Source organism: Eupeodes corollae, chromosome 3, assembly GCF_945859685.1.
Source record: "Eupeodes corollae chromosome 3, idEupCoro1.1, whole genome shotgun sequence".
Taxonomy (NCBI): Eukaryota; Metazoa; Arthropoda; class Insecta; order Diptera; family Syrphidae; genus Eupeodes; species Eupeodes corollae.
Genome location: NC_079149.1, coordinates 128,117,107 through 128,405,464, shown reverse-complemented (window position 1 = coordinate 128,405,464; position 288,358 = coordinate 128,117,107). Strand labels below are relative to the sequence as shown.

General features: G+C 33.1%; 16 protein-coding genes across 27 annotated transcripts in view; 10 read left to right on the top strand and 6 right to left on the bottom strand.

Annotated features, from left to right (window-relative positions):
• LOC129952855 (platelet-derived growth factor receptor alpha-like) overlaps nt 1–65,163 on the top strand; it is an 80,607-nt gene extending 15,444 nt beyond the window's left edge. The window contains exons 2-19 of one of the 9 annotated variants that reach the window (XM_056065733.1): nt 46,009–46,580; nt 54,499–54,873; nt 55,128–55,255; nt 56,928–57,825; nt 58,438–58,589; nt 58,781–58,958; nt 59,023–59,322; nt 59,399–59,565; nt 59,637–60,090; nt 60,158–60,442; nt 60,501–60,980; nt 61,045–61,207; nt 61,787–61,992; nt 62,058–62,547; nt 62,613–62,718; nt 62,784–62,934; nt 64,255–64,299; nt 64,366–65,163. In XM_056065733.1, coding sequence (XP_055921708.1) covers nt 46,508–46,580; nt 54,499–54,873; nt 55,128–55,255; nt 56,928–57,825; nt 58,438–58,589; nt 58,781–58,958; nt 59,023–59,322; nt 59,399–59,565; nt 59,637–60,090; nt 60,158–60,442; nt 60,501–60,980; nt 61,045–61,207; nt 61,787–61,992; nt 62,058–62,547; nt 62,613–62,718; nt 62,784–62,934; nt 64,255–64,299; nt 64,366–64,742 — 5,028 coding nt within the window. In that variant the 5' untranslated portion in view covers nt 46,009–46,507 and the 3' untranslated portion in view covers nt 64,743–65,163. Of the gene's footprint in view, nt 1–46,008; nt 46,581–54,498; nt 54,874–55,127; nt 55,256–55,496; nt 55,681–56,927; nt 57,826–58,437; nt 58,590–58,780; nt 58,959–59,022; nt 59,323–59,398; nt 59,566–59,636; nt 60,091–60,157; nt 60,443–60,500; nt 60,981–61,044; nt 61,208–61,786; nt 61,993–62,057; nt 62,548–62,612; nt 62,719–62,783; nt 62,935–64,254 lie in introns of all 9 variants that reach the window. The other 8 variants (XM_056065735.1, XM_056065734.1, XM_056065731.1 and 5 more) reach the window with 8 other exon arrangements.
• Nucleotides 65,164–70,500: 5,337 nt separating this feature from the next.
• LOC129950798 (vascular endothelial growth factor receptor 1-like) lies at nt 70,501–78,049 on the top strand. The gene is made up of 18 exons (XM_056062716.1): nt 70,501–70,705; nt 71,931–72,323; nt 72,379–72,506; nt 73,034–73,208; nt 73,459–73,610; nt 73,776–73,953; nt 74,018–74,317; nt 74,394–74,560; nt 74,632–75,085; nt 75,142–75,426; nt 75,479–75,733; nt 76,119–76,346; nt 76,414–76,579; nt 76,642–76,781; nt 76,832–77,324; nt 77,392–77,497; nt 77,568–77,721; nt 77,781–78,049. Exons 1-18 carry the CDS (start codon nt 70,618–70,620, stop codon nt 77,804–77,806), a joined length of 3,888 nt encoding a protein of 1,295 aa, XP_055918691.1. The 5' UTR covers nt 70,501–70,617; the 3' UTR covers nt 77,807–78,049.
• A 3,210-nt stretch (nt 78,050–81,259) lies between these two features.
• Nucleotides 81,260–83,731, bottom strand: LOC129950797 (uncharacterized protein K02A2.6-like). The gene is made up of 3 exons (XM_056062714.1): nt 83,636–83,731; nt 81,716–81,943; nt 81,260–81,640 (listed from the first exon to the last, which is right to left on the bottom strand). Exons 1-3 carry the CDS (start codon nt 83,729–83,731, stop codon nt 81,260–81,262), a joined length of 705 nt encoding a protein of 234 aa, XP_055918689.1.
• On the top strand, nt 83,730–87,871 carry LOC129950796 (vascular endothelial growth factor receptor 1-like). Its single transcript, XM_056062713.1, has 14 exons — nt 83,730–83,742; nt 84,123–84,277; nt 84,341–84,482; nt 84,556–84,846; nt 84,907–85,073; nt 85,129–85,588; nt 85,802–86,086; nt 86,151–86,393; nt 86,455–86,679; nt 86,739–86,877; nt 86,934–87,016; nt 87,078–87,540; nt 87,595–87,700; nt 87,758–87,871. The coding sequence occupies exons 1-14, from the start codon at nt 83,730–83,732 to the stop codon at nt 87,869–87,871; spliced, it is 2,886 nt and encodes a 961-aa protein (XP_055918688.1).
• Nucleotides 87,872–91,515: 3,644 nt separating this feature from the next.
• LOC129949831 (39S ribosomal protein L28, mitochondrial) lies at nt 91,516–92,912 on the top strand. Its single transcript, XM_056061493.1, has 5 exons — nt 91,516–91,705; nt 91,808–92,242; nt 92,305–92,451; nt 92,509–92,714; nt 92,786–92,912. Exons 1-5 carry the CDS (start codon nt 91,685–91,687, stop codon nt 92,850–92,852), a joined length of 876 nt encoding a protein of 291 aa, XP_055917468.1. The 5' UTR covers nt 91,516–91,684; the 3' UTR covers nt 92,853–92,912.
• Nucleotides 92,913–97,030: 4,118 nt separating this feature from the next.
• LOC129951695 (inosine triphosphate pyrophosphatase) lies at nt 97,031–97,852 on the top strand. The gene is made up of 2 exons (XM_056063985.1): nt 97,031–97,385; nt 97,443–97,852. Exons 1-2 carry the CDS (start codon nt 97,148–97,150, stop codon nt 97,769–97,771), a joined length of 567 nt encoding a protein of 188 aa, XP_055919960.1. The 5' UTR covers nt 97,031–97,147; the 3' UTR covers nt 97,772–97,852.
• On the bottom strand, nt 97,786–98,893 carry LOC129951694 (mannose-P-dolichol utilization defect 1 protein homolog). Its single transcript, XM_056063984.1, has 2 exons — nt 98,595–98,893; nt 97,786–98,518 (listed from the first exon to the last, which is right to left on the bottom strand). The coding sequence occupies exons 1-2, from the start codon at nt 98,686–98,688 to the stop codon at nt 97,845–97,847; spliced, it is 768 nt and encodes a 255-aa protein (XP_055919959.1). The 5' UTR covers nt 98,689–98,893; the 3' UTR covers nt 97,786–97,844.
• Nucleotides 98,894–100,581: 1,688 nt separating this feature from the next.
• LOC129948842 (trimethyllysine dioxygenase, mitochondrial) lies at nt 100,582–108,177 on the bottom strand. Of its 2 annotated transcripts, none has more exons than XM_056059942.1 (3): nt 107,936–108,177; nt 101,682–101,932; nt 100,582–101,610 (listed from the first exon to the last, which is right to left on the bottom strand). In XM_056059942.1, exons 2-3 carry the CDS (start codon nt 101,878–101,880, stop codon nt 100,703–100,705), a joined length of 1,107 nt encoding a protein of 368 aa, XP_055915917.1. In that variant the 5' UTR covers nt 101,881–101,932; nt 107,936–108,177; the 3' UTR covers nt 100,582–100,702. The 2 variants fall into 2 exon arrangements, with proteins under 2 accessions (XP_055915917.1, XP_055915916.1); XM_056059941.1 differs by having other exon boundaries at nt 101,682–101,914.
• LOC129950795 (craniofacial development protein 2-like) lies at nt 106,364–107,029 on the bottom strand. Its single transcript, XM_056062712.1, has one exon. It carries the CDS (start codon nt 107,027–107,029, stop codon nt 106,364–106,366), a length of 666 nt encoding a protein of 221 aa, XP_055918687.1.
• A 158-nt stretch (nt 108,178–108,335) lies between the features above and the next one.
• LOC129948841 (protein phosphatase 1L) lies at nt 108,336–149,566 on the top strand. Of its 2 annotated transcripts, XM_056059940.1 has the most exons (7): nt 108,336–109,177; nt 118,789–118,969; nt 143,401–143,730; nt 148,089–148,362; nt 148,446–148,589; nt 148,657–148,829; nt 148,893–149,566. In XM_056059940.1, the coding sequence occupies exons 1-7, from the start codon at nt 109,138–109,140 to the stop codon at nt 149,173–149,175; spliced, it is 1,425 nt and encodes a 474-aa protein (XP_055915915.1). In that variant the 5' UTR covers nt 108,336–109,137; the 3' UTR covers nt 149,176–149,566. The 2 variants fall into 2 exon arrangements, with proteins under 2 accessions (XP_055915915.1, XP_055915914.1); XM_056059939.1 differs by lacking the exon at nt 108,336–109,177 and having other exon boundaries at nt 117,933–118,969.
• A 14,137-nt stretch (nt 149,567–163,703) lies between these two features.
• LOC129950985 (guanine nucleotide-binding protein subunit beta-like protein) lies at nt 163,704–165,448 on the bottom strand. Its single transcript, XM_056062966.1, has 3 exons — nt 165,258–165,448; nt 164,884–165,095; nt 163,704–164,470 (listed from the first exon to the last, which is right to left on the bottom strand). Exons 1-3 carry the CDS (start codon nt 165,364–165,366, stop codon nt 163,835–163,837), a joined length of 957 nt encoding a protein of 318 aa, XP_055918941.1. The 5' UTR covers nt 165,367–165,448; the 3' UTR covers nt 163,704–163,834.
• Nucleotides 165,449–170,927: 5,479 nt separating this feature from the next.
• Nucleotides 170,928–234,735, top strand: LOC129948846 (serine/threonine-protein phosphatase PP2A). The gene is made up of 4 exons (XM_056059951.1): nt 170,928–172,084; nt 228,159–228,722; nt 228,809–228,999; nt 234,228–234,735. The coding sequence occupies exons 1-4, from the start codon at nt 171,983–171,985 to the stop codon at nt 234,298–234,300; spliced, it is 930 nt and encodes a 309-aa protein (XP_055915926.1). The 5' UTR covers nt 170,928–171,982; the 3' UTR covers nt 234,301–234,735.
• Nucleotides 234,736–241,256: 6,521 nt separating this feature from the next.
• LOC129949378 (histone H2A-beta, sperm-like) lies at nt 241,257–241,834 on the top strand. The gene has a single exon (XM_056060806.1). It carries the CDS (start codon nt 241,401–241,403, stop codon nt 241,782–241,784), a length of 384 nt encoding a protein of 127 aa, XP_055916781.1. The 5' UTR covers nt 241,257–241,400; the 3' UTR covers nt 241,785–241,834.
• Nucleotides 241,835–242,274: 440 nt separating this feature from the next.
• On the bottom strand, nt 242,275–274,007 carry LOC129949377 (tudor and KH domain-containing protein homolog). Of its 2 annotated transcripts, none has more exons than XM_056060805.1 (6): nt 273,481–274,007; nt 244,305–244,671; nt 243,413–244,243; nt 243,252–243,358; nt 243,059–243,181; nt 242,275–242,991 (listed from the first exon to the last, which is right to left on the bottom strand). In XM_056060805.1, the coding sequence occupies exons 2-6, from the start codon at nt 244,595–244,597 to the stop codon at nt 242,621–242,623; spliced, it is 1,725 nt and encodes a 574-aa protein (XP_055916780.1). In that variant the 5' UTR covers nt 244,598–244,671; nt 273,481–274,007; the 3' UTR covers nt 242,275–242,620. The 2 variants fall into 2 exon arrangements, with proteins under 2 accessions (XP_055916780.1, XP_055916779.1); XM_056060804.1 differs by lacking the exon at nt 273,481–274,007 and adding an exon at nt 256,204–256,667.
• A 1,554-nt stretch (nt 274,008–275,561) lies between these two features.
• Nucleotides 275,562–276,524, top strand: LOC129950793 (uncharacterized). The gene has a single exon (XM_056062711.1). The coding sequence runs from the start codon at nt 275,562–275,564 to the stop codon at nt 276,522–276,524; it is 963 nt and encodes a 320-aa protein (XP_055918686.1).
• A 7,068-nt stretch (nt 276,525–283,592) lies between these two features.
• On the top strand, nt 283,593–288,148 carry LOC129950237 (2-phosphoxylose phosphatase 1). The gene is made up of 4 exons (XM_056062107.1): nt 283,593–283,867; nt 283,926–284,217; nt 284,299–284,439; nt 286,045–288,148. The coding sequence occupies exons 1-4, from the start codon at nt 283,774–283,776 to the stop codon at nt 287,210–287,212; spliced, it is 1,695 nt and encodes a 564-aa protein (XP_055918082.1). The 5' UTR covers nt 283,593–283,773; the 3' UTR covers nt 287,213–288,148.
• The last annotated feature ends 210 nt before the right edge of the window (nt 288,149–288,358 follow it).

Below are 288,358 nucleotides of genomic sequence, written 5' to 3'. Positions count from 1 at the left end.
AACTTTTATTCACTTGCACTCCAAAAAATAAAACTTATTTCCTGTTGCATTTCAAGTCTCCCCCCTTTTCAATAAAAAACAACATAAATTCAAGTAGAAAGTGAAATTTATTCTCCTGAGAAATAATAAATCTGATGGGAATTATTTTCCTTGTTCGCGAAGTACTCCTGTGAAAAAAGGTATACATATTGCATAAGATATTTGAAAAAGAAAAAAAATGGTTTCTGAATATTTTATATCGTACTCAAATGAAAATAGAAAAGCCTTTTTGTATTGGGTATGAATTTAAAGCTTGAAATCCACCTTCATTAAAACCACAATTTTGCCAGGCTTTCAAAGAAACCCATTTGACCTTTAAACTACCGCAAAAAGGATAATGTATGTTTAACTTTTTGTGCGGGCACTCTAAAACCTCCATCTTCAATTATGCCACACTTAAAACTAAATATTAAATAAATACCACAACAGTGTGGTTTTTCCCGGATCCACAAAAGGATATTAAGGAAAATCCATAAAATGCATATTAATTATATTTCACACATGTCCTGTTGTCTGTATACAAACACAATGATATATTATTTATCACCACCAACCGTATAAGAAATTCAAGTGTAGGTAGCAAGTTGCAGGTCCTGTTGCAAATATTTATCTTTATCCTGTTTGTTATCTTTGTGCATACAACAATGCAAGATTAGTAGTGTTGTTGTCCAATGGTCATGTCCCAGGTCTCAGATCCCAGGTCCCAGGTAACTAATATAAAGTGCAAAGAAAATAAATTAAAGGACAAAAAAGGCTCATTTTCTGGTTAGGCACTTTATCAAATAATGGGGGCTGTATTCTTTTTCTTATAACGTCGGTCGTCGTAGTCGTTTCTCGTATCTTCAAATCGCAAATAATACGACTTGACTAGGTACCTAACTGGTAATCGTGGTCGTAGTTGTTGCCATTGCCACCCTCGCACATTTTTCCATATAGTGAATGATGATAGTTTGTCAAGATAGCACCACATACAGAAAACCTACTAGCAGCTTGTTCGTAAGATTAATCTTTTGCAATGTAAAATGTGTATAGTTTTGTCAGTAGTTTGTTGTATAACGAACGTATTCAATGAGAGTGACAGAATGTTGATTACAATTCATAAAATGATAAGAATTTCAATGAATTAGGATTTTTGTATTTAAAACAGATTTTGTTGTAGTCACGTTTTTGCGACAAACGAGATTTCTTAAATTGTTTTTAATTTTTTTATTTCACTAAAGATAACAAAACCTACACAAAAATTAAAAAAAAATTCCATGAATACTTTTGTATCCACTCACACCCCTTTAAGGTATCTTATGATCAGAAGTTTAATTTTGAAAGCAGACTATTTTGAGGGCTTAGAATTTTACAAGAACAATTTTATAAATGTTTTACAATGCAAAATATTTCATTATTTTAATCCTTTGCTCACTTATTTATACTCATATTCTTTAATGGAAAACGATGCATCTGAACACGTCCAATCAATGACAGTTCGTGAAAAAAGAGCAATGAAAACAAACAAACCTAAAACTGGAAAATGGATCTAGTAAAGTGAAATGTCAGAAATTCAGGAAATTACTAAAAATTATAGAAGTTGAGTCGTTAAGTTATTTTAACTGTATATTAAAATGTTTTAAATTAGTAACATTCTAAAATTTAAAATTTGCCTAAATTGTTACAAATTTAAAAGCGATTAGTTTTTACTTTTTAAAGTTTACTTTTGAAAGGAAAGCGAGTAAAATATTATTTACAAGATTATTATTAAATAATTTGCTTTAACTACTCAGAAAGAGTATTTGACAATTAAAAGAAAATCTGATTATTTTAAAGAATGTTTTTGTATTGATTTATTTTTTTAAAAATAGTTTTAAAGTTATTGTTCAACCATGAATAAAGAATTTGCTTTCCTAATTTTATATTCGAAATCATATTTTACATAATGTACATATTTAAAAAATGTGTTTTAGTTGAAATTATAATGAAATATTCGTTTTCGAATTTTTATACAGTTTTGTTATAATTTAGATTTTAGAAGAATACGAAACAGACATTTTCGTAATCAAAACCGATAGAGCGGTTTTGAGGAAACATCACCCTCAGGCTATGGTTATGGCGAAAACTGCTGTTTTTTAATGCATGTACATTTTAGGACTTCATGAAAACTTTAAGTCCTGTGTTTGCAAAATAACATCGTTTTTGTAGGTTAAGTAATATACAGGTACAGAGATGACAGAGAGACAGAATCCTGGGTCTTATTTTATTTGAATTCTATGATTTATATCATGGAAAATTTTATATCAATACTTATTTATTTTTTTATTTGTTTAATCTATGAGCTACAGGCTCAACAGATGCAAAAAAGAAAAAATGCATAGGGATACACAAAAAATAAATAATTTACAATTCATGATAAATTTCTTTAAAAAAGATAATACAAATCAATTTTGAATTTGTTTCTAGGCCATGCTATGTCCAAAATTTGTCCTATGCTTAGGTTGAAAAATAATGTATCTTTCTCTCAATGGTCTAATCGGGGCATAAATACAAATTAACGACCCTAAGGTTAGGACACTTTATATGGTAACATAAAATATCTCTCACAAATACTATATCATGAATAGTTCTTCGCGATTTGAGAGATTTCAGACCCAGACGAGAATTTGGACAAAAATTCCAGCGCATTTTACAAAACTCATATTTTGTGAAACGATTCTGAATTTTCTCAATTCTATACGAAAATGTTTGTTTGAAAGGATTCCATATGACATAAACATACTCAAGTAATGATCTAACTAATGAGTTATATAGAGATGGAAGCGTATAGGGATCCGAAAAGTCAGTTGAGTTTCTTATAATGAAACCAAGAGTTGGCTTTAGCGACAATAGCATTCATGTGCGAAACAAATGTAAACTTGGAATCAAAGTAGACACCCAAATCCCTTACTGCAGCAGTTCTCTGAAGAGGGATATGATTAAGAGAATACGCTAACTCATAAGTTGAAAGTTTCCTAGAGACAGAGATAGCGAAGCATTTCTTGACATTAAGTTTAAGACAGTTAACCAAACACCAGTTTGATAAATGATCGAGGTCTATTTGGAGATTAAAGCAATCATAAATGGAATTCACTTTTAAAAATAATTTAAGATCATCAGAATAAATGAGACATTGGCTGAATTTTCTGTTTTTGCAAATATCGATAAAGATTATAAATAATAGTGGTCCAAGATGACTGCCTTGGGGAACACCTAAGGTATATTTAATAGATCTCAAAGTTTGGTTGTCAAGTTTTTCTTTTTGTACCCTATCAGTTAAAAAAGATGAACTCCACTGAAGGAGATTAAAGTGAATCCCAAAGTTAGGAAGCTTACGAAAATGCCTTACTAAAATCCGTGTAGATAGCGTCTACTCGACTTTGACTTTCTATACAATTAATAACGAAAGAGAAAAACATGCGTGACAGTTGATCTACCCATTCATCATCATCATTTACATGTGCGTTACTAAACTTTCGAGCAATGAAGGAATTGTGGACAGATTACAAACGCCTCTGTAATTTTCAAAATTATTTTTCCAATCAGACTTATAAATTGGGATCAGAAAAGAAGATTTCCATTCGTCCAAAAATATTTCGAACGATAAAGATAAGTTGAATATAATTTGCAATGAAAAGCATACAGAACAAAAACATTTTTTTTAAGACAAAAACAAGGAATGCCATCGACACCAGGAATGTGATTGGGTTTAAAATTCTGAAGACCATTTAATACTTCATATAATTCTAAGTGTATTGAACAACAAGTAATTCAAAAAATTGAATAAAAAGATCAAGAGTTTTATTAATGTCAGTAGAATTATCCCCTCTAAAATTAATCGTAGTTGGAATGCCAATTGATTTTCTTTTAGAATTAATAAAACTCCAGAATCGTTTCGGATCAGTTTTCAAATTAAGCTCCATATTCGAAATATTTGCTGAAAACCATGAATTCTTTACGAAGTTTACAAAATGAATGTTTGTTATCTAAAGCGTTTGACATTTTATACTTGGCAAAGGATTTATTTTTAATTTTTTTTCAATTAGCCAGCCTTTTGTTATACCACGGAGGTTTTGAGATATTCTTCTCAGTCCTATAAAGTACAAATAATTTGAAAGCCGTCATGTTTGGTGATATGTTTGGTGTCAAAATCAGGTTAAAGTGTTTAAGAAAAATCTTTCTTAAAAGAATACTCTTCTTTTTCATCCAATTAAAAACATTTTGAATACTTTGACAAATGGAAATTTCTAAATACAGAATTTCATCCTACAGAATTTTGAACATAGAGTACTAAATATAGTGTATGCAAACACATCTTTTTACACTCAGAATTATGATAAATGCAATATTTTGACTCCGACCTCTTAAAAGTCCTTAAAAAACACGTTATATCAGAATATCGAAATGTTTTCTTCACCCTTTTATCCATTTAAAAGTTTTGGCTAGAGTCGAATTTCAAAACAGTTTTTAGAAAATGTTATTCCCTAAATTTTAGCTTTGTCAGAATTTCTTTGAAGTGAGAGAAAAATTGTCTATCTTACTTTCAAAGACTTAATCGTAATCTTAAGATTCATTAAAACCTCGAATCATAAGAAAAAATAAGATTTTGAGCATTGGAATCAGTTAAATTTTGACCAAAATTGGTAAGGTTGGGCTTTACTAGAATACTTGAAAAAAAAGACAAATTCTAAAAAATGTGTGTACAAAGTTAATAAGTTGGAACGTAATGAATGCTATTCGTGTTTTGTCAAAAAGATAAAAAATAGTTTACAATGTGCAATATTTTGGAAATGTTTAACATCTAATACTTCAGTCAGCCCCGTCGAGAGTGAGGGGGAAAGGGGGAGAACCCCCTGGCCCTTGAAAGAGTGTTTTTTGTTAATATATTCTATATTCATCATCAACATACCTTTTCCCACTTATTTTTAGGGGGCTGAAAAGTTAAAATCATTCATGCTTTCACAATTGGGCCCCTGTTTGCATGTTATCTACCGATCTATCAGTCACAAGCTTGCCAATCCGGGCCCCGATTAATATTGGCTCTTGATTTCTCGAACCTTCACTTTAAGTCGAATATTCGATTCGGTTTTTTTTATGAAATAAATAATATTTTAATATTTTAAATAAATTGTTTACTGAAAATTTAAAGGATATCAAATCACTTCAAAGTGTGTAAATAGCGAAATGTGCAGAAGTGCCCAATGTTGGAAAATTCTTAAAGAAAATGTGCCCGGATCCCTTCACAAACTTTCCGATACAAGTCAGCTAGAATTGAGGCAGTGAAACCATTTGCAAATTATCGGAAAAACCTTAGAACATCATTAGAAGCCTTAAGTGATAATAATTTAACTGCTGAAGATTGAAGTGATGTAAATGGAGTTTTAAAATATATTCACATATTTGAATGCATCTTGATGTCTTCGATTTAGTACAAAGTTCTTAGTGCTTTAAATGGAAGAAGTTACATTCTTCAAGCCAAAAACATGCCAAATTCGAAATCTCGAAAACTTGATCTCCGAATTGAACATTATTCGGAATGGATGGCATCAAATTTTATCTGAATGCAAAGCAGTTGCTACTGGATTGGGGGATGTTCCAGAATATTTCCCATCGAACCGAAAAAGGCAATTAAAGAGACATTTTGGAGAAAATCGGGGAGCCGGAGAGCAAATGGAAACAGACGATTCAATTATATTCTGATTGAAACCAAGCATTTTAAGTTAGAATTGATCATTTAAACCAAAACCCTATTTTAACAAATCAGCTGTTCATCGAAAGCAATTTTATAATTGAGAAAATAAAACTTAACTAAGACAAATATTCAGAACAAATTTAAGCTTCTTCATCTAGAAACAAAATTTTTAGTGATGAAAATAATGATAGCTATACCTGGCTTCTAACCGCCGCATTATCAAAGTTTCTTCAAACTAGTATTGTTGTAAAACAATTTTTGAAGAAACTCAATAATGAGACTGAAACCATAATTCAATAACAACCGAAACCAATACTTACCCTTAACACTAAGTAAATAAATATTGAAAGAAATGAAACTCAATTTCCTCGCAAAAAAAACATCCCATTGCAATTCTCATTTTCCATTCGTTTCTGCTCCAGAATTCAATGCACATGTTAAAAAACTCATCACATTTGTTAAGAAATTTTATTTCCAAAATTTCCGGTTTGTACGAATGTATAAGAAGAACCAAAGTGCCTTTCATTCTAAAGCATTCCACCATCTGACTCCTGACTCATATATTTGGTTTGGCTTCATAGCCATCGGTGAAAAATGAATTCTTATTTCGGGAGCGATTTGTCATTTAGACGTAGTTTCTTTTTTTTTTGCATTTGAATGTTACTTTGTTTCTTCTTCTTCTTCTATGCTTTTGAATTATTCGTAATTCTTTAACGTATGTTTAAGACCACTCCTTTATTTCAGTTTTAACATATAAACATGCCTTAAGTATGTCAGTTGAAATTAAATAAAAGACAAACAAAAAAAAAACAAAACAAAGTGAATTAATTGAGTCCACCTTTGAGCCTGGCCCACTTCTTTATGCCATTTTCATCATGGACGAAAGGACGTTAAAAAAAAGAAGAAATTAAAGGGTCTCTGTAGAGTCATTAGCGCGTTTCCACAAGTACTCGTACCTAAAGTAAGTTAACTACAAGAGTATCCTTCCATATACTCGTAGTATACCTACTTTAACCTTTTGTATAGCATGTCACTTGAAAGTTGAAACTTCTCGCGTAATTCAAATTCAACAACAACGCGAGCTAAAAAGGAAACCGGAATGTCAACAAAAATACTAAAAAAAACAAAATGTAAAGGATTTTCTATACACAAAAGTCCGCATGCACAAGACCACATCACATCGCAGGTAACAGGTAAATAAGTTTAATTAAAAGGACAACAAAGTAAAGTAAAGTATATCCTTGTAAGCTTTATACATATCTGGGATAAAGTTACTGACATTTTATTCGTTGTCCTTTCTCAACTTCTGAGCTCTGAAGGTGTGGACATTTTTGTTGCAAAAGGGCAATATTTACATGACATTAGATACTCGTAAATAGCAAACATAAAATAAAAGTAGTTATGGTATTTAAAAATGAAATTGCAAATTACTGAGAACTTTCTGTCTGACACTTAGGTTGCTCTTCTTCAGGTCTCCTGTCTTCAGCCAACGCGCATAACCTAAGTCTCAGAGGACCAGAAAGTTTATGGTTCTCTTATTTATAATTTATCACTTAAGATTTTCTGACACTTTCAACATCAAGAGTTTGTGTCTGTGCGCTTTGTGTGCATCATCAGACATTAAACGTAAATTTAAGTTTCTTTCTGAATTCCTTGTAGATGAACAGACTTTTTATCGTCCCGTTCATCTTTTATTAAAATACAAATGATAAATTAGTTTAATTTCACCCTGTGTCTTATTTTATGTCATATTCAAGAGACATGCAGTGCTATTAAATACTTGTTGATTATATGGTTAACGCAATTAATAGTGTCCAAATGGTTTTAGATAATTGATTGATAATGTCCTTTCGTCTAATACGCAGTGTAATAAATGACTAATGACGGCTAATTATACAATTTAACGAGTCAACTTTGCTTTACATGAATTTAATTTGGTTTAGTTACATTTATTAGACTATTGGCTATGATGTTAGAAATGTTATAATCTTAAATTTGTATGTTTTGAAACGTTTCCAGTATTTTGTATAGCCTCTTGGGTAATAGCTTGGTTTTTATTGGTAGAATTAAACGTTTATCTCTTTACAATAAAATATTTCATGGCTCAGTTTGAGATAAATCAAAACGAGTTCGTTGTTAGATTTTAATTGTAACTACTAGCTTATCGAAAACATCCCCAACTCCATAAAGTTTATGAAAAGTAAAAAAAATTGTTCTCTTTTTCTGGTTGTCAACAAGTTCTAATTGCCGTTACCATTTGCTGGTCTTCTTTTCATTATGATTTTCACAAAACTTCCAAAGTTGTTTTCCATAAATGCTCTGCATTGTTCACACACATAATGTGGAAGTTTCAAAATATTAAACCGACTTTCGAATAAGCAATCGTACGAAGTAACACATAAATAAACTTGAAAGTTGAATGAAAGTTAACTAACAAATTAAAATTATTAATAAAAAAAACGAAAAAATTGTGACTTATACAAGAGATTCGACAATAAATCCGTGAATACAAGACTTTTTAGCACATTCGTATGAATAGTCCAGTAAAATAAGGGGAAAAGGGGGGTTAAAGCGCCAGTTATATTGAAAACAAACATTGTTTAACAGGTCGCTTATAGCTATCATTAAAAATGTCTGTCATTGAACACTATATTCATATGCCCTTCACTGGACCTAAAGCGCTTTAAGGACTTATTATCTCAAAGCAGACTTCATATTAGCTCCCTAATAGGTGTCCTTAACTGGACACTGTCTTATAGGCAGACACGTAATACGACTTGGTGTAGTCTCAAATGACTTCTGCAGGAGCTGTATGGACAAAGAGAAGAGGAAACAATCTCTCACTTCTTTGCACTTGCCTTGCTCTTTCACTAAGCCGCAAACTCTTTTGATAATCCCAGTGAACTAGCTAAAAAGGATATCAAATATCTTCTTTGCTTTATAAAAATCTCAAAATGTTTCGACTAGTAAGAAGTAATTCTTTAGATTCATGTGAATGGGACTTATCTTTTGGCCTATGAGTGTGGATTCCGCAGCCACGTTAACCTAACCTAACCTAATAGCAGAACCATAATCGAATGAGAAGATCAAAATTAAGACCTGGAAATTTAAATTAAATCAATCGTTTATTTAAAAAAAAGCTATAGAGTGTTTTTGTAACGACCTTGAGATCTTTTAACAATAATAAAACTACTTAAACAATAGTTTTTTAAAGGATTAAGTTGTCCAGATTTCGAATATTGAATCTTCAAGAACTGATGCAATTTTTGTAGTAAATCTAAACAATTTCTAATCGTTGTTGAAGTGTATAGCATTCCGTTTAAAAATATGGCGGAGTTTAAAATTCTCAAACGCCAAAGATGACAGGTTTAAAATTGATAGCTATTCAAATGGTATCTATTCAAACTGGCTGCATCCAATCTTGTGTTGGACAGGGTATCTTGGATAGGTGGATTTTTAGATACATTGTTGAACGAGTTGGATAGCGGTATTGAGATAGCTGTCAAAAAATAAAAACAATTTTCAGCTGTTCACAAAAAGCAGAGAAACATTTAAGCTTCGAAGGTAAAATTGTTGTAAGACAAAACATTTAATGTATAATTCACCTGATTCGTCGGACGATGATGAATTGATAGGTACGTAACAATTTAATAAATAAGAGATAACCTTAATCTGTAATCTATGTTTAATTAGCAAACAGCTTCTTCATAGTCTATTATGTACAGAACATCCTCAAATACAACTTCAACTTAGATTTTGTATCTTTTTGTTTACCAACAAATACAAAAAGCTGAAATCAATTTTCAAGTTTCTTAAAATTTAGCCATGTGTTGAATCAGATGTTCTGTCAAATACCTACATACCCCAGAAATTCTTGGATACCTTTGGATTCCTTTTTTGACAGCTCAGCTGTTTTTGATCAGCTGTTATTTTACACGTAAAACACTAACAAAATGGTATTCGGATACCTTATCTGTCTGAAAAACATAAGCGTCATTCGGTTCTGACTTTCAAATGATCTATTGCAATTTTTCTTTCTATTTGTGTTGTTTTGCTCATAACCAGAATTCAAACACACTTATTTTTGTATTTTAATTAATTCTTTATTTATGTTTCAAATGCAAATTCTTTAAATAAAATATAAATACGTATCTAATCATGGATATTCTATTATTTGTGCAAAACCAATAAAAGAACAAACTTTTTTCTCCCATAACAAAAAGAAACATTCGTGCAAATAGATATTTTATATTAAACGACATTTTAATTGGCCAGACGACGACAAAGCCAACGACAACGACTACGAAAACGACGTCGACAACTAGCAGCCAAGTCTCAGTCTGAAAGTGACGATTATTAAAAATAAATAAAAATAAAACAAAATAAAACGACGACGACACTGTCAACGGAAGGCATTATCTTCATCGGTTTTGGAAAATAATTATTCTCATTCCAAGTGCATCTTTCCATTCTTCATATACTCGTACATACGAGTATATGCAAAGTGAAGCACTCCCTCACTGATGATGCTTTAGCTTGTTCTTATTCAAGGGTTTTGAGAATGATAAAAAATATAAATAAAAACAAGATTACGTCTTGTAAATATGTTTTTGAGGCTTAGTACACATCGATTTGAGCGTTTTTAACATTTTGGGGGGCCAAATGCCCCCGAATGTCTATGAAGAGCTTATTTTTCCACAAAAACTTCTGAAAACAAAGTTTGAACATTATCGATTGTAATGACGTATGATTCATTTTATTTGAAAGTGATGCACGCTCTTAATGAAATTTAACTTTTAATTTTTATCTTAACTCAAATGAACATAAATTCCTCACGCGAAAAATGACGATCAAAAAACTTTTTATCGTTAAAACTTTCAAATTTACTTATCGCAGAAAATCTTTAAGGATAATTTTTTGTTTTTAATTAGCTCAATAAGATTTTTCAAAGTAAAAATAATTATAAAATTCATTTCAACAAATCTTTTAAGAATTTCCTCTATCTTAAGTCAGAAATCGACAGTAGTCGTCAAGAGTCAAGAAAGTGGGAGGCATACTTTATGTAGTACACATTCTTTATACGTATCTTTGAACTACATTTCAAGCACGTACCTAACCGGAAGATGTGTGTGGATTGTGGAAGTCTCTCGTCATTCGATATGGTGAATATATTCAGAGGGCTTTCACAATTTCCGTTGCATCTTGCATCCATGAGTATAGTTTTTTTTTTTAAAGTGGCAACAAACCAGAAGCAACTGTTGCTTTCAACCATCATCAACATCGCAACATCATCGTAAACGCAATAAAGATTAAAGATATGTTCTTTTTTTTAATGTACTGTGAATAACAAGTTCATTGAATATTTCGTAGCCTTTAAAGAGTTCATACGAGAGTATAGTAAAGGCGCAGCATAGAACATATATAAAAAGATTTTTCTTGAGAATTTTTGGTATGCAGAAAAGGCGCAGTCTAGTGACTATATAACAAATTGAGGATGAGAACTTCTTGAAGATGGTGTGTGGAGTATTCAGAGCAATTGGCCTACTCTTTGGTTTATTCACTATTTCACAGCTTTGTGTTTTGTAGCAAATCGTACACATGCTTTCTAGAAGAGTACAATGTACTTACATATCTTGTGTTTGCGTACCTGATGAATTTGAAGAATGACGAGTAGCTTTGAATCACCCTTTTGGAGTAAGCATTAATAATTTACACGCGTTGTTAAGGCAAATATGCAATTAATATTATAGGACTTCAAATGACAGCTGTCAAATGTCAATGCTTTCATCTAGAAAATACGAAACGAATGACAATTTATTATAATAATTAGAAACTACCAAAATTAAAAACTTTGGAAAAATTATGACAAAGCAAATGCAAAAAATGTCAGAAAGTTCTAACACTTAATCATGCAAAAATTCCTTTTCGCTCCATGTCAAGAGTATTAACTTTTTTTCATAACATCATCTTACACGAATATAAAGTTAATAAAACTAGTGAAATTGTATATGATAGTTATGAATCAATAAAAAATATCGTGTTTTGAAGAGCATGAATAATATTGGACCCAAATAGCTTCCTTGTGGAACACCAGAATAAACGATATCTGAAATGAATTGCAAAAAACAGACTGGGATGCAACCCACACTGCTAACTTCCCATCCCGTCTGTCAATTTGTCTTGCTTAAAAGTTTGTAGGGTTGGCTTAAAAAAGTTTTTAGTTAAATTATTCTTTAACATTTTAAAATTACCAACAATATTTTTCATATAAGGAAATAGTTTAGTTTGAAAATCTAGATTTGTTAAACAGATTTTTAATCGAAATAAAATTTTTACCAATTTTGCGTACTATTTCTTGTAGATTTGGACTGTTAGATTTTTATAAGAAAAACAATATTGAATATCGAAAACAATATTTTCTGTGTAATAAAAAGAGTTTGAAGACAATATTTTCAACTTTTGAAAAGCTATTTGAGTCGAAAGTCAATTTTTACCAACTTTTGTTAAATTTTCTTTTAAGTTTTTATATTTTATAAGAAAAACTGTCAATTCGAATTTTCTCAAAATTTTTCAGAATGTTGAAAACAATATTTCTTATTAGTTAAAATTAGTTGGAAGCCATAATCAAAAAGTTTTGAAAAGATGTTTGAGTCCAAAATCATTTTTTAACAACTTTTGTTAAATTTTCTTTTAAGTTTTTATTTTTTATAAGAAAAACTATTAATTCGATTTTTCTCAAAATTAAATTTTTTTTTTAATGAAAGTAGTTTAAAGCCAATATCTCAAAGTTTTGAAAAGATATTTGAGTCGACAATCAATTTTTACCACCTTTTATTACTTTTTTTGTTTAGGTTTTTATTTTTTTGTACAAAAAACTGTCAATTCGAGTTTTTTCAAAATTTTACCAGATGTCAAAAACAATATTTTTCGTTGCACAAAATTATTTTGGAGATAAAATCTTTTTGGATTAGTAAAATTTTCGAGGTGACAATTTTTTTTTCAGTTTTTTGGATTTATAAAAAAAAACGTTAATTGGATTTTTTCAAAAACTATACTTGTTTGGTATCACGTTACATTATATTAATAAAATTTATTTCAAGTCTGTATCGTTTTTGGTTCGTAAGATATTTAGGGTTAACCAAAATGTTTACCTTTTTTGTTAAGCTGCTATGGTAAAAAAACCTCCCACGCAATTTTCTTGAGAGCCCTTTCTGCATTTTTCTGTCTTATTATCTGTATAACAAAATTTATTTGAAGTAGATATATCTTCTGGTTCTTGAAGTATGGACAACGAAAAAAAACGTCGCGAACGTACGTACAAACACACATATTTCTAAAAATGTTTTATTTTCTCCCTTTCAGATGAAATAGGTATGACGGTTCCATTTTTAGCGAGTTCATCGGGTCTTCAATTTCCTGTGATGTCTCTGTGGCCCGGCACCGCCATCTCCATAAGAGACGATCGACAATCGAGGGCTGTTTGATAGTTGGTTGAGACACCGTCAAGAGATTTAATAGCAGCCTTACTGTCAGAGAAGATGTGAATATCAGAAGTTGATATCACGTTTTCTCTTAGCCAGGAGAGACCCTCTTTGATCGCTAAAATTTCTGCTTATAAGACGCTAAAATGATAAGGGAGGCGAAATGAGATGCTTAGATTAAGCTTTTCTGAGTACACACCACTACCAACTCCCTCATTTGTCTTGGATCCATCTGTATTAAAAAATTAATACTTTATGTTATCCAGGAGGTTTTTGTCTTCCAAATCATCTATGGATGGAATGAATACCTGGAAGTTTTTTCCAAATAGGGGTTTAGGAATAGTGTAGTCTATGTACTTAGGTATAGAACCAAAGAGGTTCAAAATAATGTAGTGCCCCACATTGTTGTTGGTCCATTGAGATGAGGCGTTGAGTTTTTTAGCTGTACTCGCTGCCACTTGTTTACTAAAGATGTCGAGAGATGTCAGATGGAGGAGAGTGTCTAACGTTGCTGAGGGTGTAGTTCTCAAGCCCTGCTATGCAGAGACATGCAGTCTGTTGGACTATGCTTAGTTTGTCGTACCATGTGAATTTCTCCAGTGCAGCCCGCTATTTTGCAACCCCGTACATAAGTATTGGTCGGATGACCGATGTGTTTTGCCAATAGGTTATGTGAGGTTGAAAACCCCATTTGCTCCCTATGGCTTTCTTGCAAAGGAAAAGAGCTACTGTAGCTTTTTTAACCCTTTCCTGAATATTAGGTTTCCAACTTAATTTTGTGTCCAATATCAGACCAAGATATTTGGCTTCATTTTATTGAAGGAGCTACAATTACTGGAATCTCGTATTTCCGTGTAAAATAACGAGGTCTGTTTTTTGAGGATTAATACTAAGTCCGTATAGTGATCAGCCCATCTAGTGAGCATATTGAGTGCGTTTTGCAGGAGGTCTCTCAGATCAATAGGATGTTCCCCTGTGACGGCGATAGCAACATCATCGGCTAACTTAACCACTCCGTAGCCTTCCCTTTCAAGGGATGTTAGTAGTTCGTTAACCACTATGTTCCACAGGTGAGGGGACAGAACATCACCTTGCGGAGTGCCTCTACTGACAGACCTCTTTGTGCAAAAATCCCCCACTTAGAGTTGATGGCCCTGCTTTTTAGCATTAGATTAATCAACAAACAGATTGAGAATTCGACGTTTAGGGTCGTCATAGCAGAAGTGATAGCGGATGTGTCAACGTTGTTGAAAGCGCTCTCAATATCCAGGAAGGGCACCAAAGCATATTCCTTTTGCTCTAGGGAGTATTCGATAGTTCTTACCAGAGTGTGCAAGGCTGTTTTAACCGATTTCCCCTTGCAGGTCTTAGGCCTTTAGGGTTGACATGTGAGCATTTCCCCGCCTTGGGAATGAAAACTTCCTTTACATCTCTCCATCGCTGAGATATATAGACCTGATTTATTGGTAGGCAAAGTTATATCAATGGTAAGTTGTAGCTCAGCAGGTACGATTTGATCTGGACTTGGAGATTTATAAGGTTTGAAACTATTCAGAGCTCACGTCAATTTTTCTTTTGTAACCAGACTTTGAGGAAAAGTTAAGTTAATACCCGACCCATTACTGTTTGTTGTATTAACGGATTGGGAGCTATCCGATAAGTGGGTGTCTAATAGCAGGTTTAGCGTTTTTTCGCAAGAGTTAGTCCATGTACCATCTGAGTTCTTAAGACAACTAGGCATAGTTGGATTTGTCCAGAGAATCTTCCTTATTCTTGATGCGTCCAAGGATTCTTTTATTGAGCTATAGAAGGATCTCCATGAGGATCTTTTGGCTATTCTCAATTCTAGTCGCACCCGGGTGCCACTTACAATATAAAACTCATTTTCTATCCATGATTTAAGTTAGAATACAAATGATTCATGAATATTATTTTACTCTTAGATAAAACTAAGTAACGGAAATTGTTGTGCTCTTATGAATTAATAAAAAAAATGCTTTTAACCTCAAAAATATATATTTTTGATTTAGGCACCCATATGGAATAAAAAATGTACTTCATTTCTTCTGTTTGGTGTATGGAATAAACCCCAAAAATAGATTTAATGTTTGTTTTCACTTAACTGAATAAATATATAAATTAATCCTGCAATTAGTCTGGTTGGTTCTTCTTAATTCCCCCTGAATGATGCGTCAATATTGACCTTGTCCGAATTATTTTTGTCGGTACTTCTGTATTTATGGTGAAAGCTTCTTTTATGGTTTGCCAAAGTGGAAACTCATCACTCTTTCTGCTGACATATCTAGATAAGTAATTACGTGTAAGTGACTGTTTTTTTCAAACATTTTTTCGCATTTTTATAGCCTGAAGGACATTGATCATTGCTAATAATAAAAACAAAAGGTATATAACTTAAGCTTCTTTATACTTCTGTTCTTATGGGATTAACAGTTCAAATCCCATTTGTAAAATTACGTTTTTAATATTAATAATAATCATCATCACCCTTAACTGTGTGTTGGATGGGTCGTAAAATATATTTTTATCATGCAACATAGTTTCAGAATTTATGTCTCGAAGTTAAAGACTTTTTTTATTAGGTTATATATTGAAATCTAATTCATAGACCATAAAGCAAACTAAAATCATAAAACTTTGTAGAAGAATTAAGAATCATGTCTAAAACTCAAATGTTATCCCTAATATCAATTCATTTGTATGGTGTGTAATTTTATAGCCCCACAAAGCAGCAAAATAACAGATTTTCACGAAATTCCACAAAACTAATAAACTAAATGACTTCCAATTAAAAATCCCCATATAAGTCCCGATACAACAATGTTGACGTCATTTCTCTTAATACACCAAAAGTCACTCAGTTACTCACGAATTCACTCACTCATTGAACTCACTGGGTCTGTGGGCCAGTAGTTGCTGGAGACGGTGTTGTCGTCTCTTATTTCATTCAAAAAGTTAAAGTGGAATACGGTCTCCATCTGTTGGACTTCCGATTTACTTATTTTTTACATTTTAGCTTGAAAATCACTCTCGCTTCTATGGAAAAACCAAAATGAAAATTCAAACGGTGAATGGCAAACTTTCCCTTGAATTCAAAATTAGACTTAACCCAGCCAGACAAGTCATAGCCATGTACATTGTACAATATTCGCATTCCAAACATCCGGTCTGGACATAATTGCACCGAAAGTGGTAATGGCTTTGGAATCAGTTTACATAAAACAAATACAACAAAACATTAAAGCTGCATTCAGACGAAGCACTCGTTTTGTCTGTAGTTGATGATGTACATAGATTAGGCCTTAGGCTTACATGACGCGGCGAATTATGTTGCACAACCAGTTATAACTCATTTTTTAGAGGTAACTGGTTTTGACGTTGGTTATGTTTAAACTTTAACTACCTTTGACTATGCACACCGTTGACTTTGTGATTCTGTTTTAAATTTACAAAACTTACAAAATGACTATTAAGACAAGAGAATATTGGGTATAGCCTATAGCTATTTGAGCTTGACGCATAGGTAGTATTTTTGTTTAAATAGGTATATAAACCGGTTGGCCTTTAGCGTGCCTATCTGAAACTTAGGTCATTACAGTTTTATCTTGATACAACTGACGTTTCCATATTATAATAAAGCTTTAGGGAACATGCTTTGGCGTTGTGACAGTGATGGCAAACTTTAAAAATGTTATTAAAAAGGACTGTTGAAGTATTTTGAAATAGCTAAGAGCTTGAATGCTACTGACGAAGTTTTTGTATACATTTTTATTCATTTTTAAAAATTCAGTTACTCAATGCATAGGACTTCTCAAAGTAGCACATGCTTTAAGACAAGATTTTAAAAGCGAAATAAAGCACTAACATGTGTAAAATAAGCTGGTTCTTATAAAGCTAAGAAAATTTGATTGTCAGATCATAAAACAGGGGCTATTATAATTAAAATTTCCCACAAATTTTAGACGCATCTTCTAAAATCAAAATCGGTAATAATGTCAAAACTGTCCTTTGGAATTTTTTATTTCAAGAATTCAGTTTCTTGAGGACCCGAGATCTTATTTCAATAGTTTTAGATTTAAGCTTACAAAATAAAATTACAAAATTATTGCCATTTCCAAATTATGTCGAAGGGAAAAAATTAAAGAGAAGTTTTTACCGATATCTCCAAATGTTGTTCTATCTTTTAGTTATCTGACAATTGCTTTCAATAGGCTAACAAATTTTGAAGCAGAATTATCTGTAAAAACGGTTGGGAGCATTTGTACAAAATTGATATTCTTATTTCAAGGAATAAGCATACGGACTTTTCAAGTACTTCATCGTAATTGCCAACAATAGAGCTTTTTTTATAATTCACAAGCGCTCAAGGATTTTAAACGAGATACCGGTGCACATTGGTCTTAAAGTTCTGAACATCAAAATGGGAAACAGAGTTGGCCAAAGCATTCCAGAATCTCCATACTTGACAGTACGCCCGAAATTGACCTCAAGGGCAAATTAAAAAGTATTCCTAGAAGTGGGTAAGTGGTAAGTGATGGAATAAAACTGGCTAATTCGACAGAACATTGTTTGTAAGAATATCGATAAAACAACGAATGGCATGAAACATTGCGGCGGTGTTCTAGCGATGTAAACGTTTTGATTAGTTCTGTCGCCTATCATTTTTAAAGCCCTTTTCTAAATTCTATCCAAAAGATTTAAACTTTTTTTAAGGGCACCTGACCAGATATGCGAATTATATTCAAGCTTTGGGTGGATTATAGCTTTGTAGATTATAGCCAGATCAGAAGGGTTGACAAATTTCTTGAATCGTTGGAGAAATCCTAAGCACCTGGCAGCATTTTTGGCGATATCGAATATGTGATCATTCTATAAGAAACGATCTGTAATACATATACCGAGTTTCCTGGATGCAAGTTCTACTCATAGATAGTGGTATCGGGGGTGCGTGAGGCTTTAACGACAGGAGACAGCATTGAGTTTTCTTAGCATTAAATTCTACACGGTTTTTGATTCCCCATTGGACAATGCTGTCAAGATCAGAATTTAATGAGCTTATCATACGCTGCCGTTGAAGTTCCACATCCGAAGGACAAGGGTGTGAATCCAAAAACGAATATGAAAAGCTGAGGGTACTGTCGGCGGCGAAATTGTTTAATGAATTAGAAGTGACAGACAAGAGATCATTTATGAATAAAAGGAAGAAATTTGGAGACAAAACGGAGCCCTGGGGGCCGCCAGCATTTATTTTATGAATTTCGAATTGAAACCATCCAATACAACTTGTATTGAACGGTAAGAAAGGTAATTTCTAATCCAACAAAGAGATTCATCAATACCAAAAGCACGCATTTTCGATAAGAGAGCTTGGTGCCAAACTCTATCAAATGATTTTGAAATATCAAGTGCAATAATCTTACTTTCTCCAAAATGATGTACAAAATTGTTCCACTGTTCGGTGAGATAAACAATGATATCACCAGTGGACCTATTGCTATGAAAGCCATACTGTCGCTCATTAAAAAGCTTCCGTTCTTCAAGATATTTCTTAAGCTGAAAATTATTCAGCGTTTCCATGACCTTGGAAAGAAGGGACGTAAGTGCAATTGGACGATAGTTTGGGGGGAAGGAGGATTCGCTTTTTTTAGGGAGAGGCTGGACAAATGCAGTTTTCCATCTACTCGGGAAGAGACCTGTAGAATAGGACAGATTGAAAAGCTTACGCAGTGGCTTTGCCAGCATTGAAGAACACCTCTTCAGAACAATATCTGGGCTAGCAGATTTGTGAATGTCAAATTCTTTCAGTACCCTTGCGACTGCACGAGTGCGGAAGAAGATTCGTCCCATAGAATCATTTACGCTCTCAAGAACAGGAGGACTCATGGCACTTTCCGGTAGTAAATACTGCGGTAAAAAATACTGCTACTTTTTTGAAGTATCTGTTTAAAACTACATGTGTTTTTAACTTGTTTCGTGTGTTTTTTTCCGCAAGAAATTGATTACTTGAAATAATAATAGAAGACAGAAATATTTTTGGAACGAATTTATCACTATCATAATTTGGAAATTTGGCGTCAATGGTGGCTTGAATATTGTCTCTCAATACTTACGTGATGAAAGTAATCGATATTCGCTAAGTTGCATAACAGAGCGGAAATAAAGTTGTCACTAAAATTATTTTGCTATAAATTAACTGTTAAACACGCCTGTTTGACAAGTAGCTCGTATTGGACAGACATTTTGTCGATAATCACACCCTTATCGATGGTATGACAAGCATGTTAACCGCGACAAACAGTTCATTTCAATGGATGGTGATTTATTGATGGCTTGAAGATTGTATTTGCTTCATACACGTCAATTTGGGTTATTGATGAAGCTATTTAACCAAAAATGAGGCTCATCACTGAACATAATTCTTTGGACGAAGTTCTCTTTGAAATTCGAGATTTATTTTTCTTAATGTAAATTATCAAAATTTGGAACCAATGTTTTGGCTCTAAGGATTTTTGATAATGCATTCTCAAACCTTACAGGATAGATACGCCAACACAGTTTGACATTCTTAACTGTCAAATCTCAAAAAACAATCGTCAAAACTGTTCATGCAATTAAGAACAAACTCTATTCTTATAGTTTTCAAGTCTTCAGATTAGTTTTAAGTTATTGAATATTAAGTGGGAAGGAAAAACAAAATAGGGGAAAAGATTATACATTCTTAATGTGCGGCCGGAAAATGAATCTCTTTACTTTACTTACTCGGCAAAGAATGGAAAGGCATATAAATACATCGATTCTTTTTAAAGCGTTGTTTTTCTGAAAACTTAGGTGTTACTGGTCAAATCCAAACCTTGTATAATATAGCAATTTTCATTTCAACTAAAGAATTATTCTATACCAGATTTTTAGAATGTACTATTTGAATTAACTTTAGCATCCCTGGAGCACCTTAATCATAGGGTTTCGTTCGATTTAATTTTTGGTTTTATTTTGTTTTTTAATTTGGATTAAACAATACGGTTGTTGCTCGTGGTTACCATAACCACCAACCGATAAAAACACAACAATCCATCGAATCATATAGTTAGACAGACAGACATGAAGTTTCTCTTGCTGTAGGTAAGGTAGGAGGTATAGGTTGCTTTACTTAACTCTTTTTATAATGGGTGCGGTCCACAGAAACGAAAGGAATGAAGTGAAAACTAAAAACTTAACCTAGTCGAGTGGAAACTTCAGATAGTTTGGGTTTCATGATTATAATATTGCTCCGAACGTAAAGTAAATAGTTATAAGAGCTACGAGCGTCTATAGTGCTTATTGACTATACGAGTATGGGCTTTAAATAAAAATAAAACTGGTTAAGACATTTTTAAGGACTATTCAGCTGAGACTTATTTTTTCTTTGTATATAGAATCTATGATTAATCACTTTTGCGTAGAGTTTGTGAGTTTTGAATTACCTGCATGCAGCACATTCTCGGCAACCAATAAAGCGTATTGTTTTGAAGTTGATTTATTAACTGGAAACACTTAGATATTCATAGAAGGAGGAAAAAGTTTTGTGGTGTTGCATTCAACATGTGAAAAGTAAAACGTCTTAAATAAGTCTTTTCCGTATTTCTCTTAAAAGACACTCATTATGAAATCAAATTGGCATAAGTCATTTGTTTTCTAAATTTATTTTTAATTCTATTCCTCAAAGAATAAGTAAGTTTTCATGAAGATAGTAATTGAAAACTCTTCAACCGATTTTGCTAAAAATGTTAACTTTGACGTAGTGTTATGAGTTCTGAGTTTCTGACATTTCAAAAGTTTAGGTTTGTTTGATTCGTTTTTCATTTCAAAAACTTTAATTGTTTAGAAGTGTTTAGATGATCTGTTTTTAATGGAAGGAATTTAAGTATTTCAAAAGTATGAAACGAATTTTTAAATTGTCAAACATAATTGGAAAACGGTTTGCATCAAATTTTGCAAAACTTCTAATGATTGCAACTCAGAAAAATGTTTATAAATATGATCCATCCTAAATTTTAAAAATTCCAACAAAATGTTTATCAAAAATCTACAAAAGTAAACAAGACTCTGAAGAAGCTCGTTATTGTTTATTTTTGTTAACTTTAGTTGTTTTATCTATTTTATTAAGCATTTTAACGACTGTACGATTATGATAAATAAATATCCATTTATGTCATAGTATACATTTATTGAATAATAAGCCCAGATTCATATTCAGTTGTTTTCAATCAAAAAATATCTTCTTACGTATTTATTCTCGTCTCTCGTTTAAGTATCTCAAAGATAACATACAAAAAACACTTAAGGCTCACCCATAAATATATTTTGTTTTTATTTATAAACTAAAGTAGACGCAATAAGAAAACCACAACATTGGAGTCTTAAAAAATGTATATGGAACATCATTCAATAAATAATGCAGAGCAACAAATCGTCATCTCATATAATAATTGATAATTTAGAATAAATGTCATCACCCCAACACAACGCAACGCAACGCAGGCCAACAACCATTGAATGTCCGAACGGGCGCCAAGATTCACATTAAATCACGGTGGCAGGCTGCTTCATTGCTTCTGCTGCTTCTATTAATGCTGCTTTTCTGGTTAGACTAAAATCCATAGTACCCATTTATTCGAATAAATTAAAGCAAATAATAAGACCGAATAAAAGGAATTGCCGGCGGCGCATTGTAATATCTTAAAAAATATCATACAACCGGCTTCAGCTTATGTAATCTTGAAGACACACAAATCAAGGTCTTTATCTTATCAATATTCGTAAGGCATATGATTAACAATGCTTTAGAAGTTGTGGTTTTTTATTTGTATCATATGAGTAAAGTAGGTCTCGAAATATTGTGACGTTTTTTGAATGGTTGTATATTTTTGAAATATAGCATAAATTAAGTTTAAGGTTATGGTTATTTGAAAGAAAAGAAATATATCAGTCACCGGGTAAGAAAATTATTTGTTTATTTTTGATATGATAAAGATGTTCAAAATTTAATCAGTGATTGTGGAAAATATGATTAATATACCGAATCACGATCACCAGGAATGTATAACCTTGACACATTTATTGTCTTGTTTCCAAGGGGCTTGAAGCTTTTTTACGTTATCGCGAGATATATTAATCTCAAGAAAGATAACAACTTTTTGTTTTTAGAAAATTGTCTTGCAAATTATTTAAAGTATTTCAAAAAACAGTAAATTTTAATTTTTATTAAAAACTGCCTAGTTAAGTGTTTGAAAAAATGACTATGTGAAAGATTAAGAAATGCAGAGTATTGCAATATTCCATTTAATTTAAAATCGGTGCATTAGACAATAAATAAAATTTAAAGCAACAAAACGGTTCTATTGGGGTCCATTCCTAGAGCAAGAGGATAAAATAAAGAGAATTCACAGAACTCGACTCTCAATTGGTCTATTATTAAGCATGTTCTGTTGCATGTGGCACCATCTTGTCATGTAAATCAATGCTGAAACACAAACACGCTTCAGCTTTGGGTTGCTTCAAATGACATTTCTATTATTTCATCCCTCCAAAGAGCAAATATTTTGTTTGTTGACATTTTTTTACAGCTGTTGAGCTGTCAGACAAAGCAAGTGTTTAGATAATTGAACTAGAGCTTCCGTTTAGAGTCACATTACGTTCTTTTCTTGACGATTGTCAAACAAAACGTGAAGTCGAAGCTCCATTGTGATAGCACGCGTTGAATTCCTATGGCTGAACTCGTAAACGTCAGTTGAAGCCGAAGCTGAAGCGCGTTTGTGATTCAGCCATCAAGCTCTTCTATTTTGCCAAAAAAAAAATTGTTATCATCGCAAATTATCGCTCACTATTCCCAGTAATGTTGCAATTTGTATCATCTCAGAAAAAATGAGGCTGTATTTTAAAATGCTTCACATTTAAAGGCCAAATTGCTGCAAACGGAGCCGAACTGCTAATTTCCGGTCATAACTAGCACATTTCGCACTTTACGTAAGTGACCATAAAGTGGAAGAAGCGCGTGATGAACTTTTATTCAAAAAACTGCAAGCGTTGTTCGTTTGTAAGACTTATTTACTTACTTACTTAAGGTGGCGCTACAGTTGTGTTTGAACTAGTACCTCACTCAACAATATTCTCCATCTACCCCGGTCCCTAGCTAGATGTCTCCAGTTTCACGCTCCAAGTTGGGTGAGGTCACTTTCCACTTGTGTGCGCCAACGGATCCGCGGTCTTCCTCTGCTGCGCTGTCCTGCGGGTGTGGATACAAAGACTTTCCGGGTCTTAGTCGTTGGACTCTTACCCTTCTGGCTAAGTCTACGTCACTGTACAGCCCGTACAGCTCGTCATTTCATATTCTACTCCACTCCCCTTCGATGCATACGGGACCGTAGATCACGCGAAGAACTTTTCTCTCGAACCGACCCAAGGTGCTTTCATCCGCTTTTGTCATAGTCTATGCTTCTGCTCCGTATAGCTGGACGGGGATGATGAGCGTCTTATATAGCGACACTTTGGTCCCTCGAGAGAAGACTTTACCTCTCAATTGCTTTCTTAGCCCAAAGAAACAGAGGTTAGCAAGAGTTATTCTGCGTTTGATCTCAGCGCTGGTGTTGTTTTCTGCGTTTAAAGCGGAGCCTAGGTAGACGAAGACCTTGACTACCTCAAAGTTATGTCTGTCGATGGTGACGTTTTGACCAAGACGTCGGTGTTGTATGTCGTTTCTTGACGACAGCATGTACTTTGTTTTGCCCTCATTATCCGTTAAAGCCCTTTTTGCCGCCTCTGCCTTAATACTCACAAAAGCCCCATTGACATCTTCCTATTATGTCAATGTCATCAGCATATGCTAGTAATTAGATAATGCCTCTAGTGTTGACGTTTGAGCTCTGCACTATTCTTTCAAGCACGATGTTAAAAAAATCACATGACAGCGCATCACCTTGTCTAAAACCTTTTTTGACATCGAAAGGTTCTCTTAAGTTGTTTCCAACCTTTATGGAGCAGCGTGAATTCTCCATGGTCATCCTGTACAAACGGACGAGTTTGGCATGGATGCCAAAACTAGACATGGCTCTATACAGCTCGTCCCTGTATATGCTGTCATATGCGGCCTTGAAATCGATGAAAAGATGGTGGGTGTCCATTTGGTGTTCTTGGGTCTTTTTAAGGATCTGCCGTAATGTGAATATTTGATCGACTTTGGACTTTCCTGGTCTAAAACCACATTGATAAGGACCTATCAGGTTGTTGACGATGGGCTTTAGACGTTCACATATTACGCCAGAGAAGATTTTATTGACGATGTTAAGAAAACTGATTAATCTATAATTGGTCCAGCTGCTTTAAAGAGCTCGTCATTCAATCCATCCGCTTCAGCGGCTTTATTAGACTTCAGCTTTGATATGGAAATCTTTACTTCGTCTAAGTAGGGAGGACGGGATTGTTGGCTTTCATCGTCTATGTTGAATGGATCATCCTGCCTGACAGCGGAATTCGGTTCGGCGTCTCCGTTATACAGTCTGCAGAAGTGGTCCTTCCATATCCTCAGCATTGACTGCGGAACCACTATGATGTTTCCACTTTCGTCTTTGCAGTCTTCGGTTCTAGGTTTATGTACCTGTGAATTTCGTTTCATAAAACTTTCGAACTTCATTCCTGCTTTTAAACCCCTCAACATCTTCGACAGCACGCTTCTCATGCGCTCTCCTTTACCTTCTGAGAGATGTTGACATTCCTCATCAAACCAGGGGTTCCTTGTTGGTGGCTGCTTGAAACCCAGCAAATCAGATGCGGCTTCTCTGATTGCATCTTGGCAATGTTGGTACTGGTTTTCGAAACATTGTGTTGGCGACAGAGAACTTCGAGAGAGGTTATTTGTAAGTCGTCGGAAAAGGATTTGGCGATTTCTTGCGATAATAGCCGTTTGACGTTGTACCATCTCCCAACACTTCCCTGTTTTGCCTTGGGTCTGGAAACCCGAAGTGCTACCTTGGCTACAACGAGGTAGGGGTCCGAGTCGATGTTAGCTCCTCAGAAAGTTCGAACATCCACGGTAGATTGATCTGGAGAACTCCAAGTTTCTTTGTGGATGTTGAGGTGTGGAAAACGAGTACTTGCTGCCATGACGTTTCGACCCGCAGAAAAATCTAGGAGCCTGAGTCCGCTGTCGGAAGTGTTGTCGTTTGTAAGACTATTAATGGTTAAATTATAGATTAGCCTAAAGATTTTTGACAGTTGTTAAAAAACACGAAACATACGCGTAAGCTGTCAAAATCCAAAGTTGGAAAAAAAGTCTAATAAGTCTAGGAAAATTTTCAGTAATAAAGAAGAATACAACTTTAGCTGTTCAAGTCATCTGACATCTGTCAAACTCAATGATATAATTTAGCACATTTTTTTTATACGAACTGTTTAAAATATGAAGCACAGCATTCTTAATGAAGGAACGTTTTTCAACAGTTTATAGTATAGTTATAATATTTATTCTTCATTTAGGCAAATATTTTTGTATGAACTTTTTCATCCGATTACTAATGTATTACAGTAAAAGCCGATTAAGAGTTAGTTCAATATTTGAAACATTAATTTCTCCTTATGTAAGAGTATTTGAAAACCAATTACGTTTAAGACACTTCTCTTAAGTTAAACTGACTTAAGTGAAAAACATTTCAACAAAAAACTGTATAGTGGGAAAAATTTAATCAAACAGAATAAAAAAGTAGTTAAAATCTTTTATTTCTTGGTCTTTCACGTTAATTGTTGTTGGTTATTCAGGTAATTGTAAGAGCGTCATTTTTTTTTCATTTCGAGGTTATTTCAAAACCTGCTTACATGATGATCTTTTCAGACTTAATTAAAGTAAAAACCCAACATAAGGAGAAGACTTTGACTATTTTTTATTTCTATCAAGCGGGTTTTACTTTAATTATTTGTGATGATTGAAATAAGGCTCTAAATTTGGAGAAAAAAAAATCAGATATAGACATACAAATTGACTCTAAAAACTCTAAGCCTCCGAGTTCCTTTATTTAATGATTCAATTTGTATTCCTTGAATTAATTCATAATGCAAAAAACACCATTAATAAAAATGTAGCATCCTACATATGTTTATAACATTCATATTTCAATTTAAAATATATTTAGAAAATTATTGTAAATTATTTCATCTAATCGATAAAGTATGACGCAAGCTTTATTTTATTTTTATTTTTATTTTTATTTCACTTACTGATGGTTTTGTGAGCTTAGTACTTTACTAACCTTCTATACTGTATCTGTTTGTGGCATCTGTGGGGTTGATGAGCATTTTTTTTTCAAGATAGATATACAAAAAATAAATAAAAATAAATTCATATTTTTATACATGACGCACAATAATTGAGGTTGGATTTGGAATTAAACGCAATTCAACTTAAATAATTTTTTTGTTGAAAAATTAACAATTTAAAAGAGTTTAAGAAGAGGAACTATAATTTCATAAAATTATGCACCTCCGTTTAACTTTTCAATAGAACACAAGTACTTTACGTAGATCTTAACAAGACAAACAAAATAAAAACAATAACAAATTTAAATAATTACAATGTGTATAAATGATTGTTTAAATTAATAGCTAAACGTTTGCCTGTCGCATATCAATTACTAAATTACTTCCCAGATAAGTTTGGATTACAAATTTTATGGCGACCGACAACAAGTTATTTTTAAAAGTATCTAGACTCAGACTCAAGTGACAGAACATGTGTTAACAACATGATGGCTGAGATATTTGTATATATATTTTTTGATTTATCGAAATTTAAAATCGAAAATATTTGTGGCAGTTATTTTAATTTATTCAACTTACATTTTGAATATTCAAGCATAACTTTACAAACTCGCACTTTTTTTAACTCAATAAAACTGAAAAAGACGCTCGTCAAAAAATTTCTCAGCTAAAAATGTACGAAATCAAAACAAAATCATCATGAAATTATAAAAAAAAGAGCGTATACGCCTAAGTGAACCATAGCTATATCTTCTATTCTATAAAGATGAATGTTCGAAAATTAAAGAAATACTTTCAAAAAAATAGTTTACAAAAAATCAACAACATGCCAATATTTAAAGAAAACCCATCAGAAGATCGAATGTTTTCATACAAATAGAATCGGCGTGTATAAATTTGTATTAAGAAAACATAAAGGCAACACATTTTTTGGGGCTTTTATTAATGTACTCCTATAAGTTTAAAATGAAAAATGTAAAAAAAATAAAATCCATTTTAAACAGATCATAAAAAACACAAGATGCGAAGTTCATACTAAAAACGAAAGATAAAGTGAAAAATTGCTTTCCAGATAAAATTATTTTTTTTCTTTAAATTAATTTTAATTGTATTATTTTTGTTTTGATTAAAATCATGAAAGATAAATGTATACTATAAATAATTTAGGAAACTGGGTGAAATAGGAGCTTTAAAAACAAATTATCTAACTGATGCTTAAGTTTGAGAATACTTTAAGTAAGAAAGAGCTTGGGATAACTTCCCATCCCGTCTGTCTATTTGTTTTGCTTAAAAGTTTGTAGGGTTGGGTTGAGAAAGTTGTTAGTTGAATTATTCTTAAAAAATTTAATAGTTAAGTTTGAAAGTCTAGTTTTATTAAATAAATTTTTAGTCGAAAACAAAATTTAACCAATTTAAGTAGTATTTCTTAAATTTTTACAAATTGGATGAATGAAATAAATTTGAGAGATATCAAGAACCGAACATCAATTTTTACCAAATTTGCATACTATTTCTTGTAGATTTAGACCGTTGGATTTTTATTAAAAAAAACTATTGAATATCGACACAATATTTTCTGTGAAATAAAAAGTTTGAAGACAATATTAAATTTTTGAAAAGCTATTTGTGTGGAAAGTAAATGTTTACTAAGTTTCAGTATTAATTTTTTTTAGTAGTTTCTTATTTTTTGTAAAAAAAAACCGTCAATTCGAATTTTCTCAAAATTTTTTCGAATGTTGAAAAAAATATTTTTTATAAGTTAAAATTAGTTCGAAGCCATAATATCAAAGTTTTGAAAAGATATTTGAGTAGAAACCCAATTTTTGTTTTCTTTTAAGTTTTTATTTTTTTAGTTTCAAGCCAATATCTCAAAGTTTTCAAAAGATATTTAATTAATATTAATCATTTCACTTTTATTATTTTTTTTTACAGGTTTTTATTTTTTGTAAAAAAAACTATCCATTTGATTTTTCTCAAAATTTTACTGAATGTAGACAACAATATTATTTAAAAGATGAAAGTAGTTTTCAGCAATTTTTCTCAAAGTTTTGAAAAGATATTTGAGTCGAAAATCAATTTTTACCCAATTTTGTTAAATTTTCTTAAAAGTTTTTATTTTTGTAAAAAAAACTGTCAATTTGATTTTCCTCAAAATTTGACTGAGTGTTGACAACAATAATTTTTAAAACATAAACTTAGTTTAAAGTCAATATCTCAAAGTTTTAAAAAGATATTAAAGTCGAAAATCAGTTTTTACCAACTTTTATTATTTTTTTTTATGTTTTTATTTTTTGTAAAAAGAACCTTTTACCGAATGTTGAAAACAAAATTTTCATAGGCAAAAAATAGTTCGAAGCCAATATCTCAAAGTTTTGAAAAGATATTTGAGTAGAAAACCAATTTTTATTAAATTTTCTTTTAAGTTTTTATTTTTTATAAGAAAAACTGTTAATTCGATCTTTCTCAAAATGTTACTGAATGCTGAAAACAATATTTTAAAGAGACAAAAGTAGTTTTTAGCCTATATCTCAAAGATTTTTTCAAAAAGTATACTTGTTTTGTATCACGTTACATTATATTACATACAATTCAATTCAAGTCTCTAGCGTTTTTGGTTCGTAAGATATCAAAGGTTAACCAAAATGTTCACCTGTTGCTATGGTAAAAAAAACCACCCACGCAATTTTTTGAGAGCCCTTTCTGCTTCTGTCTGCCTTATTATCTATATAAAAAAATGTATTTGAAGTCGATATCTCTTTTGGTTCTTGAGCTATGGGCGATGAAAAAACGTCGCGAAAGAACGGACACACGCACACACAGACATCTTTCTAAAAATCTTTAATTTGGACTCTAGGGACCTTGAAACGTCGAGAAATATCAACATTTTCAATTTGACAAATCGGACCCATTACAATAACTTCCTATGGGAAGTTAATAAACTTATATTTGTATTTCGTTAAAATATGTTGACCGGTTTTTGACCTATCATTTTTAAAAAAATTAATATTTTATTTAAAAAATCCAAAAAACAGACGTTTTTGGTCATCAAATATTATTTAGACAAAAATATCCATTCGCTTAACGAGAATCTGCTTAAAAATCAATTTTTAACTTTGAACTCAGGCGACTTAATTTACACTTATGAAATCACTAAACCTAATTTTTCGACTTGACAAAGATAATAATGTCAATCTCGAGATTGTTTCTCATCAAAATTGTCCAAACTCACGAATTTAATTTCTTATTGATTTGCCAACTATGTATTAATATGTTAATTTCACAGCTGTCAAATGACTTATGAATAGTTCCTTATATAAAAGTTCATTAGTTGGTATGTAACATGTCTGTCATTTTGTCTAAGCTCAGAAATAATTTGAAAAACTTTTATTTATTAGATTAAGCTGAAACTGAACTTTTATTTAATCATCAAACCTGCTCTTAAAGCTAAATTAAAAAATGCTTCAGAAGTGGTTTGTTAAGTTTCGTTCACATTTTGCTCGAGTCACACGGCGGGGCGGCGCAGTGTTTATAATCGAATTTGAATCAAAACAACAGAATTCTTGTTTATTTTGTCAAGGTTGAACTATTTCACTTCAAAAAGACATTACAAATCCGTTTAGCTTATGACATAAATGTATGTCAATATATTTGAGCCTTTAATGAGAAAGTTTGGTGTAAGTTCAACAAAAATACTTCTGACAGATATTCACCAAAAAGAAATCAATTGACGTTTTATCACTTGATTCGTTTTTCTGTTAAAAAAAGAGCAGAAAACTTAGCTGTCAAACAAACATCTGTGTTTCTTTTTTAGCTTAGGCGTATCAGATCAGAGAGCTTGGGTTGTGTTTCTTTTTTCCTTAATAAAATAAATAAAAAAACATCACGTTTGTATTGTAGGGTATGACAGAGGCAGAAGGAAAATTTTTAAACGTTTGACAGTTCAGTTCTCAAGTTTGTTTCATAAATAAATCGGAGATACCTGATCAAACTTTCCTCAAAGTATTCGAAGAATTTAAGCTCTTCCGTGATGGTCTGTTCTTAAAAAGAAACTCCGATTTTTGCCTTCTTCAATTCTCTACTCTATTCAACTGTCAGATACAAGAATTAAACGTCAAAGGAATCAAATGTAAACACCGTCAAACACATCAAAAAATAAGTGATGCCAAAAGACTTTAATATATGAACATATAAGTCTACAAAAAAATAGATTTCCTTCTTAATCTTTTAGTTTACTAATGGTTTAATAATTAAAGTATCCAACCATCATACAATATGATATTTTAATGCCTTTATAATCAAAATTAATTATCTAATCTGCATTATCGACAATTTTTGTATTTTATGAATAGTTGCTTATATGAAGTTCATTAGTTGGTATACTCGGCGCCGCGTTGTTAACTTCTGTAACCTGTCTGTCATTTTGTCTAAGCTCAAAAATAATTTGAAAAACTATTAATATTATTTCAATAGTTAGTTAAAAACTAGTAAACATTTATTTTTTACATAATGCTTTAACTGAACTTTTATTTAACCATCAAACTTGCTCTCAGAGCCCAATTAAAAAATAATTAAGTTTACCGAGGCTTTAGAAGTGATTCGTTAAGTTTCGTTCACATTTTGCTCGAGTGTTTTTAGTCGATGGCGCGGCGTCGCGGTGTTTATAATCGAATTTGAATCAAAACATCAGAATTCTTGTTTGTTTTGTCAAGGTTCAACCGTTTCATTTTAAAAAGTCATTACAGATCCATTGAGCCTATGTCATAAATCTATGTTTGTCTAAGTGGTTATAGTTGAGCCTTTAATGAGAAAATTTGATATAAGCTCAACAAAAATACTTCTGACAGATATTCATCAAAAAGCAATCAATTGAAGTTTTACCACTTGATGCGTTTTTCTGTTAAAAAAAGACCATAAAACTGAGCAGTCAACCAAATTTCTGTGTTTTTTTTTAGCTTAGGCGTATCAAATCAGAGCGCTTGGGTTGTGTTTCTTTTTCTCTTAATAAAATAACAGATCTAATGTTGGAAGCGATTAACATAACGTTTGCTTCGTAGGGTATGACAGAGACAGATGGGAAAAGTTTGACAGTTCAATTTTCAAGTTTGTTTCGTATATAAATCGGAGATACCTGATCAAACTTTCCTCAAAGTATTCGAAGAATTCAAGCTCTGCTCCGTGATGGTCTGTTCTTAAAAAGAAAATCCGATTTTTGTCTTCTTCAATTCTTTACTCTTTTCAACTGTCACACACAAGAATTAAACGTCAAAGGAATCAAATGTAAACACCGGCAAACACATCAAAAAATAAGTGATGCCAAAATAGTTATGTATATGAACATACAAGTCTACAAAAAAATGAATCTTTTAATTTACTAATAGTTTAGGAATTTAAGTATCCAACCATCATACAAAATGATATTTTAATGCCTTTATAAACAAACTTAATTATCTAATCTGCATTATCGACAAATTTTGTACATACCAATGGAGGTACAAATGAACGAACATACTTTCATCCTTATCATGATATTCTTCTCAAACCATATCAATATTGTTTATTGCTCATCCAAGCCATAAACCGCACCATAAACCCGTCCGCCGCGTCCGTCCGATTGGTTTATTACATTAATAAATCTTCAATTTTCCAATATAAAATTTTTCATCATGAAATAAAACATTCCTCAAATATTCTCTGTTTATTTTCTGTCTACATACAAAAAGACTCTGATGAATTAATCCTTTCGTAAACATTCTCCCAAAAAATAAACATTTCAGAACGAGACTTTCTCTGAAGGTAGTTAAGGTACCAAAGGTATATGCACTTAAAAAAGATATTATATGCAACTCACAACACACAAAAGGTAAACCATCGACATAAATCTTTTAATTCCTTCAAATAAAAACCAATAAGCCCTCGATTTCATCAACAATCCCTTTTTTTGAAGCTGGTGTTTCTTTTTTGGTCTACCAAATTAAATATGACGCAAGGTGCAGCAACTAGAGCTGTACAGAGCCATCAATCCCAATCGAAAACACAAAAATCCTTTCGACAACGACCAAGCCCGTTCACATGCGGCAGCCCGGCAGCGGTTTCGAGTGCACACTTAAAATTCATTACCTCATCCTAAACACTGCGCCACCGACTGTGTCGTCGGTAAACGTCGCTCGGTATCTTTGGGCTATGGCTACATCGCATCGCACTGCATCATCTACCTGTAAAGAAGTCTGCTTTGTCCTGTGAGCTGTGAGGTGAGTTTGCAGTTTTCACATCATGTTCTTATAAATTCCATTGCGTACAGTGCACTTTTGAAAAATCAGTTTTATTTTGAGGTGTCAAAATGTTGTCATTTTAGTCCGCCATTAGAAGACCAATAAAGTATCTTTTATGACGTCTGCGAGACTTCGACTGCCATAATTTCCGACCGTCTAGATATTAGAATATATTTTAAATTCTTGGTGCAAAGTGCACAGGCACACATTGCTCTCGCATTAGATACTCGTTATTTCGTAGCCATCGCTGCCGCCACGCCACTGCAATGTCTTCAACATTCAATTTTTCAATTAGACGCTTGCAGCGTTGAACAATATTTTTGAATGTGGTCTTCGTCTTTTATTGTATCATCTAAGTTCTCTTCTAATATCTCAGAAGACCTGTGAGATAGTAGCTTTTTATGTCGTAGCGTCGTCGGTCGTTTGCATGCGAACTCTTTTTATAGGCTGCTCCCTGCCATGACAGTGATTGACTTCGACGAAGGGAAGTGTTTCTGTTATTGCCTCTTGGGAGCCTCTATAGAGCCAGAGAATGTGTAGTGTTGTCTTGGCTTGGCGCAGATTCAGATATTCAGAAATCGTGTTATGCTTGCTGACATGAATATTTAAAATCCTCTGAATCTCTGAGTCGTCTTATAGTTTTGTGCCACTAACTGCCACAGCCATTTGGACTTGGACGGGACGGGAACTTATGAATGAGAAAGACAGAAACACACATTTTGTATTTATTTTATTGGTTTTGATGATCGTCAAGGTAGATTTTGATGGTAGGTTCACTTGGTCGTGATTTTTTATTTAATCTAATATATTTCTATTGCTGCTTCTTAATGCATTTCGAATGGGAAGCAGGTACCAAGTCGAACTCGAGTACCTAATGCGAAGCCAACACTATTTCAATAGTAGTGTGCATTGGCTGTCATTTATGGCTATAAAAATATAATATATTTTGGAATTGGATATGAATTTAATTTTTGATTGCCACTTTTTTTCAATTGATGGTCTGGTGGGATATTTTTTTAAGGGTTTAAAGAAATGAGTTTGGTGCGTAATGCCAAAATTTATTAAAAAATTTAATTAGAAATTTAATCAAAGTGTCATTACTAGACAAGGAAGTATTTAAGTTCGAGTAGATATGAGTTTCATTATTTTCCAATTTGTTTTTAATTTAAGAAAATTACCACTGAATTGAAACCAATTTTCTTTTCTTTTAGCAGTCAAAGTGTGAAAAATCTTGTGCGGAGTGACCAACTTCAATAGATCTCACTAAACAAACTTTAGGCAAATCAAGCGAATTCAGTGACAAGCACAAGCACACGTCATGTCATAAACAAAAATCTCTGTTCTGTCCAGTTTTGTTAACTTTCGTTAAATCTCACAAAATTTAACGAGAGTTATTGATGGTTTTCAAATATGGATTTTTTTTGAGTCGTTGAATTTGACGTTTTATAATTGCGTCTCTCTAGCACTTTAAGAAAAAAACAGGCTTTTAAAATGTTTTGAATGAGTTAAAATGATGAAATATTCAAACGAGTCCAAGTCAATACTGAATTGTGCAGGTTTTAACTTGGTTTAACCACTATGTTTGATGACTTTTCATTCAGTTTTGACATTAGCTTGAATTTCGTTAAGTATATTACAATTTGGCTCAAGGAATTCTGCATCTTTCTCAGGAGATGTCATCGTCAGCGTGACACTACCAAAACAAACAATTTGACATTAAATACTTAGAAAAAAGAATACAAAAAAAATGGAAAAGTACTATTTTCAACTCCAAATTTATGTAATGATCTGTCAAAATTATACAACACGTTGAGAAACAACGCCAAATATTTAACGATCAAGCTTTTTCCATAGTGTTAAGGCCCAGCTATAATAGTCATAAGCTAGCGTATGCGCGCATAAGTAAACGTGCGAATACAAAAAATCTCAATACGAGTGAACATAATGGAGTCTAGCTCCGTTTCGTTCAATTTGTCTCAGTTTCGTTAACTTAAGCAAGCTTTAGCAAGAGCGATCCCAGTCGCTCGCCAAATAAGTAAAATCTGACATGTAGATACGTGAGCAAAATTGCATTATGGCTATCCGCAGTAATTACACAAACTGAAGTGAATTTTCGTTGGGTTTTTGACATAAGCTTATGTTTGCTTATGTCTATTATAGTTGGGCCTTTACTTAACTTGTGCCCGGAAAATTGTAAAATGTTTTGTTTAGGTTTGTTATTGTTGTGATGCTACGGACTTAAGCGATGTTGACGTTTCTGAGATGACAAATACCCTTAAAATATAGTTTTTATTATTAACGTTTGAGCCCTAAATGAGTTATGATATTTGTTCCAGAAAAGACAATTAAAACAAGTATCAATATTTAAGACTTTGTTTGCATATTTCAATCTTTTGAGACAACTAATTTTGACATCTTATAGTTAGATATTTTTAGTTTTGTTTTTAAATTAGTGTGAGTGAGGTAAAATATTGAAAATTAATAAGTTGTCTTAAAGGAGTCCAATGTGAACACATTTTAAAAAATAATTAAATATTTTTCGAATTGTAAATGTCAGTAAAAAGTGACAGGCAAAAAGAAGAGACTGTTATATTCTGATCATTAAAGGCTGTGTTTACATTAAGCTCTTTCCTGGTGACTTATTTTGACGTCTTAAGATCTACATATGTCGGTCTCATTTTTTAAATTGAAGCAGAGATTATTTTTAAAATTAGAAGCAAGATACAAATTTTAAAACGTCAAAAGAAATGAATGTGAACACACTGTTAAGAGTATTTACATGTCTCCAAAGTCACAGTTTTCAACATTTTATACACACAAAAAAGAGAATATTCCTCCATTTAAAAAAAAATGGGTTTTCGTTTGTTTCGTTTTGATATACAAAATATTATTATTTTTTAAGGTAAATTAATGGAATTTTATTTCATTAATTGGAATGTAAGCCATTAACATTGGAAAACAATATCAAGCAAGTGACCTCCATGGCTAAAATTGCATCATCATGTCATTTTCATAAAATTTTAAATTGCAAAATTTTCTTATTGTAAAAGTGCAAATCTTAACTGAAATATGTTCCATTTTTTTAGTGAATATTTAAGCCCAACTATAATAGTTGAGTTTTGACATTAGTAAGCTAATGTCAAAACCGAACGAAAACTTAGCAGAAGTTATGGTCAAAACAAAAAGTAACCATAATTGATTCAAGTAACTTAAGCAAATGCGTTTCAAATTTGACATTTGCTTTAGCTCGAGCCATTTAAATAACTCTGGCGTTATTGCGCGAAAGTTATCGAAATTTAACGAAACTGAGCAGAACGTCTAGTCTATTATGGTTAGTGACATATAAGGCTGCGTATTGGTTCGTTCCCTTAAGCTGGCTTATGCTCGGTTAATTCTATTATAGTTGAGCCTTTAAGAATTTCAGTGCGTTGTTGTGTCAAATGTCAAAAGATGACAGCTACTCAACAGCATACTACTTACTACTTTTCCAGTGATGTCGAGAAAATAAAAAATAATTTTAGTATTGAGTTCTTGAGTAAGCTGGCTTATGCTCGGTTAAGTCTATTATAATTGAGCCTTGAAGAATTTCAGTGCGTTGTTGTGTCAAATGTCAAAAGATGACAGCTTCTCATCAGCACAATACTTTATAATTTTCCAGTGTTGCCGAGAAAATAATAAATAATTTTAGTATTGTGTTCTTTTATAAAAAAAAAACTGTACATTTAAAAGAAAAGTATGAAATTTTTTGCGTTTCCTTAGTAAGTGTGTGAAATGTTGTTAAAAAAAAACAAAACTTTTTTTGAAGTGAGAAATTGTACTAAACAATATCCTTAGAACTGATTTTGTCTCCTATTTTGTGTATTTATTTCCTACTGTATAATAATCGCACATGAATACGAATACTCTTCTTCAGTTAAATAAAAACTAATAATATTCAGTTTGTCACTTATTCATACTCTCTTAATGAATGACATTTTTATAAATTCCTCAACGGTTTTTTATTTTCTTATACTTTGTATTGCACAATCGTCGTATATTATAAAACATAAATAATTACGCATGCAAAACGTACAATTATGCAAATATTAAATTGCATTGGCGAGAAAAGGACTTCTTTTCTTCTTTATGACTGCAAAAGAAAAAAAAACAACAAGATGTCGTTTACGCGCGTCTACGCATAAAACGTAAAAACTGATTTTCTTGAGGGTTTATGAATGAAATTATTTTTATCACATCCGATTCGAGTACACAAAGTTACGTTGCACATTCTTCAAATGATGACACATGGCATATGGTTTGTTGTTATTGGCAAAAGTTATTTTAAATTCACTTAGACGATTGAAAATTATCTACTTTTTGTTTTATAATTGTTTGTTCTCATTCAATATTTGTTTCATTTAATTCTTTTTATTTGGGGAATGTGTATAGAAACATAACAAAAGTTCAAAAACAGAACTTAAACAGCTTTTAACTAATATTATGACACTTCGAATGACAGCTGAGTTTGACAGGTGTTAAATGCCAGTGCTACCAACTAGAAACCACAACGATCATGATTACACACTAAAACACTTCTTTCATTCATGAATAATTGTCATGTGTTATTTTCTCAAATCCTCCAAATAGTTAAGAAAGTCATATTCGTAAAAGGATTATTACTTTAATCCTCCCCTCAAAACGCTAATAATTTCGATAACACTATTTTTGTAATAAATCGATTATCTATAATTATTATCCTCGATAAAAATATCGTTTAGATAAACATAAATAAGCAGTTTAACAAGTACCCACTTCAAAAAGGACTTAAACACACGATAAACAATAAATTTTCAAAACAAACAAAACATTAACAATCAGACGTAAGCTGTGTTCTGCTTCTGCTGTTGATAAATTATTTGAATAAATTAGACCACCGACAAGTCTGACATTTAACAAGGAAAAAATAATAAACAAAAACCAAAAACATAAACACCATCGACTTACCCTATGTAAACTTAAAGTGGCAAACACATTCTATCTCGTACTTTGGGAGTTGTATTTATACGCAGAGATACAATATACACGAGAAAATCAAACTTTTATAAGGAGGTGTAATTCCACGAGGTGCGATGTCGGTACTGCTACTGACAGCGAACTGTACACCAATTGTGGGTGTCTTGAAATACAAAAATTGTTTCTTACGAGTGAAATAAAATCTCTTCAATAAAAAATGATTAGCTAGAGGAGGGTAGGTAAACCATTAAAAAAACAGTAAAATGCTTTTATTTGTCTGAGACGGGTAAAAGTTTTTCCGGGTTTCCAATTATATTAAGTTTCAACATATAAAAAGAAAATGGTGATTTCAAATCAAATCTTTGTTTTCATTTTCTTCCAATTCTCGTGTGTATTATTATTTTAGTCAATACTTGAACTTAAGTTTTAAACAAGCGATAAATTTTGTAGGTCAAATACTGCTTCATGATTTGAATAAATAAACAACAATTCAAATTTAAAGAAAGAACGAAGCGACGTTATAAAAAGTTAAAGTAAAATGGTGCACCTCAAATAAAACATCGGATTTCATGGTGATTTTTCATAAGTAGATGGCGTTGAAGAAGAAAGTTGTTGCTTATTTCTTTGTTAAACAAATCACCTTTTTAATGACCAAAATAAGACTATCTACGAGCCATGGCAGTATGAAGACCAAGATTAATGACTTGTGTAACCAAAGAAAAGAAAATAGATACAAAAAAAAAAAAAAAAACTAAGTGAAAAAATGTGCTTCATTTTATTTTATTGTACATGTTTTTGTTTAACATTTTTTCATAAGCGCATTTTTGTGTTTAATTTAAAATTATGACTATTTTTAAAATATTACATAATAAGCATTTTGTGCAAATATTAAAAAACAAAAACAGAAAGTGAATAAGGAGAAATTTGTTTACATTTTTACTCTTATGAGACCTTTTATCTAATAGACTCACTTATACTCATATAAGTTTTAATGAGAATTTGTTTATAATATTTTCAGGAAATAAATGATTGCAATGAAAATTTCACTTTAAATACTTATCTTTGAAATTCCTAGAGCACATGTTGTGAAGATTTTAAGTAGAATACTCTTTTTAGTCGAGACATATAGGAACTTTAGGAAATCGTAAAGCATTCGTAAAAAGTTTCAAAGATGGTTAAGAAGTCGAAAAAAGTGTGTCCGGCGATTCTGCCCTGCTGTATAATTGTTTAAATAGTATTTTATGATCAAAAATGTCGTATTTTTTTATTTATAACAAATAAAAGAAAAAAAGCCGAAAATATTGCAGTCATATTCTTATAAGTATTTTTGTGTTATGTCTGCAAAATATTGTACGTTTCTGAATAGTACCGCCAGGATAATGCCACCACCGCCATCTTGGAAAAAATATTTAGTTGACATTTTCCGCGAAGTTTTTTTTTTAGAAAATAATCTGAGAACAACCTGCTGTCAGAACAATTATCCATAAGGTGGAGATTTTGGAATTTATTCCTTTGTATTTCAAAAATCTTTTTTTTTTGATAATGCTCATAATTTTGTTGTAGTGCTTTCTAAGAACCTTCACAATTTGGCCAACAAAAGTTTACTTCATCCCCTCTTACCTCCCATTCTAGAAATTTTGTCTACAGCATAAAATATGAAGACTTTTAAAGAATTTTTAAATGAAACTCTCCACCAAAATTCAGATTTATCGGAATTTTTTCGAAGTAATTTTTGCATATAATTTTCCTGAACTCTTAAATATTAGATAGAAGAAACTTCAGAAAAATTCATTCAACTAATCCAGCGATGCCAAGCTGCTTGAAAAATACAGACGGCTCCTGGACAATTTCAAGTAATAAATCGCTGAACTTACTATTGGACAAAAACTAAATTGGAAACGCAACGTACAGGAAAGAGGCAAAAAAGCTACTGTAGCTCTCTTTACTTGCAAAAAAGCTATCGGTAATAAATGGGGCTTACAACCCAGAATCACGCATTGGCTATACACATCGGTACTCAGACCGATGTTAACGTACGGTGTGGCAGTATGGTGGACTTCTTCTTCAGCTAGCCTATGTTAAAGCGGATCGCTTCTTACGACCCCATCTGCGGCACCATGCACTCTACTCTACCTAACACCTTTTGACATTTTTAGCAAACAAATAGCTGCAAGTCCTGCTATTTGCCTTAAAGCTTCGTCGCAGTGGACTAACAACAACATTGGACACTCCGTACTTCTTAGCTATTTAGAATCAATTTCAAAGCAGACAGACTACAGAAATTTTGAGATTTCTATACCTCCCAGATCTTTTTGGGTTCAAAACAAATTAAGGGGTTGGTGGAAGTGTGTACTCCGAAGACTGAAATTAAGTTTTTAATTCCGCCTTCCCAATCATTGTAGCGTGTTCCAGGCGAAAGAAGTCTTGTCCTGGCTTAAAGAAAACGCGTTAAACTGCTATCAAATCACTGGACTCTATCTCTACAAACTCTATTACAGTCCATAACTGTCGATCATCTCTAATGGAGATGGCACAACAGTTTAATATTTACCTTTGCTGGGTGTAGATGAACTTCCACTGAGCTCAGGAGGAAGCCTCAAGATTCATGTGGTATCACAATGGGCCTAAACTGGCCTAAGTGTGTCCGTTTCCACCTTGGACAGCCACTTTAAGCTTACCTACTCCCCTTTCCTTCAAATGTTTTCTGCAGTGTAAAATATGGAGACTTTTTTAGTTTTAAATGACGCGAAGTTAAGATGAAACTCTCCACCAAAATTCAGATTTATCGGAATTTTTCGAAGTAGGGTCATTTCTTTATATAATTTTCCTGAACTCTTAAATATTAGCATATAAAATTAAAATGTGTTGGAATAGGTCAAACTTTGTTTTGAATTTGACATTTAACTTTAAAGTGCATTTTAAATACACGCTTGAATGCAAACTTATTTTTCTTAAAGCAAACACTTTAAGAATTATCATTGATTGATTGATTGAGCTTTATTGAAAAATATTGGACAAATTTAACTCGATACGAAGCAATTCTTATTTTTAATTATAGCTTAAATATAAATTTTAATTTAATCATTTATGGCAGTTTTTTAAGTCAGTCGGAATGCTTAACACTGCAAACAAATGGAGTCGTTTCCAAAATTTCATTTCCTTCGATTTCTTACACCTACCTTTGAATATAAGAATCAACACAAATCTATAGACTTTACCCGAAGAAATAGAAAAAATTGGATGGAATATAAACTTTACAGGTAATTCAAAAGTTTGAACGCACCCAACAATTCATCTCTGCGATATGTCAAATTTGTAAATAAGATATATCGAGTTAAAACTTCATCCAAATTCTAAACGATACAAAATAAATAACTTTAAGTCTAGGAAACGGTAAAAAATTAAAGATATATTCGTAGAAATACAGATTCATCATCATCAAACATCACTTAAGTATTTTGTGTTTAATAATTTTACATTTTAATATAAGGCTTAACTCCCATCCATAGTTAAGAAAATTCGATAATACAGGTGGAATAAGTTAAATTCTTTTAAAAACAAACAAACCGTGTGAAATTGACATCTGCTACTGAAACTGTCAGTTACAAATATTGATAAGTGTCAGTTACTTATTGTCAATTACTTGCTTGTTATTCTATTTTGTTGTTAAGTATATTTCCCAAATAAGGCTCCTCGGCTTTAAAAGTATCAAAAAGTATACGTACAAATTGCGCTAACCTATTCATGAGAATATTAAACTTTTCCTAATGTCATTTAAATGTCAATTAAATAAGATATTCGAGTTTCCCAAAGATTCAATCATTAGTAGTTGCTATCCAACAAAAAAAATAAATCAAATATTTTTAATCATTGAGGATCTTCAATCGCACCCCAAAATGTAAATATACAACAAATCGATAAATTCAAAACATTAGCACCACTTGCAGCAATATTTTTTTGACAGGTCTAACGTTTCCACATTCTTCAAAACTTTACCTAATGGTTGCATCCATTATAATCGCATAAAGTAAACTTCTTATTAATATTAACGCGTTGTTCGATTTTTATGCGATTCATCCTTGTATGTGGCAAACATTCAACTAATAATTTGGCACTTCAAATGACAACTAAGTTTGACAGATGTCAAATGCCAACTTGAGACATCAAAATTCATGAACTACTTATTAGAAACATTATTATTAGTATTATTATTATTATACAGAGCACCCACTCTGTTTGGCTCAATACAACAAAATTAGCTAACATTTTGACAATTTTTATTAGAACTGTCAAATACAAGGTTTGACCTCTTTCAACAAATTTGTTTTTTGACAACAAAAAAGTCCAACAAAAAAAAACTAACAATAACCACTATTGCATTATTTATTCAACTACAAATATAATGACTCAACTATTTATTTATCTAGAATTAAAAACGCACTTTTCAATTCGATTTGGCAGGATGAGGTACAGTAATACCAAAGTCATTACTATATTTATATTGATATTGCAATTATATTGTATTTCCTCCTTTAACCCCTTGCTTCCATCAATTTCCCGCCTGATGCAAGAAAAATACAATAAATAATAAAAATTTAATTTTCTTGGCATTTATCCAATTTTAACTTAGGTATTTTGAAAGTCTTATACATAAATCAAGGAACAAAAATATGTACATTCGTTTAGCGTTTATTTAGCTAAATATTGCCAATAAATAAATTAATTGAGTTGTTTAAATTATAAAATTATTCATGGTGAATTGGAATTTCGATGTTATTTTGGAAAATTTCTTGATTTTAAAATTAATTCAGTGAAAAATTTAAGTTAAGGAGCGAAAGTTTTGTTTTAATTTTATAACAAATCATGCAATTTTTGGAACTCGAACCCATATCGATGAAAAACAAATTAAAAAAAAAAACCTAAAATCCTCACGTTTACGAATCGCATCGATGATGGTTGTGTTTTGCAAATTACCGATTCAAATCACGTACCGATTTCCCAGTCTTGACTTTGACGTTTCGGTTGGTTTATAAATATAAACAAAACAAACACACCTTAGTAATCGACCCCAAAAAGCAATCAAGTGAGTGGTTCTTAGTTCTGAATTCTCGGATCTCTATGCAATAAATTTGAAAAAATTGCGGATTGGAGACCTTGGCCCGTTTTTTAAAATGGAAAATAATGGAAAAAGAAATAAAATTTGTAGAAGAAAAATAAAATAACATCGCTAATCAGAATGTGATACCCTGCGTCGCTGTTCGATGATAAACAGAAGCAAAACAAATTGAGTTTCGTTGAGTTAATTCTTTAATTTATTTATTAAATTTTTCTTAGAAATTCGCATAAAAATGCATATGATATTATAATGTAGGAGATGACATTGAATTCAAATTTATTATATCTTGAGTGTTGATGTCAGAATTCAGAAATGTGTACTTTGAGCCATCTGGTGGCACATTAAAGCAGATATAGTTTGTGTCAGTTCAGTGGCATGGTATAGATTTAAATTCAAAAACAAAAAAATTCTACACGCCCCAGAAGTACGTAGGAATAACGAATACGTACCGGGCTCAGCCGCGGTGGCGGTGGCGGTACACACGGTCGGGAATAGAAATTTTAATTAATCCCAATTGAATGACACACGAGCGTGGTGTGTTCATTTACTGTGCTATGAGAGGGGAAGACAAATAGTACGAGTACGAAAACGAGAACTAGATGATATGGGAACTAGGAACGCCACCGTTCGTCGCCGATCATCTCGCCCATACACAATATTTGTGTTGGCTTCCATATACTGTTATGACATACATACAAGTAGTACCTATGCATGGTCGTGTATAAGGTAAACTACACATTTCAAATAGAACGGCATGTTTACATTGATGAACGACGCGTGTAGAGTTGAGTATTTTTGTGTAGATATGTTTAAATATTTTGGCCAAGTGTCAAAATGTTTAAGGGGCTTGTAAGTGGCTTATTTTAGGATGTAAATCAATCTTAATTAGGTATAAACAAAACAACAGTAAATGACGTTGGCAGCTTGTATTAGGCAGGTAGGATGTTTTTTGAAAATGAATGAAGTAGACTTTTCTTAAACGTATAAGTATTGCCAAGCGCCATAGTTTTATATAATAATTAAGAGTTGCAGAATACTTAAATAATTCTAGATTTAAATTTTTCTTCAGCACAAGGACCAGAAAACCTTTATAAAACTTGCACTTAGGTACTTTGGAACTACTACTTAAATATGTATATATATACAGTATTTTCAAAGTACACTGTAGTTTATACCGTGATTTTAAATTGGTACCGCTTGCATTTGACATCTGACAAACTTAGCTGTCATTTGAAGTGTCATAATATTAGTTAAATGTAAAATTAATTAAATCTTACTTCCCAAGAAATCGGTAAGATTTTACACAAATTCGAAGAAAGTGGAAGCGGTACAGATGTCGCCTGTGCATCATCGTAATGCACTTTCAAACTGCTGATACAAATTAATCGTTTTCTGACGTTCGTTCGTAGGCAAAGAACGTTTCATACACTACTTTATTGAACGGCGATTAAAGACAATGACTTGGACAATATTTGTATCCAACAAGACGATGTCAAAAGCCACAACTTTATTGCTTAAGAAGTTTCCTGGTCCAATATTTTCATGTTTTGGGGACGCATATTGAGCATCAAAATCATATGATTTGACAGCTTTAAATAAAGCCCGTTTTTTTGGTATTCCATATATAGCACAGTGAGAAATTTCCAACAAAAGGATCCGCAGTAGCCAGATTTTTGTATTTGAAATTTGGTACAATTGAAAGATCTGTCAGAATAATAATAAAAAAACACACAATTAAAATTAACTTAGCAAAAAAACTAACTAAAACTAATAAAATATACAATTTTCAAGAAGAAGTGGTTAGAAAACATCTGGAAATTGAGATTCTATAAAAAAAGTTAATTTAACAATTGCTTCAAGCAGCGGGTTTGTTCGTAGACTACTACATTAACATATGGTGTTGACATTCCTTATATACTTGAAGCGAGTTGAAATGAGCTTGATTCACCTCGATTACGGTCAGGGGTCGGAGTCGAGTCAAAATTTGCGAAGAAAAACATGTGTGGAGGCGTTGGTTTTACAGAAAATGCATTATGGTCTGTTTATTTGCATGTTTGTGTACAAAAAATTATAGTTTTGTTTTAATCAAACAAAAAAAAAGTTGCATATGGTGCTGAACTATTCACTTTTTCATTGTTTAACACGAATCAAACTATTCCACTTGCACTTCATAAGAAAAAACTGTCAAACTTAACCATTTTTCAATCTGCACTTTGCTTTCTCTTGCAAAATAAGTGCAGTTAGTCCATTTTCACTAACAAAACTAATTAATATCAACAAAAATAGATTGATTTTTTTCCCCAATGGAAAACTCACATGATTCCAAATGCACACCTACTCAATGGACACAGCCATCGAAATAGGAATGCAATATCAATCGTACAAACATTTGAGAACGAAATCACATAAGATGCATTCGAGACTAGTATAAATGTCAAAAACCCATCCAAAGTAAGATTCCACTCTAACTTTTATCGGTGTTATTCATACTATGGATATTGTTTCGATAGATTTTCCAACAAAACACGGTTATTATTTTCGAAACCGAAAAATTGAATTTAAATATATATTCTTAGGTGATTTAAAAAGTTCTGAAGAACATGTTAACCACAAGGTTATCAGGAAATGTATGCCATTAATTTTTTTTAATTCAAATCTTCGAAAACAGTTTTTGCATTGAACCCTATAAAAATTTAACTGTCTTAGATAACTTTTGTTCTTGCAAAAATTCACTATCATCAGAAGAATAAAAATCGCACCAGAAAGCTTATCATTTTATTATTATTTTTGTCTTAATTAACAAACGTGTCTCTAATCTGTGTCTTGAAAAACCAATCTTTTCCCCTTAGAATCTTTGGTTAGCCAAATGGGTTTTTGTGGTTTTTCAAAACATAAAAACATAATTAGATATCAACAGGAACCAAAAGATAGAGAACTTTCTTAAAACTTTTATGTGGCTAGCCGAAATTATGCTTTATTTTGTTTTTATCTTAATTTCCAAAGAAATAAATCCAAATATCAAGACTTCCTTATATTCATAATTATTTATTATTATTATAATTGTTTATATTTATACATTTCTTTCTTTTATTTTCATTTCAGAACAAAAACCCTTTCACAATCATCTGAAACTGATAAAAAATAAAAAGCAAAACATACTCAAGGCGGATAAGAAAAGAACGAGAGGAGCTTGTGTTCCATTGGATCACTTTTTCAAAACAATCACAGCTACTGCGGGTATAGTTGCCTTATGGAGCTCGTGGCGGGAAGTTGAAGAAAGAAATCTAGAACTCGATGTGATTAAAATTCAAGTGATTCTGTTTTGAATTTTTGTATTCGAAATACATGGAAGTGATAAAGTTTTTATTAATGTCTCCAAGAATTCTTTGATTTTCTGGTATTTTTAATTTTACACAAAAATGAAAATAATTTACTTTGAATTTAAATAGAGTAAAGTTTTCGAGGAACAGAAAACCTCTAAAAATTGTGCTTAAATTCAATGTGCTAAGTGTTGAAAAAGGTGTTTTCATTTATATTAAAGTTATAAAAAATAAAATAAATTAAAACCTTTTGTTGGAAACGAAGTATATTGGATACGAAAATGGGATTACCAGGACCAAACTATGCGATAGTGCTATGGAGTTTCGTATTTCTTTTTAGCAGCTGTTATGCATGTAAGTGATTAGTTTCTGTTTTCGTTTTTTTTAAGACATCCGATAAAAAAGTTTAAGTTATCAATTTAAATATTCTACCGACTTTTTTTTTAAACAAATGTTTTGATCAGAAACTAAACTTTTTAAAACATAATCATCAATCATTAACTTTTCATCTAAATTATAATCTTTTCATATACTCCTATTTCTGTTATTTATTTAATTTATTTAAAATAATGTCATTTCATAGAAACAAATTCTGAGTATAGTTGCAAAAGTTAGAAGATAACATTATTTCTTGTTGAATAAAATATTCTACTTAAAATGTTGATACACTGTTGTCCTAACATTGCAAAACAGAAATAAAAAGTTTGACAGATGTCATTATCTGTCAGAAATATGTTTTCGGCAGAGTTAACCTTGAATATCGTCTCTGACTTATGCTATCATTTTGTCTTTAATTTTATTATTTAATTCTTAGCCCAGTTTTGTTATACATTAGCAAATGTGTGTTAAACATTTTTAAACTCTACAAACTGTCAAATGTAAATTCACAAAATCACAGCAAATGTTCCTTCATTTATATGACAATTGAAATGTCAGCGTTTTCGATTATTAACAATAGGGTATATAGTTTTATTTAAATCTGTCAAAAGGGAGTAGTTTTAAAAAGGAAAGAAGCAAATTTTGCTCCAGAAATAGTGTTTGAAACTCATTGTGTGACATTTATGAGTAAGAGAGAAAAAAGTAACCATGATCATCTTCTTCTTCAATTTGTTGCTTTTGAATTAATTGATCAGCAGTAATAAAAATGCCGTTTCTTAAAGTATCACAATTCAACAAAACCTTCAAATAATGTAAAGATAAAGAGAAATCTTCACTGACCAATGTCAATGGCCCACAAAATAAAGTTTTTCGTCAGTAATACAAACAAAACAATACTTTTTTAAGTTGCCCTGGATTCGAATATCGCCTTAAACTTTTCTGTCATATAAAATTTTAAAAATATGCCTCTTTAAAAATTTTAAAAACAACTAACAAAAGGTTTTTAAGAGCTAGGATAAGAAATCTATGTGATTTGGCAAATTACAAATCTTTGCTTTCAAGATACATTTGAAAATACTTATCTTCTTGAAATTCTCATTAGTTTTGAGTTTTTATTTGACCTTTATGAAGTTTTGAAAAAACTTTCAATTAAATCGTTCGTTTTGATATACATTTTAAGACCTCATTTTGAATACGGTCTTAATTTATTTTACCGTTTTGCTCAAATTTTAAAAGTACATGTTTTCAAACATTTATTAACTTCCCATATGAACCTATTATAATGGGTCCGACTTGTCAAAATGAAAATTTTGAACTTTCTCGACGTTTCAAAGTCCCTAGAGTCGAAACGGCGTTTTTTTTGTTGTCCATAGCTCAAGAACCAGAAGAGATATCGACTTCAAATAAATTTTGTTCTACATATAATAAGGCAGAAACATGCAGAATGGGCTCTCAAGAAAATTGAGTTGGCGATTTTTTTACCATAGCAGTTTAAAAAAAAAGGTGCAAAGTTTTGCTAACCCAAAATATCTTACGAATTAAAAACGCTAGAGACTTGAATTAAATCTCCAAAACAATTTTGTGCAACGAAACAAAAAATTGACAAAAATTTAATTTACAGTTTTTTTCATAAAAAATAAAAACCTCAGAGTGGTAAGAATTTCGACTCAAATATCTTTTCAAAAATTTGAGATATTGCCTTTAAGCTACTTTTATCTGTTAAAAAATATTGTTGTAAACATTCAGTAAAATTTTGAGAAAAATCGAATTGACAGTTTTTTTTTACAAAAAATAAAAACTTAAAAGAAAATTTAACAAAAGTTTTTCAAAATTGATTTTCGACTTAAATATCTTTAAAAACTTTGAGGACATGGCTCCCAGCTAATTTTGCTTACAAGAAATATTGTTTTAAACATTCAGTAAAATTTTTTGAGTTTTTTTTACAATGTGGGTCACATCCCAGCCTCTTTTTCTTAATATTTCTTTTTCAATATATTTAAAAATATTGACGTGATAACCTTGTTTAGACGAACGACGCACTTATTTGTTACAATACCAAAAATTACTTCCAAATCTATTCGGTTTCTTTTGTTACAAATGACTCAAATGTGAGCCCCGTCCTAAATTTTTTGACATTTACATTTGCAGTTTGGTAATTTATTTAAAGTTGCGTTAGCACTGAAAGTTCAACGAAGTCAAATGATTGAAAAAGGTGATTCTCTAGCTAAACTGTCATTTACTGGATAAATTATAAGATTTCAATACGTTAATCTTAATTTTAAATTGAAACAAAAGTTATTGTTCCGTGTACGAGTATGACTAATAAATCAATAAACTCAATAAATAAGTATAGAACAATTTTAATGATTGGTACTAAAGATTGTTGATGTGGCCTTTGAATGTTCATGATGACAAAGCTTTTCGACTCATCGTCCGTGGCTACGTTCTGGGATAATTCAACATTTGATTGTAAAGCCTCTCGCACATTCATCAAGGATTCCCTTATTCCTCTTTTTTTTTTTAATTTTATTTAACTCATATACTTTAGTGGCTTCAATAACCTTTACAGTAGCTTAATTAACCTTTGGCTCTGTTATTATTTATCACTTTTATTTTATATAACTTGAGCTCCGCATCATGGAACAAAAACATCACAAAGAGCGGTCTTCACTCCCTCAACTGTGTAAAAAAAAAATATACATATATATGTAAACAAAAACAATAACTCTCGGCTTTTCTTTGCGCTTCACAACTCGTTTAATCTTTTTAACTTCTCGCACACTTTAAGTCAAAAACAAACATCATAACATCAAGACTTTGAGAAGAAGAATCTCGAGTCTCATCTGAATCTGAACCTCAATCGTCACTTTGACTTTGCGTCGCGTCCGTGCGTGCGTCGCTTCGTTCGTCTTAGAGTTTTTCTTGCGTCTTTGTCGCCATTTGAATCTCTTATTGCATTCTGTTTACACGCTGCAACTTACAAGCAAAACAAAAAAAAAGTAAATTATTGTATCTCTGTGAACGGGGCCTTACACCAAGTGGCTGGTACTGGTACCATCACAGATAGATGTTCTGTTTGTTTTTATTCATGCATTGCACTCGAGTTTGTTTAATTAATAATAATCATCTTTGTTTATCAAAAGCATTGTAGCCTTTAGTGGGTTTATGATGCAAAAAATTAGGCCAAAGAATATACATCACGTTGTTTTTTTTATATTTATATAGGAAAAGTTCATCAAAGGGATTCCGCTTTGAAGTTGATGATCTTGCGGCATGATTTAACATTTTGTTATATCTTTAGATTTTAAAAATCAAAGATCTTTCCATACAGGGTGTTTTTTTCATTTGTGGGAAAACTATACAAATATTTAAAAGACGCTTTCAAGTATTGACAGTTGTTTAACTCACTTTCACCAAAAGAACAATTTTTGCAACTTGAATCCATTTTTATCAAAGATACTATGAGGAATAGCTTCAAGAATACTTCAAAATGTGACACTTATGTCAATTGACAATTTTATCCCACTTAAAAAAAAACACCCTATATTTCTTAATTGTCTTGTATGTTTTGCAAAGTCGGGTAGCCGGCCGGTTAGTAGGACAAAGTCTAAAATTATTATTTCATAAACACAAAATCAAAACAAATGACTAAGAAATTTGCGTTATCAATGTTTATTATTTTTCCTTATATTTTTGTGAACAAATATTTTCCACAATATAACACCACTGGAATCAGTAGTTTTCTTTGTACGGCTATCAAATCAATTGAAACAGAGATGTTATAGTGTTTTTTATTGTGTTCTTCCATAAGTAAAATTTATTTTTTTTTTTTTCAAATAGGAGACAGAACTAATATTTATTCAAACTAAACGTCATTTCCTATGAAATATCAACAGACATAACGTACAGACAATAATTCATTCATAACACGCATCAAAATTAAATATTTAAATGTGACTACAGCCTTAATTCACAGAATCAATGACATTCTTGTTCACCCCAATCCAAACTCAAATTCAATAAACAAATATTAATCTTCACACGTCAACTTTAAGTTTTAAATTTTTGGGGGAAAACCAACATTAGTTGAAATTTCAAACCCTTTTTTTGTAAAGTGTTGACATTTAAGATTATTCTAATGCAGTATATCCATTCTAAACGTTTTTCTTTACTATTGATTGTCACATCATCATCAACATCATGGCGGGCGTTTAAAATGTTAATATAAGCAGTGACATTGTGCTAACGTTGCATTATGCTAAATAGAGTATAACAAAAACAATTTAAAAGTTGAATATTGATCAGATTATTTTTCTATGGAAAGTACTGATGTGTACAATGAATAGGTCATAAAAAGTGTACAAAGTTATTAAGAAAAGTATCCATTATTCAAATTTTATTTACAATTAAAAACTTAATGAGTAAACTGTTTTATAAAGAAATTTCCTAACTGTAATAAAAATAAGAGATATTTTTGAAGTTCTCCCAATTCCGTGAACTCTTTAATTTTTGTTTATCATTTACTCATAATTATTCAAATTGTGAATTTTGACAGTTAACAATTAACCAAATGTCACTCGAAATTTCCCTTAAATGTATTATTTTAGAGAAAACCAATATCATATGAACAAATTTGGATTGGTAATCTGTCAGAACAGTTCAAGGTTTAACTCTTTTCTTTTCGATTCTGAACTTAGAACTTGGACGTCATTCTGACGATAGTTGGACAATTGGTCGTATTTGTAGGGTTTTCACTTGGCACACATATGTGACAAGAGCTTCAAAATGATCTATTGCTGACCCTATAGAAATTATTTTGGGTAGAAAGTGGTTGAACACGAACATACTGTTTACATGACAGTAATTTTGACAGCTGAAATTTCCCATCATTTCTGTTCCCATCTTCAAATAATATCGGGAATATCGTTCGGGATATTAATTTACAACAGGAAATTTGTTCTTTAATAGAAGACATTTTATTTGCTTACTTAATTACTTTAGGTGGCCCTACAGTACTGTGTGAACTAGGGCCTCACCCAACAAACTGCTCCATCTAGCTCGGTCCCTAGATAGATGTCTCCAGTTTCGCGCTCCAAGTTGGGTGAGGTCACTTTCCACTTGTGCGCGCCATCGGACCCGCGGTCTTCCTCTAATGCGCTGACCTGTGGGTGTGGATTTGAAGACTTAACGGGCCAGCGGCGCATTGGTTTCCATGCGCTCTACGTGATCCAACCTTCTAAGTCGTTGGACTTTTACCCTTCTGGCAAAGTCTACGTCACTGTACAGCCCGTACAGCTCGTCGTTCCATATTCTCCTCCACTCCCCTTCGATGCAAACGGGACCGTAGATCACACGAAGACCTTTTCTCTCGAACCGACCCAAGGTGCTTGCATCCGCTTTTATCATAGTCCATGCTTCTGACCCGTATAGCAGGACGTGGATGATAAGGGTCTTGTATAGCAATACTTTGGTCCCTCGAGAGAGCCCTTTACCACTCAATTGCTTTCTTAGCCCAAAGGAACAGCGGTTAGCAAGAGTTATTCTACGTTTGAGCGGAGCCTAGGAAGACAAACTCCTTGACTACCTTGAAGTTACGTCTGTCGATGGTGACGTTTTTTACAAAGGCATCGATCAAATAGGTCCTTTCTTAACGACAGCATGTACTTTGTTTTTCCCTCATTAACCGGTAAACCTATTTTTTCCGCCTCTGCCTCTATACTCACAAAAGCCCCATTAACATCAAGCTGAGTTCTTCCGATTATAAGGACTATGCTAATAATTGGACAGACTTTTGAAAGATAGTGCCTCTAGTGAGTTTGGCAGGGATACCAAAACTAGACATGGCTCTATACAGCTCGTCCCTGTAGATGCTGTCAAATGCGGCCTTTAAATCGATGAAAAGATGGTAGCTGTCCATTTGGTGTTCTTGGGTTTTATCCTGAATCTGCCGTAATGTGAATATTTGATCGACTGTAGACTTTCCTGGTTTAAAACCACAGTGATAAAGACCTATCAGGTAGTTGACGATGGGCTTTAGACGTTCACATATTACGGCAGAGAAGGTTTTATAGGCGATGTTAAGTAGACTGATTAATTTTTCAGGATCGGGCAAACAATACTGAGGTTCCATTCATCAGGCATGCTTTCTTCCGACCATATCTTACAGATAAGTTGATGCGTGCTCCTTACCAACTTATCTACAGCTGCTTAAAAGAGCTCGGCATTCAAGCCATCCGCTCCAGTGGCTTTATTAGACTTCAGCTTAGATAAAGCAATCTTTACTTCGTCTAAGTCGGGAGGACGGGATTGTTGGCTTTCGTCGTCTTTGTTGAACGGATCATCCTGCCTGACAGCGGAATTCGGTTCGTCATCCCCGTTATACAGTCTGCAGAAGTAGTCCTTTCATATCGTCAGCATTGACTGTGGTTCCACAATGATGTTTCCACTTTCATCTTTGCAGCCTTCGGTTCTAGGTTTATGTACCTGTGAATTTCGTTTCTCCTTTTCGTAAAACTTTCGAACTTCATACCTGCTTTTGAACCTCTCAATGTCTTCGACCGCATGCTTCTCATGCCCTCTCTTTTTCCTTCTGAGAAGTCGGCGTTCCTCTCGCCTCTTTTGCTCATAGAGCAGCTCTCCTCCTTTTTTGTTGTTTGGCTGCATTTGCCTGCCGACATTCCTCATCAAACCAGGAGTTCCTTGTTGGTGGCTGTTTGAAACTCAGCACATCAGAGGCGGCTTCTCTGATTACATCTTGGCAATGTTTCCACTGGTTTTCTATACATTGTTTAGGCCGCAGAGAACTTCCAGAGAGGTTACTTGTAACTCGATCAGAAAAGGATTTGGCGAGCTCTTGCGATTGCAGCCGTTCGACGTTGTACCTTCTCCCAGCACCTCCCTGTTCTGCCTTGGGTCTGGAAACCCGATGGGCTACCTTGGCTACAACGAGGTAGAGGTCGGAGTCGTAGTAAGCTCCTCGGAAAGTTCGGACATCCATGACGCTTGAAGCGTGTCTGGCGTCGATCGCAATATGGTCAATCTGGTTGACGGTAGATTGATCTGGAGAACTCCAAGTTCCTTTACGGATGTTGAGGTGTGGAAAACGCGTACTGACTACCACGACAATTCACCCACCAGCAAAATCTATGAGCCTGAATCCGCTGTCGGAAGTGTTGTCGTGCAGGCTGTTCTTCCCGATTATTCCACATTAAAATCGCCCGCTAATCCTTCTGCCGCACGTGGTCTGTTAAGGAACCTAACATTCCACGTGCATATCCGAAGTTCGTTGTCCTTCATTCGATTGCGTAGGTTGTCAACAGTAAATCCGTCCGTACCCAAGGCTTGTTGGTGCTTCGCAACTATGAGGATATTACGTAGCCAGAAAGTCACCCCGAAGCCACAACCCGAAACCTGGAGGGACAGATCCTTAGTATAACTGCAAGGACGGGGAGCCGGATAAAACCGCTCCTTTTATTTGCTATAACTCCATATTTTATTAGAAATGTGTTGAAGTTTGTATGAGCCTTAACTTCATATTTCGTTCATATGATTTAATTATGGTGATTAAATAAAAATTACAATAAGATAATCGTGAATAATCATTTAACGCCTCATTATTGTTAATAACAATCTTTATATTTACATCCCCACACCTAGTTTCAAAACCTAATGTCGTATAAAATAAACAAGAAAAATACATATTTAGCATCTAGCTACTAATTACTTTTAAATAATCTTCGATTTGAAGCTTACTCATTGATTTATTGTAGGTAGAAAATAATGATTCATATTGCAAACTAAATCTATACACAAACTACAAATACTTGTCACAAAACCATAACCAAAACCACATTAAACAAAATATTTAACTTTTTTTTTCCTTTTCTAATTTCAGTTCCAAAGCCTCAATCAAATTTTGAAGATGACAATGAATTTGCATATTTTGCTGCAAAAAGAGGAGCTCCTCTCATAACACCCACTCTAGCAGATGTAGTTCTTGATTTTCGATCAAATTATACATTACGCTGTGAATCTAAGGAACCCATCACATGGCGACCATTTCCGTCAAGTTCTTTGGAACTTAATAGTTCACCTTATAATACACTGGATAATGACAAGCCATATGGAAGTATGCTATATTTGACAGATGTGACAGCTGAATACGTTGGATATTTCTATTGTATAAAAGAAAGGGAACTTAACGAAGAAGCTGATTTCGATATGATGGTTGAAGACTACAAAGCTGCTAAAATTTATATTTTTGTTAACGGTAGGTTGTAATTTTTTTCAAAATTGATGACAGTCGATCAGTTAATTAAAGTGAGATAGCGAGTGTTTAAATTCTTTAGGAGTTTTTTTTAACTGATTTTGACATTTGAGTTTTGACAAAATAAGGATTCGTGTTGAGTTTTTGACACTTCTAACCCATCCATCTGTCAAAACTTGATGACATTTAAGAACAAAAATTAGTTTCTAGGAATTTGCAATGCCTAAGAAATGACAATAAATCATTTATTATTACAGATGAAAATACGCTCTTGGTGCCGATGTCAGTGCCTATTATAAATGCAAATCAATATGAAGACATCGTGATTCCCTGCAAACCAACAATGCCAGACACTGTAGTTGAATTAATCACGAGTGACCAACAGGTAAGCTACAAACAAATGACTCATTCACATACAATATGCAAAATTATTGTTTGGTGTATCGCTGATGCAAGCGGTGTCTAAAGTCCAATAAATTCCATCATGTGCATTGCATACACCATTTCCTTTCATATGATGCATAAATATCAACATTCAATCCAATCTATAATTTTAATTTTCTAACAAACGAAAAAATGACAACTTCATTTGTTATTATTTTTTTTTTCAAAACTACCGTATATAGGTTGTTCTAAGTTCAAATAAAACAATACAAACAAATTTTGAACCGGAAATTGCCTACAAGGAAGTTAAGTACGATCCAAAAATTGGGTTTTCGATACATGAAGCCATCAATATGACCGAATTGGATTGTCGTGGTGAATATTTCGGTCACAAGAAAAACTTCCTTCTATACATTTTATTGAGTCGTAGGTCTTTATATTTTATTTATTATTTTAGTTTTATTTTGATTTATTTACATACCCAGTATAACTCGCCGTATGAATATCACTTTATGTTTCAAAACAAAACAATTTTGTAAATGACAGTTGTATAAAAATGTCAAATTTATTAAAACATTCCAACTTTTTTGATCCGTAATACAGAAGTGTTAGTAATGGGTGGACACTTTTGGAACGTATTCTTTTGACATCCCGATTCAGAATGCAATTGACAGTTAATGTGAAATGTCATTTCTTGATCTGAATCCTGTTCAGTTAAAGAAAATAATATACAGTCAGCCCCATTGGCGATCTATTTGAACGTCTAATCATTTCATCTTGTTTGCTTTTAATAATTAGAATAAAAAGTAAAGTAAGAGATAAATACAGAAGAGGCAAATTGAGGAGACGTCAGATGTAAATAAGCATAATGTGTACTCCGCCATAAAATTAATAAAAAGTTACGTTTGCATGTGACGTTTGCAAACAAAACCATGAAAAAATTCTGTTTGTGTTATATCTTCATGATATTCTCTTGTTTGACAGCTCTGTTTGAAACTCGCTCTAAATTTGACAAACAATAGAAACTTAAGCGATTTTTTGCGGCGAGTTATAATTAATTTAGGCATATTTTGATATATAAACTTAATTAACTGCCAGCGAAATACCATTTATTTATGCATATATTTTTATAATAATAATCGACACGAAAAAAAAAATAACCTAAGTAGTCAAACAATAAAATTATTTTAGTAGTTTGTTTGAGATATGCACAGTGGAATATATATTTTGCCACTGTTCATCTGTATATTTGATCATCAAAAAGAATTAAAATTATCAAAAACTTGTAAACTTGCTACAGTAGAAAATTGTACATAGTATATAAATATAATGATTTCGAAATATTAATTAAAGTTTCGTGTCAGGGAGAAGATTGATTCAAATTTGACACATAACACCCCTTGCACACGGAGAATCATTCAAATTATTGTGACATACAATTTAAAAAGTTGACTTCCCCCAGTTTTTATATGTAGGTTTGTTTTTAGGCAACTTGAAGAAATTACTTTTAGGGCTTAACAATTCTCCAATTCAGGGTCCTGTTGATAACTTTATTTATATTGCTACGAAAACCAAATGCCGTCCATTTTCTTTTTTTGTGTTGTGTTGATTGTGTCCAATTTTTGAAAAAAAATCTAAAACAAAAATCAAAAAAAAACAAATATTTATTATAGGTATATTCGAGTGAAACAAGCGGCCGATACGATCCAAAACGTGGTTTTGTTGTACAAATACAAAAACTATCCGAAGCCGGCCATTATTCATGTAGACCCCAACAACCATCACCTGAAAATGAAGAAGAAGAACTCTACTTTGTGATCCTTTATAGTGGTAACGAATCTAATGATCGTGAGTTGGCACCCATTTGTGATGTTTTCCCAATAAACAATAGAAATAACCGTAACAATACTATTAATTGCACAGTATTTGCCAGCGAGATACCGCTAAAAATAAAAAATAACAACAACTACACTTTATCTAGTTTAAGTCCAGTGAATAACACACATTTCTTTTCCCAATCTAACAACAACAAAAACGACAACAACACAAATCCGTCCGACATTTTGAGTGTTGTCGATGTGGTTAACCCGGTTGTGGTGGTGGTATCGCGAAAATCACGCTCCTCATCGCCATCTTCGACATTGACTTTGACAACAGCAAGGCCAACAACACGTCACTACCAACAAAAACAAAAACAACAACAACAACAAAGTTCTGTTGGTGACCGTGGCCGTGGCGCTAGTAGACATATCGATACTACAGAAAGTAATGGCGGCCATGACAGTGACAACATTGACGATGATGGTGAGGCTGATGTTGATGTTGATGATGATGATAGTGGTGAAAATGGTGAAATTAATGGTGGTGGTGAAGATGTCAAAAATTCTGACACTACTACTAGAAAATATTATGGTTTGGGCCGTAAAGCATCTGCATTGTCAACGTCTAATTTTGAATTTACTGTTACAACTGAGTCTAGTTATGGTGTTAGAATGGGCAAACGGCATACGACTAGCTCGAATCGAGGTAGATCGCATAAAAGCTATGGCAGCGGTACACCAAGACCACGGTGTAAGTCCCTGCTTGACCGTTTGTTCCTAATAGAAAAAAAAAGTTATTGCTTGATATTGTTTAGTTTGGTACTCATATTTTTGTATTATCCTTTGTTTGAATATTTATTTGTATGGGTTTTTATTTGACTGTTGCATCTTGGTGTTTTTTCTACTTTTTCTTTGGTTTCTTTTTCATATATTTGGTTGCTGCATTTTATCTTTTCTGACAAAAAGCTTTTCAACAGACATATTGATTGATTCTTAAGGTTGACAGCTGCTGTCAAATCATTTGAAGCTGTTCAATCACACGCGCATATACATTCGACTTGGAACCGTTTGATTACACATTTTAGTTCCTAATTTAATTTTTTCTCCAAACGGTTCTCAGTTAATATCTTAGGTACATATTACACTAGCTTCCGTTTTAAATAATTTGCTTTTATTTGTAGCAATTATGTATTTTTGTTGCATGATTTTTGTATGTATTTTTGTATAAATAATTACTAACACTGTGCCTTAAATTATGTGTATTTTTATGTTTATGTAGCTTGTTTAATGCTTGGCTTTGTTGAAAGTTTGCTTTTGAAGAAAACGTGTTAACATAATTTATTTTTTAAATTAAAACTAATAGCCAAGACAACACATGTTGCAAAACCACAAATTCATTCAAATCTTGATGGACATGCAGTTGAAGGTGAAACATTTAATTTGACATGTTCGGTAGAGACGTCATTTGATGTTCGTTTTTTGATGAGATGGGAAACACCATTAGACAAAAATTCCGTAAGTTTATTTAGTACTTCCTTTAATAGCAAGTGTCAATGTTAAACAATGGCAGTTTGGAAGAATGAATATGTCAAAATGACAGATCAAATACTTTAATTTGATTTTCAAGTTAATCTATTGAACAAAATGACGACTTGACATGACATTAAAGAAAACTTTTTTTAAAATCTCTTTCTCAAACCTTTTAGCTGGATAGGTTGTCATATACAAATGCCACCATCGATCATAACGAGAAAACTCGTCATATTGGGAAAAGTTTCTTGACTGTAACGAATGCTCAAAAGAGCGACGAAGGCTTTTACAAATGCATAGTTCAGGATCATTCTGGAAATATTGCTCACAACACGTACCTAATGACGATTTTAAGTATGAATCATCTTTAAAACTTAAAGGTTTCAAATAAAAAACAAACATTTTTAAATATTCTTAGAATCTGGTGAAAGTTACATAAATATGAGCGAACCTAACAACTACTACACGATAAAAACAAACGCTTCCAAAAACATTATGATGAACGTTAATTATCGAGGTTTTCCAATGCCTAGATTTAACTGGTATGCCCCGGAGGGAAAACTCATTCAACCGAGCAAGAAATATGAGATCAACAAAACCAATTCTTCCATCAGTTTGCAAATCAACTTTGTTGAACTCTTCGATACTGGGGACTATGTGCTCAAGGCAAGTAATGGCGTCGATGAGAAGGAACTGAAGTTTACACTTTACGTCAAAGGTTTGTACTAGATTTATTGAGCTCATGACGCGACTCATGGGACTTGAGAATCTGATGTGTTTCTTTTATATTTTAGCTAAGCCACAAGTCAGTATTGAGAATGTTTACGTTCAAGCCGGTGAACAAGCAAGGCTCTTGTGTAAGACCCACGCTTATCCAATTGCAAAGATTATTTGGAATTACACTGCTTGTAACATAAGCCCAAAATGGCCTTCATGTAAAAATGAACCTGTCACTTTTAATGTGAGTTTGAGTTTTCTTACAACTTTTTAATATTTGACATTTCAAAAATTACACCTTAAACACAATTTCAGTCAACCCGAAACTCATCTGAAACGTCAAAAATCGAGAGGATCAACGAGTTGATCTTTAAACCAGACCGTCCCGGAAAAATGCAATGTACTGCAATCAATGAACAGGGCATCAGTTCCAACGAAGGCTATGTCTTGATTGGAGACATAACAGACAATATGACTGTCTATGGAGTCGATGAGAATCTTCAAATTGCCAAAGGTGATGAGGTGATCATAACTTGTGCAGCTCTGGCCTATTACTACTCTGCTGATCTGGATTGGTTCAAAGATAATCAAATGATCACGAATAGCAGTGGAGTCGAAATAAAGACAACATTTTCTGATTATTCTTACAAGAAAACCATAAAATTCAAGAATATCGAAGACGAACATGCTGGAAGCTATGAATGTCGAGCTAGAAGGGTTGACAACGATGTAGATTTTGACAGCAAATTTCTTAGCATCATTGTTCACGGTAAGAAAGAAAGAGACAACACTTTATTTTTGAAACCATATTTAAATACATATTTTGTCGATTTTAGAACCTGCTGCTCCAGTTATGGTCCAGACCAATCTGGGAGATCAGCATAAGCGGGCTCTAGGTGAATCACTTGAGCTTGTTTGCAAATCTGAGGGAATACCCAAAGCCAGCATCACTTGGTATAAGGATGATGAAAAACTGAATGCTGGTAAAAATGTCCTAATCTTGGAAGATAATTCAGTCTTGAAAATACCTTACATCAAGCCAAATGATGAAGGGCTATACAAGTGTGTTGCTTCGAACCGTTTGGGAGACGCTGAATCAAGTTCACAAGTCAAGATTACAAGTAAGTCTCAGGAATACTGTTTCTCTTTTCAAAACAATCTAATTTTGGTCACTTTTAGACATGCCTGGATTGAAAACTGGATGGATAATTGCGATAGTAGTCTTCATGGGAATTCTCATAATCTCCGTCATTTTGTTGGTTATTCGAGTTTTGAAGGAAAGAGAAGTCATGCGTCAAATGAAACTAGCTGGACTGGCTAATTTCGAAGAAGGTGCTCTTGAACAAATCAATCCAGCAATGTCATTGGATGAACAAGCTGATTTGTTGCCTTATGATCGACGTTTTGAATTTCCACGGCATAAATTGAAGTTGGGTAAAAAACTTGGTGCTGGAGCTTTTGGAGTTGTCCTTAAGGCTCATGCCGAAGGAATTATCCCCGAAGAAAATGAAACTGTTGTAGCTGTCAAAATGGTCAAACGCACTGCTGACAATGAAGTCATCAAGGCTTTGGTGTCAGAATTGAAGATCATGGTACATCTGGGTCAACATTTAAATGTTGTCAATTTGCTTGGAGCTGTCACTAAAAATATTGCTAAACGTTCGTTTAATAGTTTCCCTGTACTTGGACTTATTTTCATTTATAACTAATTTTTCATTTTCAGGTGAAGTAATGGTGATTGTTGAATACTGTCGTTATGGCAACGTTCAGAACTTCTTGTTGCGCAATCGGAAACGGTTTATAAATCAGATCAATCCAATCACGGACAAAATTGATCCAACAATTGTCGAACAAAGGTTTTCGGGTGGTGATTTCGAGTTGAATCGGTATGTTTTGTATTCTGAGTCTTCTTGTTTGTATCTAATAAAAATGTTAAATTTGATTTACTAACCCAACAAAAATTGTAAGACCCAAGTAGAATTGAGAGAAATTTTAAAAACGAACAGAACTATTTGCTATGACTTATGGGTGAATTGTTCGTTAAGTCTCATTTTCGTTCAGTTTTAATTTTATTAAATTATTGAACAACTATTTTATACTAATAATAATAGGAATAATAACTTATTTGATTTGAAATCTTTTCCTTTTGGGTTTTCCATGTTTATTTTCTAAATATTTTGTTTGTGCTGTCAAATTTAGTTTAGTTCGTTAAATTTAAACTACCCTAACTTTTTAAATTCTACTTGGGTAACTTTGAATAATTATTGTAACTAACCGAATGTCTTAACGAATTGTCTGTCATTGTTAACCCGTTTTTATATTTTTTAACTCTCTTTTTCCTCTCTTATGATGTGGTGTTTGTGTATTTCCTTACAAAAATATGTGTTTTATGTGTAATTCTGGTACAATAACAATATTTAAAAAAAAAATGGTGATGGTTTTTGAACCTTTAAAATGACTAACAGAGATGGGCTTAAATATGTAAATCTCTCTTTTTCACATCAATATTTAAACAACAATAACAATCATAGAAATTCTGAGAACGATCCAAGATCAGGAACTCGAGCTGGTCGACCAAATTCTAGTAATTACTTGAGACAGTCTGATTTGTATGAGGGTCATGTTGATAGTTGTGCAACTGAACAAACCGTAATGACAACAGTCCCAGAAGGTACAATTTAAAAATAAGTTTAAGGCTCCTTTAAAGTTATTTCACGAAATTTGTAATTTTTTAAGGTGAAGATCAAGTTATGTCAAATAATTCAGTTCAACCAGCATGGAGATCAAATTACAAACCCGATTCAACTGAAGCAATGTCAATCAATACGTCAGATCTTGTAAGTTGGGCATTCCAAGTGGCACGAGGTATGGATTATCTGTCATCAAGAAAAGTGCTTCACGGTGATTTGGCTGCAAGAAATATTCTACTCTGTGATGATAATGTCGTTAAGATTTGTGACTTTGGACTTGCCAGATCAATGTATAAGAATGACAATTACAAGAAGCAAGGTGAAGCACCATTGCCAATTAAATGGTTAGCCTTGGAGTCACTAAGTGACCAAGTCTTTAGCACTTATACTGATGTTTGGTCATTTGGTATTGTGCTATGGGAGTTCTTCTCACTGGCAAAGGTGCCTTATCCTGGAATGGATGCAAATCAAACATTATACTTGAAACTTAAAGATGGCTATCGAATGGAGAAGCCACCTTATGCTAATGAAGAATTGTAAGAAAAATAGATTTATATTTTATACGATGGAAGGAAAACTAATATTGAATTTTATTTTTAAGATATGATATTATGTTGGAATGCTGGAGTGCCAATCCAGAAAGTCGACCACTTTTCCATGAATTGGAAAAGAAATTCGCCAGATTGTTGGGAGATGAAGTGACAAGTGTAAGATTTTTGCTCTTCCACTCATAAGTTTTCATTTTTTGATTAAAAATATTATAATATTTTAGCACTACGTTGATCTAAATGAGCCCTACTTAAAAATTAACACCGAACACCAGCAACAATCTGAAACAGATTATTTGGCATTGATGGGTTCTCCAGACGAAATGGCACCACCTCCACCAAGATATGTCAATGGAATGATATTACCAGAAATTCGTAAGTATTTTTCTTATGTTTTAAAGTAAATTTAGATTGATAAGGTTCCTATAATGAAAGTAAAGGAATTCCATTTCACACTTTGCATTAAAAAAATCAATTTCATATTCACTTTAACCTCAAACACTCAAATGTCACAGAAGAAAAAAAATATCCGCAAAGTTGTCATACGCCATTAAATGTCAAATCGTCTTAAGGGAACTGTTAAACTATCAGTTTCTATTCTTTTAACTATTTTAACTTGTATGTCAAACACTGAAAAAGCTGCAAATATGTACTTTTTGACAGTTGCTTTGAATTTCAAACTTCAGTGCTTGATTTTCTACAAAAAGCATAAAAACAATTGTCATAACTGAATAAGTATTCGTGCATTCAGAATTTGAAAGATGTGCCTTATTTTTTTTATTTATGACATTACAAATGTGAGATTTTAATGACATTTAGCAAAAATAAATTACATTTTATTCATGATTTTTAACTTAAATGCATGAATTAACAATCTAGAAAAAAAAACAGTATTTGAAGCATGGAACAAAGACAAATCCACAGAATTTCGAACGATCCCGTTGTTCTAAATTGTATTTCTTTTTAATATGTCTAGAAGAAAATGACAAGTAAATCAAAAATAGTCAATTAAAAGTTCAGGTGTTTCAAAAATAATTCAAAGCGCTCAGAACACCATTTATTCAAAAAGTTTTAGAAACATGCGATATGCTTCGACTCTATTCAGAGCTTAAAAAGAAAAACGCCTTTACTAAAGTTTAAATGACATTTGACTTTTGAGGTTCTGACAGTTCAGATTAATAGGTTCGTTCCCTAATTTAAGGTTTGTTTGCATTATTTTCTTTCTTACAAACTATCACTGTTAAGACTTGTTTAGATGTTCTTTTTTTATTAAAAAGAGAATTTATATTTTAAAAATAAGCAAAAGATTTAAATATTTAAAAAGGTAGTAAATTGCTAAATATTATAAACAAATACGCCAAAATAATAGGTACGTACATTTATAATAAAATGACTTCTTATCTCTTCTTAATAACTTCTTTAAGGTCTTTTTGATTTCGTAGAATATATTTTAGCTCACTCTTATTTCTATTTGCATTTGTTTCAATATTCGAAAATTATAAAAATTATAAAAATTACGAAGTCTTTGGTTTTATGTTTGCATCAAAAAGCTAACAAAATTAATTTTCCTTTGCTATCAAGACGTTTTTTTAAAATTCGTATTTATATTTTAATTATTTAACAACTAAACATTGATTGGTGATATGGTATGTAATTCGATATTAACCTTTGAAATTTTTTTTCAATGCTTACCAGGAATCGATCCATCAGATGACTATCTACAAATGAGTACTAAAACAGGTAGTGCTATATTTTCACCTCGCCCCAATGACGACTATGTTAAAGCTGATAATTTTACGTTCTCAGAACAACACTCGCCAACAATCTCAAACAATCTAGACAGTCCAGTGACGAAGAATAGGAAGAAAGTTGGAGTTCCACCCGAAGAAATTCCCATGCTACAGAAATCCTCGAATGGCATCAATCAAACGTCAGGATCACAATCTGATTCCGAAACCGAACAGAGCCCTGATGCAAAATCAGCTGGAAAGACTTTTGCCCAAATTACCCGCAGACCTATAGAAAAAGAAACATCCCTAATAGACACCACCGATGGCAATTATGTGAACGTTAAGGCGGCAACAGATTTAAGTAAGAAGTTCATGAATAGTAATGGCACCAAAGATGCTTTCTCTAATCCCAGTTATTTGATGTTGAAGAGTGTCAATGAAGGCCGAAAGTAATCTAATCAAAGTTGAAAAGTATAAATGGACTGAATTAGCACTAAATATGGCCAAACAGAATTATTGGAAAGGGGATTGAAAGAAGTCCCTTATGCGTGATGATGCAAATTGGTCAACCGCTCCATTTTTATAGAAATGTAGTTATTCTAGTCTTAAGTCTAGAAAATATTTTTTATATAATATAATTTATAATTTAAGAAAAATCGCCTAAATTATTATAAATCCACCATTTACAAAAATTGTCTCACTAAATTTTCTAAGCACATTAATAACATCACCATCACCATTACCATCCGATGTTAAGCAAGCCTAAGGCCTATAAAATAGAAAAGTTGCTTATCATCTGCATTACTCTGATATTTGTTTATGGTGTCATCATAATGACGTTTTGAGAAAAAACACAACTGAATTTTTATTTTTATTTTTAAATAAAATCTTTGTGTACCTTTATTTTATATAATATTTTTATAAATGTAAATGAAATTAAATTTTAAACTTACATAAATAATAAGTTTAAGTAAAATTCTGTGAATAGCTTGAGATAAGTTCTGAATTTCTTATTCAGAAATAAAATAATTATATTATTTTAACTATATATAAATGTTATAATGTATCTACTTAAATATTTTTGTAAATGTAGCTTTTTGTATATTTTTCACAAGCGTTTTTATTTAAGTATTTCTTTTTTAATCTTATATAATTAGGTTTTTAAAAAAAAATATTTTTTTAAGAATAGAAATAAGATTTTGCTTTAAGTTACATTTTAATTATAATTTTAACTTTATTTTATGTTATTTTAAATATACTTATATATTTACTATACATATACATAAATATTACTTAATTGTTTTTGAACTACGAATATTTTTATAAAAAATGTGTACAAATAAAAAGAAAATCTTATTTCAATTAAAAGTTAGTGTTTGCATTTAAGAAAAATTTGAATCAAAGAGATTTTTACATCATTGTGTCTTAAAACATAATGTCAAGCTTTTTGACATTTGAAACTTATCTTTGACACAAGATTAAGCATTGTATGGTCTTTGCAGGGAAGAAGTGAAGGACCTAAAAGAAAAATAGTAAAAAAGACTCAAAAGTTTTTATATATAAAACTTAGTCGGTTTTGTAAGGTTATAAAGACTTGAACTATTTTAAAAATTTCTTTTTTAGTAGATTTTATATCAGCCCGAAAAAAGTAATTAAGTATCTATTAAAAAAGTAACGGAAAATATTTAAGGCGTATGACCTTAAATCCACTGTTTCCATGTAGATGGCATTAGAGAACATTTGAATTACATTGGACAAATTTGTCTTTATGAGTTTGACATCTGTCAACATTAGCCGTGTTTTATTTTTCCTTGATTCAAATCACATCATCTATTTATTCGCATTACAATAACAAAGCGAAAATTCTTTATGATTGAATCGATTTTTGTGATCCAGGTGACATATTTACCTGTAAGGTTTGGTATCACTTTCAATTCTTTCAATGCAAAGAGTTAGTCCACAATATTGGTAACGATTAATTGATTTCTTAAAACTTAATATTTATTCACTTTGTATTTAAAGGATAAAATAATGGAAATGTGTAACGAAACAAAACATAATTTCGTGAACCTAAAATGAATAAGTAGCAAAAATGATCGTTGAACAAAATTATCGGACGGCAACTTCGTTCTAAATGTCAAATATTATAATTTAAATATTATGATCTGGATGTTGTGATAGTGGCTGCGTTCAATCTCGTGTTGGATAGGATGTCTTGGATAGGTGAATTCTTAGATACCTTGTTGAACGAGTTGGATAGCTGTCAATAAATAAAAACAATTTTCAGCTCTTCACAAAAATCTGAGAAATATTTAAGCTTCGAAGAAATTGTTGTAAGATAAAACATTTATTGACGATGATTAATTGATAGGTGCGTAACAATTTACTAAATAAAAGATAACCTTAATTTGTAATCTATGTTAAATTTCCTCTTAGCTCATTTGGAATTCTATACGATTAATAATTTACTTGCGGAATCCCCGGTTTTAAACGAATTACATACGTTTAACAGAAAACTATCCTAATCTATCTTCATCGCCTATTATGTACAGAACATCCTAAAATACAACTTCAACTAACATTTTGTATATTTCTGTTTACCAACAAAAAGAAAAAGCTGAAATCAATTTTCAAGTTTCTTGAAATTCAACCATGTGTTCAATCAGCTTTTCTGTCAAATCCCTTCATACCACAGAAATTCTTGGATACCTTTGGATTCCCTTTTTGATATCTCAGCTGTTTTTGATCAGCTGTTATCTTACACGTAAAACACTAAAAAAGAGGTATCCGGATACCCAATCTGTCTGAGATTGAACGCAGCCATTAACAAATCTTTTAATCATTGAAAGCTGTCAACAATTTCATACCACAAATGTCAATTTTTCTTGAATAATTAATAAATCATGTGTAGTCTATAGTGTCAGAAAAAAATACCTCCTTTTCTGTTCCAATTTGAAAATATCGGCTGTCATATTGAATCGAATAATTGTGCTTCAGAGAAAATGTCGTTTACGGATTAAATTCGTGAATGGTTTAAAAAAAGGGCAATTCTTATAAAGAGGTCAAGAAGTTTTAGGGCCATCCATCACAGGCTCTATTGCACTAGGTCAATACGCAATCGCATACAATTCTTGCCAAGCAGTTGGCCTATTCTTAGCGTCTCCTTGCCATATGATTTATTCAATAAATCGTAAAATGGGTGCCATCGTAATTGAGCGACACCAAAACACCCGCAAACTTTTGCTCTTTGGAAAAGAAAAGCCAATTTTTGTCGTTTTGCCACACTGTCGCTCTCGTCACAAACAGTCCAAAACTAATTACTTATTCTCCAGCCCTGTCACCATTCGATTAACACCTGATTTTATGAATGGGTCCCACACTCGAAGAGATTACGAAGACGTCTGATGAGGCTTTTGGGTTGAAAGAGAAATAATTATGTTGGCGTGGTAAAATTACCTGAGATGTATGTATGTAGATGATGAAATGTGTGGTAGTACTTTGTCCTTGGTCTCCTTCAAAAACAGCGGATTTCATACACCTACATTAGCTGTACTACTAAATCGGATTAGAGCTTCTTTCTTACTTGTGACATATGGAAAATAAATGGCATGTCATGCATACGTTAAAATTTTGAAACTGGAGATTTCAATCAAACATGACATTTCGGTTTTAGAGGAGTTACAAAAAAGTCTGTCCGGCGATCCCGTCCGTCCGTCTATCTGTCTGTTCTAGCCAAAGCAAGGATAATATGCATTATTCAGTGCATCGTTGAAGAGTGTGGTGTAAATGTCAATTGCTTCCATCGGTAAATGTCTTAGTACAACGTTGGATATACCATCGACACCTGCTGACTTTTTATTTTGTATTGAATTGAAGATGAGCTGAAGCTCAACCTTCGTCACTAACAAGGAACTTGGTCCCGTTTGCTCGGCGATTATGGCATTTCCCAAGGAGTCGTCATTGAACCGCGTTCTCAGATCGCCATTGTGTAATATCATTTCGGAGGTAAAAGTAATTAAGTAGAGCTCTGTTTTTCAGGTCGTGGTTGGGGCGAATTCTACCATTCACCTTGTACACTTGCTGAGAATCAGCTCCCACCGCCTCCACTTTTGCCTTCGGATCTTCAATTATATAGAAGTCATCGTCAAAGATGGCTTCTTCTGGATCTATTTGCGCTGTCCTGAGAACGTCCCTGTTCTCTTGAGTTCTTTGGAGTTTCAGACACGGAAGGTCATTATCCTTAATATCTTGTTGATTTTGGGTCACTGGAATTAACTGACCGTATCTTGCGGTCCCAGTACTTGTTAATTGATAATCTGTAGTTCTCCTTAATCAACAGATTGACATTTTTTATTGACGACTTCACTGTCCTATCCTTCAAGTCATGTGGGTCTGTAAGCCGTCTGTACAAGTTTTTGAGTCTTGTCAGTAAGCCACTCTTGTTAATGCGTAGTGCGTCAATAGTCGCGTTTCTTTAAGCGTCCATTTGGTCCCGTTCTTTGTACTTTGGTATTATCCGTTCCATCTTTCGTTTTATTGTTTCGTCCATCTGTTGTAAATGTTGGTCAATTTCTGTATTTGTCAGGTTTCTGTTGTTTGGTGGGGCTATGTCACTCGAACAAAGTTCTCTCGCAAAAGCGTTGGTGAAAAGAGGCCAACGCATTTTACTGTAAATGTAAGAGTGCGTTGCAACGTATTCCTCCAACTCTAAGCGTTCGTTCGGAATCTGCACTAAAGCAGCCAGTCCGCAGTGATCACTGTCGTACTCGACTGTCTGTAAGCAGTTTCGAGGGTAATTACCCACTTTGTCTGTTACTGTCAGTCTTGGATACGATGGCTTTTCGGTAGCCAGCAGGTTTTCACAAAGGACACACTTGAGCAGGGTCAAATTCTCAACCCGCTCAGCTCATTCTCCAGCTTGCATTCCCCTTCGTTATATCAAATTCGTTAATCCGATACAGTGGCGCTACACGGACGGCCATCGTTGGTATTTACAACAGTTATTGTTTTAAAAATACATAAATATGTAACAAATGCATTGATTTGGATAAAAGATAGGAATGTAATAACAATTTTGTCAAAATAATATCGGTTTGTTTTTCGAATTTTCGTTTTTTGACCAAAAAAAAATGTATGGGGGCACTTTTAGTTTTGATCTTAAAAAAACATGAAAAAACCCCAAACGCAAATCTGCACAAAACCTTAACTTCCAAGTTTGAACTCAATCGACCCAATGGTTTAGGCTGTAGGAGTGTGGACAGACAGACAAAACACACCGGACGGAATCGCGGGACCCACTTTTTTGACTTCTCTACCATAGTAATATCATGTTTGATTAAAATCTTTTGCACGAATGAAAACCTTGCCATATAGTTCCTATATGTCGCAAGTAAAAATAATACATTTGTTGATAACAAGTTCCTAGGTTCAACATGGAAATGTCATTTTAAGTTGCAGACAAAACTGTGACGCATTTTATCACGTCGGAAGTTTCTTATCAAAATTGGTTTATCCTCGGAAGGTTTTGTGAAATTATGAGTTTCCCTCGAACAAGAATACAGGGGAGTAATCAAGATCTCAATGTTAAAACAACATCAAATTTTCGAAAATCATTCTCATCCTCAATATTCGGATTAGGAAAACAGTATTCAAGGATGATTATTCATGGTTCAATATATGTTTTTCAATTCAAAAACTCTTTTTCAATACATGATATTAATTTTGAAGAACAACCGTGAGCTTTAGCTAATTATTAATAACTAAAAAAGAGACCTTATTTTAAAGCTACACTAAGGTCCTCAAAGTTTGGTGTAACTTAGCGAAGTAATTAAGCACAACAACTAGAACTTTTGAAAGTACTTTTTATTGAAGAAATCACAGAAGGCTCTTCCACACTTTCAAAATAATCTTTGACTGAGAACGGAATTCCCTGAATTTGCTTGAACAAAAGTTCTGTAAATACATAATCTGCGATGGATACAATAATTATTATTGTTTTTCTTTCGGTTTCTTACCATAACATCATAATAAAGCTGATTGACATTACTCAAAAATAAAAACTGAAATACAACTTTTATGCGGTCAGGCTTATCTATGATGTATGTATATTTTTAAGTAAAATATTTTCAATATAAAAATGATAAAAAAAAAACAGCGGGAATTAAACAAAACGAGAGCATACTTTAAAAAATGAATCATGGAAATTGGGATAGCAAGAAACACGCATATAATGTAGTTGGTTTACTGAGCTTGAAACGAGAAGTTTAAGAAAAGTTAATCTAAATTGTTCGCTGTGATATAAACTTTTTAACATTTCTCTAATATAAAAATGAGACATGAAAGAAACTCTAAGCTTGTGATATTTTACGGAACAATACTTTGGATTCTAACGATTTCGATAGTTAAGTGCAGTGCATGTAAGTTTTTAAGTTTGAAGTTATTTTCCCCAAGGCCGAATAGAGTTCAGAATATTTTATATGGAACTATACAAAAAAATTGATTCGAAGTGATATAGAAACTAAACAATGTAAAATCTCACGTCCGTCTGAAATGTGAATTAAACTATTTCAAAAATGAGGTTTTCTGAAACAAAATATAATATATTCATACGTTACCGCAGTTTTTAATCCTAGATCCTTCAAACGACCTTAATCAAAATCTGCTTTACACTCGTGTCCAAAGGTTTACTTTTTACCGAAACCAAACCAAACGAAACCATGTTTATCAAGGGTGAGTCAAATTGCACTGTGAGACAAGGGATGTAATAAAATCGGCGAATAAAACATTTAAAACCAACCCTATTTCCAGTTAATCTACTTAAGAGTTGACTCATATCTTCGAGTTATGAAGAATTAAGTGAACAACTGAATTTCACTTTCATTCGTTCAATAGCTTAGACGTCAAAGAAGAGCTTTGACATTTATGGCAAAAACACATACACGCTTCAGTCTCGGCTTCGTGTGACGTTTACGAGTTCAGCCATAGGAATTTAATGCATGCTATCACAATGCAGCTTCGACAATCGTTAGGAAATAACGTAATGTTACGTAATGTGACTCCAAATGGAAGCACTAGTTCAAATTTGCTGAACATTTGCTTTGTCTGACAGCTCAACAGCTGTAAAAATAAAATGTCAACAAAAAAAGTATTTGCTCTTTGGAGGGATGTAATAGCAGAAATGTCATTTAAAACAACCTCGAAGCAGGCCACCGTAACTCAGAAGAAGCCGAAGCTGAAGAGTGTTTGTGATTCAGCCATTAAGGCTTAGTTTTTTAGTTGTGAGCTAAGCCAAACTTATTTAAATCCGAAATTATGTAAAACGATTTTAAAGTAGAGTTCACATGTGGTCGGTGAAATCAATGCTTTTTTAAATTATCAAAGTTACAATGTTGCATAGTTAAGCGATTCCTTAAGATTTATGTAAGACAGGTTAAATCAAACAAATTATTAAGATTCTTCAAAACATTTTTTTAAATGCTAAATAAATATTTGGATATTGAAGGTTTTGAAAACAGTCACTAATTTCATTGACAAATGCGTTTTTTCCAATATTTAAAAGTAATATCTTACACTAAAAAACCAGGCCTTAAAACAACAATACAAAATTTATAATTTCGATATCTAATTTATTTTGTTTTTAAGTTTCAGTGTCAAAGTCTCAAACTATTAGTATTGAAGATGATCTAAATTTTGATAACTTAGCTTCATCTAAAAAAGCTCCACTTGTAACACCAACCATGACAGAAATAGTTCTCGATGTTGGATGCAATTATACGCTGCGGTGTGAATCAAATGAACCGATCACTTGGCGGACATTAACTCCAATTTATTTGGAATTGGAAATTAACAGTTTCCAATATAATAATTCCCACGACAATAATAGTTTATATGGAAGCCATCTATATTTGAAAGATGTTACTGCAGAATTTGTTGGATATTTCTATTGTATAAAAGAGAGTGAACTTACTGAAGATGGCGATTACGATACGTTCGTTGAGGACTTCAAGGCAACCAAAATTTATATTTTTGTTAATGGTAAGTTGGAACATTAATGTCTTAAAACTATTTGCTAAAAATATTTGAATTTCAGATACGGAGGTGCTTTTGGTGCCTATGTCAATACCTATTATAAGTGGACATCAAAATGAAGACATAATCGTTCCTTGTAAACCAACTATGCCAGAAACTGCTGTTGAATTAATAACGTATGATCAACAGGTAAACTTTTCAAGTTGTCTTTTAGAGCACATTACATATTTTAAAGATTAAGTGTTTTTTCGGAATGAAGCGTCAGGAAAAATAAGACTCCAAAAAATTTTAATCTATAAAACACTTAAGCTGCATTAAAATAACATAACTTATTAATGTACTTGTTTCCGCTGTTTTTGCATCTGTCACTTTTGAAGCTGTCATCTTTTGACATTTGACAAGTTAAAACAACGCCATTTTTAAACATGGATGAACGTTGTTAAAATCACTACAAAAAGTATGATATTTTTGCAGTCACAGTTCCTAAACTTGTGGTTTTTAGAAAAGAGGAGATCACGATTGGGCAAATCCTGTTCTTTAAAACCTTTAAACATTTTTGCTTTGAAATTTGTCTTAAGGTTTTGTTTGTAAATATGAAAATGCTCATATTAGAAAACCCAATATTATTAAGTTACATGTAAACATTTGTTTATTTATTTTTTCAAATATTTTAAGTATAGTTGAATGTAATAACAGCATTAATTTTTTTTTCAAAGGTGCATTCCAGCAAAACATACCATCAATATGACCCGAAACGTGGTTTCGTTCTTCAAATACAAGGAATCACTCAATCGGGATCGTACGCATGCAAGCCTCAACAACCATCACAATTTAATAAAAAGGAAGAAGTTGACTTTTTGATCTTGTATAGCGAACATGAATCTAATAATCGTGAGTTCAATTGGCTCTCTAAATTTTACTTTATTTCTATTTTGTGACAGCAATTTGTATTCAATTGAAAAAAGCTTCAAGATCCTTTATTTGAAATATTTTGACAGGTGTCAAAGTTTTAACCTCTTGAATAGCGTTTTTTTTAATAATTTGACAGATGTCAATTCAAAAGCTTCTACACATTTTTTTTTGAAAGCTTATATTATGTGTTTTTAATTTTGATCAATTTGTTTTATGATAAAATTTATAGCTAAACCAACACGGGTGCCAACGCCTCAAATCAACTCAAATTTCCAAGGCCATGCTGTTGAAGGTAAATCATTTAATTTGACATGTTCTGTGGAGACGTCCTTCGATGTTCGTCTTTTGATAAGATGGGAAACACCATTAGACAAAAATTCAGTAAGTTTTAAATATAAATATTTATAGCAGGTGTCAATGTCAAACAATGGAAGTTTGGAAGAATGAATATGTCAGAATGACAGATCAAGTACTTGGATTTGATTTTCAAGTTAATCATGACATTAAAGAAAACTTTCTTAAACCTCTCTTTCTCAAACCTTTTAGCTGGAAAGGTTGTCATATACAAATGCCACCATCGATCATAACGAGAATACTCGTCATATTGGGAAAAGTTTCTTGACTGTAACGAATGCTCAAAAGAGCGACGAAGGCTTTTACAAATGCATAGTTCAGGATCATTCTGGAAATATTGCTCACAACACCTACCTAATGACGATTTTAAGTATGAATCACCTTTAAAACTTGAAGGTTTCAGATCAAAAATAAGTATTTTTCAATATTCTTAGAAGCTGGTGAAAGTTACATAAATATGAGCGAACCTAACAACTACTATACGATCAAAACAAACGCTTCCAAAAACATTATGATGAACGTTAATTATCGAGGTTTTCCAATGCCTAGATTCAGCTGGTATGCCCCGGAGGGAAAACTCATTCAACCGAGCAAGAAATACGAGATCAACAAAACCAATTCTTCCATCAGTCTGCAAATCAACTTTGTTGAACTCTTCGATACTGGGGACTATGTGCTCAAGGCCAGTAATGGCGTCGATGAGAAGGAGCTGAAGTTTACACTTTACGTCAAAGGTTAGTTCTAGATTTATTGAGCTCATGACGCGACGCATGGGACTTTAGAATCTGATGTGTTTCTTTTATATTTTAGCTAAGCCACAAGTCAGTATTGAGAATGTTTACGTTCAGGCTGGTGAACAGGCAAGGCTCTTGTGTAAGACCCACGCTTATCCAATTGCAAAGATTATTTGGAATTACACGGGTTGTAATATAAGTCCAAAATGGCCATCATGTAAAAATGAACCTGTCACTTTTAATGTGAGTTTGAGTTTTCTTACAACTTTTTAATATTTGACATTTAAAAAATTAAACCTTAAACACAATTTTAGTCAACCCGAAACTCATCTGAAACGTCAAAAATCGAGAGGATCAACGAGCTGATCTTTAAACCAGGCCGTCCCGGAAAAATGCAATGTACTGCAATCAATGAACAGGGCATCAGTTCCAACGAAGGCTATGTCTTGATTGGAGACATAACAGACAATATGACTGTATATGGAGTCGATGAGAATCTTCAAATTGCCAAAGGTGATGAGGTGATCATAACTTGTGCAGCTTTGGCCTATTACTACTCTGCTGATCTGGATTGGTTCAAAGATAATCAAATGATCACGAATAGCAGTGGAGTCGAAATAAAGACAACATTTTCTAATTATTCTTACAAGAAAACCATCAAGTTCAAAAATATCGAAGACGAACATGCTGGAAGCTATGAGTGCCGAGCTGGAAGAGCAGACAGCTATGTGGATTATGATAGCAAGTTCCTAAGCATAATTGTCCATGGTAAGAATGAGACATCACTCTTTTTGTATGATATTAAAGTATACCCTCTGTTTTAGAACCTGCGGCTCCAGTTTTGATTCAAACCAATTTGAAAGATCAATATAATCGTAAGCTAGGAGATTCCTTTGAATTTCTTTGCAAAGCTGCAGGATTACCCAAACCAACTATCACTTGGTATAGGGATGATGTTAAACTTACTATCAGCAACAATACAATAATTATGGAAGACAACACTATTTTGAAAATACCTTATATCAAACCAGATGATGAAGGTCTTTACAAATGTGTTGCTTCAAACCGCTTGGGAAATGTTGAATCAAGCTCACGAGTGAAGATCACAAGTAAGTTTCAATTAAACAAGCTTCAATCTTATCTAAGACCTTATAATTTTAGACATGCCTGGGTTGAAACTTAAATGGAAAATTGCAATCGTGGTTTTTGTTGGTCTTCTCATAATTTTCATCGTCTACTTGGGTGTACGCATCCTGAACGCAAAAGAGATCCTTTATCAAATGAATCTGGCCGGTCTGGCAAATTTCGAGAAAGGCGCTCTCGAACAAATCAATCCAACAATGTCATTGGATGAACAAGCTGAACTGTTGCCTTATGACCGACGTTTTGAATTCCCTCGGAATAAATTGAAATTAGGTAAGACGTGTAGATCAATCTTTTTTATGGCTGAACCACAAACACGCTTTAGCTTCGGCTTCGTCTGCGTTACGGTGGGAGTGCTTCGAGGTTGCTTTGAATGACATTTCTATTATTTCATCGACCCAAAGAGCAAATACTTTGTTTGTTGACATTTTTTACAGCCGTTGAGCTGTCAGCCAAAGCAAATATTCAGATAATTGAACTAGAGCTTCAGTTTGGAGTCACATTACGTTACATTACGCTCTTTTCATTACGATTGTCAAAAGAAACGTGAGGTAGCATGGCTGAATTCGTAATCGTCAGGTGAAGCCAAAGCTGAAGCGTGTTTGTGATTCAGCCATTAAGGTCACGATAAGACTATGTAAATTTCTGTGTTGATTAGGGAAACAACTTGGTTCCGGAGCTTTTGGAATAGTTCTAAAAGCTCATGCAGAGGGAATCATCCCAGAAGAAAGAGAAACTGTTGTGGCTGTCAAAATGGTCAAACGCACCACTGCCGACAAGGAAGTAATAAAGGCTCTAGTGTCAGAATTGAAAATCATGGTGCATCTGGGTCAACATTTAAATGTTGTCAATTTACTTGGAGCTGTCACAAAAAATATCGCTGAACGTCAGTTTAAAATTCTTATTTTTTATGTCTAATATGTATATACTTACTAATTAAGCATTGGTTGTAGGTGAAATAATGGTAATAGTAGAATACTGCCATTATGGAAACGTCCAGAGCTTCTTACTGCAAAATCGAAAAAGTTTCATAAATCAGATCAATCCCTATACAGACAAAATTGATCCGAGCATTTCTGAGAGGAGATTTTCAACTACTGACTTTGTTGAATTACGACGGTATTTTGGTGTTTTTTTTTTTGCCTAATATTTATCCTATTTTGTATTTAAAACTGTTTCAGAAATTCTGTAAGGAGCCAACAAACAGAAAAACATGTTGAGCGTTTGAATTCGATGTATTCTTCAGGAAAATACGATTTGAATGAATACCATGTTGACAGTTATCCAAATGAACAAAGTGCTTTGACAACAATTCCTGAAGGTATAGTTTGACTATGAAATTCAGCATAATTTTGACAATTATGTTTTCAGGTGAAGATCAACTTACATCAAATAATACCCTCAAATCAGAATGGCGTTCAAACAATTTGAAAGCCGATCTATCCAATACAATGCCCATAACAACGTCAGATCTTGTCAGTTGGGCATTTCAAGTGACACGAGGCATGGATTATCTGTCATCGAGAAAAGTTCTCCATGGTGATTTAGCAGCGAGAAATATTCTTCTTTGTGAAGATAATGTTGTGAAGATTTGTGACTTTGGTCTCGCCAGATCGATGTACAAAAATGAAAACTACAAAAAACAACATAAAGCCCTCTTGCCAATAAAATGGTTAGCCTTAGAGTCAATTAGTGACCAAGTCTTCAATACCTATACTGACGTTTGGTCATTTGGTATTATGTTGTGGGAATTTTTCTCCTTAGCAACGGTGCCTTATCCAGGAATAGATGCAAATCAAACATTGTATTTGAAGCTTAAAGATGGCTATCGAATGGAGAAGCCACCTTATGCCAATAATGAATTGTGAGTGACTACAAAATGATTTATCATTATTTTCCAAGGTTTTTATATTAAAGTTATGTTTCTAAAGGTATGACATTATGTTAGAATGTTGGAGCTTCAATCCAGAAAGTCGACCACTTTTTCATGAGCTGGAGAAGAAATTTGCCAGACTTTTGGGAGAAGAAGTTACAAATGTAAGTTGTTGGCTTTTTTTAGGGGTGTAGTTGATTGTAATGTGTTATTGGAATATTGGAAAATTTTAAGCATTATGTGGACCTTAATGAACCTTATATGAAAATCAATAATGAAATACTGCAACAATCTGAAAGAGATTACTTAGCACTGATGGGATCACCAGATGAAGTAGCACCACCTCCACCAAGATTTTATGTCAACGGAAACGTACTTTTAGAACTTCGTAAGTAAAAAATTTCTTTCTGTGAGTATATTTTTTTTTAATTTAAATTTTCCTTCTAGAAAACAATCCTTCTGTAGACTCTTGAGCAACGAGCAAAATTAGGGAAAATCGAATTCAGTGATAATTTTAAGTGTCCTTAATGTCAAAAAATACTCAGATGTGAAAAACTGGAAGAAATTATAGCAAAGTGTTCACACGTTTTTTACAAGCAGATATTTTAACATTTGTTAAAGAATTATTTATGACCAACATTTTATTAATCTCAGTTATACGATTTATTTCCAGGATTAAATTCTTCTATTTAGAATAAACTTTTGTTTTACTTTTATATATTTTGTATTTGTTTCAAACCATTAGAAACCATTTATAAAGGGTGATTTTTTTGAGGTTAGGATTTTCATGCATTAGTATTTGACAGATCACGCCAGATTTCAGACATGGTGTCAAAGAGAAAGATGCTCAGTATGCTTTGACATTTCATCATGAATAGACTTACTGACGAGCAACGCTTGCAAATCATTGAATTTTATTACCAAAATCAGTAGTCGGTTCGAAATGTGTTTCGCGCTTTACGTCCGATTTATGGTCTACATAATCGACCAAGTGAGCAAACAATTAATGCGATTGTGACCAAGTTTCGCACTCAGTTTACTTTACTGGACATTATACCAACCACACGAATGCGTACAGTGCGTACAGAAGAGAATATTGCGTCTGTTTCTGAGAGTGTTGCTGAAGACCGTGAAATGTCGATTCGTCGCCGTTCGCAGCAATTGGGTTTGTGTTATTCGACCACATGGAAGATTTTACGCAAAGATCTTGGTGTAAAACCGTATAAAATACAGTTCGTGCAAGAACTGAAGCCGAACGATCTGCCACAACGTCGAATTTTCAGTGAACGGGCCCTAGAAAAGTTGCTGCATTTGGAGTGAAGAGCAACCAGAAGCCGTTCAAGAACTGCCCATGCATCCCGAAAAATGCACTGTTTGGTGTGGTTTGTACGCTGGTGGAATCATTGGACCGTATTTTTTCAAAGATGCTGTTGGACGCAACGTTACGGTGAATGGCGATCGCTATCGTTCAATGCTAACAAACTTTTTGTTGCCAAAAATGGAAGAACTGAACTTGGTTGACATGTGGTTTCAACAAGATGGCGCTACATGCCATACAGCTCGCGATTCTATGGCCATTTTGAGGGAAAACTTCGGAGAACAATTCATCTCAAGGAATGGACCGGTAAGTTGGCCACCAAGATCATGCGATTTGACGCCTTTAGACAATTTTTGTGGGGCTACGTCAAGTCTAAAGTCTACACAAATAAGCCAGCAACTATTCCAGCTTTGGAAGACAACATTTCCGAAGAAATTCGGGCTATTCCGGCCGAAATGCTCGAAAAAGTTACCCAAAATTGGACTTTCCGAATGGACCACCTAAGACGCAGCCGCGGTCAACATTTAAATGAAATTATCTTCAAAAAGTAAATGTCATGGACCAATCTAACGTTTCAAATAAAGAATCGATGCGTATGCGTTTTTTTTTTTAAAAAGTTCTCAAGCTCTTAAAAAATCACCGTTTATTAAGATTGATACTAATTCAAAATGTCTCCACAGCCCCTTACTTTGGAGGCTTTTAAGCTAACTCATTTTGATATTTCATTGTTTTATCTGTCAAATGTCAAAAAATTACAGCTTCAAAAGTGACAATTGCCTAATCGGAGGGTTATTTACGATACAAGTAACTTCGAATTGGAAACTCTAAGCAAGTCTTAAGAAAATTTTTGAAAGCATCTCTTGTTTTTATGGGTTGAATTCTGTCAAGTTTTTGAGCTCTATTTCTTTTGTATATAATTAATAATTTAATTTAAACCACCCTAATGTACCATAACGTATTGTTTATTAAAATAGTATAAGAATTAAGAGAACGAGCATAAATCTAGTGTTTTGCTTATCCAAATTGCCAAGAAAAATATGATCTGATAAGGCAGAATGTTGGATCTCCGAAAACCGAAACTATAAATTTTGAAACATTTTTAGTTGTTTCGTGACACTCGTAGCGATAAGTTTAAAAAAAACTACAAAATACTCGTAGAACCCAAATTATTGCCGCTAAATTTTTTGACCTATAAATAAATATGTCTTTACTTATTTAGGATTTTTTAACATTTAGACCGTTTTTATTTTAGAAATGTTTCTCGAAGTACCAACTACTGTTGGTCCATTTTCATCCTACAAAATATGGTTATGGATTTTTACGTCATTTTTAATAAACTACTGCAGGATATGTAAGTAAAACGTTTGTGTGAATTTTTTAAAATCTGTATTTTTTTTTGAAGACGTGTGTTATCTTCTTCATCTGATTAAACATTGAAAAAATATCTGAAGTGCTAATATATCTCTCGTAACTCCATACTTTTATGGCCTTGTAAATCATATGTCAAAATTTATTTATTCTACAGGCAATTTCAAAATCATTTTAAATTAAAATTCACTATTTAAAGTAGTTCAAGTTCAAAAGCGTCTGTTAAGAAAAAACTTACTTTGGGAATTTTTAAAACTAAACTTGAGTTACACTAGAATATTATTGACTGTTCTTTAAATTGACTTTTAGATTGAAAAACACTTAATTACAATTTCTCTTATTTAAAGGGAAATTTTGTTTTTTGGATATAGTCTGGGGCTCGAAGTAACCTTAGTTGTAAAATAACCTGTGTTACAATTTAACCTGAGTTATGAAATAACCAGGGCTAAGAAGAAACCTGGGTTACAAAATAGACTACACTACAAAAAATTTCGAGGGTTAACCTAGGTTATACAATAAACTCGGTTACAACAAAAATATATACATATTTTGACTTATTGTCATTACTTGAATTTGCATGTGCAATTATTATGATGTTAAGTACAGGGTGCAACAATTACCCCTTCGTTTAAGTTAGAGTAAAACATACGGTTTTGAATCTGGGACGCGATGATCTTCTTAGGGCCCAATTATAATAGACTTAACCGAGCTTAAGCCAGCTTAAGGAAACGAATCAATAAGCAGCCTTATATGTCACTAAGCATAATAGACGTTCTGCTAAGTTTCGTTAAATTTCGCGCAATTACGCAAGAGATCTTTAAATGGCTCGAGTTTAAACAAATGTCAAATTTGCTTAAGTTACTTGAATCCATTACGGTTTTTGAATTCACAGGTGTGTCCATATTTGTTGTTTGTTGATCTCCTGACAAGTCAACCATTGGAGGACAGGAGTCCGTATCAATGAAAACATCCTCATCACAAGTGTTGTCATATTGTTGGTGGAAAAGAAATATTATCAGAAGTTGAATTGTAAGAACTTGCCTGTCTTAAGTCCATGGTGAAGAGTAAAGTCGCTATCTCTTCTTGCATTACATCTTAGCTGGTTCTGGTTGCGTCTGCAGCTCCCTTGATATGTTTCTATTTCGTACATCCTTCTTCCGAGATTTTTTTTTACTTTTTTTCTTTGAGATATTGTCGAAGATATACGGATTGACCCGTACGAAACTTCGGTTGATTTGGCTCAGTAAATCTTTTTTGTCCAGGAATCATAGCAGAGAGTAAAGTTTGATGGACAATCGTGAAGTTTTTCTACTGGAGATATTCCAATTTCGTCCGGTGTGGTTTGAAAAGTGGATAAGAATGTGGCGAGTGTATCATCGCCCGTCCTATCTCCAGTCATGACTTTTGGAAAAGCCGTTTTAAAAACTCTTACCATCCTTTCGTTGCACTCGGTGTGGAATGGAGCTGAGGTTATGTGCCGAATTGAATGATCTTGACAGAACTGCTGAAACTCTTTAGGAGTAAATTGTGTGCTATTGTCGGACACGATGACTTTTGATAAGCCCTCTAAGGCGAATATGGAACGTAAAGGATGAATAGTTGAAGACATTTGAATGACAAACTGAAATTTCGACCACAATTAACCACATAGACTTTTGAAAAGGGCCAACAAAATATATGTGACTGCGTTCCTAACGTTTTCTGATGTCGTCCAACTGGAATACTCCTTTGGTGAGCGGTTTGCATTCGATTGACAATCATTGCACTTAGCTACTGTTGACTCAATGATGTCATCAACATTGGCCCACCAACAGTATCGGCGGGTCATTTGCTTCATCCGAGTTACCCCCCAATGACCTTGATGTAGAAGTGTTAGCACTTTAGGTTGCAGTGCAAAAGGTATAACCACCCTTGGACTTTGGCTCTGAAAGAGAAGAATGTTAGCAGAAACACTTAGACAAAGTGTTCGACGAAAATAAGGAAGTAAACTATTTTGAGTGGCAGGCAAACGTGCTGGCCAACCCTGTTGTACTCGTATGTATTCGATGACTTTGCGAATATCGGGATCATTTTTTGAAAATTTTGCGATGACATATGAATTGATTGGAAAATCTTCCAAGGCTGAAATACTGTCATCCACTTGGTGTCACGATTCTTCCGAGTTATCAAATTCCTCATCAGGGCCCGCAAGTAATCGTGACAAGCAATCAGCTTTTCCATGATTTGTTGTTGGACGATAGCGAGTTGTGTAGGTGTACCGAAAAATTGCCTAGCGTTGTAGCCTTTGTATAGTCATATGCGACAAATTTTTACTAGGGCTGAAAATAATGACTAACGGCTGGTGATCCGTTATGAGCTCAAATTGACAACCATATAAATATTGTTGAAATTAAGTCACGCCGAATATTATTGATAGAGACTCCTTTCGATCTGGCTTTAACCTTTTTGAGAGGCATCCAAATTTTTTGAGGCAAACGCGATTGGTTTCTCTGAAACATGACGGTAAATGTGTGAAATGACTGCCCCAATGTCATGCCAAGCACATGTAGCCAAAGTGATGTGTAGATCATCTTGAAAATGTGTTAATCGTGACACATTTGAAATTTTTTCTTTAAAAACCTTGAAACAATTTTGTTTTTTCCTTTCTCCAATTACAATCTTCGTCTTTAGCTCTTAGCTTGTTGAACGGTGCAGCTATTTGGGCAAAGTTATTCTTTAATTCAGGTTTCCGATGGACGAATGCCTGTTGCATCAATTATATGACCAGGGTATTTCACCTCAGTCTTAGCAAACTGACATTTTGCTAGTCGACATAGCAAACTATGATTTTCTAATCGTTCCAGAAGAATCTTTAGGTTGTTTAGATGCTCTTCATTTGTACGTCCGGACACGATAACATCGTCTAGGTATGAGACGCAGAAATCCAAATTGGCAGTTGGTAACCTTTGATACTCAAACAATCCGAATTCGGTACTAATGACACAGACTTTCTGGGACTCTTCGTCCAGAGGTATCTGGAGATTCGTGAAGTATCGCCCTCCTTGCAATTTCTGAAAAAAGTTCTTCTATGCGTGGCACTGGATGACCATCTGTTTCTAAGTGTGGGTTGATCGTGATCTTGAAATCTCCACAAATGCGTAGGTCCCATTTGGCTTTTTTACCACAACAATGGGTGCGGCCCGTTGGCTTGATTCGATGGGACGTTGAATGTCCAACTTTCGTAAACGTTCTAGCTCCAGATGGACAGCTTTTTTTTGAGCAAACGGCACCGGACGGTTTTTAAAGTAATTAGGTTGGCAATTGGATTTCATTGTTAGATGTGCTTCATAAAACTTACTGCAACCTAATTCCGAGCTGGTCTTTCGAATCAAAAACTGAATCGGAATTTGCACTTTGAAAATGTATTATGTTTAAGTGATCGTGACGAAGGCTTAGAATGTGGGCTGCCAAGTCTGTAATAGCCATCAAGAACAATGATTAAGCAGGTAGCACCTGTGTCTAGCTAAAAAATCAATGGGCACTGATTAATATGAAGCGAGACGAATATTTTGTTCTTATTGACATCGGTCTCGAATTGCGCAGAGGAAACAATTTCAACTCCACCATCACGCCTTACGTCTTCTATTTCGTTGATAGAGTGTGCAAATTCTGTCTGCTTTTGTTGTTGGTTACTCTGATTTGATCGACTACCGTGACGTCGATTGGCACCCATGGCTCGTGAACGTAGCTTGCGGTTTTTTGACTGATAAGAATGATAACGTGGTTGTGCTTTCGATGAGTGGGGAGCTTCTGACTGTTTTGCAGATAAGCAAACACTACGTATGTGACCACGTCGTTGACAAAAATCGCAATTGAATCAATGTTCTTGCACTTAACTGTGGGATGTTGAGTGAAACAATTTGGGCACGATTTTTTAACATTTTTCTGCTTAAAAAATAAAAAAGACAACGCCTCATGAAGAACAAATATAATGACAGCTTACGTCAAAATCACTTTTATGTGACGACCGACATAGCAACTATGACGTACGATACGTATTAATTCTCTTTTAAGCTCTTTTTATTTATTTTTAATATGTATTTAAAATCTTAATTGGAAAATAGCTAATACAACACATCTGCTGTCAAAACCAATAATCGTATCAAATTTCCATGGACATGCATTTGAAGGAGAAACATTCAATTTGAAATGTTCTGTGGAGGACTCAGACGATGTTCGTTACTCAATAAGATGGAAAACTCCATTAGACGAAAACCCTGTAAGTTTTAAAGGAATGTTTTAAATGTTTGTATTTTTTAAGTTTAAATATTTACTATTACAGAAAAACCAACTCAATGACATAAATTCTGACATTTTAACTGTCAAAAATGCGCAAAAAAGTGATGAAGGAAACTACACATGCATAGTTCAAACTTATTTAGATAACCCGCCAGTTAATACCACATATTTGATGGCTATTTCCAGTACGAAGTATACAACAATAGCTAATTTTGAAATCGCAATAAAAATCATATTTCATATCATATTTTTTTTTAGAAAAAAAGGAAATTATAATTTACACCACCGGCAACAAAACTATCAGAAGTAATGCCGATGAGAATATAGCCTTAAACGTAACCTATAGGAGCTTCTATAAGGTTACTTTCAACTGGTATGGTCCAGATCTAAAACTTATTAAACCGACTTCAAAATATGTGATCAACCAAACTAATTTATCAATAAATTTGCATATCAAAAACCTCACCACCTTCGATAATGGGGAATATGTTCTCAAGGCAAATAACGATTTTGATAAAAAGGACCTGAAGTTCAAGGTTCTTGTCAAAAGTTGGTCCCTATTTGGAGGTTTTTTTTTTAAGTTTCATATGATTTTTACTATAATTTCAGGTAAACCCCAGATTATTACGAAAAACGTTTACGTTCGAGCTGGGGAACAAGCCAAAGTAGATTGTGCAATCTATGCCTACCCTTTGGCAGTTGCAACTATTACTTTTTTCAACTGTCAAATTGAGCCAAAATGGCCAACATGTGAAGAATATGTCGATATACCAAATGTCAGTTCTTAAGCAATCAAGATTTATCAAAAAATTAAACAGTATGTCATTTTAGTCAACACGAACTTCGTCAAAGGCTTCTGATTTCGCATGGAAAAATGAGATATTCTTCAAAACAGATCGGCCCGGAAAAATGCGTTGTACTGGAGGCAATGCCCTTGGAGAAAACACTAATGACAGTTTCATTCTAATCGGTGATATAACGGAAAATATGGCGATCTCCATAGTTGGTGAACAGCGTCTTCAAATTGCCAAGGGTGATGAAGTGACTATTGAATGTGCCGCTCTGGCTTATTTTTATTCGAATGATCTGAATTTATTTAAAGATAATCAAATGATCAAAAGTGGCAATGGTGTGGAAGTCAATGCTACTTTTTCTAATTTTACTTACAAGAAAACTATAAAGTTTAAAGTTTTTGAAAATCAACATGTTGGAAGCTATGAGTGTCGGGCAAAAGCTAGAAAAATTGAGGGTGGTTATGATAGCAAATTTCTGAATATCAGTGATATTTACGGTAAGAATCACGGCTTAGTTCGTACCTTTATTGAGAATGTCAATTTTTTAATTGACAGTTGATATTGAAAAAATTAATCAATTTTCAAATGCCAATTATCAATTTGCTTGGTATCAACAACGTTCTAGATCATTCTCAATTATCAATTTGCTTGTTGAATCTCAAACATTAACATTTTTCAACTGTCAACTGATATTTGACAATTTGTCTTAGAACCTGAATTGCCAGTTATCGTTGAAACTAATGTGAATGGACTGCATAAGCGTACTTTGGGGGCGTCCTTGGAGCTTAATTGCGAATTTAAGGGAATGCCCAAACCCAGCATCACATGGTATAAGGATGATAAGAAACTCAACAACATAAGTACAATTTCAATATCGAGAGATAAGACAGTCTTGAAAATATTTAGTATCCAACTTACTGATGAAGGACTATACAAATGTGAGGCTTCAAACCGTTTGGGGCATGTTCAATCAATAACAGAACTAAAGATTACACGTAAGACTAATTCTTTCTTTACTATTTACTCCTTCTTTAGTGACTTCTAAGCTTCTTCTTTTAGGTATGCCTGGATTAAACAGTGAATGGATTGTTTTAATGGTGGTTCTTATAATATCAATCATCTATTTGGGTTTACAAATTAGAAAAGAAACGCAAATTCTCCTTCGAAGGAAATTAGCTGGCCTAGAAAATTTCGAAAAAGGTGCAATTGAACAAATCAATCCCGAAATGTCATTAACTGAACAAGCTGATTTGTTGCCTTATGATCAACGTTTTGAGTTCCCTCAAAACAAATTGAAATTGGGTATGGAAAAAAGAACTCAATCTTTACGTAGACTATTAAGCTAGGAAAACTTTGTTTTTAGGTAAGAAGCTTGGCTCGGGAGCTTTTGGAGTTGTTCTAAAAGCTCATGCAGAGGAAATCATTCCCGAAGAAAAGACAACTATAGTGGCTGTCAAAATGGTTAAACCTTCTGCCGACTACGATGTCATCAAAGCCTTATTGTCAGAATTAAAGATAATGGTTCATCTTGGTAAACATTTAAATGTTGTCAATTTACTTGGAGCTGTAACCAAAAATATTTTTAAACGTCAGTTTGACATTTGTTTTTCTGTATTTCTATTTATTTTGTTTTTATATTGATTTTAGGTGAAGTTATGGTTATAGTGGAATATTGTTGTTACGGAAACATTCAAAACTATTTACTGCAACATCAGACAAAATTTGTTAATCAAATCAATCCAAATACGGACAAAATTGATCCTACTATTGATTTTGAGAATAATCGGTAAACTTTTGAATTTTTAAACAAAAATCAATATTTTATAAAACAAACACTCTTAGGAACTTTATAAACGAGCCCAATTCCAGTGATTCAAAGGAAATAGTTTATGTGACAGAAGAAAGTGTACGGAAGTCAATGTCTGGTAATTAATGTCACTTCAATACTGTGTCACTATTTCATTATTTATATTTCATAACTTCAAGATGAATACCTAATCATGTCAAATTATAATCCTGATGCAAGTGATGAAGATATGCGAATTATCAATACGTCAGATCTTGTTAGTTGGGCATTCCAAGTGACACGAGGTATGGAATACTTGTCATCGAGAAAAGTACTTCATGGTGATTTGGCTGCAAGGAATATACTTTTGTGTAAAGATAATATTGTTAAAATTTGTGATTTTGGACTTGCCAGATCAATGTACAAAACTGATCAATATAAAAAGCAAAGTGATTCACTTTTGCCAATAAAATGGTTAGCTTTGGAATCACTTTCTCATCAAATCTATAGCACATATTCTGACGTTTGGTCATTTGGTGTTATGTTATGGGAGTTTTTCTCTCTAGCAACTGTGCCATATCCAGAAATTCCAGCATGTCAATTATACAAGAAACTTAAAGATGGATATCGGATGGAAAAGCCACCTTATGCTAATGGAGAAATGTAAATGACTATACCTATAATATACTATGTAACTAACATAATTTTAAATTTTAGATACGATGTTATGTTGAAGTGCTGGAATGCAAATCCCCAAAGTCGTCCACTTTTCCATCAATTGGAAAAGATATTCGCAAATATGTTGGAAACAGATGTCAAAAATGTAAGTTTTTTAGTTAATGGTCTATTGTTTATTGATTTTTAATTATTAAATTCAAAGCATTATGAGTTTTTAAATAAACCATATTTACACACCAACAAGGAACAAATGAGAAAATCAAAAAAGGACTATATAGAGTTCATGGCTTCACCAAAAGCAATGCCGACTGTTTGATAATGCCTGCTACACATTGATTCTGATACTTGAAATAAATTTGCTGCTGATTTACATATACATATGTATGTAGTTAATTTTTGAAGAAACCTTCAATTATTATTATTAATAAAAATATGCGTGCTTATTGCAGAATACTATGAATGAGTGTCAAATGTATTGCGAGTTATTTTTTGAAATTATGATACTTATGTCAAAATTGACACTTGATTGATGATCAGTGTGATAATTTCATATTTAAAGTAGTTTATTGTCAAGATATGTATGAACATAATTATACTGACGAGAAATAAAATGTCTGTAAAATTAACTGTTATTTATTTAAAGTTCTTTAACATAAGTAAAATTGTTAAGTTAAAATGTAATTTGATAAATAATAAATTGTCAATATGGGGACTCTGCCTAGAAGTGTTTCAAAACATTTGTAATCTCGAATGCAAGGTTCTTCATTTTGAATAAATGGTCTTGTTTGGGTTGACTGCTGAACTTCTGTAAAACACAGTTTGACATTCTTAACTGTCAAACCATAGATAACAGCAATCACAACATATCATATACTAAAAAAAAGAATACATACATGAAAACTATTCTGGCTGTCAAAATGGTTAAACCTTTTGGCGACTACGATGTCATCAAAGCCTTATTGTCAGAATTAAAGATAATGGTTCATCTTGGTAAACATTTAAATGTTGTCAATTTACTTGGTGCTGTGACCAAAAATATTTTTAAACGTCAGTCTGACATTTGTTTTTTTGTATTTCTATGTATGAATACTACCGATACAAGTTAAAGCAGAATCTTACTACGGATGAGTTTTTGACCTTTATACGAATCACGAATGAATCTATGTGATTTTGTTCGCAAATGTTGGTACAATTGGTATTGCATTCGTATCTCGATGGCTGTGTTCGTCGAGTGGTTCTGCATTTGGAATCATGTGTTTTCTATTGGGGAACAAATCAATCTGTTACTGTTGATATTATTTAGTTTTTTTTTAATGAAAATGGACTAACTGGGCTTATTTTGCAAGAGAAGACAATAGAAAAGATAATTAAATTTTGTTATGTTTCCACCAAAGGTTTGTCTCTGTTTAGATTAAATAAATCTAAGATTTAAGAAGATTTAAAAATGATTAAGTTTGACACCACTTTAGGTGTTTAGATGTTTCTTATGAAGTTCAAGTGAGATAGTTTAATTTGTGTTAAACAATGAAGAACTGAATAGTTCAGCACCAAATAAGAATATGCTACCTACTGAAAGTGCAAGCTCATTTGAACTTGATTCAGGTATATAAAGAATTGATGCGAGTTTCAAGCTCGCTTGCGTTTTCTTGGGAACATTCTACCACAGATAATAAATATAAATTTAAAAAAATTAATAAATTTATTATCAGTGATTCTACTATACTATTTATAGAATGCCAAAAAAACGGGTTATTCTATGTTTGTGTTTGTGATTCAAGAAATAACTTATTCTCTCTTTCAATATAAAAGTACAAATTTAAGGGCGACTTTCGAATACCGCAGCACGAATTTCCTTCTGATTTTTTTACAGTTAGGAAGGGGTCTTAATACAACATGTTTTAAATATTAAGGCGAGGTACCACCTTTAAGTCATAGGAAAAAATATTTTCTTTTTTGGACTTAGCCCTACTTTTTTATTTAATTTTTTGAGCCCAAAACAAGTTTTTTTGAATTGATAACACGGGTGGCGCACCTTGTTTGGGATCACTATAGGATTTGGGGTGGGAGCAAAGCAAACAAAATTTCAATAAAGAAAAAATTAAAAACTACAACATTTTGAAACTTACAAGTGCAACTCTTCTGTTTCATATCCTTTGCCTGCTTCAACACCGCCAGAATCTTTGATTCCGGCCTCAAGGCTAATAGAGATCTCAAATCAAAAGCGGGATTATATAAAATCACAAATTTAAAATACATCGAAGTGCCAGTAGGTCTCGATCATTGACACTCACCTTCAAAAAGTAGTGATCGAATCCTTGGTTCTCGCAGTCACTACCGTCGATATATACATACTTATCAAGAACATGCGAGTACACTTCCGAGCGCTTTAGGACGGGCACCCAGAAATGTGGTACTCTGCGTTTGAGTGAAGTGCGTTTCTGGAAGCCTTTAATAACTGCCTCTTCATCCCAAATGCCATGATTCACCTCGGGAACATCAATCAGTGGAAGTGGTTGATCCTGAATGGATTTTATTTCACCAGTTATTCGCCTTCGTTTGGGATATAATGGACATCAGTTGGTTTTGTGAGTTGCCATTCGCGCCAGAATTTCCTATATGCATCGGGAAGTTCGGCGCCCAGGCCTTCATAGAAACGTGTGGGTCTTTTGAAGCCATAAAGCAGCTTTGGGACCTGAAGGAATTATTATAGGTATGTACATTTTTGAGAAAGGAAATTATTGCGTCACAGGCTCTTTAAATATACTCTTGGATAATTTATTAAAATGTTGTTGTTTACCTGAGCTGTGCCATGATTTGTTTTTATGAATTGATAACTTTTTGATTTGGTTTTGAATTTTTATGAAGAAAAGAAAAATATAAAATTATTCTCAGTAGAATTTCTTTGATAAAATAATTTAATTTTAAAATCACTGAATATGTACAGTAGATTCGCGGAAACCTGAACTATTAAAAACCGATCGTCTTCACGTTATCGAAGTTGTTCATGTTGACGAAGGTGTAGTTTTTAAAATGTTTAAAATAAATGAGACCTTTGTTTTAAATATGTTCTTTTTATTTCAAATATAAATGTACATGAAAAAATGTAAGTGTGTTGCAATTAATGAAAATAATGCGTAATCCTTTTTAGAATTCTCTTTTTTTTCTATTTGGCTAAAAACTGCCTATTCGCGAAGTCGTTTAAGTACGCTGATGTCTGCTGTATTAACGTTTTCATATTCAGCCCATTCCCAAGCCTTATTGAAAATGTCGATTGCTTCCCTAGGCTCTATTCTGGTATGTGCTGTTTCCAGAATACTGTCCTCGCTTTCACATTCGTCACTGATCAAAACCTTGTTCGTTTCGGTGTCGTTTGGAAGATCTTCATTCCGTTCATGGACATCAGCAACCAAAAAAATGATCTACATAGAAGGGCACAAATCAAATCAAATTTTTTTCTGTATACAAGAGAAAATGTTCAAACCTCTGGATTAATTGCGTGAAAAGAATGATGAAACCAATTCTTGACCACGACGATTTGAAGCAACCGAAGTCAACAGGAGATTTAAAACTCCTGAAAGAGCGAGCATTTTTTGCATTTCCAATCATTTAAAGCTTAACTTTATGTTCTCCTGTTGCGTTTGTACAAGAAAAAGAACAAAAAACATGTAATAAATGTCAAAATCAACCATTTTTGCGTGTTTTGCATGTAAAAGGTTAACTCTGAAAATTAATTTAAAACGGAAATAAATGTTTCCTCGCTCTAAAATTGCTATAGTCATTATTTATTTGCACATATATATCAAATAAAACAAACGCGAATGCTGCAGAAATGGAAAGTTGAGCCAAGTTTGAAATTTAAAAATTGCATTTTATGTGGTTTTATTTTCGAACACACCCCCATACCACTGCTCATGCGATAAAAATCAAAGACATCTCTGTTTAAGTTGTCAAAACGTGATTCTACTGTCAAATGTCAAACTCACACTCAGTGATTTTAAAAATTGTGTGTGTGAATTTATTTTATCAAAAAAATTCTACTGAGAATAATTTTGTATTTTTATTTTCTTCATAAAAATTCAAAACCAAATCAAAAAGTTATCAATTAAACATCAATTCATAAAAAAAAATCATGGCACACGCCACAGCTCAGGTAAACAACAACATTTTAATAAATTAAAACATCCAAGAGTAGATTTCCTGAACCTGTGACGCAATAATTTCCTTTCTCAAAAATGTGTAATCCTTCCTCCAGGGCCCAAAGCTGCTTTATGGCTTCAAAAGACCCACACGTTTCGATAAAGGCCTGGGCGCCGAACTGCCCGATGCATATAGGAAATTCTGGCGCGAATGGCAACTCACAAAACCAACTGCTGTCCATTATATCCCAAAGGAAGGCGAATGGGAACGTGACGATATAACTGGTGAAATAAAACCCATTCAGGATCAACCACTGCCACTGATTGATGTTCCCGAGGCGAATCATGGCATTTGGGGTGGAGAGGCAGTTATTAAGGGCTTCCAGAAACGCACTCCACTCAAACGTAGAGTACCACATTTCTGGGTGCCCGTCCTAAAGCGCTCGGTAGTGTACTCGCAGGTTCTCGATAAGTATATATCGACGGTAGTGACTGCGAGAACATTGAATCTTATCCACGAGAGTCAAGGATTTGATCATTACCTGTTGAAGGTGAGTTTAGATGATCGAGACCTACTGGCACTTTGATGAATTTTAAATTTGTGATTTTAAAGAATCCCGCCTGTGATTTGAGATCCCTATTGGCCTTGAGGCTGAAAAGGAAGATTCTACAAGCTCTACTAGACGGTTGTCCAGATTTATCTATAAACCCAGCCGAACAAAAACGTACCTTGGACGAGTACAGAAAATATCTCGAAGCGGTAAGAATTTTTTATGTTTTTGAATGTAAAATCTCTTAATTTATTATTCCTAACTAGTATACGGCTGAAGAGATCGACTGGTATGGACTTACCTATAAGGAAGCCCTCAAGAAACTACAAGCCCAAATACGAGCTGAGAATCCAATTGTTCCACACAAAGTTGAATTCCGGGTTAAATTAATTGAACAATTAAAAAATGCCGGTATCAAAGAGGCTGGCGGTGTTGAAGGAGGCAAAGGAGATGAAACAGAAGAATTGCAACTGTAAGTTTCAAAATATTGTAGTTTTTTAATCTTTTTTCTTTATTGAAATTTTGTTCCCTTTTGTTTTGTAGAGATTCGCCGTCCTCGACAAATTGGCTTTCAAAAATGAATCCTTTTGGAAAGAAACATGGTGTTTAGTTTTTGATCTTTCGTTTTAAAATAAATTGTTAGTCCGCAAACCATTTGGGATGTCTTGTATTTAAACGTTTTTTGTTTTGTTTTTTAAATTGATGATGCGATTTATTGATTTTTGGAGACCGTTCTTGAATTTTTAATGATATCGGAGACTGAAGTCCTAGAGGTCTTTCATTCCTATTTAAAGAGAAATATTATGATTATCGAGAATAAAATTTCCTATGAACTTTTACCATCAAGGAGATTTGGAAACGCTTATACTTCTCAATCGTTCCTTGTTAGGTGCAATAATAACAATGAAAGAAAGGGGTCTTTTCTAAAAACTAAATATCAATTAATTTCATGGCTTAACTTTGCCTAATTGATGTAACTGGTAAAAATTTCCTGAGTAATTTTATTGAAGATAAAACCGATTCCAGTTTTCGAGAAGGGGTATAAATCGACCGTAAATAGCAACTGGCAAATTCTCGATTCAAATGAGATATTTGATTTGATGAAGGTATTGACTTCAAAATTATTTTATTCCATGCAAAATATTGTTGTTAACATTCTGAAATGTGTTTCGTTTTAAAAATCTACTTGATGTTTTTTTTTAAGAAAAGAATAATGTGAAAGAATAAAGTTAAAAAAATGCTGCTTGGTTTTGGAATAAGAATGTCGCAAACAAAAACAGATACCTATTGGAATCAAGCTTGTTACTTACTTTTAGTTATTTTTTTTACAAAAATTCAATTGACAACTTTTATACAAAATAAACAAAAACCTACAAAAACAACATACACAAAATTGAAGAGAAATGGTTTTCGACTCACGTATTATGAAAACAATGAAAGGTATTGTCTTAAAATGTAGTTTTCTCACACAAAATATTGTTTTTAATATTTTGTAAAACATTTTTACAAACAAAATTTTAATAGAATTATGCTGAAAATAAATAAATTAGAGAGTAATAAAGTTCAGCTTACAGTTGAATGAAAAAAAACATAGTTTAAAATTGCCTTGATCAGATACTAGAAACTTGCCTTACTCTCAAGCCCCTTATTTCAACTCAACCTGCTCAATGATCAGCTCTAATGGCCCAACTATAATAGGCATAAGCAAGCACATGCGCGCATAAGTAAACGTGCGAATACAAACTTCAAATGAATGATTCCAATCAGGAAATGCTTAATTCTAACTAGAATCAATTGTGTCCAATGGCATACATTTCAATAAAATTTATTAACACCTTTCAAAAAACTTCCAATGATTGTTTTCAATGATAAAACCAATGACAGCTATAACTTCCTCCCTAATGGCTGCGTTCAATCTCAGCCAGATAGGGTATCCGGATACCTTTTTGTTAGTGTTTTACGTGTAAAATAACAGCTGATCAAAAACAGCTGAGATGTCAAAAAAGATATCCAAGAAGACTTATCCGATTTGAGCTTTAATAGAGTACAGTCGTGTTCGGAAGTACTAATTCAAATTTTGCCTTATAATAAATATGAAGAAAAAACATTTCTTTACACAATGGAGAGAAGTGGCTCTGGGCCTTTTTTGGCCGATAAAGTTCCTCCGGACATTCGGTAACGAATCCACTACGTACGCTCCCAGCTGCGTCACGAATACACTTCAGACGCTCCCAACCTGGCTACTATGCAATATAGTACTGCATCAGCACTTAACCGAATTCTTGCAGCCGACCAGGATGCCTTTAAATCTGTTTTGGCCAGAAAAAGAAGACACATTGGGACAATTACAGGTTTCAAACGTCCAAAGGACCAAAGGAAATCATTAACAACACCAACCGTTTCTCATAACTTTGAGAAGGCTGCTCCAGTCAACTTAACTAATAACTTTGATGCATCCAACAGCCGCAAAGGTTTCCCTGGAGCCATTAATAACTGCAACAGTACCGGCAACCTAGGTGCTAACGTCAATAACAGCAAAAATATAATAATAATAATATAAAAAAGAGCCATGGTGCCCGCCCATCTTCACGAAGGGAGTCTCGTCAAAATCAATACTGGAATTTTTGGGTAAGTCCAATTATAGCTTGGATGATAGTAAGTTCATTGCAAATGGCTTTGGCAAACTAAAAATAATTGTTAGGTTAGGAGTTTTGAACTACATAGTTTTTTTTATAAATAAATTTAAAGAATGTGGTGTAGAGGCTTTCTCCTTTATGCCAAAGCAATGCAAGAAATTTAACACCATCCTTAAAGGGATTTCCAATAACTTTTCACCAGCTGAAATCCAAAAAGAGCTCGTCAGGTCAGACCCTTCGTTGAGAGTATATGTGAAGATTTTTGAGACTAAATGGTCTTAATCGAATAATATACCGCTGGACCTTTTCCTATGTTCTTTAGATGATAGGGAAAGCCTTCAAAAAATTAAATTTCTATTGAGACATAAGATAACTTGTGATACGGTTAGAAACTCAGACACTAAACAGTGTTTTAGATGCCAGAGATGCGGACATGTCCTTAAGTACTGTAGTTTCGCAAATAGATGCTTTAAATGGCTAAAACACCATGAACCTGGTCAATGTGACCTGGGTCCAAAAACCGAAACATCAGTTGCTTCTTGCGTAAAGTGTAAAGAAAACAGAGGCTGTCCGAATCGAATTGCATTCCTAAAAAAAAGAAAGAAGAAGCATTGTCTTCAAATAAAAATCATGTTTCTAACCATATTACCATTATGCTGACAAATTAAGAGGCTCAGCTCCTCCTTATGTTGTAATCGAACGTCCGGTCTCTAAGCCACACAATCCAAATAATATGACTTCAGACTGCAGACTTCTTAAATGATTCTGAGAGACTTTTTGGTGTACCAATAGCGACTCTCATATCCAAAATTAGAGGCTTTTGGCCTCATTATAAAACACTCGAATAATCCCACAAACCGGGTGCCTATCTTTGCTTTATTGCCTCCGTCTCCCATCTTTCACCATGATTCTCAAACTAAACTCGTCTAATGTTAACTCGTTAACGAAAGATAAAGAAATGGAAATAGACCTCCTTTTGAAAGAGTTCTATCCAACTGCAGTTTTCTTTGAGGAAACTTGTCTAAAAACACAGCAAACAGATGTCGTTTTAACGAGTATTACGATCTAATTAGGAATAACGAGGGTAGGGGTTCCGGAATTCTCTAGAAGAATTCTATTTGGTTCCTTGAGAACCAATTTCTCGATTTCGACATTGTCACCCCAGTGGATCCCACCAGCCCGGCTTCTGGTTCACACATTGACCTCAGATCAAATAACAACATAGCTTACACTACTCTCGATCAAATATTGGACCACTTCTCGATATTCGCAACCATGCAGCTTGGTCATAGCTCAATTTTTCCGGACTTTCCAAAAAAGTATACCAGCTTTAAGAATACTAACTGGCCTGCCTTTAATATATCATTAAGCAATAGACTTTCAAATTTAAACATCCCTATCGACAGAAACCTCTCAAATGAGGAAATCAATAACTTCATTGATTTGTCTACCCTGACTAACTGTATCAACCAGTACAGCCAAGAAATTAAAAATAAAATAAATTGGGTGGCGCAACAGTCCGTTGTGAACCAGGGCCTAGTGACTTACAACTCGCAACCATTACTGTGTGCTAGTCATTGCAGGGATGGAGGGGACCTACAGTTTATATTCCGAATCCGAACGGCTAATTTTAGAAAGCACTTTTTCATGACAAGAATTGCTCTTGGAGAATTTGTCAATTTCTCGCAAGAGGCAGTACCCGTGAATAAAACTTCCGGTGGCACAGGCAGGGATTGAACGCAAGACCTCTCGCATGACAGTCCAAAGCACTCTAAACAATTTTGTAAAAACAATTTGGTAGTAACAAATTGCTACGAACTGTCAAACTCTATTCGCGTTCCACATACCATCCCCACTGCAACGAATAAATTGTTCGCGCTCAACTTAACATCAAAATTATACCATTCTTGTTTTGTTTGTTGAAAAGGGTAATTATAAATTGACAACTCGTCGCTGTCTGCGAATAGAAATAAAGCTCATGTGAAAGAAAGTCAAAATATACGAACATTCACAGTTCGCAGTGCAAGATGCTCTTGTGCTCTGTGTTGCAATTGAAAACTATTGTTAATGCCATCCCTGTTCTTATAAGTATCACTGCCACCAACACATGTTTTTGACATTTTACAACACTGCGGCTACCGGTTCATCTGACAGCTACTGATAGTGCGTATAACGTGTGACAAATTCTATTGAAGTAGGAAAGGATAACAACCAACAACTCTTTTACCAAAATTATATATTTAGATCTTTATAATATCTTCCCCAAACAATGTCAAAGCCCATAACATTCGTAACAGGAAATGCCAAGAAGCTTGAAGAGCTTGTTGCCATTCTCGGACCAAACTTCCCTCGCAAAGTGATTTCCAAAAAAGTTGACTTACCCGAATTGCAAGGAGAAATAGATGAAATTTGTATTATTAAGTGTAAAGAGGCTGCAAAGTTGGTCGATGGTCCTGTCCTCGTTGAAGATACTTGTCTTTGTTTTAACGCCATGAAGGGTTTACCAGGTTTCCATCCACAAAATCAAGTTTGTTTTTTGTATTTTAAAGTAATTATTCTTACAGGTCCTTATATTAAATGGTTCTTAGAGAAATTAGGCCCAGAAGGCCTCTATCAAATGCTTGCTGGATGGGAAGATAAATCAGCTCGAGCTGTATGCACACTAGGCTTCTCTGAAGGTGTCGATTCGGAGCCAATTGTCTTTCAAGGAATTACCGAAGGAACAATAGTACCACCGAGTGGCCCAAGGGATTTTGGTTGGGATCCAGTATTTAAGCCTACAGACTACCAACAAACCTACGCTGAAATGCCAAGGCTTGAAAAGAACAAGATTTCACATCGGTACCGGGCGCTTGCGGCGTTCCAAGATCATTTCAAAGCTGAAAAACAATAAAATCCAAGACAAAATGAAGTGATACACTTTATTTGTAAATTAAAAAAAGAACACACGGTAGAAAAGAAAAAACTTAATTGACTTTCTTGCTTTTTGCTTTCTTGGGAGAGGTCTTAGCCTTAACTGGCTTCTTTGCTGTCTTCTTCCAGTAGTAAACCATTTGAGCCACAATCACTGCATTGGCAAAGGACGATATTCCGAAGGTAAGGACCATCATTGGGTCACCGGTCTCTTGGATCGATGTGAATATCCTTGCCAAGGAGCCAGCCAACAACATGAAACAAGTGGCAGCAGACAATTGCCCAGTACTCTTGTTCTTGTAGTTGGTGTAGGCTTGGGTCATTTTGCCGACGAGAATTATGGGGATGTTGACGCTCTGGGCCATCCAAATAATCTTTAACGGCGTCAAGCCCGAATTTAGTACATATACGATCGAAGAGAATGCTGCCAAAAATATTCCAGCTTTAGCCGGGGAGCCTCCATAGAAGAAAATAAGCGCAGCAATAGCAGCAGTCTGGATAATCAAGAACACCGCATCACCCCAGGCACTGAAGGGATAGCCATTCATGAAGTTATACGACATATGGAATGTTATAGCCACCAGATCAAGCAGAACTCCCATCACACTGATTCCCTCGCCACTTTTGTTTGCAAGGATCTTCAGAACCTGTGGAACTTTGACCAGCAAAGAACCTGCAATGATTCCCATGCCCAGACCCTTGCTCAAGAGGCCTTTGAAACACGGGACTGAGAAGATGGAAAGGAGACAAAACACATGATTACATAATGTAGGAAAAAAGGGATGTTTTTTCACTCAACTTACCATCAAGGAAGTCATGATCGACAAAATAATTGTCGTAACATTCCTCGTTCATTATGAACAGAGCCAAATTTTTCACAGCTTCTTCGGCCATCATCGCGCACTAATTTAGTTTTATTCTTTTTGTCCAAATTTGGAGGAAGCAGCCAATGCGATATCACTATCTGTTGATTATCTTGAATAAGATAACAAAAGCCCGGCAATTAGGGTTTTTATTTTCTAATAGAGAAAACGAAAAATAACCTTTGCCTGGGTTGAGTCTTTTTTTCGAATTTTTCTATTTGACGTTTGACATTTGGTTGGTTATGTTTTTTTTTTGAGCAAGGGGTAAATTGATGAGGGAAGTAAGAAGAGGAAAACCTCGATTCGCCTGCGTGTCAGTAGATAGGGACGTTCCGAGGTTGAGAAAAAAATTACATTGAAAAGGGAAATTTTTATTTTGAAAAGTGTATTTCTTCTGAGGGCATTTTTGGAGGTTTTGTTGAATTTTTATTATTTTGAAAATAAATGGAGTTTTGCATTGATTCTAGTTGAAGAATTGTCGTTTATTTTTTTTGACAGATCGCTGAAATTATAGCGATCATTGAAAAGTTCTGTTAATAAAAAAAATTGTCTGTTTTAAATTCACAGGGAAATTTGTCATTGGAATTGTGTTAAGATAAAATAGAAATAAGTGGAAATATTCCTTTCATTTCTTGACATAATTGAATCAACTATTCAGGAACATGGCTTTTTGTCAGGAAAATATGAATATGCATTTTTAAATGAATTAAATAAAATTAAATTAAATTAAATTGGGTGGCGCAACAGTCCGTTGTGAACCAGGGCCTAGTGACTTACAACCCTCAACCATTCCTGTGTGCGAGTAATGTTGTCAGGAATGGAGGGGACCTACAATTTTAGGCCGAATCCGAACGGCTAATTTTTTGAGAAAGCACTTTTTCATGACAAGATTTACTCTTGAAGGATTTGTATATGTATATGCATTAATTTTTTTCCGGATTTATTTAATTTGTCATTATTAGAGTAGTTTGTGATTTCTTGTCGGTATATGTTATGTCAGTTTAGCTGTCAATTTGGAATTTAGATTTATTTTCTCTTAAGAGAAAAATATGGCTTGACCGGCTGAAAACAATGGTGAAGTTTAAGCCGAAGCTTGTGGTATTGTCAAAGTTGAAAAGTACCAAGAAAACACACGGCGCTACAATGCGATATTAAAGCTGAAGAGCAAGTTGGGTTAACTTTTACTTTTGACTTCATGTAAGTTGAAAACTTTTGACTTGATGCTGTGCAGATTCAATTCTTGCCATTTTTAACGACAGCTTCTGCTTCAAACGTTTTATTCAAATTCCGCTTCAATATTTAGTTTGACTTCTCATAATTGGATTTCCTTTTTCAAATCGATGGTTGAAATGAGGCAAAACAAGAGGAGGATATTTTTTTATTAAAAGATTGGAAGTGAAATAAAATGTCAAAATCAGTCAACTAAAAAAAATCCAATGAAAACAACTTTTGAGCTGTCAATTTTCATGAATTCGGGGTCCCTTCCGCAGTCATTTCGGACATATTTATTTTGACAACCTGAGTAAATCTTGGAGAAAAAGTGTTCGTTAAAAGTTTTCTATAGTCTCCCTCACTAAGAAATATGCTCGTTTATGGAGTGAAGATAACTCCAAAGCCTTTAATAAATCACCATTAAAATTGGCTGCTTGTTTGTGTGACTTAACGCCTCTCGATTGATTTTTATGTGGCTATGTTATGCCGACAAACCAACAACTCTTGAAGCATTGGAATATTCAAACCACCATTGACGCCATACGGTCAGATTTGTTGAAAAAAAGTAGTGAAAAATTGAACAGATCGAATGGACTATTTACAACAATAATTTAAAAATTAATGTCATGAAATTATTTATTTCAATAGTAGAAAATTATATTACAATGTTTTTATTTTGAATCATTTTACAAAGAACTTAGAAAAAAACACCCTCTACTTTGATAGGTTTTTGTACTTTTTGATATATTTAAAAAGTTTTAATACAAAACTAAAACTTAAACACAAACTTTTAAAAACCATCCATCAAGTATAATTATTTTTTATGTAAAGCCTATTTAATCAATAATTCCAAGAACTCTCGCCTTACTCAAAAAGTCAGCTCGCTGGACATAGCAACCGGTCATTGTACGATTTCCCGTGTACGCACGACGAGCATGCAATATCCTCCAATTATCATACATCACAACAGTTCCGGGATTAAGTTTCATTGTCCATTGATTCTCTGTCTTCTCAACTAGTCTCAAGAATTCCTTTAAACTTTGATAGAATGCCTTCATCTCTGACTGGGCTAGAGTGTTGAGTGCTGCTCGATCATAAATATTCAAACGTATTTGGATGATTTCCCCGGTTATAGGATTGGTTCGAATTATCGGACCGTGATGAACATGAAATTGTCCCTCCTCAATGTACTCAGCGGGTACAAGAACTTTTGTGAGAATATCAAAAGCTTTGGGATTGATTCGCTTAAGTTCCGTGGCGACTTTAAATCCGTCAACGAAAAAATTCTCGCCACCTGTGCCCTCATGGTGTATACAATGAAGAATCTGAAGTCCTGCGGCATCACAGAAATACGTATTGTCGGTATGAGGACCTATGTACTCCTTGGTGTAGGCTGTATCAGCGTGGACGGCAAGGTCATTTGCATCACTAAACGTATACATTTCACCGAAGAACGTCTTCATGACCGGAAATACTCGACGAATAGCCATTTCTGTCATTGTTTGATTAGCAGGAACTTCCTCAACCAACGCTATACCATAGTACCAAAGACTTCCGACAACTTCACATACGTCGTCCTCTCTTCGAATCAAATCGGATAATTTCACATCAGCGTAATTATTTTTGGCTATTACTGAAGAATCCCAAAGAATTTTCTCAGATGAATCCTTTGCTTTTAGATAATTTTCTAATTGACAACTTTTGAGGAATTCAAAGGAATATGTTGACTCATGTCCATCGTTCCCTAAAAAATAAATAAAGAAATTTGTTAATAATCTTTTTAAAACTTATGCCATAACAAAATTCTTAACTTACATTTTACAAAAAGATTCTGTTCATCTTCACGGGTGATAACAATTTCCGCACTCACATCATCGGGCAAATCCAATAAACTGAATTTTCTTTGTTTGGTATCGGTATTATAGCACTTTTCACATCTGCAATGGTCTCTCAACCAAAATTCATTCAGCTGAAGCGCAGGTTCGATAGACTTTAGACATTTAACTTCAATCATTGTGATGCTCTTATGACGAGATGATTTAGTTCATCTGAAAATCGAATTCGAACTGATATCTGTTTAACTTTGATTACAATAAAATGCCTTTCAATGGTGCTGGATCTTAAACGGGGACGGATTTGTCATATAGTGAGATTGTCTACTGGTGCATTTTATAACGGAAAATTTTTCACGTTGCTGACAAAATTTGACATTTGTAAAACTTGTTCTAAAGTGTCATGTCTGTTATTAAGAAAATTGTCCTAAATTTCTTACGATCGTCTCTTTCAACGTCATTGTCATTTTCAAACGATGTCATTTTGAAATTCAGATGTCATTGCTTTAGTCATCTGACATTTTCTTAATTGACAAATGTTACACATCTTCAACACGGACGAAAAATCATATCCATTAACTATCCGACAATAATGAAATTGTAAGAATCGTGTTAACAAACAATTTCACTTTAAAAGATGTTTGGCTACTGTCAGGTCATTGACAGCTATTGTCAGAGCACCGACGGATCTGTCAATATTGTGAGATCCAACAATAGTCTTTTGGTGTTTTTCATTGGATCATTAAAGTTAATGTCATAAGTCTTAGGAAATATGACAGAAAACACTGTGTTTTAATTTGACAACAAAACTTGACTTTTATATTTAAATTTTATATTTGAATGTTGAAAAATAGGAAAAATAAGCCCCTTAATCCAGCACTGTCACTTTAGGTAGGAAAAAAGATGATAAGACAAGTTTCTTATCGCTTTTCTGACAACATACAGATTTTATTTTCATTTGACAGAAATACACATAGATCGATTCTGTTTTTAGCTAAAGATGCATATTTATTAATTTTATTTTTTTATGATAAGGAAGTTGATCTAATAACTTCAAAATTGGCAAAACCTATAAATAAAAAATAGATCAATCTAAGCCAGAGGAGCACATGTAAATCAATTAATTATTAATTGATTTTCTTGATACAAGATTCCTTTGGGTAGATTTTTCAAGGTCAAATTTATTGATATTTGCAAAATAAGCAAAAAAACACTACTTTTCTTTTTACATACTTTAAAAGAACTTATTATAATTTATGACAATTTGCCATTGTTTAAATTTGTACTCTTGTATAAATGTTGTTTAGAGATAAGATGATTAAATTCACTTATTCCAATAAAAAAAAAATTCTATTTATGAGAATTTCCATTAAAATGGTTGCCATGGTCAAATTTTAAGTTTTAAAATAATAGCTAAATTAAATACACAGTATTAAATATTTAATGAACATTCCATTTTATTAAAAATAAGGTGGCGCAACAGTCCGTTGAGAACTAGGGCCTAGTGACCTACAACTCTTTCAACCATTTCTGTGTGCGAGTACTTTTGTCAGGAGTGGAGGGGACCTACAATTTTAAGTCAAGTCCGAAAGGATAATTTGAGAAAGAACTTTTTATGACAAGAATAACTCTTAGAGAATTTGAAAATTCCTCGCAAGAAACAGTACCAGTGATGGCAGGGTTTGAACCCAAGACCTCTGGCACGACAGTCCAACGCACTAACGATCATGCCAAAATATTATTCTAATGGCTGCTTAGAAAGAGCATGCGATGCTTTTGATGTAATTTTTAACGACTCTTTTCCGGATGGCTATAATTTATTCATCCCTCTTGTAATGCGTCAAATTTGGATAATTTTAACGGTTTTTAGATTAATAAGCTATCCATTAATCGTATAACAAATATTCAACTAACATTATGACATTTCAAATGACAGGTGTCAAATGGCAGGAAATCAATGACTATGTGCTTGTTAATTATAGAAAGATTAGTTATTAAGAAGTATAGAACTATGACATGAAATTTACTTTATTCGTAAGATAAATCTTTTAGCAATATAATTTAAATATGATTCCTGAAATAAGACCGCCATGGCTGGCTCCGACGTAGTCTTATCTGTACGTCAAATTTTCGATGACTTTTTCCAGAAGTTGTGGCAGTAGATCGGCAACAATTTGATGAATAATGTCTTGTCAGTCTTCACGTATCACCACAGAAAAAATTCAACTGGGGTAAATCTCTCGGTCCAAAAAATAAAATTAAGCAGACTTTGCCTTCAATAAATTGTGGCACGAGCTTTCTGACATGTTGCACCGTTCGCCATCTTTGATGCATTGATGAACGAAAAAGACAGTAAAAAAAAGTAAAGACAGGCTCCAAGACGTTCAACATTCACTGAAACATTTTTACCAGCTTCGTTTTCAAAGAAGTAAAGACCAATTATACCACGTAACCATAAAGCGCACGAAACGTTGTCTCAACATACACCTCAGATTTATCATCACTCCAAATACGAAAGTTTTGTTTATTATTTAACTAAAAGTGAGCTTTATCGTGAGATACATATTTCGAATAGAACCATGATTGCACAATTTGCAAACATTTTTCAGGAGTCAGTCTATTAATGCAGAGCATTTCAAATGACAGCTGAGTTTGACAGGTGTCAAATGCCTGCGCTAAAACTTAATTGCTCTTACTTTACTTTACTTTAAATGGCGCTGCAGCGCATTGTGCTCCTGGGCTTCAAGTAATAACTTTAGCCAGCTTACTCGACATCTATCTTGCTGCCTCTGCTTCTTGTTCCCTCAGGCTTGACGTTAAATACCTCTCGACATATCCCAGCCATCTTAAGCGTTGTACACAGTTTTTTGACCAGTTGCAAATCGATGTACAGCTCGTATAACTCCTGATTAAATCTTCTCCGCCAGATGTTACTTTGCCTATCGACACAAATCGGACCATAGATCGTACGCAGAACCTTCCTCGCGAAGATACCAAGAGATCCTTCATCCGCTAAGGAGAGAGTCCATGCTTCTGCACTATACAGGGAGACTGGGATGATTAAAATTTTGTGCAGTGTCTCTTTGGTACGTCATTTGCAGAATTAACAGCAGTGCCCAGACAAACAAATTCGTTTACCACCTCGAAGTTGTACTTGTCAATTGTCCAAGTCTACGGTGTAAATCGACTCTATTTGATGACAGTAAATACTTCATTTTGACCTCGTTAATGTCAAGACCCATTTTTTTCGCCTCAGACTCGACATTAGAGAAAGCACTCGTCACTGCTCGTTTGGTTCTTCCCATAATGTCGATGTCATCTGCATATCCAAGATATTGTGTGGATTTTTGAAAGATGGTGCCACTTGTATTGACATTGGTGTTGCGCACCACTCTTTCACGAACAATATTGAAGCAGCTACATGACAGCGCATCGCCTTGTCGAAGTCCTCTGGTGGTTTCGAAGTTTTCGGTCGAGTCTCTTCCAATTTTGACGCAGCAACGAGCATTTTCCAGCGTCATCTTGATAAGTCGTATCAGTTTGGTAGGGATACCAAAACTCAACATGGCACGGTATAGTTCGTTCCTGTCTACACTGTCATAAGCTGCTTTAAAATCGATGAAAAGATGGTGTGTTTCGATGTTATGTTCTTGGGTCTTTTCCAGGATTTGGTGTAGAGTGAAAATTTGGTCGATGGTAGATTTTCCAGGCCCAAAGCCAGGCGTTCACATAATACGCTGGACAAGATCTTGTTCGCGATGTTTAAAAGGCTTATGCCTCTGTAGTTGTCGCAGAAAAGGCGGTCACTCGTCGGGCATGCATTCTTCCGACCAAATTTCAGTTACTAACCAGTGCATGTTCCTTACCAGATCTGCTCCAGCGTACTTAAAAAGCTCCACCTGCAGACCGTCATCACCGGCCGCTTTGTTCGACTTCAGCCAGGTGATGGCTAGTTTGATCTCACTCTGGTCGGGTGGGTGGAAATCTAAGATCGTCAACCAAATGGATTTGACGTGGCTGATCGCTGGCGGAATGGTTGACTTCATCAGCATTGAGTATCTAGTTGAAATGATCTCTCCAGATTTTTAGCATTGACTGCGTCTCGACTACGGTATTGCCCTCCTTATCTTTGCAGGCTTCAGGGCGGCTAGTAAATCCCGTTATTTTCTTTTTGGCTCTTCTATAAAAGCTCCGCACCTGTTTCCTGTTAAAACATCCCTGGATCTCCTCCCCTTCACGCTGCTCATGGGATTTTTTCTTTCTTCTGAGCAAGCTGTTCTCATCCCTTCTCTTGTCGACGTAGAGCTGGCGGGAAGATTGTGTCCTCCTTTCTGCCACAATCTGTATGCCTCCGTTTTGGCTTTGTTTGCCTGAGCACATTCAGAGTCAAACCAGGGGTTCCTTGGTGTCGGCTGTGAGAAACCTAGCACCTCTTCTGCAGCATTCCTGATTGTTTGCAAAGCTGCCAGTGGGTCTCTGGGCACATCTCGTCCGGTGTAGGATTTCTCGCAAGCTCTAGAGATACTCGGTCGGCAAAGGCATTGGCAGTCTTCCAACGTTGAATATTCTCCTCGAGGTTGTTGTTCACCTAAGAGCTTCCATGAATATTCGTACGCACAGTTTAGCACCAACTAGGTAGTGGTCGGAATCTATGTTTGCTGATCTCTACGTACGAACGCCAAGTATGCTAGAAGAGTGTCTACCGTCAATACGAGTAGCAACATGATCGATTTGGTTGCATTTTCGATCATCGGGGGATCGCCAAGGACCCTTGTGGATATCTGGGCGAGAGAATCTGGTGCTACTCAACACCATGTTTTTCTCGGCTAGGAAGTCAACAAGCCTAAGTCCGTTTCCAGATGTGATGTCGTTTAAGCTATGTCTTCCGATTGACCTACCAAAGATGCCTTCTCTACCAATTTCTGCGTTAAAATATCCCAGGAGAATTTTAACATCGTTTTTGGGACATTGCTCACATGTTTTGGAGAGGAGCTCGTAGAATTCTTCTTTGGTATTTTCATCCTTTTCTTCCGTCGGGGCATGAGCGCTGATAAGGCTCAGGTGGTGGAATGTGGCCTTAATGCGGATTGTCGTCACTCTCTCGTCACTTCCCGAAAGCTTAAGCAAAACCACATCCAAATAAGCGCTTCCTCTCGTCGAGTAGACACTTCCCAGAGTAGAAATCACAGCCTTCAATCTTCCTACTGCCTGGCCCATTCCATCGCATCTTGAGGAGGGCTTGTCGATGCTTTGATTTCGGCGAGGGCATCGGCAAGCTGCTCTGCTTTGCGTGGTCGGTTGAGTTTGCGGGAGGGAGGGGGTTGTCAACATTATCAGTCCGTTCATCCGAGGCTATTACTTGTGTTTTCATCACACTTTAAAATTTCCTTTCATGGCCGGCTTGTGAGGACTGAGATCGTTAGAGCTGGTTCTTCAAAGCGATATCTGGTCTTATGCTCCTACTTCCTGAGAAGGTAACTCAGGTGATATAGCTCTGGATCCGATGGATCCAACGTTGGTCGTTAGTTCACCTTTCGGCTATCCAGCGGGCACCACTAGGAGGTGACGATACGATTTTGCACCACCACTTAATTACTCTATATACATTGTATTCAAAGGGCCAAAAGTGACCCCTCCCCTGACCTCCCTCCAACCATGAGCCTATTTGTAAGGCTGGTGCCATTGTTCAAATATATAAACATAAAAGAGGCCTATCATGGCTCAAAAACTCATTAGTAACCGATACAGTGAAACCCAGGCAATTAGAGGCGTAATTGTTGCTGACTATTACTATTTTTGTGAACAGTCTTGGTTGCCTTTGGTTATTTGGAACAACGTAGAGTATACAAAACAATAAACAAAAATAAAATAGAAATATATAAGTATATTTAAATATCATAAGGGCCCGCCTGCATGTAAACCTTTTATTCATTTTTATTTTTATAAAATACCACACCACTTATCTAGCTACACATTTCAATCTAAAATATATACCCTGACCTATACAATACTCTCAAAACAAGTGCATATGTTCCAACCAAATAATGTAGTCCACAACCTTGTGTTTAACCTTAAACTTAAGCACAATCTAGGTCACCACAACTCACATGATTAAAACAACAACAAAAAGGTGCGATAAGCCGCCTCAAAGCCTCCAAAACAAAATCATGCATCGTCAACCCCACACTTCTTGATGTGTTAATCTAATTGCATTACCAATTTTATATATCTACTTACCTCAAAATATATACAAACTAAATAGTAATCCGAAAATAGGCCACTACTCGCAATTTACATTAGTCCAGAAATTGCTATTCAGATTCAAGAATAACAGACCCCCTATAGTTTTTATATCACGCTATTAGAAGCCACAACCATCGCACATCGCACCCACCGTCACTCTCGCATTGTCCCGTCAGGAGCTACCCCCAAAAAGTCGAAAGCCCCCATGAACTGCAGAACGCCAACACCAATCACCATCACCATAACCATCGCTTTAGCTAGCCACCTACAAAACTTTTCGACTAAACAGAGCCACATTGAACGACCGGCCCGGCCACTGCGGTTTCCCGCCACCATCATCTTTATCGTCAGTCGTCGTCGGTCGGTTCGGTAGTGCCTCTGCCACCTGCCTTGGGGCTCTACTCTAGCACTAGTGCTCTACTTTAGTCAGCTTGACTCCGCGCTTTTCTCCTCCGCAAATAGTTTCATTTTTTTTTCTTTCTTGTCAAATTACTTAGATTCTTACAAAAGCCCAAAAGGGCAACAACGTAAAGAAACAAATGTTTGCCACCTTTATTGCTATCCGCTTCGATTTATCTATTTATGAATCCGATTATACGTGCACGAAAAATAAAATAAAAAAGAGAAGAACAACAACGACGACAAGCGTCGTCGACTACGGTACGGAGGAGCTGACCGTTTTTATTCCGCTCAGGCTTTCGATATGGCTAGATAGTTGTCGCTGTCGGTTTCGATGTCGGTACGGTACTCTCGGTACTCCTGGTACCTCTAGCTTTTTCGATTCAGTACTTGCAAAAATCGAGTGCAGTGCAAGTGCTCTTTTGTTTCTATAATATTTAAGGAGAAGCGGTGTACTGCGGCGCGGCGCGGCGCGAGGCCACATTTGCCAACAAACATCCCTTAACTTTTTCTAATTGAGTGTCATCACAGTTGTTCGGGTATTTTGAAAAATAATACAAAAATACACTTACCTACAATTCGGCTTTGGTTCAATTCAGTTCGCATAAAATAACGGTAAACGAAAGTTAAGGGTCATTTAAATCGGTTGTGTTAATATAAAATTTGTGTGTGAACAAATAAAGAAATTTTATCGAAATTGTGTGAATAAACGGTGATTTTTTAACTCCAAAAAACACCGTGAAAAATGTCCCTAAAAACATAAACAAATAGAAAAGTTTCTTTTTAACGAAATAGTTATGAAGCGGTCAATTAAAAAGTCCCTGACAATACATGGAGGTATGCCAAAGAAGTTGCTTTAAAATTAAATAAAAACACAACGAGAACTTAACGAAACATTTGCAAATAAACAAATTTAACCTTGTTCACTTTAATATTACAAATTCAAAAGTTTGCTTGTGAAAACATGAAAATTTTAACGAAATCGTGTGTTAAATCGTTTTACTTTAAAATTGAAAACCGTGCCGAAAAATGTGCCGTAAACCATAAACAATATATTTTTAACGAAAAATCCTTGGAGGGGCTTCAATTAAAAATATTAAAAAGTTCCTAAATTTAAATGGAAATCTAATAAAAGGAAGTTGTTTAAAAATTGAGAAAATATAATGAAAACTTAACGAAACATTTACTATAGGCCTAATTTTAAATTCTTAAGGTGCAGTTTACAAGGTTAAATTTGTTTATTTGTTAATATCAAAGTGTAACAAATGAAAAATGTACTCATAAATTATTATTTTTCCTGGTTTTTGTATTGTTTTTATATTATTTATAAAAATTTGGCTAATTGACAAAAGAAAAAGAAACATTTAGAAGGACTGCCCACCCTTGCAAAATAAACTATGCATCAATATTTAGATGTTATGCTCTTTTGCGGCTTGTGTCCACACGTTTTCGAGTTATATGGTTATATTCCGTTCCTTACACGATACACGACAAGATATGGTGCGCGTCATAACGGTGTTTTTTTTTGTTTAGTGTACGTTTAGAGTTCATAATTGTTTTTGAGACAAAAATTATAATTTATTAATCTTTGCCACATCCATGTAAATAAATTGCGCATTTGAGTAATTTATGAACGCGTGAATTGGGAATATTATTATGTACACTTACCTATATTTTGTTTGCATTTTATGAATGAATGTACAAAAAAGTACAGTGTACTCATCTTAATGTTTACTATATTTTTGTGTAATTTCCGTATTATGTACAAAAATGGCGGAGGTAACGGTGGCAGTGCGGCCAGTGGTGGTGGCGTTGGCATCGGCGGCGGTAATATGAAGTTGAATATAGTAGAAGAAAGTGTAGTTCGTGTTTATTTAATATAGGTTGTTGGTTAGATAAAGAAATTGTTCCTATAAAAAAACATTAATTTCCAACTTCATTATCTTAATAGGTATCTATTGATGTTTACAACATTTGTACTGTATATCTATACATGGAGGTACCTGAATGTGGCATTCTAGATATTATAGTTTGAGTTTATCGATTCGAATCAAATCACCATTAATAAAATATGTCTATCTATTTTTTATTGATTTTATTTTTCAAAAAGAATTGTGCCTATATGGTATTTTCTTACCACCCTAAACATTTTCTAGATTGTTTTTGTTCTACTCATATAGTGTACATAAATGTATAGTGCATCATTATAGGCTTCTTAATTATTTTTCATTTGTTATTTATTTATTTAACTTCCTTTATTTGATTTATAGTAAACAAACATATGAGAGGGATATGACTAAGTCACCGTAAAATATTATAGCAAATACGATATTGATTTAAACAGTGAAGAAACATAAAGAAAGAGAACTCTAGCCTTTTGTGATTAATCCAAAATGTCATTTAATTGATTGATTTTTATTTTACCGTTCGAAAGTTGTTTTTATATTCCCTTTAATAATAAAATTACCTACATGCAAGTTCAATTACTCTCTTTTATTTTGATATTTTGTTATAATTTGAACATATTTTGTTTGACATCATGAGTAATCTATTGTCATTCCAATGTATAAAAATTTCCAATAGGAAGTTTTTTTTTAATAGCCCGCTTTTTGGGCAGCTGTCACTTTTGAAGCTGTCATGTTTTGACACTTACTTACTTAAGGTGGCGCTACAGTCCGGGGTGGACATGGGCCTCAACCAACATGCGTATCCAGCCAGCTCGGTCCCTAGCTAGCTGTCTCCAGTTTCGCACGCCAAGTTGGTTGAGGTCCTCTCCCACCTGGGTGCGCCACCTGAGTCGCGGTCTTCCTCTACTGCACCGTCCCTCGGGATTGGATTCGAAGACCTTCCGGGCTGGAGCGTTGATGTCCATCCGCTCTACATGACCTACCCATCTAAGCCGTTGGACTTTAATTCTGCTAACTAGGTCAGTGTCGCTGTACAGCCCGTACAGTTCGTCGTTATATCTTCTCCTCCATTCTCCATCTATGCGTACGGGACCAAAAATCACCCGAAGAATTTTTCTCTCGAAGCATCCTAAGACGCTCTCATCTTTCTTTGACAGGGTCCAGGCCTCAGCGCCATAAATGAGAACCGGGATGATGAGTGTCTTATAGATGGTGATTTAGATGCTCTTTGCGTTCTAAGTCCAAAGAAGCACGGATTTGCAAGAGTTATTCTTCGTTTGATTTCAGCGCTGGTGTCGTTGTCTGTGTTAATAGTGGTGCCTAGGTAGACAAAGTCCTTAACTACCTCAAAGTTATAGCTGTCCATGGTGACGTTTTGTCCAAGACGTCGTTGTTCAGTGTCCTTTTTTGATGACAGCATATACTTGGTGTTGCCCTCATTGACCACTAAACGCATCTTCTTCGCTTCCGTCTCAATGCTCAACAACGCTCTACTGACATCACGCTTTGATCTTCCAATTATGTCAATATCATCTGCGTATCCGAGTAATTGGATAGACCTTTGGAAGATTGTGCTTCTAGTGTTGACGGTTGAGTTTTGCACAATTCTTTCAAGAACGATGTTGAAGAAGTCGCATGACAGTGCATCGCCTTGTCTAAAACCTTTTTCATCAAATGCATCGCTAAGATCTTTTCTGACCTTGATAGAGAAGCGTGCATGTGCAGATCGTCATTCTGCACAAATGGATAAGCTTGACAGGGATGCCAAAACTAGACAGTGCTCTGTAGAGATCTTCCCTATAGATGCTATCATACGCGGCTTTAAAATCGATAAAGAAATGGTGGGTATCGATTTGAAGTTCCTGCGTTTTTTCCAAGATCTGCCGTATTGTGAAAATTTGGTCGATATTGGACTTTCGTGGTCTGAAGCCACACTGATATGGAATTATCAAGTTTGTTGACGAACAGAGAGGATCTTTAATGCAATGTTTCTGATGCCTCTGTAGTTGACGCAGTTTAGAGGGTCTCCTTTCTTATGTATTGAGCACACTAGCTGAGATTCCACTCATCGGACATGCTTTCTTCCGACCATATTTTGCAGATGAGTTGATGTATGCTCCCTACCAAGTCATCGCCTGCTGCATTGAATAGTTCGGCAGCGATGCCGTCAGCTCCAGCAGCTTTGTATGACTTAAGTTTAGATATAGCTATCTTCACTTCGTCAAGGTCGGGTAGGCGGAATTGTTGATCTGCGTCGCCGAGGTTGAGTGGTTCTATCTCCCTCACAGCGGAATTCGGTTCGTCATCGCCGTTATATAATTTGGAGAAGTATAGTCCTTCCATATTCTCATCTTAGACTGCGATTCTACTATGATGTTCCCCCTTTTGGTAAAATTTACGAACCTCATTCCTGTTGTGACATCCCTCTATCTCCTCGACCGCAAGCTTCGCATGCTCTCTTTTATTCCATCTAAGAAGCCGGTGTTCCGCTCTCCTCGTCTGCTCGTAGAGCTTGTGAGCAGCTCTGGTCCTCCTGTGCAGCGCTGTTTTGTATGTCTGTCGTTTCGCTGTTTGCCGGCATTTGTCGTCAAACCAGGTGTTTCGCTGTGGTGGCCGTGTGAAACCAAGCACTTCAGAGGCGGCATCTCTGATGGCTGCGAGGCAATGTTGCCACTGGTTTTCAATGCTTAATGCAGGCAGCATAGGACTCCTTAAGAGGTTATTAGAGACTTGATCGGAAAGGACATGGCAGTCTCTTGCGATTGTAGCCGTCTAACGTCAAATCTTCTCACAGTACTTCCTTGTTTTGGCTTGGATCGGTATATCCGTAGTCGTACCTTGGCTACACCGCGGTAGTGACCGAGTCAATGTTGGTCTCTCGGAATGTTCGGATATCCTGTATACTGGAGAAGTGTCGTGCGTCGATCGCAATGTGGTCAATCTGGCTGACGGTTGAGATTTCCATGTCCCCTTGTGGATATTGAGATGTGTGTGATAATTTTACCATTGTACTAAAAATGGAATATCAAGTGCAAAAAGGCTTTTAATTTGGTAACAACTTGAAGATGGAATTCATGAAATCATCGAAGTTGAAGATCCTTAAATTTGTTATAGAAAATTTTATGAAATTGAATTCTTTCTCATAATTTTAATAATTTTCTAACCACTTTTCGTGCAATTCTGTTTAAAAATAAATAAATTTTGAGGCGCAACAGTCCGTTGAGAACTAGGACCTATTGACTTACAACTCTCAACCATTCCTGTGAGTAATGTTGTCAGGAATGGAGAGGACCTACAGTTTATATGCCGAACCCGAACGGCTAATTTGAGAGAGTACTTTTTCATGACAAGAGTTACTCTTGGAGAATTTGTCAATTTCTCGCAAGAGGCAGCACCCGTGAAATGACTTTTGATGACATAGGCAGTGATCGAACCCAAGACCTCTGGCATGAAAATCCAAAGGTTACTACAATTCTGTTTAACTTAAAATAATTTTCATACATTAAAACGGGCTAATACTCTTATGTTTTAAAAACGCTGTTAAACAAAATAAAGACTTTCCTGGGTACTTTTTTAAAGTATGTTGTTGTCTCGTTTTTTAAATCACGGTATGGATTTTTCCAACACTTCTGGAATTTAAAATATGCACTTTTAAAATTTCAAAAACACTTGAAATAGATACACACGTATGCAGTAATTTTAAGGTTTAATGAAAACACCGCAGTGTTCGAAACATACAATTTAGGTGATGATTTCACAGAGTACAAATATTTTAGTTTCAGACATAATTTCTATTTCTAAATGCACAACTTTTCATTTGATTTAGCTCAATTGGATTTAAATAAAAACTGTCAAAGTAATGGTTGCCATGGCGAAATTTTCAAGTGAAACATCGAAATAAAAGCCCTGTTTTATTTTCCCCATGATACAGATAAGATCATCTATATTTATTTGCTTTACAACAACTCAGCGAAATCCTGCTTTATTGATCTTGGATCTTTATTCGTGATAAAAATTAGTTTTTCTATTTCACACCAGGTGACATTTTGTCTTGTACAGTTTGGTATCACTTTCAAATATTTCAATAAAAACAGTGTTTCCATATTACATTTTTGATTTATCTAAAATTAAATTATTTTTCAATGACAAAACGAAAAGTTTATTATTTATTTATTTTGTGTGTAAAAATATATTTGACAGAATAAGTAGGTATCTTTTTTTTCTTAAAAAATAAAAATAAACAAATCATCGTTAATCAAAATCATCAAAGGGCAACTTCACTCTAAACGTCAAATAATGTAATTTCAATATGTTGAAACACGACTAAAAATACCAAATTGACAGTCTTGTCATAAAAATCCTACTGTTTTTTTCTTTTGCCTGTCGTAAGATTTATCTTTAAAAAAGATTAAATGTTGAAATATTGCATTGATATTCGATGATTTCGAATGTTATTAAGAAAAAGTCATTTATCCCCTAAAAACGTCTAATTATTTTATTTCAAGATTTACCTAACTCTTTTTGATGTAGGTGCATGGTTTAGTCTTATTTATCAATAATTCACAGTGTTAGTCTTTCAAAATAATTCCTTTTTCGCTGCATTTGCCTTGGACAAATAAACATGTCACAATGTTAGAACCTTGGAGTGGAAAATCTTGCCACATGCCACCAACAACTTGTTGATGACTAATAGTATAGATTTGCAAATTTCTTATTCCATATTTTATCCAACAATTCAGTGGAAATTTTTACCTTCACTTTCTCTGAAATAATTGATTAATAAATAATTTGAATTTGTTAAATAAACAAATTTAGCTCATGTTGTAAGTGATTCCATAAATTTAATAAAACTTGCAATAATAATTTGGAGTGCAAATATGAGATCTTTCGTGATTTGAAATGCATTAAAGTTAACTAAAGAATATTGTTTTTGTTTAATGCTATTTTATAAATGTGCCATCAGAGGACTATGTTGGGTTTCTATGGCGTATGAGTATTATTTCACTATTTCCTTATTCATTTTTCTACCCGCCATGTTATAAACAATAACAATTGTTACACTTTTTAGCTTTAAATATACACAATTTTTAGAAAAATAGAAAATACAAGAAACAAACACAAAATATATCCCATAGGTACTTTTTTATTTGTAATACACACATGACACGTTTTTCAGATTTCATTTTATTACTTTCCTTCTCGCTTTTATTGTTATTTCTGTTTAAATATGTGACATTTTCAAAAACTCGTGCAAGCTCAATGTTCTGTCAGTTTTTTGACAAGATTAATCCATTCTGCAGTAAATACATCGATTTGTATTCAAATCTGTCAAACCACAGATATTCGACTTCCACGTACGATTGTGAACACTTTTGTTAAAAAATATTTTGGAAATATGGAAATATGGAGAGTGATCTGATAAGTACCCTGTTAGTGTTCTATCTGCTCTAGGCACATCTGACCATTGTATTATATCAGCAAATTTCTCGTGTCAAAACTGTTCAGTTAAAGAAAGCGAACCGTATTGAGGAAAGCCGAAAAAAGTTCAATCAAGCCAGGAAGGCCTGCAACGCCTATATTCGACGGACCAAATTTTTACAAAAATTACTGCAAAAAATACTGCAATGTCCCAAAGGCAGTACAAATTTTTGATCATTTGTAAAAAAACATGAAAATTTCTTCCTCTTCATAGGTTCCTACGCTCGTTGTCAATGACACTCCTTTTGTTAGCTCTTTAGAGAAAGTCCATCTCTTTGCTAGGCAGTTCGCCGCCAATTCAACGCTGCCACTGAGTGTTATGACTCCGCCTGTACTTGAGCAAGTTAAGTGATTATGTAGCGTAGTGTTTTTCAACGTTGGCAAAACCACTGCGTAAGCCTTTTCATTTATCCTACTCCTCAGATCTCGTTCCGCGAGGATGGAAAACTGCATTTGTCCAGCCCCAAAAAAGGCGAATCTTCATAACCCTCTAATTACCGACCGATTGCACTTACGTCCCTTCTTTAAAAGGTCATGGAAACGCTGATTAATTATCAGCTCAAGAAATATCTTTATGATCGAAAGCTTCTTAATGACCGGCAGTACGGCTTTCGATGCAATAGGTCCACTGGTGATCTCATGATTCATTTCACAGAACAGTTTAACAAATTTGTACATCGTTTTGGAGAAAGTAAGATTATTGCACTTGATATTTCAAAAGCTTTTTATAAGGTTTGGCATCAGGCTCTCTTATCGAAAATGCGTGCTTTTGGTTTGCATGAATCCCTGCTTCATTAGATTAGTAATTACCTTTCGGATAGTTCAATACAAGTAGTATTGGATGGATTCTGAAAACCATAAAATAAATGCTGGTGTGCCTCAGGGCTCTGTTCTATCTCCAACACTCTTTCTCATTTTTTTAATGATCTCCTGTGTGCAACATCTAATCCAATACATTGTTTCACTGACTATAGAACTCTTAGCTTTTCATATTCACATCCCTCTTCTTCAGATGTGGAACTGCAACGTCAAAATATGATAAGCTCATTAAATTCCAACTTGAACAGCATTGCTCAATGGGGATTAAAAAACCGCGTGGAATTTAATGTTTCGAAAACACTATGCTGTCTTGTATCTTTAAAGCGAGATATACCCCCATTGCCATTATCCATGGATGGCACTTGCATCAATGAGACTGAACACCTCGATATTCTCGGTATGTGTGCCACCAACCACCTCTTGTGGAATGATCACATACGCGATGTCGCCAAAAATGCGGCAAGGTGTTTGGGTTTCCTTAGGCGATGCAAGAAATATTTTACCCCTTCTGATCTGGCTGTTATCTACAAGAGTTACATACGTCCAAAGCTTGAGTATAACTCCCATCTCTGGGCTGGTGCTCCTGCAACTTACTTAAGCCTTTGGACAGTATTGAACGTAGAGCATTTAAATTGATAGATGATAATATCACCATAAGTTCATTTACTTCGCTTGAACATCGTCGTAAGGTCTCTTGTCTGCCATAGAGAAATAACTAGCATTCCTCCCCTAAAACGGTTTAACCGTAATACTCGCGCTTCTAGGAATGCTCATCAGTACACCCTCGAGCCCAACTTCGGCCGTCCTGTCAAATACAGAGATTCGTTCTTTAGCCGTACTACGCGAATGTTGAATGACTTACCACATTCTGTCATTTCTAGTCATTGCAATATTCTGGAATTCAAAACCAATGTGCACCGACATCTCCTTTTAAACCCTCTCTTCTCTTCCTAGTGCTCACACTGTGCCTCTGCATAATAAGGGTAGTAATATCCCCTTGAGTGTGTGCTTATTATAAAAAAAACTTCTCATGCAACTAAAAACCATCAAATATTTAACAACTTTGACAGGGACACGAAATCATACTAAAATTACCCTTTTCTTAATCCTATTCTATTAGAAAAAAAAATTATTAGGTGAAACCAAAAATAGGATTATTTCACCGTATCGAAACAGCCTGGTACGTTTTGACAGTTTATGAGAAAAATATTAACGTAATTATTAACTGTCATTCGCAAAGTGAATAAAAAGTTTTAACATCTTTGTTTAGCCGTATAATTTACTCTACAAATATAATCAAAAAGTTAAATGAAATTAATAATAATAATTTGAGAATTAATTCTTACATAGAAAAGTAGCGAATAATTGCCAACTAAAAAAATATCCCTCTCAATTCGCCTCATCTTGTCAAACCCAAATGGGGTATTTTCCACCACGTCAACGAACACTACAATCTGACGTTTCACAAAAAATACTCCGCTATTTGTATTTTCGCCTTTTGCTCGCGCAGCAGTCGACGGCGAATTTTCCAATTGTCAACAAGTGAGTTCTGAATTTTCTCGTGTACAAGACTTATTTTTTGTTTTACTTGAGGAAAATCCAAAATAAAAGAAAAATAATATACTAACTGAAAATAAACCCAATAATAAATATAGACGTGTGTTTTCTTGCCTTCCAAATATATGCCTTCACTTTTATTTGGCTAATCAATTCTTGGCCGCCGCGGAGAAGAATATGATTTGATCTCCAAGAAGAAGAAATTCAAAAACGAATCCTAAAATAAGATTTTGTCAAATTTTGTCATAGTATTTTGAATAAATAAAAATAATTTATAGAAATTTATAGAAATAATATACAGTTCGCAATTTTGTGGTTCTCGAAGTGTGTCTCTTTATTCTATCATCTATCTTGTCGTGTTGTGTAAAGTTTGATTGGGATTTAAGTTTTTCGAAGCCGGTTCCATCAACGCGCGCGTTGTGTCCTTTTTTGGGATTTAAAGAAATTCCTGTCCGACGACAATCTGCACAGACACTACTCCTCCTTAAATGGATGATGAGCTTGAGGACAAGGTCTTTTACCAAACATACGTGTCCCACATGAAGATTCTGTCCAAGTTTGCCGTCGGTCTCTCTTCCATCAACTCCCCGCTGGCTTACGTGTGGAAACTATGCCGCCTCTATGTCCTTCGTCCGGAAGTGATATTCTGTGGCATCATACTTTTCATATTTCTTGTTTATTTGCAAGCGGTTGACGTATGGGGCCGTGGGCTGCTCGGACGACTTCAGGCCACTCTGGGCCGGCAGAAGGCCAATCGGATGAAACTCATCGATGGATCTGGTTCGGCAGACCATCAATGCTGGGAAGAGGTGCAGCAACAGAGCTCTGCATTCGCCATACTCGGTCGAAGGCCTCGCATGGAAGACAGGTAAGTTTTGATGAGTGTAACGAGAAGAAATTTAATGTTGCCTTATGTTATTGTATTTTGCTCGCATCTGTCGAGTTCGAGTGCAGTATTAGATTCAGGAAAAGAGTGCAGATGGAAAGCTGGGTGAAGGCGAAGGGATAGAAGATAGTTGAAGAATAAAAATCGATACATTGCAATGTGGTTGGGTTTTTCGGATTGGGGCTGCATTTCACGACTTGGAGTTCATTGCATTACAAGTTTTACCCTTTCTTTGCTGCGCAGTATTGAGGCTAATCTATTTATAGATAGAATATGTATGAGGAGGAAGAGGAGAGGAAGGAATATAGCGTGCAAATTGCAACAATCTTGACGCAGTCATCACAGTACTTAGGCGGTGAATATTCGCCATACAATTGAAATGTTTCACATGTTTTTCTTTTCTGGAAAATTCCTCCACTATCTGATAGACAGTTTGTTGCTTTTGTTTTTGTTGCTGCTATTGTTGATAAACGGCAGTGAAGTCTTGAAAACAAACATATACATAAATATTATGATTATAGCCATGCCGGCTAATATCAATAAATAAATCAAGATGTAAAGTTCAGAATGTTGATTGACATATGTATGTAGAATAATTTACGCGACTCTACTGAAGCGTGTTAGTCTAATCTTAATCTTTTTGAATCTAAAATGCTACGTTTCACCAGACATATGAAACTCTCTAAAAGACTACCGACTCTAAAGTTTTGACTCATGCAAACAAAAATAAATCAATTTAAAACGATTTTAGTTTTTTTAAATTAATTTTAGCATAAATACGCATTTAAGTTTAAAAAATCGCTGCTTTCGACAGGAAACAATAAAAATTGGCAGACAACTGTAGAAGAGTACAAATAATCCAATAAGTGCCTCAGGGGGTGAATTTATTAGTTTTTAAGTTTATTTAAATTTCAACAACAAACAAAAATTGCCCATTAAGAAATCGATATTTTATCGTAAACAAATGTTTTAAACACATTAAAAAATATGTTATTGTATAAATAGAGTAATAAGTGAAATATGAACTGCTATTTATTAATTTTATGTTTTATTAGAGCTGTCTACAATCTACATCCGTATTAGAATTGGACATGATTAATTAAAATGGGACTTAGCTGAACCATTTGAGGGTATCTTTTTGCATTCCTATTTAATCCATTTAATTTGAACGATCTCCACTATGAGCTTAGGCCGAATTGTAAAAAATATAAAAGCCGAATAAACGGTACATTTCTTCTTCAACAATTTAAAAATAGCAACTCATAGGTATTAATTCCGGATTTCCATGGAAATCTTGGGATCTTTTTTTGTAGCCAATTTAACACTTTTAAAAGTCTAATTTGTTGGTGTTCTTTGTTGGCGGTGTAGCTGTCATAATTGTTTTTTCACTTTTTCTGCTAGTGATCAAAGAGGAATGGGCTCGTTTAGGCAACATAAGGGACTTGAAAGTAAAGCAAGTTTTTAGCATCTGATTGGCCAGCTGCCAAAAAATTGTCTTCAAATTAAGGCAACTTTGTTGGAAACTTGACTGGAAGTTAGTTAAGACAAATCTCCCTAAGCCCTAACTATCCAGTTAAGGATTCTTACAGTGAATGCCATTCATATTGTTTTTTTTTTTTGGTTTCTTTCCATAAAACACTTTCTTTTAACTTTAAAAAAGTTAAAAAACTGTTTTTCTTTAATATATTTTGTAGTTGATAATTTAATATATACATATATACAATTTTAATTAAAATAGCAAATTAACAAAATAAAATAAATAAAGAATACGACAACTCGAAAAATAACACTTCCTTAATATTCGTTTTTTTGTACATACTTATATTAACTTTTTAACTAATCTTTCCGGAGGTTGTGGAGGTGTTTGGATAGCTTTTGGACAGTTGCAGAAGCCATTCCTTTACAACATGCCCCTTGTGCTTCGGGTCGTTGTGCTGGTAAAATTTAAAATTCTTTAAAATGCCCATTTTCTCACTGCGTTGACTTAAATTTTCATTTATGTACCTACCTCAAATAGTATTCCTTATTCAATATACCGTCGATGAACAGTAAATTTCAAATGCCTCTTGCCGAAATGCACTTCCAAACCATGATGTGCCCGCCTCCATGCTTCACTGTTGGCTTTGTGTTCCTGCTTTTAAGGTCTCATTTGATCCCACCAAGTTGTGGTCCCTCGCAAATTTGATCCGAATTTGCCTGTTACGCATATCGATAAATGGCTATTTTTCTGGCAACACGACCATTGTCGATATTTGTCTGTATGGTTTGGCGTACCGTTGATGCAGATATTTTCTTTTTGCATTCCATTAACACTTCTTGCACAGTTTTTGGTGCACTGAAACGAGGATTTTCTTTAATTTTTCTTACTATAATCCGTTCTTCTTTCGTTGTTATATTTTTTGGTTGACCCATCTGCTTCTTTGGTTCGATCCTTACTTCTCTTTTATACCTCCGACCATTATTACCGACTGTGTTTGGCTTCATGTCTAAAATATCAGCATTTTGTTTGTATGTTTCACCTTTATTATGGTGAAAAATAACAAGGTTTCTTTTTTCAAGGCTTGCATTTTTTTCCTTTGCGCTCCATGATGAACTTTTTAAATAAAACCAAACGATCTTACACTAAATTGTTTTTAAAATGTATTCAAACGTCTAGTGAACACTTAATTTTAATGGCACTTTTGAATAGTCAAATTGTTAATCGCAGCAAATGTCAAAATCAGCAAAGAAAACAAAAAACGAATATTAATGAAGCGCTTACATGTGTCCTTTTTGCGTGGTTTATCGTACATGTTACTGCTTGAACAGAATGGTGTAGCTGTAGCTGTTGCCTGTAGCACTGTCAAAGTTAAAAGATACGAAAATAGTATACATCGACACATTGAGAAGCTGTAGCTGTAGCTGTAGCAGTAGCTGCAGCGCAAGTTGACTCAACTTTAACTTTTGGCGACGCTACAAGCTACATTTGAGATGACAGATGGGGGAAACCCAATTCATTCTTTGACTTTTCACTTTTTTTTTGGGAGCGTTCAATGCATTTGAGAGTTTTTTCTGGTTTTGTAACTTTTTTTTAGTATGCTACCATACAAATTCAGTTCAAATATAAATTTTATATGCGTTGAACATGCCCGAATAAATTTCCTGCGCTACACCATTGTGGGCGACCTTTGCTACATAGTGAGCATTTTTATTGACAGCTTATACTACAGCGATTTTTTTAGCTACAGCTGCATCTCATTCTGTTCAAGCAGTTAATGCAGTTAAGTGATTGCAACCGAATAATAAACCTACATTCAAATTTTACTACGTAATAGTAGCTACATAGTCAAGTGCTTTGGATTGTATAAATCTTACTACAGAAGTAGTTAAAATTTCCACTTCGACATAGTGTACAAATGTCGGCTAAAAAGTTAGTTGGCACTGATTTTGACGTTTCATAATCAGCTGTTGAAAAAAGTTACAAAAGATTCAAAAATTCAAAATTAAACTTATAGTTCAGTACTTAGAAAGAAATTATGAAATAGAAGCAGCTGAAGAAATTTTCAATCAAATCTTAACAGTTAGGGTTTTTTAGGTGCAAAAAAAAAAAGAAAATTCACTTAACAATTTTTTTACATACCTATGACTTCATCTTCTTCCGAATCGCTCATTATATCTAATTTTTTTTTTTATTTGTTTAACATAAAAATATTGTTTGAAATTCTCAAAATTTTTTCAAATGTTTCCGATTTTGCGTTTGTTTGCTTTTGCATCTGTCATTAATATGACACCTCAGGATTGAATAGCTTTGTAGTGAAGTTGAACTGTGTAGCCATCTCCGTAAGAGATGATCGACAATTTAGGGCTGTTAGTAGTTTGATGCTTGCTATAAGCTAACCACTTTCTGAAAATTCTGAAGTCTTAGTCTACTTTTTGTGTACAATGAAAGTATTTTATTTTTTGACATCTCCTTAAAAATAGCAGAGTTAGATAGCTCAATATGATATCTACAAATCCACCTATCCAAAATAGCCCACCAAATACGAGATTGAACACAGCCATATTATGGCTGCCAACAAATTATGTATTTGAAAGTTGACAAGAAAGTTAGTCAAGAAAAATATTCCTAACTATCAAGTCAAGTATATTTCTGTCAAAATGACATTGGATCATGTTTTTTCATTCGACTGAAAGTTGAACTTAATTACTCTATGGTTAAATTATTTTCTGCACAACTTAATTTAATATTTTCTGTAAAAGAGTTAGTTGTCAATTTGGAAAAGAAATAAGTAATATTTCTTTACAATGCAAAATACAAATCGTTATGGATAGCTTGCCTGAGATTTTTTTTGTAGACAATAATATTTTTGGTAGTTTTTGTGCAATGAACTTAAAGTAGTGGTTTGTGATGTAAAGTACTGAATTTAAAATGCATGACACTTCGAAACTTACTACACTCACCGAAATAATTATAAAGGCAGTATGATTTTTCGAAGCAAAAAAAGAAAATATAACACTTTTTAAAAAAATTTTAATGAAAAACGTAACAAAAACACTTATTCTAACAAAATAAACACTTTTGATTTTTTTTTTTAGTTTAGAGGAACAAATTAACTAAAAATTAAAATTTCGCTACGAAATAATTATAAAGGCACTTGTTTTTTTTCGTGTTTAACAATTCTAATACGAAGTATGGTTGCCTTTTTTGCTATAACTTCTTCCATTCGTCTAGGCATTGAGTTAATTAGGGTTTGAACATAAGAATTATCTATGTTTTTCCACTCCTCTTGGATTGATTGCTTTAATTCCTTTACATCCTTAAACTGGCGGCCATGATGGAAAACTTTTGATGATAAAAGTGACCACAGGTTCTCAATTGGGTTTAAGTCGGGACTTAATGCTGGCCAATCAAAAGTGGGGATATTTCGGGACGACAGGAACTCTTTTGTGGCTCTTGATCTGTGGATTGCAGCGTTGTCTTGCTGGAAAATGAACTCTGGTGTGGCTATTTCATCTTCAAAATTGATTAAAACATCATCGAGGAGTTGAATGTAGTAAACAGAATCCATTCTCGTGCTCACGAAGCAAATGGGAGTAGTTCCATTGTACCCTATACCCCCCCAAACCATAAGGGATCCTCCACCAAAGTTTCGCCGTTTGCGCACTATTTTGGGGTCGTTTTTAGAGCGTCAATATTTGTGTCCGCCGTCTGGACCATCCAAGTTAAACTTCTTCTCGTCTGTAAAAATCACTGTTCTCCACTCCTCTCTCCAGAACCGGTGTTTTTCAGCAAATCGAAGCCGGGCTAGTTTGTGTCGTGGCAATAGCTCTGGTTTAGCACATTTGGTTTCGTATGAAAGCTTCAAATCTTTTTTTATTATTTGTTGGACTCGTCGCACTCCCACTCCTAAGTCCATTTTTGCCATTAACTCCTTAGCACACAAGTTATCTCTAATAAGGAGTCTTTTCATCTCTCTTTTGGCACGATTGGTGACGAGCGGCGTCCTTCCTGGTCGTTTTTTTGTCCCATATTGCGGACCTTTGTTGATGAAATTGTCAATGACGCAGCTCGACCCTTCCCAAACGTCGTGAAATTTCGCGATTGGATAGGCCTATCTCATGGTATACCTTGATTTTTCCTTTTTCTTCGCCGGTCAACGACTTTCCACGCGGCATTGTTTAGAAACCACCAAAAAGCTTTTTAAATTCAATAAAAAAAAACAAAAATTAAATAAAAAATTACTGTTAAAACCATAATAATAACTTTAACCCACTTGCGCTCTCATTGAAGGTCAAATTAGATGTGTAAATCATAAATGCCTTTATATTTATTTCGCAGGAAAAACGGTAAAAACGGCTGTTTCATTTTAAAACAATAAATATACATGTTTTTATATACATAGGAATTGAGGGTTGCCAAGTACTCAAAACCATGTATAATTTGTTTTCTGAAAAATAACTCCTTTCATATTAAAAATAATAAAATCAGCCTGCCTTTATAAATATTTCGGTGAGTGTAGTTGCCTTGGTCAAAATGTACGTTCAAAGAATAAAGTTGACTCCAAATGAAGTCCCTTATGTTGCCTGAACCTGCCCATTGTAACTTCGTATACGTGTAAACGAGTTCGGTAAAGCTGTCAAATTTCCAACTAAATATTTCAAAAAGAAATTGTATAAGAAAAAATCCAATTCTGCAGATTTGATCTTAAATCAAAAATCAATCAATTTATTTTTGCCCTATGAAATGCAAACATATTGAAAATGTGTGTTGTGACAGATGATCTAGGTCAAAAATAAATTGATTTATTTTAACCATTGAAAACCCCATTAGTTCTTCAATTTTTTTTTGATTTTAACCGTTTTTGTAATTTATTCTTTATTATTATTATCTTTATTTTTTCAACATATAAAATACAAATGTTTTAATATAAAAGATTTACGAACATGGCTTTAAAGCCGTCTGCTGATTATATCTAAAATTATTACATTAAAATTTACATTTATAAATTTTAAACACAGCAAAAAAATTAGAAATTTTCTGTTTATAGTATCAAAGGCAGCTTTAAAACCTACAAAAAAGCATAGAGATTCGTTTTCTTATCCAGAAAACATTTAGCGGCAATAGTTAGAGTAAAAATTTGATCTACTGTAGAGAGGTTAGCTCGAAATCCAGCCAGAAAACAACTTATTTTGTTGTTTGTATTAACCGAAGGTACGAGTCTAAGATATAGTATCTGAGTAAACAGTTTTCGTAAAGAATTGAGAACAGAAATACCTCTGTAGTTTTCGAGGAGATTAGGATCTCCTTTTTTATAGATCGCTTAACCGGTTTAGAGGGATGATAAATTTATAAAATGCTCAATTGACCGTCAAGTTAGTAATAGTAGGGATTAATGTTTAAAAAATTAGTGCGACATATTATTTTTGCTCACGGAAAATTAACTAAAAATTCAAGAAAAAAAAGAAGTTTTTGACATCCTTACAAAAATTCTATTTTATCTTTTAATCATAATACCTACATTCTTGTAGTTATTTTATTTTGATATTCTTATGAATTTATCATTGAACCTTCCAAGTACTGCCTTATATAAATATGCAACTTGTTTCATAGTAATTAGAAATCCATGCAAACAATTCACATGTTTCTTTGTAATAATTACCATAAATATTAGTTACATACCAGAAACAGAAATCAAGATTATTATCTACTAAATATAGTCGTCACAATTTTTATAAATATGAAACTTTGATAGGTGACATCCCAAAAGAATTCGAATAAAAATAAAAATTAACGCTCGGATGATCATCACTCGGTACGTCCGGACTACTATTGTATTGCGATACAAATTTAAAAACTTACCTAGAGGTACATTGTACCTCTGCCAAATACAATTTATACACCGAGCGCGAACGGTTCTCACCACATGTGAATTTTTATAGTCCAATTATTATATTTTTGCATAGGTAGGTTAGGTACTCGCCAAGTCGACACTAAAAGTTGTTGGATTGATAGAGAACAAACAGATTTGAAATACAAATATGACGTAACTCAGCCGAGAGTTGCATGCATGTGATCTTTGTGATGACGAGCTGGGGAAAAATTAATGTGATTTGTTAAAAGTTTTAAAATTAAAACAAAAACAAACAAAAATATAATAAATTCATTTTAATAATAGCACATGCTCGTATAACAATCTGGTCTGACCAGTCCCGGTGTGGTCGGCCCTTTCTGAATTCAAAGTGGATGCCAAGCAGTTAAGCAAATACAAGTGACAAAACTACCTGGTAGATGTACATTCCTACCTACGAATGAATTTTAGTGCATATTAGCATAGTTTACATACAATTGTGAACATTTATCATAACATTATATTTATTTTAGTCTAACATAAATATGTCACCTAATTTATTCGTTTTTGAAAAAATCTCATCATATTTTATTAAAAAAAAGTCTTTTAATTAATTAAAAATGCCAAAAACACTTATGAATTTAAAATAAATTAAAAATGAACTGAAAATGTTTGCGAAACTATTAACGATTTCAAAATGGTCCAAGTGATCGTGCTTCAAACTCATATTTACTTATTTTCGGAAATAGATTTGGTTTTTTCCTGGTATTTGTTTTATATTCAAAAACATAAAAACTTCAACAAACATTTTCTTGTATTGTTATGAAGTTTATTTAAGTACTCTTTTGTTTTATTTTAAATATGAAACAATTACGAATACATGAAATGGGTTCATGGTCTAGACAGGGTACATTTACGTATCGCCGTGTGTTATCTAGGTCTAGGTTTTTTGTTTTTAGTTTTAAAATTCTTAGTCGAAAGTGTTTATTCAATTCTCATATCTTTGTATATAATTATACGTCATCGTTGACTGGACTAGTTTTAATAATAATATATAATAATTATATCTTTGATAATCTAGAAAAATCAGTTGTTATGTTATTATCGCGATCTGAGTTCTGAGATATTATTTAATAAAATAACACTGTCATGACATCGTTTGTTCAGTATAAATTTGAAAATATTAAAACATAATTTAAAAAAGAAAACACACCCCAAAAATAGAACGCAGTTTATTGGACTGGAGATTGCAAAAATATTTTAATTTTTGGGTTGACTCGTGGTCATTAATTAAGAGTGTTAATTTGAATAATATCAATATTAAAAAAAAAACAAACAAAAATAAGATTCTTAAATATCTACTTTTCGGCAACATCGTTTTAACCGTTTTGAAGTTTTTAAACATACAGTCCGTAACATTTGAATAGCCTCACACATAATTTATTTTCCAATTAGATTTTTTTGGAACTTCTTTGATGTCTATATATCGAAATGTGTATTTAATGATAAGGTAATACTAAGCTCTTGAGATAAAAAAAATTCAAGTGATATTTAAAATCTGCCGGAATTTTGTGGGGTTGTTTTGTTTGCAGTCGCAAAAACGTATATATATTTTTTTGTCACATTAGAATAGCCTCACCATGTTTATTTTGGTTTTAATTTATTTTACGAGTATGTATTTAATAACATCATTTTAGTACTTGGTACAGCCACCCTTATTTTGAATAACGTCAAAAACGCAATCTTTTAGGGAATAATACAAAGATATTAGGAGATCTAAAGAAATGTGTGCCCAGGCCACTTAAATGCCTTTAATAAGCTCCGCTATATTTGCGTACTGCTTACCACCTTTATAAACTTTGCGTGTTAACCACTCCCACACATTTTCGATTATATTTAAATCTGGAGAGTAAGTTGGCCAGGATAATTGTTGAATATTTTGGTCTTACAACCATGTTTTAATTCCACCAACAGTGTGGATAGGTGCGTTGTCCTGATGGAATAGGTCCAAAAGTAGTGCTGTTACTAATATAGTCTAGTAGTATGCCGCCGTCATTTTACTGTTCACAAAATATAAGTCAATTGTGCCATAAAATGATACTGCACCCCATACCATTACTTCTCCCTCTCGGCTATGATTTCGATCTAAAAATAACTGTTCCTTTCTTAAATCATGGAAGTAATAGTTATATGGATCCAAGTTGAATTTTTTCTCATCTGAAAAAATCACTTTTCGCCAATCGTTTGAATGGTTGCTGCCGATGCATTCCATGCCATGTGAAGCCCTGCAAAATTGAGCCGCTGTAACTTACGCACATTGTTTAGTGGTAGTTTTTTCTTTAGTTTTAGGCGCTTCAAGTGTCCAGCACCTTTAATGACTCTACTTATGCTCATTCGGCTAACTTCTAATCCAACTTCGTGCCATATCTTATTCAGAGAGTAGGTAGAATTGGAAGCTAATCTTGTAATATTCCGCTTGTCTCGTCTCGAAAGTATGTAATTTAGAAGTACGTCCTTTGTATTTTTTCCATAAAATAACGGATCTTTTATTAGCTATAGATCGATTAGAAACCCCTTGCTCAATATAGGCCTCTATTTTGGCTGTTTCCGTTGCAGATAATGAATTTTGTCGATTTTTAGAAAAACAAATTAAATAGAAACAGAAGAAATAAACTATTTATAAATTCCCGATGGGTTTCCGATATTCACATTGGCAAATTTTCGCTTAAACTGTGTAATAAGTCAAATGAGGCTATTCTAATGTTAAAAAAAATGCACATTTAATTGGTTGCAAACAATATTAGCTCAAAAAAAACCGTTAACGTTAAGAGATTGGTTAAAAACTCTCTTAACATCAAGAATACTCTCTTATCTTTAGATCTAACATGTAAGTATTTCCTTATGTTCTCATCAAAAAGCATCAACAGTTAGCTGCAAAAAAAAAAACAAAAGGTGAGGCTATCCAAATGTTACGGACTGTATGAGTAAATAAATTAAGAACGTAATAATACACGCATTTTGTCTGAGTGCGAAGTTGTGATGTGAAAAAAAGATTTTACCATTTTCATGTCGATTTTATAATATTTTTTTATTTTTGCAACTATTTTTTGTATAAAAAAATATATATTCTTAGAAATATGAAAATAATTCTGCAACAACATTAATCGATAGTTTTGAATAAATATTTTGACTTTTATGTCTTCACACTGAAATTATTTTGAGCGGTTTAAGAGCGAAAACGTAGATTTTCTCACTTCGCAAATTCTTGATGAAAACACTGAGGATGGAGGAGGTGGAGGATTAACTGCACGGAAAAAGATGGAAATGTTTCTGACATACATTAGTGATCCAGGATTCCAAAGTGGTGTTGCCAACCACATGGGGGTTGAAAGAAGTACCGTCAGCAGAACATTTTCAAGTGTATTGGATAAAATAATGTCGAAGTCTGAAGATTGGATTAAATTTCCACGCACTATTGAAGATATGGATCAGGTTTGTCTCCTTGATGATAGCGGATATGGAATTGCTCCTTGGTTACTGACTCCTTTTGACGAACCAAGAAATGCTCGTGAGCGGAATTACAATTCGACCCATGCTCAGGAAAGAGTAATAATTGGACGAGTTTTTAGCCAGATGAAATTTCGTTTTCCCATACTCTCGAGCCAAGTTAGAATAGCAGTCAAAAATGTACCCTATTTAGTAATAAGTTGGGCAGTGCTTTACAATGTAGCAAAACTTTTGAATGATCATTGGAAAGTGGAAGACGACGACGTGGTCAGCAAAAACGATTAGAAATTAGTAATAATCTGCTGATGTTAATCCACATTTGTTTTTAATTTATTTTATTATTATTTTTATTTTTATTTTATTTTTTTAATAATATTTCAGGAAAGGAAACAGGATAAATTTATCTTAAGAACAAAAATTCTTTTAAGACATCGTCTTCTTTACCCACAACGCGTTGTTCAACGGACTCCGTTCGTCTATGTTGTGCAGCTCTTAGGTTCAACTCCGTTATCATCAGTTGTTCACGTTCAGCCTGAAGTCTTGTTAGCTTAATTTGTTCAAGTAATAATAAACGCTGCAGCTCACCAGTTTTCAACTTTGACGTCTCTTCAGTTTCAGCTGAGAGTTTCAATTTCTTATCTTTTTTCAACTTCCTCGCATAGCTCTAACGTATGCAGGTCACTGGAAATGAGAATCTATTCGCATTTTTCGTTGATTTCAAAGCTGCATTCGACACCATATATCGCAATGCCTGATCAGTGTGGAAAGGCCAATGCTTATCGGAATGGTTCCAAACGAAATCAGGAGCTAGACAGGGCAGTGCACTCAGTCCAAGCTTGTTTGCACTCTTCATTAATGATACATATAGTCTAAGCATTACCAACAGTAATCGAGTACGCAGGCGTTAACATTAAAGCTCTTCTTTTCGCTGACGACATTGTTCTGCTTGCTGAATATTGTAAAAGGTGGAACCTAGTGGTAAATTTAAATAAATCCAAAGTGATCGTTTTTAAGAATGGCTGTGGAAGATCGGGTGCAAGTGAGCAATGGTACTATAATGGTGAAAGAGTAGAGTAGGTGAAAGAATACAAATATCTAGGAGTCTGCTTTACTAAGAACTTGATTATGGAAAAACATCTCACTGGCAAACTTGGTAAGGCGAAAACAGCTATAAACGTAGCATGGAGGCAATGTTTTAATACAAGGAAAATACGGGTCTTCGAAGCTGTATCGAAATCAGTTATGTTTTATGCAGCGCAAGCTTGGGGAGGTCGGAAATATGAGCAAGTGGAAAAACTGCTCAGATTTTACATAAAACGGATTTTGCACCTTCCTTAGAGTACCCCAAACTACATGCAAACGGGTTTATCGCCTTTATTTATAAATACTCTCAAGCTGCAGGCCGATTTCATCCTCAAAGTTCTGGATATGCCAATTTATCGTCTCCCAAAGGAAGTAGTTCATCGAACAATCCAATCCCGAAGTGGATGGGTTAAAGACTGGATGGAATTAGCGGAGCAGGTGGATGTTGACCTAAACTACAGTAACCTTGCCTCTTGAAAGCCAACTTTATATCGCCTAATAGCTTGTCTGGATGAAGCCTCAAGAATACAATACACGGAGCAAGCCCAAAACTCACTGCACCATAGTTTACAGCAGACTAGACTACGATCTCAGGAAAAGAAAATACTTCCACGGCAAATATACCATCGACCAAATTTCGTGCAGGTTCCGGCTAAGAGGAGAAGTCCTTAATCTGAACTACATTCCTCATCGTGAGGACTTACCGATTTTATGTAACCTGTGCAACTTGAAGAAGCGCGAGGATGTTTTTCATTTGTTGGACGATGTGCGATATTTAGAGAAATAAGAAGACTTATCCTAGCGTCTCATCCCAGAATCGCTTTTATTTTTTAGAATCGCCCGATTTTAGAATTTTAAAATCATGTAATTTTAAATTTTCAAAAGCATAAAACAACGTTATTAACAGCACATGTTTTAATTAAATAAATTCTGAAATTTTAAATAGCAAAACGAATCTATGGAACAATATAAATTAAAGTAATTTGATTTTAAAATGGGGAAAACCGTGACAAAATAAAACACCAACTGGCAATATTTACTCAGCTGACTTGAAAAGAATTCAAAGTTCATGCTTTTTGTCCCTGCTGTAAGTCTTTTTGTTTTTGTTTAAAATAAAAATAAAATTCGATCCGTAATTCATTTTATTTTCAGGAATTTGACAAATTTCTTAAGAGTCCAGTGTATCTTCTTTGTGTGTTCTTACATTCTTTCGAACTTGTCATAAAATTGTAATTTTAAGTCACTGAACCTTATTTCTTCACGTTGAATTGTTTCCGAAGACTCACCTGAATTCTGATAATTTTTGAAAATTTGGAAACAAATCATCACTTTCACAAAAATGATATGAAACAAAATAAAAACTAAAATGTATGTGTTTGCCAAAGAAAAATATGATAAAACTCAAAACTTGTCATCTCAAGTTTTGGCCTTGACTGGATTTTTGAAAACAACATGTTTACCATTTATTGCATTTGATATCAACCTAAAACTCTTAAAATTCAAAACAACATTGTTTTCTTAAGATTTTTATTTACCTAGTTTATTTTTGAACAAACGATTATTTTTTGATATTTAATGCTTTATGAGATATTCAAAACAACAAAATCATATTTGCTTTGTTATTTAAAGTAACAAAAATTATAATCACCTTCAAGTCCAGATGTTTTAAAAATCCAACAGAAAGTATTAAAATGATCATTTGTAGTTTACTAATATCGAATTGTACATATATTCTATTGTTATGTACATAAAGATAAATTTAGACAAAATTTGTACCGAAAATTAGTTCGTCATCAAGATGGGGGCAGTGATCGTTGCCTCCAAAATGTAAAAATATAAAAAGTCACGCCTCTCTCTTTATAAAAGTCGTCTTATAAACCATCTGAAAAATATAGCGAACGAACGTACGAAAAATCAGGACAAATACACTCTGTGCTATTTTTAACCAAAACCGAATCTGCTGAATAAGAAAAATTGAATGGAACAACAATTTTAAAATCGTATCTTTTGTGTTTCAATAATATTATTTGTTTATTAGTTTGTAAATATATATTTTTTGGAATTACGTGTCTTGAACAGTTGTTGAAGATTTATTTTATGCTTTAATAGCTCAGGACAAGATTCACCCGAAATCATGAATACAATTTTTCGAAGAAATTTTTCCTCGATGTAGCAAAGCTATCAAAGTTTATTTCTTCCGTATAATATTTATTTTCACTGCAATAAACAAATGCGTTTATTTTATCTTCAATCAACAAACCCAAAATATAAATCAATCGCTAACAATTCTTATTTAATTAAAATGCCACAATGGCAACAATAGCATGTGAAGTTCTACGAGGAACATATTGTCAGAGTTCAAGGCGGGTTACTCAGCAGACAACCAAATCGAGTTGAAAAATAGAATTCTTATTTAATTTTTAAACTAACCCATTTGAACTTTTGAAAGTAGCTAGATTTTTTTCAAAAAATGTGATGCAGCGCATCATTCTCTGTCAGAATTAGAAGAGTTGTGTGTGCATTTGACACTTATTTTTAGATAAAGTTGCATCATTAAATGCATTAATTACTCAGAGACTGTTTTCAAAAGATATTTTCGTGTTTGAATCTTTGGGTGCATCTTTTTTCGAGATACATATCGTGACAAGCTGTGATGTGATGAGGGGTGAACGTGAGATGTTTGACCATGCTGAAAATAATGACGAAAACATTTGTATTCAATTTTTGGCAAACTATTCCGATTTGTTGTGTTGTTTTTATTTCTGATGGTTCGAAGAAAATTTCGTAATCAATTGTTACTTTGTCTTCTTCAGTTTATCTGCCATTTGGCTGTTTGTTGTTCTTTTTTTACACTCAAATATTTAATTTTATTGAATTTATTTATCTAAATTGAAAGAACAAAATCAGGGAGTTAGGGTTGAAGTAGTTCATAGTCGTGTAGTGGCGTCACTTTTTTTTTTGTGTTTCCCCATTTCTGATTTAAATTAAAGATAAAATAAATTTTTCCCGCCATGCTTGAATAGTGTAAATGCGGGTAGTGTGTAATTACTTTTTTTTTAAATTTTAATTTTACGGTCTAATTATTATTTATGATGATCCAATAAGATAAGAAGCATGGAGTCATTTTAAAAAATTATATTTTGATACCGTAAAAAAGGTTCAATTATTGTAATTAGAATATCCTCTTCCGTTTGACAAGTGTAAAAAATCACTACAATCTGTTTTTGATGTTTTTCAAAAGCATCTAGATAGATTTTCTTTTTGTGGATTGCATATATTAGCTCCATTAGTCCCGTAGTATCTTAGTTTAATAGAACTTAAATGGTTTTTGCATAACCTGTGCTAATGTAATAAAATAACGAGCTAATAACCAGGTTCAGACGACTTTTGGTAACTTTTTGATGGCAAGTAAACAGGCAAGTTTATAATGGCAGCGTCAAACGTTTGCCTTAGAAGACAATGGGCAGGTTCAGGACTTGAAAGTAAGGCAATTCTCTAGTATCTGATTGGCCAGCTGCCAAGTTAGTCAAAAAAAATCACCCTAACTATCGAGTGAAGTCAACTTATGTCAATATGACAATTAAATAAATAAATTAGGTGGCGCAACAGTCCGTAGAGAACCAGGGCCTAGTGACTTACAACTCTCAACCATTCCAATTTTTGACTGTTCCGATCACATCATACAAATTTTACTGATGAAAGCAACAGTAAAAAAATTGTTGTCTGATGCGCGAAAATCGATATTATGATCGAAAGAAAACAACATTTAATGACGTACATTTACTAATTGCTATAAACGCTCATTAGTAAAACAAATCAGAAAGTAATAGTATTTCGGTGGATTTTAAACAGGACATTTTTTTCAATGGCAGACATTTTGATGATCGCTATAAACGACCTGCCAAAAAATCTAATGATTGGTTTCAATAATGAAAACCAATAATAGCTATAATTGGCCCCTTAGGGAGAATTTTTTCTTGACTAACTTTCCAGTCAACTTTTCAATAAAGTTCCCTTAATTGAATTACAAGTTTTTGGCATTGGCAGCTGGCCAATCAGTTACTAGAAACTTGCCTTACTTTACAAGTCCCTTATGTCGTCTGAACCAGGAAAAACTTTACCTTCGTTGACACATAAAGCAATATTCACATGAGCACGACCAACGAACGAACGAACATTCATCGATTTTGACATTTCTTTCACATGAGAGTTTTTAATTCGTCGCGAATGAACCAAACCAAGAATGATTTTTTAGGCTATCCCGCCAATCTCGACCTACTGGTCGGAGAGACCGGGTGTGCGAAAAATGCGAATACATTTCTTCTCAGTTATTGTTTTTCGTTGAATTTGTGTGTTGTAATAAAAGAGCTTCTGTTGATTTAATATCATTGTTTTATTGTCAAGGAGCATATATTTAAAAAATCCGAAATATTAGTAACACATTTCGAAAAATCTTGAGTTGAAAAACCCGGTCCATGAGACCCGCGGCGTCACCATTGATGAAAGTCAAATTGGCGTTACCAATTGCGTTGCGGGTGTGAATAATGTGGTACGCGAATACAGTTTGACAGTTCGTAGTAGTAGTTGTAGTTCACATACATTTTTTTTCTCGACGAATAAATTTGTTTTCTTAAATTTATTAATATATGATATTGAAAAGTAAAAGTATGCATCATAAATCAAATAGAAACTATATTGCTATCGGTTTATTAAGAATTTGTGTGGAAATATGTCTTCAAACGTATATAAACTTACATTTTGTAATTTATTCGTCGTTCGTTGGTTGCGCTCATGTGAATACTGCTTAAAACTAACTAAAGGTTAGTTATACGTAAATTTATGTTATAATATATACCATTTAAAAAGTAAGCCAGAGTCAAAGCAACACCATAACCTGCAGATCGCATTTTTAGTAAAAGTTGAATTTATGTTTATTATTTAGTTATTTTATAAATAAGTATATTATTCCCTAAATATTTCATTAAAAAATGGTGTAATCACTTAACTGCATTAAGATATACGATAAACAACGCAAAAAGGACACATGTAGGCGCTTCATTAATATTCGTTTTTTTGTTTTCTTTGCTGAGTATGACATTTACTCCTATTAACAGTTTGTCTATTCAAAAGTGCCGTGAAACATACAAATAAATTGCTGATATTTTAGACATGAAGCCAAACACTCGATGATATTGTTCGGGGGTATAAAAGAGAAGGAAGGATCGAACTAAACAAGCAGATGGGGCAACCAAAAAATTTAACAACGAAAGAAGAACGGCTTATAGTAAGAAAAATTAAAGAAAATGCTTGTTTAAGTGCACCAAAAACTGTGAAAGAAGTGTTAATGGAACGCAAAATGATAGTATATGTCTAAACGACCGTACAGACAAATGGCTACAATGGTCTTGTTGCCCAAAAAAACCCTTTATCAATATGCGCAACAGGCAAATTCGGATCAAATTTGCAAGGGACCACAAAAATAAGGATGCAACTTGCTGACGAGAGTAAGTACAACCTCTTTGAACCGGATAGAAGAGTTATGGTGTGGCGCAAGCCAAATGAAGAGCTTAAAAGCAGGAACACAAGCCAACAGTGAAACATGGAGGCGGACACAATATGGTTTGGGGGTACATTTCGGCAAGAGGCATGGGAAATTTACCATTCATCGACGGTATATTGAATAAGGAATACTATTTGAGGATCCTAAAAGAAAATTTTAGGCAACGTAGTGAAAAAATGGGCATTTTAAGGAATTTCAAATTTTACCAGGACAATGACCCGAACCACAAGGCGCATATTGTAAGGGAATGGCTTCTGTATAGCTGTCCAAAAGTTATCCAAACATCCAATGGAATGTGGAATGAATTGGACCGTGGAGTTTGCGAAAACCCTGTCTCGTCATTAAGTGCACTAAAGCAACGGCCAAAAAAACCCTTTATCAATATGCGCAACAGGCAAATTCGGATCAAATTTGCAAGGGACCACAAAAATAAGGATGCAACTTGCTGACGAGAGTAAGTACAACCTCTTTGAACCGGATAGAAGAGTTATGGTGTGGCGCAAGCCAAATGAAGAGCTTAAAAGCAGGAACACAAGCCAACAGTGAAACATGGAGGCGGACACAATATGGTTTGGGGGTACATTTCGGCAAGAGGCATGGGAAATTTACCATTCATCGACGGTATATTGAATAAGGAATACTATTTGAGGATCCTAAAAGAAAATTTTAGGCAACGTAGTGAAAAAATGGGCATTTTAAGGAATTTCAAATTTTACCAGGACAATGACCCGAACCACAAGGCGCATATTGTAAGGGAATGGCTTCTGTATAGCTGTCCAAAAGTTATCCAAACATCCAATGGAATGTGGAATGAATTGGACCGTGGAGTTTGCGAAAACCCTGTCTCGTCATTAAGTGCACTAAAGCAACGGCTTCATGGAGAATGGAACAAAAATAAAAAATATCCCCAAGTGACTGGACGGAGTTTTATCCAATCAAAGGTATCCAGCAAAATATAAAAATTAAAAAGTTAAAAAATATGTAAAAAAACGAATATTAATGAAGTATTATTTTTTTGAGTTGTCGTATTCTTTATATATTTTATATATATATTTTAATTTGCTATTTTAATAAAAAAAAATTACATCCATTTATACATATATATTGAAATTATTAAATACAAAATATTTTAAAGAAAAATTGGTTGTTAACTTTTTTAAAGTCTAAAGTGAAAAGCAAAGTGTTTTTATGGTAAGACACAAAAAAACTCACTGTACCTTAAAGTACTTCAATTTTTTTTAAAACCAAAACATATCTAATGAAGTTTGAAATTGTTCAAAAACTGAAATAAAAACGTTTTGCAAATTTAAATTTATTTTTGCCAGATTGCTCATTTTTGTGTCTAAAGCGCATTCAAATTATACGTACTGCGCCATGCCCATGCTCCAATCCAACCTCAATCCACAATTATTCCACATATAATAATATATACGGTCTCAATTTAAAATGCTCAGAATTGTTTACTTTGTTTATAAAAAAACATCAGTCATAATAATGATGATGGTGTTTACATTAAACAAATTGAAGATCTCCCATAAAAATGAAAATAAACAGACCGCCGGCGTCGGTAATTCAAAGTCACTGACCTACTGTAATGAGTGTGACTGCAATGTGATTGATATTCAAATGCATTTCCATATTTTTCATTTCAAAGTTTATTTTTTTATATATAAATCATTATTATATCAAATGTAACAAGCTTTCTTAATTGCATGCAACTATAAACAACAAATAAACTCATGATTATCTCTCAATTAATACTTACAAATGATGGACAAAATTACATATTTAATTGACTTAAACTCAATAATTACAAAATAAGTTAACATAAATAAGCAATTAATGAGTTGTACCTCCATAGTAAAAGTATTTCTTAATAAAGGGATTTACGTTGACTAAAATAAAAAGAAATTAACTCGGAGAAAAAGTTTTTAAAACTTTAATTGCAATGCACTCGAAGGCGAATCTAGGGACGAGCATAACCTCAATCCGATGTCGAACTTTGCTAATGAATGAATATGAATCTTTCTTTTTATCTTTCCCCAAATTGACGTCCATGACCAGTTGTTTGTTTTTATTTTTGTATTTTCCAAGGGAATTTATATATTTTATCTTTTTTTCCCCCAAATTGGAATCAAGTAAATATAAGTAGATATAAATTTATCTTTTTGATGTGGTTTGTTGTTCTGCTGTAACTGGCTGTCGAATGGCAATGATGGCGCTGCAGTCGACAGAAATGGGATGATGTAGACATGGGGTTGCATTTTATTTTTACGTCTTTCATTTCGAATCGAAGACCTTGTAATAATGTGAAAGTTGAATCCAAAATTAAGATTTCACATTTAAATTGCAATTTATTTGGGTGTATAAATTAATTTACCTACTTTAGTTGAAATTGTAAATTAAAAACAAAATACTTTCTTTTACATCTACAGCTATGGTCAAAATAATAGAAATACTTTTATAAGTTTCAGTATAAATATTAATAATTTTATATATAATATTTAAAATTTTATTAGTACACAACAGAGTTGAATAAATATGATTAGATTACAAACAAATTCAATTACTTTAACTTTTTCAATTAATTATAAAGTAGTTAAAGAATTTCAACTGCGTCAATTACTTGCAATTTAATTACATATGTGGTTGAAAACAAAAGTAATTACAAAAGGCAGAAGTGATTAATTTTGTCCCGTATTCATTAGCCTAAAATGTAATTAAATATTATTTTCGTGAAACTACAAAATATTTGTATGATGTACTTTTTTAAATTAATAAAGAAATCATTTATATACCTTGACTGTAATTTTAAAGTTTTTTCCCTCAAGAACTTAATTAAACCTATTACAATTTTGAACTGTAAGTAAGTCACGTTACAGTGTAGTCGATTTGTTGCGTTTTTTTTATTTTCATCAACTTTTGGGGTTCAGTATTTAGTTGTTATGGAGTGCTGATTACAATTTTCAGAGGAGGTGTGGTAGGGCTGGATAATGCTCTTCAGTAAACCGGGTCCTACAACGTAAACTTCAGCTTCACAGACTAGAGGGGAACTCGAAAGATAAGGCCAGTCAAACTCCAGGTTGGGTGGGTACGGCCATGCTGCAACCCGAGGTGTGTCAGGTCCGGCGTGAATGTCGTGTTATCTGGTGATAGTGTGTCAGGTCGAGCGTGAATGTAATGTTGTCTGGTGATAGTGTGCCCGGTGATGGTGTGTCGGTCGTAGTGCGTCGATAGTTTTGTGTCTGGTGGCGGTGTGTAGGTTGTCCTGTGTTTGTTGGTCTTTACGTGTAGTACTAGTTTGGAAGTCCTGTTTTGGTTGTAGTTTGCAAGTCGGTATAAGTTATTGTTCTTTTAGAGTTATGTGGTATTGTAATGCTTTGGGATCGTTTAAGTTTTTTTTTAGTAATGGCATGAAATTTAAGTTTTGGAAAGAGGTAAGGTCCATCTACGTAGGTAAGATCCCCCCTCATCCGGCGAGCTTAGCCGAGCATCGCGAGCATGCCATCGCCTTCGTAGTGGACATTCTATCCCAACTCCCATACTCCCTTATCACATCCTAGTTCTGGCCTACCCTTATGGGGTGGTCATTGAATCCTCCTAACCTATCCTCTATCCTAAATCCCTTCCTTATTAACTGCCCTATTGCTTCTCATTTCAAATCGATTTTTTATTCAATTACAATTAGAAATGATTGAAATGTTTATTTATAAAGAAAAAAAGGAGGGCTTAAAATGGAAGCGTCGTCGGTGTAGGATTTTTATTGGGCAGGTTCAAACAACATAAGAGACTTTATTTGTAGCTCGTACTTTCTGCTGCTCGTACTTTCTTTGAACGTACATTTTTACGAAGACAACTAGTTACTCGTAGTTGATAAAGTGTCACAAACTTCAAATTTGGAACTTTACTTCACTGACCTCTTCTTTTAGTTTGTCTTGATAAAACTACTAAAAAGATAGTAGTCTACAAAAAAACTTATAAGCCCAGCTTCAAGTCCATCTCCACTTGTATTTTATATTTTAAAATCATTTTACTTATTCCTTTACCAATTTAACAATTAACTCCTTTACATGTTCTATGTAAAATAGAATTAGATAGAAAATAAATTAATCACAGAGTAATAAAGTTAAGCTTTCAGTTGAATGAAAAACATGATCAACTGTCCTTTTGACATAAGTTGAATTGACTTTCCATTAAAGTTGCCTAAATAGCAAGGTAACTTTTTTGGAGCTGGCCAAGAACCTTGCCTTACTTTTAAGTCCCTTATGTCGTGTAAACCTGGCCATTTGGAAGTTTGTGTAGTACGTCTAAGGAACGAATATGTGCAGTTCCCAGTAAAACCGAAGTTTGACTCAATGACTGCGTTCAATCTCAGACAGATAGGGTATCCAGATACCTTTTTGTTAGTGTTTTACGTGTAAAACAACAGCTGTTCAAAAAAAGCTGAGATGTCAAAAAAGGAATTCAAAGTTGTCCAAGAATTTCTGGGATATGTAGGTATCTCACAGAACAGCTTAATCAACACATGGTTGAATTTCCAGAAATTAAATTTCAGCTCTTTGTATTTGTTAGTAAACAAAAAGACACAAAATGTTAGTTGAAGTTGCAACTTCTGCTCATTCGGAATTTCTTCCAAATTATATCTAGGTATTTCACTACGAAGCTCAAATGTTTCTCTGCTTTTTGTGAACAGCTGAAAGTTGTTTTTATTGTTTGACAGCTATCTCAATACAGCTATTCAACTCGTTCAATGAGGTATCTAAAAATCCACCTATCCAATATACCCTATGCAACACGAGGTTGAACTCAGCCAATGGTAAACTGGTGATCTTTCCCAAAAAAGCGCAAATATTACTGTTAAACTGTTTAGGGAGACAAATCCAGCTGTCCAATAATAGTACGAAGTTCGAGTGGGAAATGTCAATAAATGTTAAATAAGTTTCTGGAGGGCCAGTCCAGAGATGTGAGTTATTTTTAAGTTTTGGACGTATATAGGATTTGTAAGTTGTAGCTAGATCAGAAGAAGGAAAAAATTGCTTCAAATCGTTTCACAAGAGGTAATTGTTGATACACATACCGAGAATATCGAGAAAATACGTTTTATTGATCAATGTGTCACTTATAGAAATTTGCAAAGGGGATATATCTAGCTTCAACGATACAAGACAGCATTAAGTTCCCGAAGCATTCCAACCGGTTTCTTATTCCAATTTGTATAATGCTGTGAAGGCCGGAATTAAATGACCTTATCATATTTTGTAGTTCCTTCTTGAAACGAATATAAAAACCTAAGAGTACTATCATCAGCGAAAATACATATTTAATTTGAAAGTTGTGGGGAGCGGACCAGTTAAAAAATGGGGAAGAGAATGGAGGACAAGGGGCACACCAGCTATTGTAGTTAAGCTGATATTTTTGAGGATTTAATATACGGGAATATTTTTGAAAATTTTTTTTAGGTAAGGGCTGCGTCAACAGACAATGTACCACAATATGTTTTAGATCAAGGCGGGTGTTGCAAGTGGAGCAGGTTAGAGGGTCGTTTTTGTTGAGGAGGACTTAATTCAAAACACATTGTATTGAGCTTTCGAAAGAAAGTTTTCTAATCCAACGATTTAAGAATTCGATAATTACGAAATCACGCTTTTTGAAGCCAAATACAAGAATTTAATAAATTTCTTCGTAATATCAAGTTCAAAAATCTTACTTTACGGTGAGATGGACCTTGAGCTGATAATTAATCAGCGTTTCCACTACATTGGAAAGTTTATAATTTCAATAACTAGGCTTTGATTTCAAAGGAATAACATTTATTTCTTTCTCAATAAGAACTATTTCGTTGAGTACAAGATGCAATTGTAATTGAAATGTGCTAAGAAAAATTGTGAAAAAATCGAAAAATTGTAATACCTGAATGACTAATTGTAAAATAAAATTAATTTTATTACAATTAAAATAAAGGTCTTTCAACTAAGTATCAAATATAGTCTATCAACAAATAGAATTGATTGCCATTTTTGTCAAACTGTATTGTTCCCTTTTTTTTAAATGTGCATCCAATAGACCCGAAATTTATTGACAACCAATATTACTTTTTAAAATTTACAACAAAATATTCACCATTAAATTTAAAAAAATTGATCAAATTAAAAATTTGTTACCTTATGAAAGTGCTAAAGAAATAATTTCCGAAAATTAAGTGTTGTTCCTATTATTTTGGCCATAGCTGTATGTATATTAATCCTCTTGTTTACTATGTCACTGGGTGGATCAATTGTTCAATTTGTGTCTTTCGGGTCGAATTAGCATTTATGTTTATTTTTAATTGCTTATTTGTTCCATTCAGTATTTTTATTTGGTGTTAATCATACCACCTCCAACCCTGCCCCTTTACATTGACATCATACTGTAGGAGTATTTAATGTATTGTTTAATTCCACTTAAGTAAACAAATTGGTTTAAATAAATTGAGAAATGACTAAGTTTAATAACGCAATGTGATTAAAAATTGAAAGTAAGATACAAAGTAACCACTTTTTCTTCCGTTGTCTAATTTCAATTGCACCTCTCGGAAATGAACGAGTATCTCGCAATCGACTGAAGTAAATTTAACTCTAATCAAATGACATAACCAAATTAAATGATATTTTTATCTTATCTTAATCAAATTGAGTCAATTAAGGAGTTACTAACATTTTTTATTTTAAAATCAATGAAGATTCCAATATATTTTAGTGTATTTCATATTTATTATCAAGCTTAATTGAAGTATGTGTCTGATAGTCTTATCGACCAAAGTTGCTTCATGTTATCACAAGAAAACAATCTCGGCCAAAGGTCATGTTGTAAACCTGAGATTTTTTATATTTACAACCAATATCTTCAATTTACAATAAAAGTATTAAATAGTAATGTTAGTATTTTTTTCTTTTCAGATTTATCATTGAGGAAAATGTAAACAACGATACGGGAATATCATTTTTCGCAGTCTTTGATGGTCATGGTGGTGAATTTGCTGCTGATTTTGCTAAAGATATTTTAGTGAAGAATATTTATCATAAAATCACTGAAACAGCTGCACTTTTAAAAGGTGGTGGCGCAGGATCTGTGGGAGATCAACTTACAGTAAATAATGGCAACAATACAAGTGACTATGAAAATAGCCCTTATTTGAAAAGAAAGTCAAGTCGAAAGGATGAAAATAATAAAGAAAACGACACATCAGCTTCGGTACGTCGAAGAGATAGTCTGAGGAAATCACTAAGGTAATTTTAGAAAGAAAAGACCTAATATTTAAAATATGCATTTTGGATATTAGGTCTTCCCTTTGAATAAACATCTATTGGCAATATAATAGACACAGGGTGTATTCATAAACGTCAGCCTAACTAAGAACTGCGTTATCTGCATTCATAGTCAGATTTTCGATCGAACTAACCTAGTCAACCTGCAGTACCTACAGTTCATAAACGTCAGACTGTCGTCAGCATCATAGGGCATATTGTGCAGCTGAATTTGTTTGGCTGCAGAAAGAGCGGGAATTATAAAAATACTTTTTACAAGAAGGATGAAGTGACACTGACTCGTAAAGAATGAAAGTAATGGCAAACATTTTGTTAATTTTTTTATGATAATAATTTAAATTCTTGTTTATATCATCAAAAATCAAGTTCAACAAAATTTGTTTGGCAGCCATTTTTCTCTGACGTTTATTAACTCTGTTTACATACAAATCGGACTAAGTCAGACCTTGTTGGCTGCGTTCAATCTCAGACAGATAGGGTAGACGTGTAAAATAACATCTGATCAAAAACAGCTGAGATATCAAAAAAGGAATCCAAAGGTATCCAATAATTTCTGGGGTATGTAGGAATATGACAGAACATCAACACATGGTTGAATTTCAAGAAACTTGAAAATTGATTTCAGATTTTTGACACAAAATTTTAGTTGAAGTTGCAACTTCTGCTCATTCGGAAATGAGATTGAAATTCTTCCAAACTATATCTAGATATTGTCACTTCATAATAGTCCTCATAGTCCGACGAATCAGTTGAATTATCCATTAAATGTTTTATCTTGGAACAATTTTGAAGCTTAAATGTTTCTCTACTTTTTGTGAACAGCTGAAAGTTGTTTTTATTTTTTGATAGCTGTCTCAATACAGCTATCCAACTCGTTCAACAAGGTATCTAAAAATCCACATATCCAAGATACCCTATCCAACACGAGATTGAATGCAGCCATTGTTTACTGCAGACATTCTTACCGCGTTTACAAGGAGAATTGAATCCGAATTGAATCAGGATTTAGCTCCATTTAAATGGAGTATTTTTGGTTCTAAGCTGAATTTAATTTGGCGCTCGTCTTTGTGTTGAGAGCGTTGTTATAAAATTTGAAAGTTATTCACGTAGCAGTACGCACACAAATACAACCCAAATGTCATTTCGATTCCATTTGAATTCGATTCCTCGATTCAGTGCCACCATATACCTGGATCGAAATCTCGATTCGATTCATTAACATCTTTAGACCTAAAAAAGAACATACTTGAGAAAAACAGATTTTCTTCAAAAACTAATTACGTTGTCATGAGATCTTATGAGAATTTTCACAAAAGGTACACCAAAACTAAAGTTTAAACGAATTTCGAGCTTACTATCGTTCTTTCCGAGGTGAAGCCACTATCTACCAAACTATTCAATGTGCACTGAGTTCATAGCGGCGAACAATTGACTGCTCAAAATATAAACTTGAACAAATTTACACAAAAGACTTGTTTGCTAAAAAAAATGAAATTTATCACCAACGTAAAGTCGCGAGAGATGTCGATAAGGTAGTGTGAAGTAGTGCAAGGCGGGATTCAGACTTTTAGTCAAGAAGCTGGGATCACACACTTACCATAAGAACGGATATTTGTTCATAAACGCTTCCAAATTTATTTTAATGCCATGCCAATGTTACCGAAAAAAATTTTATTTTTATTGAACTAAACAAAAACCATATCTCTCTTAAGATTATATTGCATTTAGGAGTTTTAAAAGTTAAGCAATTACAGTTTAAATTTTCCGAAACACAAATTTCGTGTGGAAACTGTTACCTAATCATGGTGGAAATGAAAATATTTGAGAGATCCAATGATTTTAAAATAACATTTAAAATTTAAAACAGCTCTTAAATTTAAATGTCAGAAAATTTACTTCAAAATCAATTTTTGTTGTGGGCTTTTGAAGAGGCTACAATTAATGCTTGTATTCTTTAATTTGTTTACGTAAAAATTGCGATATTTAAGTGACTTACGAGTATCTGCTGTCTTTGGAGGGTCCAAAAACTGTGGTCGCAATCACAAAGCTAGTGGCGAAGTAGTCAAGAGATTCTGATTGGCTAAATCTACTACATCGGCTACAAAGTTATGGCTGAATCACAAACGCTTCAGCTTCGGCTTCGTCTACGTGCCCTTCGGTGGGCCTGCTTCAAGGTTGCTTTGAATGACATTTTGATTATTTCATCCCTGCAAAGATCAAATATTTTGTTTGTTGACATTTTGTTTATAGCTGTTGAGCTGTCAAAGCAAATGTTCAGATAATTGAACTAGAGCTTCCGTTTGGAGTCACATTACGTTCTTTTCCTTACGATTGTCAAACGAAACGTGAGGTCGAAGCTTCATTGTGATAGAATGCATTGAATTCCTTTAGCTGAACTTTTAAACGTCAGGCGAAGCCGAAGCTGAAGCGTGTTTGTGATTCAGCCATTAGTCCAAACTGGTTTTATAGTTTCACAATCAGCTGTTCGGCAAGGACACAAGAATTCAAATTGAAATTAATCTTTCGGTATTTAAATACAAGTATAAATCAATTATATTATATCATCTATTTGGTTTTATTGCATTTATAAAAAACAAATGTTCCTATTTTGTATATTTGTATTTGTCATTAAAATGACAGTTCCGGATTGACTAGCTTTGTAGTGCAATTTTGCATTCACAAAGCTAGTTGAATTTTGACTACGTAGTCACTAGCTTTGTGAGTGCGCCCAATGTTCTTTACAAGGAGCACGGTTCCGGACGACGACATACATGACAGCTCAAAACTTTTGTTCAAAAAGACAAATATTCCCTAAACGAAGACGTACAAAATAACAATATTTAGAAAATGCCAAAGTTATGAAAAGTTCATTTTATTGCCTTTTAAATTTTGTATACAAATATCCTACAAACATCCTTAATTGAAAAATCTCTTTCTTTAAAAACATGCTAAAAGATTAGTTTTTGGAAACATCCTACAGTCATTACTTTTTTGGTTCTATGAAGTATCCGAAAAAAAAATTTACAGACCCGTTCTTTTACAATTTAACCTGAACAAAATTTGTATTCTTTCCACCAGAGGGAAAGGATTGGTCTTAAATTCTTTAAACTTCTTTGGAAGGTTAATGCTAATACCTAATTGGTTAGTATTTTAAAACGAAAGAATTCAAGTTCCTAATTTCATTTCAGAAACACCCTATATTCTAAGTTAAACCAAAAAAGTCTTTTCGTACATCCTCATTTTTGAGTCACCATTTCCTCTCAGACAATACACTATGACTATGTTGTTTTTCCAGTCATAACAAACAACAAACCTCTTTTCTTAGTCATTTTGTTATTATAGTTTCTATATGTATACATATTCTATAATGTACAGCCACTTGCACATCTTACCCCTTGTTGACCTTCAAAAAGAGGATGAGGCAAAAATATTTTTCAAAAATTTGTTCAACAACGAGGTGAATGGCTATAAATACATTGTTGAGGATATTCAAAAGCCACCATCATCATCACATCGGTTTGTTGTCCTTATGCATCGTTTGATTTCAGTTTTGATGTCTTTTTTACTGATGGTTAAAGCTTCTTCCATGTCACCTGCTTCCTCCCCATATCACAATACCAATCGATATTCGTTTGCCTGAATGGTAGAATTTAAAAAAAAAATAAAAAATACTCACTTCACTCTTTTTGGCCACAATCCAAGTTTGAAATGAAAATTTAATTGCCCCTCTGCTGCTGCTGCTGGGATTTGGTAGTTGAAAGTGAATGTTGGTATGAAGTGTTATTGTTTTAATTTTCTCTATTTTTTTTCCATTGCAACTTGAAAATATGCGGCAAGTTGAGTTATTAGTTTTAAAAACAAACAAAAATAAATACGGATACGCCATTGTATGCACTTGACATGCTCTAAATATTAAACTTACGTTCATACATAGTATACATCGCCTAATGCGACGTACGTACAATTAAAATATTTTTAATTGAAAACACTGAAACGTGTTTTTAAAAATCTTAAAATAATCAATGTTCAATTTCTTTGAAAATACAAAGGACATTAAAAACAAATAATTGGTTTTGTATTGATTGAAAAATCAAAGGCTGTCCGTGATATGTATATTGTCTAAAAACACAATTGAATTGGTTCCTCATTCCATTTTGGCAGACGAAATTGATCGTTTTCAAGTACCTACCTGAATTCTATGAGCATTTTCAAGTGAGAATGATTATTTTGTTTACATCTTGAATCTTTGAATACACTCGATTGAACTTTGGCCCTACATAGATTTTCAAATTTAACGTATTCTTTTCTATCATCCACAGTACCACAGATGACTGCTCGTCGCCAAAGCAAAATAACACCCAACCAACAGATGTATTTACATCGAAACTAAACTCCTTGATTCGTCCATTGGGAGGCAAAGACAACCTCTTTAACATCAGCAATAATTCGAACAATTCTGGAAGCAAACCAGCTCCGCCAACCAGTTTCGATGCAAAGTGTTACATTGAAAATGGTAAAATCAATTTCGGTAAAATGATCACCGACGAGGTACTCGCGGCTGATTACAAACTTGTAGAAGCAGCTAAGAAATCGGTAAGACTAGTTTTTTTTTAAAAAAAGATTGTTCGTTCCACAAAAGCTTTAAACTTTTATCTCTTTTTCTTCTTTAAATAAAGACAAATATCGCTGGAACAACAGCACTGATTGCCATAATCCAGGGCACCAGACTGATTGTTGCAAATGTGGGCGATTCCCGAGGTGTGATGTGTGATTCACGAGGTGTGGCGATACCACTGTCTTTCGATCATAAACCGCAACAGGTATGAAATATGATTAAACAATCTTGTTCTTAAGTCATTGATTGATTTTTGCTTAAATTGTGTCTAGGTTCGAGAAAGGAAACGAATACACGATGCTGGTGGATTTATTGCATTCAGAGGTGTGTGGCGAGTTGCTGGTATTTTAGCCACATCACGAGCGTTGGGTGATTATCCGTTAAAAGACAAAAATCTAGTCATAGCAAATCCAGATATACTAACATTCGAATTAAACGATCATAAGTAAGTTCACACATCCCAGACAATTCTTCTTTAAATAATTGATTCAATTTCTTTTTGTTTTAGACCAATATTTTTAATTCTTGCCTCAGATGGCCTTTGGGATACATTCTCGAATGAAGAGGCTGTCGCTTATATAAAAGAGCATATCCACGAATCCGATTATGGAGCAAAGAGTCTAGCCATGCAGTCATATTATCGTGGCTCAGTAGATAATATAACAGTCCTAGTTATTCTATTTAGGAATGGCGTTTATAAAATAGGAAGTAATGCGGGGTCGCCTGTAATCTCATCACCAACAAATTCAGGATCGTCATCGTTAAATAAAAATACACCAAGCTCAAAATAATTAACATAGGATTGTTAAATTATTTATTCATATTTAACAAACAAACAAAAAAATAACACATCCATCTTTTAAAATTTGTATTTGTTTTGTTTTTTTTTATTTTATTTTAAATTATTATTATTTTTGTTATGTTATAACTATTTAAGGACTAAATTATTATTATTATTATATAAAAAACAAACAAAAAAACAAAAGCGAATTATAAACAAAAGCATGCAGCGAGATACGAAACAATATTCAGGCTTAGGATGCATAAAGTAAATGTTTAAGTATATAAATAAAACAAACAGAAAAGAATTGATATGGAAACAAATGAGTGTTTTCTTATTTTTAATAAATTTTTGCATTAATTAAATAAATAAATAATTACACTATAAATTATTAAATCGAATTGGAATTTTGAAGTTTTGGAATAATATAATAAAAGATTGTATTTAAAAGGTGGCTAGATTCGTCTGAAGATTCTTATAAAATGCTTCTTTTTCTAAATCACGCACTCCCAGCAAAAGTTATCAAACTTTATTTATTAAAATTTAATTTCATGAATTGAGTTCTTAATCGAAGCTCGAAATCGAAAAGAGGAGCTTAATTCCTTAGATGAGTAGAATACAAAAATAAAGTGGACGTAATATTATTTTCAGGCAACAAAAGGTCTGGGGGTTGAATTAATTTTTGTATTGAAATGTAATTAATTTTGTGTTAGGAATTAGCTATAAATATATTAATCGTCGTCATTGGCTCGACTATCACGGTGACGATGACTGCTTCAAAAATTCCCTTGACTTATCCCTGTCGCAAACCGAACGTCCGTCGTCGTCGTCTAACAAGTTTAATTTTTCTAGACTTGTAGATGAACTGTGCATCGAAGATTGTAAGGTCCTTATGTCCTTATAAAGATTATTTCGCTTAAATACTTCGTAATAAACAACCCGATCATATTGGACACTTTTTATTGGAAAGGCAAAAGCTATTCGATATAGAAAGAGAAAGGTTATAAGGGAGTTAATTATATAGAAATTTGCCTAGGAAGAGTTAGCGCGATTATGGCGTTCTAACAATTTTTCGATATTATTTTTATAGTACACATTCTTCTATTGACCTACAAAAAAATATTATAACGTCTATCTTTGTTCGGGTAGTCCAGTATCTTACTTAAGCCTTTTAAAGAGTTTTCAATGAAGAACATTCAATAACTAAGGACGATTGAATCATTCATGTCGTCTCGTTTTTTCGACGAATCTCGTTTATTCTGTCGTGTCGTTTTTTAAGTGGCATTCCATAAGTTCTTCGACACGACAAATTTGTAGCAGATTTTTAAACGATGCAAATTAAAGTCTAAATAAAAAATCATTGTTCAATATTTATCAAATACGGTTTTATTTAATTATTAATAAATAAATAAGTAATTCATATGATAAGTGTAGAAATATATTACAACACGAGTAGCGATAGTGATGATGATGAAGAAGTTTAAGTGCGAAGTTTTGAAAAAGGACAATTAATTATAAAAAGAAAGCAGATGACAAACCTCAAATCCATTTGATTTGCCTGATTCAATACTGCATCTGTAGTCTGAGTTCGAGTTGATGTATGTCCGGATGTAGTCGTCAAAGTTTTAGGAAGTAAATTGGGCTGGGATACACACATTGGATTTCCATTTGGGTTTAACCACTGTTTGTTCTAAAGCAAATTTGCTACAGCATCTTCCAGCGGAGATAAAATTTGCAATTGGTTTGGACCTACTCCAGGTGCTTTTATTTCTTTTGAATTGTTTATTATTTTCTTCTTCACTTTGAACTTAAAGTTTGCCCAAACCTGATTAAAGCAAACATTCTTAAAAAAATAAGCGATTCAAACCTTTTGCCAAACATCTCCATCTCTTACTGGAGGACCAACTGCTTAGCTATGGAATTCCATTTCCTTTTTATGTTTTGTTGATTCCGCTGCTCATTGCTTTCCATCAGCTCGACGATGGCCTGTAACTGATTCTGATTTGTTAATTTCAACTGCAAATATGAACAAAATATTTTGTTTTTATTTATGGCAAATTAAGTACTAATAAATTCCATAAAATAAATTACTAAACAAGGAAACTTGCAGTTTTACGAAATTCCATTTCTTCATCGTGAGCAAATTTTCAATTTTCAAATGAGAGATACCGTCGTTTTCTTTCATTGACGTCGTTTTCTTTTGTCTTACAAAATGCTGAATGAAAGCGTTCAACACACTTGACGTTTACACACGACAACATAACGAACGAGTGACAAAAGTTGAAAACGACTTATGGAATGCAGATTGTGTAGTGTCGTATATTTGGACTCATTCATCAAAATAAATTCGGAACAAATCTAGAGAAATGACAACAGATTTCCCATGTAAACGTTTACGATAGCAAAAATTTCATGGAGAATTTCGAACGATACCAGTTTTTCAAACGTGGGAAATATTTCTAAGGAAATCTCGTTAGCGATAGGGCTCATTAAGTTGTTAGGACATCGTCGTAGTGTTACTCGCCTCACTTTTTTTAACAATATATTAACAGATTATGCTTAAGTAAATAACTAGCTGAATTGTTAACTTTTAACAGTTTACTCTTGCGCCCAAATTCGCCCGTTTTATGAGGTTCAGATTTTCGTTCCTTAACAGTACTACGCGAATGTAGTAAGAATTTAAATCGAATGTAAGACACATATTTCTAGCTTTTTTAATGCTTACACTGTCAGCTGCATGTTAAAGACATCCAGAAATCTGTCGCTGAGGGCTAGATCTTTAAAATATTGAGGATTCAGAACCGATTCAAATCAATTTTGCAATCATTTTCAATGGATTATTTTTTGTAAACAAGCTATAAATAACTAGTCATAACCTTAACTTAAAGTTTAAGCTGGACAGGTTTTATGTGAATACAAAACAGAATATGCTAAATAGTCTTACCTACAAAATTCTACCTTAAAACCTCATGTTTTTAGCTTTTCCCGATTTATTCACATACATATGACGTATGTAACTGACTACAGCTAAAACTTGTGAAAAGACTAGAAAGCGAAGATGATTTCATTTGAGTTACTGCTATTTTTATGCACATAGTGATACCCAGAGTATTTCAGCATTTAATGAAAGACCTATGATAACGCAGGTTCACTCTGATATCCAAACAAATATCTGAATCTTCTGCACAGAGTTCAATGCACCTCCTCTTTTTCTTTTCAAACCCGTAAAATAGCTTTAAAGCCAGCAACACAAATTTTGAACCGTTTTTAAAAATATTTCGTTGTTTTACGCTTACAAAATTGGCCATAATCGAACTATAACTAAAGATTATTCCAAAATAAGAACTTGTCAAAGATTTCGAGACATTGTCAATACTACAGAAATTGTCGAGAGTTTTTCCACAGTTTCACCTCTTCCGTTTTTTCAATTCCTTTTCGGTAGGAACTTTATAACCCGGAATCCAATTCGTTTTATGATTCCTAAAGGTAAAAACGCTGTCTTTGCCAGATAAGTCAACAGCGGTAAGGACGTGTACCAGTTGTCAAAGAATAATTTGTAGTTGAATCCGTCGGGAATAGTTATCGGCAGTCGAACAACAACGAAACTGGATGTACTAATTTTTGGCAAAACGGTGTACAACTGTACATGTCCTTGGGACCAAGTATAAAGTTCAAAGTCGTATCTGAACTCAGAGCTACCACTGAGAACAAAATTTTGATATCCCCATCTGTGTTTTTTTTTGCTTAATTGCCGCATAGCTGATCTGCTTTTGGTTTGTATAATTTGTTCATTTACCGTTTACGTGCCATTACAGAGTTAATTTTTGGGTAACCTAAGCTTTCGTTCCAATAAAGCCTAGTTGATGGTAATTGTACGATGGACATGTAAAGGCATATTCCAACAAACTGTTCAAGTTCCATTGCTGTTATATGGGCAATTTTTTCGGGAGTTTTTCACATGATTATCTTATTCTATATATTTGAACATTTCCTCTGTAAAAAAGTATTGTATCGTATCGTATCACCTGTGCCTGTTTCCGGTTTCGTTATCACCTTTTTCCAAAATCCCATCCCGCCTCTGGTTTTTTTCAGTTCTCGCACTTCTATTTGAGGGAGGTACCATCTGGAATAGAGAAATGTTACCTTCCTTTGTATATATAATTGAATAGTACTATCATGAAGAAGGAACGCTCGACCTGACATCTTCTTACGACTTCCTAAACAATTCGTTCCACATGTTTTGCATGTGGAATGTATTGAGGTGGGGGCAAAAATGAGTGAGAATTCCAATATAAAATAATAAATTTCCAGATTATTTAAAAAACGGAAGATAGAGAAGAATGTATACACATTCAGTGAAAGTTCGAGGGAAAAATATATTTTTGTTATAATTTATTATTTATATTTTGTATAATTTGTTTTTTTTTTTTTTCGATTGTTTGATTGGCAGTGAAAGGTTAAAAAAAACACACAGGACAAAAAATAGAAGAAAAATTAGAATATAAACTTTTTGTGGTTGCCAATTAGAAAAATTAAGGTTTTCCCTATTTTTTTCTAATCATTTTCAAATGAGACAAATATTTTTAAACCATGCTAATAATAGTGCGAACATTTTTAACTTAACATAGGAAGTTATTGTAATGGGTCCGATTTGTCAAATTCAAAATTTTGACATTTCTCGACGTTTCAAGGTCCCTAGAGGCGAAATAAAAGATTTTTAGAGAGTTGTCTGTGCTTGCGTGTGTACGTTCCCGAAGTTTTTTCGTCGTCCATAGCTCAAGAACCAGCAGAGATATGGACTGGAAATATTTTTTTTTATACAGACAATAATGCAGAAAGGGCTCTCAAGAAAATTGTGTTGGTGGTTTTTTGACATAGCAATTTTAAAAAAAAGGTAAATATTTTGGTAAACCCTAAATATCTCACAAACGATACCAAACAAATATATTTTTTGGAAAAATTCCAATTAAGGTTTTTTTATTAATCGAAAAATCTGAAAAACAAAATATTGTTCGCCTAGAAAATTATATGTACGAACAAAAAATGATTTCATCTCCAAAACAATTTTATCTAACGAAAAATAACGTTTTTGACATCTGGTAAAATTATGAGAAAAATTAAATTGACAGTCTTTGTACAAAATATATATAAAAAACAATCCTAAAGCTTGGTAAAAATGTACTTTTAACTTAAATACCTTTTCAAAAATTAAAAAAATTGGCTTCAAACTAATTTTATCGCACAGAAAATATTATTTGCTAAATTTATGTAATTTTTATTAAAATCCAACAGTTAAGTAATTAATTGGAATGGGAAGTTATCAGTGTGGGTTGCACCCCAGCCGCTATATTAAAAATATATTCATGTTCAAATAACAGCTTTAATGGTCACTTATTTAAAAACTCATTTTAGTTGATTTGATGTTAGCGCCATAGAAATAAATCAATAGTAATTGAGGTGAAAATTAAAATGGACAAAGATTTAGTTAGAAATAAAAAATGAATTTAATTTTGATATGAAATTTGATGTGTATTTCTTCAATGTTTAGGTTTTTTTGATCTTTATTCCTTAATTAAATTCCTTAAAATTAGAATGTCATTTTTATAACTTGATTACTTAAATAATTAATTACACCTGACAAGCCAAAATCATTTGCCCTTTTTCCTAAGAACGCAAGAAGCAAGAAGAAGATAGTGTAGTAATCTTTAGTCATTTGTCCGTTCTTTGAAGCAACCAAAATGAGGGTGAGGAAAATAGTAGTTTCCTAAACTGATTTTGTTACCTTTTTGGTTTAATACATTAATTTAACAAAAGTATTTCCTAGAAACTTCCTTACATTTTTATCTACGCAACAACCTGCCAACCTAAGGACATACTATCGTACTTATTCATGTACCTTTTTCAACTCCAAAAGGATAAATATACAAAAATATGTTTTAAAATAGGTAAGCATGCATAAATTCTCATTTTTTTCCAATTTTAACACAGTTGTTTCGCACTGCAAAGTATTAAAAAAAAAGACTGAAGCTACTATTAGAAGTTCAACGTAAACGGTCAACGCGTTGACTCTTTGACGTAAAAAAGACGTCATTTGTAGATCTACAATTAAAACTACATAATAGTTATGTAATATGCTTACACTGTACCAATTTTAACATTCTTTGACACACTTATATGAAAAAAAAAATAAAAATAACGTTAATAAATAATAAATATTATTTTGTCTAATCGTGTGATATTCAACATCTTAAGCATTGACGCTGTGAACGGTGAATAGAATATTTATATGTTTTTATGACGTCATAGACTCAACGCTTTGGCCCTTTAAGTTGATTGTTTTATTCTAGCTTGAGTCATGACTTAACTTTAAATAAGAAACGACTTAAGTCCTTGCAATTCAGCTTCATACACACCAACCTCTTTAATACTTAATTTTCTGCTACCTACCCACCCACTACCCACATTATAATACAAAAAAAAAAAAACAAATTTAAAAAATACCTACATCGAATGTATTTGCTATGGAAAAATTCAAAATATGGCAACGTAGCATTGTATCAAAACTGAAATTTGAAAACGTTGCTTTTAAATTTTCAGATTTCACAAAAATAGAAAATCTAAAATCAAATGAATACAATTTTCTGCTAACAAATCTAAAACACATACAACTAAATGTATTGTACATGCATACCTTCTATACATTGATAAGTATGAATAAAACAAATCTCAGGTAGCGTTCGCAACGACTGATTTTTGTTTACATTTGAGTAATTTATTTTATTTATTTATTTCAATATTTTTATACTTCCAGTCGCTCTTAGATTCCACACTTAATTTTCGTACAGGCAGCGCCCCCATGGTCCGCCTTTCGTATCAAAATTTTGTGTTTCATGATAATACTATTCAAATTAATATACAAAGTATCTTCTAATTCTCAATCGGATTGATCAGACTCTGGATTCTGGAATATATAGATTCTCTTTACCTTGTGCTCATCATTTGAAAAATCTTCGTCACTGCTGTCGCGGAAAAATTTTGTATAGAAGTATGGATACCTCCGTAAAACCGATGTGGGTCCATATCTGAATTCTGTTATCTCTGTAAAAAATTAACGTTTATTTCTGCATGGTGTTCCATATTTGATCCAAACCGTTTTCTCAACTTATAAGTACTTGCTTAGTACTATCATGGAACACAAAATTTTGGTACGAAAGGCGGACCATGGGGGCGCTGTCTGTACGAAAATTAAGTGTGGAATCTAAGAGCGACTGGAAGTATAAAAATATTGAAATAAATAAATAAAATAAATTACTCAAATGTAAACAAAAATCAGTCGTTGCCAACGTTACCTGAGATTTGTTTTATTCATATCTATCAACGTATAGAAGATATGCATATACGTACATTTAGTTGTATGTGTTTTAGATTTGTTAGCAGAAAATTGTGTTCATTTGATTTTGATATTCTATTTTTGTAAAATCTGAAAATTTAAAAGCAACGTTTTCAAATTTAAGTTTTGATGCAATGCTACGTTGTCATATTTTGAATTTTTCCATAGGTAGGTATTTTTTAAATTTGTTCTTTGTATATAAACTGCATAGTATTATCATGGAACAGAAAATTTTGGTACGAAAGGCGGACCATGAGGGCGCTGTGTGTACGGAAATTTGGTGTGGAATCTAAGAGCGACTGGAAGTATAAAAATATTGAAATAAATAAATAAAATAAATTACTCAAATGTAAACAAAAATCAGTCGTTGCCAACGTTACCTGAGATTTGTTTTATTCATATCTATCAATGTATAGAAGGTATGCATATACAATACATTTAGTTGTATGTGTTTTAGGTTTGTTAGCAGAAAATTGTTTTAAAATTGGTTTTAGATTTTCTATTTTTGTGAAATCTGAAAATTTAAAAGCAACGTTTTCAAATTTAAGTTTTAATAGAATGCTACGTTGCCATATTTTGAATTTTTCCATAGCAATACATTCGATGTAGGTATTTTAATTTTTTTTTTTTATTGTAATGTGGGTAGTGGGTGGGTTGGGTAGGTATGTAGAAAAGTAAGTATTAAGGAGGTTGGTGTGTATTAAGCTGAATTGTAAGGACTAAAGTCGTTTCGTAATTGGAGTCAAGTCATGACTAAAGCTAGAATTAAACAATGAACTTAAAGGGCCAACGCGTTGACTCTGTGACGTCATAAAAACATATAAATATTTTGTGTCAACGTTCAAAGCTTCAATGCTTAAGATGTTGACTATCACACGATTAGACAAAATAATTTTTATTTAAGCCAACGTTATTTTTATTTTTTTTTTTCATATTAGGGTGTGAAAGAATGTTAAAATTGGTAGAGTTCAAGCATATTACATAATTATTTTGTGATTTTTAATTATTGTAGATCTACAAATGAAGTCTATTTGACGTCAAAGAGTCAACGCATTGACCGATTAAGTTGAACTTCTAATAGTAGCTTCAGACTTTTTTCTAAACAACTGTGTTAGAATTGGAAAAAAAGAGAATTTATGCATGTTTACCTATTTTAAAACATATTTTCTATATTTATAGTTTTGGAGTTAAAATAGGTACATAAATAAGTACGACAGTTTTTGTTTAGGTTGGCAGGTTGTTGCGTAGACAAAAATGTAGGGAAGTTTCTAGGGAATAATTTTGTTAAATTAATGTATTAAACCAAAAAGGTAACAAAACCTACTATTCTTCTCACCCTCATTTTGGTTGTTTTAAAAAACGGACAAATGGGTAAAGATTACTACACTATCTTCTTCTTGCTTATTCCTTTCTTAGGAAAAAGGTCAAATGGTTTTGGTTTGTCAGGTGTAATTAATTATTTAAGTAATCACGTTTTAAAAATGACATTCTAATTTTAAGGAATTTGATTAAGGAATAAAGATAAAAAAACCTTAACATTTAAGAAATACACATCAAATTTCAAATCAAAATTAAATACATTTTTTATTTCTAACAAAATCTTTGTCAATTTTAATCTTCACCTCAATTACTATTGATTTATTTCTACGGTGCTAACATCAAATTAACTAAAAAGAGTTTTTAAATAAGTGACCATTAAAGCTGTTATTTTAACATGAGTATATTTTCAATATAGCGGCTCGGACCCAACCCGCACTGATAACTTCCCATTCCTTAAAATGATGTCAAAAACGTTATTTTTCGTTACATAAAATAGTTTTGGAGATAAAATCATTTTTTGTTCGTATAATTTTCTAGGCGAATAATATTTTGTTTTTCAGTTTTTTTGATTTATAAAAAAAACGTTAATTGGAATTTTTCAAAAAACATATTTCTTTGGTATCGTTTGTGAGATATTTAGGGTTAATCAAAATATTTACCCTTTTTTCAAATTACTATGTCAAAAAAACCACCCATGCAATTTTCTTGAGAGCCCTTTTTGCATCTTTCTGCATTATTATCTGTATAACAATATTTATTTGAAGTCGATATCTCCACTGGTTCTTGAGCTATGGATGACGAAAAAAGTTCCCAAACTTACGGATGCACGAACGTATGTATGTATATACGTACACACGCACGCACAGACAACTCTCTAAAAATCTTTTTTTTCGACTCTAGGGACCTTGAACGTCGAGAAATGTCAAAATTTTGAATTTGACAAATCGGACCCATTACAATAACTTCCTATCTTAAGTTAAAAATGTTCGCACTATTATTAGCATGGTTTAAAAATATTTGTCTCATTTGCAAATGATTAGACAAAAATAGGGAAAACCGCAATTTTTCTAATTGGCAACCACAAAAAGTTTATATTCTAATTTTTCATCTATTTTTTGTCCTGTGTGTTTTTTTAAATGATTTCATTGCCAATCAACCAATCAAACAATAAAAATAACAAATTATACAAAATATAAATAATAAATTATAACAAAAATGTATTTTCATTGACTCCCTCGAACTTTCGCTGAATTTGTATACGTTCTTCTCTATCTTCTGTTTTTTCTAATAATCTGGAAATTTATTATTTTATGTTGGAATCCTCGCTCATTTTTACTCCCACCCCAATACATTCCACATGCGAAACATGTGGAACGAATTGTTTAGGAAGTCGTAAGAAGATGTCAGGTCGAGCGTTCCTTCTTCATGATAGTACTATTCAATTATATAGGTATACAAAGATTTGTTTATCTTTTTATTGTAATGTGGGTAGTGGGTGGGTTGGGTAGGTATGTAGAAAATTGAATTGTAAGGACTTAAGTCGTTTCGTAATTAGAGTTAAGTGATGACTCAAGCTAGAATTAAACAATCAACAAAGGGCCAATGCGTTGACTTTGTGACGTCATAAAAACATATAAATATTCTGTGTCAACGCACGCACCGTCAACGTTCACAGCGTCAATGCTTAAGATGTTGACTATCCCACTATTAGACAAAATAATATTTATTTCAGCCTACGTTATGTTGTTTATGTCTATTTTACGTCAAAGAGTTAACGCGTTGACAGTTTACGTTGACCTTCTAATAGTAGCTTCAGACTTTTTTCTTTAATATTTTGCAGTGCGAAACAACTGTGTTAAAATTGGAAAAAAATGAGAATTTATGCATGTTTACCTATTTTAAAACATATTTTTCTATATTTATCCTTTTGGAGTTAAAAATAGGTACATAATTAAGTACGATAGTACGTGTTTAAGTTGACAGGTTGTTGCGTAGATAAAAATGTGAGGAAGTTTCTAGAAAATAATTTAGTTAAATGTATTAAACCAAAAAGGTAACAAAATTAGTTTAAGAACCTACTTTTCTCCTCAACCTCATTTTGTTTGTTTCAAAAAAGGAGAAATGGTTAAAGATTACTACACTATCTTCTTCTTGCTTCTTGCGTTCTTAGGAAAAAGGACAAATGGTTTTGGTTTTTCAGGTGTAATTAATTATTTAAGTAATCACGTTACAAAAATGACATTCTAATTTTAAGGAATTTAATTAAGGAATAAAGATCAAAAAACCTTAACATTGAAGAAATGCACATCAAATTTCAAATCAAAATTAAATTCATTTTTTATTTCTAAGATGAATATATTTTCAATATACCGGCTGGGATGCAACCCACACTGATAACTTCCCATTCCGATTAACAACTTAACTGTTGGGTTTTAATAAAAATTAGGTAAATTTCGCAAATAATATTTTCTGTGAGATAAAATTTGTTTGAAGCCAATGTTTTTAATTTTTGAAAAGGTATTTGAGTTAAAAGTACATTTTTACCAAGTTTTAGTATTTTTTTTTTATAGTTTGTACAAAAACTGTCAATTCAATTTTTCTCATAATTTTACCAGATGTCAAAAACGTTATTTTTCGTTACATACATACAATTTTTTTGGAGATGAAATCATTTTTTGTTCGTAAAATTTTCGAGGTGAAAAATATTTTGTTTTTCAGTTTTTTTTATCTATAAAAAAAAAACGTTAATTGGAATTTTTCCAAAAAATATATTTGTTTGGTATCGTTCGTGAGATAGTTAGGGTTTACCAAAATATTTACATTTTTTTCAAATTGCTATGTCAAAAAAAAACACCCACACAATTTTCTTGAGAGCCGTTTCTGCATCTTTCTACATCTTTCTGCATTATTATCTGTATACAAAAATTTATTTCAATTCTACATATATCTCTGCTGGTTCTTGAACAAGCACATACCAGACATCTCTCTAAAAATCTTTTATTTCGACTCGAGGGACCTGGAAACGTCGAGAAATGTCAAAATGTTCAATTTGGACCCATTACAACAACTTAATATGTTAAGTTAAAAATGTTCGCACTATTATTATCATGGTTTAAAAATATTTGTCTCATTTGAAAATGATTCGAACAAAATAGAGAAAACCTTAATTTTTCTAATTGGCAACCACAAAAAGTTTATATTCTAATTTTTCTTCTATTTTTTGTCCTGTGTGTTTTTTTTTAACCTTTCACTGCCAATCAAACAATCGAAAAAAAAAAAACAAATTATACAAAATATAAATAATAAATTATAACAAAAATATATTTTTCCCTCGAACTTTCACTGAATGTGTATACATTCTTCTCTATCTTCTGTTTTTTTAATAATCTGGAAATTTATTATTTTATATTGGAATTCTCACTCATTTTTGCCCCCACCTCAATACATTCCACATGCAAAACATGTGGAACGAATTGTTTAGGAAGTCGTAAGAAGATGTCAGGTCGAGCGTTCCTTCTTCATGATAGTACTATTCAAATAAATATACATACATTCAATGATATTTATATTATTTGCTTTACTGGTAATTTTTTTTTAAACACATTTTATTTTTATATTTTGTAAACAATTTTGAATGTCAAACAAACACGCGTTTCTCGCACTGCACCCTTTGTGACGAGTTTGACGGCAAAAAATTTTGCCGAAACTAGTTCCTAAATGGCTTTTATCAATAAAATTTAGAGCGTTTGTGTTACTAATTTCACACTGTATGCACAAAACAACAGAATTTGTTGAAAACTAGAAAATATCGACATAAATACAGTTTGGCTCATATACAGCATTGTTCGTAAACTAAGCAACCGTTTCATGGTATAAATTCAAAGTCTCATGATAGTTTAGTTTACAAAGTTTTTAAACTTCAATTATTTTTTTTATTATAAGTAAGGTTTATAAGAAAAATATAAACAATTAATTTTCAATAGTACTAAGGAAAAAATATTTACAAAAAAAACTAAGAACTCTATATTCAGCTGTTCGTAATCTAAGAAACTTTTTAATATTTGGTGCAATATCCCTTGTTTTTTATAACTTCTCGACATCGTTTTGGCATAGACTCAATTAACCGTGTAGTTTTACTTATAGGGAACCATTCTTTTTTAAGACCCAAAAGTAGTTAATTTTTATTTTTAAATCGACAGCTGCCGATCTTCCTTTTGAGTATTCCAAATAAATTCTCAATTGGGTTTAAATCTGTCGATTGGGCCGGCCACTTCATGACTTGGACCCCTTTTGTTGTAAACCACTCTTTTACAAGCTTTGAGGTGTGTTTAGGATCTTTGTCGTGCTGAAACTGCCAACGCAGCGGCATTTACCATTCGGCGTAAGTGAGCATATGCCTTTCTAAAATGTTCCGGTATACAAATCCATCAATTTTTGTATTCGCGATCAATACAAGGGCTCTACTGCTGTTCCAGAAAAACAAGTCCACACCATGAAATTACCTCCGCCATGCTTTACTATACCACGACAGTAACGGGGATGTAACCGCTTTCCTCTGAGTCTTCGGACGTGACATATTATGCCATCGGAATTAAACAAATTAAATTTAGACTCATCGCTTAATAATACTGAATTTCATTTTTCGGGTGTCCAATTGAGATGTAGTGTTGCAAACTCAATCCTAAAACTACGGAAAAGTTTAAAATTCGTTACAGGGTCTAGGAATTTCAAAACTTACCTTGGTTTTAAATGTTTCATGGTTAAAATTGGTCTCTTGGATGGTCTGTAGCTTCTTAGGCCATTTTCTAAGGCACGTTTCCTTACTGTGCTAGAACTTATATTTAAAGATCCACAATTTTTTTTGATGACACAAAAGGATTTTTTTTAATAAAACGAACGATTTGTTGTTCTCTCTGTATTGAGTTTTTCGTGGCCGACATTTAGAATAAATTGTATTTACCGACCCAGTCGCGAGTCACCATTTTAAAATAAAAAATTATAATTTTCTCTTTTAGATCTTGTTTATATTGTACACTCGGCATCGTAAAAAAATCAGATCACGAGATGACGATCGAAAAGCAACTTAAATATTTAATCATTTACACTTGAAAAATGTTGAAAAGAAAGTGAAAAAATATCGTTAGACCTCTTATTTTGAAGGTCACTTAGCAGCGACGGAAGAAGTTGCTTGCATTACGAACAGCTTTTTATGGAGTATATTCGTTTGACTATTTGTAATATTCTATTTTTATACTAGAGCAAAATTTTGTTACTGTTGGCTTATAGGTGGCTCAAGTAATTACAAAAATATGGGCCATTCCATATAAAATCATATACAAAGGCGTAATTAGAACTTGAACGCAATTCATAAATCGGTTGCTTAGTTTACGAACAATACTGTATGAGCCACCATGCAGTAAAGGGTTAACATATGTAAACAAAAGTTTCCTTCTTTGAGTCTTCACCAATTTAAACTCGCGTCCAATATTTCAAATCAATGACAACTAAAGTATTCGCTACATTTTCTTTTTTTGATCCCTAATTTCAATAATTCCGAATGAATTTTTCGACTTGAATACACGTTCGCAATGTAACGTTTCCAAGGGATTAAATTTTTTTCGCCAAAAAACCCACAGTATCGAGCATGTCGATAATAAAAGTTGCGTTCACGTGAACCTAGAAACCACTGATCCAACCTTTCAAGTCTAACAAAGCTATAAATGCATCTCTCCCTCCTTCATCTCCAGATACAACCAAATATTGTACAAATATTTAATCTAAACTTTATTCTAAAACAAAAATAAATTATGCTACAAAAATTAAAACTATTTTATGTTAATTTCTTGTTTTTTATTTGTTTATATAATAAACAAACATCAATGCATATAAAATACGTTTTGAAGGATTGACCATGTCAACTAACTGCAATCTACAACAGTTCCACCACTTTATTTTCTTCTTAGTGAGCGGAGACCGACACTTGCCAGACACGGATGGTGTTGTCTGAGTAACCAGCGAACAAGGTTTGTCCGTCAGTGGACCAGGCCAGAGACAAGCACTGTGGTGGATCGGCCTTGGCGGATGGGGAGACAACCTCTGGGCGGAGTTCCTCGACTGTCTTCTTGCATGCCAAATCCCAGATCTTGATTGATGGACCGTAGGCGACGCACAACCAGTAGCGGTTGGGTGAGAAGCACAGGGCATTGATGATGTCGTTGTGCTCCAAGGTGTACAAGTTCTTGCCGTCATTGAGATCCCACAACAGAGCCTTGGCGTCCTTACCTCCGGATGTGCAGAGGGAACCGTCGGGAGAGACGGTAACGGTGTTCAAGTAGCCGCTGTGTCCGTGGTGGTTGTTCTTCAACTTGCAGTTTGCCAAGTTCCAGACCTTGACGGTACGATCCCAACCGCACGAAACGATGATTGGGTTGGAGTGGTTTGGCGAGAAACGCACGCACGACACCCAGTCGCTGTGTCCATCTTCCTGGATGGTGTACTTGCACTCGGCCAAGGTGTTCCACAACTTGATGGTCTTGTCCCGGGATCCAGAGACAATTTGACGGTTGTCAGCGGAGAAGGCAACTGACAAAACATCCTAAGAGTTCGAAATAAAGAAACACAAGTTAGTACGGTTTTTGGGAATTTCAGATTCTTTAACTCAAAAAGTAGGAAAAGAATGAGAAACAATACAAAAATCTATGAAAACAAATTTAAAGAAACTTACAAATAAGGGCAACCTCTCAACATGGTCTCAAGAGATGGCTACTCTCTGTTAATCGTGTTGAACTTCTGTCCATTTATTTTAAATTAATTCTTCTGCCTCGCATAGGCGCAATAAAATAGTGGTACCCCATTTTTATTTTTAGAGTTATTTAAATGCCACGAAGGGCTTTTGATTTTTGTTTATCCTCAATCTATCCCTGATCTAACCTAAGAGGAGGTACCACTTGTAAATGAGTTCCCTAATCTAGGCCCTGATCAACTTTATATAAGTAGAAAGTCTTTCACCTTGGTGTGGTCTTCGAAACGACGAGTGGTCTTTCCGGCGGCCAAATCCCAGAGACGAAGGGTCTTGTCCCATGAACCGGAAAGGGCATAGTTTCCGTCGGATGACAAGACAACGTCACTGATGAAGTGAGAGTGTCCGTAAAGACGCTTCTGGGGGTAACCATAGTTGTTGTCTTCATCGCGGGTCAATTTCCACACAATCAAGGTCTTGTCTGTAAATCAAGGATAAAGCATATCATAAGTAAAAGAATTTTATTTAGAAAATATAAAAATCCTCAAGGATGTTTGAGATTTTTGTGGATTCTCATCCCTTTCTAGGTTAGGTTAGAATTGGGATAGGACAAAATTGGCACTAGTGAATCGAAAAAACTTACCGCGAGAAGCAGAAATGATGGTGTCGGGATCCTTTGGGTTGGTTGCGATTTGGGTAACCCAGCCATTGTGTCCCAAAAGGGTTCCTCGTAATTGTAATGTCTCAGACATAATTTATTGAATTTACTTTTGCCGGAGCGTTAGCGACACGCGTCAACTCAAGGAAAAAGTTTGACGAAAAAGAAGGAAAAATTTGAAGGGACCGAAGTTGGCTGCAGTTTTTTCTGTTTTGTTTTTCATTTTGTTTCGTTCCGAATTTTAATTGCATTTTTTTTATTTTGGTTGTAAGTTTCTTAATTATGAACAACAGATGGCAGTTTAAAATTATAAGGGCCACTGTACATATCAACTTATGACTTTTTGTTTACATTGTTCACATTACATTCTTTTTTGACATTTAATTAAAAACAAAGCAAGTTTTGACGTCTCATACTTGAGAGAAAAGAAAGAAGACGTAGAATTTGTAAAATGAGTATAATGCAAATACCGTGATTCTTTTGAAATCTTTTTGTTTAATTTTAAATGAAATAGTTATTACATTCTGAAGTAGAGAAATATCATTTACAAGAAAAGTGTTTTAAGAAAATAATAGATTTTAGAGGCATATTAATGTTTAATAGTTGGTTTGAATATGTTAACAAACATAAAACTCAGTTTGATCACTGAAATTTGTGAGTTAAAAATGCTGAAACTTGAATTAAATTCAATTAAGTACATTTAAATAACACTCGCAGCGTTATTTTCTTCATGACGATATTCTCATCAAATGTTTAAACTTTGTCATTAAGTCCTGAAGTCTTTTCCAGTGAATACTCATATTGTTACTACACTGGTCTTTTTCCGACAGTAGCATACGTACTTTTTTTTAAACTGTTTTGCAACTTTCTTCTTTGCTCTTATTAAGATTGTGTTGTGACAAGAGATCATCAGTTCAACTTATCGCCTTTCAATGGATATTCCAGTCAGGATTTCTTCCAGAAGTTATGAACTGGCCTTTTGACATCAGTCACACGGTTTTTACTTTTTAAATTTTCTTCGCAATTTTACCGATTGATCGCATGTAGTTGTTTAATTATGATGACCATAATCATATCGTTTTGTGTGAACAGTGGCTCCTTTTGAGTGACCAATTTTTGTAATAAGTTTTAATAATTTTCTCATGTTATTCGATTGCTGAGTGATGCATTTTCATAAATCACAAACATTTCGCTAAAGTTATAATACTTCATATGCCAACTGAGTTTGACAGATGTCAAATAGCCTTTACCAGCTTGAAGCGGAATTAATTACTATATATGTACACTTTATTGAACAAATGGTATCTAATTTTTAAAAGGGCGGTTGGAATCGTTTAATGTCATTAAGGCTAGGCGCGCACTTGCAACTTTTTCGAAACCAAATAGTTTGATCGTCAGTTGCCCAAACATCGCGCACATAAGCAACTCCAAAAGTAATCAACGAAATAAACCAATACACAGAAAACATTTATTCACTATTTCTATCTCATATACACGAAACAAAATAGTTTCAAATTTGTCCTACTCTTTTGCTTATGAAAGAAAAGAGTAGAAAAAAATTACAAAATTATATAAAATATATTTTTTGTTTTTTGAAATTCAATAAAATTTTCAGGCATGGATTTTTACGAAATGGCACTTATATGCGCGTTTGAATTAAAAAGAAGGAATAAACCTGCAAGCAAAAGGCAATATTATGTTCTCCCGTTAAAGTCACAACGCCTTGTAAAAGGGCAATTTCAAACAATTTATCTAGACCTCCGCTTTTTTCTACTGCGATGAAAATAAAACATCTTTCAATTTTGCTTTACTTATTTATTTTAAGTGATAGAAATATAATAGATCTTTAGTAATTGTATTAGATTTTCTTACTTTACATGAATACTTTTAGGCCAACTGATTACTGAATTACTTATTTCATCAATCACTTGTAAGGCATAATCAAACTGCTCTTAAGCGTATATGTACGTCCTTCCACAATTGGAGTGGCAGGAAACCCAACTCCAACAACCGTTACCTTACGGAAAGTTTGTGTACGACCTACAGCTCTGTTAAATAAAATAATAAAATATATATAATTCACATTTTACAAATAAATAATCAAATAATATTCGACTCAAAGTGAACGCTTGGGATAACTAATATATTTTAGAAGAGAAAAGTTATATATTTTTTTATTATAAAACCAAACATTTAGCAGACCACCAAGAAAAAACAAAAAACAAAATATTTAAACACAATGAATTTGTTTTGGATACGATTGACACCTATTAATAAATCTTTACCTTTGTTCCAGCAATAAAACCACCAGCACTGCCAAAGTTTTTTTTAAATTTTCCCATTAGAATATCAACATCTTTCGGATCGGCGCCATAATAGTCGACAATACCGCGACCATTTGGTCCCATCGCTACCACACTATGCGTCTCATACAAATACAAATAAGGTTTGTATTTCTTTTTCAATACAATAACTTCGGACAATCGAACACTCCAATTTCATAACGGGGACTACCTAAAGCCAAGCCGTCTGTTCTGCAACGCTGTTCAAGCATCTTGTTTCTTTTAAAGTGAACTCAAATGTCCAACCGTAATCCTTGGTAATGCGATCTGCAAATTGGGAAATTCCAGCAACCTCGGACCTTCCGATAGACATACCCTGAATAGAAGCCCACGAAGGCATCGTATAGCGTAACATAGCCCTGGAAAAAAATGGAATTTCAGATTCAGTCTGTCAGTTCGTGAATTACAAATCGATTCAAATCGTCACCTTACCTCTTGATTATTTTTTTAGCTACTTTTGGGGCACACATCAATTGATTGATGTAGCCCAATATCATGAGCAGGTAAAAGCCAAGATATACTAGGAAGGCTGTGTGTAGAGGAACCTTTTCGAATGAAGATTTGCTCCGATTAGGATCATCATAGAATCCTCCTCTTCCTGATACTGCTGCTCCTGTGGTTGCTTTTCCGTTTCAGTGTTGTTTATGTTACTCTTTATTGCATACATTTCCATTTGCAGTCTGGTTGATAGCATTCGACGGCGACAGCGTTGTTTTACTCTTGACATTCCCATTTGTGAGACGCGAATAACCATCGCCTTTCAGTGCATAAATACATTTGACGTTTAAAAAGTAGCAAATTAAATTATGAAAACAAACTTACGAGAAAGATATATTATTCTGCGCGTATGGAAGTATCCTACTAGCCTCGTCACACTTTAAAGAATCATTCGACTGAAATGCACTAATACATGCATACCAAAGAAACTATTTAGTTGCATGTGCGCGCACTTACGTGCATCATAGTAGGATACAGACATTTTTTTATGGGTTTAATCAACTAATAAATTTTCGCAATCAATGTATGAAAGAGAAAACTAGTGAAATTGAGATGTAAGGTGGTACTCTTCCCTCAGAATTTTTTGTGAAAGGAAAACATTGACTCATTTTATTCTCTCTTGCACTTAAAGAAAATTTTTCAACGATTTAGTTGAATGTGCGCGCAGTTACCTAAAATTCCTTGTGACACAAACTAAGGAATTGGTTTGGGTGATCGTTTAGTTTGTGTCAAAACACAAACTCAGCTTGTTCTTAAAGCTCTTCGTTATTTGTTTGTATAAAGTTTAATTTTGTGTTGCTGGTTAGTGGAGGGGAGAGGAGAGTGGATTAGGATAAGTCGATGAGTTAGTAAAACTACCATACCGTGGCAGGAACATCTGGAAAAGGAAAAAGGAACACCAGGAACAAGGGCCTGCTTGCTATGAGGAGTGTCTGCTCGTCGGATGTGGGGGATCTTATTCCCGTACGGACGGACGTTCACCACCTCAAAAGGCACTGTCGGTGTTATTGCAGTGTGGCCATTACCCATCCAACAATACAAATCCTTAGGCCATGTTTGGATTTTCCCAAACACGTTGTCGTTCCAGTGGAAATCATGTCCTTACCATCCTTGAAAATCAGCTACCATCTGCACCCCTAAAAAATTTCTTTAAAAAATCATCGTTTCACTCAGCTGAACCTGAAACAAAGCAAAAAAAATAAACTCTTTCTTTTTTCAACATGGTCGTGAAGTTTTATTTTTAGATTTGAACATTTTCAAATGAACAAAAAAAATCCATGAAAAACAAAATCAAATTAACAAAATATATGAACCAAAAATTAAACAAAAAAAACTAAGAATAAAACAGCAATATCATAATCGAACTCTTTTTCGATCGATTTCGGAATCCCCCCTTTGCTCTTAGATGTCAAAATCCCGATCTCCAAAAAAGCAAAACCTTTGACACTTGCCGGAAAAACATTCGAAAAATCGTATCGTATGAACAACATAACTGGACAAAATATCACCCGATTCACCACATCTCTCAATATTAATATTGCTTACATTTATTAGTGTGGTGAGCAAAAATCACCATTTCTGTATTCATCTTTTTCTATCTTCGAATTCGAACTTCATTCTTCCCCCATTAATACGTACTAAAACTTACAAACAAAATCCGACAGGCAGAGGGTGTGTAAGGTTAAGGGTATAATTACATTGCTTATTTTCAATTTAGAATTGGATGTTTAACTTCGGTTTGTACATAAAACACAAGAATCACCGGTCACATGAACATAAACAAAAAGTACGCATTGAACAAATAAAAAACAAAACAAAATGACACGTGAAAAATTCATTTATTGTACATTGTACATGTCGAAACTCAAGTATTATGTATTACACATCCATCTCTTTGCCTCAAAAATCTCTATCTAGGTCCAAAATTGACATTTGGCCGAAAGGCCGAAATGGTCTATTTCAACTCGAAAAATAATAGTTTTTTGTCTTTTTCAGGATCTTTCTAAAATTTCTATTTGGAGCTCTCATCCATGGATTTCTTCACAACCGGGTATGTATGTTTTGAATTTCCCTCTCAGGGAATGTTCACATATTCTTTTTTCTTTCTTTTAACTAATCTTCTTTTTGCATTCTAGCTCTAGGCAGTTCACCAGGCGTCCACAACATTTGTCACAATTTTCCTTCATTTTTAGAATAAAATATTTTACAATTAAAGGGAGAGTAAGGTCCCACTCCGACAGCAAAAGTTGTTTCAGTGGACGAGTCATTAAAAGTGGATAACAAAATTTCCAATAGCTAAATTTCATGTGTTTCTATTATTGTATTTACTAATGGTAACGTTTCTTAACTAAACTATTTAACTTAAAGTGTCATTTTTTTTATATACTCAACTGTCATTTTTGCTTTCAACCGTCAACTCTGTAATATGTTTAAAATGAGATGGATCAACAGTCCGTTGAGAACTATGGCCTAGTGCCTTACAACTCTAAAACGAGTGTAATAGTTATGTTGTCCGGGATGTGTAAAATGCTTGCTAGCAGAAATTACAATTCTCTCTATAACCAACCTTAACTATCTATAACTGAACCCTAAATTAATGCGAAAAGGACCATTCCAAAATAATAAGTGTAACTCCGGCATTATCTTAACATATCCTCAAACTCGCACTGAACATATTCATTCTTCGACAAATACCAGCTTTTACCATCAATCACCCAGATGTCACTCTCTACTCAACGACACTTTTCAAAGGCAACGCCACTAATATGACGTCACATTCCTTTTTCTTCGGCTAATAAAATTTATTATCGGCCATTTTGTACAAGTGTGCTTGCTGAAGTTCAAACAATTCGTTTATCCGCAATTTCACTCCGCGATTCTACAACAAAGACACAAACATTAATTACTAAAAATAAACTCATTCGACAGCCAGAAAGTCATTCTAATCTATAAAATCACAACCTTCAGCAAGTACCCATTTAAAATAATTGCAAATAATAGAAAAACAAAAACAAACTAACCCTTTTTTAATTCTATAATTCAAAAAAGAAAAATCGAATCGAAACTAATTTTCCGTTCCGTGTTGCGTCGCACTCCCCTCGGCAAGAACCACAACCAACCATAAACCAGAACGAGAAGAGAACCACTTAAACTTAACCAAGGAAAAATCAATCGAAACCGAAAAAAGAAAAACTACCACGATCGCCCGTTGCCGTTGTCGTCGCCCATTTTCCACCAAAACTCGTCAAAAGCAAGACCGATATACAGAAGCAGAACGGAGAAAAAAGAATCCAAAAACCAACTCAACTCAGTTTCAGTGCGTTGCGTGTGTGAACCTGAACGTGAAGTCGATGTGGGAATAATTTCCATAAAAATAAAAATTTTAATCAAAACATAAATTTAATCGTATTAATTATAAATTAACTGTCTTTTGCTTTTTTTCTACTCTATTTCTACTTTGTGTGTTCATTTTTTAAATTAAAATTCTTGAGTTTTCCATTTTGCATTCAACTAAATAAAAAAAGTATTTCAATATTTGCAACTTTTGTGCGAGACGAGAAAAAAAAATAAAAATCGAAAAGGGAAGTTTATTTTATTAATTCCCCCCATTTTTATGACAAAAGAGTGAGACAGCAGGAAAAAGTGTGTTGAGTTGAGATTTAGATTTCACATCCTTGGATCTGTCGTTGTCGCTGTCGTTTTCATCGTTTTCGTTCGTTCGTTGGGTCGGACGTCGGAGAGATTTGGAAGCAAAAAGAAAACGCATTTTCGTGTGTGTTTTACGGGAAATATTTTTTCGCTCGTGCCGGTTAAATAAAATCAGTCAAAATTGAATCGACAAAGATCGACGAGACTTTTTCTTCTACCACCATGGAAGATAAAGCGACCACAAAAGACCTGGATCAATGGATTGAGCAGCTGAACGAATGTAATCAGTTGACAGAGACACAAGTGAAAACTTTGTGTGATAAGGTAAGAACATGGTTATCTATAATAAATGTGTTTGTGTTTTAAATTAGTGTAATTTTGTTGTTTAAAAAAGTTTGTGCGAAAAAATTTCATTTGAAAAAAAAAAAAGAAAAATTCTTGAGTGGTGCTCCAATTTGTCAAAAATTAAACGAAAGAAAATTAAAATGGGGGATGTAGTGGGAATTTCGTTGTTTTTGTATGTTTGTCTCACTCTAGCACATAGGGTGGCATGGGCTTTGGTGAATCATTTCGTTTCTTCAACTTGACTCGTCACCGATTATTAAATGACGAGTAGAGTAAGAAGCAACCAGACTATTATCATGGTGTTGGGTGGATTCGGTTCAATTTGAGTGGAAGTGGATGACGAATAAATTGAAAAAGAATGAAAATATAATCCACTCAATTTTTGATGAGAGATTTTTATATTCGTTTTATCGTTTTTATATTTTCACCACACGAAAAAGTCATGCAAAAAAACGACAACGAATTGATTATGCAAAAATTCAAATAGAAAAATAAGAAAATGATGAACTTTGGAGTTTTGGATTTTCTTAACTGTAAAAATATTTTCTGTGCAATCTTTTGTCTATCGGAATTAATTTGTGGAATTCCCTTTGCCACTCGTTGGAGTGGTGGTGATGGTCAATGAAACGAGTGCTAGTTGTTAGATAGTTGGGCGAATTAATGACAATACCACCAAAACCACAACCTACTCGTTATTCTCTTCTCCATAGAAGGGTGAGACCGGATTTTGAGTTTTATTTTTCTTTCTTTTTAAATAATAAAAAATATACAGTGACGTAAGAAATAAAATTATTAAATTTTGTTTGTTGCTACACACAATTTTATATTTAAAATTTTGCCGAATTTGCCCTAAAATTAAATAAATTAAAAGAAAAAATGAAAAAATTGGATGTTATTGCTTTTGATGGATTTTGAGAGATTTTGTATTCTTTATTTTATTTTTGTAGGCTAATGGCCGGATTTATCAAAACATGTCTGCCATTTTGGTTGGATTTAAATGTGTATTCATGTTTGGGTGGAATATTTTCTTATTCTATTTACTTACCTATGTACCTACCTAGGTGTGTTTTTTTTTGTTTTTGTTGTTGTTAGGTTTTTCTTTTTGATGAAAAGCAATATTCTTTTTTCATCGCATCTATACCTAATTGTCGGTTTTCTGTTTCTAAATTCTGTATACAATATTTTCCGGTACGTAGGTAGTCTAGGTACTTACTTAGGGTTTTGAAAAGTCCGAAATCGATGGTATTTTTTTTTTGTGGATTTCAAAAGATTGTCCACTTTTTAAATCTGAGGAATCGAAAGAACATAACTACATTTTGTTGATTTGCTTTTTATTTAAAAAGAATGTAATGGGTACATAATATGGAAACACAATTTTTCAGCGAAGTAGTTAAAATCGTAACTACATATTTTCCAACTTTAATTTACCCACCTATTCACCTGTTTTGCTTCTTTTCATTTACGAGGATTTATTAGAAAAGGGTGTTGTTTTTTTAAAGTGTGGTTTTTAAGTGGAAATAAAACGCAATTAAATGTTATTTATTGCCGATTTTTATTAAAACTGATTTAAAGCAATTGGACGCCACCGCTTGAGTTGGGTTTTTTATTCTTCAATGGAGTGGGCAAAGCACCTATTGTTGGGCGCGATGGCGGATGGATCTTTTCGGGGTTTTTCAATACTGCTTCACAGAGGCAATTTGGCTGAAACTACCGACTCTGCTGGGCGAAACATTATTTTTCTAATAAATTTGCATGATTTTGAAAATTTAGAAGAAAGTCTATTTAAACCAAAATAATCTTAAGTAAACTGACAGCTGTCGAAAAGAGCAACTCCAAAAAAGTATTGCCAGATTGCAAAACACAAGTTTAAATAAAAGACCCGTTCATAAATTGTAGTCAGAGATTTCGAAAAAATTGAAATAGTTTGGTTCAAAAAAAATGAGAAAGTTCTATAAATGTAAATGTATTTATGTTTTGCAAAATGGGAGTTTTTTAAAGTCTTGGTGCATTTTGTTAAGCTTCAAGGGTGTCAAATAGCAATGAGTTTTTGGAGACATTTTGTAATTGCAAGGATAGTTCAAAAGTGCTTTTTCTCATTGTTTTTTTTTCGATAACTAATTAAAGTTTATTCTCAGATTTCTGACTGCAAAAGTGATTAATTTTATGAAAAATTTTGTTGGTATTTTTGATAAAATGGAAATCTCTGAGATTTTAGAATTTTAAACTGACCAATTTTTAAAATCTCGGAGACTTCCATATTCTCGGAAATAGTTGTAAAATTTCAAATTTAATTTCTTGTTTTTCCTGTCAAAACTCTGGATAGAATTTTTTAGATTCAATTTCTTATTTTTTATCAAAAAATTCAAAAAAGAAAAAAACCTTCAAAGTGTTAGTTTGACTATTTAGCCTAGTACGCAGCTGAAGTTAAACGATTTTTTTTCGGCGGCCTCCAAGTGCAGAGCAAAATGAAAACGAAAACCATAGCGGAAAAATATTTGTGGAGAGTTCTGTCAGCTGTCAAAAACAATTTCCTATCTCCTGGGATTCTCACTGTAATGTCTCGCCTTGATCTGAAATGCCAAGATCGGCCTCAAAACCCGACTTCCTCTTGTTCCTGTTAGTGACGTGGGAGCGCATGCTATCACGTTAGGAACGTCACATTGCACTGCAATCTTCAACTGAAATAAAAAAAAGCTTACATACGGAATTCTATTTATTAACATTTTATTATTTACCTGTTTTTTTTTTCTTCATTTCTATAGCTATATTACTCCAGAGGCTCGCAACGGCTGAATTGTCTTTGTGAAGCCTATGCTCTAACTTCCAAATAGCTTCACTGGTTTTGACCAACGGGGCCAGTTTCTTTTTGTCTTCCGGAGAGAAATCATTTTTTTTTCGGCTTATTTTTTGGAAGTTGATGTTCACTGCTTGTCTTCATCACTTCTTGCACATCACCAATAACATCCTGAGTTTCCGATTCAGAAACGCAATGTTGGAAACCATTAGCAAAATCCATTTTATTAAATTTTAAATCAAAGGTAAATCCAAATAAAAACACCGAAAGTCACGAATAAACATTTTTTTTCAATTTCAATTTGTAAACAATTTTGTTCAATAAATAAATTAAACGTCAAAATTTCGCAAGCAATTAATATGCCGGGCAATTAAATGGACAACGAAAAGAGTGAATAATTGTACTTAAAAATCTAGTACAGCTATCCACTAAAATGACACATTTCGTTGTTCAGCAGCGTACTGAAAAACGAAAAGCACAGCGAAATTTTTCGTTTATGATTTCGTCATGTCATTTTTGTATGGGAAATTTCGTTTCGCATCAGCAGCGTACTAGGCTTTTAGGTGAAAACGAACTGTGAATTTTGTTTAGGTATATTTCACTTTCCTATCCTGTCAATACATACGAATTGGTAAATTCTTAGAAATCTTGAAAATATAAACTGGTAAACTTACCTAATATGTCAACAAATGTTATCATTGTTTAATGAATTGGCGCTGGTTTCATACGAAAAAATAACTCGGTAGGTAAACGTCTTAGAAATATAGGTGAAGGTTCTCCAATAATAGGTTTCATTTAAAATAATGTCAGCTGTCAACTTTTGACAATCGACAAGCAAAAGTAAAAACTACGCCATTACTGAAAATGGTATGATACACGCTTCAGTAATAAATGTTTTCTTACGATTGGTCATCCGAGATGTTGTGAAGAAATACCAAGGTAGACTTATTTGTTTGGATCCTCGTGAAAGATATAATATATGCAATGCTGCCAATTTGCAATTTGGTCACAGAACATTTCATAAAAAGAAAATGGTGCTACAACCATAGCAATGACCAACATTTTTAATGGCATATTTTCCTCTTTACAATGAAATAAATGTAGTAGGTACCCGTGGCATGATGGTTAGTGCGTTGGACTGTTATGCCAGAGGTCTTTGGTTCGATCACTGCCTATGCCATCTAAAGTCTTTTAACGGGTACTGCCTCTTGCGAGGAATTTACAAATTCTCCAAGAGTAACTCTTGTCATGAAAAAAGTATTATCTCAAATTAACCGTTCGGGCATACAAACTGTAGGTCCCCTCCATTACTGACAACATTACTCGCACACAGGAATGGTTGAGAGTTGTAAGCCACTAGGCCCTAGTTCTCAACGGACTGTTGCGCCATCATTTAATTTATTTTTAATGAAATAAATATTCTATTTTCTTTTAATATTAAGTTAAAACCCCTGATTTAAAAACCCTGTATAGTTATTATCAAAAATAAAAACAATCTAGATGCACATAATAGTTTGCAAGAAATAATTAACAATAATTGAGTACAAAGTCTATAACCCATTGTCTTGATCTAAGATCAGCTAATCTTTTAATTTCCTTTTATTTCTGTCATAAAAATTGAAGTTCAACTTTTGTTAGATAGCATTTTTCTATCTGCTTGTATTCATCTAAACATAAAACTAAATTTACATAGTCATTTAATCAGTGTTGCATTTTTCTTAGCAAACACACGTGAATGTATTTGGTTGCTATAACTTTAATTGTTTCAGTTTGTGCTTTTGTATTTTTGATTTATGTACATTCATTGATTTAAATTAATTTCACTGGCGCTCAATGAATCATGATTGTTGTGACTAATAAAATTGATCGAATAAATCTTCTTACCTATTAACCAATATATGTACATATACACATGTAGGTTATAGGCATTCATTTCAATTCTACTTGTTAGTCATTTTCTTTTTTTGATTAAAAAAAATTAATTTAATAATTCTAAGAGTTCTGTTTATATTTTTTCTCTTAAGACAAAAACATTGGTACATTTCAAATCTTTCTTAATGTTTTGTTGAGTTAAGTTGCCAGGCTCTTCCAGTAGCTTAATTGCGTAAGTGTGAAGCTTAGAATATCCTACTGAAAAAAGGGTATAAAAGGGAACTTGGCTGTTCATCTTGCTTTCGATGGACTTTAAAGTCTCTGACTTCCTCAAAATTGAAGTGATCTGAAAAGTATTGACGTACAATCTTTTACCATTCTATTGAATACAGAAATAGAATAATACACATTTCCTTAAGTTATGGAATTAGTCATTGGTTGTTTCAAGACATCATTCCCATGTTTTACAACACGTATTGATGGTTGTGGTTAAACCAAGGTTCTCAAGTGCACCTTTATTTTATTTTGTAAGAAATATGAGATGCCTATTAACGTCTGAAGTTATTTTTAGAAGCTTCAAAATTTAGATTGATACCTATTGGAATTGAATTAGTGTTAAGAGATAAGTCTACCTACCAAAACAGTGTAAACCAAACATAGTTATTGTATTCAAATATTAAAGTACATATCTTAGTGTACTGCAAAATTTTCAGTAATTTTACTTATGTTTATAGGTACAACATATGTTTCGGAAACTATGTTAGAAAATCCAATTCATAAAATAAAAACCCATACAAAAACTCATAACTTAAGTTGCCATTAAATACATCACATGAAAGATTCTAAACAGTTCATCTGGATATCATCTGGTTTTTATTAAAACAAAGTACCTACATCAATTTTTACACCAAGTTTTTGTTTAATACCAACATAGGTAGGTACATACAGTGCAATGTTATTCCGTTGAAAACTAAAATTAAAATATATAAAACAGCTTCCCGGAAAATGCTACAAACATTTCTATTTGCTTTTCTCCCTTTTAGCTGTCTTAAGTGTCTGCCTTAGTAGTGTAGTTGTAGTGCTGTGCTAGAATGTTGTTTTCATAGGTAAAGAGAGCCGTTGGTTTGCCATTTTTCTATTCTATTAATAGAATTATTTGTTTTTATTCTTTTTTTTTCTTTATACATTCATTCGTCGGCCTTTCAATAGTTATTTGTAAACATAACCGCAATAAAATAGCTGAATAATGTTAGATTTTATTTCTTTCTTTTTTTTGTTGTTGTTTGAAACATAGAACAAAAGTGTATCTAATTCAGCTATGTTCTAATGGTACATAGCAGAGGTATATTATGTATATTTTTCGACAGCTTCAATGCAACAATAATTTCCGTTTCTAAATATATATAATAGAAGGTACCTAGGTAGCCAACATTTGCATTGTATGTACACAAAGGAGTGATATCCTGTGGCTATGGAGGAAAAATATGTGAAGAACACGACTTAAAAGCAAACAAAAATAAAAACCAACACTGTATGTAGTATGTAAGCTGTTGTACATAAAAATACATATATATTTATATAGGAACATATATTTATGTTGGTACCTGACTCAGAAATTCAATTCCTTATCTTCTTGTTTTGCTTTTTTAGACTGGTCTTCATTTTTATAGCTATACAAACAAAAAAAACATTCACTACAGTTTCTCACATCATCTTCTCTCGACGGAGTTTCTTTGTTTGAAATCAGGTTCTTGGATTTGTTTTTTTTTTCCTTTTTTTTTAACGGACATTCAAAAGTTAGCCCTGTAGGACTAGGAATATAGAGGAACAACATACGCTTCGTATTTTGGTACCTATATAAAAGAAGGTAAAGAATTCTATACCCAATTAAAATTTTTAATGCTTTAAAGGAATAGCTATGGCTAGCTGTAATGAAGGTAGACAAGGAAGAAAAGATGATGATGAGGATAAAAATGAAACAGACAAAGATGATGAAACAAGGATACTTCACAGGTTGTTGAATAGCCTGTTGACACGAATGTGTTCGTTTATAATTCTTATTTCATGTTTGTTTTGCGCGTTGCATTAGTAACATAAACATATACCTACCCAGTGACGACGATGACGTTGAGAAATGTTTTTTAAGGTGACAGACATAATAAAGGTAGGTGTCTACACAAAGAAATCACAGTTTAAAAACCTACTATGCACCTACTTATGTACCTACCTTTAATTTGAATAAAAATTCAACAATTTCCTTGCAATTTAAAGATGACAGATTTAATAAGTGAGCAAGCGCATACAATTTTCTTAAATTCAGTACCTGTTACCTATAAAAAAGAAGATGTAGGTAAAGTAGGAAATTCACAAAACAGAAGTCGTATTTTCAAAATAGTTGTTTGACGAAAATGCCAGTTTGAGTCTTTACTAATGTACAGTAAGAAACCCACAATCAAAACTTAAATCGAATGAAAATTGGTTCTTTAATGGTGAGGCGATTGAAATTGTGACAATGCAAATACCTTGGAATACTTTTAAAATCTAATATGAAGTTAACTCACACCTCGAAAAAAAAACTAATGGCATCAAAAAGTATGATTAAGGCGTCATGGAAAGATGTTATGAACATCAAAGATGAACCAACCTAAGCTAAGTACAAGGTATTAGACGCTGTAATGTGCGACGGCTGTCCAATATGGGGATATCGTTCACACGACGAAGTAGAAAAACTTCAAAGTTACTTTCTCAAACGGCTTTTCTACTTACCATCCAACATTCCAAACTATGTTCTACTACTCGAAACCGGGCTTCCTGCTTTTTTTATTCATACTCTAAAACTCCACTTTGACTACATTTTCAAAGAACTGGCATATAGACCCAATAGAATTCAATTGTCAATAGCAAAGTACATCATAGACAAAAAAGTGGAGTGGATAGGAGAATGGAGACAATGGGACACGAAGTGTGGAATTGAGCTAAATTTCCAATATACTAATTTTATCTTACTAAAAGAACAACTCTGCGGGTTATTACAGGCTGTCTACATCTACCAGCGGAATGAAAATTTACAAAAAATGTCATCTTCAATCAACAGAGTCATTTACCACCAGTGTTCTATCACCTCTAGGCACATATGACCATTGTGTTATATCAGCAAAAATCTCGTGTCAAAACTGTTCAGTTAAAGAAAGAGCTCCTAAGAGAATCGTTTGTCAATACGAGAAAGCCAACTGGGACGGTCTCAATAATTACTTCAGGATCTTTAACTGGTCACTATGCTTCCTCGATAGTGACGTTGACGCCAGCGCTGATATAATCACAAGTTTAATTCTCCTAAATTAAATTTTATTTCGAATACAGTAAAATCTATTTTTACTAATCATTATTCTGCTATTCATTCGAAGTGAATCTGTGAATGTCGGTAACGTCGCGTCGGCAATACTGCGCGGTATTCTTCTATTCACGTGAAAGCATTAATTCTATACAATTCAGATCGGCATATAAAATGCAGCGCATTTTTCATTTGATGTCTGGTTTGTTTATTTTATGTTTAATTTGGAATATCTGTTTTATAAATAAAAGAATATTAACATTATTAGGGGAAAGAAGACACTTTTTAACATTTCTCCGAAGCTCTCTGTTTAAGGATTCTCTTGTTCCTCTGCTTACAATTGGAATAAAAAGTCCAATACTGCCCATTTCCAAAAGTTACACAAATTATTCTGTTTAGGTGGATTGATTTAACTTAATTTTTCTATGAATCAAAACAAATTATCCAACATTCCCCAGATTTTAACATGAACAGCTGTTTATTTGAATGTCAAATTGGTGTTGGATAATGTAGTTCACCCGATGGATAGCAGAATGCAAAGGCAGTGTGAAAGGGAATACAATTTTGATTGTTGTCTGCCCTATTTTCTGAAGAGGTCTGGGGCCTTACTCTGTAATGGGTTCCGAAAGCCAATCCGATTCGAAACTGATATTCGATTCGTTTATGAATTCGTACTCTGTAAAATGTTCGAATAGAATAAAACAATCGTCTAGTACTTTTTCTATTTATCGAATAGATTTGCTGAGTCTCGAAGTATTTCTTATGAGATTTGTCAAAGCGAAAATACAAAAAAATAAATCAAAACAAATCACAAAGAATTTAAATTAAAATTTAGTCATTATTATCATTTGAAAATTATCGTAATGACTTTTTTTTACACTTCACTGCGTTGCAATTGCCACATTCCCTTTTTTAATTCAAGCTTAGAAAGTTTAAGCTGATTTTTCATTTCATAGTCATTTCGTTTTTGTGTTAAAATTTGTCTTTTGCCAAGGTATACTTTTTTTCCTTCAAGTCATATGAATTCCACCATAATTTCAAATTGATTTTGTTTGGTATGCACATTTTTCGCTGATGACTCCCTGTAATGGAATTTATTTGATTAAATTTTGAATAAAATTATTATTTCCTTATTGCATTTCACACAACTTAATACAATTTGTGTCCTTTAAAAACGACCTTCGAATTGTAATTCGTTACCTCTCTTGGTGTAGAAACAAAATGTACGTTTTCGAACGCTAATGACATTCGGAAACGCATTGCCAGGTACGAAAAATCCGAATGCGGATTTGTCATTCCGTCAGTACTAGATTTCTTTTCCGTATTAGAAATAGAGAGTACAAAATATTCGTTTTCAAAAATATATGCTTTCGAAACGCATTACAGAGTAGGGAATGGAATTTTTAAACTTCTTAAATCAAAATGTAATTGATATAGCTCTGGTGACAGAAACGTGGTTAAATTCAGACATTACTTTTTCAACTCAAAACTACTTTTGTTATCGCGTTGATCGCTTAAATCAAATGGGTGGTGGAGTTGCAATATTTGTTAAAAAATCAATCAAACATTCGCTCTTGCCTATTATAAGGACACGCTATGTTGAGAATATTGGAATCGAAGTAAAGCTTAAGCATCATTCTTCAGTCAAAATATTTTGCATATATTTCCCAGGCAAAAACTCTTGCGAAGAAAAACGAATGCATTTTAAAAGTGACCTTAGAAAACTATTAATAAGAAACGAAAATTACGTTGTGGGTGGTGTTTTTAACTGCCGTCACAGAAATTGGGGCTGTAATCGTGCAAATTCGTGGGGTAATGTGTTATCTGATATGTCTAATTTGTTTCCGTTTTCAATTTTGTTTCCGTTTAGTCCTACGTACTTTCCGTCTGGGTCTAGAGGTAGCCCTTCCGTCCTTGACCTATTCATCACAAATATTCCATCTTTTTTCACACAACCTAAAACTATGCAACGTTTAAATTCTGATCATGTTCCCGTCTGTTTTAAAATGCTTCAAAAACCGGAAGTTAGTAAAAGTTATTATTTGGATGTTAAAAATACAAATTGGAAACGATATAAAAAAGAAATAAAGTCAAAACTTAGAACAATGCCTGTTGATCTGAGTAGGGTATATTCAAAAGATGATATAGACACTCAGATCAATGCTTTTTCTAATACTATTTTAGAAACAATAGAATCATGCGCTCCCAAGAAAATAAGAAAATCATTTGTTTTTAAGATGCCCGAATACATTCTTGAATACATTCGTATTAGAAATTCTTTTAAGAGACAATGGCAACGTTATCGACTTCCTTCATATCGCATTCAAGTTAAACTTTACAATAAAAAGATAACTGAGGAAATACAAAAGTTTCGCAATAAAAAGTGGAACGAAAATCTTAGCAAACTAGATACAAATGCGAAGCCATTTTGGAATATTGCCAAAATAATTAAAAACAAAAACAGACATATTCCAAATCTAGAAAATGGTAATGATCTAGCTTACGAAGACTCAAAAAAGGCTAATGTCCTCGGAACAACTTTTTTGAATAACCATTTAGTGTCCCAACATCTCAGTGATGATGAAACCAAAAACCTTGTAAGCCAATCAATAAGTGCTATAAACACACAAATTGTTGATACATGCAGTTGATCTTATAACTCAGTATTATTCTAAATGGAAAATAAAACTAAATGCTGATAAGGTACAAGCTATCTTTTTTAGTAGAAAAAGAAAGTCTTGTTTTCTTCCAAGCAACCAGATAAATGTTAACGGTGTTAACATAAACTGGGAAACGAGCGTAAGGTATCTAGGGGTTTGCTTAGACCAAAAACTTATTTACAGAGAACATATTGAAAAAACATTAAAGAAAGTTGGTATTGCGATAAAACTTCTATATCCCTTTATCAATAGAAAGTCCGGTCTTAGTAACGACAATAAAATTATAATTTATAAAGTCGTTTTTCAGGCAATTCCTTTGTATGGTTGCCAGATATGGGGGAAATGTGCAAAGTGTCATATACAAAAACTGCAGATATCCCAAAATAAATTGCTTAAAATGATGCTTAATCTTCCTTGTTATTATTCTACAGCCGACTTGCATGCAAGAGCAAATGTTGAAAAAATTTGTGATAGAATTGAAAAGCTGAATAATTCATTTCTATCAAAATGTGATTTTTCGGATAATCCATTGATCAACCAACTAATTTCCTAACCATTTTTCTGCCAACCAATATAATTTTCTGTTAAAACATGTAATTTTACTTATTGTTATGCTTCGTTTCTTCTAGATATTTAAATTATGTTATTTATTTATTTACTTAAACACATTGTGATATTAATTTAAGCTTATTTATTTAATGTTTATTTATTATTTATTTACCTCTATGTGAGTTACACAATTATTTTTCTACTTGTTAATGTATTGCAATCAATTAATTAATTTATTATGTATATTTATTTATTTATAAGTTTGTTTATTTATTCATCAATTTCTTTGTGCAGTAATAGTTAAATTACTATTAGTTTAATTGTTTGTTTTGTATTTTCTAAATTATTTATTAAATAACTAATTTATTTATTATTATATTTATTTATTTATTTATTTATTTATTTATTTATTTATTTTTTTTATTTATTTATTTATTTATTTAATAATACATTTACAATTATAAAGTCACTAACTCATACTAAAATATAAACATAAGTATATTTATATATTATTTATGAATTTTGATACTAACCCAAAATACTAACCCATTTATTTCAGACAAATATGTATAATTTAAAAAACTATGTTAAGACACACTGTACCTGAACACTTTTTTTTTTTTTTTTTCATATTGAAGGTTTTTTTTGTACTTTCCTTCAAATATTTATATCATCATTCTTAATTTTAATAACATAAATACTGATTCAGTAGAAAGATGTAATGTATCTATCTTATATCAAATCTCGGTATATGTAAACTGTGCGATAGCCTATCAAATGTAATTCAAATACGAAAATAAAAAAAATCTATCTACAGAGTAGGGCCCCTGTTTCAACGCTGGCCCAACCTACACTACAGGTGTCTTTCTGCGCGGATGGAAAACAGCATTTTGACCATCCTGTCTCTAAAAGAGGCGAATCCTCCTCCCTCTCTATGTATCTTCCAATCGCACTCACGTCATTACTTTCTAAGGTCATGGAAATGCTAGCTTATATTCAGCTTGATAAATATCTCCAACTAAGAAAGCTTCGTGGCATTATGGTTAGCGCGATGGACTATCATGCGATAGGTCTTAAGATCCCTGATCTCTCCAAGAGTAATTCTTGTCATGAAAAGTGCTTTCTCAACTTTGCCGTTCGGATTCGGCTTAAAACTGTAGGTCCCTTCCATCCCTGACAACAGTACTTGCACACAGGAATGGTTGAGAGTTTTCAGTCACTAGGCCCTAGTTCTCAAACGGACAGTTGCGCCACCCAATTTATTTATTTTAAGAAAGTTTCTTAATGACCGGAAGTATGGTTTTCGTAGCAAAAGATCCACCGGTGATTTGATGGTTTATCTAACCCAACACTAGAACAGATGTTTACATCGTTTTTCCGAAAGTAATTTTATTGGCCTGGATATTTCAAAAGCATTTGATAAAGTCTGGTTCCAAATTCTCTTAGAATTTAATGCATAAAAACCTTAATGATGTCCTCCTGTCGTTAAAACCACCCACTTGCACCCAGCAAACTAATCAATTTCCAGTAATCGTATGTATGTGTATCACAGATCTCAAATATGGAACTACAACGTATTCGACATTGTCAAAAATGCTGCTAGGCGCTTAGGATTTCGCCGGCGCGCGGTGCAAGAAAATGTTCACCCTAATTTGTTAAAGATGTTTGTTTGAACCTTTAAAGTTGTATTTTGTTAGTTTAGTTTTTTTGTTTATTTGTTTTAACCACAAACTGCAAACAATTTATTATTTAATCTCTTACATGTTGTAACTCTATTTTTGGAATTGTTAATTTCATTGAACCCTAAATAAACCATTACTTTACGCATTCGTGTCATTTAAATAAACAATTATTTGCTTAATAAATAATTCAAACACGCACTGTTGTTGAGTATGTTAATTCCATTTATATTTTAGTGAGTCAGTAGGTACCTATAAAGAGGTCTGGCTTCATTAAAGAGAACGAGTAAAAATAATTACCTACCTACATTTTTAAAATAAAATCAATAAAAATGAATCACTTTTTAAAATTATACATACTCGAACGAAATTTATAAGTTGCTTTTCCTTAAGTAACAAGGTCAGGTTTTTTTTAAAAGATTTGTTTTATTCGTAGCGAAAGTACGTATTTTTGTTTAAATTCCAAACTTAACAAAATCCATTAAGAAACCATTAAAATAAGAATTTAAAATTTGCCTTAAGTCGTCCTGATCATCAGATATGTCCACACCTCGAAAAGAGAATTATTGGTTCGCACTTAAATAAAATCCAATTCCAAAACGTACATATGTTTTATTTATCGCTATTTTCAAAAATAATCCCCTAAATATTCACTTCTTAGCACCAAAATAAAAAACGAACATCGACTTCTGTCTTCTATTTAGGTTTGTGAATGCTTTTTATTTATGAATATTATTTTATTTTTAAATATCCGGTCTATGCGCATTTCCTCCATTTAAATTCTTTTCTAAAAAGGGTCAATTTTTCTACTATCCATTCTTTCATGAATCGTTCTTTTTTTAAATAATTTAATTAAATTGAAATTCTCATCGCATATTAACCTCTTGATAAAGTTTTTCATAAAATGGAAATCCATTTAGTGAACGTTTTTTGAATACATATAAAATTTGTATTCAGTGAATAAAAAGAAATATAATTCGTTTTCCTCTCCGCACTTAGGTTGGTGCATTAAAAAACGAAAAAAAAAAACATATTTAATTTCCTTATAGCGAAATGGAACTTTTTAGATTGCCATCATTTAATTTCCAAGGAAACTTCGAAGTTCTCTAAGCTTTTTGTTTTATTTTGAGGGAGGAAAAAAAGGAACATGCATATGTAAAGATATGTATTCATTACATTATGTTCATTTCTCAATTTCATTCAAGAACAAAAAACAAAATGTTGTGCAGTTGTGTTTTTGATGCTTATCTCATTTTTCGAAATGTGACTTGTCATAAAAATAACTACTTAACTTTTTAAATAAACAAAGATACTTCCATTTATCTTCTTAAGATTGAGTTGTGTTTGAAAACAATAACAAATCGGGCTTGTGTACATGGTTTGGGTTCTACATTCGAAAATGAGTGTAAAAATAATGTACAAGGCAATGACATTGACTCACTGCGCAAAATTTATTTAATTTTTTTGTTTTTATAGCTTCTTGTAGATTGCCAGAAAAAATTGTATGTTGAAAGCTTAACCAAGAGTTCATTTCCAAGAAAGCAAAAAAATTAAAATTTAAGACATTTGGTGTGGTGAGCTCGTTTAAAGAAAAATATATGTTGGCGCTACAGAAGTTCGTTGGGAAACATAGCCTTAATATGAATCACATGTGTCCTATTTTTGGATTTGCCTAATTTTCAATATCGTCAAAAACAAAAATATTCAAAACAGGTCATTAAACCGTTTCTCTGGGCCCAAATTTTTCGGATCATTGAAAAATTACTTACATATATGTATAGGGGCATAGGTTTTGGTCAACGCTGAAGAGTTGATGCTTCAGATTGTTGTCAAATAAAATATAACTTTGCAACAAAAAAAAAATAAATGGTTTGCAATACTTAAAACGGCTTGGCATCCCAAATAAAGAGCTTTATATTTAATGAAGTGCTTAAATTGCATCAAATCGAACTTCAACTCCATGAGCTAAGTGATGATCCGAAAAGCTACAGTCTGGAGCCGACTTGGGCCTTAGCGTCTCCATCCAGCTCGGTCGCTAGCTAGCTGTCTCCAGGTTCGCACGCCAACGTTGAATGAGGTCTTCTCCCACCTGCGTGTGCCACCTGGATCTTTCTCTACTGCGCCGTTCCTCGGGGTTTGTTTCAAAGACCTTCCGGGCTGGAGCGTTGATGTCTATCCGCTCTGCATGACCCAGCCATCTAAGTCGTTGGACTTTAATTCTGCTAACTAGGTCAGTGTCGCTGTGCAGCCTGTACAGTTCGTTCTTGTATCTCCTACTCCACTCTCCATCCTTTAATAACGAAACCAAAAATTACCCGAATAATTTTTTCTTCGAAGCATCCTAAAAGGCTCACATCTTTCTTTGACAGGGATGATGAGTGTTTTATAGATGGTGATTTAAGATGCTCGAGAGAGGACTTTAAACGCAATTGACTTCTAAGTACAAAGAAGCAGCGATTTGCAAAAGTTATTCTTCGTTTGAGTTTAGCGTTGGTTTGACTATCATAGTTTATAGCAGTGCCTAGGTAAAAGTCCTCAAATACCTTCAAGAGATCGGTTCTCCGTTTTGTATTATGTCAACAGAAAAATATGCAACTAGTTTTTGAAGCTGAAAAAGTTATGCATTTAAAAACACGAATTACATGAATAAACATTTCAAATCTCGAATATATTTAGAAATTATTATTTAAAGGTTAACAAATTGCACACGGTGCATAGGTCAATGGCTTCGGAAGCAATTTGTTTAATCAATACAATTTTTATAGCGCATCCATTTTTTATTTTATGGGATGTTCTTTTTTTTTAATGTACGATAAGGACTCCCTAACGTATAGATATTATTGCTTTAACCAACCGGCATTATGCACAACTGTGACAAACCTAAAAAATGTCGGTTCAATAGCACATCGGGTTTTTATTATTCATCGAAGACATGCACAATTTATTTTTGACAGGTAAATTGTTCTCTTTGGTCTTCTATTTTTAAATATTTTTTATTTATAGAGCCGTTTGCAATTGCAACATATGCAAATAGTTTTTGTCAAACAGCAAGAACAGGGAAAATTAAATTTGTTGACTTTTTTGTATTGTCATTCGACATGAACGTGATTGTACAATAACCCTTCTATGTTTTAACCTTCTTTTTATTCTCTTCAAAAGTTCGTTGCTATAGAGATACGTTACATACGAGTACCCTATCCTATCCACCTCTTTTCGTATGGTTTCACCAAGGTGGATTGACACTTTAAGTATAAGAATCATGTATGGCTTCTTCAAATCTATTTTTCTCATTCTGAATTTTATTATATGCATTCATTTCAAAATAGTTAATATTACAAATTTAATTCTGTCAACTTTAGTAGTATTACCATAACAAAACAAGTTCATATAAAAATTAAATTCATGTTTGAATTATAAGGTATCTTAAAATGAGTTTCGTTTTGGTAACTTCTATCACCAAGCTGTTGATGATAATAATAATAATTTAAATTAGCATTTGACTGAGATATAGACGTATAGACATACAAATCTTTTGTTTTTAATTAACATTGATTAACATAAGATTAGATTGATAACTTGAATAAATTGAGCTAGTCTTTGATGAGTAAAGACAAATTGCGTACTAACTTTTTGTTGGGAAAACGATTTTCAAAAACATTGTCGATTCGGAAGTAAATCTCACTAACCAAAAAATTCAGTTTTCAATGACTTTAAATTGAAAACAAACGTTTTACAACTTTTAAATACAATTTTAACAATGTTGCATGGAGCTTTATTCTGCATTTCTCATTTCATTCGAAAACGAAACATATTTCGAAATTATTGGAAAAATTTAACGTAATTTTTAAAACTCGAATAGCATCTATTGATTAGAATTGAATGATTTTGAGAAGTTTTTAAAATCAATCGGACACAATTGTACTCGTTTCTATCGATTTCAAGAAACTAGTTTAGTTAAATTGACTTCTTTATTTCTTAGAATAATAACATTACATAATATTAACTTCTAAAGCCTAATTGTTATGGCCTATTTTGCCGTATACCAGAGTGAAATATTATAATATGAATTCATTGAAAAAATTCAGAAATTGTTAAAATTTGTTTTGTTTACTATTTTATATAATTAAAAATCTTCTTCAATAATAGCTTTTCTATAACGCAGTGCTGTGATAACATAGTTGTAAAGTCCATCCCATCCCTGGTCGCCGTTGAGAATGCTGAGCATTTCTCCTTCTTCCAAGTTGCGTTTGTTGAAGTATCAAAACCGAATTTCAATCAGAACAGGACATATTGCAATAAAATGAAATGTATCTTCACGTGCTTTCAAGTTACATAGACTACACAGTAAAGGCAGATCTGATCGGTGGGGTACAAAGTTGAGACTGAGCAATTCTCCTCTTGCTTTGAAAATAATATTTATTTTATTTAATGAGTTCTTATTTAGAAGGTACGAGTTCTGTTGAAGGTTATAGTTAAGACGATTATAGTAGCATCTAGCAAACAAGATGCTTCCAAACTTTTCGAGGATCTCATTGAACTTTCTCCTTAGCATTGACGGTTGTTCCCTTGAGGATATGTTCATGGTTGTACCACATGTTTCGGCGAGGTTAGTCCATTCTTCGAACATTGATCCTTTTCCTTGGATAGCTGCTCTTAGAACTTTTTTTGGTATCCGATTACCATCCATTTCAAATACCTTTACAATATAGTTGAAGTGTATTGCGAGGGTGTCCATAATCAAAGGTGGTGTACCTGTTTCTATGTAAACAATGTAGTTTGGGGTAGTTTTTGGTATACAAAGTATTCTTTTCACAAAATATCTTAGAAATTTTCCACAGATTCAGAGGCGGAATATCCCCAAACTTGCGTTCCGTAGAGCAGGATTGACAGGGCTGTAGAGCGAAACAACTTTTGCTTAGCACTGTGCTCAACATACCTGTTTCTGAAGCACCTTCCCCATAACGAAGAGATTGCGCTTGGCCTCCGCCAATTTTCCTTCCAGATGTTGTCTCATATTCAGGGTTGAGGTTACCAAAACTCCTAGGTATTTGTACTCACGCACAATGTCGATTGTCTGTCCATTATATTTCCACTTCTCATTTCTTGAATATCTGCCACCCCCACCTCTGAAAATCATCATCTTCGATTTTTGCAAATTAACTTCCAGATTCCATCGATTGCAATATATCGCAAGCCTGTTTATCATCAGCTGCATGCCATCTACTGTTTCGGAGAATAGCACGATGTCATCTGCATACATAAGGGCTGGAACAGTCAATCCTTCTACAGTGATTCCACCTCTCACTTCATCAGTAATATCATTTATGAAAATTATAAATAGGAGCGCGCTAAGAATACAGCCTTGCTTAAGACCAGTTATTGTTGCAAACTCCTCGGATATAGACTCTCCATCCCAAACGCTCTTAGCACGTTTATAACTTTACTTGACACACCTGATACAGAGAGCTTGTAAAAGAGAGCTTGACGGTCGACAGAGTCAAAAGCTGCACGGAAGTCTATAAAGAAAGCGTATAATTTCTTCTGCTTCCTTTTATAAAGATCAGCAATGTTCAGCAGTGAGAAAATATGGTCTATGGTTGAATAACTTTTCCTGAAACCAGCCTGGAATTCCGAAAGAATGTTCTTGTCCTCCACCCACTTCGATAGTCTGTTGTGAATAAGTCCAGCAAATAGCTAAGCGCAGGTGTTAAGAAAGAAGTCCCTCTGTAGTTTGAAGAATTCAAAGGGGATCCGGTCATCCCCTGGGGCTTTGTTTAATTTTGCATTTGCAACAACTTCTATTACTTCTTGGATCGAAAAAGGTGCATCTAAGTACTCATCGAGGATCGAGGGAGCTGCATATTGCACCAAAGGACCATTTGCTGAGCGATTGAGAAGGCTGATGAAGTAGTCTCTAAGATCAGATGCCTGCAAACCCAGAGCTATAGTATTTATTTTTCCATTAAGATGCTTAACAGCTTTCCAAAACTCTGAAGATGAGCGGGTGTTATTTATAACAGCAATATTTAAATTTTCAAAGGAAACTCTCTTGGCGTAACATAATCGTTTAAAGTTCCTATTCGCATCCGTATATAATTTTCTAAAAATCTGTAGGTTGTGGGTTCTTAAAAGATTGAGGTAATTAAACGACTATTTCCTTGCTTCCATGCATTCAACATCAAACCATTTTTGTTTAATTAATGCTTTATTTTTTTGCGGATTGTTTTTCGGGTTTGCTTTCTTAATCGTTTCTAGAAGGGTGTTTATATCAGCACGAATATCCAAATTTCCAAGCGTCTCTTTCGGTTCCTATCATTCCAAATCAGTTTTGGAACAAGGTTAAGCTGTCTTGTATTGACTGGAGATTGTGATGTTGTACACGAAAGTGCTATTTCAAGCGGCATATGATCTGAAAACGTTTCGACTCCTACTTCATAATTACTTATGACATCATTCCATTTTCCAGATATGAAGCAATAGTCAATGACAGAACAACTAGTTCCTCTAATGAAGGTATACTCCCCTTTAGCGTCTCCTTCACAACTTCCATTTCAAGAAACTATTTGAACCAGATCGGCAGACTTGAAAATTATGTCGTTCAATTCAAGTGCACATTTCTTGTTGCTTTGACCAGCATAACTTCTTTGTAAAATTTTAAGCATCAATACCGGGAATTTGGGTCTTGATGCCTTTCTATTATTTTTTTTAATTTTATTTCACTTTTCTACTTAAAAAGGGATTAAAGGGACAAGTAATTAATTTGTCGGTTTTGATAAATCACTCGAATGATTTGGAAAATATTTAGAATCAATTGAAATTCGAAACACACATTGGTAATAGAGTTTCAAAATCATTCGATTTCAAGAAACTATTAAAATTAGATTGGCATACATGTAAAGTGAATGATTCAATTTAAATATAAATCTCTTAGAACTTAGAATTTTTAAGTACCATCATAACTCCTTTGTAAAATTTTAATCACCAATACCGGGAATTGTAGTCTTGATGCTTTTGAATTTATAAGGGGTAAAAAGGAGCCTATGCAGTAAATCAGTATTGGTGTCAATCCGTCATGTTTTCCCGGTAAATGATTTTCTGTATTTCCTGTTGTGTTTGTTACGCGCCTCTGTAGCTCTTCAGAGAACTGGCCAATCGGAACAATAGATGATGCTAGTATATCTTTCCCATGGAAAAGTACTTTTTGGACGCTAACAGGCATTGAATACCAAGAATATTCTGCAAGATATAGTTCACGTGTTTTTTGGAGTTTTCATAGAACTTTTCAACGTTTATTTTGAAGCCACAGTTCAGGCTCTGTAGTATAAGATGAAACCGCTTGATAAGCTCTAAACTGACACCAATTATCTCGGAAGATATTTCACTATTCCTAAATTTACGAGCAGTGCTGCCATCAGTCGTGTTGCCGGTTTGCTGTTTTGGCATATCTATTAGTAGGCCCAACTCTCTTCTTAACCTGTACTGAACAAGTTTCTTTTTTTCTAAAAATGTTTGCATGCTCTCTAGGCCACGCACTTACCATTTTTAAATTTGTAATCTGTAAGAAATGTCTAGCAAACTTTCGAAAAATCGTATCCACGAGTGAAGTGTGGATAGTTCAAAAGAAAGAAAGTTGGTATTCAAGGGCTTTTCTGCTATGCATAAGGGATTATTCATTTTACTGGGCCTGCTTCACACAAATAGCATCTTTGTGCTGAAGCACAAGATGAAACAGCGTTACAGACTTTTCCGTGAATTATTCATAATATCATGCATTCAACAGATACTTCTGTATTAAAAATTGTCACTTTTGTTGGAGAGAGATCTGCAATTTGGTTTTCAATTAGCGTTTCTTCCCTAGTTATTACATCAGCTGATTCCTTAGCAAATATAAATTTAATAGGACGACAATGTCTAGTCGAAGATGGTGAAGGGTTTTGCCAAGTATTATAGTATATATTTTTTAGATCGTAATCGCCACAGAAAATTTGTATTGGAACCATTGATATGCTGAATAAGCTTTCATCCGTGTTTTGCTCTTCAGAAAATGTTTGTCGATACCTTGATTGTTCAGCTTCATCACATCCCCACTTAATGATAGTTTTTATTGCTAAATTTTGCGCTAAGTTCAAAGCTTTAAAAACTTCCTTTTGACCTTCACAAAGACTAATGATAGTGTGGTCGAGAAGGGATTGGAAGTTTATTTCGGCTGCTAGTTCTGTTATAACAATACCAGAGGGATAACATAATTTTTTGGCATCCTGAACTTTATTGTAAGCTGGATAGAATTTGAATTGTTGTGCTTCGGCTTGCTGACGCAAAATTTTATACTTGTGTGTTGACTGTTGAAAGAGCTGCATAAGCTACAAGGGCAAGTGCCTGATTTTCAGATAATTTTGCCGGCTCCTGAAAGGAAGACTCATGTGCTTTTTTAAAATGTGTACCTCTTTGAGGAGAAGCAGCAGACAATCGTCTCACAATTGAAGCCGAATCTTTTTTACCCTCGCTCCTTAATTTAATTTGGGTGGCCAACGACAGTTCTTCTCGACTTCTGTTTTTGATAAGATCATCAACCTTACGTCTCTAAGACCAATAACTAAATAAATTAAAATCATTTTGTGTTTTTCCTGGTTTTTTATTTTCACTATTTTGAGAGGCACTTGGTTTTTCGGTTTTGATAAAACAAAGTGATACATTTTTGATAAGGATTTTATTTAAAAGATGGACTTTGCTATGAAGTATGAAAAATAATATCATTCACATGGTTGCTTTAGGAAGATATCTTGATTAATGTTAGTTTTTAATGCGTCTAGATTCTTTGGATGATTCGCGTGAACAAGGTCTCTTGAAACCAAGAAATTAATGATTCTATACAAAGGAAAGTTCAAGTACATAAGGAATTGAAAAGAATCAAAGTAAAAAAGGAATTGAAATACACAAAGGTACGAAAATCGGTTCTGGTACTTAAAATTTTCAAAGGAAATTTCTTAGTATGACTTGTACTTAACCAAAAAGCACACAGGTTTAATGGTAGAGTTCGTTTTTCAATACTTTACAATACGTACTCTTTGATTAAAAAATGCATTCAATTTCTTTTTGTTAGTGGGGTTTCCCTTTTCAACGACCGACGACTCTATGATCATCCAAGTGTGAACAAAATTACATTCCTTGAGATTATTTTTTTTTATTGGCAAATGAACGTGTGATAAAAAGCTAGTGAGAGCGACAGAATGTGGAAACCTTCTTAAAATAAACCCATTCCGGCTTCGTTTTTTTTTTTATAGTTTATAGGAATTTCATCATAAAACGTTTTTTTCGAATATTAAATCGTCATAAAAAACTACGTTGTTGTTTTCTTATTCATTTTATGTGTGTTAATTTTAATTAACCACAAATGACCTCAGTTCAACGAAGAAAACAAAAATCAATAATTCTACCGCAGTTTCACTGCTTTTCTTCAAATTTGTGTTGTTCTTTTTTTCTGATTTAAATGTTTGGAAAGAGTATTTGTGTCTCTAACCAGTTTCTCCAGACTGAAGTTATTGATTTTCAGGTCATTGTCATGAGTTATTCATTTTTTAACTTCGTACGTATGTACGTTTATATAAAATCAAATGATTGACACTTTCGTCTATTTTACAAATTAACTTGTCATTTCTTTCATTTTTGAAGTTCAAGGTTATAAGTAACGTGATAAATAATAACAATCTATAATTGATTGTATTTATCGCAAATGAACAAAAGTTAATTGAATAATATTGAGATTAGTACTTCCTTGTGTGAAATATCGAAAACCCTAGTATTAAACGACTAAGAAAATACAACTCCTTGAGGTCTTTAAATTGTCAGTTACCTACAATTTGTTATTATTATTATTACAAACACGTATTTCTTTCCTTAACATTGAATATTAATGTTTTAATATTTTCAAAACCCGAGGGTGATGATAATGTCAAAATTTACTTTTTTCCCCAATGCACGCTTGAGTCAACAAAATTCATGATGGTGTTAAATAAAGATTAAAAAAAGTTTGTTTTACTTGATAAACCATAAAAATACAAGGGGTTATATTCCCTATTTATCTTTTGTCGCTTGAATTGAGAACTTTCATATGTGTACCTTCTAAAAATATAAAAATACAAAAATAAAAACTGAAAACAAGCCACCACCACTATCCGGTGTATCTATAAGTCTCATGATGTTTGGTTCTTTTTACCATAACAAAGGCTTTAGAAAATATAAATGATGTGTTGTGATCCTAAAATCTTAAATTTATTTAAGTTTAAAGTATTACTTTAGAAAAAGTCAAGATTCTCCTTCAATTTTTGCCAATGTTATCACCACCCAAACCAATTTATTTTACCTAACCTATTTTATACCCATTCAAGTTTGTTCATTAAACTTTTTTATGAGATATTCATCATATCATGCCATTTATATATAAGTACAGAGCATGCAAGTGTGTCTTTTTTTTAATTGCTTTTTGTATGTCAGTTAATGTTCAAGTTTTTATAAAACAAGTTTAGTTTAAACTCAAATGGATGCAAATTTATAAAAAAAGATTTATCATTGACTTGTGTTCTTATCCAGGTTTGGATAATATGTACATCGTGAGCTTGAAAGGTTTAAATATTAATAAAAAAAATCATATTGTTGGTGTGAATTTTTTGTTATTGTAACATTAATTTGTGACAAGGCCGGCGGCGCACAGTGGTGTACAAGCGGAAAAAAGTCTCTTTATTCATCCTTATAATCTTTATGTTTAAGTACTCTTAGATAACCCGAGCATATGATTTAAAAGTATTTTTTAACATATATACGAGATCTGTTCAAAAAGTACTCGGAATTTTCGTTTTTTCAAAAAAATATTTACTTATTCGTTTACATCGATGTGGTCCCCTTCAAAGTAATCCCCCAGATATAATACACTTATGCAAGCGTTTTTTCAAATCTTCGAAGCGCTCTTGGAATTCAGGTTTCGATATGCCCTTTAGCATTATCAACGATTCGACCTTTATCTCTTCAATCGAGGAAAAACACCGTCCTTTCATGGGCCTCTTCAACTTTTGAAAAAGGAAAAAGTCACATGGAGCCATATCTGGTAAATATGGAGGTTGGGGCATGACTACGGTATTGTTTTTGGCCAGAAAATTAAGAACAAGCAACAATGAGTAAGCAGGTGCGGTATCGTCGTGCAAAGGCCATGAATTGCTTTTCCATAAATCCGAGCGTGTTTTTCTGATTGCTTCACGCAAACGTCGCATCACTTGAGGGTAATACTCCTTATTAACTTACTGTACGACCTTGTACTCTTGATGTACCATTATAATCGAAGAAAACAGTAATCAAAACCTTCACATTCGATCGAACTTGACGTGCTTTCTTCGCCCTTGGTGACTTCCAGGTGCACGATTGTGCTTTGGTTTCGACATCATAGCCGTACATCCATGTTTCATCACCAGTTATGACCCTTTCAAGCAAACTTGGATCGTGGTTGACGTCATTTAACAGCTACTAAGCGATGCTCATGCGATTGTTTTTTGATCAAAATTCAGCAGTTTTGGAATTAATTTTGCTGCCACTCGTCTCATGCCCAAAACATTTGAAAAAATGTTATGAGATTAGCCAATTGATATGCCAACTTTATCAGAAACTTCTCTAATTGTGATTCGGCGATCATTCATAACCATTTTTTTTTTTTTTACTTTTTTCACATTTTCATCGATTATTGACGTGCTGGGTCGAACGGAGCGTTCGTAATCTTTAACGTGTTTCGCGGCCATCTTGGAATCGCTTATACCAGTCGTAAACACTTGTTTTTTTCATAGCAGACTCACCATAGGCTTTTGTAACACACTTCACACACTTTGTTACAATTTATTTTATTTAAAACGCAAAATTTAATACAAATTCTTTGACTCTTCAATTCTTCCATTTTTTTAAACAAGTAAAAATCGCCGAGCTTATAAAAACACGTCGAACCTTAGCCACTCCCACAGACAAAGTAAACAGTGAATATAGCTGTAAAATGCATCATACTTTAGGGGCATGTATACCAACACAATAAAAACAAAAATTTGAAAATTTTAATCAAATAGCAAACCGTATTTTCAACAAATTTTGAGATGTTTTTTTCCGAAATTCCTTTAAATAAATTCTCTAGCTTCTTAAATAATTTTATTGGTCTACTTTAGATTATCTAAAAGAAAAAACAAAATATCGTTTATTTATAAAAGATACCTTCTATAAGTAGCCTGAAGCTTTAGTACTACGAAAAAATGCGGTTTTCACTGAATCAGATTTAAAAAAAACTCCTTTTTGACGGTGGTGTTTAAAAAAAAGTTTGGTTTCTTGCGTATTAATTGTGAGAATAAACTGGTTAAGCCCATTATTTTAATATTTTAAATGTCAAACTTTATTTTAAAAATAACACAAAATTAATACATTGACCCAGGTCTGAGGATTTTGATTTTTGCGAAACCATTTATTTCTGCCTCGAAAAATGTTTCAACTTTGAACTCAATTTTCTTGAAAACAACACACGAAAAATAATATAGTTTTATAATATTTTGAATTATATGATAGAGCTTAATACAAAATTAAGGAAAGGATTAGGGATAGTCCTTTATTGTTCGCTAAAAGTAGGACAGGTAGAAATATTGCTTTATTGCTTTGTTTTTGTTGTGTATTGCTTAATTTTTTAATTGGCTTATTAGAATAAAATCTCTTACTTAAATCTATATACATAAAAGATTATGTTAAAAAAAGTCAGTATTGAGTTCTTGAGCATTTGTGCAAGGTGTTTAAAAAAAATGTTTATTCTTTAATCAACCAAGAAGTTAAAGTGAAGTGAAATATAATAACGAACATATATGATGAATTCAATACATTCCGAATTTCGATCGAAAGTGAATTAAAATCACTTTTCAATTTTACGTGCAATGAAATTACATGTTCTTCAATTCGATCGATTTCGAAAACTTCGAAATTGCTTCGAAATTGCTTCGAACTGTCAGAACTGAAGGATCCTCCATTTTTATATTGTTTCTGAAGTAAAATGTTTGCTGTTGTGAAGATGGATTCAATATTATTTGCAATTTTAAGTGAAAACAGGAAGCAGAACTCAAATGACAATATAAGAAGACGAAATTAATCAAATATATTGGTCTTACCTGTATAAAGTAAATTCTTGATTTCCTTTTTTAAGTTTTCATGGCAATTTTAGACTAAACAAAGACTCTCTTTATATGTTCTAAGGGAAATAGAACCTTTTATAATACCTTCATCGATTCTATCAATTCAAAAACTTGCTGCAACCCTCCGATTCCTAGCAGAACGAAGCTATCAAAGATCAATTCACAGAATTAAAAAATGTAATTTGAATGCGTCCAAAAAACGGAACAAACCGAATTACAGAACATCCATTTGCATGTTTGAAAATCCAATTCACAATAACGAATTGTGGAACATCCAATTTCAATTTCGCACAGTTTATTCACAATAAGTGAAATGCAGAACATGGGCAATTATAATGTATTCAATCGAAATTCCTTATTCGGTGTTGTGTGGTGAACTTATTACTAATGGTAATGATTTTCAAAATCTTCTACCATATTTTGAAAGGGAATACCCCAACTTAATTTCTGAGCAAATAGAAACTGTGCTGTCAGAATTAAAGAAACGTTTTATGTCTCATTTATTAAGTCTATTCAGTTCAAAGAAACAAACAGTCATTTTGAAAAAATAGGCTCGAAGGAGTTTTAGAAGTAGAACTAACCCAAAGTGTATTGCCTGAAACGTTAACTATATCGAGCTAAAGGGTATAAGAGGGATGAAATTAGTAATATATATTTCCTCAAGAAGAGATAAACTATGCAGTAACCATCAGATTGCTTTTCTTGCTCACAATTCGATCCGGATAATTCTCTTGCATTATTTATAAAGGTCTGTTCACTTGATTAGACGCACACATTTCTTTTAACATAAATTTGATTTTTTTGCAAGAATTATCAAGCAATTGCATTTTTTAGAAAGCTTATTAAGTTCTCAACAAAAAACACCAAAAAATGGTAGGTGAGTGGAAGATAACGGATATTTTTTTCTCTTTTTTGTATATGCCGTAAGAAAAAGTGAAGTTTTTTTTTGTTCATTTGAGTGGACGCGCCTGTAAAATGGTAGTAAAAATGAAACACATACTTTTTGATTTACTTTTTTCTCATTTTTTTTTATGTTTCTTTTATATTTTCAGTACTTTGTAGAACCACCATGTGTTAAAATCACATCAAAAAAAATTTTTAGTGAATCGTAGAATTTTTCTAAATACTTTAAGGAAATCTTCTTCCAGGCTTCTTTGTTGGCGACAATTAGTTCACCACAGGTTTCATACTGCCTACCTCCTTCGTAAATTTGACGCGTGAGCCATCCCCAAACATTTTCAAATATATTGAGGTCAGGGGAATAAGGTGACCATGACAACAATTCCACATTTTCGGCGGCCAGAAAGGTTTTGACAATACGAGCGTTGTGGATTGGCACATTATCTTGTTGAAAAATCCAAGGTATAGGTCCAAACAGTTCTTTCATAGCGGAGAAGGCTGATTCCAAAAGAGAAAGTCCCGTCATTTTGTTTGCAACGAACACCAAATCGAACGCCCCATAGTACGAAATGGTTCCCCAAACCATTACTCCTCCTTGCCTCGAATGGTGACGTGTCAGAAACTTTTCCTCTTTTCTTACATCATGGAAATAGTAGTTATACCCATCAGGGCCATCCAAATTAAATTTGTTTTCATCTGAAAAAACGACATTTCGCCAATTCAGCACCCTTCCAGGCTCGGTATCACACGTCATGTGAAGGCGTGCGAATTCCAACCTGTTCTTTTCTTACGGCGTTTAGTGGAGGTTTTTTTTAAAGTTTTTTTTTAATGTCATGGTCTGCGATCAAAATAGCTCGCCGAACAATGGATATGCTTGCAGTTATCCCCGCTTTTTCCTTTATTTTGCTGGTGGAGGCAGCTGAATTTGACGCAATTCTTATAAGTTTTCTTTTGTCCTGAGGAGTAAAAGCGGTTTTTTCCCTTGTAATTCCTTCAATATGAAGCACTGTTTTTTATGTAATCCCTTATAACATGGTCACTTCGGCCTATTTTTTTTTTGCAATACTTGGCAAACCCTTCGGAATGGAACGCGGCAGTTTTTCCTTTTTATTCCGCGGTTTTTCCCCATTTTTGATTAAAAAAAATATTAAATGCTCTTAAATGCTTAAACTTTGAAGCGCACTCAAATCTACGTACTAGATCGCGACCAAATAAATAATTTAAAGTGTGCGTCTAATCAAGTGAACAAAAAAAAACTTCACTTTTTCTTACAGCATATACAAAAAAGAGAAAAAATATCCGTTATCTTCCACTCACCTACCATTTTTTTTGTTGTTAAGAACTTAATAAGCTTTCTAAAAAATGTAATTGCTTGATAATTCTTGCACACACCTATAAAAAATCAAAGGGGTATGCTCATTTTCGGCCCGGAGTGTACACCAATGAAATTGGTATCAAATTAAAGGTTGTTCTAAGCCGGATATATCTGCAAAAATATTTTGTCGATAACTCATGGGAGATCCGAGATATTTGAGATTGAAGTTCGAAATGTGCAACCATTAAAAATCAGCACTATTTCGACATAAATGCTAATATCTTTGGATATAAAAAAGCTAGGAAAAAGTAAAAAGGTATTAAAATAAAGGTGTCAAAAATATACTTCAAATGAAACTAAAATTACATTTCTTTGATTTATATATTTTGAGTTACTTTTAATCAAACCTTTGAATAACAGCATTTTTTAGGCAAACCTTTGTACAATAATATCTTTTAAAATTCAATGATGATATTAATTTTTTTTGGCACCAATAAGTAGCTTAGTTCACAACCTTTATTTTCATATATAATTTTTTTAGGGTTTCTTCAACAATTTATTCATTTTGCCAATAATAATTCAAAAATATGCACTTGGGTTGCGCTGCATTTACAATCATTGGAGCATGACCTGAAATTCTGTCAGCGCGCACCCAACATCTATGGCAAATTCGATCTGAATCATGCACCTTTAAGAAAATGCATGGAAATAAAAGCTATTTCACAAAATAACGAGTCTTCTATTTTTATTAATTTTACCTGAAGAGGAGCTACCCATTCAATTACGATGTTCCTTATTCCAACTTGTCCCTCATTATTTGATGAAAGCATATGCGATCTAAAACGTAAAATTGACCTTTGGGAATTAACGCATACCTGTCTTCGATTTCCCACACCTGAAGGTTCGTTTCTTTGCACTTGGGAACTATTTACGTTACTTGGATTTTCATTAAAAGTTGAATCGTAATCCATTTTTGTCAAAAAACATATTTTAAGAAGAAATCATATCAAAAAACCAAATATCAACTGCATCAAACCAAAAAATATAACGGAAAAAAACTTATTGACAGATATTTAATAGCGTGAGAGGTTAACTCTTTCCTGTATGTTAAGCTTATACCGCTCACATGCTACTCTTCTAACATTATAGTGTTAGTTATAAGATTTTTGTTTGTATTTTGGGGGCATATTTTTTAATTATTATTGCCAAAATGAATAAATTGTTGAAGAAACCCTAAAAAATAATATATGAAAATAAAGGTTGTGAACTAAGCTACTTATTGGTGCCAAAAAAAATTAATATCATCATTGAATTTTAAAAGGTATTATTGTACAAAGGTTTGCCTAAAAAATGCTGTTATTCAAAGGTTTGATTAAAAGTAACTCAAAATATATAAATCAAAGAAATGTAATTTTAGTTTCATTTGAAGTATATTTTTGACACCTTTATTTTAATACCTTTTTACTTTTTCCTAGCTTTTTTATATCCAAAGATATTAGCATTTATGTCGAAATAGTGCTGATTTTTAATGGTTGCACATTTCGAACTTCAATCTCAAATATCTCGGATCTCCCATGAGTTATCGACAAAATATTTTTGCAGATATATCCGGCTTAGAACAACCTTTGATACCAAATTCATTGGTGTACACTCCGGGCCGGATGTCCCTTATAAAATGAGAAATCCCCTTTATGTACAAAAAAAATATGTGGTCTAATCAAGTGAACAGAACTTTACAAGCAGAATTGTCGAAACGCCGATATGAAGTATTAACCATGTCCTAAAAGATTTTCTAAAAAAACTTTTGTTTAAATATAACATCAAACGCCTCTAATTTAAAAAAAAAATGTCAATAACTTTTTTTCTAAGAAATTTTTCTTGATCAAATTTTGACCAAGCTTGTATAAGACTTATGTTATAATGTGTGTTAGTACCTCGGCATTAATCAATGACTTAACTTTTTGACTAATCCATTTAAACAGAAATCGTTAACCCTTAACATCCGCACGGGTTGATTCCTTACCCAAGGTTTTAAAAAGTGTAATAAGAGGTCTTGAACCTTTCAAATTAATACAACAAATGACACCTGAATGTGGCAGGCAAGTTTTAGAAGTGACTGCGCTTAGTTTCCTTATCCCAGAGTTATTAGTTACACCAGTTTGGCCGTAACCATTCTTCAATACAAATAAGCTTTGTTTAATCGACTTTAAATTAAACAACTAAAATCAGCTAAAAGTCTTAAAATATCCACAAATCATGTTCAATTGGGTTTTTCATCAGGGGTTAATGAGTTACCCCTTGTGTCCGCGATGTGTTCTGTATGTGCGGTCGATAAGTGTAAAACATGGTAAAATAGACGAAATTTGAGCTTCGCGAAAAGATTAATTTTTGAAAGGTAAATTTTCACAATTTGAACGTGTTGTTCTAGCTCTTAAAGGTTTTATGATAGATTGCCAAACCTTATAGTTTGAAATTTTCAACACTAGACAACAACCATCAAAACTTCTCACTAAGTAACTAAACTTCATAAAGTTAAAAACACCCTATTTTTAAATACAACTTACTTTATTTACATACATGATTAGGTTTACTTGTCTCCAACTTGTATTTTAGATTTATGAGAATAAAGAAATAAATATGAGTTTTTTAGTTTTTATTTATTATTTACATTTTAATGTTACAACTTAAGTTTAATTATATTCTAAATATACACGACGCGTTTCGGAGATGTTTCTCCATCATCGGGTGGAATACTTTTATTGTCAAAAGTGGACAAAATATGGACTTGCTTTTGTCATCATAGATCAATCTCTCTCTGCAGTAAGTGCAAGAATAGAATAGTGGGTGGATAAACCCATAATATAATTTTTTGTTTAAACAAAAAAGAAACAACAAATGAAATTAATGTCAAAATTAAGAAAAATCTTCCACTGACACGAACGCTTTCCATATAAACTTTTAGATTTATGTGTTCTTCTTTGGATGGGATGGGCAAGATTAATGGCAAAAGATCTTTAAACAATTGCCAATAAGCATGAAATTTCAAATTATATTTTTCCGAATGAAGACTCACAAAGAATCATTTGTATTTTGTTGATTTTTTCTTTAAAAATACCTAATTTCTAATTGAAAGTTGAATTTTTTTTTTACCAAATAAACTTCCACTTGATGAAAAATTTGCTTAAGATTTCTTTTTTTTTTATAAAAAGTCTTTTTATATGATTTATATGGGTATACAAAAAAAGAGCTGAAAGTTGGAAAGAGTAAACACAAAAAAATTAAATAAATTATGACTAGAGAAAACCCTTTCCTTTCTCATTCGCCCCTTGACATTGATTATGCCCACACTCGTAAGTTCCACGCTCCACGCATTTGCGTGTCCATAACATTATGCCAACACAACTTGGCACGTCATTGCACTGCGTGCTTGCGTTTTGCCAAATTTGTTTATGACCTCATAAGAACCTAAAACCCATCTTATTCCAAAAACAGCAGTTTCCAAAGTCTGTCTATGCATCAATAGTATGTTATATAAATCAAAGAAATTACTTTTTCTTTCTTTTTTTTTTTACAAAATTTGTCTTCCTAAATAAAAAAAAAAACAACATTTGACTGGGATTTTTATTATTTCCCCCTTGTATCTATTTTTTGTTTTATAAAAATAGCCCCCACCCCACGTATGTTAAACGCGTACTCGGTATAAAGTCAAATACTAACTATTAGAGCAAAATAAATAAACAAAGAGAAAACTTCTGGTGCTACTGCTGCTGTTCTACAGGAAAAATCTATTTTTGAATTGTTTAACACAAATATACGTTTGATTGGTTTATTATTTTATTTTTATTTCTATCTGTTCACATTTTGTTATACAATTCATTTATATAGAGAAATTGCGATTTTTGTTGTTGTTTTTTCAGCTAGTATAGCTGTACGCAACAAAAATCGCTTTGATCGCTGAATTAAAATAAAAGTGTTGTGACGACGACGTCGACGAGAGATTGTGGAGTGTGGGTATTATCTGAGAGAGTCTAGAAATGAAACTTTCACAAGGACGTAATCTTTTTTCTTATTATTTTCTTTCTCGATTAACTTTGGCTTCTTGGTATGTTTTTTTTTTTTACTTGTTAAACAAATTGAATTGTTAAATTAAATTAACAACTACGAGTAGAGTATATTCGAAACTCTTCTTCTTCTTCTTCAGCGTAAAAGTTACACGGTGATTAATTTTTCATTGCTAATCTCACCTGAAGGACAAACGAAACGAAGTATCTTTTGAACTTTTTGCCTCTAGACTCTGTGCACCAACCTTATGCCTAGTAAATAATTGCTCAAGTTTAAATTTTAAATTGAGACTGCCTTGGGCGAGGAGAAATTGAGTCACTGTCAATGATTCAATTAGATGTGGTTATAATATTACAAATAAAAATACAAGTGAGAAAGAAAGGGAGAGAAAGAGAGAATAATGTACGTGGGAAGAGTTATTCAATGAAATAGGTAATTTGTAATTATTATCTTATCTGAAGATAGTTTTTCACTCATGTGATCTAGATAACTTTATCTTTTATAATTTTAAAAATTTGTATTATTGTTATGTTTTTTTTTTTTTTTTTTTTTTAAATAAACACCTTTTAAAATATAAGTGTTTTGTTTGCAATATTACTTTTTTCAAAAGCAATCAATTCTAAATTTTTTTATTCAATCTTAAAAATGTATGAATCTAAGAAGGAAAATAAGATCATTTCTCTTTTTGGAGGGTTTTGTATAACACAGATTTATGAAACGAAGCAAAATATGATATTTTCGGAGATTCGTTGATCGTCTATATCAGCAGTAGTTTTAAGAGATAAGCTTTTTTCTAAGATTTTTTTTTAGATTAGAATATGGTTTTATTAGATACAATAATTTAAAAGAATTTACATAAGGTTTATAAATCTTTTATGACATGGCAAAAGCCGTCTGTCAGATTGACAATATAATTATAATTTAACATAATAGTTACTCAAGTTACCTATAATTATAATAATTAAAATTCTTCTCTTAGAATTTGGTTTCGATATCGTAATCAATCAATCATTTCCATTCAAAAGATAAATAACTTCTTCCGTTGTGAAAATAGCTTTTCCTAGGTATAGTTTTCGTATTTCTTTAAGTAATGGACATATTCCCACAAAATGCATTATATCTTCACGAGTATTCAGATTACACATACTACATTGGATTGGGAGGTGGGGTATGGTAGATATTTTATTAACACTCTCGTTATTTCCGAAATAACTTTTCTTGCTGAGATCGTGCTCGAGCTTGGGATAATATACTCTGTATATTGAAGATTGTGCTTCTTCGATAAATGATTTGTGCATAATTTCATGCAGAATATTGTATAACTCTGATTTCATTTGATGAAAGTTAAAAGTTTCTAGATTGAGCGGACATCCGGTCTTCTCAGCCAATTTCTTCCACTTTTCAAAACATGACGATTTTTTTTCCAGGTTGCTACTCTTTTAGGAAGACGAGATACATTCATGGTAAGCACTTTAAGGATGTTGTCGGAATGTAGTTTCAGTGTTGTGATGTATATTGGTGGGAGTCCAGTTTCAATATGTAACATATAAGTGGTCGTTGACATGGGCAGGTGTAGTACTCGTTTGAGAAAAAATCTAAGCAGTTATTCGACAGTCTCATATTTAAGGTATCCCCAAACCTGGGCTGCATCCAACATAATTGATCGAGCAGTAGCCTCAAATATCTGGTATTTTGCATGTAGACCAATATTTTTATTGTTCATGCAGCTGAATCAAGTAGAGTTGATAGCATTTTTTGAACTTTTTAGTTTTTCTCCTAAATGAAACTTCATACTATTTTGTGGCGTCATTATCAAGCCAAGATATTTGTAGTTGTCTACTATTTCTACAGGAACCCCATCAAGTTTCCAATTAAAATTACCACTCCGAAGTCCCTTACCACTACTAAATACCATTATCTGAGATTTTGCACGATTTACGGTTAAGTTCCTTTTTTTGCAGTACTCTTCCGATTTGGTAATCATCATCTGAAGTTTTATTGGAGTGTCGGCTAACATCACAATGTCAACAGCATACATCAAGACTTTGATTAGACTGCCTCGTATATCAATCCCACCGTTTAAATAACTTAATATATCATCAAGGAAGAGGCAGAACAGTAGTGTGCTCAAGATACATCCTTGTCTCAATCCCATAGGAGTCAAAAAACTTTCCGACATCAAGGTCCCGTCCCAAAATTTGGCTTAGCAATTTGTATACATTTTTTTTAAAAGTGTTTTCCACTTTTAAATGGTAGACCCAATACCGATACTTTATAAAACATTAAATCCCTATCGACACTGTCAAATGCGGATTTAAAGTCCATAAAAATAAGCATAAACTTTTTTACTCTGAGTGCGTTTGATATTGACAATAGTACTAAGTGTAAAAATTTGACCCACAGTGGAATATCCTTGACGAAAGCCAGCTTTAATTTCACTTAGTATTTGATGGTCCTCAACCCAATTGGTTTAGCGCTTACACACAATACTTCCAAATATCTTGCGGATTGTATTAAGTAGTGAAATCACTCTATAGTTTTCAACCACATTTTGGTTTCTTTTTTTGAAAACTGGAAGAATAACAAATGATTCAAACCATGGAGGGATACAATCAGTTGGCAAAATCGTCAGAACAATACTTATAAAATTCGTGAGGGATTTGATCTTCTCCAGGAGTTTTGGCATCCTTCATTTCAACTAGTAATGCTCTTAGTTCTGTAATTGTGAAAGGCTGGTCCATTTTTTGATCGTTGATGTAATTGACGCAATACTGAAAAGTTAGAGTTGACTTCTCGACATTTAAAAGAGATTGAAAATGTATTTTTAAATCCAATGTGGGTATGTTTATACCAATCCTAAACTTTGATCCATTTAAAATACGAAATTATAAATTACATATATCCAATCTTTATTATAAGATGGAACGTCATGTACATGTTGCATGTTGGATTCATTAGAAGTATTGCTTTTCTTATTTCGCAAAGTTGCTATACAAACTTTAAAAAATTATCATGGTTATGTCAATTCTTTGAAAGCCCATTGGAATGATAAAGTGTTTTTGAAGCATTTTATATAACTAAGGGTTACATCAAATTGCGATAACTAATCTGTTGTTGACATTACTTTTCAGTAAGGTTTAACAATTCATTTAGTGACAACATCATTTTCAGACGTGGTCAAATTATAAGTCATTAATTTAAGCCCACAAACGAGTGAATTGCATTCAAAAAGTAGTGCAAAGTTGGTATTATCGAATGAATTATGAAACTCGTCGTCCGTCAAAACAAGTCTCAGCAATCATATTTATTTTAAAAAAATAATTCCAACAATAATTCTGTCTTATATTCTTATTCAAAGTTCCGAAGATTAAAAAAAATAACTGATATAATTTGCCAATTTTTGACGCCTTATAACAACTCATATTTAAAAATACACTGGAGTCGATAGTGTATAATATCAGGGCAATTATTTTATTCGAGCTCACCGAAATAATAAGTCAACGGTGTCTGCTATTGATGTGGATACAATGGCTACTTACTTCAAAACACTTTTCACAACAGACTCTTGTCAAATGAACATAAGTTTTGCACAACCACTCACTTATATTGAAGAGTTAAATTCCCGATTTTCAATGCTAGATAATAAGTCTCCGGGTTTACATGGCATATTGGTCGAGTTCCAATATGCCAGTTCATAATTTCTAGAAAAACTTTTACTTTTAATAAACAAGATGTTTATAGATGAGACAACTCCAAATAGCTTCCGATCTTCATACATTTCTGTGATTTTTAAAAAGGGAGATCCCAACCTACCGGAAAACTTCAGGGCAATCTCTGTTCTCAGCTCTCTGCGGAAAATGTTTACTTAATTACTGTACTTAAGGCTTGTTTCCTGGTTTGAAAGGAATAATAAAATAAGTTGTTTCCAAGCTGGGTTTCGAGCAAATATCTCTACAATAGACCAAATTTTTACTTTAACGATTGTTGCTAGACGTTTTATTGATAAAAAAAAAATCAATGCATTTTTTTGTAGATTTCAAAGCCGCCTTTGACACTATAAACAGAAGGTTACTACTTTTTACTTAGATGTACAGTTCATAAGAACATATAAACAACTAATATCAAACACAAGTTCAGTAGTAAAAATTGGTATGAGATTGTCAAATCAATTTAAATCTGAAACGGGAGTTCCAGAGGGTTGCATTTTGAGTCCCTTGATTTTTTCTCTCTTTATCAATGTCATTGAAGATCAAACTCCAGGTCTTATTATTTTTGGAGATGTACTTATCAAGGTGCTTTTATATGCAGATGACCTTATCATTCTAACCGATAACCCAGATTTGCAGCTCCAGACTAACATATTAAAACAATATTGCGATACTTGGAACCTTAAAATAAATACGTCAAAGTCAAAGATAATGGTTTTTAGATATCAAAACCGCAGTAACAGGACTAATTACAACTGGCACTTCAATCCGTTGGGGATCCTGGGTCGTATTTCCAGCATATGATCTACTAACTTGTCTTTTTAAGCTGGTTTCTGTACGCCCATTCTAGCTAGTTGATCCACCACCGGAGCTTAACAAAATACATTCTGTTCGTAGGTACCATTATATCAGTTCATTCTTGAAGCGTCTACGGAATCGTCTTGTCTCATATACCATCAATTCCCCGCGTGTTGTTCTATTAGAAGTGGTTAAGAAATCGAAATGCCTCATTCTAACCATACAAGTTCCGAATCGATTATTGCCGGGAACATGGTCCTTTACAGAAGCAGCTTGAAGTTATTTCTTTTTGTATGTTTTTATCGGGTGCTAATTCAAATTAATGTTTCCACATCTTGATTGCATCCTTACTAATGTGCAAGTCCCAACCCAAATTGTGTGCAGATTGGTTTAAATGCTTACGAATGTATACAGCTCGTTGGGTTCTTCCGATGATGTCAATGTCGTCTAAGGCAGTTCATGGCTGAAGCTAATGAAGCTGATTCTTCTTGTTAGCGTGCCAGGGTATAGGATTGCTTACTCCAACCGGGTACTCCGGGTACAAAAGTAAACAGAACTTTTCAGAATCCTTTATTAACGTTTGAGGCAGCAAATCAGCTGTTGAAACATGGCACTTTATATGTCTACCATGGTCAATAAAAGAATAGTTGTATCAATGTCTTTTATGTCCATTGTTAGTCTTATATCCAACATCTTAACGTACATATGTTTAAAAATGTTATAATAAACATTTAATTTCCTGAATTTCTCCGATTTAATTTATTCCCGTAAACCATCTTCTAAATAAAATAAAATAGAATTCATTCAATGCCACGAAAACTGTAGACGATGCGTTACATCTAAAAACATTGCTGACATTAGATTTATTTTAAAGCCGTCATACTGTGACTATAAAAATGGTAATTTTATTTAGAAAAGAAAATCAACCGGCATTATTGGAAATCTCCCACATCTAAATATAAACAAAATAAAACTGTTTTCATCTCTCTTTCTCCCTGTATTTGTTATTGAAACATATTTTCGGTTTTATTTCAAGTCGATCGGACATAACCTAAGACAACATTAAAATTTGCATTTGTTTGCCAATATCACTTAATTTAAAATTAGATTTTATCTAAATTCAATTTGAACGAAAAAAAAAACATGTCAAGATGCAGATTTCGACTAAATTAGATTGTCACAGGTCATTGTTGTAATTTAGGTTCGTTACCTTGTTATATTTTGTACTTGATACGGCTGGCAATGTTTAAAATTTGTGTACCAAAAGAGGATGCATGATGCTGAAGCTGAAGCTGATTGATGATTTATAATGTTTGTCGTACTAAGCAAAATAGCTGTACATTTGTATTTGTTTTTGTTTATTAAGTGCCAATTAAATTTTTCTCTCTCTCGTGCTCTTCGAAATTGTCCACATTTCTAAATATGTTGGTATTACGAACAAGTATTGCCCAGTACCGCCACCAGAACCAGTGCAATTTGTAGCTAATGCATTTAAACAGGAATTCATTCATTATTTGCAATTTGCTTGCTACTTTGGTCTCTTATTTTTTTGTTTTTCCTTCGTAATCTGGTGCCGGCTGCCATCATCACCGATGACGGACCGTCGGTGTTGTGCTGTCACAAATTTATTTTCTAAGAATGAGCAAATACATCACCAAAATGACCCATCTCTTTGACGTTGAAAATTTTCATTCAAAATAAATTTAATGATCTCTATATCTGGTAGTATGTATTTTATTTTCAGAAATAAAAATTAAAACTATTTGTGGCAGGTATTTAAGTTATTTCTGTTTCGATGTGTACAACTATACTTAGGGACACGAGTAAGATTATTGGAATTCAGTGCATTGACTTTGATAGTATCTCTATGCAAGGCAATTTTTGGGAAGGTTTTGGTATTTTCTGTAGCACGTGTAATGATCAAATTACAAATTTATTATAATCTCAATCGTTTTGTGTTTTCTTTTAAATAACAAATAATAAAACCTCTCATATTAATACTTTTTTTCTTTTCTTATTTCAGGTAAATATGATGAATGCAACTAACATGAGTAAGACTATATCCTGAGCATATTATAAGCTGGAAGTCCCAGAGAACATTATAAAACTTATAAAAGCCTTCCGCTTTAGCCCCTAGAATGGTAATGCAATCCTTTGGGAAAGCATTCTTTGAAGATTTTATGGAGCTTTCTGGAATTAACACCAGAGACCTGGTTTCGTTTCTGCATGCGACAAAATTGCTCAAGTTATTTCTCACCATAATGCCTTTCATTCCGAGTTGAACGAATTATGCTAACTTGTGATTACCTTTTGTATTAGCCTACAAATCTAAATTTTTAAAGCAGTTGATGAACTTTTTAGCGGCCCCATAATCTGAATCTCTTACTGTCAGAGGTTTTGATAAAATTTCACCTATCAAAGAAAATCAATTCATATGGGACTTAAATAAAAATTGAGGCCAATAACCTGTTATAGGATTTAATACTGTGTTATTATCAAAAATTTAAGAAGGCTAAGACCATTATAACATCAAATGATCGGAATGACTCAGATCTGCCTTTTTTAAAATCAAAACGTATTTCTTAGGCTGGTTTCGCCAAAGGTTATAGTTGAAAAATGTTCATTAACAATGGCCAATTCTATCGAAGTCGGAGTTTTTGCAGCAATTTAAATAGATATTTTGAATTGAATTGACTAATATTTAAAAGTTACTGGTAATATTTATATTATTAGATATTCAATTAAAAAAAACTACTTTGCGAAGTGAAATAGCTTGCAAAACGGTGAATGGTGTAATATCTCGAAAAGCTGATGTCATTGAGTGATTTTGAAGTCCTATTCAAATGTATGCTATCAAAAGCCTTGAAATTTGAATGTATTTATAAAATATTTTTGAGACTAAGTACATATTTCAAGGCCTAGAACATATTTCAAGGCCTAGAACATACTTTCTCCTAAGGGCATATTATTTTCAGAAATTGTACACTTATTTTCGTCACAATTAATTGAGAGATATTGCATTGTTGGCAATTAATTACAATTAATTGAGAGATATTTCATTGTTGTCAATAGGGTTCACTCAGGGATAAGGCGCTTTGTGTCGTTATCAATTAACTTTGTCATTTCCGCAATTAGGATTATTTATCTTATAATAAATAACTTAAAATAATATAATCCAAGACTAAAATATTGTACTAGTAAATTTTGTACAGTTTTAACCTGCTAGATAATTTTATGAATATTATTTTCGTCATATGTTAGCCGCGACTAAGAGTTTCATATTCCATTCTATCAGTCCAAAATGTTTAGCTGCTTTTTTCCAGAATGTCTGGTCGTATGGCGGCAATGGTGGCTCATGGTTTATCATAGCATACAGTCCCTGGCCATATTATTAGACGCTATAGAATTTTTATAATTATTAGATTATACGCAATATTTTCAACGTTCAAGAATGTATGTATGGTTACATTTTTATGCAAGATGCAGCTCCATGCCACACAGTCCGGTCCATTAAAACTTATTTGAGGAAAGAAAACATCCCTCTGTTGTACTGGCCAGGAAACAGCCCTGATGTGAACCCAATTGAAAACGTCTGGGAGCTGATGAAGAGTGAAGTAGCTAAAGATCACGTGTGGAATCGCCACCCACAAATGCAGAAAGCAGTCAAATCATGCATTGACAGTATGCTGCAAAGCAAAAGGAGGTCCAACAAAATATTGAAAAAAAAAAAAATTACAAAAGTAACAAAAAAAGGAAAATATTAATTTAAAAAAAAATCTTTATTTTTAGGAAATAGTTTATATTCTGCATACAAAATAATTTAAATGTTTTGCAATATTCGAAAACCTGATTAAAATAGCTGGAAATTAAAATTTTGCATACAATATAAAGTGCGTCTAATAATATGGCCAGGGACTGTAGATCCATACAAAAGTATTAGAGAGGCTTTAAGGGGGTCATCCCATGTGACGGCCTGTATTTTGAAGAATTTTAAGGATATTTTTTACAACCAGTAAATAGATATAACTTTATTAAGTTTTTTATCATTTATTAACATAGTTTGACAGTATAAATATAAAATTTGAATTAAAAATATTGTTACAACGGTGTGAACACCTCCACCTCGAAAAAATGGACTCGCACTTAATCCACAATTCCGGCTGATTGGCTTATCTAAAACAGAAAATGTAAACGGCGTTATAACCTGTGAGCCCAAATGAATGGATTGAACGATCATCAAATGAATTTGCCTAAAATTAGACTCTTGGAAGACATTTGAAAAAAAATCGCGATTTTTGCGTTTTTTTAGCTTTAAAAAATAGAATTTATGCTTGTCGATAGTTCATTCCATGCGTTTACTTGTACTGAATCTAACCCATCCAATTTTAAGTCATTCGGTCAAGCCGTTTTTGAGATACGATGGAGGAAAGTTTGAAAAACACAGTTTTGAGATAAACTCGTTTAAAGTCCTCTTAACTATAAAATTATCGACTTACCTTTTAATCGGCGATGACTGGTCCATATAGTATTCTTTCCTCTTCTTCTTGAAACTCTTTCAAAGCAGATTGTTCAGCTCTTGAATGAATTTTGGCTTGTTTAGTGGCATCACTTACACCCCGCTCAGAACATGAGATTCTCTTTTCATCCCGTTTCTCATCATAATTATGGGCTTCGCGGCCTATGGCACATGCCATATTACCGATATTAGTTTCAAATTACCTTCAAAACCTTCATTAAAGATTTCCTGAATAACTTTATCAGTAAGTTTACCTGGTCCTTTTCCACCGATTCCTTTACTTGTTTAATCTTTTTATCAGCCCGAAATCGTATCTTTAAAACGACTTCGAATTTTGAAAAAAAAATCCCTTACCGTATTCTATATATATTAAACTAGCAATTGGAGAAGAAAAAAAAATCGATTTTTTGAACCCATCACATGAGATGACCCCCTTAAGTCTCATTAATGAACACTATTTTTAATAAATTCATCAATTTGATTTTGCAATGTAATTGAAACCAAATGTCGTCGATGTATTTAAACCGCTTTAAGCATTTAATTTAAATGGATATAATTAATGGTGATTCGTTAATGATTTAACATTTTTTTCTCACCATTTACTGAAATTGTACTTATTGATTACATTTAATTAGAAATGTCTACTAAATACTGTTCTCTGGGAGAAGTGGTCTAATTTCGCGAACAGATTTATTTCTACAGTTTAAAAGCGTTGTTCTAGCTTTAAAAGTTTCATGATGTCAACACAATTTGAAATTCATAACTGTCAAAAATCATCGAAACTTCTCATGCATTTAAAAAACATCCAATATTATGTAAAGTGAAAATGTATATGAAATCACAAAAGATGCTTCAAACCATTAAAACAAAGTCAATGTTTTTCTTTTCTCCGGAAAATAATACAAACTGCCCCATGCCCGCAGTATGTTGTTATCTAATTACGATTAAAAAACAGTCGTCGGTGGCATATTTTTGTTTGTTTGTTTGTTTTGTGCAACGAACAAAAGAGAAAGTATGTTCATATAAAAACATATTAATGTACATAAACCTATGGTCTTACTTTAAAAAGCACTGTCTATCGATGTCGTGGGAAGCTGGCAGATGTGAAATATCAACCATATCTTTGTTTTGTTGAAAAAGCTCCTGTTTTTTATTTTAATTATTAATCCAAAGTAGCTCCCTGTATTGCATTGTCCTCTTCAAGTTGACATATTATTAATTAATTATTACTACAGTAATTAAAAATTGTATTGATGTATATGCAAAGTATAGTATATACTTTTATAGTATACTTCATTTTGATTATTAGATTTTTACAATAATATCTTACTTCAAGGTCAAACTTAATTATGAAATACAATTTTAAAAGTTTTTACTTGTACATCTCTAAATTTAAGTAGTATAATTTACTATAATGACGCAAAAACCAGTCGTCTTCTCCGCAGTTGGACTTCTATTCCTCTGCTGAACACGTTTTTTAAAGAGCCGGCAATCTATCAATTATGTCAAAATGTCAACTCACATTTGGCGTCACATCTTAAGTTTTTTTGTTTCGATCATTATTAAATAAAATTATTGTTTTGACGAGTGATAGAGATGATGATTATCTCCCCATTTAAGTTTTTAATGTCTTATTTCCAACGCAAATCGTTTTTGTAATTTGGCTTGCTATATTTCATATTGCATTAGTATCACGATAACTAAACTTATGACACTTTAATCATTATAAATACCAAATACAGACTTTTGTTTTTGCTAAAATGAATAAAAATAGCAACAAAATTAATACAAAAAAGTAGTTTTCAAACATTTTATGTTTTCGAACCAAAGCAGCACGTAGTTCTTTTTTAGTGAAAAGCTTTGCAATTCTAAGAAACTTTAATAAGTTTGTGGGATTCAGTGTTGCATATTATTTAACATGCGACCAAACTTTAAGTATTTATTCATGTAAGCGTAATTTCAATTTCAATGGTTGTGCACACCTAACAATTTCCATCATCACCGGTAAACGACTCATTTTAAGTGCATATTTGCTAAAGACCAAACCATCCTATAAGCTAGGTAGCTATAGTAGGTTGGTATAAAATAGTCGTATGTATATTTGAACGTGAGAGTTAGAGATTTTTCAGATGATAGCTAGGGAAATCCACAATAAACTTTCGTTATCATTAACTGTTTTTTTTTTCTTCTATACAATGTGAATAGGCAATGTACCTACTGCAAAATAGGTAGGCTCTCACATTTCATGCGGCACTGAGCAGTCAGCACATCTCTGGTCTCAGATTACATTTTGAATTTGTGAAGCTCTATACATTACGAATGAGTATACTCCAATCCAACCAATTCACCAGTTCTTTGGTGGTTTGTTGCAGAATAGTTAGTTTGCGTGTCTACCTGTCGTAATGGAAAATGACTTTCTATTATTATGCTTTGTTTTTTTTTTTTTTCTTTCTTGTTCATTCCGCAATCGACTAAAAAAAAAGAGTTTTCCATTTGGATCAGTTCAGCTTGATATAGAAATAAATGGTATCAAAGTTTTTAATCCTGAATTCGATTATATTTTCAAAATTAATTTGGTAGTACGAATATGTAAATATAGACAGTCTGCGACAAAAACGTTGTGGCACCACTCGGACCGGCCTGGTAGGGCAGGGCATGATGATATCTCTCTCAACCAACCAAACTAACAAATAAACAAAACAAGGAAGTGTTCTCGTTTCGAATCATTGCACAAATTGCAAATAAAACAAAAAGTCGTGCATCCAAATTAAATTTTTTTTCTAGCCATAGTCCGTAGAATCTATGATTATACCACGATATATCTTCTTCTCTGTGAAATACTAGGAGAGCAAAATGGTTTTATTGTCATTTTATAAATACATACTATACATTATGTATAGATATGTATATTAGCGGCTACGTTGTATATGTACCTGCCTGTCTATTGCCTATACTTACCTTGCCTCAACTACCAAACCAAACAGACTAAGAGTAGCAGCATACTCAAAGCACAGTGCATGGATAGATAAATAGATAGGCTCTGAATAATTCTAAAAATAAAATGCATTAAGCCTACAATGGCTTATACCAACATAAATACATATATACAAAAGGAAGCAGTGAGTGTAAAGAAAATGTTGAGTTTTTTTTTCTTTTTATTCTTTTGCAAAATAAAGTTTACTCTTGGAATTTATGCCATGACATGAACGTTGTAAGTTTTCAAACACGCTCCAATTCTAATACTTTAGGGCGCTAAATAATAAGCTACGGTGAGGTAGTTAATATTTCTTTCTTTTTTAATTGTACTTAATTCTAATGAAAAACCTATAATGATAAGAATCTTTTTTTAATGATACACATTTTTCAGTATAAAGTACCTACAGTTTTTCTAACTCCCATTTCAGTGATGGTCGTTGCATTAAAATGTGGAAATGCGTTGTTTTCTTCTACGTGAAGAGTAAAATATGAAATTTTTACCCAATGCCATTTCCGTATTTTTCTTCTTTTTTTGCAGATTTGCACGTACAAAAAATCACAAAAAAATTACGCACAAATAATCATGTCTATGCTAAGCTATATTTTATTTTTCTGAATTATCATTGAACAACAACACTGGTACTTAAAGTTCTTTCTTTTTCGATTGAATTCTAGTGAAAATGCGATTTTCTCTTTTGCTTATGAACATTGAAATACAGTCCAAGTGTTCAATCAATTATTTATTGGACCGAAATGTAATTAAAAGTACTTGAATGAAAAAGGCTTCCCTAGTTAATTGTTACAAAGGGAAGTTTTACTGTTGAAAACTTCATTAGTGCTTTAAATTGAATAAAAGTAGTACTATTAATATGCCGGCTTCTAGATACTCGTTGATTTTTTAGGCCCCTTTGGAGACGATTAGTAGAAAGAATCTAAACAAAAGAGTGGTTAACACATTTCTCATAAAATAAATTTGAGATAAAATTTAAAGTTCGTAAAAATAAGAACATCAAATTTAGAATTCTATGGCAAGTTACAATGTGTCAAGATCAACTAGACTATAGTTTTAGGAAAAGATTCTAAAAAATACATTCTTGGTTTTCTCTACAAGTATGAATTTCTTTCCTGCCTTTAATTCATTTACCTAAAAATAAACAAAAATTTTGTCATGCATTTGGGAATGACTTTAATGACGCCTTAAAGTTTTAAAACAAAAAATCACGTTCCATTTCTATGGAATGTTATGTTAGTTGTATTTAGTTTTTTATATTCTTAAATTATTATAGGGGGGCATTTTACACGTTGTAGTTATATAAACAATCTGAATAAGACTGTTTTTTGTCTTTGCTTTGTTTTGTTTATACCTGGAAAAATAAAAACTTCTACACGTGATAAAGATTGCGTGCTTTTGCATTTAACATAATATAACACATTGTTAAATGTATTTTAAAGATTTATTCTTTGACTATCATTAGTTAGCTAACTAGCCAAGAGACTTGAACGAGATATTTTAAATTGTATGCAACAAATAAGTCTTTAATTTATTTCCTTTTTGAAGCATTGCAAAAATTATAATAGAAGCTTTGTGGTTTGGGGAGAAAAGCTATACAAGCGCCCTTGTTGCTAACTTATTCAGATAGGTTACTTCAATTCCTTGGTCAGTTCTTTGTCTTTCATTAACATTATATTTCTTAATTTTTAATAAATAAGCCAGCAATGTTAAAGTGTTAAGTTGTCAAATGAAATTTCATTCTGAATTGATTTGAGGAACTTAAGTTTTTAAGGCTTTTTAAGAGAGTGTAGTTCCTTATCTTGACTTGGTGTCGTTTCGTTTTTTAAGTGGCATTACATAAGTTTTTCGGACGCGACGAATTTGTAGCAGATTTTTAAACGATACAAAAGGAACAAACATCTGTCAAAATGAAATTAAAGTCTAAATAAAAAATCATTGTTTAATGTTTAACAAATGAGGTTTTATTTAATTATTGGTAAATAAATAAGTAATTTATATGATAAGTGAAGAAATATATTACAACACGAGTAGCGATAGTGATGATGATGACGAAGTTGGAGTGCGAAGTTTTGAAACAGCACAAACCTCACATCCTTTTGATTTGCCTGATTCAAAGTCTGCATCTGCATCTGTATAGCCTGAGTTCGTGTTAATGTATGTCCGGATGTAGTCGTCAAAGTATTTGGAAATGAATTGGTCTGGGATATACCAATTGGATTTCCGTTTGGGTTCAACCACAGTTCGTATTTAAGCAGATTTGCTACAGCATCTTCCAGTGGAGATAAAATTTGCAATAGGTTTGGACCTTCTCCAGTTGCTTTTATTTCTTTTGAATTGTTTATTATTTTCTTCTTTACTTTGAGCTTAAAGTCGGCCCAAACCTGATTAAAGCAATCATTAAAATATTTTTTTCATTAATGAAATAAGCGATTCAAATCTTTTGCCATCCATCTCTTACTGGAGGACCCTTGCTGTTCAGCTGCTCAGCTATGAAATTACATTCCCTTTTTATGTCAGTTTTGTTGAGTCCATTCAAAAGTCCCCTAGCTAACTGCTCGTTGCTCTCCATCAGCTCGACGAGGGCTTGGAACTGAATCTGATTTGTTAATTTTAACTGCAAATGTGAAGAAATATTTTGTTTTAATTTAGCGCAAATAAAGTACTAATAAATTACATAAAATAAATTATTTAACAAGAAAATTTACAGTTTTGCGAAATTCCATTTCTTCGTCGTGAGCAAATTTTGTCGTCATTTCCTTTCGTCTTACAGAATAGAATGCTGAATGAAAGCGTTCAACACAATTGACGTTTACACACGACAACAAAACGAGTGACAAACATTCAAAACTACTTATGGAATGCAGATTGTGTCGTGTCGTATATTTAGCTCTCGTTTACGACATTGGTAATAGGGGTGAATATTTACCTTACATATTGTCGGCCATTTATACTCAAAAACAAAAAGCAATGGTAACAAATCCTAAGATACTGTCTATGTCTTAAGCTTGCTTTGACAAATGAGGAAACCTTTCATTAATCTTCGATTATTTCTACTAAGAACAATAAATATAAGCTACAAATTGTTTGTGATTGTGATTAGTTCCCAAGTAGTAGTTTAGCCTGGAGAGTTGAAATTAAAAAGATGTGACCTTTTGGTCTCCTCCTTGGAGTTGATTTTCTTTTTGATCACATTTGACAATAGAGCTCTGGTCCGTTAATGTTTCCTCTTTTGCTAAGAAATTTGCTAATACAATAAAACTGAAATTATCTTGAAAAAAAAATATTAGGAACTGATGGAAAAATTTTGTTTATTTGATACACTTAAAAAAATTGTTGGAAAAACTAAAAAAAAAGTATATGTTAATTGAATAAACAAAAAAGAATGTTATACTTTTTAAATGAAGAATATTCTTTCTAAGAAGGTGCTTGCAATCTATAAAGCAGATTGCTTATGAGCTCGATAATCGGTGTCATAACCGGGCATGGTCCAATAAGAAAGCACGCCAGGCTGCTAGGCGTATTCTCAAATGAATTCTGCACAAGTTGTTTGGGTGAGGAATAAGAGGAAACAGTTATTCGCTTCTTTTTTACACGCCGTGTTCTAGCTCAAAAACACAAGACCTGCCTAAGAGAATTATTATACGATCTAAACGATCTCAATCACATTAACATAATCAGTCTTTCACGTTTCGTAAAGGACTTAAATTGGGTTCATTGAGCTAAGAAGAAAGCCTCAAGATTCATGTGGTATCACAAAGGATCATTAAACTGGTCTAAGTGTGTCCTAATCCATCCCGGTCAGACACTTTGGCTGGTTGCACACTACACGGTTTTGACCGTACGGCAAAAAACCGGACGGCATAAACCAGATCAATGGCTAGTTACACATTATACGGTTTTAACCGTACTGTAAAACACGATATATGCAGGGTTCCTGTGCTTAGTATACTTTTTCACAGGTTTAGTTTTATAAGAACACTCAAGTCGCGCGTTGTTATAATGAACTAATAAACGGCAAACAAATTATTGCACTGTGCCGCACGAATAAAATCGTATGATGTGAAAACATGTATGTATTTCGTCACCACTAAGCTTATCGCGCCGTCCGGCTGCCGTATACTAGCAACACAACGCGGCTCCGGCATTTTACCGTGACCGTATGGCCTCTTTCACACGAGATGGTTTTTATCCGTGAGCCATTAATAGTGAACTAATAAAATTAACTTAAGCTTTCACACTGGACGGAGCCGTGTTTTTTTCCGTACGGACAAATTAAAACAGCCGTCTCAACGACTTAAATATACGGCGACCGTGCCGTCGCATTCTATCAGTGGCCTGACTACGCGAACGCATTCATAAAATACGATTTTTATTCATCTGCCCATTTTTGAGGTCACTTGTACTAAAGCATTTTAATATTATATTTTATTAAACGTAGACGATCCATGGGAAAAATACGTTATGTGTGAAAACAAAGTACGTACGGAAAAAATCGTAGGGACGAAACCGTCTCGTGTGAAAGAGGTCAATAATACGAAAGCTAATATGCTCTTCTTCGCGCCTCTAACAAAATGTCGCCGTCCGGTTTTTAGCCGTACGGTCAAAACCGTTTTGTGTGGAACGAGCCTTTAACCTAACCTATATATGTTGCTTAAACCCCATGGTTTAAAATTGTATGTCTGTAATAGAAGATGATTAATGTTTAAAAGTCATTGGTATATGTTGACAATATAGAAAAACACTGTTGAAGTAAATAAAGGGTGATATTTTAGCTATTATCTTTTTGGCGACACTTTAGTAAACAGCTGACGCACGTTTCGTGTTTTGTTTCACTGTCAAAGTCAAACATCTTCAGTTTAGTCTATAATTGAACCATGAATCGTCTTACAAACGAAAAACGCCTGCAAATTATTGAATTTTATATTTTAAAAAAGCGTGCTCTGTTAAGAAAGGTTATTTTTGGCTCAATGGGTACGTAAATAAGCAGAATTGTCGATTTTGGAGTGAATATCAGCCAGAAGCATTTCAAGAGCTACTGATAGATTTTGAAGTCCTTAAATCAAACTCGAATTAGAAATCTTTCAGTCACTTCAAGTTTTTCAGATATCATCGTAAGTTTTTAAGTTTTACCTGAACAACATAAATTTTAATGAAATTAAACGAGTTACTGAAAAGATTTTAACTTTATTTGAAAGATGAGCTTTTCATTTAGTAAATCATCTAACCAATTGTTTTCTAGAAACCGATTAAATTTACTTTTGAAATTTTAAGGGGCCATGTTTCAAAAGCCTGCCGTATGAGTGATTCCGTTAATAAATCTTATTTGATTTGTGTTACATAAAACAATTTATTTTTGTTGACTATTGTAATTAGTCATTGTTAAGTAAGGTTTTTCTTAAAGATCTTTTATGATGAAAAAGAATTTAAATCTTTTATAGATTAAGCTGGAAAAACCACCCTCCATGAATATTTTTGCTAAGCATTTTTTTTTTCCTACATATTTCCCTATACTCTTTCACAATACTCAACATTCAATTGAAAATAATAATTAATGATTGATCTTAAAAGCTTTTGTTTGCTAAAAGAATACAAACAAAAATAAAATAAATGCGAAACAAAATTTATTACGACAACTTATGTACATAGGTATATCTACTTTTTTGTTTATTGTGCATCTTATGACCGTTAGTAAAGTTTTCAATTAACACAATTTAATCAACTATCGTTCGATATCATTTATAATCTTCTACTTGTATAAAAATATACCTACTCATTCCCTCATTCTCTTGACCATTTTTCTTTATAGATATACGAGTATAAAGTATCTTCAATAAATTGCTGACAAATCCAATAAAATAAAAACAATTGAATAATTAATTTTGCTGCCATCACACTTTATTTGGTCGTTTTCTTATTGTTTTATTGTTTGTTGTTTTTATTTTTGTTTAATGATTGTGTGTGCTAGTTGTTGGTTGGTTTGGTTCTGCCTCTGGTTCTAGCCGGGTCCGGTATACTTGTACGCGAGTACGAGTGGCGAATTTCCTAATTATTATTTAAACTGCACAATGAGCTAAAGAGGTCATTTTGTACATTATTGAGAACTTGAAATTGCGTTGCTCTTGTTATTATTATTTGTTGCTGTTTTTTTTTTGTAAAGAACAAATAAAATTGAAACGAAATCAAAATAATTAATCTTTTGCATTTTTAGTACATACAAATTTGCATTTTTATTTCCTTTTTAAATTCAATGTTGCCTTTTAATTATCATGCAGTGAGGCATATTCAAACAAAAAAAAAAAATAAGAAAAAACAAGAAATAATAAACATAACTTCCGGTTTTTAGTTTCTATCCATTTTTCTTTTATTTTATTTAAATAGTGTTTAGTTAGATGTTAGAAAAAACTTATTTACTTTTGTAGCAAAAGTTTGTTGTTTACAATTTTATTGAAAGTCGGAAGTTACAAAAAAGAAAAATAATGAATATTTATTATGTGTAGATAAATATTGTACGTATGTACATACATACTGTATGAATATGTTTGCTATCTTCGAGTTACATGAAGTTGTTAGTCGTGTGTAAGAAAAGTTAAGTTAAATAAAAACTTGTAACATGAATTACACGATATAAATTGGGGGAAAATATGTTTCATTCCAACGAAATGAAAGATTTATTAAGAAAAACTTTAAAACCTTTCTAGTTAACTGTTGAACGAAGTCTTCTTCCATTCTGGGTTCCACCTGAGGTAGAATTGCATAGTCGTTTTCTGTTCTGCAAAATATCTCTATTTGCATTAAAATGACCTGAATATAAGTTCTGAGGTGCGATGCGTAGTTCATTGTTTCCCAAAGCTACTGATTCAAGGTTTGTTCCTCACTCTTACTAGTAATTGGAAAGTTTTTCAATTTTTAACAGGATTGCACTTGGGTATACATGTAAGCATATTGCGAAAATTTTAGGTTATTTTTATTCATTACATTCAAAAAGAACATACAACAAATTGAAGACATTGAAAAGGGCAGTTGACAACGTCATTTAAACTAACGCCAAGGTTTTGGCTGTAACTGCACTGTATGAGCTTACTAACCCTTTAAATTAACTATACACTAAACCCTTCAGATAAGCTATATACTCTTTTGAGCGTTTTTAGATATTGACGGAACGTCCGACAATAACTCCCATGAAAGATTCTTTGGGTCTGAAACCAAACACCCAATAACGATGGAACAGTCCACTTCCAGGGCACTGAAAAGTCAGATTTCTTGGCAAGAAAAGGAGGAACGACAATCTTAAATGGAGAGTTCTATTGAGACATATGACAATATGTCACTGCAAGATGAATAAACACTTTCGCATCTAAGGGTTGGAGAGAAGTGGTGCCTGTAGGATTTGTAATAAGTACAATGTGGCAATTAAATTAGTTAAATGAAGTATTATCAATTAATATTACCATAAGTACATATATTTGAGATATTACCTAATAAAAGACAAAGAAGTATCCTCTTTTCAACTCATTAAAGAAACTACTTTGGAGGATATATTGTAGAAAAATATGTTAATCCAATTACTTAGTTTGTACATCAAAGTTCTTGATCGTAGTACAGCAATACCCCATTTATTTATTCATTCATATCGAATCACCTTCAATTATATTTAGGGAATACTTCAATTCATGTCAATGTGTCAAAGATTGTCAATTTAATTTGTAAATTAATTTGAGTAAAATTCTTTCTAATTTTGGAACAGTCTTGCCAACAGCGGAATACATTTTTCTTTGTAGACGAAATAAATATAACTCGAACGACCGAAAGACTCATCGCCCCACGCTACCCGCCATGGTTCATCAATCCTGAATCGCTGATATTGGATCTAACAAAATATAAAAAATTAAAAACAGCAAACAGACTTAAGATCTTACGGATGGATATCTATCTTCGCGGCTCTAAAACTCCGGACACCACATCTTATGCGGTAACTGATGAAGACGGATCAACCATAAGCATTGATATTCTCCCAGATTTTGCCTCGGTTATTACAGTAGAAGCATTTGCCATACTTCAAGCTATTAAAGCTGCAGTCAATTTTTATGAAAAATGCATTAGGTATATGCTGCGACAGTATCTCAGTAATCAATGCAATCCAGAACGCAAACAACTGTTGGACAATCTTAATTGTAAAAGAAATAAGAAAACAAAAGTTATTTTGTTTAAAGTATTTAATTTAAGTCTAATCAATGCAAAAGTCTACAGTGAAATGATAGTGAATAGTTTTAGATAAAAGAGTTTAAAATAATAAGGCGTTCCCCCAGGCAGCTTCTAACGTCTCAAAGAGAACAAAGTTGGTTGCAGTTGTAGTTGTGGTCATTGTTCTGTAGTATAAAGGGTTTGTTCGCTCAACAACAACAACACCGAAATCATATCAGTAATTAGATATCAATTCATAAAATTGAAAAACATTAAACTGATGTGGACTCCAGGCCATGTTGGAATACTCGGAAACGAATATGCCGACAGTCCAGCGAACTCAGCCAAAAACGCACCTGTACTCCCCTTCAACTTTTTCACCAAATCCCATCTCCTCAAGCATACCAGAAAGATATCATCTGCAAAAAATAGTCACGACTGGAGCCTATTATCAGCATCACTACAAGGATATAAACCCCTTAAAATTTACGCCGATGTACCTTACTAACTGTTCGAAACCAAAAAAAAAACAACTTCTCTAGACTTGGACACATTACTGCTTCCCACCAATACCTCCTCAACAAAAACTACCCTCCAACCTACTCCACTTGCAACACCCGCCTTGATCTAAAGCATATTTTGGTAAATTGTCTGTTGACGCAGCCCATAATTAAAAAAAAATTAAAAAATATTGCCGTAGCTATATGAAATCCCCAAAAATCCCAGCTTAACAAATATAAATAATATTACTGAGTTTTTCAAAAAAGCAATAACGGTAGCTTGAATTTTCAAGCAAATAAGCCAATAGTCTCTGCAGCTAGGCTTGTTAAATTTTATATTAGCTTGTAATTTTAATTGCTTTTTAATAAATATTAATTATAATAACAACTCGAACAAAAGTTCAATGACAATAAGAATCTTTATCTGATTTAAACCTCAGTTTGGGATAGAACTCCGATATTTTAGACTCTCAAATTTAAGGGTCAAGGATTCATTTTTGGAGTACATTTGATTTGGAATCAAAATCACAGAACCTCACCTAAGCCATTTTAATTTTTATTTTGTTTAAATCTATTAATGGAGGACTAAGGAAGGATTATGTCTGGTAAAGAGATCTGTATTGTACCCGAGTACCATGAAAAGTACAATTTGCATTAAAGAGAACTGCAAAAGAAAAAAATGAAGCCCATGTAATGAATACAATTTTTGGACTGGTCACTTTTTTGGTTTAGGGTGTCTTTTCTTTTTTAACATAAATTTAAATTTTTTTTACAAATAATAAATCTTAAAATCAGATTGGTCCTCCTGAAACAAGAACAACCATCAACCAAAAAAACTCTCGCACTGCTATATTTTCAAATTTATGAGTTTTAACAGTAAAATTTTACTGTTTATTCTTTTTTTTTTTCTTCTTTTACTATTTTGTCATTTGTTTTGACAAATAAACAGTAAACAGAGTGAAGTACGCATGCAAAAAACAAGCTTTAACATAAAAAATCGTAATTTTGTCTGTTTTCCCTTATTAGACTATGGTTTTACCTTTAGTGAAGAAGGCTCATATTGTAGCCTTACATAAGGAAAATCTTTCCAAAAGGGAAATATCACGTCGGGTTAAACCCATGGATTAAGTGTGCATAAAGTCCTTAAAAACCACAAGTCGAAGGGTTCCATTTCGCGAAAAATTGAAAGTGTTAGACCTAAATCAATGAATAAAAGAGAAGATCGTCTTATTCACCGCCTGTCAATCAGTAATCGGTTTAACCATGCTTCGGACATAAACAGAAGTTTTCAGTCTCAAACTGAAAAATAAATAAGTGACAGAACCATACAAAGACTGCTGAATAATATGGGACTTAAAGCACGGCGACCCGCAAAAAAGCCTTTGCTTACTGGCAGAATGAAGCAGCAAAGGTTGGAATGGGCTAAGTCGCACAAAAGTTGGACTGGAAATGATTGGGGACAAGTAATTTTCGGATGAATCCAAATTTAATTTGTTCGTACCTGACAGTAATGCGATAGTCCGCCGCAAAAAAGGAGAAAGGTATTCAGATCAATGTGTTTTACCTACTTTAAAGCCATTACAATGTTTGGTGTTGGGGCTATTATTATGCTGGAAGGTACGGTCAATGCTGCAAAATACATTGAAATCATCAATAAAGTTATTTTGCCAACATTGCAGCAATTTCCCGAGCATACTGAAAATTTAATTTTCTAAGATGACTCAGCTCCATGCCATCGAGCCAAAACAGTACGTTAAAACTTAAATTAATGACTTAATTTAGACATGTTTAGAAACATTTATGAGTTTTGAATATTCAGGTTAAAAATCACAAAGATTCTCTTGGGATTTGCTCAATTCCATGGCCGGGAAACAGTCCGGACTTAAATCCGTTTGAGAACTGTTGGCAGCAAATGGGTAATAAAAATTAGAGAAACACGTCCAAAAACAATACAGTAAATGAAATTGGGAATTGAGGAAGTTTGGTAAAATATGGATTAAGAAAATAAATTAAAAAAATGTAAGGAATACTGAAAATAGACGATGTTTTATTCGACTGCGAGTGTTTTTTTGTCGCTGCGTGTAATTGCAGCTATGTTATACCACGATTTAGTTGCAGCATTCACTTTCTAGAAAATCCCTATATTTAAGGCGATTCATTATTTGGTAACTAATATTATTATCTATTTTTGTAAAGATATTACTCGAAACATCAAAACCATTGCCTCTTTATAAGAGTGACTTTATTAAATCCTAACTATATAGAACACACTTAAAAGATCCTAAGTTGTTGCCTTAAGGAAAGCCATTCTTTACGTTAGTACTTATGTATATCCATAAAAGACGTCTTTTTAATACCTTCATCTCACCATCGACAAAAAGTTGATATGAATCTGTAGACAGTGTATGAAAGCTTTTTGAAAAGTTTGACAAGTAAGACTTATCGACGAGTAAACAAGTCAACTATCAAACTCTTCTCTTGCAACAAAGTTTTCCTATTTAAATTTTTCTTACTAAATTTGTCTACTATATTCTGTTCCCTTTCTTTCTTTTTTTCGAGGATTTTGTCCACATGCATATTTTATTTGCGTAGTTGCTGGATTATTGATACTTATTGAAGTACAGGTTTTGTAAGAATATGTGGGCTTAAACAAAAAAAAAACTAAAATGGTTTTTGTGCCACAATGAAAAATTTACATTTTTCTGCCTACGATACTTAACAGCGTGAAAAAATGTCTGGTTTCATTTTATATTAACTACCAAACGTGCGGGTTTATTTGCTTTGCTAGAAGAAGGTCGTTTCCGATCGATTGACATAGATTTGTTGCACTGTAGAAGGAGGTGGTTTGTCAGCATGCAGACCAACTGTCTGGAATGAATTTCGAATTGATTCAATAAAATATTACTCTCAATCTATACAAATATATTATATGCTCTTAATTTTATGCCAAATACTTTGTAAATATTTGTTGTTCTAATGTATATTTTTCTTATTTTTTTTTTTATAGGCAAAGGAAATTCTGTCGAAAGAATCAAATGTCCAAGAGGTCAAATGTCCAGTCACAGTTTGCGGTGATGTGCATGGACAATTCCATGATCTTATGGAACTCTTTCGGATAGGTGGTAAATCGCCCGATACAAATTATTTATTTATGGGCGATTATGTCGATCGTGGTTATTATTCGGTTGAGACAGTTACGCTTTTGGTTGCCCTAAAGGTGCGCTATCGTGAGAGAATCACAATTTTGCGCGGTAACCATGAATCGAGACAAATTACCCAAGTCTATGGATTTTATGATGAATGTCTGCGTAAATATGGCAATGCAAATGTTTGGAAATATTTTACCGATTTATTCGATTACCTACCCCTGACCGCATTGGTTGATGGACAAATTTTCTGCTTGCATGGTGGTTTGAGTCCATCAATTGATAGTTTGGATCATATCCGCGCACTAGATCGCCTGCAAGAGGTACCACATGAAGGTCCAATGTGTGATCTACTTTGGTCTGATCCAGATGATAGGGGTGGCTGGGGTATTTCACCACGTGGTGCTGGATACACATTTGGCCAAGTAAGTTTTTTTTTTAAATACAAACATTCCATTATTTTGTACTTAATTTTTTGTTTGTATCACATCATTTTTTTTTTCTTTTTAAGGATATTTCGGAAACGTTTAACAACACAAATGGTCTTACATTGGTCTCACGTGCCCATCAATTGGTGATGGAGGGCTATAATTGGTGTCACGATCGTAATGTTGTCACAATCTTCTCAGCGCCAAATTATTGTTACCGTTGCGGTAATCAAGCGGCTCTAATGGAATTAGACGATTCACTTAAATTTTCATTGTAAGTATATTTAAAACAAACAAAATTTAATCATATTTTATGTTTTTCAATAAGATTTTAAGCATTCAAAAAGTTAGATAAACAAATTCATGATAAAGTATAGTTTTACCTAAGGTATTTTAAGTTGTAATATATTCCAAAATAAGAATAATGAATTTAAGAAAATTACCATTTTCATTATAAGCAAACTTGTACACATTTCGTAAATCAAAAAACAGACATTTCGGATAACATAAGGTTGACTCTCAGAAATTCAAAAGATTGAAATTAGATTTTAAATAAGGTTAAAATTAATATTTTATTAAGTCTTTATTTTTGAGTTTATTTGATTAGTTGGCTTAAAAAAAAAAACAACAAACAAACAAACAACGCATTGCCAGGTTTTAATTCCAAAATGAACTCCAAGTCACGCTTAACCGAGATATACATGCATACATGTAATTTAAATCAATGATTCTCTTAATTTAAAACTAAATTTTAAACCTAAATCGATTCACCTGCACGTGATGGTTATTTGCTTCTTTTATAAAGTAATACACAAAGTAGTCTAGACGACATGTGAACATTTTTTTCTCTGAATGCTGCAAATTAACTGCTTCGAAATAAAAATTGATAAACAATTTGATATTTACTTTTTAAATTCTACCAAATGTTGATCAGTTGAAAGTATAGCTATGTTCTTATCTGGTAAAAGATAAAGACGTGTAAGAGTTTTGCGAATGTTTTTTTTATTGATTGTTAATATAAACATACAAAAAAATATATATGTATATATGAAAAAGTTATCGTTTTCAATTTTAAATGCGCAATTGATGACAAATTATATCTAATACAAGGAAATAATAAACACCTTGAGTGAATGTGAGAATTAATTTTTGCTTCGATAAAAACTCAATAATATGTATTTATTAAAAATGAACAATTCCAAGACTGCAGTGCGAGGCACCTTTGTAAAAAGAGTTTATAAAAGACTCTATTTTTGTTTTGAGCACTTGGTTATTACTCTTGTTCTTGAATTTATAAATTTAGTTTTATTTTGCCTGCCAGAAATTATTTGTTTTGACCTGTACAATTTTAAATCCTCGAAATTTGTAATGTTCTCAAATCGTGTCAAATCAATATTTTTGTTTGAGTAAATCTGCAATTCACTTTTATATGCCAAAAGCAAATTAACGCAAAAATTCATCTAAGCTTCCTTAAAACTGCAAACACAAATAGTCAGCTCTAACACTTGTAGGTTTTCAAGAAATTTTAGATCTAATATTTCCAGAAAAGAAACAAAGTACATAAGCTATCTTTTGAATTCGGAATATCGACCCTTCATCGATTTTGGGGGTTGAGAAAGATCAGGTGATGGTTTTGGGTGTGATTTAATTTTCGTCTAGAACAGCTATACTCAACCTGCGGCCCTCGAACTTATAAAAAATGGCCGCAGCGTGGTTTAAAAAATTCTTAAAATATCGAGTGACTGCAGAAATACGTGACAAAACTATATTCTTTTGATTTTTCAAAATAGAAGCAACACTAGAACGTACATCAGCGGAAAAGTGGTAATCGTGTGTAACCAACTAAATAAAAAACAGATGTCGCTGAGTATTCCTGACTTTTCTTGCCATTGCGAAATTGATTTGAAATCGTTTTATTCAAATTTTGAATGGAAAATTCATAAACACAGCAGTCCAGGCATAATAAGTCAAGCGAACTATTTTGCCGACATACCTCGTTTTGATAAATATGCCGTGAAAAAGTTATTTTAAAAAAGTATAATATTATCCTCCTGGAACACAATTAAGAAGTGAGAAATTAACTTTTTTACAACAGCAACAAAACGTGATGTCCGTGATGGCTTTATCTCAGGACTCTGTGGTAACTAAGGCATCTTATGAAATTTGCTATATTCTTGGTAAGCACATGAAACCGTTCACCGATGCAGAAATTGTCAATTAATGTGTCGTAAGTGCTGCCGATATACTGTTTGATAAATTTAGCAAAAAAAACAAATATTGTCTCAAATAAAAAAAACTACAGCTGTCTGATTCAACATGTGTGGGACGTATTGAAGACATTTCCAAATATATTCGTAAAAAGTTAATAGAAAACTTAAAGAACTGTATGTTTTTTAGCTTGGCTTTCGATTCCAGTACTGATATCTTAGCAACATCTCAATGCTCGTAGTTTGTTAGATATTACACAGAACAGAATTTAATCTTCGAAGAATTTTTCAAATTCCTTCCGATGAAAGGAAAATTATCTTGATACAATTTCAAATTTTCTAGAGCAGAATCACATGATATTAAATCTTGTTCAAAAAAAAATATAATTTGACAAATTTAATTACATTTCATTGTATTATTCATCAAGAAAACTTGGCACCACAGATTATCAATTTGAAAATCGATGCTGCGATGAAGATTGTAATTGATATTGTGAATTATATCGAACGAGAAAATTAAACCACAGAAAATTTAAAAGCCTTTTGGAAGAATTGGGAAGTGAGTATGTTGACGTTCTTTTAACGTGTCTTTTAACATTTGTATGCGATATCACAGGAAAACTAAATAACCTCAATCGAAATTTACAATTTCATGAAGAAATAAGAAGTAAACAGCTACAAAAACTTTCAAAAAAAGTAATAGCTACAAAGGAGCTCATCGACATCTCTGAATTTTAATTAATTTAATTTCTTAACAGCATATTTGGATCTATATTTGTTTGCGAATCCTCGTTTTCCAGAATGAGATATGCAACAAATATTTACCGAAAAAATATTTCGGGATGCTCCAAAATGACTCATCTATATCTATAATAATCAGCCGTATTACGAATTTCATCGTAAAAAATTCCCGCTCTGACATCTACGCCCCGATCTACGACAAACTGTCTTCACAAAATCCGAGTGGAATCCAAAAAAGCATTGCAACATTGAACGCTTTCATTCTTGTTTTCGAAATCAGCTGTTTTATGTCAAAGTTGTTTTATGTAAAGGAAACTGTGATCTTGAGTTTAAAAAATTTAGTTTGGAAAAAAGGAAGCTCTTTTTGCGCGTATTTAATAAGTTAAACAAATATCTAATCAACATGGAAAAATCCTCAATGCTTTCAATTCATTTGAGTTAATTGACAAATGCCCAAGACAATTCAGCTCTACTTTAACTTTTTCCCAAAAGTCGTGAACCTCTTCTTTTGCCAGGTTTGTGAATCCTTGGGTCAAATCTGGATTCTCACTCATTAATTGAAAATGTCTCTGGATTTGAGCCTTGTTTGTTGTTTTTGCCCTTTAAAATTATGAAAAATATTATTTAAAACCAACAAAATTATATATATACTTACATTTCTGTTAATATAACTGTACAGCTTCAATGTACGACACAAATAACTTGTCGTAGAAAAAGATGGCTTCATTCCATTCCATTCGAAATCAGTGATGACAATTTTTACGAACTTCTTAAATCGTAAGAGATTTTCCAACCGATTCCACTTCGAATGGATTTGGAATTTGTGATAGTTTTATCGGGAAAAGGAGTGAATTTTCAAATACGATGGAATTTGTGATAGGACTGAATAGATCGATTGAGGTAGAAAGTCTGTAGCATCTAAGCTAATAGTATTAAATTCGGCCACTCATTGTAAAAATAAAACTAATGACTAAAAATGTTGCCTTTTTTGGTATTACCCACCCTCATAAAACCACTACCTGTTGAATTATTTGAATTTAATAAAAATAGGTGGGAAAACTATATTCTGGCAGATCCAAACCTAAATACAAAAGATCGTATTGACATTATCATCGGAAGTGGACTGTATTTCCATAAGTCGCTGGTTCATCCGGCTCGAAGGACCAAAATGTTGAGTAAAACTCGGTTGTAAGTCTTAATAAATTTAGTATTAATTTCGACTTAAAACCGAGTTTTACTCAACAACTTTTACATACTTTTTTTTTCGTTTTCATTGTAAAATTAATCTAAACGTAAATATAAAAAGTTTATTTGTTAGATACGTTATCATTTTTTTTTTAATATTAACGTAGTTCAGTCAGCTTGGGTTTGGGCCGTCATAATTAGCAGCATTGTTTACTTCAATTCGTCCTACTTTTGTTAGTGGGATTGTAGGAAAAAAAATGTGTTTAATAATTATTCAGTTGAATTTCCGGTGCATTAATGGCTCGAGTGGATACTTGAAATCTGCCAATACTGAGACTTTGACGTTGTTTCTATATGCAGCCTCTTCATCTACAAGCAAATTTAAATAATTAAAAAGTAATTGCTATATGACCGTTAAAACACTTTAAGTCCCCTTAAAATTAATTGGAAACTTGCAAAATTTTCTTGGCACCATTTACTTACCTCTCGAATCGAATTTAAGTTTAAGATCACTTGTTTTGTGATTGCCGAAGCCTATCTAGAAAAACACTTATACCCCTTCAACTCTAAGCTAATTTTAAAATTAAAAAACCTTGTTCTTCGATTCCAGTTAAACTGCTTTATAGCACAATAACCTTTAAAATAGCACTTGATTGCCTTTCGACTTTAACAAAATTGCTATTTAGAACTTTTTCAATGATGTAATAAATTTGTCACAAACTTTTAAACCTCATACTTTGACATGCTCTAAATAGAAATCAAGAAAATCTTAAAAATGATAAGTTACAGAACTATAACCGGGTTAAGCATAAAGAATCAGTAAGTTGCATTCCCCTCCCCCCTTAAACAATTCCGACACTTGCACTTCCACAAAAACTCGTCATCAGTTTGTCCTTTAGCTCTATTTCCGAGTTGCTGACTATAGTTTGATATTTTTTACTTCCCATTTTAATGTTCAGAATGAACATCGGTATATCCTCTTAAATCCTTTGCTATTTTCCTTTCGCCCGCACTGTGTTTGAACTTTAAGTTTCATCTGTAGATGTTAGATAGTTGTGCCAAAACATCTTTTTAAAATCTTACTCAAATGTTTGTCTTTGTTTTCTTTTCGTGCAAACAGTTCCAATTTTAGATAACCCCAAAAACAAACAATTGGTGAGAATAGAACTTTACCAAAATTAAGTAAAATTAGGAACATTAGTTAAACGCTCAATCATTCCAAAAGCTTTTCCTCTTAAATGTCATCATGTTGTTGTACTTTATAGGTTCAAGTTTGAGATTATTTATAGGCACTCAGAGCATTTTATTATTACATGTTAAATAAAACTAAAAACATTTTTCTAATTTCACACTTTATTTTCTATTTTAGCCTACAATTCGACCCAGCACCAAGACGTGGAGAGCCGCATGTTACACGAAGAACTCCCGACTATTTCCTTTAAGAGAACTAAATAAAATAATAAATTTAAACAAAACAAAAAAAAGAAGAAACAACAGCAACAAGAAAACAAAAATAAAAATCAACAGAACAACAACAAGAAGAATACAGTTATTATTATTATTAATTATAAAACCTAATAGTAAATAGTTATATAATAATAATAATATTAAAATAATTAAAAAAAAAAACATCAACAATTATTACAAGAAAAACAAAAACTGAATTAAATGATTTAAACAAAAAATAAATAAAAGTAAAAACTTTGAATCAACAATTTATTATTATAAACAATGATAACAGAAACATAAAACCGAAACAACCAGAAATACTTTATTGCTATTCAAAAATAAAAGATACAAAAATTTAAAAAAAAAATCACAAAACTAAACAAAAAAACAACAAATATTGGAACGTTTTTTTTCTTACTTAACCTTAATTTTCTTTTCGCCATTTTATGTTTTTCTTCAAAATTTTTTTTCGAATGGCTTTAAAAACTGGAATGGCTTGGTCTTCTTTAAAAATACTTACAACTTGATGGTGTTCTTGGAAAAATTCGATTTAAGTTTCTATAGGAAACACAGATTGGATAAAAGCCAATAAGGGAGTTTTTAACACTAGGAAACACAGATTGGATAAAAGCCAATAAGGGAGTTTTTAACACTCAACTGTTAGGATCCTCTGCCTTTTGGAACGTTGATAACTTTCTTAAAAAAAAAATGTGGAAACAAGTGCGAGTTATTTGAGAGATTAAAGCTGTTGTGTCCCCTACTCCAAGCATTTATTCGATCCGATGACCAAACAGAAAATATATACATTGTAGCATTTATAAAGCATGTCGTGTTTCCTCCAATGAAAGAGTCCTGTTGTGCCTACTAATAAGAGGTGATGGGCTCCATTGCTCGTGGATATCACAGCAATGTTTAATGATTTTCCCAGGAAAACTAGTGTTAAGGGAATACATGTTTTTGTCTCTGGTCGTACAAACTCGTTTAGTTGTTCCTTTGCTTCAAGGCTGATAGGATCTAGGGAAGAGCGTAAGTAAATTTATTTCCAATCTTGTTGTTCAAACGTAAGGCCATGCAACATTCTACGTGGATTATAATTTGATTCTTTCTGCAATTTTTAATACAAAAACAATCTGATCTTTAATGGCTGGTCCATTCAAGAAATTCTCAGCAAAAAAAGCTTTAAATTTTAGTTCATTATTAAATAAATTAAGTAACTAACAAACTAAACTATTGGCGGAACTACTAATTTAAAATTAATGCAAACAAAATAATTTTAGTCGTTTCTTAATCGTTTGTCCTATGAAAAATAATAAATTGCTATATTTACACACAACCATTTGCATACAGAATGATGATGAAAAGTATTCACAGAATACGTTCTCGTTGATGTTTTTCTTTTTTTTTTTTCTTAAACAAGCAACAAAATTATTTGCTGATTTATTATTATTAATTGTTTTTTAGGGGAAACAAAACAAAATAAAACAAAACATTAATTTGCTACAATTAGGAATATAAAATTTAAGTAGACATGAAAATGATATAAAATAATAAAAAGTAAAGAAAAAAATAATATTCAGAAGTTTTTTTTGTCAATAAAAAGAAAAGTTAAACAAATGAAAACAAACAAAAAAAAACTTCGGCGACTAAGCCACGAAAAGAACAACTATAATACAAGAAAAAGAAAATTAAATTTCTTAAAAAATATTTAAAAAGAAAAAAGTCTTACATAATTATATGTGTAGGCAAAAGCGGAAAAAGAAGATAAACAATAAAAAAAAATATAAACAATAGTTTATCAATAAAAAAAACAGAAACTGCTCTTTTTTTATAAAAAAAAAATATCTTTTTAGTTTTAAATCATAAACTTCAACCCATTTAATGAAAAGAACTTTTATTTTTAATTTATTCTGTAACCAACCTTTTCCATTACACTTCAATTTCAATAGAAAACATAAAAATCAACTACTTTAAACAAAACAAAAAGATAAAAAAAAACAAAACATCATTACCTAATACTTTTTTATATAAATACTTGAAATTTAAACAAGAAAAACAAAAGAGAGAAAGTATAAAACAAAAAATCAATAAAGATACAAATTTTAATGAAGCACTTAATCATTTTTTCCTCCTATCAAATAAGTGATAAAAAGAATACCATAATAAAATACATTAAAACAAAAATATATCTTTTCTTAATCTTAACCTTGTTATAAATATTGTTTTTTTTTTTTTTAATTTATAGAGAAAAACAAATCAAGAGTTTCTTTTTAGAATCATTTTATTCTTAGTTTTTTCTTATTTCATTTGTTTTGTTTTTTAAAAAAATACGAAACTTGAATTGTATTTTGTATTCCTCACTGAAATGCGGATGTTATTATACCTAATCTCTTTCTCTCTCTTTAATCAAATAAACGAAATAATTCTATTAGTTTTTTCTTTTTTAATTTCATACAAAAAAAATTAATAAACACATATAGATAAAGAAAATTGTGATTGTTTCATTTAAAAAAAATATAAAATAAGATGAAAAACGACAACCAGGACATGAGTGATACTTTTCCGTTTTGTCTGCAAATGTATAGACCCTTAATGCCAAGATTAACTATCAATTGACATTGATCAATCAATTTCTATAAAAGGCATTGTGGCTGTAAAGATTGTTGATCAATTGTGATTTTTTTTTTTAAATTAAAATATTGTTAATAAAAAAAATCGGTATTGTGAACAACTCTTTCAACCGTAAAACATTTAGCCCTATTGTTAGTTTCACGTGAACAAGATTCCACCCGAAAAAATCCCTTTTTCAATTCGCGAAAAAAATTCATGTTCGATAGATTTTCTTATACAACGTACAAAATTTTCATTCCCGAGTTCGAAGGGAAGAACTCTCTCCCGGGGATTTCGGCATAGGACAATTTTACTCTCGGGAGAACAAGTCTCCCGGGGAATTGGGCTGATAGCCTATTTGAGATGTTCTGTAAGGCGTAAGTAGCCAAGGCTGTAGGGGGTATCCAGGGCCCCTATGACATACGAAACGAACGGCAGAAAAAACGAACCTCAGAAAAACGAAACTTATGGCCTAGAATGATTGTGAAAACGAAAATGGAATCAAAAAAATGTTGCCATTGATAAATTGGTATTATGAACGCGAGTCTATTTGTCTATTGTGAATAGTGCCTATTTACTTGAATTTCTAGGGCGTTAATGAGAAGTTACCGGAGTGGGTTGCACCCAGCCACTTTTTAATTTACTTTTTACATGGATCTTAAAATCGAATCCCTTATTCGGTTGCCTTCATTAAATGATGTGTCTGCAGAATCTATAGCAATATCAATGGTTTCAACAATACTATCGGGTTTTCCACTCTATACTTGATACAAATATTGTGCAGAGCTGCACATACATTTATGATTTGCGTTGCCTTTTTGGAAGTATAGTGTAGTTCTCGTGCTAGAAGGGTGCATCTAAATCTGCATTTTAACGAGCCAATCGTTCGCTCAATGATATTACGACCCTGTGCATGCTTTTTGTTGAAATTTGCCCGAACTGAACTTTCTTCGGCATTGCGGTACGGTGTCATAAAATACGGTGATAGAGGATACCCTCCGTCTCCTATAGCATGTGCGTAGAGATACAATGTAATTACAAATTAATATGAATCATAATTTTTACCAAGAATCCGAAAGTCAGTACGGACACTACGGTAGTCCTCCTCTAATTTTGCTTTCAACGAGGACATATTGGCATCGTGTGACGATCCTGGATTTTTCGCATTAATATACCTAATGCACATTAAGTGGTCACACACCTTTAAAACAGAACTGGAAGTTAGTGGAATACCTACTGAAATGAAGGAAAAATCATCCATCGGATTTGAAGCATCGCGTAGTTCTCTTCGAATCTTTTCTTGCTCCAAAGTATTTTCTTCTTCAATTTAATTTTCACCGGAAAATAGTTCAATGCTTTTGGCTTTCGCGATAAGTAAAATATTTTATCAACAAGGAATTTGTGATTGACTGAAAATTTGATAATTAACAAATATTTTGACAACCATAATACCAAGACTGTCAATTTGAATCATTCACAATAGATCTAATTTCTGAAGAGCGTTCACAGTTTATCAAAAATTTTGATTGCTCACAACGATAATACCAATTCATCAATTTCATTGAAAAATGTCAACTAGTGTATTGATAATTGACAACCGTAATAGGGCTGCAAGTATGTCAAAAAATCATTCACAATAATGATAAATTCAAAGTTCATCAACAAAGTTGATAGTTGATAGCCATAATACCAATGAATCAAAAATATTGTTATGTATTAAGTATCTAGTTGATAGTTGATAGCTATAATAGGGCTGTAACTGTTTAGGTTTTCTCCGAAGATGCAGGAAGTTTTTTACCCCTGATGATCTGGCTACAATCTATAAAGCTTATATTCGTCCGAAACTCGAGTAGGTACAATTCTTATATATGGGTAGGTGTCTCTTGGACCGCATTCAAAAAAGAGCTCTAAAATTGATAGGTGACCGTTGTTTAACTGAAACTTTTGTAGCTCTGAACAACGCCGTAAGGTTTCATATCTGTCATTATTTTATCGCTATTTACATAAACAATGTTCCAGTGAAATAGCCAGTTTGCATTCCTCCCCTCAAACAATTTAAAAAAATTTCAACCCATTTCAACCATTCAACTATTGCTCAAAAACAGCTAGAAAAAATTCAGGACAGACTTAATCAACCACATCTTAAAGTTCTCCAGGATTGTGTGACACGCTGGAAAATCTCATTCTGCATGTTTAGGCGCTTTTCCAAGATAAAAGATGCATTAAGTCTTTATGCCAATGACAACAATATTGAACCAATTTTTCCACAAGAGTAGAAAATAATTGAAAGCTGCCTTGAACTACTCAAACCTTTTAAAGAAGTTACTCGTGAAATGAGCACCTCTCAGGCACTTAAATCATCTGTGATTCCTATAATTCAAATGCTTAAGAAAAAACTTGATGAATATGTACTTATCAAAACCATCGGACACTAATGCCATTCGGCAGCCAGCCTTAAATCTGAAAACTCATTTTTCAACAAAATTTTCATCTTTGCACGACAACGATATGTATCAACATTCTTAGACCCTCGTAATAAGCATACATTGTTCAAACCCATCACCGAGGAAAGAATAAAAGATGTAATTCTAAAGATGATAAATGATCCATTAAGCACCAGTTCTTCTACATTGTCACCAAATGCAAACAACACAAATAAGAAGAAAATGGATGAGACTTTACATTCGGAACCAGCAACGTCCGGTTTAAGTTACAAGACTTGCTTCAGATGCGATATGTCAATGCAATGATGCTAGATTCATCAACTGAAGACGAAGGTGAAGGAGAATCTGATAACGCTAGTCCCGAAGCACTTCTCCGAAGGGAGTTAGCATGTTACCGAAATAAAAAAAGACTAAAATTGGATAATAATCCTCTTAATTGGTGGAAAGTCCATCAAACAGACTTTAAAAGGCTCTCTAAAGTTGCACTGAGGTATTTATCACCTCCACCAGCCAGTGTTCCCAGCGAACTACTATTTAGTGGAGCTGGATTTGCGAAGACTGCAATCTTGCTTTTTTATTAAATATGACTCACCCACTTTTAAACGCAAAGATAATCAATAAAATGTTCCTTTATTTAAGGTTTTAAAATTGTTTTTATTTAATAAATTCTAAAATCCGCATCCGCGGATGTGAATCTCAAAAATTCCGTCAAAATTTGTACATCCGCAACAACCCTGCTTCCTAATTACTCGCACTGTGTATAAACATTATAGGGGTATTCATATCCCCTTGAGTGCGCCTGCACTGCAATATAAAAAAAATGTGTAAAAGTGACGCTACTATTTTTGTTTCATACTGCTTCTTGATAGAAAAAAAAAGTTAAAGCTAAGCTAATGGCTAGAAAAATATGGGTGCTCCGCACCAAAACAAAAAACGTAGGTTCGCTGACTTCAAACGTGGTAGTATTGATACGATAATAAAAACGCAGAAAACATTAAACAAATAAAAAAATTGTTTTAAATGAATGCAAGGTCGTGTTTTCTTTCGTACCAGCAATTTGTTTAATACATGTACATGGTTATGTACGTGTTTTAATAGGAAATTTTTGAATAATCTTATGATTTCTTGCTAATTTTCAACAACAGTATTTCATCTAACAAAAGCCAACTTAGAAAGCCAACGTAGCAGTCAAAAACAGAAACAGGAAATTTGTTAGAAATTTCATAAAAAGTACTCATACGCCTGGGTTAACTATGTACATACATTTAAATTCTCTATTCAAAATGCCATACCATTACCGCCCTAACGAAAATATTCAATCTGGAAATTTGAAAATCACCACTGAGTCAACATGAGAACCGGCATTTTACTTTGATTGTAGGTATTACTGAAATAAGAAAAAGACCAAATTGCATCAGCCCTTTGAAATGCACTGGGACTGGACTCTAGGCAGCTCTGGAGGTGGAGATAAAATAGCACATAAGTCTATTCTCTAAACAGAAGAGAACGAAATTCAAAAAGAGCAAAATAGTTCGTTCTCCTATTGTCCTACCAATATTGACTTAATGCGCTCGTTCTCTTACTCTTATATTCTTTGTTTATGATGTATACCAAATAAACTGTTTACCAATCAAATAAAAACAGTTTAAGAAAAGAGTTCAAGACGTTCCTCGACCTTACCCCCGTTATATATTCTACCGATATGCCTTAATCTAAAAGAATTGGGTCTGTTAGTTAAAGGGGAACTTGTATTATAAACGTTATTTATGTACTCTTACAAAGTTATACATATGTTCCATGCTCCAGTAAAAAAAGATCTCTTATCACAATGAAATAATGTAAAGTGTTAAGACAAAGAAAGCTTTCAATCCTAAGGTATAAATAGACCACGCTTGAAGAAATCCAAACCATAAGCTTTGTGTTGATCACGAAAGTTTCTATTAAGTGTTTCAAATATTATAATTTTGTTCGTAAATTATTGTATTGTCAATTTTTTTGTTTGTAACAGTTATTAATAATAATTTGTAATTTAATTTTCTAAAATGAGTGAGAAGAAAAAAATAACTAATAAAAACAATACCAAATCACACCGAGCTGGTTTAACATTTCCCGTTGCACGTGTACAACGTATATTGAAAAAAGGCAATTATGCCAGCCGAATTGGTAGTGGCGGTTCAGTTTATTTGGCAGCAGTTTTGGAATATCTTGCAGCGGAAATCCTAGAATTATCTGGAAATGCTGCAAGAGAAAATAAAAAACTACGAATTGTTCCACGTCATCTACAATTGGCCATAAGAAATGATGAGGAATTGAGTAAATTATTGGAACATGTTACAATTGCTCAAGGAGGAGTCTTGCCAAATATTTTACCAGTACTCTTGCCAAAGAATAGCTCAGCTCAACCGCCATCTTCTCAACATATTTAGAGAGAAAAGCAAATAATTATTTTGTTTAAATTCGAATTCGTCCTTATAAGGACGACAAATGTTAGATTTAAAGAGATACAGTTGATTTTTATTTTAATTAGGTTTCAGATTCTTCTAAAGTCGAAAATGCAGCTACGTACAACATTTTGTACATGGAGTACGGGGTAAGTGGAATATATTGATCCGCTATGTAGCATTTTCCTGATATAGATAATCGCCGTTTTTCCTACCGGTAGATAAATTTACATGGACTCAAATGTGTTCCAAATGTATTCCCAATCTTTGGAGATAGAAATATAATCTTTAAATTGCTTGTTTGGTGTATAATGAAGTAACAAACGAAACATTGGTGTCACATGACGCTGTATTTATGAAAAATACAAGATGAAAGTGAAAACACAACTTAAATAAAATATTTATCAAAATACATTCCGATCTAAATGCCCGTTCTCTGATACCCAATAAAACTCAGCAAAAAATAAAACCACAATTTCGAATTCAAAAAATTATAATTTTGCATTCAGCTTTATTTTGTTTTGGGTTTTGTTTTCATAAGATTATTTACCTTAATTCTGGTAAAAATAATTTAAAAATATAAACTCTAAAACTATAATAATTTTATAAGTCAACTTATAATTTAGATATACATGTATCTTTTAAGGTTCTACAATATAATTTATGAAATCATAGATTTGGAGAACATAGAATTTAAAGAAGAAGAAGGATAGAAGAAAAGTAAAAGAAATTACATCAACTATATTTACAAGTCATAGAAAATTAAAACTTAAAACTATGCGTTTTCTGTTAGTTTCTTTTAACTGAATATCTAAACATGTCTAACTTAAAACATTCTTCCACTGTCCATTCGAATTGTTAAATCTACTTTTCCCATTTGAATTTAAATCACTGTCAACTGAATAGTTGCCATTAAAGTAATCGCCTTCTACTTGCTGTAGTTGTTGTTGTTTAGGATTTATAGATTTGTTTTTATCATGTAGGTTATTAACAAGTTGTGAATTATTTCCATTTGTGTAGGCTGCGTTCTTTCCGGGAAAATCTTCGTTGTGGGTCGGAATACTTTCATATGAAATTGTTCTTGGACTGGACATAGGTGAATCTCCACCACCAAGTCGTAAAACTTCGTTTCCATTTTCGGGTAATGCGAGTCCATTCGATATAAGTAAATTGTTTATACTGACCTCATGACCTTTAAAACAAAAAAACAATCATTACTTTAATTCTTTTTCACGGTATCAATATCAAAATAAAGTTACCATCGGATAAATCAAAAAGTTCAACCCCAGGGACAGGAGAACCTTCTCTTTTTGAACGATTTCCGGGTTTGGGGCGATCTTTGTATGTGACTACTTTAGAGATCAGTTTCTTCCAATTTGCAACTGAAAAACAAAAATTTAATTTCATGGAGCCCATCAGAGTATAACATAACTTGAGTGGTTTTGAACTTACCTTGTGTCAATTCTTCAAATCTTATAATCGACTGCTGTTCCCATGTTTCTGGATCATTGGGTAGCGTTGATTTAATATTTGCCAAGAAGCATTCAATAGCTTGGAATCTAATTTAAAGACTAACTTAGACAAATCTATTTCTCTATTGCTAAACTACTCACCTTAGGGTAAGGAAATCCGTTCGCAACTCAAACACTTCATGAGGAGAACAATACTCACTGTCCCCATAATCCACAAAGTACAAATCCAAAACCACTTCATTTGCGTTGTATTCATTTGGTAGGATGCCCACAATCTCCGCACGATACCATTTGCCATCATACTTAAAGACAGCCGCTACAATTTGCCCCAAATAGGGCTCCGTGATGGTGTGCATTTCACGATTTTCGGCAACATTATAATAGTCAGTCAATTCTTTGACCAGATTGTCAAGTTTCTTCGATTGGGGTCCAATCAATTGAACCCAGAATTTACCTGGTGATGCAATTGCCGAAACATACACTTCCAATGGTTTCTCATATTCACTCGTGCATAGTTTCTCACGTGGCGATAGCAATTGTGAGTTGAGCGAGGTTTGTGACGAGTAAATACTTGACGACATACTATTGGTGGGACTGCGTCGAGGTTCTCGAGTTAGTTCGACTTCTTCGAGGGATTTCTTAAGATCTTCATCTTCTTGAATTTTATCCTCAATCAATTTACGAGCTATGTTAACTTGTGACCGATTGCCAGTGATGACAATACGTCGTTTATTGATACCACCATTGCGTCCGCCAGAATCAACAGAAACTTTGGCCATTGATTGGCGACAGATTTCCTGCATTGCTTCACCACAACGCCCGATTATCTTTCCGCAAACACTTTGTGGCACAAAGATCTCCTCCTTAACAATCGGAGAGCGTTCGATGTCTTTAAGAATCATTTGTTTTGCTTCTTTCACTGCCAACGGAAAACCACGAATTTCACATAATTTACTTATGTCATCTTTGTCCCTAGAATAAAAGAGAGATTTTGTTCAGTAGGTGAAATTAAAGAGACAAAATGTATTTTTACCTAAATCGAATAGTAGTTTTACTTCTTTCTTCAATTCGAGCTAGATTCGCTCCAGCACGTCCAACCACCAAGGGTATATATTCATTGCCAATTGTCATTTGAATTTTAACTTCTTTTTGAATAGGTGCTGCTGCTGTTCCTGATGTTGATCGTGGTTTTCGGATTTTTTTCTCGAGATCATCTTCTTCGTCGTCACGATTTTTAAAATAAATATATAACATGGCACCACCAACAGTGCAAAGACCGAGGCCAAGGATAAGTTTCAATGCGGGATTAGCTGCGCCACGAAGCATTTTGTATGTTTGTATGTTTGTTTGTGTTTTTTTTTTTAGATATTAGAGAGTGGAGCTTTGTATTTTATATTTATCTGGAAGTAAACAAAAATAATCGTCGGAATTTCATTTAAAAATAAAAAAGCTTAATGTATAGTAATACAGATGGAAAGTTTGGTCTCACATTTACTTTGCCTGGCAACAATCAAAGAGTAAATGGATGAAAACTAAGTTAAGACTAACTTTAAATATTTTGTTTCTATAGATTTTGGGAATTCATAATTACTTTTAACATATGTATGTGTTGCACAAATTACTTTTTAATAGTTTAAATTCAGTCCTTTCGTTATAAAAATACAGGTAGATTTTTGCCCAGGAACTGCATTTTTTATTTATCTGGCTGATCTGTTAGGTAGTTATGCAAGGACAATAAAAGTCGCATACATTTTCCTTTTTTCTGGGTATTTTTAATAAATTAATAATTATAATCTTGATGGTTCTTGAAAACTACTTTTTTTTTAAATATGTGCCTGGGTTATGAATAAACTAGGAAAAGAGATACATAGATTTAAAACTACTGCAAATTGCAATGAGTGGGAAATATTGAATAAAGTAAGGTATTACACATTCGTGTAGTTCGGCTAAGAAAATCAATCTCGAATCTTAAAAGTAAGCCCAAAAGGTTATATTGACGAGGAAAAGAATCTAATGGACTATTTGCAAAGGGTATTGCTTTTGAAAATAAAGGTTGAAATATGAAAAAAAATGAAATATCACGTCTGTGTTCGAGAGATGAATTATTTTAGTGTGATAAAAAGCGTCTATTATTTTAGCGTGTTAGATATCTGTTTTGAACTTTATCTAAGAGAATCACTTGAGTTAAATAAAAATTGTACTCGAGTTTCGGAAAAATTAAGGCTTTTAATGATACAGCCATTATTAAAACCTTGTTTCGTCTTTACCATCTATGTCGAAAGCTGAAGGAATAATTTAGTTTTTAAAGCAGTTTGAAAATACTATATGGGAAAAACATGGATGCAGATCCAGAAACGAATAAGAAAATATGAGGGTACTAACGTCAGCTAAACAAATTAGTCAATTAAATGTTTCAGAATAGAATCGAAGATACAATCGATAATTTTTTGAATTTTAATTTTATGTGATTGGAAAATGAGAAAGATATCAAAAATAAAAAGGCGGAGCAAATTAAATTTTTTAGTATGTACAATTAAAAACAAAAATAACATACAAAAAAGATAACTACTCAACTAAGAAGACATTCACCTAAAGGGTGGGTCAACAAATACAAGAGTCTTCTAAAAATACAATATATTGAATTAAATTAAATTTTTCATGCGTTTTTGCTTTATTACTATGATCAAACATTCCTTTTAATAATGTAGTCTTTCAAAGGGCTGTCTTGGCTGGCTTCGCAGTAGCACTATAGCTACCTTTAGCACACACATTGATTGAATCATATTGGTCTTATGTGCTAAATTGGCCTATTATGTAAGACAACTAAGAACAAAGTTGAGTTTTAACCCGGTAATCGGTATTACCGATCACAACTAGTTGACTGTCACAAGTCAACCAGTAGGCAACTAAAAAATGGTTGCCTTTTTAAGTGTGTTCGGGCTATTATGTAAGCCAGTTGAGTTGTCTTTCAGTTTTGATTGTTGTCAAAATTCAGCAACTGATATTTAACGGTTGTGTAGTGCATTTCTGTGTACACAAAATTGTAAGTAAATTAAAAATACGTTAACTAAAATGTATTCATTATGTTGTTTCTGATTTCTCTTGCTCCTGATTCAGTTACTCCATGGAAAAAATCATTGACATCATGATCATTTGAATCGATCGCATCATCATTTTGAATTTTACCGACATATAGTACTTTAAAATGTTGACTTATGTTATGTAAGGCACAACTTGCATTGACAAATTTCGCAGCTCTTTCAGGACAGTAATGCTATCCGCGGGCAATCGTTCTTTCAATAATATTTCTTATTTGTGCGTGTATGGTATACAAACGTGATTCTGGACTCCCACTTTCAGCCAATCGAAATGGAGTCCTTAGATGTTTCTCTAAAGGATATTCAGCGTCTCCCAAAATAATAATGTTCTTATCCAATTCATTTAACATATCCTTATAACTCACTTAAATTGTAAACGAATGAATCGTTATTAGCACCGGAATATCTGGAATCTATGAAACGCAGATTCGTTTTATAGTCACAAACCTCTCCATGATAAATGTTCTTATAAGAAAAATACTATAGATGGTATATACAGTTAAAATCATGACATTCAGACTGAAGTAACCTTCTCTATTTAAATAGAGATGATGAAGATTTTTTTTTTTGGTGCTATGATTCGAACATGAGTTTCATCGATGCATCCTATTATTCCAGGAAATCTGGTTTTCTGGTAAAAATGAATCTTCGATAAATTCATCTCGTCATTTGTCATATGACCCTTACCCATTGTGGACAGATATATACGTTCTTCTACTACGTCTAGCACTTCTTTTCATACTACCGAAAATGTTGGCTGAGCAAGGCTTAAATTAAAATCATTACCACTGCACTTTTGGTAACTTCCTTCTGTCATGAAACGTAGGGCAGTGCAGAGTTTGAAAAATGGTGGAATTGCAGAGGAACGCTGTGGATGTTTCAAATAATCTTTGATATCGTTTAGCAGTCTTTGTTGAGTCTAAAATAATTTATAAATCTGCAACAAAACGAAGACATTAAATCCCTTCTCATCAAAGAATTTGTTTACAAATTATACTTTTTGTTTGAAAGTTTCAATGGATTGGAGTGATCTCAAATATTTTTTTTCATCAGCACAACATTGAGGGGTTTGTTTCTTTCCAATTTACAAGAAATAAATCAATAGAACTTTCCATTTCGTCTTTTTTATAAAATTTTGCACTGAATTAAAAACTTTGAAATACCTAAATACTTCCTCATCAGAAAAGACGTTTTTGGGTACTAAATTGTTGTGCAGTTTGCTGGTCTAAGGTCCATACTACAGAGCGATAACCAAGTAGATGATCTATCGCGTTCAAATGCTAAGTCAATTGGATCTTGTGCGCATAGTTCGAGATCTTTGTTTAGAATTCTCCTAGGCAAGGGGCATTAAATGTTGAGCTTTTAAAATCGATGGCGAGTTCATGCTCGTAAATTAAGCGCCACACTTATGAATGTCTACAGCAGCCATGAATGTTGTACATTTTTAAACAGGGGTGTCAGCACTTAACTTGATACAATCGAGGATTGTCGATCGTCGATCAACTCGAAACAAATTATTTTTGACAGCACGTAATTTGAGACGAGTTCTATTGTGAATTTTACTTAAAAAAGTCATTGTGAACTATAAAATGAAATGTCAAATGAGTTTACTTTGAAATTATTCCATGCTACTTTAAATTTTAAGTCTTTTCCGAAATGCTCTTCTTCGATTCGGAGAGTGAAAGTGAAGGCGAAGAAGTGTCAAGTGCTTAAATCAACAGAAGATATTTGAGAGATAATAGTAACCCATTCTAATTGAGTAAAAATGAGTAAATATTCAAAAAGAAAAGAAAGATCATGTATCACATTACTAAAACAATTTTTTTTTTTAACTTTGTGCAGCAGTTTAGAGTCAACAAGGAATGTTTTCACAAGATACTCAGCCCGTTAGAACTTCAAAAGACAGAAATAGAACATCAGTTTCACCACTTCTTCAGCTTTGTGCAATATTAAATCTCCTAGCCAGTGGGAGTTACCAAACCACTGTTGGAACAAATGTGTTGCTAAGTTTGGTACAGACAAAAGTTTCCAAGTTCTTTCGCTGAACGTTGATTCTCCTGGAAAATAAGTTTTGTCCGCAATGGATTACATTTGAAAGCTCTAAATTTAGAGACAGCAAGAAGTATTATTATAGGAAAATTAAACTGCCGGGAATAGTGGGCTGCGTTGATAGTACTGGTATTCCTATTTTAAGACAATAGTGCATAGTGCTATTTTTCTTCCCTTGGGCAGTTTTAAGAATTCCCCTCGCTAAATCAACGTGAGAACTCATAAAATTGGTCAAAATCTCAGTTATTTATTGACATATTATTTTGTTTTTCCATTTTTCTAACACAAAAATCACTCCCGACGATAAATAATTTCTGTCGAGTGAAAACTTTTGTTTCAAACGTTAATTTGAAGTTTGTGTGCTGCCGAATCTGGCGAAACAATCGAGGACACTCCATTGAACCAAAATATGTGCTGCCAATGCTCGATTGCATCGACTAAACTCGGTTGTATCAAATTACGTGCTGGCACACAGGTATCAAAACCTTTGCCTTGCATTCAGAAGGAAGTTAGTATCAATATCAGTACCAAAGTAACCTATGATTAAAAAGGGTACCGTTAGATTTTCCATCCTTTATATCAAATTCAAGCATTTTAAAAAATAAAAAACAAATAGGTACAATAATTTTATTATATCAAGTATGGTTTAACATTGTTTTCAATAATCGGTGAGAAAAACCAGAAGACTGCTGGGAGACCCATTACTACGAAAGTAAAGCTGCCCATCATTTTTAACTACAACAAAGCGAAATTGATCGAAAGAAAGTAAGACGATTATACTTTAGACGAGTGGATTTGCGGATTTCAGAATAAAAGCGCAAAATTGTATACGATTCATTCTTAAATACTAAGCATTTTAAGTAAAATGCAAATGACTAGCCCTTTCAAAACTTAAAATCAAGAAAATAGTGTATCTGAACACGTCGAAAAAGTGACAGTTCGTGAAAAAAGAACAAATAAAAAAAACAGACCTAATAATTTAAAATGTCAGAATTTCCGAAATCGTATGGATTTAGACACTAGTAGCCATTTTCTGATTTTGACATCAGTGATATGTTTAGGAATATCAAAATTATCTTTTGAGCTTAAAATGAAATTGCCTTAACATTTAAATATCGATTAAAATGTTGCCCCAATTTGTTTCAATTTTCAAAATTAAGACCTAACATATAAAAAAGAAGAATAACAAAATGTCAAAGAAGGAATTTATCTGTTGACTTCACCTAATAAAATTGCCAAAATGCTATCAAAAAAACTACTGTCAATCAATTTGCTTAATGTGCTCTTTTATAGACTATTTTTCTCATAAAAAAATCAATTTTTATATTTATTACTTTGTAGTTCCTTCATTAACAACACGTTCACATGTGCGATAAATATGCCACAATTTATTTATTCTTTCATGTACTTTATCAAAAATTATTTATCTTAATGAAATATTTATAAACAAAAAACTCCTGTCTCAAGGTCATTCCGTTGTTAATAGCTTTACTAAATAGTATTTTCTCAAAATACCACCAAAAACATACACCTTCAAAAAAAGAACAGAAAATCGATACAAACAAAAAACTAACACGCAACTAAAGAATGAAAGTTCAAGTTGATTTCTTAAAGAGTGACACCCCACAATTTATCTGAGCTAAATTTATTATTATCTGCTTCAGGTTTTTTAATAACTTAAAATTTAAATACAAAGTTGAAACTTGTTCCATCGAACGATGTCATCACTCTTCATAATATGAACAAAAATAAAATAAAATATTCGTTAATTTTTCCTCCACTCCAAGATTTATGAATAGAATTGTTTATTAATAAAAACGTTTACAAAGCTTATGCAAGGAATAGTAAAGCGAATGAGGATGAGATGTGTCAATAAATCAAACAAACCTACCTAACACCTCACCGGCCGGCATTCTTCACAATTTTTTTCAGTTAATTTCAATACTTTCAATATGAGAAAAAGACACCCACAGGCGGAAAGCTTACTTAACGAATATACATATATGTACTTAACGAAAGCTATTTTAAAATTTGTATAGTATCTCAATCGCACTCTTTAACGGTTGTCACGTGTTTTGTCATTTTCGTTGATTCGTAAAAAAATGTATACATATACACTTTGCTTTGCACACACAATAATTTTAATTGGTGTAAACATAAACAAAAACGAAAAATGAGCACAAAATAAAGAAAGGAAAGAAAAAAGAGTAAAAAATAATCGAAATGATGGAGGAATATACTATTTTGGGTTTGGTGATCCCATACGTTTTGGTTGAATAGATTTTCGTTATGTTAACGTTTGGCATTGTGCCGTGCGTCGCGTCATTTGTATTTAGTTTTTTTCTGTTAATAAAAAGATTAATTGATCAGTGAAGTAATGATTCCTATTTATGTTCATACATATGTATATTTTCAACACACATTCAAAAAGTATTGATAAAGACACTTATTTCTGCTGTCAATGGGACTTTTTCCGCCTGAACAAGCTAAGATTTTCATTCCACATTTGTATCATCTAATAATGAAACCTTAAAAACCGTTGAGTTTTGAAATTCAAATTCTCGATTGGGTAAAGGTCTGGAAATTGTGGAGATGTTTGGATAGCTTTTGGACAGTTATACAGAAGCCATTCTCTTACAAACTGCGCCTTGTGCTTCGTTGTCCTGGTTAAACTCCAAATTCCTTAAAATGCCCATTTTTTGAGCACTTTTTACATTTTCTTTTATGATCCCTAAACAGCATTACTTATTCAATATACCATCGATGAATACTAATTTCCCATGCCTCTTGGTTAAATGCACCCCAAACCTTGATGTGCCCGCCTCCATGCTTCACTGTTGGCTTTTTGTTCCTGATTTTAAGCTCTACATTTGGCTTGCGCCACACCATAACTCTCCAATCCCATCCAAAGAGCTTGTACTTACTCTCGTAAGCAAATATTACATCATCCCACCAAGTTGCATCCTTATTTTTGTGTTCCCACGCAAATTTGATCCGAATTTGGTTCAGCGTACCGTTGATACAGATATTTTCATTTTGCATTCATTAACACTTCTTGCACAATTTTTGCTGCACTTAAACGAGGATTTGCTTTAATTTTTCTTACTATAAGCCGTTCTTCTTTCGTTGTTAACTTTTTTGGTTGACCCATCTGCTTCTTTGGTTCGATCCTTACTTCTCTTTTATACCTCCGAACAGTATCACCGACCGTGTTTGGCTTCATGTCTAAAATATCATCAATTTGTACGTTTCACCCTTATTATGGTGAAAAATAACAAGGTTTCTTTTTTTAAGGCTTGAATTTTTTTATTTGCGCCCCATGATTAACTTTTTAAATAAAACCAAACGATTTTACACTAAATCGTTTTAAAAATGTATGCGAAAGTCTAGTGAACACTTATGAATGGTACTCTTAAATAGACACTGTTAATCGGCAAATGTCAAACTCAGCAAACAAAAACGAAAAAAACGAATATTAATGAAGCGCTTACATGCGCCTTTTTTGCAGTGTGTATTGTATATCTTAATGCAGTTAAGTGATTGCACCATTTTTTTCATGAAATATTTATATGGAATAAAATATTAATTTAAAAAATATCCAAATAATAAACCTAAATTCATTTACTACGAGAAAAACACCAAAAGGATGTTAAATCTGGAAAAATTCGTAACCTCGGTCAATTTACTTAGGTCTAGCTAAGAACAGAATAGATCCAAGTGAAGTTTGAATATTATGAAGAAATTGTTTTAATAGAGTTGATTCTAAGGAAGCTTTTACTTAACATTTCACCAAAAGAAAAAACATTTGAACGATATTCGCTTTTAGAAAAATGTTATTTCAAAAATGTCTTTCTTTTATTTGAGTTATAAGAACAGCAAAAGTAAAAGCAAAAAGGAATTTATTAAGTGTTTAATATCACTTCGATTTATTTCACATAATTTTGATTTTATTCAGTTTTTTTTTTTAAATATCACTCTGATCTATTATGTTCTTATTTACATAATTTCTATTATTATAACGCCTCTAGAAATATTGGGTTTGGAAATTTTGGTTCCTTTAAACAGCTGAATTGAACTTGGCAACAAAAATGGAACAAAAATACCCATTCCAAAATATTTGGATAATGCTGGTATACCGATCGCTTCTAAAACCATACGCTGTACGAGGTGTGTTCAAAAAGTACACTGAATTTTAAAATTTCGCGGGTCTGGGGCGTACGAATGTCAAAATGTTTTTATTTTATTGCGTTGGTATACATGTCCCTAAAGTATGATGCAATTTTCAGCTATATTCACTGTTAAGTTTGTCTGTGGTAGTTGCTAAGGTTCGACGTGTTTTTATGATCTCGGCGATTTTTGCTGAAACTGCTGAATTTTGACAAAAAAAAGAATCGCATGAATATCGCTCAGGAGCTGTTAAATCACATCAACGTCGATCAATGTTTGCTTGAAATGGTCATAACTGGTGATGAAACAGGGGTGTACGGTTATGATGTCGAAACCAAAGCACAATCGTCCACCTGGAAGCATCCAACGTCACCAAGAGCGAAAAAACCATGTCAAATTCGATCAAATGTGAAGGTTTTGCCCCAACCTCCATATTCACCAGATACGGCTCCGTGTGACTTTTTCCTTTTTCCAAAGTGGAAGAGACCCATGAAAGGACGGCGTTTTTCCTCGATTAAAGAAATAAAGGCCGAATCGCTAAGAATGCTAAAAACGCTGGCATAAGTGTATTATATCTAAGGGGGACTTTTATGAAGGGGAGCATTTTGATGTAAACGAATAAATAAATATTTTTTTGAAAAAAAACTAAAATTTTGGGTACTTTTTGAACACACCTCGTATAGGAACAACAACCTGACAGGCAACGAAAGAGATTTGACCAAACCTGTGTACATTTTCATTCATTTTGTAGGTTCGAGCAGGTGCTACTGGCATTTGTGACCTGTCAAATTGAACTGTCATAATATTAGTTAAATGTTTGCAATTTCTGATAATATATCGCTTACAATGGAACCATGTTTTGAACATAATGGGCAGGTTCACACAACATAAGTGAGTTCATTCTTTGAACGTAAATTTTGATCAAGGCAACTAGTAAGTTTTTCAAGTGTTATACATTAACAGCGTTTTTTTGGTATTCCATACATAGTACAGTGAGAAATTGCCAACAAAACGATCCGCAGTAGCCAGATTTTTGTATTTAAAAATTGGTACAGTTGAAAGAAAATCTATCAGAATAATAATATAAAAAAACACACAAATTGAAGAAAGTTTTGTGAAAATCAAATGTTAAAATTAACTTAGCAAAAAAACTAACTAAAACTTTTAAAATAGACAATTTTCAAGAAGAAATGGTAAGAAAACATCTAGAAATTGAGATTCTATAAAAAAAAGTTAATTTAACAATTGCTTCCAGGAGGGGGTTTGTTCGTAGACTACTACATTAACATGTGGTGTTGGAGCGAGTTAAAATGAGCTTGGTTTGACTCGATTCCCGTCAGGAATGCATTATGGTCTGTTTATTTGAATGTTTGTGTACAAAAAAATATAGATTTATTTTAATCAAATTATAAAAAAAATGGTCATGGAGTACGTAACATATTCTTATATGGTGCTGAACGAATCGGTTCTTTATTGTTTAACACGAATCAAACTAAAGGCCCAACTATAATAAGCATAAGCTAGCATATGCACGCATAAGTAAACGTTCGAATACAAAGAATCTCAATACGAGTGAACATAATGGAGTCTAGCTCCGTTTCGTTCAATTTTTCTCAGTTTCGTTAACTTAAGCAAGAGCGATCTCAGTCACTCGCCGTATAAGTAAAATCTGAAGACCCAACTATAATAGGCATAAGCAAACATAAGCTTATGTCAAAAATCCAACGAAAATTCACTTAAGTGAACGTAAACAAAATTGCATTATGGCTATGCAGTAATTTCACAAACTTAAGTGAATTTTCGTTGGGTTTTTGACATAAGCTTATGTTTGCTTATGTCTATTTTAGTTGGGCCTTAACTCACTTCACTTCACACATCAAACCACCATTTGCATTTTAGAAAGTGCTGTCATACTTAATCAGTTTTAAATCTTCTTGTGCGGTGGAAACACTAACAAGATTTATTTAATCTAAACTGAGATAAACCTTTGGTGGAAGCATAGCAAAACTTAATAATATTTTCTATTGATTTCTCTTGCGAAATAAGTTCAGTAAGTCAATTTTCATTAACAAAACTAAATAATATCAACAATATCAGATTAATTTTTTTCCCCAATGGAAAACACATACATAATTCCAAATGCACAACTAGTCAACGAACACAGCCATCGAGATACAGATGCAATATCCATCGTACCAGCATTTGAGAACGAAATCAGATAAGATCCATTCGAGACTCGTATATATGTCAAAAACTCATCCATAGTAAGATTCTACGCTAACTTTTATCGTTAGTATTCATACTACGGATATTATTTTTGTTTTTCGTGCAAAATCCTTCTATACTATTCACGAATTGTATTTTGTATTTTAAAGAAATACTACTTATTTCTTTTCTACAAGATAATTAAAATTACAAAAACTTAAATGTGGAGAAAATAAATAAATCATTTGCCATTAAAGTAATGAGAGTAATGATTTAATGAGAAAACATGATCAATTGTCATTTTGACATAATTGACTTCATAGTCAGGGAGATTCAATTACTTTCCAGTCAACTTTTTAATTAAATTTACTTAATTAGAATACATTTTTTTAGCAGCTTTATCGTCATAAACGTCCAAATTGTCAAAGATTTGATGAAAATGTCGACAAATTTATCGTAAGCGACATTTTTTTTATAAAAAAGGCAACTTAATTAATGAAATTTGCTAGTAACATTTAAGGCTTTGAAGGCCATTGTCATGTCTTAACTTAAGCAAAATTAATAATTTTCAATACTGACTATGGGTATAAGTTGATTCAAGGACTAGTAGGCGTTTGTTTCGATGTACATAGGCGTTACTGATGTCGTAAAATGCACGCTCACTCAACTATAATACTGCTACAAGTGCAAATACTGCTAATGATCCGAATTTATTGATTTTTCGGAGTATGGAAAATGTCGTACATTACCTTTTTGGCAGGTCATTAAAGATAATGAGTGGTCATGTAATTTGAAAAATCCCCGAATAAAGAAATAATTTTTCATAGAACTTTGACTTTAATGACACCTAGATTTTTTTATATTTTTTCTTGAGTTGGAGAATTTAGAGGCAGAATCAGTGACCGAGTGAGTGTCCCCCCTTAGGAAGCACCACTTCGTGATAATGACATTCGTAGTGTAACGTATCGTCCAACTTTTGAAAATTACAGTATTTATATTCTATTACATCGAGTCTCTATCAAATTTTCCTTTTTTTTAAAAACATTTTTTTATCTTTTGCACCTTTTCAAAACACACTCATCCAAGTAAAACACATCAAATTTTAAAAATATTATTCAAACTTTTAAAATTTGTACTTTGTTACTTTGTTTAAAAACAAGATTTTTACGCAATTAGTGACATAATTTATAAAATAATCTTATAACGTAAACACAAAACGCCTTGAACTGCACAAGCAAGCAAGAATGAGCTCAGTGGTCATTTTTATTTTTATTTTTATTTCTTTTTTGTCTTCAACTTAAAAGCATTTGTTTTGTTTTTTCTTTTTATGCACTCACACTTTTCATTGATTATATCATCACAAAATCAATTATAAGTTCATATTCTTTTCTTGTACGAGTATAACATTATTACCTAAAGAATTTTTCAAATATCAGAAGTCGCGCCGTAACATCAAAACAGCAAAGATTACACTACACCAACATTTCTTGTCGTTCTAACGACAATTTTGTTTACATTTCTGTTGTATTTTAGCGTTGTTATATTATTAAATTTTTCTTTTTATTTAATCGACACAAAAAAAAAGAAAATTAAAATAAACAAAGCGTCAGTTTTAAATTAAAAACTGCATAAATACAACCGGTGAAATTAAAATCTAAAACGATAGAGCCGCGAATGAGGTCGTTTAACACATGACAAGAGACAATAAAACTGCTAAAAGACTACGATTGAGATTTACAACTAAATTAAAAAAAAAAAAGTGGTGGGAAAAATTTAATCGATCCGATTCTCGCATATATCATAAATAAAATGCACAAAAGCTAGAAGCACATTTAACGCTAAACTCGAAGCTGTAGCTGCCAACTAGCAGTTGCCACTACTGAACTGACTGGTTGATTATTTTCGTTCTTTTTGTGTTTAAAGGGAACTAATTTTAGACATATGACATAATTTCTTTTGATATAGAATATAGTTAGTGTCAGTTACACGGCATAGAGTACGATTTTATGAATAAGTTTTGTATTTAAAAAGAGTAGACTTTTATTTAAATTACTTACTCGTATGCAAATGCAAAAAGCGGATGAAATTAATATTTTAAACTTGATATTAATCGGTTTGGTAATTGGAAAAGGCTTAATCTTTACTGACAGTTGGTAATAAATAAAGAAGTCAACTTAATTTTAAAAGTTGTATATAACATATTTCACTATATTTGGAACTTAGGGGAGGTAATTAATAACGATATGGAGATTAAAATAAGTTTTAATTTTTTGGTTTATGAAATTAAAAACAATTAGAGGAACATACAGTGTTGGCCAAAATATTAGCAACTATGGGTGAGTTCAAAAATGCAACTAGTTGCACAAGCCATGCTGACAAAATTCATGCAATGTATTTATAAACAGAAACATTACTGCAAGAATGCGGCAGATATACAATATCAATAACCGGTTCATAAATGTCACCAAATTAGGCGCCTATAAAATTGAACTGTCAGAGTATGTCAGTATGACAGAAATAATACATTTTTTCATTGAGTTTTGGTTTTGGTTTTTTAGTGTCTTAACAAAATTCTTTCAAAATTTCTAATAAAAATATTTTATTAGGACTTATTTTAAATGTTTTGAATGGAACAAATTCATTCATTCATTTCTATGAAGTATAAATATTAAAAAGGGTGTCCCAAAATTAACGCAAGATTTGAATTTGCCGCCATTTGTGCAGTGAAGTGTTGGCAACCCTGAAAAAAAGCAATTTGACAGCTAACAGTATAGGGTTATTAAAAATGGAGCGTTACACGATAGAACAACGTGTCTACATTATTAAAGAATATTTCAAAAATAGTGAAAGCTTGGCGGCTGCAGTTCGAAAATTTCATACAAAATATGGTCGGAATAGTGTTTTAACTTCGTCAACTGTGAAGAGATTAATTGAAAAATGCATGGAGACTGGATCCGTTGGAGACGCCAAACACACTGGTCGTCCAAAAACGTGAGAGTGTTGCTGACAATCCAGGAACCTCAATTCGACGTCGTCGTGGACAAGAATTGCAAATTTCAAGAATCTCTCTACAGCGTATACTCACCAAAGATCTGTGTCTTCATGCTTACAAAATTCAATTAACACAACAATTGAAGCCTAATGACCATGGACAGAGAAGAGAGTTCGTTGAATGGATTATTGAACATCAACAAATGGACCCTGATTTTTCGAGCAAAATCATCCTAAGCGATGAAGCACATTTTCATCTTAATGGCTTTGTCAATCGCCAAAATTGCCGCATTTGGGGTTCGGAGAACCCACATGTGATTGTCGAAAAACAAATGCATCCACAACGCGTGACTGTATGGTGTGGATTTTGGGCTGGAGGCATAATTGGGCCATATTTTTTTGAAAATGATGCTGGTCAAGCCGTGACTGTTACTGGTGCTCGATATCGCGACATGATATCACATCAAATTTTAAAAATATTATTCAAACTTTTAAAATTTGTACTTTGTTACTTTGTTTAAAAACAAGATTTTTACGCAATTAGTGACATAATTTATAAAATAATCTTATAACGTAAACACAAAACGCCTTGAACTGCACAAGCAAGCAAGAATGAGCTCAGTGGTCATTTTTATTTTTATTTTTATTTCTTTTTTGTCTTCAACTTAAAAGCATTTGTTTTGTTTTTTCTTTTTAATGCACTCACACTTTTCATTGATTATATCATCACAAAATCAATTATAAGTTCATATTCTTTTCTTGTACGAGTATAACATTATTACCTAAAGAATTTTTCAAATATCAGAAGTCGCGCCGTAACATCAAAACAGCAAAGATTACACTACACCAACATTTCTTGTCGTTCTAACGACAATTTTGTTTACATTTCTGTTGTATTTTAGCGTTGTTATATTATTAAATTTTTCTTTTTATTTAATCGACACAAAAAAAAAGAAAATTAAAATAAACAAAGCGTCAGTTTTAAATTAAAAACTGCATAAATACAACCGGTGAAATTAAAATCTAAAACGATAGAGCCGCGAATGAGGTCGTTTAACACATGACAAGAGACAATAAAACTGCTAAAAGACTACGATTGAGATTTACAACTAAATTAAAAAAAAAAAAGTGGTGGGAAAAATTTAATCGATCCGATTCTCGCATATATCATAAATAAAATGCACAAAAGCTAGAAGCACATTTAACGCTAAACTCGAAGCTGTAGCTGCCAACTAGCAGTTGCCACTACTGAACTGACTGGTTGATTATTTTCGTTCTTTTTGTGTTTAAAGGGAACTAATTTTAGACATATGACATAATTTCTTTTGATATAGAATATAGTTAGTGTCAGTTACACGGCATAGAGTACGATTTTATGAATAAGTTTTGTATTTAAAAAGAGTAGACTTTTATTTAAATTACTTACTCGTATGCAAATGCAAAAAGCGGATGAAATTAATATTTTAAACTTGATATTAATCGGTTTGGTAATTGGAAAAGGCTTAATCTTTACTGACAGTTGGTAATAAATAAAGAAGTCAACTTAATTTTAAAAGTTGTATATAACATATTTCACTATATTTGGAACTTAGGGGAGGTAATTAATAACGATATGGAGATTAAAATAAGTTTTAATTTTTTGGTTTATGAAATTAAAAACAATTAGAGGAACATACAGTGTTGGCCAAAATATTAGCAACTATGGGTGAGTTCAAAAATGCAACTAGTTGCACAAGCCATGCTGACAAAATTCATGCAATGTATTTATAAACAGAAACATTACTGCAAGAATGCGGCAGATATACAATATCAATAACCGGTTCATAAATGTCACCAAATTAGGCGCCTATAAAATTGAACTGTCAGAGTATGTCAGTATGACAGAAATAATACATTTTTTCATTGAGTTTTGGTTTTGGTTTTTTAGTGTCTTAACAAAATTCTTTCAAAATTTCTAATAAAAATATTTTATTAGGACTTATTTTAAATGTTTTGAATGGAACAAATTCATTCATTCATTTCTATGAAGTATAAATATTAAAAAGGGTGTCCCAAAATTAACGCAAGATTTGAATTTGCCGCCATTTGTGCAGTGAAGTGTTGGCAACCCTGAAAAAAAGCAATTTGACAGCTAACAGTATAGGGTTATTAAAAATGGAGCGTTACACGATAGAACAACGTGTCTACATTATTAAAGAATATTTCAAAAATAGTGAAAGCTTGGCGGCTGCAGTTCGAAAATTTCATACAAAATATGGTCGGAATAGTGTTTTAACTTCGTCAACTGTGAAGAGATTAATTGAAAAATGCATGGAGACTGGATCCGTTGGAGACGCCAAACACACTGGTCGTCCAAAAACGTGAGAGTGTTGCTGACAATCCAGGAACCTCAATTCGACGTCGTCGTGGACAAGAATTGCAAATTTCAAGAATCTCTCTACAGCGTATACTCACCAAAGATCTGTGTCTTCATGCTTACAAAATTCAATTAACACAACAATTGAAGCCTAATGACCATGGACAGAGAAGAGAGTTCGTTGAATGGATTATTGAACATCAACAAATGGACCCTGATTTTTCGAGCAAAATCATCCTAAGCGATGAAGCACATTTTCATCTTAATGGCTTTGTCAATCGCCAAAATTGCCGCATTTGGGGTTCGGAGAACCCACATGTGATTGTCGAAAAACAAATGCATCCACAACGCGTGACTGTATGGTGTGGATTTTGGGCTGGAGGCATAATTGGGCCATATTTTTTTGAAAATGATGCTGGTCAAGCCGTGACTGTTACTGGTGCTCGATATCGCGACATGATTACACAGTTCTTTCTGCCAAAATTGGATGATATTCATGTGTCCAATATGTGGTTTCAACAAGACGGTGCCACATGTCATACAGCCCGTGAAACAATTCAATTACTGCATGAGACATTTCCAGGTCGTGTACTCTCTCTGGTTTCGGTGATCCAAATTGGCCTCCTAGATCGTGTGATTTAACACCATTAGACTTCTTTTTATGTGGTTATTTAAAATCACAAGTCTATGTCAAGAAGCCCACAACCACCCGTGCATTAAAGGAGGAGATTTAACGCTGCATCAACGAAATTCAGCCACATTTATCCAGAATGGTCATGGAAATTTTCAACAAAAGAGTGCGCATGTGCATGCAAAGCCGTGGAGGCCATTTGTCCGATGTGTTATTTCATATATAACCCTATCCTTTGTACTTTACGAGTCAATAAAAATATAACTATCAAGACTAAAAACGGCGTTTTCTATTTAATTCAAATCTTGCGTTAATTTTGTGACACCCTTTATTTCAACTTATTAATAACACATCATTTTATTTTTTGATAAAAATTTAATAAATATCCAATTATTTTACCTACTCATCTTGTTCTGACATTTTCCTGCAAAGCGGCAACAGAAATAAAATGAGTGCACAGAACAGAGTTACCGACTGCAGTAATGCAGTGTGTTTACATTTATGAACGCATTACTGCTGCATTTTTACATTAATGAACTTACCCTATGTCATTTAAAAATTATTAACTTAAACAAATTTTATTTTTTTTTTTTCAAAATTCAATACACTTTGTATGTACTCTAAATAGACTACAAGATAATGTAGTTTTCATAACGGTCTATTTAAATATGACATCCGATTTTGTCAAAACAAAACTTCTTATTGCTATCTCTCTTTTTCTCATCAATAGAAAAATGTTAGCCTGTTAACTACAAAATTTATTGCTCATATTAAAGGTGCTGGCAAACGAGTGGAGTTGAATCTATTTATTAGGCGTTCTTTAGGCGCCAAATATAGCTATTATTGGTTTTCATCATTGAAAACAAACATTGGAATTTGTTTGGAAGGTCGTTTATAGCTATCATTAAAAATTTCTGTCATTGAAAATAATTCCCTGATTGAAAACCACCGAAAAATGTTTGTATAAAATTAGAACACAAATCAGTGGAACGATTCGTTTCACTTTTGAACATAAAAGTATCAGCTGTTCAGGAAAATGAATTTCCGTCTTGAAAATAGAAAAACTCATTTTTAGAGAAATATAAATGCGCAACTATAATTTTTTTCCCAAAACAAAATTCTTTGTGTGATTTTAGTATATAATTTTCATTTCAAATCAAAGGGAAACACCGTCAAATGTCGATTCAAACATTTTTCCGAATCGATTTCAATGATAGCTATAACTGGCGCCTTAGTTCACGGGCAAGGTTATCAGTGTTTTTAGCTAAATTTTGTAAAATGGCCGGAAACAAATACTCTAACGAAATAAAAGAAATAATTATAAAAGAACATAAAAGTGAAATGAGTCAAATTAAAATATCGGACAAATATTCCATTCCAAAAATTAGTGATTTGTCCATTAATAAAATTTTACAAATCCAAAAAGTCATTCCAAACGATTCATCGAGTTGGCAGACCAAGAAAAACAACAAAACGACAGGGTTCTGCTATATTATGTAATACAATCAATTAAAAAACAAAACCCTTTTTTTCATTAAGAGAAATAAGTACCCAACTCGACCTGAACGTAAGCCCGAAAAGACGTGGTTTCAAGAAAACCGGATTAATGTGTCAAAATGGGCAGCAAAGTCCCCACATTTCAATTCTATTAAAAATCTATGGGAAATTGTAGATCGATGAATTGTAAGGATTAATTTCAAGAATAAAACGATCTGTTTTATCAAATTAAACTGGCTTGGGAAAGTATGCCAAACAGCATTAAAAGCAATTTAATTGACTCCATGCTTCGAAGATGTGCTGAAGTGATTAAAAACAAGGGCTTTGCTACCAAATACTAGCAATATTTTAGTAAGAAAGTTTTTTAAAAGTTGCTTTTGTTTTGATCAGCTTAATATTGAACTAATTATGCTATATTAAATGATCAAACAAGAATGTCTCAAGGGAAAATAAAAAAAGAATGGAAAGTGGTAAATAGTATTATTAATCGAAGTGTTAATGATCAAAATAGTTTGATAGCGTTGAACAACGGGGATGAAATAATTTCAATGCATTCAATGAGTTCTTTGTTTCAGTTGGACAGGAATCATTTTCGAGGGGCACCTCTTTTCTAGGATATTCTTGTACTGATTCCAGCTCTCTAGTTTAGTCTTTTCAAGTAAATAGTTTTTACTTCGAATCAATATCTGATCTTGAGATATTAAAAGCCATAAACTCTCTAAATAACTCCAAATCATTTGGTAATGATGGTATTTCTAACAATGTGTTAAAGAAAATTGCTTTGATTATTGTAGATATTTTGACATGTATTTTTAATTTGAGTATTTTCTCTGGAATCTTTCCTGATGAACTTAAACACGCCTTTGTGATACCCTTGTTTAAAAAAGGGAGTAAAAAAGACAAAAATAATTATAGACCAATTTCTATGTTGTCTTCTATTTCAAAAATATTCGAAAAAATAGTTAAATATAGGGTTTTAAACTTTCTCAAAAATTCTAACTTTCTTAGTTCCAAAGAGTTTGGGTTTAGGACTGGGCTCTCTACTGAGGATGCTTTGTTGGATTTTTGCTCTTTTATTCATAAAGGACTGGATGATCGAAGGTTTTGTAGTAGACTTTTTGTGGATATGACAAAAGCCTTTGATATGTTAGACCGCAATATTCTTCTGAACAAATTATATTATGCGGGCTCCGTGGATTTATATATGAGTGCTTTGCATCTTATCTGAAAAACAGGGAACAAAAGGTCAAACTCAGCAGCTGTCTGAGTAGCTCCAAGGTTATAGATCTTGGAGTTCCTCAGGGATCTGTTCTTGGTCCCATCCTTTTTCTAATATATATTAATTCTGTTTTTGAACAACCGTTTGTTGGTGAAGTAAGGGCGTGGCTGATTTAAAGTATGATAAACTTTTGGTTTTTTCCCTTAGCTCTAATGTGACTCCAGACATTTATGTTATATTCCACTCATCGAACTGTGCAAGGTATAATTTACACTTGAGTTCCTTTCGAAATTCGTATCACTATTTTAATTCTAATGTTTCTTGCGACACCAACTGCTTTCAAATTGAAAACGTTAACTGTTTTAAATACTTGGGTGTTTGAGCTCGTCTAAACATATTTTAGGGCTTAAAAAATATTTCCTTTCAACAATCCGTTGTTTTTATCGCCTTAGAAAGTATTGATTTGATAACACCATGAGAACTGTTAACTATGGGATTTTTCATTCTCGAATGCAATACGGTATAAGCTGTTGGGGAGGTGCTTATCAGAAAAAAAATGAAGCCGCTTATTGTGCTGCAGAAATGAGCTATAAGAAAAGTGTGTAACTCAACCCGTCTCTCTCATTTCATGGAAGTTTTTAGGCGTATAGAAATTTTGCCTGTCAGACAGTTATTTTATTACAAGGTTTTCGAGATTTTCTTTATTATAGGCTGGTACTTGCAGAGTCCAATATGTGAAGGCTATATCTTACGCAGTAATAACCAATCCTTAGTTGCCATTCCTTCTCGTACTACAAGCTTTAGAAACTCGTATAATGTTGTCTCCTGCAAATTTTGTAACCGCCTTCCAGCTAGCCTACGCAACCTACCAACTCTTTTCGCCTTTTTGAAAAAAGTAAAACTGTGGCATCTTGATCATAATGAAATCGAAGTTTTGTTGAGCTATATTGTTTAAATGTTTAATTCAATTAATACTGTCAATGAATTTGTTTTTGTTTTATGTTGTTTCTTTTGAAAATGCATTTTGATTTAATTCTTTTTAATTTTTTAACTTAACTTTCCTTATATTGTACACCCCACGCTGAATTTTTGTACTATGAAGTGGCATTATCTCTATTTTTATGAAATACTAATGTCACTAACTATTCTCTCTTAATTTTCTTAGATAGTTATGGTCATTAAGATCAGGATAATGATTAATAGAAAAAAACTATTACAAAAACAACTATATTTGGAAAATTCATTAGGAACTGTAAATATTTAACTTGAAAACAAAATATATACAATATTTGAATCTTTAATTTGTTTTTTAGTTATTTAAAAATCGGGGCAATTAAAGTTGCTTTTGTTTTAGCCAACACTGTATGCATCGTTACAATATATATACAATACCTAAGGTCTTTTAAGGTCAAGGTCAAGGTTCATAATAAATATGTATTTTAATTTGTTAACTTTTGTGTTATGTGTGCCATATGTTAGTAAAATATTGTACAGCACTTGTTGTAGTTAACAAAGGAATTGAATGCAAGTGGGCGGAATTTGTTTATATTCTACTTAGACAAGTTATTGAAAGTGTTATCAAAATATTGATTTAATAAAGAATTACATAATGCATGGCTTCTAGTTTATTTTAAATAAAAAAGAAAAAAAAACATCTAAGTTTGAACTGTATCAGTTCAAACAAACTAAATTTAAAAGACTTAAAATAGAACAATAAATTAATTTGTATATCTCTATTATTTATTCAACTTCAAACAGTTTAAAGAACACATTTTTATCTTCTTAACAATCTTAATACATTCTACACAACAGTTTGTTTGATTTTAAGAGAAAAAAAGAAACAAAATATTGGCAAATTGACAAACTGTTGAATGTAGTTTTTTTCTTCATCTTGATACTGGACATTGATGACATTGAAAAATAGAAAAAAAAAAAGAAGACACCGATAACATCAAACAAAGCTATGCTGTAGCACTTTAACATCAAGTACCTTAAAATTAAGCTGTGATATAAATGTCTTTATCGTATAGTTTAATAATTTATTTTTTTGCTTGTTTTTATTTTATATTGTAATTGTTATTTATTTTAAATTTGTGTCAGTGCTGTCGGGAGGATGCAATATGGAGTTTTAACAATTATAATGTGATTGAATACAAGTGTAAGAAAGTAAAATGATTTATTTATGTAACAAAATTATGTATTTAAAATAATTTTAAAAAATTTTAGTATTAAATATTTTTAAATTTAAAATGTATTAATTGTATTTATATGTATATTTGTAACAGATTGAATAAAGAACAAAAAAATCCCCTGAAGAAGTAAGGAATTCTTACGAAACGTTGGGTAAAAGAATGGAATAGTTTTTAATTTATTTATTCGCATTCCAAAAAACAAAAAGACCAAAAGAGCCTAATAAAACACAATAAAAAAGTATTTAAAAAAGAATTGGTCAAACACATACAACAAATAGAAAAAGTCACTTAGGTATTTCTTAGCTACGTACATACACATGTGTGTCATCATAAGATTCCACAAGTTATGTATATATTTATTTTGTTTCTTTTTCTTACTTTTTAAGAATCTTAACCTTAATGTGTAGTAGTAGTAATCATGTTGAAGAAGTCTGGTTGATTGGTTAGATAAAACGTTAAAATCGATAATAATGAAGGCAAGATAATGTAAGGAAATGTATGTCAGATTGGTATAAATGAGGTCTTATTGAGTTTAATTACTCTCAGGAAGACAATAAGAGGTTTTAACTTTGAAAAATAGAAAAAACGTAAAGATTATTTGCTTTTTGAGATTTTGCTTTATAGTTTGAAACTTTCAATAAACAATATACAGGGTTCAGGTGACTAAGGACGATTCGATGGAATAATCGTTGTGAAAATTGTTTTTCTAATTATGTTTCGAAAGATGTGAATAGTTAGATATTATTCACATATTTCAAAACAAAAGTCCAAACAATACACGTTTAATAGAATTGTCTTAAGAGATCTGTTCCTTAAAAATATATGTATATCTTTGAAAACCTTGATATTTAAAATAGCCACTATATAAGAAAACCTTACAAAATTTTAAGTTAAAGTTTACATAAGTCTTGTTTTTTTTTTTCTAAATTGCATAAGATATACTTTAAACTTGTTATTATTTCTCTAGTTCTGATTTTTGGTAATTTTTTTTTCAGTCGCACAAACAATACAACAATACTATAATTTTTTCCTCTTGAATTTGAATGTCGTTATTTAATTTTTCTTAAATTCGAATCTAGTTTTATAATTTTTTCAATCACATAAAATATGCCTTCTTAAAAATGTTAAATATAAATAAAAGTGTAAGGCTCAGTTCTTAACAATAATTTTATTTTTTAAAGTACATATTTGTGTGTTCTTAGATTGATTTTCAAGTTACATAAGTATCTAACTTAGTTTCTGGAAATTCTCATAAGTTGAGTCTTCAAGTTTTAATTTGTTGTATTCAAAATCTTTTTAGCATGGTTTAGCGTTTCTTTAAAATGTATATGAGAAAGGTGAAATCTAATAACTTATGAAGATTTTTTGAACGTTTTATGAAATATTATTATTATTTAAACAAAGTTTTGAAGGTGGGGTTTTGTAGATTTGGGAAACGATCACGAGTTTTATTGAAAAAAGAACTATACTTTTTTCGCTTGTTGTCTTCTGAAAGAAATTTTGTTTTCTCTATAAAAGTACTTATAATATAGTAAAATTCGTCAAATGGAACGGTCTTACACTAAATTTTATAATCTGGAATCCTTTGGGTTTATTAAGTAAAAACTTAAATTAAGGTTAAAAACTACCTAATTGTAGAATATAATTGTTTAAAAAAACGTGAAATATGTCAGTTTTTCAGATTTTGGACTTATTTCGTTAGACGGTTGAGGTCTGAAAGTTGCATTTTTAAATTGGCCAATATCATTTACAGTCAAAATTTCCTAAAGCGAATTTGCACGGGACCAGAAAATTGTTTCGTTATACAATTGTATCCTCTAAAAATGGACCATACCACAGACATGGAAAGTTCGAAAAATCGACTGACCCTAGAGGGTACAGATTTTTTTCTCCTTGCTACCCTGTACTGGCAAAATTTTAGAGAAAATTATATCTAATCGATTTCTCTGGTTTATTGAAAAAAATAATTATCTAAACTTAAACCAAGTAGCATTTAAACATGGACGTAGTACCACCGACTCATTGCTACACATTGACGAGTAAATAAGCTCTGCTTTATCATGCAAAAATCATGTCAAATAAGCTCGCTCATTGGAAAGATGGTCCTAAAATGTTTTCATACATAAAATCTTTTCTTTAAATAGACAATTCAGAGTTAAAGCTAACAACTTCTATTCAAAAATTTACAAACTATTTGACGGTATTCCTCAAGGTTCCCCTTTCAGTAACCTTATTCATAATGGCATGCAATGACATAAGTGAAATCATAAGCAGTTATACAAAAATAGATCATTGTCTGTATGCTGATGGTTTGATTTTGTTACCAAAATGCAATGACAACAATTGTACAAGAAAAAACTTCAATAGCGTCTTAGTCGATCTCAATCTTTGATGCTCCCAACTGAAGCAGGTCTGGCAACTAAGATAATCTTACCCCCCAATAATAGAGGATGCAAAGAAAATTATAAAACGTAAAAAAACACCAAAATGCCCTTCTGCTATCTACATCGCTCTGAACGAATCCAGCAAAATTGGTATTACTCCATCAATATGTAACCTCAGTCCTGGTAACATACCTCCATGGGAGTTCCCAAATGATACGATAAATACCTCTCTAGCGAGATTAAAAAAGAATTCTTCGTCTAAGGAAATGTACATACAGATGTTTCATGAAATAATTGACATATACAAAAACGATGCATGGGATTTCATCTATACATATCGATTAAAATCTGATACTGGAACTGGACTTGCAATCGTTTCGGAAGCAAGAAAAATTCTATACAATGCAAGATTACCTAACTACTTTTCATTTTTTTCCACTGAGGCCTACGCAATCCTGAAAGCCGAAATAGCAAATACAATACCGAAAAACATTGTTATTTGCTCTGATAGCCTTTGTACACTAAAGGCAATCAACAGAATCCAAAACTGTTCCTTATTCATTACCAATTTCCGTAACAATATTCTCAAGAGCAAGCACAAAATTATGCTACTATGGTTTTCAGGGCACTCAGGAACTAAAGGAAACGAGTTCGCAGACACTGCTTCCAAAACCGCTTCAAAAAAATCGCGTTTACAACTATTTGTTCATCAATCCAAAGGGTGAGCCAGCCATATGTATATCCTACAGAAACGACAACCATCATGAACAAATGCTTTCTCCGCTTACGCCTCGGACACACACAATTATTAACTCATTGTTATCTCTTCAAAAAGGAAAATCCTCCAATCTGTCATCTCTGCCAATCCAATCACATCCTATCAATAAAACATCTTACATCCGAAAGTTAATTATATATGTTCATTACTTTTCAATAAAAATTAATAGACCTACTGGCAACAACTACAATCGAAAACATTATAAACGTTTATAAACAATTACTTATAAACAATCTAGACTCTATTATCTGTAAATCAATATGCACGGGGCTGTCAAGTATTAGTAACCTTCGATTGTACCCCAATCGTTAGTCTTCGAGCCTTTGGCAGCCCCATGCATTGTATCTATCCTAAAACATTTATCCTAAATAGATCTCTAATTTCCAGCCTAAAGTCTCTGGTAGATAGTGCTGTAATTGCTTATATTATAATGTAAATTTATTTTATATTTTAATAAATAATAATAATATTTCGTTATATAGAAAATTCGTTATACAGAAAATTTATGTTTTGAATTTTTTTTTTAAAGAAGTCAGTGATTTTAGTTTGGATAACATTCTTCCAATTTTCTTTTTCAACAAAATCTTATAATAAATTGAGAGATTCAAATAAATTAGTCGGTACGTTACTTTTCATCTCCAGAAAGGTTCGAAGCACGGCAATAGCAATTTTTGCTTTTTTGGTCAATCGTTCTTCAACTTTTTAATTGTCAACAACTTTTTCTCAAGAGAAATGCTACTTCGAGACATTTTCAATTATATTCACTGAATCCTGAATGCTTGTAATTAAAATCTGGGGGAAATCCCTTATAAGGTTTTTTTCTGTGTGGAAACAAAAACGTTTGAGATTTGGATCTCCTCTCCAGCAACAAAATTTGTTCGTTGTAGAGAAAAATTCGCTTTATGGAAATTCGTTATAAGGAGATCAAAGCACACCAAAAAAGTAACCAAAAAGATGTGTACTCAAAATCAATTTGTAATAGAGAGATATTGGTTATGTAGAAGATCGTTATAGGGAATTTGACTGTATACCTAAACAAAAATTGTCTGAGGTACATGAGACACAAAAGTAATCATAGTAAAAGATCAAGCAAAAACAAAAATAGGTCTGTGGGATTGCTTTCGTGTTTTATAAGTAATTGCTTCTAAAGCATAAAGATAAACCAAATATAAAACACTATTGAAACTATTTTGGTATCAGAAAGAGAAAATGGCGTTCAATCTCTAGTTGGATAGGCTATCCTAGATATGTGTATTTTTAGATATGTACCTTATTGAACGACTTAGATACCTAAATTGTGATAACAAGCAAAAGTAAAAATAACTTTTAACTAAAAAGGAGATAAATATTAACATTTTTAGGTCCATAATTACGTGCGTTTTGTTCGTATTTCATATATAGTAAAGTGAGAAATTCCCAACAAAACGATCCGCAGTGGCCAGATTTTTGTATTTAAAAATTGGTACAACTGAAAGAAAATCTGTCAAAATAATAATAAAAAAAACTTCAAAAAGGGCCTCAATTCTTTATATACCTGAATCGAGTTGAGATTTATCTATTCTAAACTGAGATAAACCTTTTTTGAAAATATAAAAAAACATAAATATATTCTCTATTGTTTTTTCTTTTTCACTAACAAAACTAAGTAATATCAACAGTAATAGATTCGTTTTTCCGCAATGGAAAACAAAAAAAAAAAATAAAAAATCAAATGGGGTGGCGCAACAGTCCGTTGTGAACCAGGGCCTAGTGACTTACAACTCTCAACCATTCCTGTGTGCGAGTAATGTTGTCAGGAATGGAGGGGACCTACAATTTTATGCCGAATCCGAACGGCTAGTTTGAGAAAGCACTTTTTCATGACAAGAATTACTCTTGAAGGATTTGTCAATTCCTCGCAAGAGGCAGTACCCGCGAAAATTAATTTTTTTAAATTAAGGTGGCACAGGCAGGGATTGAACCCAAGACCCCTTGCATGACAGTCCAACGCACAAACCATCATGCCACGGGTACTACAAAATGGAAAACAAACATGATTCCAAATGCAGAACTACTCAACGAACACAGTCATCGAGATACAAATGCAATATCAATCGTAGCAACATATGAGAACGAAATCACATAAGATCCATTCGAGGCTCGTATAAATGTCAAAAACCCATCCATAATGAGATCTTTAACTTTTATCGGTAGTATTCATACTGCGGATACTGTTTTTGTTATTCGTGTAAAATCCTACTTTACTATGGATAGATTTCCCAACAAAACACGGGTATTATTGCGAAACAAAAATAACGTGAAATTTTCGAATTCCTTCAAATTCAACCATGTGTTAAAATACCTGTTTTTTATCCAGATATCCACATGCTATAGAAATACTTGGATAGTTTTGGATTCTTTTTTTGACATCAAAGCTGTTCTCTTACAAGACTAATAAAAAGGTACCTACCCGGATACTCTATCTCTCTGAGATTGAACACAGACAATTTGTAGTTTTCTTTTTGTATTAAGCTATAAAATTAGTCTAATCGATGTTTTTTATGCTATAAAACAGGTAAAGCCAAATGTTATTATGTACTACCAGAAATCTGGGTTCAATCCCTGCATGTGATACCTACAAAGTTTTTTTTTCACCGATACCACCCCTGCAAGAAATTAACAAATTCTTGTCATTTAAAGAGATTCTCAGTTTTTCTCCTTCTTTCCTGATGTTACTCTCACACAGGACATTTCTGACGAACTGTTAGGTATAGAATATTTTTTCTAAGCTGCACTACACGAATGTGGAATAGTTTAATATAGTTTTCCTCTCATTGCAATGTGTATCCTCTTTCTGCCCGTATTCTCCCTTTCTGATTGCTCAAACTGTGATATAATAAATTATTACAAGTTTCCGTACGATACTGGTTCTCTAAAAATGTGACAAGCTGTAGCTCTACAAATTATTTTGTATAACAGAAAAAATTAAAAATTGTTAAAATCCATTTCATGTACCTACTTAATTCCTTCAATTTCAGACTAATAAAACAATCATCAATGTTTTTTTTTTATCTCACATAAAAACAGAATTTAAAGAAGTTCATATTTCATTCTATGCACATGGCTTGAAATTATATACCCTCTACCCTAAGTATAGGTAGTTGTCATCAGTTCTTTTCAACCATAAACTCTCGGCTTCATGTTACTTGAAGAAAAAAATATGTGACTGGGTATTTGTAGGTACCAGAAAATTGCTATTCATTAAACGTTTAAGAGAGAAAAATTACAATATTTTAGCTGAACTTCCATTTATTCAAATGTCTACCTATCTCCACATAAACAATGTCATTTAACCCATTTTGAGTAAGTATTTATTGCAAATAGTTATGTACCTATCTCGACTTAACAACAATCTTATCTCCTCAACTGAATCTGTGTAGGTATGTATGTGAATTTAGTCTCATCTTGGTTAAAGTTATATTCTTTTCTATTGAACAAATATTTGTTTTCTTTGAACATAAATAGGTATATAGGTATAATGTTAAGTTCCGGTTCATTTGACCCCGATAAGGCCCAACCAGGCGTTAACCAGTTTTTCAATTACATAGGTAGTGACTTTCCAATGCTAATCAATACAATCATATGTATATAGGTTAGTAGATAGTTAGTAAGTCTTATTAAAAAAAAAGTTTACTTAAACCAAGAGTCACGAAATGAAAGTGTGTAATAGTGGAAACTTATCAACTGTGGTTAAGCGCAAATTGCATTCTATTATGACCTCAAAAAATAGATGAGTAAGGATAGGGGCCTGAAAGCTGTTTTCCAAGGGAGATACATGATAATTCTTGATGCCGGCAAAACAAAAACCAAAATATTGAACCGAATAAATATTATTTCCGTTGTCGTCACTCGGTGATATTAAAGAAAGCGATAGGTTAATTTTAAAAGAAATTCTCCCGCTAAACGTTTAAATAATTAAACTTTTTCCTCTAAGAGCAAAATAATTATGTGTATCTGTCTATTTAGAATTTTTGAGTGAAACACATGTCCCCCACTTTCAAACAGACACCTTATTTTTCAGATTTTAATTTTTCGCGTTAACGTTAGCGAATTTTTAAAAATACAAAATTACCTAAGAATGTTTGTTTCTTTTTCTTAATATATTAAGTTTGTATTTTTAGTTCATCCAAAAACTTATGATGACAAATAATATTGACAATGGAGACCGAAGGTCAAGAGAACAATTTCGAAAGTGAAGTTGTTTTTAGCAGAGGGATGAGGACTTGGGTGCAGGATACAGGGAATAGAACCGCCGCCGAAAAGCGAAAAGAAGCAGATGTATGTAAATGCAGCGCAAGTGCAAGCAAAGTTTATATTTCTTCTTCTTTTTATTGTATTCATAAAAATGACATAAATTTAAATATAAAATAACACACATAACTGGTTAAGCAACAAAAACCTAAACACGAATGCGATGAATGCTCAACAATTAAATTATTTATTATTGAATGGCCTTCGAGGGATTACTTTTTTTGTAGTTATATATCCAATCCAGAACTTTTGCCTACATTCATTGATTTGAAACTCAAGAAATGTCAATTAAATTAAGATAATTAAACTAATTCTAGATAAGATTAAAAGTTAAAGTTGCTCAAACACTCACTTATAATAAATTGATTTATTGTTGATTTGGACAAACTTTTGTGTAAAAACTCTGCTGCTTCCAATTGGATTTTTTATGTCAAATTTCAACAACAAATTATTACATTAAGGTAGCTAATTAGGTACAGTTTGAGTTTTAAGGATGATTTTTCGATTGTTTTATTTTGAGCTGATTATCAACTTCAACACGATGACCATTTAATCTTTTTGGTCTTCTTTACTCTGGGGATAGATAAGATTCTGGGTGATATGTATTTTTATTGGATACGTAAACTTTACAAAAACTTTTTAGCACAAAAATAGAGTCTCGACCGTCTTGAGTACCACTTTTTCAATATAAAATTAAAATAAATCGAATATTTATTAGAATTACGAAATACAAAGACGAAAAGGTGAACCGTGTTGCGTTGCGTGGTGTCTGTTTAGTGTTTATTAATTCAAAAAAAGACAAGATGCATGAACTTGAGCATTCTCAACAAAATCTCATTCAAAAATCGAAAAAGATACCAAAAAAGTTCATTTTTGCAACCAATCAAATCAGATAAGAACGGTGGAGGATGGAGTAATGCGATTGTAGGATGACAAGAGAAACAAAGAAATACAAAAAATAGCACATGTTTCTTTCAAATGCTGCTAGCGACATCAGTTGGTTGGAAAAAGTTTGGTGTGTCGGCAATGTAGTGTGTACACTTATGTTCAGAAGTTCTCATACAAAATACCGACATAAAATAAGTGATTTAATTTAGGCGGTGAGTGAATTGAGTAAAAATGTTTGTTAATTTTCCTGCCGTTGTTGAATTTTTCACTAGTAGTGGTGCAAGCAAAGGTAAGTTTCAATAGACGGTTTTTCTGATAGAAAGAATATTGTATTTGCTGTGATTTGATTGCAATGACAACAAAATCAAAAAGGGTAAATGTTAGTTGACGCAATGATGTCAAACATTTATCCAGTGTATATTTATAAGATTTGAGAGATGTCTGCGTTCTCAAAAATATACAAAAATATAAACAAAAGTTCTGAAATAAAGCAAACTTTTTGTTTAGAGAAGTATTTATTTTTTTAATACAAAAAACAATGTCCTCTCTATATCCGCTCAGTTAAGTAAGATGCGGTTCAAAATACTTATTACAGAAAAAGAGTTGTTTGTTTTCATGCCAAAGTCCATTATCCAAGCTGGAAACATAATGAAAATATTAAGGTTTATATACATAATTAATTGTATGATTCGATTTCTCAAGAATTCTCTACCACACAATTAAAAAAGGTGAAATATTAAGAGAATTTGTTGGAAAATCTATCAAAAGTATAGTAGGATTTTGCATGAATAACAAAAACAATATCCACAGTATGAGTACTACCGATAAAAGTTAAAGTAGAATTTTACTACCTAAAACCTGAACCAAAGGCTGCAAAGACGAAAGTGGAAACATCATAGTGGAACCGCAGTCAATGCTGAGGATATGGAAGGTACACTTCTGCAGACTGTATAACGGCGACGAAGAATTGAATTCCGCTGTCAGGCAGGATGATCCATTCAACATAGACGACGAAAACCAACAATCCCGTCCTTCCGACTTATACGAAGTAAAGATTGCCATATCTAACCTGAAGTCTAATAAAGCCGTTGAAGTGGATGGCTTGAATGCCGAGATCTTTAAAGCAGCTGGAGACAAGTTGGTTAGGAGTGTAGGAGTCTATATACCCAACGCCCGTTGTTTCAAATATTCAAATTTGAATATCAAAGAAATATTATCGAGCATTTCGGATCGGCCGCAAGAGTGCGTTACAAATTCATCTACCCATTTTTACTTTTGCTTCATCATCATCATTCGTCGATTTGCCTTCAGCCAGATAACGTCGTTCATGTTTCAATCAATTAATTAATTAAATCGAATACTTTATAAATAATACTTAAATACATACATATATTTTTTAATACATTGAGTCGCGTTTTTTAATTTAATTTAGTCGACACGCTCCTAAATTGGTGACCCCGACGCGTACGCCAACTAATAAATTAAATAAATATATACGTATGTATATTGTGTTGCGATTTTTTTTTGTCACGGTAAACAAAGAAAATGCCTGGAACCAACGACCAACCTGTGAACGCTAAAGCTGATGCTCCGACAGACAATTCAATGGAAGCATTGGAAGCGCAATTGCAAGATCTCCAGCAACAAGTACTTTCCCAGCAGGCACTAGCACAAGCAGCGAGAGGTACGGAGGTTGAATCTAGCCATGCTCAAGTGCGACCACCACCTTTTTGGCGAGAAAATGTGAAGCTCTGGTTCGCTCAACTCGAAGCACAGTTTACATTGGTGAATTTGCGATCTGATGCCCGAAAGTTTAACCTCGTCATTGCTCATCTGGATCAGACCACAGCCACAGAAGTACAAGACGTCATCATCAATCCACCACAAGGTAATGCATATGTTCGATTAAAAGAAGAACTTATTTCTCGTTTGGCCCCATCTAGAGACACACAGATTAGGCAAATGCTAGATCGAGAACAGCTAGGTGACAGGAAACCGTCTCAGTTTCTTCGTCGATTGAAGGATTTAGCTGGCGGTACAATGACTGACGATGCTTTAAAGGCAATTTGGATTGATAGATTGCCTGTCCAAACACAATCTATACTTGCTGCACATCCTCCTGGTACAGCTGAAAATCCAACAAATCTTGATAACCTTGGTCTTATCGCAGACAGAATCAACGACGTCATTCCACAGCAACAAGTTGCCAGCACATCTAGCCACCCAAATCCTTCATTTTTGAGTCTCTCAGAGAAAGTGGAACAACTGGCTAAGCAAGTTGAAGCCATGTACACGAACCGAGGAGACCAAAATCGCAGGCTGGCAAGATCGAGATCACGCTCTCGTGCTAGGCAAAACAGAAATCTAACACCAACTTCGAACGAGAAGAAAAACAACAATCAAACTCGTTTTTGCTATTTCCATCGTAACTGGGGATCTAAAGCAAGAAATTGCCGCCCACCATGTGATTTCAAACAGCAAGCGGGAAACGAAAACGGATGTCATTGATGACGGTGAATGACAGCCAAACTTCCAGCCGTCTTTTCATCACGGACAAAACGTCAAAATTGCAATTTTTGGTAGATACGGGCTCGGACGTTTCGGTGTTTCCACATACCGGTTCACGTCAAAAGTCAAAACCATCCGACTATACTCTTTTCGCTGCAAACGGAACCCCGATTCCAACCTACGGTTTTCGCACCTTGCAGATGAACTTAGGCCTCCGTCGAGATTTTACATGGCGTTTTGTGGTAGCAGAAGTCAGCAAACCTATTATCGGTGCGGACTTTCTAGCTTTCTATCAACTTCTTGTGGACGTATCACACAGCAGATTGCTAGACGGAATTACTGGACTTTCCGCACTGGGTTGCCACGCATTTGAGATGTCATCACATGTGAAATCAGTTTCCGGAACTTCAAAGTACATCGAGCTGCTTAAAAAGTATCCCAGTTTGACTCGACCAGATGGAAGCTTCAAAGAAATCCGACACTCCACCGTTCATCACATCAATACGAAAGCAGGCCCTCCAGTTAGCTGCAAATCACGACGTTTAGCACCTGACAAGATGAAAATTGCAAAAAGTGAGTTCGAGACAATGCTGAAAATGGGAATAGCTCGCCGTTCCGAAAGCTGCTGGTCATCACCACTTCATCTCGTTGCCAAAAAGTCAGGTGATTGGCGTCCGTGTGGAGATTACCGCTCTTTAAACGACCGCACGATTCCAGACAACTATCCTCCAAGAAATCTTCAGGATTGTTCAGCTAATCTCTCAGGGAAGAAAATATTTTCCAAGATTGATTTGGTAAGAGCGTTCAATCAGATTCCGATCGCACCAAAAGACATCAAGAAAACGGCCATAGTTACACCATTTGGACTGTTTGAGTTTGCGTTCATGACGTTTGGCCTCCGAAATGCCGCCCAGACCTTTCAGAGGTTCATCGACGAAGTCACAAATGGTCTCGACTTTTGCTTTCCATACGTGGACGATATTTTGGTGGCATCGGATGACGAAGAGCAACATTTTCACCATCTTCAAACTCTTTTCGAAAGACTCAACAAATTTGGCGTTGTCATTAATGTTGCTAAATGCGAGTTTGGTAAGTCTAAAATAACATTTTTAGGTTATTTGATATCAAGCGATGGCATACGACCGCCCGAAGAACGAATCCAGGCAATTATTGATTGTAAGCCACCAACGACAGTTAAGCAGCTTAGAAGATTTCTGGGTTCTATCAACTTCTATAGGCGCTTCGTCAAAAACGCAGCCAGCCTTCAAGCTCCACTGAACGAGTGCTTAAAGGGACCGGACATCAAAGGCAACAAATCCATCACTTGGACAAAACCACTTTTGCAAGCTTTTGCTGCTTGTAAAGAGGGACTTATTAAAGCTGCCTTGCTTGCACATCCTGATCCGACACTCGAATGGGGACTTTTCACTGATGCATCAGACTGTGCCATGGGTGCAGTCCTACAACAGAAAACCCCAATCGGTTGGCAGCCACTGTCATATTTTGCAAAGAGTTTCAACAACTCTCAACGTAAATACAGTACGTATGACAGGGAACTTTTAGCGATCTACTCAGCCGTAAAGTACTTCAAGTTTATGTTGGAAGCTAGAAATTTTACCATTTTCACGGATCATAAACCGTTGGTGTTTGCCTTTAAGCAAAAGCCCGAAAAGGCATCACCTCGACAGTTTAGATGTCTTGATCTCATTGGTCAATTTTCAACTGACATCCAACACATCGCTGGAACGGAAAATATAGTAGCAGATACGTTGTCAAGAGTTGAAGGCATCAGCAAGTCAGTGAACTTTGAAGAACTCGCAATGTCCCAAACAGGTGATAGAGAACTTAAAAACATTATTAAATCTGCTTCTGCATTACAGGTTGTAAAAGTTCCGCTTCCTAACTCTCAATTGCAAATATTTTGTGATGTGTCAAAAGGTGTTGCTAGACCGTTTGTAACAAAACCTTTCCGCCATCAAGTATTTGAATCACTGCACAGCTTGAGTCATCCTGGAACAAACGCTTCAGTTAAATTGGTTTCATCAAAATTCGTCTGGCCTTCAATCCGAAAAGACTGCAGAGCATGGGCAAAGTCATGCATTCCGTGCCAACGATCAAAGATAACTCGTCATACGTCATCCCCTGTTGGAAACTTTGAACAACCATCGTCGAGGTTTGAGCATATACATGTCGACTTCGTTGGACCACTGCCATATTCACGAGGATTCAGATTTTGCCTTACGGTTGTCGATAGGTACTCGCGCTGGCCTGAAGCTTACCCTTTAGAAGATTCCACTGCTGAGACACTTGCAAGAACACTCTTCGCTAATTGGATATCCCGTTTTGGAGTACCACTCAAGGTTACATCTGACCGTGGCAGACAATTTTTGTCTGATCTATTTCAGGCTTTGACAAAATTGTTTGGCATCAATCATCTGACGACAACTGCTTACCACCCTGCCGCTAATGGCATGGTTGAAAGGTTCCATCGCCAATTGAAAGCCGCTATTGAGTGCCATGAATCCCCAGCATGGGCCGATGAACTTCCTGTTGTACTCCTTGGGCTCAGGACAGCATACAAAGAAGACTTACAAGCTACAGTAGCCGAAATGTTGTATGGAGAATCCATCAGAATCCCCGGTGAATTTTTGTCACCACGAAAAGATAGCGCCAGTGATCCGACAACCTTCATCAACCAACTTCGACTTCATTTTGAACATCTAACACCAGTTTCAGCATCCCGTCACGGATCCAGAAAAATCTTTGTGTTCAAAGAACTATCTACATCATCCCACGTTTTCATCAGAAGAGATGCAGTTAGAATCGGACTACAACAACCATATGAAGGTCCATTCCCCGTCGTTAAAAGATCAAATAAATTTTTTGTTGTTAAGATTCGAGGAAAAGAGGTAACAGTTTCAATCGATCGTTTAAAACCGGCTTTTCTACTTTCAGACAATCATAATCCCAGCTCAGAAAAACCAACATCTCTACCAGTCTCTCCAGAAACAGCTGATGACATCATCATCCAAAAAACTAGATCAGGTAGATCAGTTCGAATTCCAGACAGACTTGGGATAAATAGGAACTAACTTCAATCCCATCGTAACAAAGTCACTGGAAGGGGAGTGTTGTAGGAGTCTATATACCCAACGCCCGTTGTTTCAAATATTCAAATTTGAATATCAAAGAAATATTATCGAGCATTTCGGATCGGCCGCAAGAGTGCGTTACAAATTCATCTACCCATTTTTACTTTTGCTTCATCATCATCATTCGTCGATTTGCCTTCAGCCAGATAACGTCGTTCATGTTTCAATCAATTAATTAATTAAATCGAATACTTTATAAATAATACTTAAATACATACATATATTTTTTAATACATTGAGTCGCGTTTTTTAATTTAATTTAGTCGACACGCTCCTAAAGGAGCATGCACCAACTTATCTGTAAGATATGGTCGGAAGAAAGAATGCCCGTTGAATGGAACCTCAGTATTGTTTGTCCGATCCTGGAAAAAAGGAGGCCCTCTTAACTACACCAACTATAGAGGCATCAGTTTACTTAACATCGCCTATAAAATCTTCTCTGCCGTAACATTTGAACGTCATAAGCACATCGTCAACAACCTGATAGGTCCTTATGGGTGTGGTTTTAGACCAGGAAAGTCCAAAGTTGATCAAATATTCACATTACGGCAGATCTTTGGAAAAAACCCAAGAACACCAAATCGACGCCCAATATCTTTTCATCGATTTCAAGGCCGCATATGACAGCATCTACAGGGACGAGCTGTAAAGAGCCATGTCTAGTTTTGGTATCCCTGCCAAACTCGTCCATTTGTGCAGGATGACCATGGAGAATTCACGCTGCTCCAGTTGAAAACAACATAACAGATCCTTTCGATGTCAAAAGTGATGCGCTGTCATGTGATTTTTTTAACATCTTGCTTGAAAGAATAGTGCAAAGCTCACATGTCAACACTAGAAGCACTACCTTTCAAAAGTCTGTCAAATTACTACGATGACATTGACATAATCGGAAGAACTCAGCGTGATGTCAATGGGGCTTTTGTGAGTATTGAGAGAGAGGCGGCAAAAATGGGTTTAAAGGTTAATGAGGGCAAAACAAAGTACATGTTGTCGTCAAGAAAGGACATACAACACCGACGTCTTGGTCAAAACGTCACAATCGACAGACGTAACTTTGAGGTAGTCAAGGACTTCGTCTACCTAGGCTCCGCTGTAAAGGCAGAAAACAACACCGCTGTTTCTTTGGACTAAGAAAGCAATTGAGTGGTAAAGTCCTCTCTAGAGGGACCAAAGTATCGCTATATAAGACCTTATCATCCCCGTCCTGCTAGAAGCATGGACTATGACAAAAGCGGATGAAAGCACCTTGGGTCGGTTCGAGAGAAAAGTTCTTCGTGTGATCTACGGTCCCGTATGCATCGAAGAGGAGTGGAGGAGAAGATGGAACGACGGGCTGTACAGCGACGTAGACTTAGACAGAAGGGTAAAAGTCCAACGACAAAGAAGGCTGGGTCACGTAGAGCCCATGGAAATCAATGCTCCGGCCCGTAAAGTCTTTTCGAATCCACACCCACAGGACAGCGCAGTAGAGGGAGACCACGGATCAGGTGGCGCGCACAAGTGGAAGATGACCTCACCCAACTTGGAGCGCGAAAGCTAGGGACCGAGCTAGATGGAGAAGTTTGTTGTGTGAGGCACTAGTTCACACAGGACTGTAGCGCCACCTTAAGTAAGTAAGTAAGAATTTTACTACGGATGGGTTTTTGACATTTATACGAGTCTCGAATGAATTTTATGTGATTTCGTCCTCAAATGTTGGTACGATTGATATTGCATTTGTATCTAGATGGCTGTGCTTGGAATTATGTGTTTTCCATTGGGGAAAAAAATCAATCTGTTACTGTTGATATTATTTGGTTTTGTTAATGAAAACGGACTAACTGGCCGTATTTCGCAAGAGAAAACAATAGAAAAGATAATAAAGTTTTTCTATGTTTCCAGCAAAGGTTTTTCTCAGTTTAGATTAAATAAATCTTTTTGTTGAATCCACTGCACAAGAAGATTTAAAAATGACTAAGTTTGACTGCACTTTCTAAAATGCAAATGGTGTTTCGATGTGTTAAGTGCAAGTGAGATAGTTTGATTCCTGTTAACTGAATAGTTCAGCACCATATAAGAATATGCTACCTACTCCATGTGCAGTTTTTATTTTAATTTGATTAAAACAAAACTATATTTTTTGTACACAAACATGCAAATAAATAGACCATAATGAATTATCTGTAATACCAACTCCCCAACCAAAATCTAGTCGAATCAAGCTCATTTCAACACGATTCGGTATATAAAGAATTGAGGTGAGCTTCAAGCTCGCTTCAACACCACATGTTAATGTAGTAGTCTACGAACAAACCTCCTCCTTGAAGCGATTGTCAAATAAACTTGTTTTTATTGAATCTCAATTTACAGATGTTTTCTTAAAATTTCTTTTTGAAAATTATCCATTTTATTAGTTTTAGTTCGTTTTTTTTTTACTGAAGTAAATTTTAACTTTTGATATTCACAAAACTTTCTACTATTTTTGTTTTTTTTTTTTTTTAATTATTTTCTGACAGATCTTCTTTCAGTTGTACCAATTTTTAAATATACAAATCTGGCTACTGGCAATGCGTTTTTTTGGGAATTTTCTACTATACAATTTATAGAATGCCAAAAAAACGTGGGTAATAATATGCTTGCTAGGTGAGGATAAATAACTAATTGGTATTTCAATTTCCTCATCCGTCAATTTGAGCGGGAAAATTCTCAGAAATCTTAGAAATATAAACTAGGGGGTTGGATAAGTTTACCATATTATAAATGAACTGTCAAATTTGTAAACTTACCACATTGCGTGAATATTTAAGACAATGAACGTTCACACAAAACATTTAAATTGGTGTTAAATTTGATTGTTTTTAAATACTTGGCAGCTGTCAAACCAAGTGTCAAATATTCTGAATAAACAAACTATCCAGACAAAATATCCAAATTTGTTTCTTTCAAAAATAAAAAATACGAGAGAATACGAGTGTCAAGATTTTAAAGCAATTTCCGCACTGCTCTATTTTCTATGTGATTTTTGGATTTTAGACTATAGGGTGTTTTTTTGTAACAGCATGAGAAATTTCGATGTTGACAATTATATTATTAAAATGTGTTGCAATGTCTGTTTAATAATGTTCAATCAACAAAATGATTGATGAAAAAATGATTGCAGTCTTTTTAAAGTCAAATAATTGGTGATTACAAAAATTTGAAGTTAGAATATTCAAGAGAAATCAATAATAAATTATACTTACAAGTAAATGCTTTAAAACAATCTAGCAGATTATAATACTAAAAACTAATTTAAACAATATTTCTATTTGGATTATTATTTAAAGTTCTCAAACTTTTAAAAAAGCGCGATATTTGTATGCGTATTTTTTTTTAAAAATAATAGTTAATACTACCTTACCATAAGTGTAGTCTAAAGTTGGTGCGTTTAATAATTTGTTTTGACAGCTTAATCATTTTGAGTTTGATACCTTCCCACCAAAAGATAATGCGCGGTTCATGAAGCCTTTTTGAAGCACAGTTGTATAGTTTTCTTGTGAAGTGGGTAGAAGTCAAAAGTCACTAACTTCAATTCTCGAATGAGTGATAAATCAAACAATCCTTTTTGATATGGATTGGGACCGGTTTAATTTCAGGAATTTGTATCCTTTAAAGATATAACATAAAACACAGAATTGTGTGAAAGATGTCTTCAAAATTATAAGAAGATCAGAAGTTATTCACATAAAATCTTGATTATATGCTCAGTGAATACGTTGCATAAGTCTATTCTATTAAATCAACATTTTGGTTGCACCCTACCCAAACGTAGCATCATTGCGCATATCCCTCAATATGAATCTCCACAACTCTACACAATATTGACAAATAATATAGAGGGGTTTGCTTCAGCTGTTCTGTTTATACACAACATCATCAGAACAGTTTTCTACCCTTAAATATAACGTATACGTCCCAGTCAACCAAAGCAAAGTGAAACTTCAAAAGAAAAAATATCCTTTTTACAAAAAGTTTTATTTATAATTTTAACTTAAATTTTGGTGTTTTCCACTAATGTATATACGAAATAAGTTTAACTTATCTACGAAATAGAATATTTAAATAAATAGTTTGAAATGTTTCTCAAGGAATTGATCCGTTTTTCAACCCAACATCGGACACTCTATTGCTATATGATTTTAAGTGTTTGGATATTTTTACTTATAGCAGGTTAGGATTTTTTTTCTGAGACTCCTTAAAAAAGATAGAAACTTATTTTGCTTCCTAGGAATGTATAAATATATCGGAAATACAAATAACAGTACTTTGGGCTTCCTTAATGGCAAACGCATTTATATGACAACTATGGAAGATGAAGAAGCCACGAAGTTTCGCAAATACAAACAACGATGTGCTCCAATTGACAGATTGGTTAGAAAGGACGATGGCGGGATTTTGGATGGATGGAAGCTTCAGGGGGTGTTATTGGTCATAAGACATGGCGACCGAGGACCTATGTCTCATGTTAGAGGTGTCTCTTCAATTGATTGTGGTGCAAAGGATGACAACCTCTTGAACAAGTACACAAAGGATTCCTTTTATTCTTGAGTGTGAACTATATTTTTTTTTCTAAACGAAGACTCTTTATTTTATATAAAAAGGTATCGATCGTTTTTATACAACACAACTAGCAGTCCTGCCGGGGCCAATCACATGTATTGGAATAAACTAGGACCATTTCATGGATTCGCTCTACTTCCTGCAACTGAAAAATCATGTCTCCTGGGACAGCTAACATACAAGTGAGTCTGAAAGAGAGTGTGATATGATTGTCCCAATTTAATTGCATCTTATAAATATCAAATAACGACCAGGCTCATAAACATGTGTTTCTCAATCTGAATTTTGAATTCTTTTGACGTTTCTCATCAGAAGTGGGAAAAGTTGGTGGTGTGAGAGTGGGGTAAAGTCAGAAGCTGGTGTTTTAAAATGTCTTTTTCTTGAGAAAACAGAAAGTGTAGTGTCAGAGCTTTCACTTGATTAAAGTTCTGTCAGGAAAATAGGTTAATGGGGCGGTGCGGTCGACAATAAAGTGCGGGCTGAGATTAAAGAGCCAGGTATTTGTTTATTTACCTCAGCGGGAGTCACGGACAAAGTGACAGGTGGGTGGTGGGTTGTCGGTCATGCAGGCCTATAAGACCGGCCCGGGTAGGATCTATTTGGTTCGTTTCATTTTAGTTGAATATGATTTTTTCCTCCACCACCCTTTAGCTCATACCCATCACAGCATGTACCTTGTATCTACAGCTGGCTGGAGGCATTTTCCTTAACACAGCACTCAGAAGAGTCGAAAAGAGAGGAGGGGAGATATAAATGCAAATAGCCGTCATACTTTAAGTGGAACAGTACACAAGTAGGGGAGAAGGATATATGATATTATGATTTGTTTTTATTTTCACTGTTTTATATTTTTTGAAATATTATATACCTCGCTCTTCTCACGATGTTTGACAGAAGCAAATATAAACATGAGAAAAAAGGTCGACTCAAGGTTAAATCTTATTTGTTGAATAGCTGTTCTATTTTAACTGAACTAATTAAACAATAGCCTACACATCATCATGACGATTAGATGGCGAGAGATATGTGAACGTACGTGAAGACTTATGCTGATGACACGTCGGTCATGTAGCGATGTCTCCCAGCAATTAACCTTCCTTTTTCTATTTTCCTGAATGGTTTATAAATGTTTTCACGGTTTCTTTTGAGAGCGAGAACATGAGAAGGAATCACTCTGTTTTCTGTGATTTTTCAGGTGATAATTTTTAATTAATCATGTTTTGCCTGAAGATATTCTGCAGGTTTTTTATTAAAAAGGGTTCTATTTTCTTAAGCTTTCAATTTACATATGAGACAAAAGTAAGGTGTGAAAAGTTGTTGAAAGTTGGAATGACATAAAAGTGCTTTTGTAGGTTTTATGCAAGGGTCGTGTTATGAAAACCCTTTCACCTTTGTCAAACTTCTTTATTCCTTACTTTGTTGAAACTACTTAAGTCGTTTAGTTATAGATGTATAGAGTTTTAGAATTGTCCTATATCTTGGAAACTAGTTTTAATGACTCAATTTAAATGATTCCTTGTTTTTCGAGTGTTTTGACTTAAAAACTAACGTAAACTGTGCTAAGATATAAACCAAAGCAGACTCTTTTAAAAATTATTAAGATTAAGAGCCCTCTATGTAAATAATTCATTCACAAACCTGTAACCATTAAAGAACTTTGAAAATGTTTCGTTAAGTTTACTTAAGCCTTAAGGGAATTTCCAATTTTGACCTCTATGACATTTAAACATTTATAAAATTATTTTTTCACATTTATGAATAAAAATACTCTACCTTTTTTCTTTCAGGGGAATTGCCCAATTGTTGCATGTCGGTGAAATTCTCCATCAAATCTATGCCCATCCACTGGGTCTTTTATTGAAACCCCAACAAACTAAATCCTACATTATTTCAACTCCCCACTCGCTTCTGAATTCGGATGAAGTAATTCTCTACACAACACGTTACCGACGGACATTCCAATCAGCCATGGCTCTACTATTTCCATTTCTTCCATCGGACAAATGGTTGGCTTTGAATGTTCGTGAATCTCATAGTATGGCATTTTGTTTTGCCGACTGTGCCTGTCCACAAGCTGAAACTTTTCGGAAAAAGCTCACCTGGATGAATGCTAATCACATAAATCAGCATCCAGCTGTTGCTGCTGTAGTCCAATGGATTGGGGCAACAATGCTGCAACACACACCGAATGGAATAAATAATCCAAATGAAGTAGTCGATGCAGTTCTCACTGTGTTATGTCATGATGCACCGTTACCCTGCCGAAAGACATCGTCGAATACGTCAAAAATGGTCACTACCGAACCGACGAATATGGATCTTAATGACGTGATAAATATCGACCAGGATGACACTGCTGCTAATTTAGTTGATACCCCAATGTCGAATGTAGTGAGTGAGGAGACAAATCAGGGTGGCCAAAGTGAAGGTTGCATCGAACCCAGTCATGTGGCCGCTCTCATGTCATACACCAATTGGCAGTCTTCAAAAGAAGTCAATCACTCGTTGTACAAACAAATCGGACTTCTTCGAGCTTATGGCATGATTCGACACATGGTGAGTTATATGCTCAAAATGATCTCAGGTGATAGGACAAAGTTTGTTCTTTATTCGGGTCATGATTGGACTCTACAATATTTGACAGCTGCTCTAGGCATCAAAACAGAAAGTACATCGATTCCATATGCCACTCGTTTGACAGTTGAAGTGTATAAAAGTGACAAGAGTACGGATTATTATTTTCGGGTTTTATACAATGGACGGGATGTTACGCAACAAATTGATTTCTGTGAAGGAGGTCGAAGCTTAAGAGTGACTCGAGATAGTCGTGGAAACAAAGCTGATTTATGTCCAATCGAAAATATCATAAGATTTTTGCACGAGGATTACTTTGCTCCTTTGAATGCGACCAATTTCAAAGATGCTTGTAGTTCACCAAAATTAAATGAGTTTTAAAACTTATGCACATGTAACCTACTCTTAAATGATTGAAACTTATCGAACACATCTGTCAAATACGTCTTTGAACCAACAACGTCTAAAGAAAGTCGGCCAGTTTTGTAAACAGGGATTTCTATACAATTTGAAGTTAGAATCGTTTGACAATGTTTCTGTCATTCTTCTTATTTTCTTCTTATTATCGAAAATTCACACAATTTAGAAACATGATATCTCTGAACTATAGGCCAGTTTATATTTTTAAGATTTCTGAGAATTTTTTCAAAACGAAAAACGAAACATATTTTACTATTAATTCTTTTTTTACTTTATTCCCTTTTGAATTGCGAGATAGAGAAATCTTGAGAAATTGAACCACAAAAATTCTGTTCTCAGATTCCTGACAGATAAAGTGATAAATTTCGTTTATATTTCTAACAATACATATCTCTTTGAGATCTTTGAAGTGTTAACTGGTGAATTTACTTGTCAAAAAGGGGAGTCAATATTTGACAGACAAATGGAGAAAGTGCTGAGAAGTCTTGTTGCTAAATTTGTATAAATAATTTAACCGAATTTGTTTTTTATCGTTTTCATCTTTCGAGCAGATGACACTTTATAAAATAAAAAATAATTATAAAAATGACAGTTTACCAAAAAGTTAAAGTATTTGTGTTCAATAATAAATTGGAGACAAAAAAGTTAAGGTTCCAAAACAACTTTTAAATAATTTTTTAGCATTAGTAAAAACATACATATCGTATTCATACATATCAAATGAATTCTGTGACTGTGATACATTAATTTTTTTAAATTTAAGGAAAAATAAACTACATTACCTACGATTATATGAAATAAAAATTTAAAGAAAAACATTTTAGAATATTAAATTACCTACTAAAAAATTGTTCCCAAACTCTGTAAATCCTTCAGTTTGAGTTTCGTACTTAATTTTTATTGTAAATGAAAGGAGTCTAGGATTCTATATGAAAATTACTTATTAAATGATTTTTTTAATCTATGGTTGTAAATAAGTCTCTTATATTTAATAGAATATTTAAATTATATTAAAGTTCGAAAAACTTTATTAGATTATAGTAAAATATCTCCCGCTTAAATGCTTTATATGCACGAAATCTCCAAACATATCAAAATAATTTTAAG

Bases quoted from the DNA above. Each gene is read 5' to 3' on its own strand.
- LOC129950798 (XM_056062716.1), top strand. From the start codon at position 70,618: ATGAGACATGAAAGAAACTCTAAGCTTGTGATATTTTACGGAACAATA. The intron at 75,734-76,118 runs GTAAGACGTGTA...TGTGTTGATTAG, and splicing joins TCGGAATAAATTGAAATTAG to GGAAACAACTTGGTTCCGGA. The intron at 76,782-76,831 runs GTATAGTTTGAC...TTATGTTTTCAG, and splicing joins TTTGACAACAATTCCTGAAG to GTGAAGATCAACTTACATCA.
- LOC129950796 (XM_056062713.1), top strand. The intron at 87,017-87,077 runs GTAATTAATGTC...CATAACTTCAAG, and splicing joins TGTACGGAAGTCAATGTCTG to ATGAATACCTAATCATGTCA. The intron at 87,701-87,757 runs GTAAGTTTTTTA...TTAAATTCAAAG, and splicing joins TGGAAACAGATGTCAAAAAT to CATTATGAGTTTTTAAATAA.
- LOC129950797 (XM_056062714.1), bottom strand. From the start codon at position 83,731: ATGGGTGCCAATCGACGTCACGGTAGTCGATCAAATCAGAGTAACCAA. The intron at 81,944-83,635 runs GTAAGGCGTGAT...CTTCTCTTTCAG, and splicing joins CTATCAACGAAATAGAAGAC to AGCCAAAGTCCAAGGGTGGT. The intron at 81,641-81,715 runs GTTAGGAACGCA...TCGAAATTTCAG, and splicing joins GTTGGACGACATCAGAAAAC to TTTGTCATTCAAATGTCTTC.
- LOC129949831 (XM_056061493.1), top strand. From the start codon at position 91,685: ATGGCACACGCCACAGCTCAG. The intron at 92,452-92,508 runs GTAAGAATTTTT...ATTCCTAACTAG, and splicing joins ACAGAAAATATCTCGAAGCG to TATACGGCTGAAGAGATCGA. The intron at 92,715-92,785 runs GTAAGTTTCAAA...TTTGTTTTGTAG, and splicing joins GAAACAGAAGAATTGCAACT to AGATTCGCCGTCCTCGACAA.
- LOC129951695 (XM_056063985.1), top strand. From the start codon at position 97,148: ATGTCAAAGCCCATAACATTCGTAACAGGAAATGCCAAGAAGCTTGAA. The intron at 97,386-97,442 runs GTTTCCATCCAC...TTATTCTTACAG, and splicing joins CGCCATGAAGGGTTTACCAG to GTCCTTATATTAAATGGTTC.
- LOC129951694 (XM_056063984.1), bottom strand. From the start codon at position 98,688: ATGATGGCCGAAGAAGCTGTGAAAAATTTGGCTCTGTTCATAATGAAC. The intron at 98,519-98,594 runs GTAAGTTGAGTG...CCATCTTCTCAG, and splicing joins CGATCATGACTTCCTTGATG to TCCCGTGTTTCAAAGGCCTC.
- LOC129948842 (XM_056059942.1), bottom strand. From the start codon at position 101,880: ATGATTGAAGTTAAATGTCTAAAGTCTATCGAACCTGCGCTTCAGCTG. The intron at 101,611-101,681 runs GTAAGTTAAGAA...TTTATTTTTTAG, and splicing joins ACAGAATCTTTTTGTAAAAT to GGAACGATGGACATGAGTCA.
- LOC129950795 (XM_056062712.1), bottom strand. From the start codon at position 107,029: ATGTTGACAACCCCCTCCCTCCCGCAAACTCAACCGACCACGCAAAGC.
- LOC129948841 (XM_056059939.1), top strand. From the start codon at position 118,590: ATGGATGATGAGCTTGAGGACAAGGTCTTTTACCAAACATACGTGTCC. The intron at 143,731-148,088 runs GTAATTTTAGAA...TATCATCCACAG, and splicing joins AGTCTGAGGAAATCACTAAG to TACCACAGATGACTGCTCGT. The intron at 148,363-148,445 runs GTAAGACTAGTT...CTTTAAATAAAG, and splicing joins TAGAAGCAGCTAAGAAATCG to ACAAATATCGCTGGAACAAC.
- LOC129950985 (XM_056062966.1), bottom strand. From the start codon at position 165,366: ATGTCTGAGACATTACAATTACGAGGAACCCTTTTGGGACACAATGGC. The intron at 165,096-165,257 runs GTAAGTTTTTTC...CTTGATTTACAG, and splicing joins CATCATTTCTGCTTCTCGCG to ACAAGACCTTGATTGTGTGG. The intron at 164,471-164,883 runs GTGAAAGACTTT...TCGAACTCTTAG, and splicing joins GTTTCGAAGACCACACCAAG to GATGTTTTGTCAGTTGCCTT.
- LOC129948846 (XM_056059951.1), top strand. From the start codon at position 171,983: ATGGAAGATAAAGCGACCACAAAAGACCTGGATCAATGGATTGAGCAG. The intron at 172,085-228,158 runs GTAAGAACATGG...TTTTTTTTATAG, and splicing joins TGAAAACTTTGTGTGATAAG to GCAAAGGAAATTCTGTCGAA. The intron at 229,000-234,227 runs GTAAGTATATTT...TTTCTATTTTAG, and splicing joins GATTCACTTAAATTTTCATT to CCTACAATTCGACCCAGCAC.
- LOC129949378 (XM_056060806.1), top strand. From the start codon at position 241,401: ATGAGTGAGAAGAAAAAAATAACTAATAAAAACAATACCAAATCACAC.
- LOC129949377 (XM_056060805.1), bottom strand. From the start codon at position 244,597: ATGCTTCGTGGCGCAGCTAATCCCGCATTGAAACTTATCCTTGGCCTC. The intron at 243,359-243,412 runs GTGAGTAGTTTA...TCTTTAAATTAG, and splicing joins ACGGATTTCCTTACCCTAAG to ATTCCAAGCTATTGAATGCT. The intron at 242,992-243,058 runs GTAACTTTATTT...TTTGTTTTAAAG, and splicing joins ACTTTTTGATTTATCCGATG to GTCATGAGGTCAGTATAAAC.
- LOC129950793 (XM_056062711.1), top strand. From the start codon at position 275,562: ATGCCTGGAACCAACGACCAACCTGTGAACGCTAAAGCTGATGCTCCG.
- LOC129950237 (XM_056062107.1), top strand. From the start codon at position 283,774: ATGTTTCTCAAGGAATTGATCCGTTTTTCAACCCAACATCGGACACTC. The intron at 283,868-283,925 runs GTTAGGATTTTT...TTTGCTTCCTAG, and splicing joins GATATTTTTACTTATAGCAG to GAATGTATAAATATATCGGA. The intron at 284,440-286,044 runs GTGAGTCTGAAA...TTTTTCTTTCAG, and splicing joins CTGGGACAGCTAACATACAA to GGGAATTGCCCAATTGTTGC.